General features: G+C 39.8%; 10 protein-coding genes across 16 annotated transcripts in view; 6 read left to right on the top strand and 4 right to left on the bottom strand.

Annotated features, from left to right (window-relative positions):
- Window positions 1–4952, top strand: part of atp1b1b (ATPase Na+/K+ transporting subunit beta 1b) — an 8374-nt gene extending 3422 nt beyond the window's left edge. Inside the window, exons 2-6 of the mRNA XM_073462221.1 lie at window positions 4–132; window positions 1586–1741; window positions 2083–2267; window positions 3033–3116; window positions 3293–4952. Coding sequence (XP_073318322.1) covers window positions 4–132; window positions 1586–1741; window positions 2083–2267; window positions 3033–3116; window positions 3293–3553 — 815 coding nt within the window. The 3' untranslated portion in view covers window positions 3554–4952. The remainder of the gene's footprint in view (window positions 1–3; window positions 133–1585; window positions 1742–2082; window positions 2268–3032; window positions 3117–3292) is intronic.
- Window positions 4953–16530: 11578 nt separating this feature from the next.
- LOC140992427 (cyclic nucleotide-gated channel alpha-3-like) lies at window positions 16531–22619 on the top strand. The gene is made up of 8 exons (XM_073462728.1): window positions 16531–16676; window positions 18286–18333; window positions 18457–18531; window positions 19110–19169; window positions 19942–20088; window positions 20876–20977; window positions 21060–21166; window positions 21262–22619. The coding sequence occupies exons 1-8, from the start codon at window positions 16531–16533 to the stop codon at window positions 22617–22619; spliced, it is 2043 nt and encodes a 680-aa protein (XP_073318829.1).
- A 1629-nt stretch (window positions 22620–24248) lies between these two features.
- LOC141020449 (ubiquitin-protein ligase E3A) lies at window positions 24249–41220 on the bottom strand. Its single transcript, XM_073495525.1, has 11 exons — window positions 40938–41220; window positions 40205–40249; window positions 38151–38455; window positions 36732–37984; window positions 36484–36628; window positions 33118–33323; window positions 32777–32941; window positions 31845–32000; window positions 31674–31747; window positions 31369–31512; window positions 24249–29747 (listed from the first exon to the last, which is right to left on the bottom strand). Exons 1-11 carry the CDS (start codon window positions 41012–41014, stop codon window positions 29627–29629), a joined length of 2691 nt encoding a protein of 896 aa, XP_073351626.1. The 5' UTR covers window positions 41015–41220; the 3' UTR covers window positions 24249–29626.
- Window positions 41221–45943: 4723 nt separating this feature from the next.
- Window positions 45944–55898, top strand: ddx4 (DEAD (Asp-Glu-Ala-Asp) box polypeptide 4). Its single transcript, XM_073462379.1, has 23 exons — window positions 45944–45960; window positions 46157–46187; window positions 46295–46316; window positions 46520–46567; window positions 46653–46703; window positions 47261–47281; window positions 47369–47431; window positions 48238–48270; window positions 48374–48400; window positions 48838–48885; window positions 49527–49562; window positions 49638–49673; window positions 49787–49825; window positions 49929–50071; window positions 50698–50850; window positions 50928–51082; window positions 51234–51363; window positions 51449–51615; window positions 51705–51850; window positions 54452–54551; window positions 54626–54896; window positions 55156–55263; window positions 55383–55898. Exons 2-23 carry the CDS (start codon window positions 46167–46169, stop codon window positions 55458–55460), a joined length of 1896 nt encoding a protein of 631 aa, XP_073318480.1. The 5' UTR covers window positions 45944–45960; window positions 46157–46166; the 3' UTR covers window positions 55461–55898.
- Window positions 55899–57233: 1335 nt separating this feature from the next.
- ccdc14 (coiled-coil domain containing 14) lies at window positions 57234–70243 on the top strand. 2 transcript variants are annotated; one of them, XM_073495430.1, is made up of 11 exons: window positions 57234–57429; window positions 58437–58492; window positions 58629–58704; window positions 59223–59295; window positions 59456–59557; window positions 61536–62141; window positions 67741–67873; window positions 68616–68692; window positions 68784–68936; window positions 69194–69296; window positions 69548–70243. In XM_073495430.1, the coding sequence occupies exons 1-11, from the start codon at window positions 57406–57408 to the stop codon at window positions 70098–70100; spliced, it is 1956 nt and encodes a 651-aa protein (XP_073351531.1). In that variant the 5' UTR covers window positions 57234–57405; the 3' UTR covers window positions 70101–70243. The 2 variants fall into 2 exon arrangements, with proteins under 2 accessions (XP_073351531.1, XP_073351532.1); XM_073495431.1 differs by having other exon boundaries at window positions 68619–68692.
- Window positions 70244–72325: 2082 nt separating this feature from the next.
- ankrd10a (ankyrin repeat domain 10a) lies at window positions 72326–84980 on the bottom strand. Its single transcript, XM_073495441.1, has 6 exons — window positions 84759–84980; window positions 83717–83869; window positions 82045–82136; window positions 76055–76284; window positions 74388–74468; window positions 72326–74264 (listed from the first exon to the last, which is right to left on the bottom strand). Exons 1-6 carry the CDS (start codon window positions 84954–84956, stop codon window positions 73861–73863), a joined length of 1158 nt encoding a protein of 385 aa, XP_073351542.1. The 5' UTR covers window positions 84957–84980; the 3' UTR covers window positions 72326–73860.
- Window positions 84981–85393: 413 nt separating this feature from the next.
- Window positions 85394–101959, top strand: hsf2bp (heat shock transcription factor 2 binding protein). Its single transcript, XM_073462729.1, has 9 exons — window positions 85394–85444; window positions 87495–87630; window positions 91097–91200; window positions 91449–91598; window positions 92299–92443; window positions 93797–93914; window positions 95216–95319; window positions 96690–96889; window positions 101775–101959. Exons 1-9 carry the CDS (start codon window positions 85394–85396, stop codon window positions 101802–101804), a joined length of 1038 nt encoding a protein of 345 aa, XP_073318830.1. The 3' UTR covers window positions 101805–101959.
- Window positions 101960–103875: 1916 nt separating this feature from the next.
- cryaa (crystallin, alpha A) lies at window positions 103876–105716 on the bottom strand. The gene is made up of 3 exons (XM_073462619.1): window positions 105519–105716; window positions 104834–104956; window positions 103876–104085 (listed from the first exon to the last, which is right to left on the bottom strand). The coding sequence occupies exons 1-3, from the start codon at window positions 105714–105716 to the stop codon at window positions 103876–103878; spliced, it is 531 nt and encodes a 176-aa protein (XP_073318720.1).
- An 8406-nt stretch (window positions 105717–114122) lies between these two features.
- Window positions 114123–217905, top strand: LOC140992105 (diacylglycerol kinase zeta-like). 6 transcript variants are annotated; one of them, XM_073462360.1, is made up of 36 exons: window positions 114123–114525; window positions 115593–115705; window positions 150758–150866; window positions 151268–151363; window positions 152722–152799; window positions 153263–153325; window positions 156608–156664; window positions 156858–156926; window positions 157072–157143; window positions 157237–157353; window positions 158295–158366; window positions 158854–158952; window positions 159550–159632; window positions 159731–159791; window positions 160624–160737; window positions 161455–161592; window positions 161717–161795; window positions 161982–162037; window positions 162384–162446; window positions 162536–162609; window positions 164524–164635; window positions 165633–165719; window positions 165945–166057; window positions 166491–166591; window positions 170250–170329; window positions 185428–185494; window positions 188084–188124; window positions 189418–189560; window positions 194269–194358; window positions 197166–197222; window positions 199063–199106; window positions 204841–204881; window positions 205496–205616; window positions 209301–209376; window positions 211598–211697; window positions 216682–217905. In XM_073462360.1, exons 1-36 carry the CDS (start codon window positions 114406–114408, stop codon window positions 216796–216798), a joined length of 3123 nt encoding a protein of 1040 aa, XP_073318461.1. In that variant the 5' UTR covers window positions 114123–114405; the 3' UTR covers window positions 216799–217905. The 6 variants fall into 6 exon arrangements, with proteins under 6 accessions (XP_073318461.1, XP_073318460.1, XP_073318462.1 ...); XM_073462359.1 differs by lacking the exons at window positions 114123–114525; window positions 115593–115705 and adding an exon at window positions 129628–131146; XM_073462356.1 differs by lacking the exons at window positions 114123–114525; window positions 115593–115705 and adding an exon at window positions 146364–147592.
- A 39724-nt stretch (window positions 217906–257629) lies between these two features.
- On the bottom strand, window positions 257630–267239 carry LOC140992200 (muscarinic acetylcholine receptor M4-like). Its single transcript, XM_073462486.1, has 6 exons — window positions 266754–267239; window positions 264813–264967; window positions 263748–263949; window positions 263361–263447; window positions 261282–261551; window positions 257630–257875 (listed from the first exon to the last, which is right to left on the bottom strand). Exons 1-6 carry the CDS (start codon window positions 267222–267224, stop codon window positions 257630–257632), a joined length of 1431 nt encoding a protein of 476 aa, XP_073318587.1. The 5' UTR covers window positions 267225–267239.
- Window positions 267240–288358: the final 21119 nt, after the last annotated feature.

A 288358-nucleotide genomic window follows, 5' to 3' on the forward strand; every position in this document is an offset into this window, starting at 1 on the left:
CAGTCAAAATTATTTTGTTCTACATCATCTTCTACGGATGCCTGGCGGGGATCTTCATCGGAACCATCCAAGCCCTGCTGCTAACCCTGAGCACCTACAAGCCCACCTGGCAGGACAGAGTTGCACCCCCTGGTAAGAGGTGACACACACTGCCTGTCTGTCAGGATGCTAGCATGCCTCTGAGTCTAAATGTCGTCTCTAGACACTCTTCTCAGGGTCTTCTTAAATAAAAATGGCCGCTAACCCTTCCTGGATAGATCTGTGGGATGAGTGTTTGTTGATTTAGATGAGCTATGACCTCTTGATGGTTACTCAGTGACCTTGTTGACACGACAGGATTGTTTTTCACGACAGTCACCGGGGGAAAACATGTGTGAGACATTCTGGTCAAGACACCAAGTGAAGAGAGTATTATTATGTATGACATGGAGTTCCAAACAAGGTCATATGTGTGATGTCATATTTGTCTTTGAAGACAAATATAAAAGTATACAAGATGCGGTTTGTTTTTGCCTCCCACCTTAATAGATTTGACCCCGTCCCAAAAATAATTATACACATTTATTTTCATTTTATTACAAAGTCTTCAAGAATTATGCATTCATTAATAATTACATTGATACTAGATTTATTGATGCTATACCTGATGATGGAATATAATACAAATACATGTTTACACATTGTTTACCATACTTTTTAATGACAAACTACACACTGAAACCACACAAACATAAACAGGGTTCTCCAAATCTGATTATGACTGCAGTAGTATAAGTGTGCTGCTGACCCAGGCCACAGGCAACGTGGCTGCATATTGTTTTGGAAATGAACTCTTCCTACATGATCATATCATAGTCCCAGTCCAGTGTCTACGCTGACAGCAGTGTACACACGGCAGCCTGGTTTCCATGGAGGAGAAGGCCAGCTGGGGTTTACCAGGCATGAAGACAGAATACCAAGAATACAGTTAACTGAACAACTGTTGAGTGGACAGAATGAGGGCTGGTGCCAGCCAGCTACTGTCCGACTGCTGTTTGAGTTCCACAGTAAACCCGTAGATGTTAAACAGGAGGTGTACTAAGTTCATTTGAGGTCATCCAAACACAGTTGTGTCACGGGGAAATCTACTGTCAATGACCGGATCTGTGGTCAGCTGGCTAGAGTTGACACAGTGTTCTATACATGCAGCTAATAGATAAAGTTAAAACAACACACAGCAGCAGTTGAAATGAGCTATTTAATGTGTGGTGTTAGTTACTGAGCTAAAGGACCAGTCTGACATTTAAAGAGCCACTTATTTGAGTCACATGAGATCTATCAGTTTCAGCACAGAGACACTGCAGCTCCGGACCATATTCAGTCTATTCAGCTAATCTTAGCCCAAAGACTGAAAGCGGGAGGAAACAGTATCTGTACCCAGGATGCACAGGCATGACATTGATATTGATCATCTCATCTAATCTGCAGATGTTGGCAAAAAGTTATCACAGTACCTCTGAGACATCTCAGCTCAAATGACTTTTTTTTTTGCTCATATTCAAGATGAACTGTTGATAATGAGCTGATGGTCTGTTGTCCCCTTCAGGCCTTTCACACACCCCACGATCAGACAAATCTGAAGTGTCCTTCAACCTCAACGATGTGGAGACCTACATGCCTTACACCAAGGCCTTGAAGGAGTTCCTGGCCAAGTACGACGATGAACTCCAGAGGGACCAGATGAAGTTTGAGGACTGTGGAGGTAGGTTTTACTCTAATGACACTGAACTCTTCACTGAAACTTTATGATGTGAAACATAAAATCCAAGAGGCCATGTTTTTATGGCAGCATAATAAACGTCTTGTGCATCATTATATACCCCCTCCCTAAAACACCCAACAATGCATTGTCCTTGGCAACTTTAATCTTGATAGTGGACAGAATGTAATATTGTCGCACTGTAAGGACAGGAAGGTACGTGGACACAAGAATACTGACAGCTCCCTGCATTTTAACACAACTGTTAAGAGAAGTGTTATGGCTTAACAGGTCAGACCTTCAGACACAGTTCATGAGTTCTAACCCCTTCCCTCCCCCTGCAGAAGACCCTGCGGAGTACAAGAACCGCGGTGACTTGGAGAGCGATGTGGGCGTCAGGAAGGCCTGTCGTTTCCCCAGGTCCGTGCTGGGACCCTGCTCCGGCATCGAGGACCGCGAGTTTGGTTTCAAGGAAGGCAAGCCCTGCCTGATCGTAAAGCTCAACAGGATTGTCAACTTCCGTCCAAGGGTAAATTTTAAATGAATAAGTTTTTCTAACTGTCATCTGAGGACAGCTACTCATTCTTTCAGTGCCCTTTTCCACCTGGTATTTACCTGCCATCTCTGGTTACATAATCTGGATCATGATATCTCCTCACGGACGTCTGCCCGCATTGTGATCAGATCTCAATCTGCAAGTTAGGTAGGCAGCGCTGGCAGACCTGTAAGCTGACAAGGTGTGTCTGTCTGTTCTTTGAGAAGGTCATTGCAGATGGCACTACTGCTAGCTTATATACCCCAATCAGTCATGGGACCCTCCTCCTGCACATTATAGCAATGCTGCTGAATGTATTAAAGAGCTGATGACAGCTCGAGAAATGGTACAAAAAAGTACTGTGCATATTCAGTGGGCTGCATAACCAGGCACCGTCTTTGCATTCGTTCTTACAAATCTATGATTTTTTCCTCTGCATCTTCCAAGAATGGTAAGAGGAGGGGTCAGGTGATCTTTTCAGTTTTTGGTTGGAATGTTTGTAATTTACAGCTGCTGAGATCTGATCACAATGAGAGCCAGGCCTTCGGCTGTAGTCCAGGCAATCCAATCAAAATAGGTTCCAAGTGCCTCTACCCCTGTATTAACATGGGCTGTGTACGGAGCCAGACACAGATGGCACGTTAGGACCAGGTAGCAATGGGATCCCTGTATGAAACACTAGTCTGTAGGGAAAAGTAATCTCTGGATCTACTGAAGCATTTGGTTCCCATCCACCTCCTAACTTGTCTTCTTGTTTAGCCTCCTACCACTAACGAAAGTATCCCTGAAGAGGCTCAACCCAAGGTGCAACCCAACATCATCCCTATCTACTGCACCAACAAGGTACACACCTTTTCTTTTCTTTTGTTTGTTGGTTGTTTTTTTCAGGATAAATGTGTGTTCTCAAAATGAGTTCTGCATACAATAAACCTGTCCTAGTTCTTTGAAACACGTGTGCTTACTCTGTAGTTTTGTCTTTTCATACATTTTCATTCATTACCTTCTCTTGCTCCTTCTAGAAAGAGGAGGATGCTGGTAAAATCGGGGAGATTAAGTACTACGGTATCGGCGGCGGCTTCCCCCTGCAGTATTACCCCTACTATGGCAAGCTGCTGCACCCTCAGTACTTGCAGCCACTGGTGGCGCTACAGTTCACCAACCTGACCCTGAACACTGAATTGCGCATCGAGTGCAAAGTGTACGGTGAGAACATCGACTACAGCGAGAAGGACCGCTACCAGGGACGCTTTGACGTCAAGTTCCAGGTTAGCAGTTTATGACCGATATCAGGACCATAGCACTTTCCCTGACCGCCCCTCCCCTCTATGCCCCCTCTGTCCTTAACTAAGTACCAATCTAATGTAGGAGATGATAAGTGAGGGGGTTAGGCTGTAGCGGTTAAGTCAATCACAACTAGTCTTGAATGAATAAATGAGAGAAAAAAACCTGCTAGGGGACCGATGTGTAATCTGTCTGCTTTCATCACTAGCTTCTACACTTCTGTCTAGCATTAGAACGTAATTTAGAGGAAAAGTAGCAATAGGCCTAATAAAATATTTATTCCGCTGTAAATGAGACTTTTCCACAAGCCATGGGACATTGTTCATTGATGACTGTAAAGTTAAATTCCATCTCTGACGTGTAGCGAGCTGTGTTTGTCCCCTCTGCATATCGCTGCCTTGTGTGGTTTCAGTAGATATTTTTGGAGTGTGCAGTAGTCGCAAAATCTGGTCCTTCCAAACCTCGCTGTTCCTTATTTTCTTCTGCGGGCAAGCTTTAGCAGTTCTAGGCATGTGTGTGTCAGACATGAACACACACTCCTACTTACTTAATGATTGAAATCATTTGACATGGTACACTCTTCTGATCTGTGTAAGGAAAAGGCTGCACTCCAGGGAACTTCTTTCCTCTTTTTATTTGTCTTTTTTCATCTGATCATGGGAGACTCTTTTTACTTTGCCTTTTTTCTTTATGTGCTTTGTTAATCACTTAAACGTGTGAAGGGGTTTTATTACTTGGTTTCATGCCTTTTACTTTTGATTTTGCCTTGAATGTAGTAGAGTTGTGTGTCCAGCCTGTTAGACACTGGCCTGCTGTAAGTGCATCGGTGCTAACTGGAGTTTTGAAGAAGGAACATTTTTTGTTTTTTTGCTGGATTCATCACAGCATTATGGTGTAACTCTCTGAATGTTTTAGCCATTGAACATGGTGGAAGAATTTTATATTTATGCAGTTGTACATTTTGTTTCTTTGCAGAATATTGTAATGTATAAATGCAATACCAAAGTGACGAGTTGAAGAGAGTCTATCAGAAGCAATGCAGTACTCGTTTTTAGGATCTCATCATGTTAAGTGCTAAAGTCAATGTCTCGCCTTGCAACCTCCTAATAGTTGACTCTTGATTTGGGTTTTAGCCATGACTGTAGTTAGGTATACAATGAACAAATACCAGGCAGTTTAATTCCACAATGACCTGATGTTCATGCATTTCAAAAAAAGATACGAGTTCGAATAGAGCTCAGTGGCTTTAGATGACACATGATGTTGGCTTTAATATTAGGATCTCGTGTTGATGTGCAACACTCAACTCGATCTTAAACGTTGTTCAACTTTCCATCAGTTCCTCCAACTTTGTCATTTAATCAAAGATGGAAGCAAATAAAATCATAATGGACCTTTTCTCTTGTGTTTTTCTTTATTATGACATTCTAACAAATCTACATCCTGAACCACGACATTCCATCATAGTGTATTTATCCAGGGCCTTCTCCAAGCATACACTGGATGGAGGGCAAGGAGCAGATTTCTTGGGCTCTGTTACAAAGTTGAAATTTCCAACTTTTTCCGTTGTACTTTTTTTGAAGGGGGTTGGACATTTTCTAGTTCAGAGTTGTCTGGAACGCAGCAAGAATTCCCCCATATTTACTGTGTTGTACTCCACATTTACTTCTCAGTGTGTACACAAAAATGCTCCTATGACATATGGGCTGATACTACTTTGTGCAAACAATCCCAGAGTGCAGTACTCCACATTTTACAAACCGATACAATCATGCAAGTCTACAGCTATAATTCACTGTGCCTGACTTACTGGCACTATTCTTAAACACATTTCTAATGCTGATGAGTAGTGTTTTGATTAATTGACTAAACATGCAATAGTGATGATCACAAGTCTAGTATTGGGTCTTGTATCACACACATCCGTAGTATTTTTAGTCATATCCAAGTTTGACCAGAAATTATAGACTGAGACCCAGATGACTACCACAAAATATCACAGAAGTAGAAACATTGTTAAAAAAAAAGGGAATTTATTGTAAACCTGCATTGTATAGTTATTGAAAAGCACCAGATACTATATGTAACCCATTTGAAAAGTTACTCAGCTGAATGCACTTGTTGAACATAAAACTCAGAGTAGTGCGGTAATTGAAAAGTGCTGTGAACATCACAAAAAACAGCACAGATTTTTTTAAATGTCAGCAATTATATTATTTGTGTACCAGAAATCTATATGTTTCTCTTTTCCTTATCTTGTTAACTATCTTGTGGCCCCTGAGATTTATCCTGCGGCACTATGTCCTGTATCCTAATACCACTGTACAGCAAGAGGTGAGTCTGATAGCCCCTGTAGTTTCAGCAAAGCAGTGAGTTTGCTCCCTAGTCTGACAAAATCAACTCAAAATGTCAAGAAAGGAAATACTTCACAACCCTACAACCCTTCACCATCTGTATTAAACTGTCTGTCTGTTACACAACTAAGACAAATTAAATTGTCCTTGTTAACTCATCGCTTTCTTTGGAATTCTGTCCATTTCTTACAAATTACATAAATGAGGTGATACAGCTTAGTGAAACTCCACAGTTGAGTTTCTAATCCTTTGCAGTGAGCTGTGAAAAAACCCAGAGTGAAACTAGTCAACATGGCGCTGTGTCAAACTTAGTGTTTTCTCTAAACAGCTATATATGACCCCATGTCAAGTAGAGACTCGCATATAGCAACAGAAATCGAAATAAATACACTTGAATGTACTATAAATACTCTGTACATCTTTTTAACTCCTAGCTGACCCCCGTGTTTGACCTTGGAGATGAATGAATGAATGAACTGTTGTTGGCTCAGGAGCAGGAGCGGAGTGACTGGACGATTTCTGTTACCATTCAGTCATTCAGCTCTCAGTGTGCAGGCAGGAGGAGGCTGCTGGATCAGTTGCAGACACATGGCTCTGTAATTACAGGAGGTAGCCACCGTGTAGTAGCTAACACAGGGATGTTGTTTCAGGCACCACCAGAGAGCAGGTATTAAGTCACCAGGAGCCACAGGGGCCAACAGAGGCACCCGAGCAGGCCAACAGCAGACCAATCAGCAGTAAAGTTAGTACACCAGGTTCTTTCTGTTACCTCCACTGAAGAACGCGTGTGCTCAGTCTCTTTTTTGTTGGATTGTTAGCAGGATATCTCAAAACATAATTTTAACAAAATGTCCACTTAGTGATTATTATTTTTTTTCTAAAGCCTTCATTCAAATATTTTGGTCTTCATCAGCAGACAGTTTAAATGAATGAAAATGACCTTCCATGCTCAAGTAAAGCCATGCCGCAAGAGACAAGAGATTAGATTAGATGAGTTTTAGGACTTCTTTAGACAAAATCGATAAATAATGTAAGAAAGAAAAAAACTAAAGTTCCGCCCTTTTCTAGTAAGTTTGACAAATAGAGAAATCAAGTACGACTGTCACACATGCTCTCAAACTGAGGTCAAATGTATTTTCGTGAATTGTTTATCTTTTCAAATATTGGATGAAATATGAATGTAGTAATTCATATATGGTACAAAACTTGCTACACACTGTACACCTTTTGCTCTCTGAGACCAATACAGTGTCCAGTGCTGTGGGAGCTGCTTGTAGAGCCTGACTGATATACTGGTTGGTATTGGCGTTTAGGTTGTCCGATATGAAAACTTTCTTTTTAGAGATGTTTTGCTTCCCAATATACATATATATATATATGTATATATATATATATATATATATATATATATATATATATATATATATATATATATATATATATATATATATATATATATATATATATATATATATATACATATATATATATATATGACGTCTATATTCCATATTCAAGCATTACAATTATTCTGGACTTGACAAATGCTGTTTGAGTAAGGACTATTTATGAAATATGCCTTTTGATTGTCATTTAGTCTGCAGTCTTAATGTTAAATAATGATGGCCACAGTGTTCTGTGAAGCTTCATATTGTATGTAATAAGGTTGAAATCAGACCTAAATATATACCTGTGCTTGGTTGCTGTACCTAGAACCAGGGGATGAGAAAGGTGATTGGTTCCTAAATAACTGGGTCCAATTCCCAGCTGTATTTTTATTTTGCCTTTGAATATATTACACAATTGAACCTTTATATTTTAAACAATCTGAAGAATGCTCTGTGCCAAAGCACTTTAGTGTTTATCTATTGTAATGTGAGTCAAATAAATGAGAGAAAACCCTGGTAGCAGGCGGAAAAAATGGAAGAAACCTGAGGAAGAGCAGGGATCCCTCTATTAGGACGGACAGACATGCAGTAGATGTCGTGTGTGTCGGAAGAATATTTGGACGACTGCAGTGAAGACGAAGAAGGTTTGGAAAGAGAAGAAGAGAGACGGAGAGACAGGAAGATAGTCTGTTCACAGGGTTCCAGATAACAGTAAGTAGAGAGGTGAGATAACATCATACTGTCAAGACACAGTGTCTCCACTGCACACTGAGGAACCAACTTCATCCCACCACAACCACCTCTGACCCCCTGGGAACCTGCTGGCTCAGTCTGCCGTTATGGATAATTCATCCTCTGTGACTGATTGATTTCAGAGTTGTTTAGGTCAATAGCAACAACTCATGACACATATGGTGTAAAATCATGACTTGTCACAAGGCACACTGAAAAATGTATGTTAAACACACTTTGTTACACACATTTCAACTATTCTTAAGTTGACTGGATATGTATATGTGTTGTTTAATGAGATATAACTTAAGGTGGCGAGTTCCCTCAGTGATACTGTGCTCACGTCAGCAGTGGTAGAGAGTAACAAATAACACTGCCCAACATGGACCAGACACAAGCTAGAATATTTCTGGCAGCTTAAACAGTCAAATGTAAGGGTTAGGGTCAAATGTCATATTTACATTTTTACATAAATAAGATCAAACATATTTTAATTGCCTTACAACTTCAGTGCTGGGCCCCTGGACGCTCATCCAGTGTACCCTGCTGTTAGATATGCCCAGTGCTCCAGCTCATTCACCAGCACATATCAGATCACACCTGCAGAGCAAACACAAGCAAACCAGCCCCTTGGCAACAAGCCAGGCCCATCATAGATGTCACAGGAGCACGTTGAGCAGGAGTCACCCACACTGTTGGGTGGCTCCACCTTGCTGAAGACATCACAGCCCCCGTGCTGGAGGTTGAAGGTGATTGGAGCATAGCTAAGAATACACTACTACACTACACTGAAGAAACACAAGTCACACACTTCAGACTATGAAAATAAACACTTTCATGATTTTAATTTTCACCATGTGTTGTACTGCGAGCATGTGTCTAATGTGAGCAGGGTCACGGTCACGCTCCATAATCAGATGATATGGAGGCAGGAAGTAGTCTGACCCCTATCTCATTCACACACTGTCAACCATCACAAGGTCATCTTTACTGATTACACTTTATCATGTGACATACACACACACTGCTGTCAGGTGGAGGGGCGGGGCTTTTCCGTCTGCAGACAGAGCGGGGATGTCTGTCATGTCATCTCAACTCCGATAGCTCTGTCCCTGTCACACTCTGATATCATGCAGCTTGTTGGAACACACACAGACATGACATGATACATCAGAACGACTGAAAACAATCCTTGGGCATATCCATCAGACCTCTCTGTGTGGAGTTTGCATGCGTTCTCGGGTTCCTCCACAGCTCAGCAACATGCAGCTTAGGTTAACTGGAGACTCTAGATTACCTAAAGGCGTAAGTGTGAATGGTTGTCTCTATAAATATACTATATATGTGATATATATGTTCATGTACCCTGCTGCTATCTGACAAAAGATACAGAAGTATCACCAGACTACAGAGCAGCGTCTTACCTCAGACTGTGAGACTCCTGAACTCATCCTCAACACTCCACCATGAATAATTTTATTCTATTTTGTTTTTGACCTGGTTATCATTTATAAATTAGTCTGTATGTTTTTTTCATTTGATGTAGGTCAAGGAATTACAACAGAAATCTTGTATTTAATTAACCTTGAATCTTGAATATATACAGTGTATATTGTATATCTGCCACGGACCAACCCCTTCACCAGGATTCTTTTTTTTCTACCAATAAAACCATGATTTACATAATCCCAGTATAGCATTTATATAATTTTCCTTAACCTTTACAGGTCATATACTTATTCTTAACACATTTATAACTCTGAGATCCGGCTCAGTTCAATTTATGTAAAGCTTTCTCTTCCGTGATGAAATTAAATGTGGCTTCAAATTTGAATAATAATCTTTATCCCATCTGCTAAATATATGCTGTCCGTCTCTTCCCTGAGACGTAGAGGTAAGTTTATACCTATAACCTCTGAACATACCCAAACACAAGAGGGCAGCATTGTGATTGTGTGAAAAGGAGAAAGGCTCTACCTCTTCAGCTGGGAAGGATTTTCAAAAAACTCTGCAGTAATTCTTGTACAGTGCCACATCATGTGTGGCATGTCACTGCAAAATGCAGTACTTAAAGGGGCACTATGATGTTTTGGAGAAGAAATTCAAGCTGAGAATTTTAATATTTACGGTATTAATGAGCTAATAATACAAACTTTGAAACATTTATTTTCCATAAGTGAATAAACAAGCTGTTCTCAGAGGAAAATAAGGTCCCAGAACACTGTCTGAAGCTTGAAAGATGGCAGGGTCCGCCACATATAAACAAAGTAAAACAGTATGAAATTGTGTTTGTGTGTCCTCTAAGGTCAGTTTGTTTCTTCAGTCATGAAAACAAAGACAGTTTGTTTATTTTTTGTTTTGTTTTGGCAGAAAAAAATCAGCCAATGAAGATCTTTTTCTTCTGGTTTAAAATCCTTCCACAAAACCACATAGTGTCCCTTTAATTGACATTTTAATAAGGTTACAAGGAACTTGCTTTGGTGAGTTCACATGAAACAAAACAAAAACCTCAACACATCAAATGACCAGTCAAGCAGTACTAAATGTTAAACTACAATCAACATGCAACCCTTCCCATAGGGATGCTATCAGTACCATGAGGTCAAAGCAGAGAAGTTCCCCCTCTGTTGAACATGTTGATCATCACAACTTGTCCCTGTTCAGCTCCGGTGTTTCCACCCTGTCAGCCGTTTGAGGGCATTGCCCTGGTGATAACTTTTTCAATTTACACACCGATGATGAGCCCCCGAATGCATGCACCATTAGTTTCATCTCTGTGACGCTGCACTGTCTCATTTGTAGAGGTGAACTGACCTGACCTGGGGTGCAGCAGGTGTCTGACGCAGTGAAGGATTGAGAGGTGGGTGCTGCAGGAGCAATCATGATACACTGGCCCTGTGGGGACACAGACGGAGCTGCCACTGAGGCTGTAATGAATTTAATTGGTGTGTTGGACCGTTGCTAGCTGTCAGCAGCTTGTTATACATCTGCAGCGCCGGGAATTGATAACAAATTGTTGTCACAGTTTGATCTACTGATATGAACCAACAGCATTCAGTCCTGATCCTGGTTTTACACGACAGCCGACTGTTGACTCATTCATAAATAACTAACAGTTTTATTTTTTACAGTGTTATTGTTAACTGTTGGAGATATCACACATTCATAGATTTACTGGACTATTGAGCAGCTCCTTTCCTCAGGTTGTGAGACTCCTCCATTCATTGTCCACACTCGGCTGTATAAAATAGTTTGTTTTGTTTTTATTTCTCTTATTTAGCTTAAAGGGACTTGATCTCTAACAGTAGTGAGTCATTCTGTGTTCACTCAATGAGCAATGCAACCTGGGACACGCTGGAGATGACATGCTGAATCCAGAGCAGCTTAGCAATTATAAATGCACATGGGGACAGTGATTATCTGCGGAACACCTTCAGTATTATGAAATGAGTGTTGCAGCCTGGAGACCTGCTCCAACAGATCTGATCCCTGCAGGAGAGACTCATCGAGGCTGCAGACGGTGCAGCTCACCAAAATTCATCACGTGACTAAACGAATGTCAGAGTTGCCCTGTACTTTTCGTTGTAGAGATTAAAAGATTAAAAAAGTTTGTTGTATTACAATTACTTTGGGCATACTCACTTAGATTAAGATTAAGATTAAGATTAAAGATTAAGATTGTCTTTATTTATCCCACAAGGGGGAAATTCACATGTTACAACAGCTCGAGATGCAACAGTACAAGTAAGAATCAGAAAAATATGCATAGAAATATTTAATAGAAAATAAAGAGAAAAACACAAGATATTTACAAAAAACAATAAGATATTTACAAAAGCAAACACTTACAAAATATTATGTCATGACAGACATGAAACTTGGCTGAAACAAGAAATGGTAGTATTCAATACTGTAGATACACAGTGCAACAACAATCAATTTTATAAAATACCTTGAAACCTGTATACCACTGCAACCTTAGTTGTTACTTGAAAGTTTTGTAGGCAACTGGACATGTTTCAGTTCCTTGAAGACGTTTCACCTCTCATCCAAGAGGCTTCTTCAGTTCTAACTAACTGGAGGGGAGTTGCAGGCTTTTAAACTCTGTGTGGGAGTGTCCTTACAGAGTCGTCAAGGACACGTGAGCTCTGAGTTTCAGAGTCTTTAGGGCCACTTGTGGGTCGTTGACCCAACCAGCCTTCATGTGTTGTTGCAAGTATTGATCTGTGTAGGTTTTCTGTACACCTCAATGTTGAGGCTTCTGTCTTCTTCAATGTGTACTTCACAGTCCAAGAAGGGCAGACTGTCTCCTCTGACATCTTCCTGTGTGAACTTGATGTTCTTGTCCACAGCATTTATATGTTCTGTGAAGGCTTCCACTTCCCTTGCTCTGATTTTGACCAAGGTGTTGTCAACATACCTGAACCAGTGGCTAGGAGCAGTTCCTGTGAAGGTAATCAAGGCTCTGCTCTCAACTTCTTCCATGTAGAGGTTGGTCACTATTGGAGACACTGTGAGCCCATGGCACAGCCGTGCTTCTGTCTGTAAAAGCCTTCACTGTACTGGAAGTAGGTGGTTGTCAGACAGAGGTCCAGTAAGGCACAAATGTGGTCTGCAGAAATTGGTTCTGTTGAACAGAGTGCTGTCCTGTAGCAGGTGTTTCTTCACTGTTTTAAACTGAAACACATCCAGTTGCCTACGATACAGCACTCACAATTAACATGACCTGGATGACTGAGAACTTTCATCAATATGTCAGACAAAGCTTCTCTCTGTCTTTAGGCTTCAGAGTTTGTGATTCACTCTAAACTTCATTAAAAGTATGTATGCTGACTGGGCGGTAACAGATTTCCCTCACATCAGCCACATTACCAGGTGTTCATCAGTGTGAATTGTGATCCATCACTTCTCCTCCTGTCTGCTCACCAAGAAGCATCAACAGATTAACTCTAATCTCATTTACAGCAGCTAATCTGACTCTGCTGTGTGGCTGCAGTGCAATCTCACCAGCATCAGCTCTAGCAGTCCGCACCGGGAGCTCGGAGCACCAGGGTAGTGTTGTTGTTTATATCGCTAGCACAAGAGCTTCAGTCCAGGACAGGCCTGGGCTAGGTGGTTAGCATGTTAACTTCAGTCAATATCTATGCAACACAATACATAGATGTCATAATGTCAAATCTGTGTGTAGTGCAGCAGGTCAGCTAAGCATGCAATAATGTCAAATTTGTTTGAGTTGAATGAGTTTGAATTTGTTTGACTTTTCCAATATTAACTGTGTAAATCAGGACATCTACAACATTTATTTTTGATGGAATGTTTTATAAAGCCCCAGAAATGTATGGAGAAAGATTACACGTAGGATATCTTACAAGACATCTCTAATAATTATTAGAATTAGAAATAACTTGTATCTTATACATTTTTAAGTACGTTTTAAGATTGATTTTTAAGATTTATTCTGTTTAAAATCTTCCAAACATGTTTTCTGAACTAAGCTGAACAATCAGAATTACCAGAATTAATAGTAAAAAGACAGTGTGTGCATGGGTATAGCAGGTACATTTGGTCAGAACAGGGTCTGTCTCTCCCTCACTGATTTCACAGACATCTCAGTGAAACCGTAATACCTGCCCTGCCGCCTCTCATAAAAGCGCTTGCATTTAACACGTGGGCAGCTTCACTTTACATGTGTTCACTTTGCCATTGTCTTTTAGCAAGATACCCATAAAACCAAACAAAAAAAAATCAACAGAACTGAGGAAGAAGATCATAGGAGCAGCTGATGAACCATGTTTGTACCTTTAAGGAACAGCTGCTCTCACTTTCACAGTAGTGAGGATTCTCTGAGCTCCCAGCTGTCACACAGCGAGCTCAGAGTCCAGGTGGCTGATGGGAGCAGGGGAAGCAGCGCTGAGATTAGCTAAGGCTGCCGGGGGATTGTCCTGCTCCTCTCTTAGGTGGAGGTGGAGTCTGATGTCTCACTTTAGCTGTCCACACACTAAGAGGATTTGCTCAGACTGGAAGGGAAATAAATGTAGAGGTGGCTCAGGCCCAGTTATAAATAAACAGTCAGTTCAACCAGAAATGAAAACTCTGTCACTATCTACTCAAGTTGGGTGAAGTTTCATAGTCCACAAAACATTTCTTAAGCTTCACAGCAAAACTGCTCTGCAACATTCTCCCAAATGACTGAAGTAGCTGGAGACTTGTTATATAGCAACTGATGGGCTAAAATGGGCGTACTCCAAGTCTCCAGAAGCCCCAAAGTCCCAAATTGATTTGGAAAGACAATAGATTCCACTGAATCCTACACACTTCATGTTTACATCCCTTTACTACAAAAAACAAAACAAAATCGACTTCATATTCCTGTAAAAACTTCTCAATGTGTCTGACCAGCCATTGGATTCCATTCATTTTACTACTTTGAGGAAAATCCACTTGCAGACAATAGAAACTTGTTCATCATTTTGTGGTAAAAATTACATAAAAATGAGTGGTATGTTTAAAATATCACAGATAAGATTTTGCATAAATTAGTTTTTATATATATATATAAAAAAAAACCAACTACTATTATTATTTTGATACTGAGCCATTTTCCTGGTAGATAGACACTTAAGTTTGGTCTCACTCCAAAACCAGGATATAGCTTGTTTCGTGTCATGACATTGATATACTGTGTCCTAAGATCTAGTGTGCCCACTCACGCTGGCTGATTTTCAGGCACTTAAGTTCAAAGACATAGACAATGATTATTTCCTCCCTCCTCTCCTCCCTCCTCCTCCACCTCCACCTCCTCCCCTCCCCTATCCTCTGTTGGGAGGTGGTGCAGAGTGGGTGAACAGAAAGAAGATCTCATCCACAGAGATCCACTCTTGTTTGCTCCTGTGACTTGTGTTAGAGGGCAGAATTGAAATCTTTCACAGCAGGATCTATATATCTGGACATGTGTCTTCAGCTCTACTGCCCATCTCATGTTTGATGTGAAGGAGGAAGAACAAACGAGGCAAAGGATGGGATTCATTCAGAGCTCACCCTGACTTCTCGTCACTAAACTGCATATCATCATCACTAACATCCAGGTAAACTAAGTTCCCACTGTAGATAGTGATAGTCACAGATTGTATGAAAAAAATACTCTGAAGTCCTGAGCTTAACAAGTCACACTGGGTTGAAAATCTAATTTTAGCCGATGTAATCTGGGAGAGGATTTGAGTTAACAGTGCTAAAGAAGAAACGTGCTGAGCTCAGGGGACTAAACACTGCTGTTTTACTGTCTGTATACAAAGCCAATGTTGAATCTTACTTTTGGCTGGTATGAATATAAGCCTACCTATACAAACATACAACATACATACAAATCTAAAATGATATAAGAAAATCAAAACCAGTATGTTCAGTCCAATGGAAAAGTTACTAGTTTAGTGCTCTGCCAACCCAACTGCCAGAATAAATGTTGGTGATGTACAGTTCTGGAAACAAGAAACTGAAACAAGTCCAGTTGCCTAAAGCACCTAGATTTACCATGACCTGGATGACTGAGAACCTTCATCAATAATGGATATGTGAAACTTTACATTTCTTTATGTTGCATTTTTTATGTTTCTTTGGGTTCATTTTTTTAATTGATGTTGTGATAAAGCTGTGCTTATGGTCTGGTCAGGTTTCAACTAAAAACTACTAAAAACTTAAAAAAACTACTAAAGTTTTGGCTTCCCAGCCTTGTTGCCTGTTACTCCACCAAAGGAACCCTGCCACCTCATGATTTGAAAGTCATGACGACACGTATTGCTGAAATGTCACAATGGTATGGATGGGATTTTTAAATGTCAGCGTATCTGTGGTTTGCAGAAACGGTAACTTCCAATATTATGCTGGCAACTGCAGGGCTCTGCTCTGGGGAATGGAACCTCTGAAACTCATGTTTGACACAATATCCAGCCTATATATATTTGAATCGCAAGCAAGCTCCTCTTATCTTTACTGCCTCTGTATGTACAGAAGTGTCTACTTCTTGTGTCTTTTAGCTTATGTATCGGCGTATACTCTTTCTCCTTTGTATGAATGTATGGCCACCAGGTTATGGCTAAAGACACTGATGTTAAGATAATGACCAAGATGCTTTTTAGTGTATTTTACCAATTGAGTGGGTGGTTGGTTATGGCAACCACATTCAATACTGCACACTAAGGTTACATTCTGCAATGAAAAGTTGACCGACAATGATCCAGTTTTGTAACTCGCATTAAATGTGACTTCTTTTCAGCAAAATTAAGTAAATAATTAACACCTTGAAAATGTTCCTTTGACTTGGACTGCAGCTATGCTTATTACCATCCAAACAGCTGACTAACACTTAAAAGTAGTAGGCCCTGTCTGGGGAATTGACATGCTTTTGGAGTTAGCCCTAATAAACACATTTCCAGCTGGACTGAGGCCCAGGTATGATTATTAGAAGTCCTAATTGATTCAAACACATTGGAGTAGCTTGTCTTGGCCATGGTTGTCATGGCTGTGATGGCAGCAGACCTCACAAAGCAGCTCAGAAGGGATCCTTCTCCCAGCTCAGCTGGGAGCTGTTGTCCCCAGAGTGAATCCAGTGAATCTCTGTCAGTTAACACAGGACACCCAAAGGGACACTGTCCGTAGGTATCCTTACCACAGTAAATCCTCTAAACTAAGTTGTCTCAGGTGTAAGGAGTAGTGGCTCAACAATAAGGTGCTTCTTCTGCTGACCTCCTCTCTCTGTCACTCAGAACGCTAGCTTCCAGACTAGAGGACAAATCCTGTTGAGTCAAGTAGAGCCACTGCAGGGGTAAAAAAACCCAAAACAAAAGCAGACATTTTGATTTGTCAAACACAGGTGTCATTAAACATTATTACTTATCGCACTGCATTTGAATAATTGCTGGTTTGGAGCGTCATAAATGTTAAAAGTTCGAGTCAATATTTGTTAACTATAACACACTCGGTTGCACAATACTCATTTCATAGCTAAAGTACACAGACAAAATTGTTTGCAAATAGCAGATTCAGTATGCACATATTATCTGAGCATGTGAAAAATAAAGCCCATAAATGCAAAATCTTGACATGTCATCCTGATGGTCTCACAGCTGCACTATAGTCAGACTAACCGGATGTAGACTGTAGACGGTATAAAGCCTGTCATTGTGCGCCTATTTTCCCCCTTCTGTCCACTGTCTGCAGTCATTGCTACATGAAACAACAAAAACCCCCAAGCGAGCAACCTACATGCCGAAATTGGCGAGACACTCCAAGGCTCACGACAGGAACGTAAAAAAGCTAGCAGCTGTTACTTTTTCTTTTGCTAGGATTTAGCCATTTTAATGCCAGGGCTCACCTCCCCACGCGCAACCACGTTTCACAAGACGCTATTTTGCAGGGGCATGGATTAAACACAATCCTCAAGGCTTTGAAGCCAGTTTTCGTGGTTATTACATCTTCACATGATGCACTGGGGCCCAAAAAGACTTTTTACCGTAAGCTCACCTTGTGAAGAAGCGTCTGTACATCAGTGGATACTTTTTTAGAGCATCACAGCCCCTGCAAAATGAATCATGTCACAGTCATAATTTGAGCCACACGATAAAATAGTATTATCCCCCATTCAAGTTCATGCCAGGCGCTAAACCAAAAGTTAGCTGGCTCGGTGGGCAGAAGTTTCTAGTGCGCATGCTCTATGGGCCACACAACACGGAAGACCCTGGTATTTTCTTACTCAGGAAGTCAAGCTTTTTTGGCTTCAAAGCACCACTGAGCAGCTTTCATAGGAATGAATGGGGCTCTGCCTCCAACTCTCTGTCAAGATTTAATGTAATGTTCTTGGTTAAACGCTGCCATAGACAATTGTGACTGGTTTGAAGACATGCAGACAAGCTGAATTGGTGCTCTAAGGTTCAAGGTTAGTTTATTTATTTATTACAACTCCCCCTGTTAGCATGGGCACTAAAGGGGAGGTTATGAAACACCAAATGATACAAGCAGTTTCTCAACAGCCAACATGTTCTCTTTAGAAATCTATCATTTTCAAAATGCTTGTACCACGAAGGAAAAGAGAAAATCACTACAAACAAATGAAAAAATGAACCAGGTAAAACCTGTTGAAAAATGTTGACATCAACCACAGACCAAAGCCTTCTCATTTGCACTAGTCAAGGGACATGGACTCATGCTTAACACCCATATTTTTTTGTGACTGTGTGCTCATTCTGTTCTACTCCATATCTCCAGGATGATGGAGAGCGAGACATCTATAGGTGGGACAGGACTGCTGTCCAGGTGAGTCTCACTAATGACTCTGTGCCTGCACTTCAATTTAGAGCCAAAAGGACGTACATTGGATAAAGTCTGTACTTTGATTATCTGATAAACGAATAAGGTCATTTTGATCTCTGTTCCAAGGTTGTCGCACAGGATGCGCTTTGGAAAGAGCAGTGTTGGCCCTTCAGAGTCCAGCCCCAGCAGCCAGAACACAGAGGAGAACATGAGGAGCAGGAGCAGGTGAGCTGTACACCCATCAACCACATCTCACACCCTGGAGGACCACACTGCTGGCAGACAATGGGTGTCAGAAGAAAACCTGAGCAGGCAACAGACAGGGATATTAAAATCTCCCAGAAATCTATTTACTGAGTTGTTAGACATGTGCGCTAGTACTGTGGAGGCCCAGTCCAGTGTCTTCTTTGAGTCTGTACTCACACAAAACTGTGTCAGTGTTTAGAAGATCTGAAAGAGCATTACACTGCTGGAAAGTTGCTCTTGCATAAAACTGGGCTGTCTCTGCAGTAGACCCAGACGAGTAGACACCTTCAGATAGTCTCTCCTGGAAGACATTCATAGTGTTTCACACAGCTGTTCGCATAAAAATTGGCAGACGTAGTTGAAACCATGGCTCATCTCCCAGCTTTCACAGTTGAACGTTCACTGTTTGCAGTGGGTGTAAATGTCTGATCGTCAGTATCAGAAAGTAACAGAAGTTGTCTGACTCATATTCTGCTATTGAGTTCATATATGTCTTGGTCACAAATACATTTTTTTATTTATTTGTTCCTTTCCAGTGATGGTCGGGGGGCACTGGCTGCACAGAACATGAACAACTCTAACAACAATGATGGGTAAGATGATGTATGGATGTTCTCACAAGCCCTTAAACACACTACAGAAACAATATACGCTGCTTTTAGGTAGACACATCAGCAAAAGTGAATGCACAGATGTAAATGTATGACAGATCTTGACCTCATAGTGGTGTCAGAGTGAAGGTCACAGGGTCACAAGTACTGTTATGCAACATACAGTATATCAGCAGCATTTTTTCAGGTATTCTGTTGATTGCATTGTGATAATATCTCGTAACAGCAAACCTGTGTTACAAACTTTGGAGTTTGAGAGATGTTTTACCAAGCAGAGTGATTCGAATAGTCCAATAGGTTGCTCAGCCTGGCTGCTTTGATTGGGACAGTTCCTGGAGTAGTACAGTAAACACAACACCTGGTGCCTCATTTATAAATCTAAGAAGATTTTTATACATGAGGCCCCTCGGCCCAGTCCCAGTGTCTAACCTCACTGAGTCACCCATCAGTGAGGACGTCGTCCCCTGATGAGAGTCGGTCCCACAGTGAAACCACCAAGAAGAGGGAAGTCCACATGATTCATAGTGTTCATGTTAAAAACAAGGATGACATGAAAAAGCTTGTGAGTCAGTGATGATGCAGTGCTCAGAGCTCTTTGGCTGCTCCTTATTTTAACACCTGCAATGTACATGTAGTACTGCAGTAACCTGACTTTACTGTCTCACAGCGCCCCCCTCAGGCTCTCTGATACCACTGCATGACAACAAGTTGAAAAATATTTACCTCAACTGCCTCTGTTTCTGGATATTTACAGCAAAAAAGATGACAAGAAGGATGATAAGAAAGATGAGAAAAAGGACGAGAAAAAGGATGACAAGAAAGACGACAAGAAAGATGCCAAAAAGGACGAGAAGAAGGATGACAAGAAAGATGACAAAAAAGATGCTAAAAAAGAAGAACCGTAAGTACCACTGTATTCTCAAATGGAAATGTTCTAGATGTCCTGTTCATAATTTCATATGGATTTGGTATCCTTTGTAACTTTAAAAGTTTCACTCAATTTAAAAAAGTCTTCTGATGATTTGAGCAGTTTGTCCACGAGTTTTGCAGGTTTTAATCTATATATTCGCATGAATATTGATACCTAGTTCATTGGTCAATAATGACTCCACACACCAGAGATATTCAGGAATAAAATTCTGAAGTTGAGTCACAACTCCAACAGTAACATTTAGGTGTCATAGATTTGGAAACAGCTGTAACTTCTCAATCTTTTAAAAGGGTTTTTTTAATGTATTATCATTTTCAAACAGAGAGCAGCGGCCCTAGCTGTAGTATCATAAAAAGTCATTGTAGAGAAAGTTTTCTTACTTCTAAGGCTTGTTGAAGTACCTGCAGTGTACTTGAATTATCATTTTTAAATATATTTAAAATCTATGTACCTAGTGTGATAACGTTAATACATTATGACCCAGATCTGTTCAATTATGCAAAAATCACATTTTCATTTGGAAAGACAAATGACTCTAACCTTTGCCCAAAGTTAATCTTTTCTAAACTGGATCATATTAGACAGAAGTGTCCAGAACAAATAGCACAGGACATACTGTAGGTTGACATTCTTTAATACTAATACCAATGTAATACCTGAATCTCAGAACTGATACCAACAACCTTTGAAAGTGCCGTGTTTTTCTGGGTATGAACATGCTTGTTAACCCAAAAAAACCCTTCCTTTTCTCATTCAGAAAAGAGGTGTGGATCATGGACCCCAACACAGACACATACTATTACTGGCTGTGCACAATATCCATCCCAGTATTCTACAACCTGATGTTGCTGCCGGCCAGGTCTGACTTCATGGTATTTTGTATTTCCCTCTTTACATTACTGTTGTTTCGGTGTCATTATCATGGTTTTGCTTCCCTCTAGGGCTTGTTTTAATGAACTGCAGTCTACAAATACAACACTGTGGTTGGTTTTGGACTACCTTTCAGATTTCCTCTACTGTCTTGACACGTTTGTGAGAGCCAGGACAGGTCAGTGACACGAAATTTGCTTAATGTGTGCAGTTTGTGATTACAGGTAACTGTGAGTATATGATAATGCTAATCATATTCTAATGTGTCAACAGGTTTTCTGGAGCAAGGACTGCTTGTAAAGGATGAAAAGGTGTTGAAAGAAAAATACATGAAGACACGCCAGTTTAGATTGGATGTCCTGTCGATAGTTCCAACTGATATTATATTCTTGTACATTGGAATCAACAACCCAGAGTGGAGGTTCAACCGTCTCTTTAGGTTAGGCCGACTCTTTGAGTTCTTTGACAGGACTGAAACGCGAACCAATTTCCCCAACATCTTCCGAATTGGTAATCTTGTACTTTACATCATTATCATTATCCACTGGAATGCTTGCCTCTACTTTGCCATCTCCAAAGTGCTTGGCTTTGGCTCAGACACCTGGGTTTATCCAGGCACGAAGAATCCTGAATATGCTCGCCTGGCCAGGCAGTACATCTACTGCTTTTACTGGTCCACTCTTACCCTGACCACTATTGGTGAGACACCACCCCCAGTCCGAGATATTGAATACTTTTTTGTGGTGGCCGACTTTCTCACTGGAGTTCTAATCTTTGCTACAATTGTAGGCAATGTCGGTGCCATGATTTCCAACATGAATGCTGCACGTGTAGAGTTCCAGGCTAAGATTGACTCTATCAAGCAGTACATGCAATTTCGTAAGGTCACTAAAGACCTGGAGGTAAGGGTAGTGAAGTGGTTCGACTACCTGTGGACAGAGGAGAAGACCTGTGATGAGAAGATGGTGCTGAAGAACCTGCCAGACAAACTAAAGGCTGAGATCGCCATCAACGTACATTTAGAGACCCTAAGAAAAGTCCGCATCTTTCAAGACTGTGAAGCAGGTTTGCTTATTGAGTTGGTCCTTAAGCTTCAGCCTCAAGTTTTCAGTCCTGGCGACTACATCTGTAAGAAGGGAGACATTGGCAGGGAAATGTATATCATTAAAGAAGGAAAGCTGGCTGTTGTGGCAGATGATGGAGTTACCCAGTTTGTGGTCCTCAGTGATGGGGCATACTTCGGAGAAATCAGCATCCTCGGTATCAAGGGCAGTAAGGCAGGAAACCGACGAACAGCCAACATCCGAAGTGTGGGCTACTCTGATCTTTTTGCCCTGTCCAAAGACGATCTGATGGAGGCACTCTTTGAGTACCCTGATGCTAAAGTTGCATTGGAGGAGAAGGGAAGGGCCATCCTGATGAAAGATAATCTCATAGATGAGTCGCTGATGGCTGCAACTGACGCCAAAGACTTGGAGGATAAGGTCAACAAGGTTGAAGCCAGTTTGGATATCATGGCAGCCAAATTTCGAAAGCTGGCAGCCCAGTATGAATCATCTCAGCGTAAACTCAAGCAACGGCTTAGTAATATGTCAAATGAGGTCCAGACCCTCAATTTCGACAATGAGTAGAGCCTAGCTTGGCACTACTACTGCCAGGCTTAGGGACTTCTCCACTTCAGGACATTTGTTCTGAGGTCATCACACGATACTGTAGGACTTTGTACACAAAAAAATGGCTTATGACTAACAGATGGACAGTGGCTGTCTCCATTTACCATTCCCATATACTTATATATGATAAAATAGTAACCTTGTCTTGAAAGTTGACTATTCTCATAAACACAGATATGCATAGGGCTGGGTACCTCAGTAATTTATAAGCACCTACTGAACACTGAAAATCTCTGATAGCTTTTACAATTCACCTTGTAATGATACAACAGCTGTTTTTTGTGTGATGCAAATTGAGAAATGTATCCTCACTCTTTATATTTCCAAAAGAATCAGCAAAATGACCTTTAATATAACTACCACTTTCCCTAGATCTTCTAAAAATGTAAAATAGTCTTCCCCACACACTAGCCCAAATTTAACATGTACATGTACGTGATAAAATGTATTATACTTTTTCATTTTAATTTCTGATATTTGTAGCATGATTTTTCAAGCAACACTATTAACAGAAGCTGTTTCCTAGGTTTGTTTTTCAAAGACCTGTTTGAAATAAACAGTTTTGAAGGGACTGTAATCACAAAATAAGCTTTTTGCAGTTCTGAAATGCTTCTGCTGATGATAGAAAATGTTCTGTTGTATTTTCTTTTTCAAATGTTCATAATAAAAGTTGCATGAGTTTCATTTAACCATCTATTCAAGGCACATTTGTCTGTTTCTATCTATGAAGCAGAAACAGATTAACAGTGAGTCAGTTTAGGAAGTAAACTAATGTAGTGGAAGGTAGTCAAATGTTTCATTTTGTAATGTGTATAGCAGCTGGGTTTGTTAATTTGTTTGAAGAACTTGCAGAATTAAGTATGTGGACTACCTTCCACTTCCTTTGTATGCTGCTGTAGTCCTGAACATATGCACAAGACGCAACTTCTTTGGGTGTCGGTATACTATAGCCACTGTGGTTAGTGACCTGGATCCACAATCAGGGTATATTCCAGTGTATTTCCATTTAGTAGTATCAAAGTACTTTGGAGCAATGCCTGTGTGGGTACAAATATTAGAGATCCCTCAAAGATTAATCCTAATGACTAGTAGGTGCCTAACTTTTCATCTAGTCCCACCAGAAGTCAGTTTTCACTTAACCGGAGTTAATATTGTAACATCTGTTCAACACTTTGGTTTCAGCCTGAAATGTCTCTACAGCTACTGGATGAGCTGCTATGAAATTTGGTACATATGTCCTCCCTCAGGACGAACTGTCATTATTCAGATGGAATAATTCGAGTGACTTTTCATTTAGTTACAAAATATTAGCATGCTAACATTCTAAGTAGGTGACCCCTGTAAACATTAGACGTCTTGGAAGCCATTAACCACTAAAAGTAGTCCAAAAGAGGTTAGCTTCTTAGCGTGACATACATATAATGTTCCTGACATTCATATTTGAGTGTATTGAGCAGAGAGACAGAAGTAATGTCAGAGGGTATTCTGTATAGACAATTGCTCTATATAAAACAGCAACATGGTGTGAACATGGGTGCGATTCAAAGGGACCTGTGGACCCAAATCAGGATTGATTATAAGGCAATACGAGTTGGAAAAAAGCAGTCATCTTTATTGAGCATGTTTTCACAACACTGGATACTTTTAGCCTTTCATCAGTTTGTATCTAGAATGTAACTGTGGAGTCAAACCAATTGATGAAAACCGTTTCCCTTTCCCAGATCAGGTGGACCTCTCACCTTTTACCTTCACTAGGCTCTAGAGCCCTTTCACATGTCCAGGTGAGCAGCATCTTCAGCATTACAAAACAGAGGTACAGAGTAATGTTAAACAGCTGAAACCAGACCTAGGCTCAATAACAGTTGTAATTAATCCTTTGTTTTAACCTGCACAGTTTCATGTGATTTAGGTGTACTGCAGTATAACAATGCCAGCTAAGTCATTAATTGCACAAACATACTGTATGCTGTAGTGACTCTCAAACACTGACCAGTTAGTCCACATTTTCAGGCACTCTTAGTACTGTCTATAAAGTGTCTCCAATTAAGGCTAAAACAAGCAATGAATGGTGTTCTGCAACATCATTTTGCCCAGGTCTGGCTGAAACCATGAAGATGAGAAAGCAGGAGCAATGGAACAGAAAGAATGGCTCAGGGTTGTTGTGTACTGCTGTGGTCTGAGCACTGTGGTTTAGTGGCATTTTGTGGGTACCATCATGCTCACAGGCTGAGCAGTGTTTCAAAAAGTCAGATAGTCCTGTTGCAGACACATCACTAGGACAGCAGGAACCTCACGGTTAGACACACCAGTGTGAGCAAGAAGTCACACATTCCACCTTGAACAAAAACCACCACTGACGTGCCCATGATAACACACACACACACACACACACACACACACACACACACACACACACACACACACACACACACACACACACACACACACACACACACACACACACACACACACACACACACACACACACACACACACACACACACACACACACACACACACACCTCAGAACAACTTGTCAGGAACAGTCACCAGACTGTTGTTGTCCGTGACACCTTAAAGCTTTGAATGCATCAATGCAGTTAACCTTTTTTACTGTCTCATTTTGCCAACTCTGTTACTTTCAAAAAGGATATATTCGGACGGTAATAGGAAAACCTTTTTTGTTTTTTAAAATAATCCAGGTCTTTTCAGGAGATGTCATAATGCTGGCTTAGGTGTAAGAGAATAAAAGATTACATGACAACAGATGGTTGTATATGGGGAAACGATCTGATTATAGGCATTGGTGTTGTTCCTGGAACATTAAAATTCATGTCGCTCCAGGACCATCATTGCAACTGATCTATCACATTTTTAGGATGTCATAGCTTTGCAACCTGGCGAAAGACCAGAAAAATACACACATGGGAGAGCTTATCCTTTGTAACACGTGTTTTTTTTTTCAACCCAAACCATGTTTGCATAAACCTAACCAAGTATTTTTGCCTAAACCTAATCAAACTAAATAAATGAATAAAACTTGCCATGCCAACAATTTAATGATGTGTTGCAGTGAACAGGACAGGAACTTTCTTTGGTGAGTCAGAAAAACAACCATACTATACTATAGTTGACCATCAACTTTAAAAGCAGCTTATCACAGCCCATATTTATGTTTCTTGTTTGGCAGAGACCTCTAGCAGCTGTTGTATTTAGTACAGATGCAAAGGTGGAATTGAAGAGAAGTAGTATAAAGAGCAAAAAGTCTGTACAGCCAGGAGGTTGGGGATGGGTGGTCAGATCAAAAAAGCACAGGGCTTTCATTAAGGAGATTGCTGTCCATGTCCATTGTGAACAGTCAATGGTGTTTTAACTTACTAACGTTATGTAGATAATGTAACACAAGTTACTTATGTAACACAGGTACGTTTGTAACTGAAGTTAGAGAAGTAACAATATTTTTTTTACCCAAACCACAATGGTTTTCTAAACCTGACCAAATAGTTTGGTTGCCTAAACCTAACCAAACTGTGAAGGTACGACAAGGATCCGGTACGCCTGTCACTGGTACACTGCAAAGGTCATATTGTTTTGGGAACGGTGATATATGTTGTTTTGGGACTTGGTGGCAATCCAGGAACAACAACAACAAAGCTATGACATCACAATAGTGTGTTTGGTCAGTTGCAATGATGGTCTTGGAACAACATTATGTATGATGTTCTGGGAACAACACCAACACTGCAATATCAGACAAACTGTACATGAGCATCTGTGAACAGAGAGTTATCTCCCCCCCATGTATGACCAGTTGTAGGTCACACAGTAACACCTAAGCTAGCTCTATTTACCAATTACTACTGTGAGACTTGGTTGAAAGTTCCAAAAAGCAAGTTATCAGACCTTGACATAATTTCTGTATCATTTAATACCAAATTTGAAGATGAGACGAAACTGTTAATACAGCCTAACAACATTGTGTACGGTTAACCATGAGCGGTAAAACAAGCTTGTCTTCAGTTATCGCAACCACTTATCTGGAGGCAAAACAAAAAGGTACATGTTAAAGGATCAATGTGTTGGCAACTTAAAGTGTATATGCATTTATAAAGCCATTGGCTTCTACTCATTTCTGTCTGGTATGAAAATCTATAAGCAGACTCTTGAAAAGTGCTGTATAATCCTTCACAATGAACATTCGGTCTGCGTTAATTTATGTCAGCGCTAAAATTTCAGGTTAGGTTGAGGTTATGATAATCTCACTTGGACAAAATGAAACCAAACAAAAAGTACAATGTGATGGTTTATAAAACTCTAATTAATTTTTTAAAGAGTCTGCCAAATAATTTTCATTTTGTACTGAAATGACTGGAACCCAACGGATGCATGGAATGGTAAAAGAATTCAATTTCTTAAACACAGCATATGGTTGGTTGTAATGTATATATATGATAAGGTATATACATGATTTTAAGAAAATGGCCAAAAAACACTTTAAGGACATTACACACACTGTGCATGGTAAACATTGGCTTTTGCAGACCTCCTTATTGGATTCACCTATCTGTAAAAGTGTACAATGCAATGAACTGTTAAAAGTAACATTCATGTGGCCATTTTGTTTACACTTCAAATAAGTGGTCTAAATAATCTGGTTAAACTTCAGATGCGTTCAAAGCCTGTCAGGTAGTCTGATGACTTGTGCTGCTTGCCCTAATGCAGGATGAGTTTTAAAATTAAAAAGGCTCATGTCCAAAACACCTAAACAAGACCCAGGTTGTTTAAAACAACTGTACCAGTGAACTGAGTCTGTGTGCAAGAACATCATGCTTTACAAATACAGCCTATTCAACTGAACAATAACTCTCAAAAAAAAAACAAAAAAAAACAAAAGATTTGCCTGTTCTGTGGGGGGATTATTTTACAGTCAATTATCCAATTAATGCTGTTGAACAAAAAGTGGTTACACCTGTTTCTATTCTCAATGAATGTGACAGATCCAAATATAAATCTGATCACAGTGGTGTGTCCTCACAGTACTGTCTCCCCCAGAGTCAGAGAAGACGATAAATATCAATGTTAGGGGTACATAGGTTCAAGACATGATGAGCTTTTCTTGGAACAAAAGACTGGAAACAGTGGGACGGGGTCAGCCTCACCTTTCAAAATACTTTAAACTATAAGATATAATATGACAGCTATGGAGTTTTTGAAAGGTGTACTATTTGTTGTACAGAGCTAGGTTGATTGTTTCTGCCTGCTTCCAGTCTTTGGGAGACACTCTGGATGCAGTTGAGATGAAATTTAAGTTCATCCTCTCATTTGATGGAAGATATGATAGATAACACGCGTTTCTCAAAATGTCATTGTTCTTTTAAATGTTTAACAAATATCAGTGAGAGATCAGATGAACTAACAGCCTTACACTGATATTGTTTTCCACTGTGGGTCTAACGTCATAAGAAGGGACTGTTAGGGACATATCAGGGGTTTTTAAAAGGCTCTGAGGCTTCAGGACTGACTGACTGACTGACTCTGGGTTGCAGTTTTGACAAAACAATCAGCTTGTTCAGATTGTGCTAAGACTTTTGTCCTTACTTGCCCAGTGTCCGATTACAGTTCCAGGCACGGCACTGTTTATTCAAACACTTAGACATGTCAGGTCATTTGTCATGGGGTCAGAGGATACATGTTGTATTAAAATGACAGGCGTAACCACAGCCAGAGACTTCGGTCCAATGGACTAAAGATTTACAGTGACAATGAAAAGATCTCTTTCGTAAGTACACACTGCCTTCTTGACTACATGTGGAGGTTCCATATAAACTTGGGTTATATTGAACAGAGAATCTGCAGTGTGAGCTGTCTATTGATACAAGACTAAGCCAGAAATAGACAACACAAAGTGCTTACTGGGGTTTCACCTATCACCTGCCTATAGGTTGGCACAAGAAGAGCTCTATGTCCGCATTGGAGAACATCACCAGTGACTGGTCTACAAGCGTACATCCTCCAAAACGTGCACAACACGGTATTGTAGTTCCAACCGCACTGATATATAAATACTGTTTTTATTTTAGATTTGTTAACACAGGAAGACATGGAAATAAAATGCTTCAAACAATCATGGCGACCTGTGGCCAAAAAACAAACATTCTGAGAATGTCTAAGTGCACTTACACAGCTCTGACAAGATTTAATCTAACCTGCGGTGTCACCCCCACCCCCCCAAAAGGAAAAAAGGCCCAAAAAAAAGAAGAAAAACAGCTACTTCATAACGTGCCATTTTGGACCAAATGACAGTAACTTTCCAGATGCTTACCTTGATCAAAAATGGACTTGGTAGAAACAATAGCCGCTGACTGTGAGTGGAATGGTCAGTGAGAGCTCTTTATGGGAAACTTAATATTTTGGAGTTAAGACTACTCTAAGACTAGATTTCCTCTGTCAATGGTCTGTGAACAAAAGTTCAGGGCTGCTCTAACACATTTTTGTTCAATAAATGGGGTTTATGCTGACATGTTTATGCGTCTTCCCAAATTTACATAGTTTCATATTTACCCTCCCATTTCCCCAAGTAGGGAAGTTATCACAACAGGCAGGCATGAAAAATAACCCATTTTAACCTTAAAATAAATAATAAGGAAAATGATCCTCTCTGTACATAGAAAAAAAGATGGGGAGGCTGCAGCACATTCACATCATGTGGATGTGGGGGTGGGTACTTTGATCAGGAGGTCTCTGTGCTTACACTGACTGATGTGGGATGATGCAGGCACAGTAAAAGAACTACTACAATGCTCTATTGGAACCATTTCTCTTCTTTCATTATTGACTTGCATTTCCTCCAAACATACTCTGGTCTGTCTTTTGTCACCTTTTAGATTGTGTCTGATAAAGGGCGGGGCAGGGTTTGATGGGCTTTCTGAGAAGGAGTCCGTTTGCTGTGTGTTTGTAGCAGGGGCTCAGAGCATGCCAAACCCTTTGGCATAGGTAATGGCTTTCAGCAGTCTCTCCCTCAGCTTCTCCTTGCTGCTGTATTCAGGCAGCAGCAGCACATTAAAGCAAGTGTGAGACGTCGGTAACCTGCCAAGACAAAACAACGCACAGCTAGTCAGTTTTCCTCTTTCCAACTGTCACACACAAATCAGCATCAAACAGAAAACATTAAAGAGACAGTTCACCCAAAAATGAAGATGGGCCGAGCAAGCCCCTTGTCAACATTTGTTTTGATGCACTCATGAAATTTTACAGTTGTGCAGTTGGGATGAAAATAAAGGCTGGATTCAAAGAGATCTGACCTATAAGCACTGAGAACTAGCTAGTGACTAGATGTTGCCTAGTCTTGCAATGACAAGATGCTCTCTAGTCAAATCAATGAAGCTGATGAGGTTAAACATTAAATATATTGTCTTTGTACTAGAGGTCGACCGATAGTGGATTTTAAAAAGCCGATTAATGACGATAGTTTGGAGAAGAAAAAGCTGATAGCAGATTAAAAGGTTGATATTAAAAATATATAATTAAAATGGTCATTATTTTTTGTTGGTGAAAGCTGGACAGGTACAACATAGTCATCTATATTCATATTTTAAATGTTTTGATTTCTTTTTTAAAAGTAACACTGTCTTTGGTATTAACTTTATTAGAACTGTTGAACATTAGTGCCCTCTCTCTCACCCTTCCAAAAAAGTTACAGTGAAACTCAGGCTTTGTAACGTTAGTAAAATAGAGCAACTTTAGAGATGTGCAGGACACAGTCTTTAATTTGAGTTGAAAAGCTAGCAGTAGCTGTCTGTTTGATATCAAGACAGAAGACCTGGAAACATGTGATTTAGTGGATTACATGGTTGAATCTGTTCTGTTTACAATGGACGATGAGCTGTTCTGTGGCTGAACTGGCCAGGATTACTTCTTGGATTGCTTGTTAAATGCCACTCTTACAAAACATTACTGTTCGTGCATGTTCCCGGGGTAAGGAGGATCCTAAAGTGCGCAATTTCATTTCGTGAATGGATAGGTAGTTACGTGGCTGGATTATTTGGAAGAGAGAGCTACACATTAGTAAGTACAGTATTAAGTAACGTAGCGTTAACAGAATGGTTTCTGTTCCTGCCTGCCTGGCTGCCTTCAGTGTCCTGTCCCCATCGTGGACAAGGTGATGGTGTGGCGTTATATATTCGAGACTAGATAAACTAAAAACTGATCAGATGAGAGAGGTCTGGCTATGCAAGACTAAATATGACTTGAATGCCACACTTGTCAGCCTCTGGTAAAATTAGCTGTTCCAACGTTTAACGTTACCCCGGGACCGCAAAGATTTAACGGTAGCCCGTATTTTCTATCCCCATCACCAGAGTAATGCGTGGAAGGTATTTCATGGAGTGGAGAATTACTTTATGAAAAAAATATCTCTGTTTAAACGTTAGTCTTAGTCTACATTGAAAAACGTTACATTAATTAAAGTCTGTCACACATGTATGGCTGCTGCATATCTAACGTTAATATACAGCAGTTACCTGTCTGTGTCAATTTGTTTGCACATTATCACATAATGTTTTACCAATGTTTTACACAGTGTCACAACATTTTTGGAATCAGTGTTGTAGAATTAAAATGGTGAAATAAGAAATAATCTACTAGAAATAACTTAACTATTTACAATAGACAGAGCTGGGGAGCAGCATTATGAATAGAGGTGACTCACCTGTCTGTGTCAGGGCCATTCTTGGCAATAATCATCTTCAGCTTGCCCAGCCCACCCACAGGTGCTCTGTCAGTGCCAGTGGTGAACTGCAGAAAGAGACGCTTCTGCTCCTCACCAAACGAGTGCAACGTCTCCCAAAACTCCCTTCAATGCAAATAAACAACCCGGACAGTTAGAGTGTGCAGAGTTAGCATTTCAAAATACATACTGACATTTACTTAACTGAGTACTTAACGCTGGTCAGTCAACATGCACATACAAACACACACACATATACACACAGACACACACACACACTCTCTTACTTGATGATTCGAGAATCTCTGTTGTAACCTCCATCATACTCTGTCGTCTCTTCAAGTGCTAGGAAGTCCAGGTTCTGCAGTATGTGACAAAGACAAAACGAGGATGGAAATTAAATAAATGAATTATTTAAATGGCAAAAATGTTAAATGTGTGGTGGAAACAAATCTCACTCTGCTTCCACAGATCAGGAGCTCAATTTCTTCTGGTCTGAAGAGATATTTGAGCGGTGACTCGTTGGTGACCATGTGGAAGCCTCTCCTGAACGCTTTGAACTGCTTCTCCACACTTTTGTTCAGCATGTACTCTGCATACTGTGCCACAAACTCCTGCTCAAACACACATCAACAGGGACTGTTACTATTAAATGTCTAAATCATAATTGGCACTTATTATCCCCACTTCTCCTATTGGTCAATTAACCCAAATCCCATCCAAATGACATAATTACATCTTACTGACAACAGTAATAAAACACTGATAAAGACTCCTTCATGTTCATGACATGAATCATGGTGGTGTCATGCCTGCCTTACGAATACCCCTTCATATAAAGTGATACCAGTCAGAAAAGGGCTGGTATCTTGTATGCATACTAAAGAGGAAAGTTACTGTGTAGCAACTTTTTAGTGAGAACTTGCTTAAATACACAGCTCACCTCTTATTTTACTTCCCCTTGTATTGGGGTAAATATCCACACTGACATGCTGACTAACCTATGTGTGGCCAAAGGATATTGAAAATATAGTTTATTTGACAGTTCACTTAGAGAATTGCTTTCTTAACAGTTCATGATGAGAAGATGGATTTAGTAGTTAAGCTTTTGAATTCTTGTTAAGCTCATAATTCTGCTATCACACAATAGTTCTATAGGAACAGAAGTGAATGGCCAAACACTAGTTCACTATGTGCTGTGTGAAATTGGCCATTTTCTACTTTTTCAGATGTTTTGTTGACCAAACAATAACTGTAAGCTTCGCCACAGTCGCAGCCCTATCGCCATGACAAAAATAATAATATCTCTATGACCTACAGTCTTAGGGAAAGACCTCAAGAAAAAGATTTAATACAGTTTAAAAATGGCTTGAATTTTCTGTTGGCTCACCTTTCTGTTTTCATTTGTGACTGGAATCTTGTCCCCATTTTCCCTTAAATCGTACATGAGTGGGTTCCCAAACAGGTCTGTCTGGGAAATCTGGAAAGTGATCATCATGTCCTCTTCAACGCTGCCCTCGTATTCTAGCAGCTCCGTCAGGCTCTGGTACAGAACCTTTTCAACATAGTCAGATCATATCATCATATCATCATCAAGTGACAAAAATGGCTGTTAAGGTAAGTAAACTTCCAAAACCACAATCAAATGAGGTACTTTATTGGCATCTCATCACTTTAAGGTTACTGGCTATCCAACTAAAGAATCAGAACATTTAGTGAGGCAGCTCTTACCGGGTTGGCATCAGCCAAGTCCCTGAAAGTTCCTTTCTTGCCCATCAGCTTCCTGTACACCACCATAGGAAAGTGGACATCCAGGATACAGTTGTTATAGATGGCCAGACCAAGAACAATGCCAATCAGAGTGTACTGTCCCTCATTTTCAAATGATGATGGGTTGAACCAAAACAGTTTGGTGCGCTCGTCATATGTGAACATGCCTACAGGTGGAATAGATAACATAGGAAAAGTGTTAATACACACACACACACACACACACACACACAAACACACAAACACACAAACACTTACAGCCAATGGTTACAAAAACATTTCCAAGAAACTTCAAGTTCCAAGAGACGAAGATAAACAATTCAGATACAAGTTTACAACTTTTGGTAAAGCAACAAACCTTCCTGAGCGAGTAACAAAGAGCTGGGTCTCCAGAATTAGACATTAATAATCAACAGCTGAGAAGAACCCCTGTATTACTACCAAGTGCTTGCAGGAGGACCTGACAAAGCCAAGATAAAATACAGCACTGACTATATGAAAAACACTAATGAATCCTGAAGCCTTTTCAGGAGCGATGCTGTGATGTGTGTTGAAGTTAAGGCCATTGGCTTGTTAATATCTTTCCACCTGTGTCTGTCAAGCAGTGCTTGACCATCATTCGGCTGGTGCAGAGTTTGAAAGAAAGACTGAAGTTAAAGATATTAAAAGTATCCGTTGTCAGTGGCATCCATGTTGTCTGTACTGCACATGTGCAACTCTCAACAGAGGTGTCTCACTCCTTAGCAACTTCTGTTATTAGCTCTGGAAAAAAAAAGATGTATCCAATTCAGAATATTATTTATTAAGACATATTAAAACAAGTTTAACGTCTTCTGGATGAAGTCTGATGAGGTATATGATCTGCTACTTTCTGCTTTTACCTGTTTTCCAGCGCATATGTGATGACAAACAAAGGCAAACACGGATCCTGGCAATGTGAAAAGAGTCAAATGCCTATTTTTAGCGGGTTGACCCATACTTAAAAAATCTGCATGTATGTGTTAGTTTTGGTGTAGAAGTGTGATGACAGCACAGTGTATCAAACCAATAGGGAGACATTAGGGCTGGGCGATCTCGAACCGGGCTCGCGATCAAATTTATGTTGATTTCGATGATAAGCCTCGTACATTTTTACTCGATATTGACAGATCTAACAGCCTATCACTTGGCAAAAATAAACACTACCGCATCCAGAGTCCAAGCCAGCTAACGTCCGGTTTAGCGCATGACTAACTTGAATGGGGATTGAAACAAAATCTGACCGCGGACCGCCCCAAATAAATCAATGTGTGGGAAACACTACATGAACAATATTACTTTATTTTATTTTACAGTTGTACTTAAATATGTCAGGACTGTCGTGATCCACTTTTTTGTCTAGGTTGTAGTGCTGCACGATTAATTGAATCGCAATCGCAATCGCAATCGCAATCGCAATCGCAATCGCAATCGCGATGTCATGCTGTGCAATTATGTAATCGCATAAAAGACTGCGATTTGCGATTTAATGTAAACAAATGTGCATGCGTGTGCCTGTGAACAGGACTCTCTCTCTCTCTTTTTTAATGAAAATCTTTATCTAACATTTTGAAAAATACAGACATTCAACATGTAGCCTACATGAAAATAGAGTCATATCAGTACAAATATACAATGAACGGGACTATCCCCCGTGCGGTGTGGAGCACGGTGACGCCACATCCACACTGTGTGCAGCTGCAGCTGTAGGTATAGTCACGTGACTACCCGGCTTTCAGCAGAGCAGAGCAGCCGACATGGACGCGAGGGGGGGACGAGCTCAGTTGGTGGCGAAAAAAAATGCAACTTCTATTATATGGCGATACTTTGGATTCAGGTACGACGACACTGAACAGCAAGATGTGCTGTGTAAAACATGCAAAGCTAAAGTCACTACTTCCCGTGGCAATACGACCAATCTATATCAACACTTGAAACACCACAAAGAAAAATACGAAGAATGCATTCAAACGAAAGCCCAACAAAGTAACGTGAAAGATACAACTGAAAAACGCCTGAAACGACCACAACAACGCACAATTACAGATACATTTGCAAGTGTCACACCATACGAAAATACCTCGAAAAGACACAAGGAAATTACTGACTCCATAAGTTATTTGGGGAAAAAATACAGTACTGTAAACTTAAGGTTTTGTATTTTTTGTGTCATATTTGTATGTTTTGAGTTGAGAAATATAAAAACTATTGTAATTCTCTGTGTTGTCCTTGATATTCAAGCAAGTAGACTCATGACACCATTCATTTATAATATCGTAATCGCAATCGCAATATAGTCCATAATAATCACAATCGCGTATTTTCATCAAATCGTGCAGCACTACTAGGTTGTATAAATAATTGAGATGTTTTCTGCCCTGCCAAAAGGTACTTGTGCCAGATAAATATTTTTTGCACAGTTAAATGTTAACATTACACTTTTTTTGTCAATAAACTAAAAAAGTTAAAATAATAAACCCTCTGGTTTCTTCATACTTGAGTCATTATAGTCTTCAAACTGGCAGCATGATCAAATTATATATCGTGATAAATATCAATCAATATAGGGGGAAAAATAATGATTATATTTTTTGCCATATTGCCCAGCCCTAGGAAACATGGTGAATATTCAAATCTGGGGCTGTTTGGTCTCCTCTGAAGTTGCACAGAAATGACTCCAACCCGGCCAAGGAGAAGTACCACTACATTCTTCAGAGACATGCTACACCCTCTGGTTTGCATCTTTGTGGAGATGGATAGATAGACTCCAGCAAAACACACATCAAAGCTTTGCAAGAACTAATTGAAGACCAAAGAAGGCAAAGAAGTCCTGACTGCAATGGATTTCCACATTCAACAGTCACCTGACCTCAATCCTGCTGCAAAATGTATGTGAAAACAACGCTCACTCAGCCACCACACCACTGTAGCACGCAAACTGAAAATGAAAGTATGTACAAGGTGAATTTTATTACCCTAACTGTCAATTGTAAATTTCCATTACATTTTGAAAGAGTTACTCCCTGTTCAACCTTGACACGATAATGCTCACACAGTTTTACAGAGCAATGGAATAGTTGTACAAGACTTTTCAGGTGTATTCAGATTCAGATTTTATCAAACTAGTCCTGCAATGCTACATAGAATCTATTGAAAAGCCATGTCCTTGCTGAACCATATCGCAATCAATATGGTTAATACAACCGACTTAGTTGCTGAGATATGGCTAATCAAGTGTGTTTCCTACTCGTACAATAAGCTTTGCAAAATAAATGCTAGTTGTTGTGCGTTTGTCTGCTTTTTATTTACCAATATCTGGGTTGAAGATCTCCTCCACCACCAGCTGAAAGAACTCTTTGGAAACACCTCCTTCATCAACACCTTGCTCTCCTTCAAACTCCACATACAGCTGCTTCTTCAAGTCTGCAGGATTCTCCATTGCTATCATTTCCAGCTACAGAAACACAAGCAAAATTAATCAGTGCAATGTGTCAGACTAAACCAAATGTATTGAAAAGGAGCATTAAATGTTATGTATTGAACTAGCACACACATACCCTGACCAGAGCATCATCGATGATGTGGTCTCGGCGCACTTTGAGTCTCAGGTAGGGGTTGAGCTGCTGACCCTGCACCAAGCTGTAGAGCACAGTAATACGCCTCTCACTGTACATGCGGATGCGGTTGTCATAGTAAAGACCCAGGTTCTTGGTGACAGCGTTCAGGATGAAGGGGCAGGTCATAAAGGAGAACTTGTTTTCAGTTTCAACCTTAAAGAATGTGTAGTCCTTGTCCATTTCCAGCACCTCATTCAGAGGCTCATTGACAAACTCCTCAAAGGGAATGAGTGGCCGTCTACAATCGTTAGTTCGGATCCCCAACTCTGTCTCCAAAGGGTCCACCCGAGGGCCCTTCTTGTTCCGCCGTTCCTCACCCAGAAGCTCCTGCAGGGTGAGCTCGCTGGACTCTGGGATGGGCTCATCATCCTCTTCCTCGTTGTGCTCGACATCGAGGTCGCCACCCAGCACATTTGCATAGTAGACGATCTTCAAGCACTTGGTGGCCGCCACCACAGCATCATCATCGTTGACCAGGTTGCGGCTGTTGAACTCGTTACTGATCACCTTGTAGGTAATGAGCTGCTGGAAGGTCTCCACCATGCGCCGGATCTGCTCGGCACTGTAATGCGACCACAAGCGTGCAAGCTTGGCCTGAGCTGCCAGTGGGAGTTTGCTCATGGCCTTGCAGAACTGTGGGAGGGCTATCTCCAGGTACTCTGGGCTGTGGAGGTTGCTGTTTTCCATCACTATTACAAACAGGTTCAGGTAGTTCTGGTCTCGTGAATACACATTGTGGTACGTTAGGTCACACTCTACGTTGGGCGAGAGGTAGACCAGTGCATTCAGGAAGGCGGCTTCTATCTTTTCATTGGACAGCAGGCGCTCATAGACCCGCCGCACTGCTTCTATGTCCACCGACACCTCATCAGGGGCCAGCTTTTGGACATCATTTTCACCTGAGGAGCCCTCTCCGAGCCTTGATGATGAAGAGGAGGCGGGGGAGTCCTCCTCCATAGCTGTGGCAGAGCAGGCAGCTGCCTCCTTCTCATCCTCATCTTTGTCCTCATCCTTACCTTGAAGGGACTTGAGTTCCTCCTTGGTGTGAGGTTTGGACCTCCGGAAACTCTGCACCAGGCCCTCAGCACTGGAGAACACCCGACCTATTACCCTGATCAGAGGTGAGTAATCTTCTTTCTCTCCACAGATGTCCAAGATCTCATAGACTTTTTCCTCCGTCAGGTAGTTTACATCTACATACAGAATCAACAAGGTTAAAAATAAAAGGGAAAAAAATGATTAAACTAACTGATTATATTCTCCACAGTCATAAACTGTATGAGTGTAACAGTGTATTCTGCTCTATGTCTCTCATCAGCACAGCAGTGTGTAAATTCTGAATGTCTGGCATCAACTCACCTTTGAAATTGTCCCGTACAGAGTGGACATCTTTATGGTTCATCTTCCTGTTGCTGCAGGCTGAGTTGCTGTGAGCACTGCTCTCCAGGTAGGCTGAGGCAGTGCCTTTCTTTGAGGGGTGGGGGTCACATAGCTTCGCATTAACCTTGTAGAGCTCCAAGGCTTTGACCGCTGCCGCGTTGTTATCCATGCGGTTGAAGCCAACTGATGAGGCACACCATGAGTTGGAGCACGACTCATTCCCACAGCCCTCCGTTAACTGGTGGTAATAGCGCTCTATTAGATGTTTGGCAGCTGCTCGCTTCCTACATTCAGAGGTTAGAAACAACAGGTTATGAGTATTTCATGAATCCAATTTATTCTTCATTAACAGCAGTTAGTACAATATGGGATGAATGGTAGAGATTAGAATGACTCCCATGATTACAACGTAGGTAAGTGCTCATTTTATTGGACAACTCAAGAGAGTTGTATCACTGTAGTGGTGGTCATTAAAGTGTTAAAATGAGAGAACAATGGCAATATATCGCCATTAAATGAAAATCCATTAAATTTGGGTTTAATTGGTTTAAGTTAGGGAGGCAAAATATGTATCGGGCCGAGATATTTATATATATTTTCTGCACGATATTGGGAAATGTATATTATCAGCTTTTTATTGATATTGGTGAAACTCTATCCAATAAATAGAACCATTAATATTAAGCCAAATGGCTTTCATAGGCCTAACAAGCGCAACATGTACAAAGTCTGATATAGTATGTGGCTGCTTGCACCTTTAAAGTCTGCAATCCAACAATAAACACAAGAAGAAGAAGAAGAAGAAGAAGAAGAAGAAGAAGAAGAAGAAGAAGACACTTAACAGGTTAGAAACTGCTATTTAAAATATTAAAACGTGAAATTGTCTGTGGTCTGATCTGCAGTTAATTATCAGTTATCAGCGGAAAAAAATCCATATCGTGCAGCCCTAGTTTGAGTGGCATGACATGAAGCATCTATACTTTGCCCTTTCAAGCACTTTAATATTAACAAGTGCCAAGACAGATATAATGGAGCTCAAGGAAAAATATGAGTTTTTAGGCTGTGTCGATGTTGCCGACAGGAACAGTTACTCCCACATGAGATAACTGCTGGAAGAAAGCAGCACCAATACTGGATTTATAAGGCAGATACCAGTCGCAATATTTGAGTGTTAAATAAATCTCATATTAATATTTCAGATTTACTAACATAAACTGAAATAACAGCATAAAAATATTGCTGATGCTTTCTTGGGCATGAAAGTTCATTTTTGAGCTTTTGAATAGAAATTTCACATTAACAAAATTTAATTCAAGGTCTAACCAAAGAATGCCATTGGTTTCAGAGCTTCAACCATGTCTATCACGCTGATGAAGACCATTTGTTTTTAGAGATCGAGTTGTGCTCCTAAAACGAGAACTATGTAGTTTTGGAGAAGAAATTCTATAACACAAACTCAGAAATATTTATTTTTCCCATAACTGAATAAACAAGCTGAGGAAAATAAGGTCCCCCAGAACACTGTTTGAAGCTAGAAAGGTGGCAGGGTCCGCCACATATAAATATAATAATATATAAATGTATGCAACAGTATGCAAACAGTATGCAATTGTGTTGTCCTTTAAGGCCAGTTAGTTTACTCAGTCATTAAATCAAAAGGGTTTATTTAGTTTGTTTAGGCAATAAAACAATCAATTAAGATCTTTCCATTCTGATTAAAATTTCTTCTCTAAAGCTACATAGTGCACCTTTGAATTAATCATGTTATCATTAAACTCTTTAAAATGAAGTCAAGTACCACTTAGTGCACAGTACTGAGTGACACTTGGAAGAACATGTCATGCTACTATGGTTTCCCATTTACTTGTCATAACATTGTTATATCAACCACAATCAGGGCTTTGACAGGAAGAAATGAAAACAGAAGTGAACATAGACAAGCAAGAGTGGGCTGAGGTAACGTTGTAGAAGGGCAGATTTCAATGCATGGTCAGAGACACACGTGCAAAACTGTAAAATGCTTTTTGACTTACATTCGGCTTGCTTCTGGGTTTTCTATTTCAGGCTCCTCGTAATCTCTAATTGAACAAACAAACAATAACGATAAGAACTTCATCAAAGGTCACGATGTGCTGCACTGACATGATAATTACAAGCAATATTCTTGTCTCTCTGATGGTTGCATTGGGGACTCTGGAACAAGACTTGAACTTTGATTCAGAAATTGCGTATGCCTTGAGGACAACATAAAACGACACGCTTGTTAAATAGCAACATTGGAGTCGGTGTCTTGCAGCTAGAAGCAACCAGGTTAGCCTTACAGTGATTAGGGTCACAGTCAGTGTATTCTGTTAAATGAGTAGCGTTAGCTATAGTTAATAAACGCCGTTACTGCATGTCAAAATAGCATTTAACAAAACCCTTGACTCAGTCTTAGAGGTGCACTTGATCTAATCAAGCAAAAGACATGTCAGAGACCTGGGCATCCTGACGCTGACTTAGCAAGCTAATATAGCATAAACTAGCTAGTCCGCTGGCCTAAGTTCAACTACCGTTATTATTCATGCAGATTCACGTTTCCAAAGTACTAAAAAAAACATTTTTTTAATCAACCAATGCTTGCAATGCAATTTGCCTAAATATACCGATAAAAACAACAGAACAATAGCATCCACACAGCTACCAGCAACAGCTAGCTGGCTATCACTTTCAGTGTTTCTCCTAGCATCCCCGGCAACCCCGACTCTTTCCTCTACGCGTCCCCACCTATATGGTCCTCCTGCGGGGCTAGTCTCGGCCTGTGGTGGCGCACACTCACAGTCCTCCTTCTCGTCGGAATTCATACGAGACTTTATCCTCAGTTGTTTGTTATTCTGTTGCTGTTTGTGAATGTATCAAGTCCTCCACAGACGAGTTCAACAGCACGATGGTTTAGGCGTAAACGAGCAGCGACGAAGGATTTTCTATTCAAAACTTCATTCACGGCCTTCCTACTGCAGGCTCTTTCCTCTGCCTGACGTTCACAGCCATCTTGACTTCAACATCAACCCACGTCCCACAATGCACTGCGTTGTAGCTGCAAGACCTGCTGGAATGGATCATAATGTTAGAAGGAACTGGACTCATCATATTCATCATTTAAAAAAGAAAACATCTATAATGTCGTATTGGGGTGAGCAGAGGGTCGGTTAAATTCGGAACAGTCCCGAATTACGACCAGTTTTTCTGGTCCTCCTGTTTTTCCCAAAAATGACACTAAACTTTTGATTTGCCTAGTTAATTATAGCCTAGTTAACACAACGTTGTGAAACTAAGTGTTTACAATACATGTTTTTACAATCATCATCAACATTGGGCGCCACATATTGATTTCTTTTCTTTCTTTTTTTTAAATGGGTAAAATCTAATTGTACACTCACATTGATTCTCTCAGACCCTCATTACCTCTCTCTCTCTCTCTCTCTCTCTCTCTCTCACACACACACACACACACACACACACACACACACCGACAACAGACCTGTCCATGAGCTCTTCTTCTATGAGCACACTCTGGATCTCTCTAATAACTAACTAGGCAGAAATGTATCTTCCAAAGCCTACTGCAGCCTTCCTAAGTGGTGTTGGACTGAAGGTTAAAATTAGGTTTAGGCTATTTTATAATGATAGAGATTAGTGAAAGTGATCTGAAGAACAAAATAAACATCCAATAGCATATTTGTTACTCAACATGACACTGGAAACACAGGGCAAACTGTCGCCGCTGTTCAGCCCCCAGAACACTGTTTGAAGCTAGAAAGGTGGCAGGGTCCGCCACATATAAACAAAGTAAAACAGTATAAATTGTGTTGTCTTTGAGGTCAGTTTGTTTATTCAGTCATGAAAACAAAGAGAGTTTGTTTAGGCAGAAAAAAATCAGTCAAAGATCTTTCTCGTCTGATTACAATTTCTTTCCAAAAACTACATAGTGCACCTTTAATTAAAAAAAAGGAACTGTTGGTTTTTTTAAAAAAAAAAAAAAAAAAACCACTAAACAATTGTTTGGATCAATCTGACATCATCAGAATGGTCCTGGTCTGTTTTTACAGGAAGTCTGTACAATGAAAAAACATGTTATGTTCAGTGGCATATAACATTCCATTTCTCAAGTATAAGGCTGTCAATGGAATTGAAATTAGGTTACAGCATTTACTACTGGATCATAATGAAGCCATTTAACCACTGGGTGAAAGACAAAAAATGTGTCAAATAATCTTTGTTTTTATGAAATAAAAAGACATTTTATGTCACTGTTCCAAATGACATGCCATGTAATGTGTCACAGCACTGTTCAGGTAAAGTGTGACACCATTTTATTCTTCATTCATGCTCTAAGATAATCAGCTTGCACCCAACACTGTAGTCTAAAGCTCAAAGTCTTGGGGTTATAGACTCTAAGAGACCCACAGGATCACTCGCAATTTTAGCCGACAGTACTGTCTTGAAGAAGCTGATGTCCACTCATTTTTTAAGCTAAGCTGAAGGTAGTGGTATAATGTGAAACCACAAAACCTCAGGCATCTATATCATGCTAGTCTGTCGGGAAGAGGGATAAATAATGCTCCAGAGTGAAGCAAAATTATGGTGAGGGAAAACTGGCATGCCCATTTTCAAGGCGTTCCCTTGACCTCTCACCTCTAGAAATCACAACTCTCCCCTTTATTGGTACACCAACTTTATGATAATAATCCCATGCAGTTTTTTTTGGCAAAAACCATGCAATTTCTTCCATGCAGTGTAAATGTATTATTTCCACCCAATTCTATATGGTGTATTTTAGTAATTCTGCATACTGAGTCATTAAAATGTCCTGGAATTGCATAAATTCAGTATAACTGGGAAACTCGGACGCTTGTGTATTCAATGCTATGTTTGAAGGCGTGCAGCCTTTTAAAAAGATGAATATTCCCATTTAATTCTAACTTTAAAAATGTAAATAAGGTCTAAAATGGTTTATAGAAACAGTTTTCTGTAAGTCTACTAGAGCATCTACCAAAAAAGTGGCACATTACCTGAATTCCCCCTTTATTTTATTTATATAGTGCTTTTCATGACACTCAAAGATACTTTACATAGTTTCATTAAAAACATGTGAAAAACAACATCATCAGAGATCAAAATCAGTACTGAAAAGGTGAGTTTAGAGGGGGTAGCTATGGAAGGGCTGCTGCCTCAGGTCTGGTGCTTATTCCTGAGTGGTGGTGACAGCAGATTGGCATCAGAGGAGCAGAGGCTGCCAGAAGGAGTGTTGTGGAGGAGCAGTTTCATGAGTTAGGAAGGAGTCTAGTTATGGAGGGCTTTGTGAGGTAGGAGAGGGACTGACTTGGATCTGTTGTGGAGCAGGGAGCCCGTGGAAGTTCTGGTTATGGGAGTGAGAGTGGGTCAGCACTCAAGCAGCAGAGTTCTCGATCGTGATTTAAGACGATGATGTACCATCAATAATGCAGTTGCAGTAGTCAGGTCTGGATGTGATGAATTAATGGATCACAGTTTCAGCAGCAGTGTATCTTTTAGCTTCACTGATCTCAAGTTCTTGTGTAGTCTCCTGCACAATCCAGTGCACTCCCAGCCCATGAGAGATCTACATCCTACCTACACCTACCTACAGTTGAAGTGAAGACTCACTTCAACTAAATTGAAACAAAAGCTAAATCAGTCACAAAAACACATGTACCAAACATACATGTTACCAATGTGGTTGAACAGGTTGGTTTTGGTTTGTTAAGAAAACGAAGAAAAAAGAAGCCACACACAAGTGAAGTGTTTGGGTGTAGAGATGCAGAGACAGGCAAAAAAGCAGAGTGGAGTGGACCTGCTCACTGTCAGGTCTTTAGCTATACACAACAACAAGTCATCGTGCACTAGTGATTGTGTGTTTTACATGTATTAGACAAGCTTAACATGATGGTCTGGATGGTGAAAACAAAAAATGTAACCTTCAGACAACATTCAGAGAACGTGATCTGAGGGTCTTTAGAAACCTTGAAAGAACCTCTAACGAACATTTCCTAAAGGTTCTCTAAAGGGTTTATATAACCGTTAGACAGCCTTCAGGGAACATTTTTCAGTTCGAAGCTGTCCATAGTCTGCACTTTAGTAAAAGTAGGTTAGCTACAATATCCTCTTGACTCAAGATGCAAATGTTATGGTTATCCACAAGTAGCATAGACTTATTACACATGTTCTGGTCTTTTTTTCTGGTGGTTCTGGTGTAATGTTTTTAATATTCTCACTTAAGTTGTAGAAAGGTCATGGAACAACTATGTTGATGAAGGTTCTCAGTCATCCAGGCCATGGTACTTGTAAGTGCTGTATCACAGAATGGAACAGCTATGCACTCCTTTGGTGATTTTTGGATTTCCAGTCAAATCCATCTTAAATGGCACAAAAGAAAAGGACATTATTGCCTTTAACACTTTTTGGGACGTTGTAGAGTGCTTCTTGCTTTGGAAATCTTCCCATCTCAATGTGCAAGGCTTAAGGATGTGATGTTTTACTTAAGCCTTGAAACAACTAAATATGCACTTAAAGGATGTAATGATAATGTCAGCAGCTTGTCTGTGTTGCTGAATAAACATTTGACCTGTCTGGTCAAATGTGTTAATTTGGCCTACCTGGCCCTCTGTTCTTCACTTGTCCTTCTAATTGATACACTTGAGTTTTACAGTTAAATTACTGTGGTAAAGAATCTGAATTAACTGAACATTAAGGCTGCCTATAAGTTGAAGGGTGAGTGGTTGGTTGAGTTTGCTTGAAATTTGAATCTTGGGGTTGGTATATCATGTTGTTTGGTACTGTTGCTGTTTTTCTGTCATTTTTCCAAGGTAGTTCTTTAAATTGAAATACTGGACCTTGAAATCTTTGAGCCAGACAAGGCAATAGGAAAAAGCGAGCGCCCTTCCTCCATCATCTGAATTTAAATTTATCTCAATTCACCTTTAGTTGTATTTTCAAAAGAAGTCCAGCTGGCGGGAAATCAGCGGAACTGGCAACCCTAGCGAGCTGCTCCGTGTGCAGAGTGCAGAGTGCACACGGCTCTTGAGTGACTTGACAAGGCATAGCTGAACGACGACGGAGTTAACCGCTGAATTCTACCAGCGAAGTAAGTTAATAGTCCACAGTATCATTATGCTAGTCATGTTATCAATGCCACCAACAAAAATCATTTTGATAGAGCAGACGTTTTTATCTGTTGCGCCTTATATTCAACTGTTACGAAAAGTTAATTTTGGCTAGCATGAAAGCGTGCTTATGCAACACGGGTCAGTTTTCGCCGGTGGCCGTCACCTTCTTAAGCTAGGTTATGTTGTCTTTCCGAGCACTATGCTCGAACTTAATAACGTTAAATATCGAGTTTTATTTGAGTTGCTAGTGAAATAATGTGGCCATACCGAAGCAACTGTGAGCAATCAAGTTCATTCCCTATGTGGAGTCTGCCTGGCTGAACATTAGCTAAACGTAGCATAAAGTAATTTGACTCACTTGGATAGCAAAGGAATGCTTTGTACTTGATAAAGTTTGTTGTAAGGGTCGAATACCTTTCATTGGTAATTTAAGCACTGACTAACAACCGGGCGCCTATATTAATTACAGATTTGACGGTGTCCGACTTACTTCGCCCCTTCTTAAATTTGACCTTGTAGCTACCATTAGCTTACTTAACTAGCTAAGCAGCCATACGCACGTGGACGGTGGTTCACGTGTCATAATTAACGCAGGTGTTAAAGGCTGGTCAAAAGTCCCTTGAAAGGTTCAATTTATTATTTGTGAACAAAAACAAAAAGTGTGCCTTGTACAATTTTTCAAATAAGTGTACATTATTTAATTACTTGAGCAACTTCTGCAGTAAGGTTCATGTAACCAACGGTCCCATCATACAGTATGAGGTAGCAAGCAATTGTTCACATTAGAATGTTGACTATCGGTTTTTCTTTTTTTTCCCCCAGGTGGAACAAAATGGACGAGTGGGAAGAAGAGGTAAGCTAGTGTCGTCAAAGCCCAACAAAGCCGAGTCATTTGCTAATTTCTCGTTCCTGTCATGGAGCCACACAGTCACACCTGTTTTCAATTTATCGTCTTTACAGGGAACTGCTAGCTCAAGTAATGGTATGTATAATGCTGTGCATGTACATTATGCACCTACATTTTAAAGCTTTTCTGTCCATGTTTAATGTGTGAAATTGATTATCGTGCCCTTTAGCATGTCCTGTTGAAACCACCTGTTTCAGAGTGGGTATAAGGCAATTAGAATGATTGGGTAACTCTGTGTTAAGATGAAGCACTGTTGGAAATGAACACCTTGTTTTCAGGTGCACAAGGGCACTCCTGGAATACTGACGGTGGTGAATTCGGACGTGGTAAGTGTGGAAAGAATGACGAATGACTAATGACTATCTGTAGCTAGAGGACATTGATTTAGAATGTTTTTCTGTTTCTCTCCAGGTCGTGGTGGAAGAGGCAGAGGACGAGGATTTAAAGGCTCATTTTCCTCAGGTTCTCATTGATCTCATATTATACAAGTAATGAAGTGATTCATAGTTGAGTGACTCAACATTTATCAATGACTGAATGTTGTTTGAAAAAATAGCTTTCAGTTGGATGATGTCACTTTTTCCACCTTGTGATAACTTGTGATATGACAGTTTACTGTCTAAAGAGCACTTGAATAACTGCTGATTCCAGCCAGTGTTTGAGTGAGTTGACACACACACCACAGCATTGCCCACATATCCCCGCTCCTCCCAAAATGTCTTGGATGCTGTTGTTCTTAACACACAGTACTAAAGCCTTGTTATAATTATCTTTTAAAGTATGTCAAAAGTTTTATGCCCTCAATGTTGTGTCAAATTTGTATCGAATATCGATATTTCTCAAGGTATAGTATGGCAGTTATAAATTCTAGTATCGTGGCAACACTCACCTGATGTAGTTTGGAGTTGAAATGAGACCCCTAAGTAGGAGTTTAAACTAATGCATAGTTAGGAAGAAGTTGATCTTCATGGGCATTGTGGAGGGAATCTAACATGATTCCTCTGCTGTTTGTTTTGTAGATGCTGACGAGAAAGGAAATGGTAAGAACTTGCAGTATTTCCTTAAATGGTGTCATTTAGCAGTGTCTCTGTCCTGGTGCCACTGACCCTCCATTTTTTGTTTTATAGATGCAGATAACTGGAGCAATACAGGTGGAGAACGAGGAGGTTTCAGAGGTAGAGGAGGCAGAGGTGAGACATGGACTGAATTACTCACCCATCCACATGCATAGAAAACATATTGTTTCACGTCTGATTTCACTGTCAGTGTATGAGGTGTGATGGTACACAGTGTAGGCTATCTGACCAATATTTTATTTAAAGTGAAACAAAAGCTTGTCGGTAGTAAATTTTACAGACAAATACAGATTTGTATCAAATGTCTTAACCACAGTCCTGTCTATTAACTTTTATTTGTTCACTTTGTTGTCATTGTTCTTAGATGTCATCTTTATTTATGCGTAAATGCTGAATGCAATGAAAAAATTCCAATCAAATTCCCTCAGATTGATTCAGACAGATTCTGATGTCTAACTGTAAACAAAGGATGAACAAATTATTAGTTGCTAAAAGGTAAGAAAAGTAGGTTGTCATTCTAATATTGGTATTTAAGCCAATAACTAGGTTGACAGTACGACCAATTCGTCAAACACCTGTTGAATAAGCATAAAACTTAAAATAATGAACTTGTGGTCTCTCTACTTAAAAGGTTTCAGACATGAAGGAATACTCCCCATAAAACCTATTTTGAATATCAAACTCTAGTCCCTTGTAGGTCAGAAGGTTGACTTGTGAAACTTTTCAAACCAAAAGCCTCCTGGATGAGACGGGTGGGCTGAATACATGAGTAGTTATCATTATGCAGTTACCTATTAAACACTTTGAACAATCTAAAGAGAATAAAATATATTTGCATTTAAATTGGGATCAGGAGGTAGATTTGTAATAAATTGAATGCTCACAACTGATGGGATGAAATCTCGTGTGTGTGTTACCAGGTCGTGGCAGAGGATTTCGCAGTGAATTCACTGGTAAGATTTTAACATGTTAGGTTTTGAGAGCTGGAATCAGGACTATTCTGAGTGTATCTGACCTACACACATTGACTTTACGTGAACTACCTTGAACCTACAGGAGATGGCGATGAAGCACGTGAAAATGGTAGGTGTTTATTTTTTTACTCTTGCACACTCCTTAATAGAAAAGCACATTTTGGATCTAGTTTGACTGTAATTCACCTGAAGTTGTAATTTTCCACAAGGAAATGCTTTTTCTACTTTATATGAATCTTTGTATTCCAAAACGGTATTTTCTAAATGGAGCCAAATTAGTAAAGCTCATCTTTTTTCATGTAGAGTGGTGCAGGTCAGAACCATTTTGAGACTACTAAATGGCTAAAGCATATCAATTTGTATGCAATTCACTTTGAAATTACTTTTATTTTAATGAAATACATTTTCTCACACCAGAATGCTATATTTTATTTTGATACGTTTGAGGAGCTTGTTGGAGAGCCATGGGCCAAAAGCAAATTATTACAAGTTTGTTTGTTGTAACAAGACACTACTTGATGTATTTGTGCCCATCTCTGTGAACAGGGTCAAGGGGAGGAAGTCGAGGAGGCAGAGGAGGAGGTTTCAGATCCGGTATTTCTTGAATTAATCCTATTGCAGTGAAGCAGAACAGCTTTTTGCTCGATGTGTACAAAATGCAAATAAATGTATTGCTGTTTAAGAAGTCCAGTCTTAAAGGAATAGTTCACTCTAGAACGAAATTCAGTCATTATCCACTCACCCTCTTGCGGATGAGAAGTCCGGTGTAGTTTCTTATTCCTCAAAGTGCAGCTGGAGACCCGCAGGGGTACCCTCCTGCAGCAAAAATCCATATAACGGCCGTAAATGGTGTCCGAGACGAAAAGGTCCATAAAGCTACACAAAAACTTTGTAATAGTGGCGACATCCAGCGTTTACTCGAAACGATGTCATTTAGTACATTTTTCTAGCCTAAACAGTCACTATACTATAGTCACTATACTATAGTGTCAACAGTCACTATACTATAGTGACTGTTTAGGCTAGAAAAATGTACTAAATGACGTTTTGAGTAAACTCTGGATGTCGCCACTTCAGGACACTTGGATTGCAGCGGACGGCAGTATGGAGGGAATATTACAAAGTTTTTGTGGGGTGAGGGTGAGTCGATAATGACTAAATTTCAATCTAGTGTGAACTATTCCTTTTAATTTGGAATGTGAAGAGCAAATCATTAATGTTTGATCATGTTTTAGGTGGTAGCGAGGGTGGTAGAGGAGGCTTTGGTGGAGGTAAAGTAGCATTCATTTAACATTTTCGCAAGACTCATTATTTCATGTGTGTTAATGTGGAGTGTGTCATTGCAGGCTATCGTGGAAAAGATGAGGAGGTCTTTACTCAACGTTAGTGTATATAGCTCCTGTTTTTTGTTTCTTTTTCTTAATTAATGATTTTAGTCATTCAGTTGGGATTTGAAACATTTCACAAATGTGTTTGACATTTGTGTCTGATACAGGGGAAGATAAAGAAAATAAGGATGCAGGCGAGAATGAAAGTAAGTTACTGAACTGTTGAATGTAAATAAAATTAGCAGTACTGCAATGTAATGAAACTGCTTTCATTCTTGCAACACAAACAATTTCTGTTCCTTCCTGCAGGACCAGTGGTCACGTATGTTCCCCCAACCCTCCCTGAAGATGAAGACTCCATTTTTGCCCACTATGAGACAGGAATCAACTTTGACAAGTATGATGACATCCTCGTGGATGTCAGTGGAACCAATCCACCGCAGGCCATCATGGTAAGAAGTCATGAATTAAGTGAATAAATAAATTAGATGAAAAAACTGTTTCTGGTCACTTTGTTTGTAGCAGGTGGTTCATGTGACAAAGCAAGCAATTAGAGGCTTGGGTAAGCGGTGATGGATGGGCCTTTTACATACACACTTGATAATCAATTGAGTAATGATACAAACGTAGATAAAAATGCCTCCAAGTTCTAGTTCTCGCATTACAGCAGACTACTGTGGCTTGTGTGGACAGTGAAATGTCAATTGAAAGAAATGTAATGGCAGCAGATTTAAAGAAGCATAAAGTCACAAAACTCAACACACTGTCACCATCCTCAGCAGAATACGACTGAACTCTAATTGATTGAATAAACTTATTATTTTCAAAATTATTGGGGATGGATGGTGGATTGTCAAACTTTTAAGTGTTGCCTGACAAGCTCACCTCACTGGGATGTTTCCAACAATAAGATCTGTAGACTGAGTTAATGCCCTCATGTAAATAACATGGCTAGGGTGCAACTCAAACCATTTTATGGCAACAAATGTTAATGGTCCTTTGAAGTTGGTGTATATTTTAGCTGATTTATAAGTGATGGATGGCCTGCTGAGTCTGCAGTTCAACTCTTTTCCTTTAGACTTTTGATGAGGCAGGATTGTGCGAGTCCCTGAGAAAAACTGTCAGCAAGTCTGGATATGTGAAGCCAACCCCTGTGCAGAAGCATGGCATCCCAATCATCTCAGCTGGCAGAGATCTCATGGCCTGTGCCCAGACTGGATCTGGTAAAACGGTGAGATGAGAGAGAATCAACAAGTGACCTGTAAGTTTGCTTGTGGACAGAGATTAACTGTACCTTCCTCCCTCCAGGCTGCATTCCTGCTCCCTATTCTGCAGCAGCTGATGGCAGACGGTGTGGCAGCCAGTTCCTTCAGTGAGCTGCAGGAGCCTGAAGCCATCATTGTTGCCCCTACCAGAGAGCTCATCAACCAGATTTACCTGGAGGCCAGGAAGTTCGCCTATGGGTATGTTTAAACTGAGACATTGACAAAGAGTCATTTAACCCATTAACTACCCTGCAAGAAGTTAAATACACAATACATAGTACAGATGCCATGTATGAAATTACACAGATTTCTCCTGGCCTCTCATTTTTTATTCCTCTAACTGTTGTAGGACATGTGTGCGTCCAGTAGTAGTGTATGGTGGAGTCAGCACTGGATATCAAATCAGAGAACTCTGTAGGGGATGCAATGTGCTTTGTGGAACTCCAGGGAGACTGATGGATGTGATTGGAAGAGGAAAGGTACGTCTTATTATCAGTCACTTGATTTTTACATCAAAGTTAAACAGTTAAAGGCTTAAATATGTGACTATATGGTGTGCTCTAGGTTGGGCTGAGTAAGCTGCGGTACTTGGTGCTGGATGAGGCTGACCGGATGTTGGATATGGGTTTTGAGCCTGCCATGCGCCGCTTGGTGGGTTCCCCGGGAATGCCATCCAAAGAGAACCGTCAGACTCTGATGTTCAGCGCTACTTACCCTGATGACATCCAAAGGTCTGCTGCTTAATCTACCTAATGTTGATGAGCACAACTGTGCCACAGGGGAGCTTGGCATGTATAAATATGGAAGCATCTTTTTACAGGATGGGGGCTGACTTTCTCAAGACCGACTATTTGTTCCTGGCTGTGGGTGTGGTGGGCGCAGCCTGCAATGATGTGGAGCAGACATTTGTCCAAGTCACCAAGTTCTCCAAGAGGGAGCAGCTCCTTGACCTCCTCAAAACTACAGGTACCTCTCTATCCCTCACTCACACTCTAGCCCTTTTCACATAGAGACGCCGCATTATCTCCACAGCAAAGGCTCCCCTTTTCTCCGGCTTTTGTTTTGTTTTGTTTACATTGAACCAAGCAGCACCGGGTGTCAATTCATACAGCTCGCCGGCACTGGAACGTGATTAGGCATGACAGTACACATCATGACGTTGGCATCTGTATTTTTCTTCAACGTGTTTCCTCCTGTAAATCTAAACATGTATCCGCTGACTGTTTATAATCCATACCCGCAAACAAGTCACCTTTCTGCTACAATCGCTGTTTTTTTGGTCAGTTGGGTCATTTACGTGAATCGTGCAGAACCGGGGAGTTTTTCAAAAAGGGGGGGGGACAATACGTATTTTGTACTTTTTTGGAATTCTCTCTGGGCCAATCGGAATCTTGATTTCAGCTCTGACGACTTCAACCTTCAACCATGAAAAGTTTGGAAACCCGCCAACTGACATAATGCCCATAACTCAACGGCGACAGCCCGACACCTACAGGAAAAAAAACAACACAGAAGCACCCGTCTCAGTGTTTCCCATTAATTACCGAGACAATGGCGGCCCGCCATAGTCTCATAACGAACCGAAAATATTTTTATGCTGCTCACAATAACATAACGTATTTTGCGACGTTGATTCAGCAAAGTATCACTAGCAAGCGTGATGCTGCGGATTTGTTGGGTTCGTCTGCAGGTGAGTTAGTGTATAATGATTCAGGCGTGTTTTCACTCTGTCAACACCGGAACCGCTGCAGCTGCATGCTCATTAAACACGGTTAGCGTTAGCTTAGCTTTAGCTACTAGCCGCTAACGTTACTCCCTATAGGCGTCCACGTTAACCGGAGCTGCGACTTCAGTTTGTCATATTTCACCGATAAGGAGAGAAATCACTGAAAGATAGAGCAACAAGTCCTGAGCGCTGCTGTATTTCATTCAATCTGTAGGAAACTACAACACCGTTCAATATTGTCTGTTTTCAAGCATCGGTTTGCAACGAAGGACAACAGCAGGACTTTAAAAATGAAAGTCTTAATGTCTGAGAGCAAAACCAGCGGAAACAAACGACTCATTTCTGTTCAGGAAATGTAAAATTAAATGAAACGGTCCTTTTTTAAATCTTAGCTCAGCTGATATCTCTGAACACAGTGGCACAAAACATTAAACCTGATGTGAAACAAGCAGAAACAAGTAATAAACACAACACAATGTCAGAAAATAGTTATAATAGTTGGTTATAATTTCTTAGAGCACATGGTGATGTCTTCAAATATCATATTTTGTCTGATCAACAGTCCAAAATCCAAATATATTCAGTTTACTATCACGTATGACACAAAAAAGCTTAAAATCATCCGATTTGAGAAGCTACAACAAATACATTTTGGCATTTTTCCTTATTTGGTTCTCAAAATAGTTGCTGATTGATTTTCTGTCAGTTGACTAATCGATTAATCATTTCAGCTCGTCCTGTTTTCAGCAGAAGTAGTGAACACAAAACAATGTCAGAAAATAGTTGTTTACAAGAGCCAAAAGTTATTCATAGATCTAGCCTCTTAATTTTGCTCTCAAAGTGCACCAGACTGATGCAATTAACTTTAAATATAGGAACGTTTTATTCCGGGAGAGCATGCACCCGGACCCCCCTAGAGGGTCCGAGGTCCCACCATGGTCTCACAAAATCCTGTGGGAAACACTGTGATGTTATGCAAGTAATTTAATAATAACTAATAATAATAATAATAATATATCTTGTTTATAATGCACTTATTGCATTATTTCCTGACACTGTAAAAAATGAATGAAATAACCGAAACCGAAAACCGTGATTATTTTCAAAAACCGAATCAAAACCAAACCGAACTCAAAAAACCCTAATCGCTCAGCACTACCGGTTGGACTGAGCTGCCTTAACAAGACAGAGGAGATGGGCTAATTTATCCTGTGATTTTTTTATTTTATTTTTTATTTTTTTGCTCTCTCTTAAACTGGGAATCTGGGATATGTCTGGGATTGTAATTGGGATGGATGGATATACTATGTGCCTAGCAAGAGCCATGTATCTACTTGCACACAGAAATTCTAGTGTCAAAACGCTCCAAAAAGCGTAATTTACATATTAAAATCACAAAAATGTTCTCCCGGGGGGGTGCCCCCGGACCCCTCGGACCCCCCTACCTTTGTTTGGTTTCGGACCTTGTCACCTTTTTCACTCTCAGGACTTTGCAGGTCTGATAATCATATGGATACAATTATGTGTTGTGATTGAGATCTAGTCTAAAGTCTATGTCTTTATGATGCCTGCGGAGACGTCCTGCCATATTTGTCATGTTGCCTGTGGATGTGTATGCTAAATGCGCAAAGCATAGCTTACAAACTGTGGTTTTCTTGTCGACATCGCGAACGTTGTTGACATAACTCACAGGGAACGCAAAATATTTCCACACAGGTGATTTCAGATAAATCCTCGATTCCACCTTTGATTTCAAAGGTCGGGTCCGTCATTTAGATCGATTTCCGACTTACAATCGAGATCCTTACACCCCTAATTTTGATGACTGGTGCTTGTTGCAGGAACGGAGCGTACCATGGTGTTTGTTGAGACCAAGAGGCAAGCTGATTTTATTGCTACATACTTGTGCCAAGAGAAGGTCCCAACTACCAGCATTCATGGGTAAGTGATGTGTCCAGAACTCTATAGTTTAATTAATTTCAATGCAGATAGTGACGTGTTGTTTTGTCTGACAGTGACCGTGAGCAGCGGGAGCGAGAGCTGGCTCTGGCAGACTTTCGCTCTGGGAAATGTCCAGTCATGGTGGCAACCTCTGTAGCTGCCCGTGGACTGGATATTCCTGATGTACAGCATGTGGTGAACTTTGACCTCCCCAAAGACATTGACGAATATGTTCACCGTATTGGGAGAACCGGCCGTTGTGGTAACACTGGAAGGGCGGTGTCTTTCTATGACCCAGAAGCTGATGGCCAGTTGGCTCGCCCCCTGGTAACAATCTTGTCAAAGGTAAGATAGCCTTCTGCTCGAGAAAGACATCTGATATCACAACTTTATAATCATGATTCACTCTGAATTTTTTTTACCAATAAATACATTATTAAAGCTCAGTATGCACACAGTCGGCTGCATGAGGTATTTCCCCTGAGAAAACATTCTTTGGTTTGGTCATTTAAAGTGTAGGCATTGTCTGTCACAAGAAGGACTGAATTGAATGCACAGTCAGTATTGGCCTTCATTGTTTGCCTATGTTGACTGGGATTGGCAGGCCCAGCAGGAAGTGCCCTCATGGTTGGAGGAGTCTGCATTAAGCGGCCCGGGTAGCTCAGGCTTCAACCCCTCCAGGAAGACCTTTGCCTCTACAGACACCAGGAAGGTAACTGGCTTGACTTTTCTGACTTTTATAGTGGCTTGTGCCCCCCCTCGCTGGAAACTGTGATTTGAGTCTAGCTACCTGTCTTCACTGTGTCCCCATTGTGTCCTCATGGTCCACAGGGAGGATCTTTCCAAGAAAACGGTGCGCAGAGCCAGCCGGCTGCTCAGGCTGCAGCTGATGATGACGACTGGGATTAAGGAGAATATTTGAGCCGCGCAGCCGCACAGAATTAACCTGAGTTATTTTCTTTTCATATGTTCAGCTTGTTGTAGTTTATCACAATGTTTTTGTTTGAAGGAAAAATAGTTTGTCTAAGGCCTGACAACGTTAAAAATGTCAATTGAGAAGTTACATGGAGAAACCAGGTTTTGTGGGATGTGATCTTCACATAGGTCTTCACAGAGCAGCATATTGTGGATAATTTGTTTTATGTTTTTTTAATCATCACTTTTATTTAAAGTTTATAAAGAAAACAATTCTGACCCTGAACAAAAGTCAAAACTTGAGAATGTCATTCCAATTCTAGATCACCAATAAATAAATATTTGTTCAAAAAAACCTACATTTATTGTCAATGTGTTAAATGTAATGTTTAGTACTTGGTAATAAAAATGAATCTTATTTGCATTATTGAAGTCCATCAGACAAATTCAGTTTGTGCAAAGTGCAGTTGTAGCTATTCCACAGACATGGACATGGTGCAAGCAGGGACGTGTCGCTGACTAAATGCACTTACCGAAATCCTTGTATTTATGTTGAGGTGCCTTGTACATTGTAAAGCAACAGAACACATAACGCTCATCTCCATTTATTTTTTTTATTGAATGCATTCAGTCACTACTGTACAGACTCAGATAATAGACATACAGATAAAGCTACACAGCAGCATATAGTGAAATTGACCCCACTTTAACCAGCTGAAACAAAGTGATACATTGTGTACCAATGATTATAATCCAGTGTACATTATTCTGAAATTGGACTTTCTGCATAATGAATTTTTTTTTTTTTTTAAATTTCATGTATATTTTGATGCTAATATTAGAACTGTATTTCAGTTTATAATTTCCAATGCAGGACTTTACCTTGCAACAGCATTTCTGTGCTGCTGAACTGCTGTTTGAACATAAATGATCAGGGTATAATCAAATAAAAAGCAATGATGTATCCCAAGGGACACAGTTCAAGTAGGGTATAGAGCAGGGCTGTCCAAAGGTGGTCAGCCATAAGGTCCAATTTGGCACACCAGATGTTTCTAGGGAAGATTAAGTTATTATTTTGTGGAAGGTAAATTATCTTTAAATATGTTGGACCACTACTTGATTGTCTGTCTGTATAATCTGAACATGGTAAGTAGTTACTTGACTTCTTTGTGTCATTTTGCATCATAACAATACAATACGTGTTTGCTTTTGGCCCATGGCCCCCCCAATAAATGTGATTGTTGGCCCTTCATGGTAAAGAGTTTTGGTACAGGCCCCATGACTGTTTAAATACTTTTTATTTTTAGATTTTACATTATTTTTTAAACATCGTTTCAGGTCTCCCGGACATTGAATTTTAGTTGAAACCAATGAGAACTAAACTAGACGAAACAAAACACTTCGTTCCTCTGAGATGGCTTGGCGTCGTCTCCATAGCAACCATGATGAATGAGGCACATGGGTATTGTAGTTTTAACGTTGGATAAATGAAACTGACGGAGAAAACGGAGTCTATCAAATTGAATTATTTCTAATAAGCATAGGATGACTTCCGGATTGTACCTTTCACCAAGCAGACCGTTCTGTTTCTGTGGTTAATGTTTTCACAATCATACATTTGTGACCTGTGCACTATGCAGAGTGAAGAACTACTTCCTGGTCCTGCAGCTCCGCCCACTGTGGGCGTGGCGCTCTGTGTATCATTTTTTATTGGCCAGCTCCATATTTCCCGTTTCAAACTTGTGTTACGACCGGAAACTGCAGAAACTGAAGAAATGCGAGCATGAAGAAAACACCTCAAACTAAACAACTAAAGTCCAAGGAGACAAAAAGATCCCACTGTGTGTCATAGCACAGAGAATCAGATCTGGGACAGTAAGCCGAACATTTCAGCCTGAGGGTGCGGTTACTTTTACGTGACTGCAAGCTGTCTGTAACCATGAGAGGAGCAGCTAAAAGCAAGGTAAGACCGATCAATAACAATATCAGCAATCATGACCTCAAGTCATATTTGACAGAACACGTAACTAAGACACCAAACATGCTGCTTGTCACTGTCATTTGATCTGCTGGAGTGACTTCACAAAGACATCCGGGGAGATCTCATCCGTTCAAATCTTGATTTATAGACAAGAAAACCTATAATGTCACGCAGTACATTGCAGGGCTGTAACGTTATGACGAGTTTCCTATTTCAAATCCATCAAAAAATGTTTTTTTTTGAATGTCTTAACAGTCGTCACACTCCTTAAAAAAATATTTGAGCTCTGTGCTGCAGTAGCCTGTACCTGACAGACTGACATTACAGATTTAAAGGAGCACTATGCAGTTTAGAAGAAGAAATCTAAACTCAGAATTTTTAATGTTTACAGTGTGAGTAAGGTAATAACACACTCTTTTTCATAAGTGAATAAACAAGCTGTTAAACAATAAGGTCCCCAGGACACTGTTTGTAGAAAGGTGGCAGGGTCTGCCACATATAAACAAAGTAAAACGGGTATATTAGTTCATTTGGGTTCTTTAGGCATAAAAAAAAGTCAATGAAGATTGTTCTCTCTTGATTATAATTTCTTTCCCAAACTATGCAGTGCAACTGTAACATGACAAAATGAAAGTTCTTTATTTAACCTCCTTCATGTTATGTCAGTATCTAAATATTTGGTCCAATTGCAGTTTACTACAATAAAATGTGTCCATCGAGCATTTTTAGAAAAAGGATCATATAGCCTATCCTTACCAGCGGTATAATATGCAGTAGTAGTTTCTGAGGTCCTTACAGAAGCGAAAACAAAATGTAAATTTACTATGAAAAAACAAATGCAAAACAAATGCAAAATAGAAGGATTTTGACGAGTGGTAACAGACTTTTTCACCCTGCTGTACGCCGATACTGCTGTATCTGTGATAGGCCAATATCAGCCAGGCGATATATTGGTCAGCGTTTACTTGTGACTTTTGGTTGGGTCGCAGGTGGTGACATCAGGGAGGCTGACAGGAAGAGTCAAAGTGCAGCCTGCTAGAAGACAGTGAGTACACCAACCATCATTCATCTTTTTTCTTTCTTTTTTTAAAAAAAACCCTTTACTGTACACTTTTTACACTTTATTTCTATAAGCACTCTGTTGGCTCTTATGCCGTGCTGTGTTCCTCTTGTATCATTAGAGTGACTCTGAATCCAGGACCAGCAGCCTGCCTTGAGCCAGCCTACTCTCTGTACTCCACAGACTCTGAGGACCAGGTAAGGAAGAGAGCTATATGTAATCAGTAGGAATTAGAGGACACTTTGAGCAGCATAATGATGCAGCACAGCAGCAGTACTCAGTTCAGAAGAAATCAACATGTGAAACAAAGGTGCATTCAGTGCAGGAATCACTGATTTGTCATGTGTCACGGCATCACAACAGAGATTATACAGTTTGTATGATGTTGTTTGAAGAGGTCAGCTCCAATATAACAGGTTTCCATGACAGTGTGATAGCTTGCATACTTGCATATATTTTTATCATTCACTCACTATCCAAAATGAGTGGAGCCTTGAAAATCTTGCTGACAAAGGTTCAACATCACCAGCTTGTATAGCAGGGTTCCAGACTAACTTCTACACTGGTTACACCAGCAGGTGGCCCAGTGGTGGATGTTTAAAATGAACAGTGTCATATCAGTTTACTAATAAAAGCAATGTTGAATACATGTGGATTTTAGTCAAGTGGAAGTGAATGTGTCGGTGATTCTCATGGCTGTGTTCTGTCCTCTCAGGTCACTTCTCTCCATAACCGTCTGGACCGGTGTTCTGCCTTGCTCAGTGGCATCCTTCAGGCTGAGAAACCAGGTGAGATTATTTTTCCTCACATAATGGCCTTGCTGAAACAAAGTAATGGATAACAAATTTCACAATCCTTTAATCAAGCAAAGACACCAGCCATCATCTGGTTCCAGCTTCTCCACTCTTTTTCATTTTATATTCATCTATATCATTTTGTGTGTGGAAGCCTTGCCAAGCCTTCCCAGAGTGGTGAAGGCTAAAGCAGCCAAAGCAAGACCGTCTACCTCACTGGGGAAAAAGACCATCAAGAAACAACATACACAGACAGGTAGGTGTGTGGTTATGAGTGTGTACGTGTGAGGTCACAACTTCAAAATATCAAAGGATGACGCCTCAAAGCCTAACACTTATTTCCATGTTTGCCCCTGATGTACAGTGATTAACTTGTCCAGAGGCATCATGTTATCAACTAGTTAACAAACCTTATGAAACCCTTTTTCGTGTCAAAACACATTTGAAGCTTCAGGGCTTTCAACTCAGCAGCAGAGTGATGCCTGCAGTTTTGCAAAACACATGGCAGCCTTCAAGACTGATGTTAAAGCACGACAACACCTCACTGATTAGTTCTAGATGTGAGCAATACAAGTCTGGATGTTATTTATTAAATCTGTAATATTCAGATCACATCGCTGCAGTAAATGTAGTAGTTATGATGCCATATTTTACAGTAAATAACCAAGAAATTCAAAAGAAACTGTCAAATTCAATGGAACTTTTTCTTAAACAGCAGCAGTGATGTTTGCAACTGCAAACACTATCAGCCAATTTCATTCTTCATTTGACACAAGCTTCAACAAAACGTTTGGAAACAAACAAGCTATGATACACGCATTTCTACTAACAATACAACAAATATCTGAGTTCAATGAAACCAATCAAAATGAATTAAAGTCTAACAGTGATACTGTATCTGGAAGTGTGTTCCCAGGTGCTGCTAATGCTGCAGGCTGGATAGATTCTGTTTGTGCAATACTGTCCCACAAACTACAATTTGAAATTTACACTCAACTGACAGAGAAATCAACTATGATTGATCAATGCTGCAAAACAGTTGACCGTTTACGGTGTCATTTCAGTACAATTGAAATATATGAGTCTGACTATTTGTGTATTTTTTTTCACTTCATTCAATAAAACAATCAGATAGCTGCTGACTTAAAGATATAATTCCATTAAGATGTCTAAAAAACACTAGATCTTTGTTGCAAACATTTTGGATAATGTAAGTGTACAACTAAACAAAATATATAACAGTGTTCAAACCAAGATAAATTCTCAAGTTCACTCAGTGTAATGGTGTGTTTTATTCAGTCCTGTCACTATAACTTCCAGGTGAAGAGAGTGGGAAAGTTGAGACTTTAAGTAAATGTGAATAAAACTGTAAAACATGACCTCCTGCTGAACATTTGTGCCTGAGTCACATCAGATAGATTTTCATCAGCAGTGTTGGTTGTTTAGTGGTGTGTTCACCACCAGTAAAGCCAGTTTGACTGCAGGATCATTTGTGTTAATTCACCTTACCCGCAGGAGTTTTTATTTCCCTGCTACGATCAGGTTGATACAAAGGAGGGAGGATAAATCCACCCACATCAATTGCAAAAGTTAAAAAGTAATCCCTGAGTTCTCTTCCCATTGGTGAAATGCTCCAGATCGGAGCAGAACATGATATAACTTGGGATGTTTATTCCTCCAGAAGGTCTGGCTCTGCACCCAGCTCTCTCTTCCAGAGCTGGTTGGCTCGGGGCAGCTCTGTCAATTTCAATCTCAGATTTGCCAAACTAAGAGTTGTACTTTAAGTTCCAGTACTATTGCTTTATCAGCATATGTTAAACGTTATAGGTAACAGGGCCATTTCACCTTTTGGTGCCAGGCTCATTTTCACTTTGTGCTTCGTGTCAAACCATTAACATGATTTGTCAGTTAGAACCTTTTCATGAACGCCAGTCTCTGTTTGATCCCTGTTTGACACATAAGAAACCTAGTTATTAATATCTACTAGTATCACCCTTTCAATTGATGGCATGGGATAAGTGACATAAAAAAAATGTTTTGGTACATGTACTAAAGCGTAGCCTATGTTTATGTGAGAATTTACAGAGATTCAGTGAAGAATAAGAACATGCAGGATGACAGTGGTTGTGGGACGAGATGGGTGCCAGAAAAAATCTTACAGGTCAAGTGCATGTGTCCATTTAGATTACACCCTTCTAATGCTGCTACATTTTCCCTTCCATCTCCACCTCCAGGTCAGAAGAGTTGTCCGTCAGTCCAGCATGGACCAGGCAGCACAACTCCAAGAACAACATATCAGTCTCCTGTTCCAGCTGCACATGCAGGAGTGAAGCTCCATCCGCCTCAGAAGCAACCTCCGACCCCGCTGTACTCTCACTTACCTCCTTCAAACTCCCAAGCACTGCAGCATCTCTCTCCCACCCAACCCCCACCTCAGACCTCCCTCCCTCCATCCCAGCCCCAGACCTCCATCCCTCCATCCCACTCTGCTGCTAACCCAGGCCGGATGCCTGTCGCTAAGACTGACTGCCAGTCAACTTCTCAAAGTCCACAAACACACTATAAGGCAGAGTGTGATAGAGAAGAGGAGGACTTTGTTCCTGTGAGAGACACCAATACCCAAAGCACTGCCACAGACGCACACACAGCTGTGGGTAGCACACACTCACACATACACACCTGTGCCTTGAAGATGTTAGATATGCAGCTGGAACATGGACAGGCTGATGAAGTCCCTCAGGACAAACACAGCAGGGAGGACAGCAGTGCTGAGACAGAAGTGAAAGTGAAGACAGCTCAGTATCTGCTGGGAGAACTCAGAGCTCTGATCGTTGGACAAGGTAAGCTCAATGTGTCTCAGATATCTGTCATACAAACGTGATGGTTTGAGTTTTTCTTTTTCTGAATGTGTGGTAGGGTGAGCAAAGGTATTGGGTCTTACAGATAAAACATAAGACCCCTTAAGGCTGGTAGAGGAATTTAGTGTATACATAGGGAAAATGCAACTGATTATATTGTCGTGTGTTACTGTAGTGAAGTTTGCATCCAGGGAGGAAGTTTGCAGACAAAGTACTTGATAGATAGATAGATAGATAGATAGATAGATAGATAGATAGATAGATAGATAGATAGATAGATAGATAGATAGATAGAAAGATGAGATAGATAGATAAGATAGATGAGATAGATTAGATAGATGGATAGATGAGATAGATGAGATAGATAGATAGAATAGATTAGATAGATAGAATAGATGAGATAGATAGAATAGATGAGATAGATAGATAGATAGATAGATGAGGTAGATAGATAGATAGAATAGATGAGATAGATAGACAGATAGAATAGATGAGATAGATAGATAGATGAGATAGATGAGGTAGATAGATAGATAGAATAGATGAGATAGATAGACAGATAGAATAGATGAGATAGATAGATAGATGAGATAGATAGATGAGATAGATGAGATAGATAGACAGATAGATAGATGAGATAGATGAGATAGATAGATAGACAGATAGATAGATAAGATAGATTAGATAGATAGATGAGATAGATAGACAGATAGATAGATGAGATAGATAAGATATATGAGATAGATAGAATAGATGAGATAGATAGATAGACAGATAGATAGAATAGATGAGATAGATGAGATAGATAGATAGAATAGATTAGATAGATAGAATAGATTAGATAGATAGAATAGATTAGATAGATAGATAGATGAGATAGATGAGATAGACAGATAGATAGAATAGATGAGATAGATAGATAGATAGATAGATAGATAGATAGATAGATAGATAGATAGATAGATAGATTATGCCATTACTGACATTGAACCACAATATATAAATGCATTCACTGTATCACCACTACAGCCCTTTTCAGACCATAGCCAGATAACCTTATTTCTGAAAAAGTCTTTGTCAACCACCATAAATCCAAATCCTGAGCCAAGGATGTTTCCTCTACCGAGGAGATACAAGTGGACAGAGGAGAGCACTGCTACCTATACCGCTGCACTAGACTCTGCTCAAATTCACAACATGCTGGATATTTTTCTCAACACCCAATATCAGCCTGAAAGAGAAAACGTAAATCTGGCCACACATCACTTAAATACAATATTTATTCATTTGGCAAAAGAATCTAAATTAAAAATCTCACAAACTAAAAAATCCAACATGAAACAAAAAGAGCGTTGGTTTGATAAAGAATGTGCTGTATCCAGACAAAACCTGAGAAAACTGTCAAACAGAAAACACAGGAACCCAAATGACCTATTAGGACGGCTTGAATATGTCCAAGCCCTGAAAGAATACAAAAAACTCCTTCGTGTGAAAAAAATGCATTATATGGACTCAACAAAATTGAAAAAGCCATAAATGAAAACACCTTTTGGAAATTATGGAAAAACATCAACAGAAACCCACGTACAGAGACCAACCCAATTCAAAATGGCAAAATCTGGAAAGATTACTTTGAAGACCTCTATAAAAATCCAGAGTGTCACGGTCTGAATCATAACCAAATTTTAACAATAGACAAACTGAAAGAACTAGAAAGGACAGTGAAGGACAACCAATGTGCCCTTGACTACCCCATCACCATTAAAGAAATACAGCACAAAATCAAAACCCTTAAAAATGGAAAAGCTTGCGGTATAGACAGCATTAACTCAGAGATGCTGAAACACAGTAACTTAAAACTCCAACTTGCCGTGCAAAAACACTTCAACCTGGTGTTGGTCACTGGATATTACCCCAGTGTTTGGAATAAAGGTCTCATTTCTCCTGTATTTAAAAATGGAGACAGGTATAACCCCAGCAATTACAGGGGCATCTGTGTTAACAGCAACCTGAGTAAACTCTTCTGTAGCATCCTTAACTCTAGATTAATCACTTATCTCACTGAACATAATATTCTGTCTAGAAGCCAAATTGGTTTTTTACCCAAACATCAAACATCTGACCACATATACACTCTCCACACACTCATCCAACAGCATGTTCACAGAAAACACAAAGGAAAGATATTTGCATGTTTTGTAGATCTAAAAAAGGCTTTTGACACAATTTGGCACAACGGGTTATTTTTACAACTTCTCCAATATGGAATTGGGGGTAAAATTTATGATCTAATCAAATCCAAATATTCTGACAATCAGTGTGGTGTTAAAATTGGAAACAAAAGAACAGAGTTCTTCAAACAAGGAAAAGGAGTGCATCAGGGCTGCAACCTGTCTCCCACTCTGTTCAACATCTATATCAATAAATTGGCCACCCTTCTTGAACAGTCCTCAAGCCCAGGATTAGATCTACAAGGCAAAGAAATCAAATTCCTCATGTATGCAGATGACCTGGTTCTACTGTCCCCAACAGAACAGGGCCTACAGCAGAACCTCTCTCTGCTGGAGACGTTCTGTCAAAACTGGGCGGTAGATATCAACCTTGACAAAACCAAAGTCATGGTATTCCAAAAAAAGGCCAGGTTACAGGAGTCCAAACATGTTTTCAGGGTAGGAGGGACCACACTTCAGCATACAATGGAATATAATTATCTGGGCATCATCATCAGTTCATCAGGCAGCCTGGACAAGGCAATACATTCCCTCACAGAAAAGGCACGCAGGGCCTACTATAGCATCAAAAGCTCACTATATAAATTCAATCCTCCAGTTACAATTTGGCTAAAACTATTTAACAGTGTAATAAAACCCATCCTCATGTATGGTAGTGAAGTGTGGGGCCCTCTAATGACCCAGAGGCACACCTCATGGGACACAACACCCACAGAGAAACTCAACCTTCAGTTCTGCAAGGAAATCCTCAAGGTCCACAGAAACTGTCCAAACAATGCATGTAGAGCAGAGCTGGGACACTTCCCTCTCTCTCTACACATGATCAAAAGGTCAATTAAGTTCCAGGTTCACTTAGCACAAGCTGATCCTGCTTCCTATCACCACAGAGCCTTTCTCAGTAACAGCCTCTGTCCAGAGACAGACCCCCTGAGAAACACCAGAGAAACCTGCCACCTCAACATCCAAGACCTCCAAACTCTCTCCAAAACTCACCTGCTGTCTATAGACAAAGAGAATAAAAAGACTTACATTGACATTTGGAAGAATGAGATCAAATCCATCAATAAATTGGAATGCTATCGCTCACTGGATAGAGAGTATTCTCCAGCACAATATCTGATCAGCATACATAACCCCAAACAAAGACGAACACTAACAATGTACAGACTCACCGACCATCAGCTACAGATTGAAACAGGTCGGCATAAGAAAGAGTGGAAGCCCAGAGAATTAAGAGTCTGTAAACACTGCTCTTCAGGAGAGGTGGAAACTGAGGCCCATTTTCTCCTCTCCTGCCCCCTGTACCAAACTGAGAGAGAGGTTTTCTTACAGCAGATCACTGCAGCAGATCCATCATATCAGGGAAAAACATGTGATGAACTGTTAAAAGTCTGTCTGGGAGAAGATCCACAATTTATCAAGTTAGCTGCACAATATGTAACACTCTGCCATGAAACTAGAGACACACACAAACACACACACACAGGGTATACTATATAAATGTATATATACTTTTTCTTTTCTTTCTTTTCTTTCTTTTAATTGTATATATTTGATTCTATGAGTTGTATTTGTTTTGTTCTGTTCATTGATTGATGCTTTGGCAACATTGTTGTTAAAACTTTCATGCCAATAAAGCGAATTTGAATTGAATTGAATTGAAAAATAGATAGATGAAATAGATAGATAGAATAGATGAGATAGATTAGATAGATAGATGAGATAGATAGATAGAATAGATGAGATAGAATAGATGAGATAGATAGACGAGATAGATGAGATAGATAGATAGATAGATAGATAGATAGATAGATAGATAGATGAGATAAATAGATAGATAACTTTATTAATCCCGAGGGGAAATTAGGTTATCATAGCAGCTGGTACATTCACGTACAAATACAATCAAAATCAAGGGCAAATATAGAAACACTAAAGTATTATATACAATAAAATGCTTAAGTAGTTGTAAAATAAAATGCTGAGGTAAATAAAATAGAATGCTGAGGTATCGAGGAGTAAAGGTAAGTGGAACATAAGGTGCAAGAGCATTAGGTGCAGTTTATTGACAGTAATAATAATTTAAAGCGCAAAAATTATTTGTGTGTTTTGAAGTGAGCGTTATAAAGTCTGCTGGCACCAGGTGGGATGATTCCCTGTGCTGTTCCTTTAGGCAGCGGGGTTGAGTGAGTCTGTAGCTGAAGCTGCTCTTAAGCTTGTCCAGAGTGTTGTGGAGGGGGTGAGAGACATTGTCCATGATAGCCAGCAGTTTTGCCAGCATCCTGTCCTCCGCCTCCTCCTCCAGGGTGACAATCTTAGAGCCAACAACAGACCCTGCCTTCTTTATGAGTTTGTTCAGTTGGTGTCCTTCGCTTTGATGCCCGCACCCCAGGACACCACAGCGAAGAAGATGGTGCTCGCAACAACAGACTTGTTGTTCCTCCTGAAGTCCACCACCATCTCTTTCGTCTTCGCCACGTTCAGCTGCAGGTGGTTCTCCTCACACCACTAAACAAAATTGTTGACCAGGTCCCTGTACTCATCCTCCCTCCCGCCCTCTACACCCCCCACAATGGCCGTGTCATCAGAGAACTTCTGCAGATGACACGACTCAGTGCGGTACTTAAAGTCTGCAGTGTAGTTGGTGAAGAGGAAGGGATGTTTCCGATTAGATGTCAGACATGCAGTTCTGTAATCGCACAAACTGCAGTCTGCCCGTCAGATAGTTATCGACCCATGTGACGAGGGGACAATCCACCTGCATGTTCTCCAGTTTGGCCTTCAGCTGCCTGGGCTGGATGGTGTAGAAGGCGCTGGAGAAGTCGGAGAACATGACGCGGACAGTGGTGTTGGGTCTATCCAGGGAGGAGTAGGCTTCCTGCAGCAGTTAGATGATTTCATCATCGACGCCAACATGGGGCTGATATGCAAACTGTAGGGGGTCCTGTGATGGGCACACTAGGGGTCTGAGGTGTGCTAGAACCAGCCTCTCCATGACCTTCATGATGTGAGAGGTCAGTGCAATCGGCCTGTAGTCATCCAGGAACTTGGGACTTCATGGTTACAGGGTTCGGTGTTGTCCACACATCTCTCTCCTGTGTAAAATGTTCATTAATGCAGCAGGTGATTATTTTTATGCCCACACCAATGACAACTAATGATTTTTTTTTTTTTTTGCAGTTCTCAGCTTCTTTCTTGCCCTGTTTGATACATTGATTACAGTGCTGAATTCCCCCTGTGCTGTGGCATGGAGACAATATTAACTCTGGTGTGTGTGTGTGTGTGTGTGTGTGTGTGTGTGTGTGTGTGTGTGTGTGTGTGTGTGTGTGTGTGTGTGTGTGTGTGTGTAGGCAGCGTAGCAGAGAGGCTGCTCTGTCATCTGGAGCAGACCATTACCTCACCACTGATCAACGTCGGAAGTCCAAACATTCAGACTGAACCAGACCTATCATCACTGCACAGCCAGAACAATCAGCTCCACAGGTATTCAGTTATATGTAATTTTTAGTTTTGGCAGCAATGTCACTAAACCATTCATGCCAATAAAGATTATTTGAATTAGAATTGTATCCTCACTAATGGATGTCTGTAGTTACTCTATGTGTGTGTATTGGGGGTGTAATGGTTCACAGAAGTCACAGTTTGATACGTATCTCAGTTTTTGTATCATGGCTCAATATGAGTTGGGTAAAACGGGTAAAAAAGCAACAGAAAATCCCAAATGCATAAGGCTAGGTATCTTTTTAGTAAATGGTGAACATGTCATATGTTTATGCAGGGCTGGTTAGAAAACAAATGTAAATGTGATATTAACTGCCAATTTAACTTTATGTTTGATTGTTGTTTGGTTGTTTAGTGGCCATTGGAAAAGAGCTTTTACTGTAGGTGCATTACTGCCACCTTGTGTGTTGGAGTGTGGATCAGAGTGGTTATACTGTCACCCATTGGCATATACTCTCGTATATATACTCTTGTATATATACTCTCGTATATATAGTCTTGTGTATATAGTCTTGTGTATATAGTCTTGTGTATATAGTGTGACAGTATGTATGTATGTATTCTTTGGTATGACTGCATGCCAGAAACCGTGACATCTGTACAGCGATAGTTTGGGATGAATACATGCACCGTTAGTGTGTACCAACATTAGTGGGATGCAATTAGTAAATAAAATAAACAAATAAATAAATAAAATGTGTTTAGTAATTACATTGTGTCCCAGCAGTGGGAGGATTCTGTCGGAGGAGAGGGAGAAAGCAGAGAGACAGACGGACATGGAGACACTCTGTAACTCAGAAGGTAAAGTGTGTGTGTGTGTGTGTGTGTGTGTGTGTGTGTGTGTGTGTGTGTTTGTGTGTGTGTACTGTCTGAACCCTGTTTCTCTCCACAGTGTTGGCTCTGCAGGAGGAGCTCACTACAGCTCAGACCCGGCTGCAGGAACTTCAGGATGACCTCACCAGTGCAAAAGAACTACATAAAGCCCTTCAGGACACACAGAGCCAGCTGAGAGACAGGGAGACAGAGATTGCACTTATCAAGACAGGTTCAGATTTTTTTGTCTCAAACTTCTCTTCTTCTTCACCAGTATGCTGGAATATTTGACTGAGGCTCTGTGGACTAAAGCACAAGTTATACTGGACCAATTCTGATAATAGTTAGAGCGTTAAAAAAAACTGTCCAACTCTGCTGCCTGTCTCTTGTTAAAGTTTCCAAGTGAAAAAATCAAACTTGTGATTCAATCTGTGTGTCTGTCTATCTGTGTCTGTCTATCTGTCTGTCCGTGTGTGTGTGTGTGTCCAGACTTGGAAGCCACTAGAAGAAAGTTGCTGGACAGTGAACGGGAGAAGAGTGAGTTGGCCTTACTTGCCCAGCAAAGACTTGAAGAGATAGGACACCTTAACAGGTAGGCCTGTGTGTGTTTATTTGTGAATATGTGTGTGTGTGTGTGTGTGTGTGCATGTGGGGTTGTTCTGTCTGGATCTTTTTCAGAATAAGAATGCTAAAGCTTTGCCTAGAGAAGTACAAAATATTCGTGCTGAGAGTGCTGAAAGCTCTTGGGCCACAGAATGCTCTAAAGGAATTGTGAATGTAGAACATCCTGAGAAGTTCACCATTACGCTCACTCCCATTTCTCTTCTTCTCTGTACATTTCAGGACTCTTCAGAGTCAGAATACCTCAGATTTTCCTACAGTTGGTGACAGCTCGGTGTCTCGGTTAACAAAAAAACATTTCAACCAACACCAGGACCGACAGGATCCAGCAGAGCGCCCCACTGACTGCATCACCCAGTACCTGATGTCTCTGGGTCAGCTGGAGCCCACTCACATGGAGCATGTGTCTGTGACTGCAGAGAGAGAAGGAAGTGCACAGGAGCAGAAGAAGCTGGCCTCAGTCCAGCTTAAAGACACACCATTACATCCTGATGTCAGATCTCAGCGAGGTGACAAACCTGCAGAGAGATCAGCCCATCATCAGAACACTCATGTCGTCCAATCACGTTGTTTAGATAAAGTCCAGTCGTGTGAGCGAGTGCTGAACTCAACACTGTCCCAGTGTGATGTGGAGTCTGTATTGTCTGATATGAGCACAAGGTCAGGGTCGACCTTTGACACCAGAGATGAGGTAGCGTTCAGAGATGGCCTGTCAGCTCTGGATGCTAGCATAGCCAGTTTGCAGAGGACAATTCAACTGGATCTAAGAAGGTGATATGCACTGATCTTCACTTTGTGACTTTTATATGAGCTACTCTATGCATTGTTTGCATGTCGTAATGCATAGTCTCAATTGTATGCTGCATTTTACCCTTTTAATATTATACTTAAGATTTGAAATAAAGAGTTTTAAGATTTCTTGTTGTTGTGGGGACAGAGGACAGGCTGTCATTTGCTTCATTATGATGTAACTTTGAAATCAAACATCTGGTTACGCACTGTAACAGTCCTGTGTAGAACAGAGAAAACAGCTCTCCATGCACTGAGAGGCATGCGGGAGAGAACGCCCCAAATAACAGTGACAAAGCACCATATACCGAACCGACCACAGATAGAAACAGTTTATAGAGCAGGGGGTTAACAGATAATTAAAATAGTTGTATTCCTTTTCAGTTAAAATTCCAATTTAAAATATGTTCTCTTTCAAATCAAACACGCCAGGACCATGCAGCACTGTCTACACAATAGAAATGCCAAGTTGTGGTGGAAATCATCCTTGATTCTGTCGATGAAATGAAGTGTATATGAACAAGAATTAACAAAAAAAAAACTGATACAAAGGATATTTTTAACCTCAAAATCCCATTTGTAAATGCACACCTGTGATCTATAAATCTCAAATCAACTTAAATTGACGGCACCTGACTTGTTTTTTCTTATATAATGCAGCACAAATCGGGTTAGTCAGGAGTAACTATGAAACAACAGAAAATCAAACTTTCAGGAAGACTAAATCACAGTGATGGTAGAGGATATTGAAGCCAGACAACATGTATTATTCAGTGGACCAAACAGTGGGTTGACAAACAGCTAAACACACAGTGTTTGGCTGATGCACATTGTTTCAAAAAGCTGATGCAAAGTTCACAACAGGTATTGCAGTTTGGGATAAACATAACGAGCAGGAAGATTATTTATGTCAAGTCTAGACTTTGCCTAGCGATAAGATCATTTCCATGACAGAAAGATCATAGAAATAACTACTTATACATGTTTTTCTGGTTAAGTCATACTTAGGATCAAAACTGATCTTCAGTCTGATTTATAAATGAGGCCCTGTTGTATTAGACAACATTATTTTTAGCTAGGTGTAGCTAATTAATAACCAACAATAATGAATGAGCTGTGTATAATTTAAATTCTATTCTTGACCTGTTCTGTCAACAAAAACAAAACAAATCGAAGTGCAAGGTGGATCAGAACAGCTACTAACGGACCTGCAGTGAGAAGCTGTCCATCACATTTATGACCTGTGCTTGTGTTTGTTGGAACACTTAATTGAAGCAATATGATGTTTACCCTGAAACATTCTAACCAAAGACTCCTTGTTCCTCTCGGCTGTGTCCTTCACTTAATTGGAAATATTCTAACAAAGCATCTTACCCTACTAACTTACTTTCTGGTTTGATGTTTGTGGAGATGGATTCATACTGCAGCAGGACAATGAGCCTGACACACCTCAAAGCATTGACAGGACTACTTGAAGATCAAAGAAGACCAGCAAGCCCTGACTGTCACCTGACTCCAACCATCTCCAACATTTATGCGGGCACTAAGAAGTCCAAGCATTCTGAGACATTACAAGAAGCTTTGAGAAAAAACGTCAAATCATGCTGGGATAAAATGAGTCATCAGGTTTTGCACAAACTTGTGAAATCCATGCCAGCTCAAGTGCATGATGTCAGTAAAACAAAGGGACAAACCAAATATATTTAGATATTCTGAAATTCATGGACAGTTTGGACAAAAGAGTCAACCTTTCACACAAATTGTTCATAATAATTTGCACTGAAAATAAAAATAGCACTACATTCTAAATAAATGCAAAACATTAATATCTTGAGTGGTCTCAGACTTTTGGAAGCCATTGTATTTTTAAAGGTGCACTATGTAGTTTAGGGGAAAAAAGTAATCAGAAGAAAAAACATTGACTCATGTCTAAACAATATAAAATATATATAATAAACAAACTCGCTTTGTTTTCATGACTGAATGAACAAACTGACCTGGAAGGACAACAAAATTTCATACTGTTTTATTTTATATTTGGCGGACCCTGCCACCTTTCTAGTTTCAAACAATGCTCTGGGGAGTTTGTATTGGTACCTCATTAATATTGTAAATATTAAAATCACGAGTTTAAATTTCTCCAAAAAGTACATATTGCCCCTGTAAAGGTTTGATTTAAAAGAAGAAGAAGAAAAGACTCATCATTTTTACAAAACTGCAAAACGTGTTTTAATTGGAAAAGAGGCAAAAACCAGAACAAGTATAAAAACAGTTGTCAGCTTTTGGCACACAGTGCACATTCCACACAGCTGACAAAGTGTTTACAAAAAGAGGCAGCATGTGTTCAGCACACTCATTAATGTTACAATACTGTGAAAAGATTCCCAAAAAGCCTACAGTATGCTTTAAAATTACAGTACAGCTCTGAATAAGGACACTCGTCTGCTCTAAAATATAAATAACAAAGGATTTCAATTATAAGCATCACAAACCCACGACATATTCCCTTTGGTAGATCAGGGTTAACAAGGCGTATTCAGTGTCAGTGCAGTTGCGCTTTCCTGCTAAAGGACGGCAAATCAGGCCAAGACAGCGCCCACAAACACACACCTGTACTACTGTCCACACAAACACAAAAACATCATAAAATGCAACCTGACAGCCCTTAGAAAGTGCAAACCAGCCGGCAGTAGACCAACAGAAAGGTCGTTGTTGTAAATACAGAACAAAAAAAAAAAGATTTCTTTATGTTTCTCTACATTTCACCTTGGTGAGGATGAATGGACATTCGAAGGTGATCAAGGAAGTTTAGGAAAGTAACGGAACACTGGCCGTAAAAAAAACTGTCACACTTACAGGTCCTCGACAAGCCACACCTCCAGCCAATCATTTTGGAGAAATGGAAATTATGTTTGTTATTATGATAGCAAAACGCTCTTTACAATGCAATATGAGCAGCCGGGATGTTTCTGAGCCAATGAGTCATAAATCTGACCTCAATTTAACATAAATCCAAAATACTGCAGCATGAAAGGAGCATTCTGGCATTTTGAGAAAAGTTTGCTGCGTTACTCAGAGTCAGATTTTCATATTGACAGTAGCCATTTCCATGACAACCTAGCACATCCATCCGCCACTATCAATGTTATTGTTTTTTTGTCTATACACATCAGTGTTTAATTTCTGCTCTTCCAGTACAGAGATACTGTAGTTCTTGATTAGGTTCTTGATCTGTTGCTAAGTTTGCCTGCTGTTTATGGATACTGGCTACTTGTACATTAAATAACTGTTAGGTTGCATACAGGCATATGGGATGCTGCTGGCCAGTAGCAGGTTCCTTGTTCATGGCTATTATGTGGTATTGGATCAGCCCATAGACTCGAGTACTCCCCGATAACTGATCCAGCATTTAATAAGTGGGTTTCAGGATGCATGGCAATGTGATGAAACAAAGGAAACCTTAGTGCTGTACTGTACCACCAGACTACAAAGCAGCTTCTTTGCTTATTTAGGTCATATAGAGGCATCAGTATTACAGTCACACTGTTTCATAACCGTTACAAACTGATTGTAGTAGGTTTAATCAAACTGCATTATATGTGTCCTGGCTGGCTGTCGTAGTGACTCTGGATTCTGCAGCAAATTATTATTTCCCAAAATGTCAGATTGTTCTTTAAAGCGAGTTAAGAGAAAGCATATGAGAGAGTAATCCTCCCCTGTCTCCAGGAGGCTGGTTGTGCAGGTCTTTACGAGCCGTGGTAGTGGTGGATGGTGCTGGCCACAGCCTGCTTGTATCTGTGCTCAGCCTGGTTACTGCTGCTGTAGTCGAGGCAGCTGCTATCGCTCAGCTCCTCCGCTGTGTCTCCAAAGCCATGGTAGTGTCCGTAATGCAGGAAGTCCCTGCAGTCTGCTCCCATCAGCCCCCACCAGGCCGGACGGTGGGACACACAGCTGCTGGGACTGCCGGTCAGATGCAGTGAGCCACACATGTCAGCAAAGGAGTGCCGAGCAGGCGCTGCTGCCTGCTGATTGGCAGGAGGGGAGGACGGTGAGGAGAGGCTTTTGGCTTTAGGGCCATCTTGGTCAGCATAAGGCAGTATGTGATGATGGCCGTTGGTGGTGGCTTTGGTGTCATCTGCTTTAAAACATTCTGCTTAAAAGAAAAGTTTGAAAGTTAATTTCTTAGTAAGCAGATCATGCAACATTGTGCTTAATAATTATTTTCTATTATTTTCCACATAACATGCTTTATTTTATCAGCACAAAAGCTCACCTGAGTTGAGGTCCTGCGTGGCCTCCATGTTCATATTCTCCAAATCATCACCTCCACAGCTCTGCATCTGCACCAACACATCTGCAGCAGGAGACAGTGAGAATGATACAGACATCTGAATATAAATCACATCATACATCTGACAGATTACATTTCGATTACATAAATACTAAGTAGGTTGTATTTGAATATTATTTAAAAACTGACAAATTAAACACTGGCTTTAAGGAGGGCCTTTAGTGATTTTAGTGGTCACTGTAGGGGAGGGTGAGACGAAGGGTATTTAGTTGGTTGGAATTTGCCACCTCACTGCAGGATGCCACTGAACCTTTTAATGGGCCAACTGAGAGTATGATGAATAGCTGATAAGGTGTTAAAGGAGTGAAGGATCTAAAATATGATTTAAGCTAGGAGCTGAACTGCATTGCTTTGAGTGTGCATGTTTATGTGCCTGCTGGGACACTCAGTATCCATACTATGAATGATGAACTTGAAAAACAACCCTGACTTAAAGAAAAGCTGAGATGCTGTGAACTGTTAATAAAAACAGCAATGATTTGAAAATCCTTTTTAACCTATATTCAACTTAATGCATTAGAAAGTCAACATATGTTATGTTAAAACTCAGTTTTGGGTTTTGCAAATACACTCATTCTGAATTTGATGCCTGCTTCATGTTGGGACAGGGGCATGTTTACAATCCGCTGTCATTGTTTGCTGCTGAAGCTGGTCCTGCACTCCAGCCTCTGGCCTCTGGTCCTATACTCCAGACACCAGGTGCCTGTGCAGTGACCTGCCCTGACCTGCAGCCAAATATTCTGGCGGCAGTTGCTGTTCCTGACCCCCTGCCTCGTCGCTGGCTCCCGGAGCGGTGTCCAGGTCCAGAGCTGCTCTGCTAATCTAGTCATCCTCCTGCCCCAGCTCCAAGGCAGTCCAGTTTCGTTGCCAGCTTCTAGAGCTGCTTTGCAAGCATCCAGGCCTTAATCCAGAGTTGCTCCACCCTTTGGCCCTGCCTCCTGGTCTCCCTTCAGATCTGCTCAGAACATCTGGCTTGCCAGGACGTCCACCTGAGTGGACCCGGCCCCCATCCACCCTCCTGGCTAATTTGTTATATGAGATATTTATTTACTATGATGGAAGGTTCATTCAAGGAACAATGAGTTATTCATTTTAAGAGACCTGTCTTTTTTTCTCTTCTATATATTTACTATTGCTCTTTAACAAAGCAAGAGTAATTCATATTCATATTCTTATTGTAGTGCACTGTTTCACTGAAGGTATAATCAAAGGCACATTTCAACTAAAGACCATGATGCGATGGTACCGCACCAGCCATTGCACCCCATGACTACTCAGTAGTCATTACTACATTATTACATGAGACTACATCTCGAACTTGAACTACACACCTGTAAAGTTTGTACTGCATCTTGCATGGCTGGGATGCTATCGCATTGACAAAATTGGTCTTAAGACAGACAGACATATAAATGCCCCTGCAACAAGAGGTGTCTTTAGGGCCACATTTTGCCATGATCACACACACACACACACACACACACACACACACACACACACACACTGGTAATAAGTGTAAAATGCAGTATTGGGAGCCTTTATCATCATTATCACATAAAAATGCTTAGAAAAAAAACTGCATGTCTTACTGTCAGCTCTCCTGGCTTTCTTCATGTGCCCAGTGTCCATGGCGGTCAGCAGCCTCTTTCTGCTGAGCAGGTCCTGACCACACGGGACACCATTTCCATTCTGTACTCCATTCACATGTCCACTGAGCTGTGGCGGGTGCTTCTGGGTTTTGGAGATGAAGCGGAAACAGTCGTGGAAGCCGTGAGCGTGGGCCAGGTCTGCTGCTGTCTGTCCATTGGCATTCCTTAAACTGAACAAGAAGATAGCAGGGTGAGACAAACTGCTTCCAGTTAGACAGAATAACAGTCTGACTGCATCCTGCTCTAATCACTCACTGACTTAAGGCTGAACTAAATAAAAGACTGAAAGTAAGAGGGCTTCAAGATTGCAGGGAGAGCTCATCATGACTCATCAATAAGGTTGGGTTGTGTTCACAACTGAACTCTTATCGGTGCCGACCAATACCTAAGTCACCAAATATCGTGGACACCAACATTGCTTCAAAAGAGGAAGCTGTTCAAAGACCTGGGAGCAGCTGGAGAAACTGCTTTTACTCTGTGCACTTTACTCAACCTGGACAACTGGACTAAAATATAAAAACTGATGGTATATCAGCACAATATTGGACTTCATAAAAATAACAAATAACTGTCATGAGGACAATTAACAAGCAGTAGAGGGCAGCAATATGCCACTGCAGTGTCTAGTCTGCCTAATTCAAAAGAGAAGATGTGTCTTGTATGTTGTAGGGTAATGTAGTGGTGCTCTTTCTCTCTATATCGTGACTTTAAAGATGTGCTCTCAGGTACCAAAATTTAGCGCTGACTGATTTAATGTGAATCTGTACTTGGTTGTAGCAATGTAATTTGGTCGGTACTAGGGGTAGACCGATTATCAGCCCTGGCCGATTATCGGGGCCCATATTCAGCCCCTGTCATCAATATCAGTGATTTTTCTGTCAGATTGGCGATAACATAAACTAATTCAAAAATGTGCTCTGATACAATATCTTGTCACACAATGTCCCGCGCACAACAGTATCTGATTGGTAACACGTCACAGTTGATAGCCTATAAACACTGAATAATCTGAATCTGCAAAGTAACTAGTAACTAAATGTATATATAAATAAATGTAGTGGAGAGGAAGTATAAAGTAGCAGAAAAAGAAAATACTTAAGTATAGTACCTGAGAATTGTACTTAAGAACAGTACTTGAGTAAATTGTACTTAGGTTCACTCCATCACTGGTTGTTTGAAATTTTGACACAAAGATTTTAATTTTTACTGCAAATGAATATCGGTCCCAAATATGGGTTTTCAGTGTCCTTGATTTCTAATAATCGCTATCAGCCTTCAAAAAGCCATATTGGTCGACCCCTAGTCAGTACCCAACCCCACTCATCTACAGGGATCAGAAGAGCCAACAAACAATCAAATAAAGCTCTCATTACCAGAGAAACATTTCTTAAATTTGTTTGGGTCTTGACAATCTCCCCCTGCAACACATTCATTCTGCTAAATCAATAAAATCTTACAGGCGGGCTGGTAAAATTCAAAAGATAAAAAAAAAATGATTTAAAGCTAACAACAGAAGACCTATCCTCTGTAGTACAAATCACAAATAAACTGCCTTTTAGATCAATCTACAGCTTTCACAGTCTTAAAGTCACATTTACTGAAATGTTAGTTGGGTCACTGTAGGTCTACCTCAACTTCATAAATAAAATGTGTCCTAACTAGGCTCTGAAATAATCAAATTGACATATTCTTTATCTCCCTCAATACCAGACAAAATTATTGAGTTATATTCGAATCCAGTCCAACAAAGAGTATTCCAGCTTTCAATTTATGGTTGCTCATTAAATGAGCAATCCCAAATGTTGGCATCGGAGATGGACTGCTTGAAAACGATATATGAGGGTTAAGAAAATCTGATATCAATTTATCAGCAAAACTGATTATTTTTATATAATACTTCTGATTACTTATCAGCTAACCTATACACAACATCGATATATTAATGTGATCATATTGGATGTTCTTATTCATCTAGTTCATAACTTTTGAATGCCCACATACATGATGCTTTAGTTCTACGTGACTAATGTTATCTTAATTCTGTTTTTTTAGCTCTTTAGTGGGGTTGAGTTGTTAATGGACATCACTCTGTTAGGTGTGACGTGGTTCTTCCCTGATGAAGCCCTGGGCTAGCAGGAGTTAAGACCAGAGGTAAAGAGAGCCCAACTTGTGACCCATTTTCTTCTGTTCCATTAACCTTCAGTTCTTCTTGTATGTTACCATAGAAGGATTTTTCATCACTCTTTTAAAAATTAAAACATGACTGGTATTTTCTGTCCATACTCGAAGCCTATCAGCTAACATACATGCTGCTATGATATTTTGTGTCTGTAATAAGCTAATATTAGCCAATATATCAATTCAAGCAATTTATTGATAAATGTGTTTTGTCTGGTGTTGAGAGACGCTGCACTTAGTGTTCCTGCACAGTTTCACTTTCAATCTTCCATTTCATATGTTGACCTTGGGTTCAGTATGAGTGACAAAATATAACTTAGCTAGCTTTTTGAGCTTTCAACCACATCTCAGAGCTCAGAGCTTTCAACAGTGGATAAATTCTTCATTTGACACCGCAATGGCTCAGATGTCCTCACGTGATACGTTCCATACAATGTAACCGGCTGTAAGTATACGACCACACTAAGGTCAAGACAAGATAGCACCTGAGCCAGCGATGATGATGAAGGCTGAGATGCAGATGAAAGCTCAACAAAAACTAGTACATGAACTTCTGAGTTGGGATTCTTTTGTCACATTTTCCATACAATGTGTTTGAATACGTGAGTCTGAAGCAGAAACTGTTGAAACAACACTTCCCAGACTGTGCAGGCCTGTGTAGAAACTCTGAGCTAATGACCACAAAGGTTATTCAAATCCTTGAGATGCTTGATTCTTCACAATTGTCTATTCATCGTCTACTCTACTCCTTGCCTTCAACTGCAGCACAACAATCCTTCAGCACAATGTAAAGAATCAGTTAGTTGGAAGCTAAGCATGCAGGTCTAGACATTACTATTATCATCAGTGCTCTCTCAGAAGTGAAACCAATCACTGCAGGAAATACCTCGCCAGTTTGAACAACTGTAAGATGCTCGATGATGCACATGTGGCAGATTCTGCAGTGCCTATTGGACTGCTCCCTCTTTCTGGGATTACTCAAGAAAATCGTGTTCAAACTGAATAGCTGTAAAACATCAGAACGTGCAGGGTGTCTCATGGTTATCGTCTCTTTACATAATATAGCATATGATCCAAAAGCACATCTAAATATTGAGTTCAAAATGAAACATATGTTAGAAACACAAACTTCACTGCCGCTGTGAAACTCCATTAGGCTGAAAAGCTCATGATGCATATTTACTGAAGTTCAAATCAATCGCACTAATTGATTGTTTGATTTTTCTGTTGTAATTGTACTTTTCTTTTTATTTAATTTAAGTACTAGAATTCAGTAATGCTGCATTTTACAGGTCCAGAAATGTCATGACAAGGATGTTGCTAAAATATTAGAAATGTCTTTGAAATTACCCCTCAATTACAATATTATATATATTATTATAATATTGACAATTACCCCAACATTATTTAATGATATTATTCTGCTATTTTCCACCAAGCAGTTATTAATAACTGGTAATTTATTTGATACATATCCAGGAAACTTTTTTCTGATATGAATTTATTTGCTAATGTACTGTTGTCTCAAAATGTAAAGAGTGACATTCAACTTGAGTGGTGTGAAAAAGTTACTATTAGGCCTCGATAGGTAGATAAGATTAAATAAGTCACTTAATTCTTGATTATGAAGTTGTAGTTGTCTGTAATTAGCAATTTGTGTTAGCTCATTATTAAAAAATTTAAATTTAGGAAAAATTGTTCCAAAGTTGGACTGACCTGCTGAAGTGAAAAAAAAAGTACTTCAATCACCTGACCTGCAGAAATTGAGCAGAAACTAGTTGGAAATTAAAATGACATGATCAGCAGAAGTTAGCTGAGACCTGTTGGGAGTTTCCTGGTAATGTATTAAAGAAATTTTCAGACATTTCAGAATATTTTTTACTATCATGCTGGGGAAATTTTCAATATTTTGTAAAGTAGTTAGCAATAGAATTCTTAGATTCATTGGGAATTTAGATAAATACACTCAATTTCCATGAATGCCTCCTATTTGTCACTGTACCACACATAAATAGAAACACATGAGCTTTTCCACTTTTACATAATGTCAACATTCTGTGTGACTATCTCTACCATTTTACATTTGAGAGCATTTTTACCGGTGCAACTGTTAGTGAAAATAAAACACACAAATAAAATTACTTTACATATCCATCAAATCAGCTGGTTTGGAAGAGAACTGCCAATGAAACATCTGGAATATTTTTCCACACCTACTGGGAATCGGGAAGAGATTGCTAAATTTAGGTACGTTTTTGTACGCTACAAAAAGTCATTTACTGTATAATAAAATGAGCTAGTTCCGTGAGGTGAGCTAATTCCACATGCTCTCAGTGCTCTCTCACTTACATAAAACAGAATAAAAGTCTGTTCACACTTACAGGAATGTGTCATGTCACACTGTGTGAGATGGTCTAATAAAATCTTGGTGTCAGTCTGTGTCAGATTATACAATAACTATTTTAAGGGCATGTCATTTTGTGTGCTGAATGTCTGCTGCAGCCCTGTAATGAATAAAATATACAAGAAAAGACATTTTATCAACAGACCCGAATGGAATCTACATTTTTGTTTTGTTGACATGTAAAACTCCCACAACTCCCACAGCTGGCAAGACTTTTGACTTGCAGAGTATAAAATGTAATCCTGATGATTCTCTCATAGAGTGGCTCAGGATACGTTACAGACATTGGAGGAGACATTTTCCATCAAGTATCTTTATATTTAAAGATAGATTCTCCAAAGTTTTCAAGCGTCTGTCCAAATCCTGAAAATCTTCCCCCAGCACGCTATTGACATTTTACCTCAACCCATTTTTTCAGTTTCAAAACATCAACTCAACAGTAAGCTGGTAGGAAATACAGGTTATTATGGATGTGATGGACACAAACTAAATTTGGACGTGAACTTTTAATATTTGCCATGTCTTTTAACGGTTAAAGTGCATTAGTTAAATAACCTAAGTCATTTTGAAACATGCGTACCAAATTGTTGATGACTGTAAGACAGATGTAACATAACCAGTAAGGCCTGTTCCCTCCCAAACAGCTGATGTGAATGTAGCAATACGCTGAGATTTAACGACAACAGAAAATACACCACAGCAGCAGAGCTTCTACAATGTTAGGAAATATTTCAGAATTTTAGGTGTAATTTATAAAATATGGCCAGAATTAGAAGGTAGCGCCAAAGAGATTTTATTTTCTTGTGTGTCATGTTAGTCATCACAAATGCACTGAAAACCAGAGAACAGTGGAAAGTAGCAGATGATATACCTCATCAGACAAAACATCTAGAAGATGTTAAACTCGATTTATTAAGCCTTAATGAATAATATTCTCAGTTGGAAATGTTGTTTTTTCCAGCTGGGGCTCGCTGGTTAGCATGCTAACTTCAATAGACATCTCTGCAACACAGTACATAGATGTCTTATGTAACGTCAACACTGTTGATAGCTCATTTTTTTCGATGTCTTAAGCTAAAAGTCTGGCCATATCTTACAAATTGCTCCTTTAAAGAAAATAATGAAGTGCATATGACCCATGCTGTTGTCACCTTTACATTTCTGATCCCACTATGCACAATATACAGAGTGGGAGGCTGTGATTATTAGTACCAAACCTGGTGAGTAGATTTGGCTTCAGTGACAAAGGAGGACTTGAGCTGGGAGATGTGTAGCTGCTGCTGTGCTTCACACTTGACAGAGCTGTGTGTTGTGGCGAAGCACCAAGGTCAGACAGTAGGATACTTACTGTGGTTTAGCACCTGCTATCAACAGGACCTGGATACACTCCAAGCTACCTGAGCGAGCTGCCTTGTGGATGGGAGCCTCACCTAAAAAATCCTGAAGACACAATACAGGTTATAATGAAGGCTATTACAAAAACTACACTGCAGATCTGAACATGTGTAGCATGCCCCGTCTGGGAGCACTGCATATACATTATAGACTTGATGAAAAGCTAAGGGAAAATCTGAAAACAGAGACAATACTCTCAGGTGTATTCTCTCTCAGTATATTTTTAAAAAAAAACTTTTTGCTTTCACATTTTTGCTTAACAAGTACACACTCAATCAAAACATGACAATGACTGTACAAATAGATTTTGGAGTCCAGGAGTCGGGTCAGTTGGTAGACAGATGAGTATCTGTATTCAGCAGTTATTTATTAGTCTAAAGTAATAAACCTTCTGTTTTGTTTCATGACCATGTCCATAAAGAGCAAAGACAAACTATATTTTAGGTGATATCCAGTGGTATTGATTGTATCTTTATCCACTGCACGTCACTGCATCATTGGTGGAAAGTAACAAAATACATTTACTCTAGAACAGTACTAAAGTACAATTTCAGGTAATCATACTTCAATATTTCTGCCACCTTAAACTTCTATTCAATTACATTTAAGAGAGACAGAGCACTTATTCTATCAGTGTGTTTATTTGACAGCTATAGCTGCAGGCTGCACTGTGTCTTGGCTTTGCCAGAAAGCTGCTTAAGTCCAACCTCAGTTTCTGGCTAACTCTCCTCGGGGAGGAGCTCAGCCTGTCATCTGACCTGAAGCTCAAACAAACAGAGAGAGATATAGGAGATCACTAAATCCCCTATGTGCACACTCCTAAGTAGCAGCGGATTCTAGATTTAACATTTTTGATCTGACATATTACATTTTAGCTTTGATGATTGCTAATGTTTAATTTTTTGTCTATTGTAAATTATATGGTCTATTTATTATTAATGTTTAATTGTAAAAAACAAAATAATCCAGTGCTTTTAAAGACAAAAACAATAATCAACACGTACAACATCATGTAATCAATCCAGAGCATCCCAAACATGCTCAATGGCTGCCATGTGTGGTGAGTACACAGGCCATGCAAGAACTGTGACTTTCAGTTACTGTGAACAGATCTCTGCAACATAACTGTGCATGATCATGCTTCAATATGACTTGATGGTGGTGGATGAATGGCACGACAATGGGCCTCAGAATGTCGTCACGGTATCTATGTATTCACACTGCCATCAATAAAATGCACCTGTGTTTGTTGTCCATAGCTTATACCTGCTCATACCATAACTGAGAACGCCACCACGGGGCACTCATTCACGGTGGAGAACAGAGCTGCTCACTAACATGAATTTTAACCAATTTACTTTGAAATAAAGGGAATTGAATGGGAACATTTCAAGGATTTATTTAGGGTAAAATAATATCAGCGCTGCAAAATCCTGTAGACATTGCCATTTCTGATAAATGACCACGTCAACAAGTCCTATTTTAATATACTAGACTTGAATTGATTCATCCACACTTCTACCCAGTCTCTGGATTCAAATATGACAGATCAGATGTGACACATTTTAAAGATAATTGCTCAATGTTACATCTGGCTACATTGCTGCTGAATGTGGGAGACTGACCTGCCTGTTGATGTCAGCTCCAGCCTGAGTCAGCCACACCAGACACTGAGGATGTCCTCCAAATGCTGCAGTGTGTGTTGGTGTCTGGTTGAAGCGACTAGTCGCAGTGTTCACCTCACAACCCATCTGCACCAAGCGCACCACACACTCCAGCTGTGTGCATGGAATCACAAAACAAACACCAAGAACAAGACAGTTGTAAGAAAAAGCATCGCAAACACAGTGAACTGTTAATGAATTAAGACTGGTGCCTCTGGTGTGCACTTGGAAATAACATTTTTAGCTGATGTTAATGCATAATATGCCCTGTGCCTTCATCATAACTTAACTGCAGAACTTTCAGAATAAACTGGGAAACGTTTTCATACAGAAAGTGTTTGACTTGGCTGTTAGACGATGTGACATATGGTTGTGCTTAAGTTATTTTTAGGTGAAAGCTATGAGGACACTGATGTCATGCTGGCATGAACTGAAAACCTTAATATTTACAGTATCACATCATAAACCAGAGCGTTACTTTTCCCCAATCCAGTTCCGATTAGTCCCGCCCTACTATGCTGTTATTGGCTAGATTGTCATATTTTCTTAGCGCTTGTTTGGCGCCTGAATAGCCATTGGCTCCACTGGAACCAATAGAAGTGCTGTTAGCGTTACTTTATTTATTTATTCATTTTTTCAAACAAGACAACTTTATTGAGCTGTAACAACCATATAACTGTAACGTTATTAACAACACAGGCGGCGGGTGCTTAGACTTCACTAACAACACTTTATTTGAACGAAATATCGACCTTCTGGAACGGTTCATGGTCGTCGCTTCGTTCCACCGACATGTTATGGCTGAAAAGTATCATGACAATATTCAGCGAAGTCGTGACTCAAGTTTACCGCAACTAAATCAAGTTCTCTGTCGTGTACCGGTACTGTATATACTACTGGATTAATATCTTCGCAAAATACAAAACACCATTAGGACTAACGGCGGGTTTGTGCTTGGTGGCTAAATCTCTTAATCTAGCTAGCAACTTAATCCCTAGCGTACCTGTCCGTAGTGAGCAGCCCAGTGTATGGGTGCCCATCCGTAGCAGGAGTCTTCAACAGTCAGCTGAGCCTGGTTCGAGAGCTGCTGTAACAGTGAAACCAGAGCTCCAACATCTCCATCCCGACAGGCGCGGTGTATGGGGAACCGGCTCATGAACTCCTCATCACGGGATAAACCGGGTTCTAGTCGCACAGACATGAGTGAACTGTAAAAGTTGCAGACAGAAACGTTATCTCCAGTTTTCCCGGTCCCACACAGCAGACTTTAAAGGTTCAAACACAAAGGAAGAGGAGATAAGCCTGTATCCCCGGCTGGATAATCACAAAACCCGGTCTGGAGTGTGGCAGTGAGACTGAGAGCGCAGCAGGCACGGTACTCCTCTTTAGTCGGGTTTGACTAACCACCGGTCAAGAAGAGCATCCGCCGTTGCGCCCTCTTGAGGTCGGAGGTATTATAACAATATTTATTGTGTTGGGCAGAACAACTTCTGGCTCGATCAACATGTCGTACTTAATTCTACTATAATGCTAAGGTTGAGGAACACCTATGTAACGTTACCAATGTATTAATGCCGACACTCCTACAGGGAAAGTAGAAACAACAGCAGAAGTTGAAGACTTAACACCGACCACAAGATGTCAGCCTCATTAGGCGGGAAATCGCTGGCTCTGAGTTATGAAGCAAAGGTAAAGGCAAAGAAACCTCCTCACCACAGCTTTACAGACACAAGTTGAAGGTGGACCTTATCATTATTAGACAGCTATTAAGGTTTAATCCAAATTAAGCAGTATTTAATGAGTTAGTTTCCCATTCGTAGCTTCTGCTTTGGCAGTGAGGGGTAGAAATTACAGGTTAAACATTTTAAAGATATCACCAGGAAACTTCTTGACTCGAGAAGTTTCCTGGTGATATCTTTAAAATGTCAAGAATCTTGAGTTGATTACTATCATTTTTGTATTACAAGTTTTATGAAAATGTATTTAACATGCAAATGAGGCATTATCTCATTAATTGCACATAATGTTAGTTTCACAACAGAAATGTTGACATTAGATAAAGCCGTGTTCAAGATGTGTTTTATGTTGTTGATATATTAGAGTCAAAAGGTTTTTACCAAGGGCATTTTGGAGATCTCTTTTCATTAATCCATGAATGAGTTTATTTAATGTTTATAGGAGTATAATGTTATATACAGCAGGCTATGAAGCATATGAACAAACCCCATGGTAAAAAATAAACCCTCAGAATATAGATAGGGATAAACTGGGGACTTTGGTTTTCATTGTAATATGTACTAAAAAAAGAGAAGCCATGAACTTTTAAAACACAGTTTCAGATTTATGAAACCCTAATGCTGATTGTAAAATGCAAAATATCAGATATCCCAGATATCTTTCAAAAACCACTATACTCAGATTTATCAAATCTGGACTAGATTGTACCAAAAAGGCTAAAGATTCTTTGAAATCAAGTTTCAGGTTTGTGAAACCAAGACCACACACACACGGTTCAGATAGAAAATATGGATGAACTATATAGAAAAAATAAATCACAATTTTGACAGATTGTGATCTATTTCAATTTCACTGAGAAATATTAAAACTAGAGACCATACACAACACCAATCAACATGTTGACAATCTGACCCATGAGTACTCAGTATTCATTACTACATTGTTAATGGTATAAAATACCCAGCTGTAGAATCTTGTGACTGCATCTTGCACAGTTTTAATGCTTTTGCTTTGACAAAATCTGTTCACAGACAGACATATAAACACATGGCAAAGTACTCAAAAGTGTTTCTGTGTGTCTACATGACAACATTTTGCCATTATGACACACACAATCACCAACACACGACTGACAGGAGGGTGCAAACAATACAAGCCTCACTCTTGTCACTGCTGGTAATGAAGATGATGTGATTTTTGCTGGGCTCTATACCAGACATGGTTATTCCCTATGAATGGAGAATGTAATTTGTGGCCAAGCATCTCTGTAGTACCACAATGCTTCATTTATAATAGTGACACATTTAAGCTTTATGGAATAATTGCAGTTTCTGTGATTTGGATATTGCTTTTGGCCATATTGCGATTTTGATAATATTCTCTCTTTGAAATACATTTTCTATGTGGAGTTGTTTCTGAGAGACCAGGGGCCATATTCACAAACATTCTGGGAATACTCTCAGAGAGCTCCAAACAGCCTAATGATTCCTAGCAAGGAATAGTTTTAGGAGTGATTTTGGAAACTTCTTAGAACAATTCTGAGCAAGGAAAGGACAAAAACTCTCATCTTAGTGAGAACGTGTGGTTGACCCCATTGCTGAGTATGACATTGTTTTGAGAGCTACGATTGGTTGATCAAAAAAAGAAAAAGTGCACTCTAAGTGATGATGGACATAGAATGAACAGGGAAATCAATAGGCTCAACACTGTAAGCTAAGTTTCCCTTAACATTCCCCTTAACTAGAGCTAACTTCGGCATTATGTTTTGAGTTCTGCCTTGGCCTCAGTCCAGCTTATTAAAGTGAAGTCATAAAAGCCCACACAACATAATTGAATCACATTTTAATGACATTAATTAAAAAACAATTATATGATACGTCACCTTACATTTACCCTGTGTTATGTGACGTATAGTGACTTGGTGATTGCACATAGGTCATACTTTTTAAAAACACTTTTTTCAGGTCCATGTCTGCAATGAGTTGTATCTTTTTTCTTTCAGGAAGGTTTTGTCAGAGTGAGGAAAAGAGATTTGGAGAAGTTAACCACAGAAGTCATGCAGCTGAGGGAGTTTCTGCCCAGAGTCCTAAATGGAGACCTGATTAAAATGCTACACAAAGCTCAAGCAGCTCAGACAAGTATGCTTCCATTAAACTTAGGCTTGTGGCAGAAAATACTTTAAGGTTGATGCCATGTCAGCCAGACAAAAGCAGCTTTTGACCAGTTTGTAGAGGCTGTGAGGTAGAGTCACCCTGATATGAGAGTCAAGATTGGTGCTGCTGTCTACTGAGTTGATTTATTTCATGATCAGCGGAACTGGCTTTTTATTCTTATTTATCTTCTTATCATCAGTTCACCCTTTTCTCACCTGACTCCTGTGTTCAGTGACATGTGGTGAGGTTATCAGCTCCTTAGGCACTACCCAGTAGAAAAGACAGATGTGCTTGTAAAGAACTCATTTTGACCACACCAATGCCTTATACATACATTGTTGCACTGGCAACCTACAATAGTTCCATGACACAGTACCACAATCAGTGGCCATATTCACCAAGAATCTTGTCTCGCCACAGAAGTACTCCTAAATGGCAGTAACATATGCTATAACAATTCTAATTGCTATTGCTTGATAATAACTTAAAGACATGTTGACTAATTTGTGGTCCAACAAATGTCTGAGATTTTCCAAGTTAATTGGCACTGCAAACCACATTTATGCAGTTTTTCCCTTTTTTTGGTCAACGTAGTGGATAGAGTAACAATCCATCCCTCTTCTTCTGCTTATCCGAGGTTGGGTCATGGTGGCAGCAGTCTTGGCAGGGTATTCCAGACATCCTTCTCCCCAGCAACGCTTTTCAGTTCTTCCTTTGGGATCCCGAGCTGTTCCCAGGCCAGATAAGATAAATAATCCCTCCAGCAATTCTAGGTTGCCCGAGGGTCTTCTCCCAGTTGTTCATGCCTGAAACCAGCTCAGCTGGCTCCTTTTAATGCAAAGGAGCAACAATTCTACTCTGAGTTCCCTCTGGATGTCCGACCTCCTCACCCAATTTCTAAGGTTAAGCCCAGCCACCCTACAGAGGACGCTCTTCGTTGTAGCTGCATTCTCAATCTTTTGGTCACTACCCACAGCTCATGACCATAGGTGGGGGTTGGAATGTAGATTGAGTGGTAAATCAAAAGCCTTGCCTTTCAGCTCAGCTACCTCTTCATCATCCGATCCAGCGCAACGCCTGCAGTACTGCTGAGGCTGCACCAAATCATCTGTTCAGCTTACTTTCCATCTCCCGTCACTCGTGAACAAGACCCTGGGATACTTAAACTCCTTCGCTTCGCTCGCTCCATGAAAAGGCGTGTCAACTAAGAGTGCCCAACAATGTCCAGAGTCTTCAGCATCTCAGGATAACTCTCATCCACCCCAGGCATCCTTCTTAACCCTCAGTGCCCTCTGCCAGGGATATGGACGAGTGTTCCCCCCAGTCTTCAGACTCTGCTTCCTCTGCAGAGGATGTGATTTTCAGGTTCAGGAGTTCATTAAAATGTCCTTTCCATTGCCCAACATTATCCAGAGTATGGGTCAGCAGTTCTCCTCCCTGGCTTAACACAGCCTGGCTAAAGCCTCGCTTTTCCTCCTTTAGCTGCCAAATGGTTTTCCAGAACTTCTTTGAGGCGAACCAAAAGTCCGTCTCCACAGCCTCCCCAAACTCTTCCCACACCTGGGTTTTTTGCGTCAGCAACCACAGAGTCTGCAGCCCTTCTGGCCTCCATCTTCAGCTTGATGGCTTCCTGCACCACTGGTGTCCACCAGTGGGTTCTTAGGTTGCCACTACATCAGGCACAGAAGACCCTCTGGCCGCAGCTCCAAGCAGCTGCCTCTATAATAGAGGCTTTGAACATGGCCCACTGGGATTCTACGTCCCCAACCTTCACTGAGATGAGTGAAAAATATTCTGTTGCTGGATGTTGAAGATCCGTTCCCAGTTCACCCTCACTTCTCGTTTGCGTTTGCCATGTCTATCCGGCAGCCTCCCCCGCCATCTGATCCAACTCACCACCAGGTGGTGATCAGTTGACAGCTCTGTTCCTCTCTTTACCTGAGTGTCCAAAACATACGGTCGCAGATCTGATGACAACACCACAAAGTCGATCATCAACCTTTGGCCTAAGGTCGCCTGGTACCAAGTACACTTTATGCTCGAACATGGTGTTTGGCCATCAATGACTAGCACAGAAGTCCAAAAACAAAACACCACTCAGTTTTACATCAGGCAGGCCATTCCTCCCAATCACCCCCTCAGTCAGATAGCAGCCAATTTGAGCCATAGGATGTTTTGTTAACATGGTCCCTGGTCATCAAAGTTGTAAGTAAGTTGAATATATATTTATTTTATATTTATTTCCATTCTACTCAAAGAAAATGTAATGAATCAGTTTGGGAGGTCCCTGCTGATTTCAATCTATCCTGAATGCAAAGTGAACTGGTGACAACTAAAAGTGACAGTTCAGGACTTTTTATGTGGGGTTGTATGAGGCACTTATCCCTAGTCAGTGTATTACCAGCAGTAGATGACCATCAGGTGACCCCGTGTGTGGAGAAACAGCACGTAATGCCGGCAGGAAGCATTGTACTGCTGTAAACCGTACCAGCAGCAAAATGTATTTTAGCCACCTGAAATAAGTCCAACCTAAAAAATATGTATCCGTTTAAGTATATGTTATGTTTTGAACATTTTTGGCGCTTTACATTGCCGTCAAACAGCCTTTTGCTTTGGCACTACATTCCCTCAACTGTACAACATCTGTATTCCTACACACAAGGGGAATGTAGTACGGAGAGGGTGTTTTGATGACATAGCTGTTATGGTTTACAGCAGTAAAATGCCCTACTTCCTGCCAGCGCTATGTGCTGCTTCTCCACACGGGGTTATCTGATGGTCATCTACCGCAGGTAATACACTGACTAGGGATAAGTACCTCATACAACCCCACGTCAAAAGAACGGAAATATCCCTCTAATATGTACATTTGAAAGTGTACTGGTATTTTTGTGACCATAAAACACTACTTTAAAATGCACAAAAGATATGTTATGAAATGAGAACGGTTATCCAGGTGAAATCTGATAAGCGTAAAACTACAGTCTGTTTATGCTTTTCAGCATTGTGGATTCTGTTGATTGAAGTTGCAAATTTATCAAAAAAAGGTTACATTCTCTAATAGAAGAAAAAAAGAAAAGAAAAGAAATTATGTCTCATGAGCTTAGATCATTATCAATCCACAAATTATATTGTATAGGTATTTCCAAATATTGTTGTTGGTTGTCGCTGTTATTTTTATGAAAAGTGCGTTAGCATAAGCGTGTTGGCATATGTGTATGTAAAAATGTAGGAGATAGCCTTGGCAGGTGGCCTGGCTGCTTTTTTGGCTGGAGGACAATCACCAACTTCCAAACTAACCAAATCTGAACCTTAGATTTAACATGTTATAGAATGTATAGCGAGTTAAGTTACTGTAAATTTACAGAATATCGATATCACTTCACCTGGGTAACTATAAACCACACAAATCTACAGACATCTGTGTGTGTTTCTGTCTGTGTATGCGTAGTGAAGGAGCACCTTGTGCAGGAACAGGAGCGGTTGCAACAGCAATGTCTGCATCTTCAGTCCCGACTGGATGCAGTGCAGACTGAATGTCAGAAAGAGAGAGAGGTGAGTGAGGATAGGTAAGATAATGTCTGACTGGCGATACTGTACAAGGTTCTCACTGTATGTGTGACACTTGTAAAATGAATTCATATTCCTTAACTTAACAATGAGATGAATGAGCAAGCTTTAAAGGGATGTTTTGGTAAAAAAAATCAGTCTTCTACCGCCATAGAGCCATGCAGCTAGCTTTTCCTCCTTCAATGAACTCAATAATACCAATAGCATTGAAAGATTACCATTTATGTGTGTAGGAGAAGCTGTTGTTACGTGAGCAGCTATGGCAGAGCGGAGCACAGCTGCAGCAGCAGGCAGACTTCTGCTCTGGTTTGGGATCTTCAACCTGCAGTCTGCTATGGAGTAGCTCTGCCAGGGAGCACACAGTCTCACAGTGGCTGGCTGATGTGAGTCATCTCCACAAGTCTGTCTGTCTGTGTGTTTCTTAAACAATCCAAATGACACTTTATTGACACATGCTTTATTGTAAACCCTCAAAGTTTCATATTAAATATTGAAATAATTTGATATCCGTCACAACTGGTTATGCTGGGCAACAGGTGTTGGACAGAAAATCAGATGACGGGAGGAAGCAGAATATCTTAAGTGATTTAATGCAGAAAAGCTTACATGCAGGACAGTTGGCAGGTACACAGGTAAGTAGACAGGCAGGTGGATAGGTTCATAGAAAAAAGATTCAGATAACAGAAACTCAAATACTAGCAAACACAAAACCCAACAGCATGAATGGAATTGCATAATATGAGTGGGAATAGCCTGGTTAAATACCTGCAGGGCTGATTAGGGAGAGTGGAAACAGTTGAGAGAGTGGGCGGAGTAGTCCAGATAACTGCCATGCTGATGAGGGGAGTAAGTAACTGGGACAGCGAGGCGATCAATTGAGGAGGGTAAGTGTGGGGACATCTGCTGTCTGTAGATAAATGTATGTTTAAGGAGGTGGGAATGTGACTGGATGGAGGAACCAGGAGATGCACACTGACATGATCGTATTCGAGTTGTATTGTCTGATGTGTGCACATTATTAAATGTGTGTGTGTGTGTGTGTGTGTGTGTGTGTGTGTGTGTGTGTGTGTGTGCGTGGTGCAGGGGAAGCTGCAGTCTTTCCTGTCAGTAGCTGCTCAGACCCTGGAGAGCTTTGTCAGGTCTCTGGATGAGGAGGTGAAAACTCAAACTGAGGACCACACCTCCCAGGAGCACCAGTTTGTGCTGGCTTTGGCTGGAACTATCACTAGTGAGTTCACAGCTTCCGTATCGCAACACATTGGTGTATTCACACACACTTGAAGATTTATATTTTACACCACTTTTATGTTATGTTATCTATCAAGAGAGTATTGTGTATGTCAGTAGGTTTTACACAATCAAGCCTGACTTGGATCCACAGAGAGGCTGTTCACATTTGGTTCTACCATCCATCCTGAGTTATTTGATCACAAGTGGACAGCTTCAAGGCCATCAGGTCACACCTGGCATTAAATGCATCTCAAGTGACTTTGAGTGACCTCTTGTGATGGGATCTCACCTCCATGCTCCATATGCAAAAATACACCATCACTGGAAAAAAATGGATACGTTTTCCCACAAGGAAGGAATAACTTAATGTATAATGTTTGCCGAATTAACAAGTATGCTCAAATAGATAAGAATGTGTTGTAGACAGAGTTTCACAAAATGTATACAGTTTCTCCTAACGCAGTCTAAAAATTGAGTGTTTTTTCTTAAGGTAGTCTGGTGACTTTCTCCACAAACAACAAAGAAGCCTAGTAGTTACTAGTAGTTGCCTATGTTAGTTACTGTTTACTGTATTCATAAAATTCTGTATGAATATGTTATGTTTTGTAATAAATTAAGTGTAAATGGTGAAATCAGTTGAAATATTGTGTTCAGACAGCTGCTGGGGGATAAGATGCAGGACAAGACACAGAAGCAGATAGGGTGCACTTTAAACATGAAAAACAGACAGGCTTTTACAGTGATACCACAACAAGCTGCACTTTTAACAATGAAAAACAATTTCATGTGTTGTATTTAATGCTGAATTTACAAGAAGGCACCAATAATTTAGAATGTGTTGTAGCTGTTTCTCCTCACTCAGCAACTCTTAAAATCATGTGGTTTGTTTAGGGAGTCTTGGATATTGCTGTTTCTAGTTCAATGGTTAGATGAAACAGACTTTCACAAGCGTCTGCTGCTAACATTGACAGATTAAGAAAGTCCAAAAGGGTAATATGCATTACAGTGAACTAGCCGGAAATCAGATAGTGTGTAATCTATTCTGTCTGTTGTTTTGGCTTCGTCTTCTTCCTGTTTCTCAGAGGACATCAGTTGAGTCTGAGTGATCGGATCTCAAATGCGTCCTCAGTGCGTCTTGGGGGCATTCCCAACTGTACTTAGAGCTGTCACTCAGGGCAGATGTTGACACCAGCTCTGAACAGTCTCATTGTGACCATTTCAAACATATTAAATGTGTCAACAATTTAAAGTCATTGATGTCAGCTGTATAATTCCTCCTGAATGAACAATGGCTCACAGCGTCTCAGACCATCTGTCATCACCTACTTTGTCTTTATTTTTCATCAATCAGACATAGCAGCAGTAACTTGTGGGCGGGACTTCCTATCCTGCTCGTCTCATGTTCTACTGGACACTCTGATGAAGCTTCTGGAGTTGATGAGGCCTGGTGTCTTTCCCAAACTGAAAGTGTATGTGGAGCTGTGGTAGAATGCATAACACAAACTATTTGTATTTTCATTGTTAGTCTGAACATGTCCTGACATAGAAAACATTTAGATTTAACCAAATATGGAACATCAGGTCGCATCTGATCTTATCATCTGATCCATAAATCATTATAAAATGACAAGACTAGATCCTCTGCACACAACATTTTTTATTTACATTACTAAAATCATATTTTTATGGTATTATTTGACATTGACATTGTTGCTTAGCCAGGGTTTGTTTGTAACCTAGACCTGAAATGTGTTTTCCCCAAGTGAACATATGAATCAAGATTCTGCATTGCCCATTTCTCATTTCTTTTCACTTTCTAATGTAGCCTTAATACGAACGTTTGTGACCAGGCTGACTTTTTTCTGGCTTAAAATCAGACTGCATGCGTCACTCAGACATAATTGCTCTGATTGGATGTAGGTCATGTTTAGAGAGAAAGATAAATAGATATTTTACTGATTGCGAGGCAAATTTAGAATTTAGTTTCGTTGCTCTGGTATGGGAGGCTATGGCTCCGGGGTAGAGCCAGCGTCTTGTTATCGGAAGGTCGCTGATTCGATTCCCCTGGTCTGCATGTCTAAGTGTCCTTGGGCAAGATACTGAACCCCAAGCTTCTGATGTGCTGGTCGGCACCTTGCATGGCAGCCACCACCATCGGTGTATGAATGTATGTATGAATCACTGTAAGTCGTTTTGGATGAAAGCGTCTGCTAAATGTAAATATAAATGGTTGTAGATCCATCTGAATCTGTCTAGAGGCCCTTTTGCAAATCAAAGAGGGACGAGGGACTTTGTCAATTTGCAAAATGCTCTGGCGATTCCAAGCTACATGCAAGTGTCTACAGACATGAAAAGATCTGAACCTATACTTTAAAGCAACATTATGTAGAAATTGGTGGCTTTGACAGAGACACCACCATGTTACAAGACACTGTACCATAAAAATGATTTTAAAGCTGTTATTTTAAGGTGAAAAAAAGTTGCAAAATGCTTTAATGACCTGATGTCTAAAATAAGAACCTCATAACTGTAATTGCAACAGTGTTCGACACAAAAGCTCATTTAACCAGAGTTAAGGAACAGGACCAGCCAACATTTATGTGTACATCTGCTGTTAACTGATTATTCAAATCTCAAAATGAATGAACTTATACAGGTAGATTCAGTCATGCATGCTAGTATTTAGATGTAGGCAGTAGGTGTCAGTGTTGTGCCTCTGTAGGACACGTTAGTGTTTAAGTAAAACTGACTATGCTCATGTTTGCTGCAGGTTGATGCTGATGGCTCTGTATAATGTCAGCATCAATGTTAAAGGGCTGAAGTACATCAGTGAAAATCCAGGACTCGTGCCTCTCATCTGGACTCTGCTGGATGGTAAGGACACCATTAGGAGACAGGAGATGCATTTAGAACAACTCGACTCTGTCACGAATTCAAGACACACACACACACACATACACACACATGAATGTTACATTAGTTATCTATAGTAAAACAGGTCTGTGTAAAACACTGAAAAGTTGTTATATACAGTTGCGGTCAAATGTTTCTGTATAATTTATGTAACATCCAATATGCTTACATTTTATAACTTATTGTGGCCTTACTAATGCTGATACTGATATATGCACGTACCAAGGGTGGGGCTGGAACAGCCACTGGTGGTGGAGCTACTTCCTTCACAGGGACGTGGGTAATGTCAAGCTGCATCAGGCCAAAATCCTCCAGGGAAGGGATCATGCTGCAAACCTGATTCCAAAGCACCTGGGACACTGAGTAAAACACTAATTAAAACAGATTGTAACTAAAGACAATCTTGCAATGGGCTCACACTAGCCGCGGTACCTGTCAACACATTCATGTTCCAACCAATGAGTACTCAGTAGTCATTAGTACATTATGACATATGACATATAACTAGTATCCATGGGTCGGACCATGCCCATCTTCGAATTCAGGTTGTGATGCTGTCGTGCTGACAGAAATCTGTCAAACCTGGCATATTACTCAAAACGTCTCTGTTAGTTCCCACGACAATAGGTGTCTCCAGGACCACACACACACACACACACACACACACACACACACACACACACACACACACACACACACACACACAAGGTAAAAACAATACCAAAACAACAATACCAAGCTTTCCTGGCTGGTAATCAATTTAAAATAATTTGTGTTTACTGACAACTGTTTTACAAAGTGTTCCTGAGCGTATGTAGTCCTTTATACAATCGTGTGCTTCACAAAGTGGTGAACCTCGCCCCATCCTTGCTTGCAAACGACTTTCGAGGATGTCCCTTTCATACCAAATCATGATACTATCACCTGTCACCACAATGAACCTGCTTACCTGTGGAATGTTCCAAACAGTTGTTTTTGAGTTCCAGTCTTTTGTTGCACCTGTCCCAATTTGTTTAATATGTGTTACATGCATCGCATTCAAAATAACAATATATAGAGAAAAATAAATAAAGTGATGTGGTAAAACATTCAATCGAATGTCTTTGCACTGATTTTAATTGAGCATATGTAAAAAGGAATTAGCACATTTTCACATTGTCTTTTCATTATGTTGTACAAAGTGTCTCAACTCCTTTGGACTCGGAGGTGTACATAAAGATTCACTGAATTTAACATAATTCAAATTGTTATTATGGATGGAAACTATACAAACTATGTCCCTGTAGATCAGTGTCTAGGTATCAGCTTCACACTCTCTGTTTGTCTGACAGATGGACACTGGGAGGTGTGTCTTCACTCTTTGCGTCTCCTGCAGTCAGTGTTGTTGGAGGAGGATGCGCTGCTCCTGCTGGGTTCTTCTCTGCTGGATCAAGACCTCCAGGCTCGTGTCAGCCGACTCACCTCAACAGCGCAGCCCAGCTTGAGACTAGCTGCCCAGCAGACCCTGGAGGACCTGCAGGCCTTCAAACAGGTACCACGGTTACAATATACCGATCAGGCATAACATTATGACCACCTGCCTAATATTGTGAACCCCTTGTGCAGCCAAAACAGCTCTGACCTGTCAACACATGGACTTAAGACCTCTGAGGGCGTTTTATAGTGGATCCTCTGGGTCCTGTATGTTGGGGGGTGGGGCCTCCATGGATCAGTAAAACCAATCAGTGGTACTGATGACACACGGCTCTACCTCCAGTGGCTCAGGAGGTAGAGAGGGTTGTCGACTAATCAGAAGGTCGATGCTTCGATCCCCAGCTACTCCAGTCTGGATGTTGAAGTGTCCTTGGTCAAGGAGTGTGTTAGCGTGTGAATGTGCAAGCATAGAAATATTGTGGGGCGCTTTAGACAGAAAGTGTTGTGTTGCTCATGATGACTTGCATGACGACTTGCTTGAAAAGTTTAATTATCCACCTCAATGCACAAACACTGGTTTGCCCAATCTTTCTAGTTCTCTCTCCCTGTGTGTGTCCGCTCTGTTGACTCTTCCTCAGCAGTATGTTTTATGCAGTCACCCAAAAATCAGACCAAGTGTTGTCACAGTGGGTGAGCCGTGTGATGAGGACACCATTAGTTAGAACTGATGCTCTAGGGTGGTGTATAGAAGATTAATCCAGCCTAAAAATGTAGCGCCAAAGCAAAGGACTCCAGGGTGGAGAACAGAAACTGCCACTCCACCCTGTCAAACACTTTCTCAGCATCTAAGGAGAGAGCTGCTGTTGGGGAGTCCCTGCTGCCTGAGGCCCACATTAAATTAATTATTATTAATGACTGCAGGGTTGCAAGGACTTTAGCTAGAATTTTACTCTCTCAACCAATCAGGCTGCTGGGCCTGTAGCTTTTGCAGTCAAGGGGGTCAATGTCCTTTTTTCTATATTAAGGAAATTACAGCATCACACAAAACAGGAGGTAAGTGGCCCCTGTCCATGGCCTCATAATACATATCCAGAAGTTACAGGGAGAGCTCTTCTACATAGGTCTTATAAAACTCGGCTGTAAAGCTGTTGGGGCCAGGAGCCTTACCAGATGGGAGATTTTTGATAGCTCCAGCTATTACTTCTTTAGTGATTGGCTGATCAAGTAGAGCCACCTAGTCCTCCCTCAGGGTGGGAAGACCGCGCTGATCCAGAAACGCCTCAATCTCCCCCTCCTTTACATGGGATTCAGATGAATAGAGGTACATATAAGTCATTGAATTTATCTCATTAGGGTCAGTTAGCATCATGTGTCCTTGTACTCTCAGAGCTGGGATTGAATTTAGACTCCATGCGTCCAGCCATGTCCCCCTCTTCAAATATTTTTTGTTGAGCTTTGAACAGTGCAAATTCAGCTTTGTGGGTTAGAATGATATTTAATTCATATTTGAGGCTGGTTAAGGTGATCAAATTGGTAGATAATGTAACTTTTTTGAAAGCACTCTCTGCTATGAAACTTTTTTTCTCCAGGTCGAGCTGCTTTGTATTGCTAGTCTCTTTTTTTTTTTTTTAAATATAGTGTGTTGTATGATATGTCCTCTGGTGAATGCCTTTAAGGCTTCCCAAATTATGCCAGCAGAGGGGGCAAGTTGGTTTCCTTATACAGGTTAATTTGAGCTCTTTAAGACTCCCTGAAGTCGAAATCCAGTACGAGGCTGGAATTGAGACCACCTGGGGGAGTAAGCTGTTTTTTATAGGGGAGAATGCTGAGAAATACAGGGGCATGGTCAGAAATCAGTATGTTACCAATAGTGGAGGATACTGCAGCGGAAGTGACAGACTTTGAGATAAGAAACAAATCTTGTCTTGACAGTGTACCATAAGGAGATGAGTAAACGGTGTAATCTCTAGTCATTAGACATTGACAAATCCTAAGTCCTTACAAAGGTCCTGTAAGGCCCTGGCTGATCTGTTTGGTATGTTGGAGGGAGGCAGAGATTCTCTGCGAGTGATACAAAAACTCACCTTGTATTTTTTAAAACGGACATTCGGGGCACATGTCGGATTTTAAGAACTCGCTGGGAAGCATGAACTGGACAAGACTCATGCTGAGCGTGACTTCTGCCTCACAGTTACTAATCACATTAGCCATTTTCACCTGAAGCTAACGTCTGCAGCCATAGATAATAACTGTTACAGCAAGCCCAGCTAATCAGCCAAGTTCTGAGGAGGCGCTGTTAACTTTGCCGTCCAGCTCTGAGAGAGGTGTGAGCAGCAGAATCAATAGATGCCTTATCTTAAAGCTTGGAAGGACTTTCTGAACAAAAGGGGAATTTAAATGAGAAAGTAGCCATGTGCAGTAATATAGATCATTGACGATGTCATACATTGAGATGCATCGTGATGCATTGAGAATCGTTTTGAGTTGTTGACAGCTGAATCACAATCGAATCAGTCCAGTGAAGATTCACACCTCTAGTAATTTCCAGTCAGCCATTTTCTCTCTCCTCCTTACTGTACCTGTACTGTAAAATTGTTTATATATATATATATATATATATATATATATATATATATATATATATATATATATATATATATATATATATTCACTTTAGGTGTGTATTTCTATCACAGGTTTGGCCTTAAATTTAATTTAAAGTGATATTAGAAAGGTCTTAAAAAGTCTTAGATTTAACTTGATTATATCTGTAGACACCCTGTGAGAGGCAGGTGGGTTCTGGTCTAAATTATGATCTAAAAGTAGGTGGAAGTCACCCCCCATAATTACCCTATTACCATAAAAGATCCCTAAATCTTTTAGTTTAGACTCAGGTTTCCCAAAGAAGGTGGGTTCTTCAGTATTTGGGGCATATAAATTGGCTGGTATAATAGTTTGACCTTGCATTTTAGCTAGTAAAAGGAGAACACTTCATTAAGGCATTTAAATTGCAATTGTTTATTAATTAAAGTTACAACACACTTGCTTCTATTACTACCACACTAGGCAAACGCTTGTCCCACCTAACCCTGGCACAGCTTTTAGTTTCCTCTGGCATTAGGTGTGTCTCTTGCTTGAACACTACATCACATTTCTGGGATTTAATAAATTACATAACCTTTTTTTTTTTTTATTGGATGATGCCTTATGTTTCTTGTCATAAAATTCAATCCACTTTTATTGTCTGTTTGCATTGTGTGATCTATTGTCAAATATCTCAAACTAACAATACAAATTGAAGTCAAGCAGAAAAAATAGTATGTGTACTAAGTTGCAGATAAACAAAAACATAAATTAAAGCATTAAGAAAATGGTGCATAAAAAAAGCAAAACAAAGTCTGGGTAATCAAAACAGAACTCACCCATAGGCACTTGGAGTGCACCACATCCACAACATAAAAACCACTTGAGTCCATGGTTCCCAACAGTGACAGCCTTCAAAAAGACAGCTGTCTAGCATTAAGCATTATTATCATAATTTGAGTGAAATTAAGATAAATTTAAAAGAGAAGAAGCAAAATGGCCCCTAACCAACCAATTGTGATGTAGGCTATATTATGCACACGCAGCCTAACACCTTCACTGTATAGACTGACCCATAATTGGCTCAGACTCAAGTATATGATAACCAACAGTAACGCTGCACCATCCACATAGAATAATTACTCTTTTGCTGAAGTTAGTGTAAGTGAAAGTTCAGCTTAGTTATGAGTAAGACCTCACTCACTGCCAGCGAGGCATTGTCCATGTCCAGTTAGCTTGACTCGTTAAATGGCTAGCGTTGGTGCGGTGAGCTAGCCCCAACTTTGCTGTGTTCGAGCTGTTTCTCATGGGAATTGCAGGTGTTTTGAGTTGGTGAGGCATCTTTGTCAGTTTACTTAGAAAATTATGATTCGAGAGAGGATGACAGTGCATTGACAGCTGGAGCCCTCTTTCAAGCTGCCATACACACTGCCCGCCTCACATGGAGTCTAATGCTTCAAACATGATTTTATACATCATTTTAAACTTAGTGTGATTCTTGTAAATCCTGTACCTATACACTCAGCTTCTTAATTTGACAGTAGGTGCTTTTTATTTACATTTTAATGTAACACGGTACAAAAAGCAGAGGTGTAAACTAGAATGACATTCAGTAGAGTGTATGCCTTTGCCAAGGCCTGACAGTCCCCTTTAATTCAATCAAGCTTAATTTAATATTAAACTCGATAGCCAGTGTCACTGTAAATATTAAACCACCCATAACTGCCAGCCATTATTTGAGCTCAACAGGTTTAGTACTAAAGTAGGATCAAAATTGTACTCACTCATAGATTCTAGCCACCTAAATACAACAGAGATTTTTCATCACAATCCATCCTGGGAAATTGAATTGAAAACTCGGTAAAAATTAATTTCCAGGTCCTTGAAAGGTCAGGTATCTATGAATATGTAAATATTGTTCATTTCAAGTTTACCTACAAGATGTCTCCCAATTCACTGAAAAGTCCATTCTTAGTGTCTCTGACCTGAAGGCTTCCAGTGTCCACATCACACTTATGTAAGATACTAGTTGTAACATCAGAATTCCTGCTGGTACGTCCAGGTGTTTAACTAAGACTTAATGTGAGCAGAAAGAACCCTCCCTCCCGTAATTATGAACACACACTGGGCACAGACATTATTCTGCACTGTGAGGCTCAAACATTGAAGAGTAAAGAGTGAAAAGCTAATAAGATAAACACATTTTTGAACAGAGGGAAATGAGGCTTTTTAGTCAGGACTGCAACGTGTAATACTTGTGGCCAGTCCTGAGGGCGTATTACTTTTGCTTTTTAATTTGGAAAAAACCGACAACAAATATTCATTTTGAATATTGTAAGCTGGAAATTGTGGTGGTCTAACTAAAAGTAATTTTGGACATTGTGAGTGTGTTTAAATGAACAATGTTTGTGTGTTTGCAGGGTCAGAGATGTAAAATGAGCAGCATCTGATGTGGATACAGGATCTTCAGTCCAGTTCTCCTCCTGTGTTAACTTTCTTCATATCACGCTTGATCTCTCTCTTTTTTGTTATTCGTTAAACCTACATATCATTATTGAGTTACACTGTTCATGTTTGAGCCCTCAGATTTGTTCACATGATTGTGTCTTGGATAGTTTGTTAACTGCTTAATGTTAATATGATTATACGGGTTTGTACAAGACACATTAAAGATGATGTTTGTTAACTTTTTTAGAGCACTGTCTTTCTGTTTGACTTTAGTCAGTATCAGAATTAAATTGCCAAGTAGGTTTTCAACATTGAAGGAATTTGTCAGAGTATCTTGGTGCATACAAACTTCAATTAACTGACATGCAGAAGTTAGACAGAAACTAGTTAGAAATTAAAATGTCATGACCAGCAGAAATTAAGCAGAAACCCATTGGAAGTTTCCTAGAAATATGTTAAAGAAATGAACAACAGTTTATAAGCTGCTTGTTGGAAAAATGCTGAATATTATTATTAAATAATGTTGGGGTAATTTTCAAAAATATTTTGAGGCAGTTATTGTGGTAATTTGAGGGTAATTTCAAAGAAATTTCAAATATGTTACCACCTACTTACCATGAAATTTCCAGACCTATATGATAAAGTTTTACCCCTCAAGGATACACACATTCTGTAACACTGATTGTAAATGCAGCTTTTGATTCTGTACACGGAAACTCCACAAGGCCCTTCTTAACAGATGAGAAGGAACCATGGCTTTCCTGCACCTAAGGGATAAGGCTGTCTGGGGCAGAGAATGAGAATTTTATCAGTACTGAGCTTTAGAAAATGATCAGCCATTTTAATGGCATTTAAGCAGTCATGTAATAGAGATAATTTGGTTGCCTGCAGCTCTTCATCTCATAGCTCACTGTGGCTCCTCTACATGTTCCAATATTACTTTTCATGAATTAAAAATAATTTGCTGACAAACAAAATATGGCAAAAATCACCAAAAGTCACCAAATGACCCAACATCTTGTTTCATGCTAATTGTTGCTGAAGAACGATTGTAATGTCATTAACAAATAAACTGTATTTCTGTGTGTGCTTCACAATAGAAGCCACTGCATGTTGTGTTATTTGAAAACTTCTAACGTGAAGCAGCAGCGATAGAAAATGTTTGGGTTAATCCAGCTCTGATTCTGAGAGTGAACCACTGAGATTGATATCATTAAGACCAAATTATAAACAATAGCATAGTATTACATGCTGCATCATTTTCCTTTAGTCTCTCATACATAGTTATGAATATGAATAAATAATCTGGAAGGATTATAACTTTGGAATTCTTTATGTCTGGCCTAAGTGAAAGCATGTTCACTTACGTAGCTAATAGTACCTGGGACCCAGAAGAAGATTAGTTGTACTAATGTCATTGTTAGCATTTAGCACAACATTGATTGGACAGAAACCTGATGTGAAAAATAAATCCTCACAGGAGTTGCTTTTGGTTAATTGTACAGCTTTATTGGTTGTTTCTCTAGTTATGGACTTCTCATTAATGAGCATTGAACAAGGCCTAGATTACAGAACAGAATATATTTAAGACAAGAGAGGAGAGGGTTCAAAGAGTCAGCACAAGAATGGAAGTAGCCAGGGCCTCAGAGAACTTCACTGATGGGAAATCTGGGACAAGCCATGTGTGACATTTACCACCAAGCTTAACCCCAACAATCTGTACTGTCAGAGGGCTCGCTCTGACACAGATCAACAACAATCAGCAGAATGAAGCATCAGGTCATGTTAATGTCTCGTCCTTAGATGAATTTTCTCCTTAAAAAGTCCAGCCGCCCCTCACTTAACCATCCTCACTGGGAGAGTTTCGGTTAATCTCAAACAATGATACTAATGTGGTAAGAATGTGCTAAGAAGAATCTACAGAGGAGAAAGTGAAGTGAGGAGGACACAGATATCCTCTAAGGGAAAGGGAGAAGAAGAAGCCAAGGGGTGGAGGATAGAGATTCTGTGGTCATCCATCCCAGTCGATGCAGGTTGTAGGAGGGCCAAGCACCTTCCAGCATCGCTCAGCCTCTAAGAGGACGCAGCAGCGTTGGGCTTGTCGTCACGGGTGACAGGGATGTTGCGCTCGCTGCGGCCGGATTCACTCCCCCCCATGATCTTTGGCCCGGTCAGAGTCAGCAGACCATCAGTTGACAGGGTGCAGGTGATTGCTGTTTGGTCAACGCTTGTGGGGAGGCGATAGCGGCGGTGAAACTCACGAGAAATGTATCCGTGGTCATCCTGAAAAGCAACAGGTTTAACAATGGCTAAAGAAAAAGTTCATAAGAATGAAACTGTCTTTATATAAATCACTATAAAATCCTACAGATTTTGTTTTAGTGTGACCAGCAGTGCTCAAAATGTCCTCACAACTCACTGCTGGCGTTTTGAATGTCAAAAAATTGCACAGGTGAACTTCAAAATGAAATAACTATAATGAGCCGGGATAAAAGCTCGGTATTTGTAGGTACTACAAGAAACCATCGCAACAGAACTAAACTATTGAGCAGCTCCCACAGCATAGTTCAAATGTTTTGTAGCTGAACAAAACATGTACGAAACTCATGGAAGTGCTTCATGATGTTGAAGAAACTGGGTAATTTTACAGGAGGTTAAATTCATCCTCAGGCTGACCTGTTAGATGCAGTTCATTGTACTAAGTACAATGGGGGTACAACCATTGGCTTCAAAACTTTGAATTATTCTATACTTTCCACTGGAAATTTACTAACCCCACAGTTTGGTGGAAGGGCAGTAGATGTCATGATGATATGTCAGTATGTCAGACATGTCGGAGTGTAACTGCTTAAAGGTAATGAAGGGGCATGATTTGACGTTCAACAGAATTATTGTAAGTGGGGGCTCTATACTTTTTTGACATTGGTCTTTTGAGGGAAATTCATCCAAAATAATAGATTTCTATCATACATACATTGACTCCATGCCATTTTAAAAGAGATGTGTATAAGAAATATAATAGGATCACTACCTGTCTTTCTCCATGCTTGCCCTGGATCTCCACGTAGTCCTCAGTGATCTTCACACAGAGGTCGTCAGGAGAGAAGTGCTTGACGTCCAGGTAGACTGTGAATTTATCCCTGTCGGACCTCACCTGAAGGACATAGACAAACATAGAGAGGATCGTTTGTACCATAGCCTTTTCAAAAAAATATTAGAGATTCAACCTCATAAAATGTTTATTCTTGAACTTTTGGAAAAGTTATTTCTTAATTTAAAGTTGTGTTTAGCACAGTAGAAGTTATGTTTAGATGTAGAGCCATGAACTCAAAATTCTCTGAAACAAACCCAATTCAAGATATCAAATATAAATACAAAGAGGTGTAATAACTAAGCACAGATCAGGACTGTGGATAACCAAAGTGGGAGAAGAGTATCATAACTATTGATAGTTATGCTGAAATCCTGTTTAAAAAGTTATGATGCAACACAAGTGCAATTTATACATAAAAGTACATTTACTGCTGAATAATATTTTAACTGATGTTGAAATGAGCATTGGAGTTATCCGAACATCACTAAAAACTTAGTTTTGAACACATTTCTTCACTATATCTGTTCTCCTATTTACATATAAGTTAAGCCAATCTACATATTTCTCCAAAGGCTCTTAACGTGCTTTCTGACATGCAGTAGCCCGAGTCTGGTCTTGTTACCTCAGAAATGCCGGAGTTGGAGGAATCCAAAAAGCTGCGGAACAGCGACTGTCTGTAATAAGGGCTGATGGTGGAGGCAGTGTAGGGGAAGAGGTCGTAGTCAAACATGCCCTCTCCAAAAAACTGGTCGAAGAGTCGGGCAGGGTAGGCAGAGCCCATGGCGCGTCTGAACCAGGGGTGCTGGATGGCAATATCCATAGTGACTGAAGACAGTTTGGTCGAGCTCAGCTTGGCTTGGCTTAGGGTGGCAGATGTACCTGCTCAGCTCCAGCAGGTGAAGGAAGCGAAGTGAGGAAAGATGGAGAGAATAGAATGTTGATGAAAAGCAACGAGTGAAGAATGTTTCCAGAGTGCTTTGTCCTCTGCTCTACCGCTGCCTCCTCTTTATATACCTGAGAGCCAGAAAGAGAGGCTTTAGCCACGATCCCTCTGGAATGGCATTATCTCATGGTAGGTTGGGCCCTGTCAGCAGAATCGAGGATGGGGGGGCACTGCTGGGTCCAGACCCTGGTGCGACCCAGTTCCAGCCACACACCAGACACCCAGGGCTGCCAAAACAAACCCTGATGGAGAGTGAGGAGAGGGGAGGAGGGCATGACAGAGACAATGAGGTCAGGAAGCAAACTAAAGACACTGAGGGATTTTACCTGAATGATAATGCATCAAACAGATACACACATATCTATTCTGTCAGTCAGTCAGTGACATAATGCTGCTTTATTGTTCTGCCTGTGTAGTTGACGGAGGGCAGATTTAGCAACAATGCTGCCGAGCGACAATGGAGCAACAGCAACACAGCCAGATCACCAGAAGAGATGGTTTGGGGTGCAAGTGTATACTAGCATATCACTCAAGATGAAGTGATAGCAGCATTAAAAAAAGAGTAAGGAGAAAGAGAAATCATTATTACTATTTGGAAAAGCAAAAGTGGAAATAGTTTACTAACTGGTCCAAATAAAGGGCCAATAGGAGGACATCTTGCTGCTGTTTTTAACAGTTGTACAAGGTGTTGGCCCTTAACAACTGTCATGATGTTTTCCCGTCTGGTTGAAGCTGAGTTGAGAAAAAACCCCACTGAGGGCTGGATTCAAAATCAGACCCAAAATCGAAGTAAAAACTTGAAATCACAGACTGATCCAACTTGCGTGAATTTTATCACGGTGACTTGTGTGCCTGTTTGCACTCCCGACAGCATCTGGGCATTCTCCTGATGCGTCGGTGGAGGGTGTCCTGGGGGATCTCCTCCCAGACCTGGATCAGGGCATCAGTGAGCTCCTGGACAGTCTGTGGCAGTACTTGGCAGTGTCGGATGCACCAATACATAATGTCCCGTAGGTGCTCAATTTGATTTAGGGGAACAAGAGCGGCAGTCAATGGCATCAATGCCTTTGTCATCCAGGAACTACCTACACACTCTGGCCACATGAGGCCGGGCATTGTCCTGCACCAGGAGGAACCCAGGGCCCACTACACCAGTGTAAGGTCTATCAGCAATCAGGGTACTGTTGGCTATGACATGGAGGTCAGTGCCACCCTCCAAGGATATGCCTCCCAAGACCAAAACTGACCCACCAGCAAACCGGCATGCTGGATGATGTTACAAGCAGCAGATTGTTCACCACAGCATCTCCAGACTCTCTCACACCTGTCACATGTGCTCAGTGTGAACCTGCTCTCATCTGTGAAGAGAACGGGACGCCAATGGCGGACCTACCAATATTGGTGTTCTCTTGGGAATGCCAATCGAGCTGCATGGTGCTGGGCTGTGAGCACAGGTCCTACTAGAGGATGTTGGGCCCTGATGGCGCTCTCATGGAGTCTGTTTCTGACAGTTTGGTGAGAAACATGCACACCTGCTGGAGGTCATTTTGTAGGGCTCCGGCAGTGCTCCTCAGGTTCCTCCTCACACAAAGGAGCAGATACCGGTCCTGCTGCTGGGTTGATGACCTTCGACGGCCCTGTCCAGCTCTCCTTGTGTAACAGCCGGTACACTCCTCCATGCTCTCGAGACTATGCTGAGGGAAACAGCAAACTGGAGGAGCTGGACTACCTGTGCAACCTGAGTGGGCTGCAGGTACCGCCTAATGCTACCAGTAGTGACAGGGACACTAGCAGAACACAAAACTAGAGAAGAATCAGCCAGGAAGGATCAGGAGAGAGCAATTGTCTGTGGCCACCACATGCAAAACCATTCCCTTATTGGGGGTTGTCTTGCTGTTGCCTCTCCATTGCACCTGTTCTCACTTCCATTCACACCAAAGCAGGTGAAAATTGATTCACAATCACTTATGCTTCTTCTGTGCTACTTCTGTATCTTTTGCCATTTGGCAGCAGGGTGAAGAGACTTTGGCTGGGGTGGGTGTTATTTTAGTATCCTTTGGGCTCTGTGCAGACAGCTCACCTCAACAATATCACTGATGCTCGGAAAATGGGTACCAAAGATGTTCAGGGTAGCTATAGAGCCTTCCTGTCCTGGGCTGTGCACAAACCATGCTGCTTTGAGATATTTCCAGACAGGATGCTTGTTATTGCTCCACTGTAAAAGTTGATGAGAACTTGGCTCTGGAAGTGATGACCATTTTTGTCCATGCCTTGGTATTTGTAGAACTACAGAGTCCACAGTAAGGTGAAAAAGTTGACCACGTCAGTGAAGATGTCCTTTAAAAAATGTACTTTAAAACTACAGTATTATACTATAACTAGTTTCTAAAGAGCTGGATGGTTTAAAGCTTAGATACATTTCTGCCTTTAGTGTATGTGAATATCAAGTTCAGTGACTAGTTATGTTACAAATTAAGATTTGTGCCTACAAAACTATTACTACAAACACAATTATTTTGTTGACCATTTCTTGTGAGAGCATTTCATGGTTCCAGTTTCTAAAATGTTAGAATTTGCTGCTTTTCCTTTGAATTATTTTCTATGTTTATTTAGAATGTTATACAATTGGTTGGACTAAACAAGCATTATGAAGGTGTCACTATGGGCTCTGGGTCATTGTGACCACATTTCTCACTATTTTTAGAATATTTACAAACCAAATAATCAATCGATCAATGGAGAAATAATCAACAGATTAGTCCATTATGAAAATCATAGTTGCAGTCATTTCAAAATGAGCCCCACCTCAGCCATCTACTATCAGTTTGAATTCTTAAAGTGCATTTTCCTGATTATACTAACATGCTTTCGCTTAAGTAATATTTTCAATGCAGAAATGTCAGTTGTAACACAGTATTTTTACAGTGTGGTATTTATACTGTTACTGAAGTAAAGGATCTGTATGTTTCTTCCAAAGCTGGTGAATCTAGCTCTAGCTATGAAGGAGTTTGGTTCCAGAGCCAGTGCAATGCGTAGAGGTGAGCTCAGCTACATCTACAGTTGTTGGTACAGCTCAACCTCTTACACCAACTACAGCTCCTTCACCACCAGGGAGCTGACTTCCATGTCCCCATGACAGTTTTCTTAGCCTAGGTCAGCACTCCAAGGCCCCTGCCCTCACCTATCAGCCAACTGGCAACACAATGAACCTTATAGATAGCCATGTAAGTGGTGGGCCCCTAAGGTGTCCCCATGTCATTCCTTTGGGTTAATCTTGATGGGGTCCCATGGTGTAAGCCCAGCCATTGGGTGCAAGGTCAGGTTTTAGGGCGAGGCCCAGGTCTCCTAATCCAGACCTGGTAGTTTGCTTTCAAAGTTACCACTCCGCAAGTGCTCACTTTCATCTTGTCTAAATTAGTCATTTCGATACATATAGTTTCTGAATATTTGAAACCGTTTCAATGCTCATTTTTCACAATACAGATACCCAGGTACCAGCTGCTCTTTCTCACTCTCTCTTTTCTCTCATACTGCATACTGCCCACGTAGCACTGCCTCCTCTCACCCACTCACAGTGCTGTCTTCCTATTACTCATCTCGTATGCTACATTTTGTTATGGTGTTGGCAAATTAAAAATGGCAAGTGCAGAGCCTCTATGACTGCTTCATACAGATAGTTTATAAAATGAGCCAAGATTTTGGTTAGTCTGATTCATTTTTAAATAGATTTGGTTGCATAAAGCAGATTCAACATAGTTTAAGCTCATTCACTATGGCAACCTGTGCTTGGAAACTAACTTAGTTTGAGGCAGGCTGACTGTCAGGCTAAGCCTGAGTTGTTGTTTGACTCTCTGGAACTGACCCAACAGAAAACCGATGATTACAGCACTGACTCTCTGCTGTGCTGCCAAAATATTTTGACTTTAAATGAATAAATGTATTTGTTAATGTATTGGTTAATAAATTTAAAATTATGTCAAAAAAGTGAACTTAGATGTGCTTTGTGGGTGTATGTTCTCTAATTGGCCTAAAATAAGTAAAAATCTATAAGGAACTCGACCCATTGTCAGAATTAGGTAGAATTAGTATGGTAAAACAAAATAAGACAGGCTACTAGAAAAAGGGTAATGCATTATTTCAAATACTTTCAATTGTAAAATGGTATAGTTATATACTGTAAGTGCTTTTATAACCCACAAGCATACCTTCCATTCTGAATTTTTATTTGAATTTTTTTTAAATTGAATTTTCACGTGCCACCAGGTTCCTTTTAGACTCTGAAAATAACATGGCCTAATGTTCTAGTAGTAACTAGAGTAACCACTTTAGCCACAACTGATTTTTTAGGTTCATCCAAGTCAGGTGTTGGACTTAAATCCCCATTTTTCTTAGTGAAATACTTTGCATTTAAGGCAGATGATACCATTGTTTATCAAGGTATTGTATCAAAGTTAGAAATTCCATTATCATGACATTAAAATCTAAATGGCTTTTTATGCCTTTTATAGAGCATTATAGAGAGCGATACTGAAGGACCTTGTTGAAAGGTGCTTTACAAAAGTGATTAATTTATTTAACAACATCAACAACATTTTACAATATAATGAAACCAAAGACAAATGTCATAGTTTACAGCTAAGAGTAAATTCTAATGTTAAGATAAGGGTCATTTCCCATGTCTGTTGTTTCAACACCAGTGGCTTCCCGCCACCTGCATTAGTCTAATCCCACAGGGCTTTGGCCAGCCAGCACAGGGGCTTAGCCGCTTCATGCACCCACAGGCCAAGAGCAACTGGGCCAGGCAGCCGGGGTTGGGGCTGTTTCAGGTTCAGTTTGGGGAGGTTGTTGGGGTTTGGGGTTGCTAGCTGCTGCAGACCGGACGTAAATGCCATTAGACTGGCTGCAGTTCAGCAGAGTCAGCATTCTGGGTTTTTATCAATGGGGCAGACAATGCCTGTGTGCTCTGTTTCCACAGCTCTGAAAAGCTGTTTTGGCCGACAATTTGGCAACCTGGTGGGGTGGAGTTGGTCATATTCATTCACTGATTTTTGCTTATCATAAAGAGAAAGAGAAACTTGCATCAGAGTATCTTGCACCAAACCCATCAAAAAGTATGTTTAAAAGGCTGTCATGCCTCTATTTGTTCCAGCTCTAGGAGTTTAAACAATTGAACTTGGTGGAAGCAAGTTAAACCGGAAGGGGGGAGTCCAATAGGATGACTTGGGCTTTCTGTGTAGCTCTGACTTGATACAAGTGGTAAAGATCATTTAAATTTACAAGTGACTTAAAGCCAGTTAAGTTTCCCGGTACAATACATCCAGCTGTGACCTTGCCTTCTGTATGTTCTCAGATCTGTTTCTTACAAAAACCTGTCTGCTTGAAATTACGCTCATATTACCTTGCTCAGAATGAGGAATGTGGTTTTTGTCCCCCTTCATGTGTGATAGAAATCCATTGGTGTGTATGGGCAGAAGACACAATTACGACAACCAAAAACTGTTTCATTGTACATGTGTGTTCCTTTATGACAGACTTCTTATTCAGCTTCTCCAGTGGCACAAGAAAAACATTAAATGTGTTAAGGACAAGACATGATGGAACAACAAACTGAAATCAGCAGTGATGAAGCAGGTTTAGTCATAGTAGAGATGACAAGTATAGCTATAAAAAGACATGTATTTAAAGCAAACTATGTATTTTAGACTTAGATATTCATTCTCCTTGAGGGTTTCTCTCTGCTCTCCGGTCACCTTTCAGAGAGGCTGAGTACTGCTGCCCCCTGCTGGACTGACATCATTATCACCTTCCTCACCTTTTAAACTCTCCCTGACCTAGATGTGGACCCTAAAGGATAAAACTGGAACTACACTACCTGTGCCTATCACCTCTAGTATGCACCAACATTTGAAAGACACAATAGCATTTAAAAAAACCAAAAACGGCCGAGGCGTCAGTATCTGACAACCTAAAACTGAGACTCAAATATCAACTATATTTTCAGGATCGCTTTAAAAGTTTGCCTACATAATGTTGCTTTAATTGTCCACCTTAAGGTGTGCACACACACACAGACACACACTGGCTGCCTTGCCTTTCTGTTTCTGCAGTGAGATGCACTTAAGGCCCCATAAGGATACAAAGAGAAAAAGAAAATAAAGGAAAAAGAAAATAGTACTAACATATAGAGATGAAAAGGGGAATGAAGAATGATTTGATAAGATATTCCATCACCACAGGGCAATATCATCTTCTACATTATGAGTATTTATTATACTTACTCTCATGATACCATCATCTACATAGAGAACAAAATTAGTAATACTTCTGGGTGGTTGCACATAATCATATTCTGTGATCTTTCTAGCATTTGATTCAGGCCCAGTGGTTAGAAGAAGAGCTGTAGGTGGATGTATTCCTGGTGGTATCCTAGATCCTGAGGAAGCTGCTTGTTAGAAGAACTGCGTGGTAGCACACCTGAGACTTTAAGAAAAAATGGAGCTCTGCTGTTTCTTGCATTAATTTTCTGTGAGCTATGTGACTGTGATGCATAAGCTTTGAGAAAAGATGTAGTGTTGGTCCCTCCCTTCGCCTGAGAAATTAGAAATGTCACAAGATTAAAACAAAGGGAACAGCCTGTTGCTACATTCACAAAGTGCTTTACAATATTTTGTTGTGTGACTTATCATTTACTTTATGTGGCGCTAATTGTTTTTCCGGTGTCCCACTGAGACACATTTCTAAAGCAATATGCTGTAGAAAAATTGGTTATTTGTGTGCACATTCTCAAATAAAGAAGCGCTTCACCTATATGGCACAACAGTAACAGTGTTTCAGCCTAAAGAGTCTGAAAAGAACCTTTAGAGGTGGATGCATTGTTCCGCAAAAAGATTTTGGCCCTGCCCTGTTTTTCAGCCAGGAAGACAATCACAATTCTGAATGGTGGGTCATAACAGCTCAGAATATGAGCTGATAAGAGTCCAAAAATAAATTCAGGAAGTGGATGCATTTTTTGGCGAAACACGTTTGGACTTGCTAAGATTGAGTAAGAACAGCAGTAACATATGAGCTGGTAACAGTGTTTCACCCTAAAATATCTGAAAAGAAAACATTTTTATATTATGCATCCACCTGTTTTTTTAGCTAGGAAGACAATCGCATATAAAATTCTGAGTGTTAAGCCAAACAGGTTGGACTATGAGCTGGTAAAAGTGTTTCACCAAAGGCGTGTTAAAAAGTGGTGGGGACATAAGGGCTCAGATGAAAAAGCTTTTTAAAAGTTTTTAAACAGTCTCAACATCTGTGATTTTAGGATATGTAATGGAGGGATCATGCATAATGATGCTTAAAAAGGGCATAGCCTCGGCCGCTGTGGTCCACTATAGTCGACACTACTAATACATTCATTATAAAAAGCACAACAATGTTGATGTCACAGAAACACTCATATGCATCACAGCAAAATCCGGCAGATAAGACAGAATGATCTTAACATGTTTGCTAATCTTAGATAACATCTATTACCTAATAAACAACAACAGTTTTCCTGCCCATTTTGTTGGCTGTTTCTTAGCCTTTGTTTACAGTGTAACTACTGTACAGTATCAGGTGCTCGGTTGAAATATGGTGCAGCCACTTTCACTTGCAGATCCTGATGGAAAGCGAAATCTCTTTTGTTAGTCAATCATTTTTGGTGCAAATTATTTCACAACATTTATGACAAATTATGCTTTTAAAAAGTGATGGGGACAAAATCCGCCATTTCTAAAAATGGTGGGTACATGTAACCAGTGTCCCCAGAGTCATAAGGTGTCCATGCCAAGTTGAGTCCCCTAGTCAAAATGTGTTTATGTTGCATTTGTTTAGAATTTAATACAATTTGAGTGAAAAGTTGAAACTTTCAAAAATGTATATGAATTTCTGAATATGTTTTCAGAATATCTATGGAGTCTTAGTCTTTGGTATGTCCCTGTTTCCTTTAATGAAAGCATGGACTCCACAGGTCTACCAACTAATATTAATTCCATCCATACAGTGTATTTTTATTTATTTTTTTACTTATCTCTATATACTTTTTCAACAGTAAAAGTCTGTTTTGTGTTGTTCTGTTTCTAACTTGCTGTGGCAGTGTTGCAGCCTGTCTGTTGCCCATACAAATAAAGCCCCTCTGAACTGATCTGAATGGGACTGACAGAGACAGACAGACACAGAGAGCTCACAGTTGATTTCCTGCAACAGTCTATCTAGATGGCGGACGGAGCAGAACACTGCACACCTATCGCCGACACAGTAGGCTAACTTTGCCTCCTGCGTTGGGACCTACGGTAGATGTGTCGCGGTGAATTGGTGTCCTGGCTCACCGACACAACTCTGCGGTTTTCGGGTTATTTAACACAGCGCGGTACGCGGAAGATGGGACAGAGCCGAGCTTCGTTTTAAATACGCACCGAATTAGTAACTTCTAAAAATACACAGCAGGGAGCAGTTGAGTCGACAGAGTGCGGAGAATAGAATTACCACATTATAACGTTATTATTCGTTAAACAAAGGGGACAGGGCGACCGCAGGGATGATGAGAGACTCCGCTTCTCCGGTAGTGGAGCGGCCTGGGCTGGAGGACGTGGCCGAGGAGGAGGACGTGTTCGCGGCGGAGGGGAGCAAGAGCACGCCGAAGCTCGGCAGCTGTCAGGTGGGTGTGTAGGTGTTTACTGTTCTGCTAAACTGTGATTCCTTCTGCAAACCTGTAGCCACTACAGTCTAACTGTCCTGACATGTGATGGGATCACACCGCGACACCAAGCTGGTGTGCGGTGTCCATGACGTGAGTGAAGTTAGTTTGGTCAGACAGGTGATGTGAACGGTGTCCGATTTATCCGATTAACCGAAACCTCCTCCATGACCAGCTATGTTAGTATTAAAATATAGTTCACCTATTAACCTACGTTTTGCTGAATATGGAATGTACGACATTAAAGGGGCACTATGTAGTTTTGGAGAAGAAATTCAAACTCAGAATTTTAATATTTACAATATTAATGAGGTAATAGTACGAACTCAGAAATATTTGTTTTCTCCATAACTGAATAAACAAGCTGTTCTCAGTGGAAAATAAGTTCCCAGAACACTGTTTGTAGAAAGGTGGCAGGGTCCGCCAAATATAAACAAAGTAAAACAGTATGAAATGATGTTGTCCTTCAGGGTCAGTTTGTTTATTCAGTTTATTCAGTCATGAAAACAAAGAGTCTGTTAATTTTGTTTGTTTGTTTCTGTTCTGATAAAAATGTATCCTCCAAATCTACATAGTGCACCTTTACACAGATCATCTGTTTTGCCAAACTTCTGCAGGAGTTCACAGTAGTATATGAGTAGGCTGTCATTTAAACCTCCTGTCTCATTGTTTGTGTGTTTGCCCTCTTATCCAAAGTGAAAAGGTGAAGATCAGCTCCATCCCTGTGATCAGGTGTTAAGCCTTTTTTAAGCACTATAACTCTACTGAATAAACAATACCAGCCTTACTGTTGCAGCCGGTAATAATACAATGTTCTTACTGTATCATCTGTTATCCAAGAGTTGTATCCCTTGTCTGTTGTCACAACATACTGCACTGGTAGGCGGTGCAATATGGTGTATTCAAGCACAAGCTATCAGTAAATTATCTGTTAGATCTACACTGACAGCTGGTAGGTTACACTGGGTATAAAATGTGTCCTGCTTCCTTTGGAAAACGGGGCATTGATAAGTTTGTTTTTCTTTTAGGTAACAGGAGAGAAGGACGTGGAGGGGGCAGAGAACGAGGAGGGCCAGCTCTCAGTGTCCCAGATGGAGGCAGAGTTTGTCCAGCTGACCTTCAGGAAGCAGGTGTCTTACAGGTAGGAAACACTTCAGACAAATCTAAACAGAAAACACGGAATGTACCGCTTCCTGCTAACCTGTTTTACCTGAATGTTAAACTGTAGCTTGTTCTGGCCTTCCTGTTTGTGTTACTTTGTGTCACATGACACTGTCCACGTGTGTGTGTGTGTGTGTGTGTGTGTGTGTGTGTTTGTTAAACAAGTAACTTCAAAGGTGCTGTCACATGTTTGTGTATTTGCCCTGTGATCCACAGTGGAAAGATTAAGATCAGTTCCATCACTGAGACCAGGTGTTAAATCTTATTTAAGCACTATAACACTATCGAACTCCAACATCCTAACTCAAGGTTCAAGGTTTTATTTAATTGTCATTCTCAACTCAGGGATGGACAACAAAATGTGAGTTGTAGTACCTTTATGATACACAGCAAAAAAAAAAAAAAAAAAAAAGATGTTGAGGATGAGCTCAGGAGTCTCACAGCCTGAGGAAAGAAACTGCTTCATAGTCCGGTGGCAGCGGATACTACTGTATCTTTTGCCAGATGGCAGCAGGGTGAAGAGACCCTGATGCTCTGTAGATGGGTACCAATGATGTTCTGGATGGTTTTGATCACCTGCTGTAGAGCCTTCCTGTCCTGGGCCATGCACAAACCATGCCAGTATGTGATGTCAGAATGCTGTCTATTGCTCCTCTGTAAAAGTTGATGAGAACTTGGCACCAGAATCTAACCGGTCTGGTTGATCTTTATTCGTCCAGTCATCGACCTGATGGGACCCAAAGTAGAATGGATGCATACGCATATGTCTGTTTTGATATCTTCTAGTAATTTTCTAGTTTTCTGATGTTAAATGAAGATGATTCAGATATCCCTCGAACAGGTTAACGTGAAAACAACCAAAAAACCTAAAAGAAACAAAACAAAAGATTTGCTCTCCGGCTCACTGCACAAAAGAGAGGCACACACCTGCATTTATGGGGCGAACTTACAGCAACCTAACAGCCCCATGAAAGTTGATTTGATAAGAAATAAGACATTTAATATGATTAATAACCTATATAAGTATGTTGGAGAGCTTTGCAAATGCAGTGGTTAAGTTCAAGCTCTGAAACTGTTACTTTAACAGCTGATAGAAATAGCCAAATAGGAGGTCACAGTCTGTATAGGCCCACTATGGTTCATCATTTCTTAGTAAAACAATTCACAAACTTTACACTCAGATTTTTTCACAAATCGCACCCTGTGTATAACTATATATATATTGGCTTTTACTCCAGTTTTGGAAGTTACAATGTTGCCATGGAATATTGTTATGGTATTATTTTTTGTGATGAGTAAAGTTGTACTGTCTTGCAGATTTGAGCATTTTCTCAATGTCTAGTTGACCAATTAGATAGCTTGGTCGGAACTACCTGTTGTATAAATAGTGTTGAGTACGTTCACAAATAGCACAGTCCCCTTTCTAGTGAAACAAACTGCCGTCAGCTTGTTAGCTGGTCTTGTAGTCGGTGATCTAGGTGATGGTGTACCCTCATGGCTTGTATTTTTTTTTGTACAATTTTAAGCGTTTAGAGAATTTTGAGACTGCTGCCTGTGACAGGTGTCTTAACAGAAAACCAGATTTTTGAACAAGCACTGCACTTTGAGGTTTTCTGTTATTTGTAACTGCAATTGTGGCATTATGTTGAAAACTGCCAAGGAGGAAGGAAGAAGCTGCAATTTTCCTGTTGTCTGTTTTTTACCCACAGCAGCAAAGGGTCACGTGACACCCTGATAATATTGTTTAGCTTTCATCCAAGCAAGTCAGATTTCTTTAGAAGGTTTTCCCTAATTTAATGATACTTTAATTATTAAATTAGACATTTAATTACCAAATTCAAACTTAATAATGTTACATCCTATCTGTGTAATGTATTCAGGTTAGCAGATATGGCTCATAGATTGAGCAATTACTTTACATAGCAAGTTCACGAGGAGTAGATTCATGAAGGCAGTTAAGAAGCAATAATTTATGTTGGCGATGATATGTGGTAAACTTATCAGGTCGTTAGGTTTATCAAGTAGTGCACCACAGACAGAGGGCGAAGGTACCCAGTTGCTAAATAGGAGTGTATTAACGCAAAGCTGAAGTTGAAGTTATTTAACTGAGGGCTATGGATTTCTCCTATACTTGGTGAAGGCTTCATTGTCTGATCCAGTACTGTCAACTATTTATTCAGCTCACGTGTCAGCTGCAGCACCCAGTTTTTACCTTTCACAATAAGAGTCCCGGATATACCAGTATACACTGTGTTTATGCTTATCACGGAGAACTTAAATTCACTTTCATTACACCAACAGGCCACCCAGTAAAATAACTCTCATAAATCGTAACAGATTTTCTCATAATACTGTAAATCAAAACAATATCTTTTGTTACAGTGTATTTGATTTGATATGAAACAACATTGCTGTTTAACTGTTAATTAACATGTATGCTTTTTTGTTGTATTGAGTTTAATGTTGAACAAGGTACCTTTATTTTTTCATAAAATATGCTTTAACATGATAATGATTTTCTTCAATAATTATTATTAGCTAACTACTGAAATACATCCCTTGAAAAAAGTATTTGCCTGAGGCAGTTAAAAGCACAGTACACATGCATGTACGTGCACATGATCAACACATGGCAATATGGTTTTTGATTTTGGATATCGTTATATTGTGAGTGTTGTAGGTTGTAAAGGCAGCATCACAGTAAATTTATTTTAAAAACCTTTTCTGAACTTACCTGTTCTACTTGTTCTAATACTTCACTTTACCCACTTAGTCATTATGTCCACATTACTGATGATTATTTATTAAAAATCTCATTGTGTCATTCCTACCATGTCTCTCACTTGTCTTGCGTTGAATCACTAGATCAAGTAAATTAATAAATAAATAAAAATAAATAAATCTCATTGTGTTAATATTTTGTTAAAGTGCAACTCGTCATGCCTTCAGTATTGTCATTTATGAAATACTTTTGTAGAGATTTCAGATAATAGAGATGTTTATCGTGTATTGCAATGAAGCCTATAAATATTGCAACATTATCGCCCAGTCCTATTTTAAATAAAGTGTTTCATGATGAGTTAATAAGGCAATTAAGCTTGTCTAAGTTCAGTAAAAGAGAGAAACATTCATTCAGAAGATTGTGAATAGGTGTGAGAAAATGTCCTTTCTTGACATTTTGTGAGTTTACTTTGCTAAGCTTGTATAACTCACTGCTACATACATCTCCTAGCTGAGACTATGGTTTATTGAGACAAGATGGACAGGGGCTAGGTGGGTAGCATACTATCTTCAGTCAACATCTCTGCAACAAGTTTTCATGTTTTATAACCTAAACAATTCATTTACCAGCAATAGTAGAATATAGTCTAAAAGAGATTTTTTTAAAGCTGTTTCTGCTGTATTTTGATAGGACACTTGCACATTTCAGCCCACTGTATTGTCAATACGAACAGTGTTGCATTTGCTTTCTCCATGAATGAAATATTGGCTTGTCTGTTGCCATAGAAACTGTTGGCGTGTGATCTGATTGTAGTCCCTCCTCCTACGTAAACAGGATGCTCACTTAGCAGCTGCCCTCTCACTGCACCTGGCAAACCTGCTGAACAAAGTTTGACCTGCTGTCTCTATGTGGTTTCTATGTTTCTTGTTGGCATAGACATTCAAACCTACGCGGATGATCTATGTAGCCACTCTGCACATCTTAGCACACACGAAGCCCAAAGAGAAATAAGTTAAGGTAATGTTTTGATGAAATTCATAAGCTATGTTTATATTAACCTGTTACATAATATATGCATCTTACACAAGTGTGATCTGAAACTTGGAGCCCCCAGGTCACGGACACAGAGATGTGGACATCCTGTGCTCAGTAGTTATCTTTTGAAATGAAGCATATTTATATATTTATAATGTATTTTAGATGTCTGGAGAGGATCTTTAGACTTTGGTTTCTCTCTCTCACATCATTTTTAAAGGTTATCTCTTGAGAAGAAAAAGAAAAAAGACCTCTGAAAATCTGTTAATATATGATATAGGTGCTGAAAACTGAAAACAAGAAAAGACCTGCTTTTAACACATGGGAAAAGTATTTGTGAAAAGCCTGTCCTAACCAGATGTCATCATAAATAAAGTGTATGAATTTCCTCCTGCCCTGTTTCAGATGCTTAATTTGTGTTTTCTCTTCAAATGTCACCGGATGTTTTCTGTCACTGACTTGGAGGTCAGAAAGTGAGACACAGTGGAGCTGTTCATCAGCCAGCTTCTTATGTCACTGCCAGCACGACACATAATCTCACCATTATTTAGTATAATCAGTAATCCAGATGGGATTGTGTGCGCGTGTGTTTGTGCGTTAGTGGTGGGGGTGGGGCAGGCTGGCATGGCTGTCAATTCCCCTGACTCACCAGAGGAGTTGTGTAATGATCAGCTGCATCTGTGGCACTGCAACATGATGTGTGTGTGTGTGTGTGCGTGTGTGTGTGTATACTTCATCTTGTGTTACCTGCCTTTTCTCAGACAAGGTGATATATAATCCTCATGAAGTTAGAAAATACTGAAAATTGCTTCTGTGTGAGTTACCGCTAAAAAGTGAAACATAGCTGTTAAAAATCAAGGTTTCATACATCTGGTGGGGCTCGTCCCCACTTTAAATGGGCACGACGCCTCTGGACGACATGACAAGAGTAGGGATGGTGTTTGCACAAAATATAATCAAGGTTACCACAGCATCTTGTATTTGTAATCACACGTTGACATTGGTTATCGCTGACAATAAAGCCTGCTGATGGAACACAGACCTGCTGTCTTCAGACGGCTGTAAAGACCGCTCATTAGCTTAAAAGCAAAGACTTCATACATGTTGTGCTCTTGCAGCTGACAGATGCTGATAATAATCAGACATTAAACACTGCCTTCCTGGCAATAATAATCCTACTTAGACTAATTGTGTTTATTCTGTATAATTAGATATGTATTCTGTTTGAAGGATGTAATGGAAATAAAACAAGACTTTGTGTCAGGATTGTGATGCCAGTATGTTGCTGGACTGTTAGTGATACAGATTGTGTCTTGTGTGCAAATTATTCACTTTTGCACAAGAAATACTGTAAAATCTAATCTTCAGAATTGAATTAGAACATTCATGTTCCCAGAAGATGAACTCGTTTAGTATTGGCCGGCCGCTGTATGAGCTTTTCTCTAACAGCATTATTTGTCTGATGTGTCACCTTGGAACACAAGCTATCATATAACCCGAAGCTGCGCTGCATGAAAACAACATAACCTTCTAATTAATTTCAATAAGACCACTGTGTGAGCTGAGTGTGTGTGGAGGGCTCTGGCAGGAGGACACAGTATGCAGCGTTGGTCAGGAAAGAAGTCTGAAAGCCTGGAAACAGACAGATTGCCAAGAAACTTGTTGAGGACAGTCATGGTCCACAGAGAAGGAACCCTGTTTATTATCCTACCTCATTTTCTTTTCCTCTAGTGTCACCCTCAGAATAAACTTTGTATTTTAGATGCTGATAAGACAAGCGTCTTTGTTCGACTGTGGGTTTTGAATGAACTTTTTAGGCCAGGCCTTTAGTCTGATCTTATTATCGTCTGTATTTTTTTGTTGTTTGTTTGCCAACTGATGCTTTAGTTTCTGTGGTGGTTATACTTCAGCCTCAGGCAAGACTGATAATCATACTGATGATCATGATTGACAAGTGTTGATGCATCCACTTGACCAGCTGAGGGAGTGGGAGGGAAAGAACAATTCACTTCTCGCCTCAAGCCAAAGTTTGCATAATGTAGGACAGTACACCAGATGGAAGCAAATACACAGATGGCAAAGATACAAAGCAAAAAGGCCAGGCAGACACAGTCCCCGAGCTCCTTCTGTGCATAGACCTTTGTGTAGTTTTCGGTTTGCATGCTGTTGGCTGTAACCTGTGATGAAATTGTTGCTGCTCACTGAGGCGGGGCCCACCACTCTGATGAAGAGGGTGACTACTGCCTTTGCAAACCCAAACCTTCCAGTCTTAGTCATTATTATGGTAGAAGACCACAAAATTCCATATACTATCCAGCCTGTAGAACCAGATTTTAGATGCTTAAACATAAATTAAACCAAAAGACATAACATGGCTGTGGCTCAGGAGGTAGAGCAGTCGCCACACCAATTGGAAGGTCGGTGGTTTGATTCCTGGCCCCTGCATGTCGAAGTATCCTTGGGCAAGATACTGAATACCCACATTGCTCCCAGTGGCTCTTCCATTGGTGTACTCATGTGGATGGTGATTGCTCCTGATTAGCAGGTGGAACCTTGCATGGTAGCATCTGTCACCAGTTTATGAATGTGTGTGTGAAAGGGTGAATGCTGACTTGTGTTGTAAAACGCTTTGAGTGGTCGCTAAGACTAGAAAGGCGCTATATAAGTACAGTCCATGTAACACAATATGAGAGTTATCCAGTGGGGTTGATATTGATGGCATAATGTTAATCCTTTAAAGGATCTATATTTGTTCCAACCCTTACACTATGCAGCAATATTGTTAGTTAGGATGCTAGCCAGATGAATGGAAATGCATGGTGCAACACACACCACGTCATAATCCTCATTCCATTACATCCTTTACGTTAATCTGATGGCAATTTAACATCTGGTCTCATGTCTGATTAAGTAGCCTTTATGTCCATTTTATGTAAATTTAATAGAGTCCAGGTTTTGGAAAGTAAGAAAATTGCCTAGATTTTAAGGCAATATCTCTGGTTCTGCTGTATCTATTTAGATCATTTGTTTTTTAACTGTCCTTAATGAGTCTGACAGTGTTATAGGAGTACAATGCTAGACCAGTGGACTGATCATTTTTAGACATGACGTCTACATTACCCACAATGCAACTGAGCTACTGAGTGACATGACTGGGGGCATTTTATCAGATTACATTCATCCGGTGACACCCTCGGGAGTCACAAAGGCTTTCTACTACTTTTTCATCAGCAGTAGTACTCCCCAAGACCTGTAAACACACTTTAATATGTAAAAATGGTAGAGTTGCCCTTTAAAATGTACTGCCAACCACTATTGTATTCTATCTAGGGGGCCAGTGGCTTTCCGTCCATGGTTGTACAGGCTGCAGATTGGTTTGAAAAGCCTGGATTGCTTTATCATGCTGCGATGATATCAGTAAATGCCATTGTAGGTATGCAAATTAGTACTGAAAAAATGGCTGGTGTGACACTTTCATAACCTACAGTGCTATGATATGCTTTGCAAAATGGTTAGAAGTGATGTTATACATGACACACATTCGGATGGCTATCGCATTATCCATCAGCAACTGGACATGTACAGTTAAAGCATTGTTGTTCTCCATCCCTGCCACAGTATGGTTGCTCCAGCTAGCAGTCAACAGAAACAAAACTACCAGATAGTATTAGCTGTCAGTCTGCGGGGTCAGATACAGTAAGTAGGTCAATCAATGACACTGATCACTGCTGTCCTCCCACAGGGGAGGGGAAATGGAGTCACTTACAACTATACCCTGCAGTAATGGTAAATCTGTCCCACACTTCTTTGCTCTTTTTGTAATACTTTCATAAACAAAAGAAATCGGTGATGACACAATTAAGTTTGGAATGATGTTATCAAAGTTTGATCAAATACAATCTCCCAATATAGTCAAGCACTAAATCATTATTTATTTAGAAATATCAAATCTGCTTTGTAACTACAAAGTAAAAATTCCTCCAAAATTCATCTCACAAATGTAGCTGGCACTAACATGGGTACAGGAGGCCTCTACAGATGGCACTGATTCAGTCATCAGACAGATGGTGCAGATTTGTACTGGTGATTCATCAACTTCTCTTTTACAAGCGCATCAGTGTGAATACGACATTAACATGACGTGACACTGCAGTTCTAGGGGTTCAGTGTCGTGTGGATCGGGGATTGAACCACCACCTCGGTGATTAGTGTGGTGAGTGAACAATCCGATTCAGAACACACCCGTTATCTTTAGAAAGATTCTGTGTTTGTGTGTTCTAGGAAACTAAAACTAAAGCTGACAATACTAATAATAGTATAATAATAAGTTTTTACTGCTAAAACCAAGTCATGTTCACAGCATCCATGCTTTGCTGTGGTATGATGAGGTAATTAGTTTGATCAGCCCACAACTTTTCCCTTGTGAATGGAATGACAAACCAGGTCGTACCAACAGTAGATCAATTATTGAGGCAGAGTTACAGAAATTGGCAGGAAAAAAGGTTGAAAACTGGTCAAAACACCAAGGCTCACAAAAACTCACACAAAGGGAATGCTAGGAAGCTATCACACAGGAACAAGACGAACTGGCAAGGAAGAGAGGGGACACTGAGACTACAATATATGCTCTGGGGGATTGGAGACAACAAGACACTGGTGCAACACATTAGGGAAGGGCAGGTAATCACACAGGAGGGAAGGGCAGGACCTGAAACGAGAAGAGAGGTCAGTATCAACATAAAACAGGAAGTATGAGACAAAGCATCATGAGGAGAGCAAAGAAGGGAACGTAACTAGTTGGACGAGACGTGACAGAATTGTGATAAAACAATGAAACTAGATCAAAAGAAATGGAAAATATGTAATTATATAAATAATACATTGGAAAACAATGGGGAAACCAGTCATAGAATGTTTACAGTGTTTACAATGGAACATAACACCCATAAATATGCAAGCATATCTCCTGAAACTGGCAATAGACAATTTTTTCTTCTATTTATCATTCTGAAGTAAATACTGACTGCACAGTGTAATGGCTGTAGAGAAATGACACCATTCGCGTATAGATTGGTTCCCTATAAACCTTGCTTTCACTATGCTATTAAGTCAGGTTACATTTTTCGCAACTTGCAAATGACCCCATTGTTACGTGTGGGCCTGTAGGGATACTGTTGTGCCTGTACTGGTTGTTTCCTCTCCCTTTGTCTGTCTCTCTCCCTTTGTTGCTCTCTGGCGCCCTCTCTTCCTTTATTGTGTTTATCTTTCAGGAAGACACACCTGTTCAGGTGTGTTGCAATTACCTGACAACACTATTTAAGGAGGATTGAGTGGAAGCCTCACTCTCTCTGGAGCCACTGCCCAGCTCACACTGGAAGGAGGAGATAGATTTTTCCCTTTTTGTCTCCTGGTTGCATTTGTTCCCCCCACGTGTTTTTCAGTGCTGGGGTTTTTGTTTTGTTTTGTTAACTTGTTTGCTTGCAGTTTAGTTTGGAGATCACCAGTAATCCAGTTTTTGGTTTTCTGTGGTTCATTTAAGGTTAGATTAATTTCTTTCCTTTTTGATAGGTTAGAGGGGATAGCTGGGTATGACGGCCCACTGCGTGGCTGGCCCAGTGATTTCCCCTTCTTTTGTTTACTTCAGCTGAGATCTCCAACCTTTCTTTTGGTATGTAGTTTTTGCTCTTTTTGATTTCTAAATAAAATTTGGTTTATTCCTTCATTTGATGTCTGAGCGTCCATTTAAATATGTTACATCCTCTCTGCGAGCATTTTTGTTAGAGTCCGTAACACCCATCCACATACAAGTACCCGAATTAACACAACAAAAATCTAGTATCATTTCTAGCTGGTATGAAAAGATGGTGATTCAAATATCTTAAAATGCTGTCTTATTTCTGAGCATATATTCAAGGTGTCGGTAATGATGGGGTAAGTTGTGTATTGTGAAGGAGAGAGGGACAAGTCAGATTACATTTTTTGTTGTTAGGGCCATACAATTTCAATCACCTAACTGATGAATACATAGTGTGATGAGGATGCCCAGATAGTGAAACTCTGATTTGGAGAGCTGGAATGGAACTGTTGACAGGGGTATTTTTCAGGCTGGTTGGTTAAATGTGAAGAAATTGCTTTTGAATAGAACAGTTTTAAATTGAAAGAATGTAAGAGACACTAGATACGTGTTTCCGCACAGCTACAACATTAAAACCCCTGACAGGTGAAGTGAATTACATTGATAGTCTTGTTACACTGTTTTGTTCTGCTGGGAAACGGGTTCCCGGCATTCATGTGGAAACCACTTGACTTGCACCACCCACCTAAACCCCACTGTAGATCATGTACACCCCCTCCCACAGATACTCAATCAGGTTGGGATCTGGTGAATTTGGAGGCAAGATCGACATCTTGAGCTATTTGTCATGAGGCAATGCGCTTGGTCTGCAACAATTTTTTGATTGGCGAATAAAAGTGGGGAAACAGATCACCATCGATGTATTCCATGTTAGAGGGAGAAGGTTTAGAATGGTGTGTTTGTACACAACACCAATTGAGGAGAAGTATAGAGCAATAAAAGGGCTGAATCTGTCCTTGCAATCAAACTGCTGTAGTGGAGAGGACAGTATGATAGATTCCAGTTGACGAACAAAGGCCTTTGAAAATATTTTTATATCAATAGATAAAAGTGATATTGGAGAGAAGAATAGTTATGTTTTTTTCCTTCTTGAGGATCAGAGATAGAGGTCTGTATGAGAGCAGGTTGTAGAGAGCCCTGTTGGTACGACTGCTTAAACATCTCTAACAGTAGTGAAGTCAATTTAATATATTTTTTTAATTTCAGAGGGAATCCATTTGGCCCCAGGTTTTTTAGTGGTTCATTTACATGAAATAATATCCATCATCATCAAAAGAGCCCAGTCCCAATAACTGTAATATGGTTTATTGCCACTAACTACAACTCTGACTTTAACCAAAAAGCAATCGTAAAGTTATATTGCATGTAATATTTTATCTGTAGTTCAAATCACCACAGCTGTAAGTGGACAAAATGGACTGTGAACCCAGCAGTTCTCATGTCCCTACAAGACTAAAAAAGAGAGAGAGGGGCTTACCGCTGTGGACATTTTTCTGCAACTCATTAGGAAAATTGTTTGCTTTGGGGTCAGGTTTGGGATTAATGTTAGAATTTATAATCAGAGTACTTCGTTAGGGAAAAACAGAGAAAATAGGTCAGCAGTGGGTGTTGGGAAGTTAAAAGGATCTCTCTGAATTGTGTGTCATGCTGTTGAGCTGCATTTTATTTGTCATGGAAATACTGAGTGGGCGATGGATAAGAGGGGAAAGCTATAACAGAAAGGAGAGCAGCAGATGTGTGCGTTTGTGTTTCTGTGCATATGCATTTGTTAGAAGGACTGAAATCACAATCTCAACAAGAGCCTTCTTTTCATTCTGTGCTGCTTTTATTCCTCTCCTACACAGTTTATAGATGTTTTGTTATGCATCCATTCAGGCGATAGCCGTGGCTGGAGGCATTACGTTTTTAGCGTGTCCATCCTCCAGTCTGTATACATATGCACATTTGTCTGACCCATTTTTGCCAACGCAATATCCTACAAACGCCTTGAGGGAGCTTCTTCAAATTTGGCACAAACTTCCACTTGGACCCAAAAATGAACTGAGTCGGTATCGGTGGTCAAAGGTCAAAGGTTAAGGTCAGTGTGACCTCACCTAGCCTATTGCTCAAGAATTTGAACCTTAGTTTTGACAAAATTTCATAAATAAATACATTTCTAATAAAAAGATAATAATATAGGTTAAAATAATGAGGGTAAAAGGAGGTCACACTAATCTTGGTTGCCCTACCTATCCAACATATGCCCTCTGCCCTGCAGTCACTTCATTCCACTCAACTGAAGTTCCTGACCTTTTCCCCATCTGCACCTCATTCCCTCCTCAAAGTTGTCATGTGCCTAAAAAAATAATCAATCTAAAAATCAATCAAAAAAATTGTCAGATTCATCTGTAAAAAACAGAAAAAAACAACGTTGTACCCGGTGCTGGTTTCTACGTAACGAGATGTAAGCTGACTTGAGTTTTAATGCTTACATTTATGATAACCTTACACAGTCCGTGTTGATTATGAAACAGCTTGGATGAGCAGGCAGCAATAACAACAAGCAGCAATACTGGATGTCAAGCTATCAGCCTGTTCCTAACAGGCACGTTTTGAACAGGCGCTGCACTAATACAAAATAAAAAGAAAAGTGTGATGTATGTTCTCCCTCTTCTTCCCCTCTCTCTCTTCCTCCCTCTGTCTCTGTTTTTTTCATTTCTCTCACCCCTACCCAATCTCATAATTCTGCCTGTTTTTGGGCCTCTTGTTTGTGTTTGTCTGTGTTTGTCCACCAGAGCTCAGCTTATCCTGTGGTGCACCTTGCATTAGTCATTGTGATTAAAAGAACTGAAGTGCAATAATAAGTTATGTTCCAAAAAGCTCTATTTGTGCATCAAAAATTGCTCCTGGACTGCCCTTCGTGATTTTGCATTTCTTTACTACTACTAATACTACCACTAGAGTTTGCAGGTCTGTCGTTTCCATAACCACGAAGGTCCCCCTAATCTATTATAAAGCTTTAAATAACAAATAAAGCACAATGAAAACAAAACAATAAATCATTCTTTGCAAAGGTCTCTTCCAATATCTATTAGTAATTAGGCTGCAGTGGTGCAGAAAACACTGCAAAGAAATGCAGCCAGCTTTGACGAATAAAAAACAGAGTGTGCTGATTGATCCGGAAATAAAGATCCCAAATGTTTCTGTTGTATGTTTGAGTTTCATATTAAAAGATCGATAATGGCTCATGTGGAGCTTTTTCAGTTCTCAGAACAGCAGAAATGCTGATTGTGATGTGTGTGTGTGTGAGGACTGTGAGATTGGCTGTCTTCGTGTAACGTCATGTTTCACTTGTATTCACTCATTTGGTCTCGTGCACCAATTTAAACCCTACCCTAATGATATGCCTCACATCCTGGTTGTTAACCATTACTTTTTCATCTGTCTGTGGGTTAAAGTTCACAACACTACCTCACACCAACGGGCTACAGGCCACACTCCCTCACTGCGGCACAACCTTGCTGCTGATTGCCGCAGCGCCTTATTTGGCCTGAATGATTGACATTCGCCTTTGTCTATCAGGGCACATAAGAGAGGTCCTACGATACAGTGTCAAGTATTTGTTTGGGGCACAGTAATGCACAGGTACAAGCAGATATCTACCAATCTGTGAACAGATCTTCGTTTTACACTCACCATATTACAGTTATTGCATTCATTTTTACACAGCCACAAATAGATACATTACCTTGTCGCTATGCATCTTGCTTTTGTCAGCAGGGACGGCCAGAATCAGCAAAAATTGGAAGTTCCTTGAAGCTGCTTGAAACAAGACTAGATTGAAACCTAACATATGGCTGAATTCACCATGTGTACTGCTCATAGATTGCCTGGTTGTCTGTCTGTTAGACAGCACCCTCATGTGGGCATTTACAGCAGCATATAAAAAAGAGTGAGTGACTATGATGTACAGTAAGTGTTGAGTGTGCGTGTGAATCTATTTGTGTTTGTGTGAGTATGTTTCAATAAAGCAGTCCGTCACGGAGCTGGAGGAGTAATGTTGTTACTGTTTTCTCCTTTAGATTTATGGAATTTAAGTTATGCCTGTAATTCAGCTGCATTGCACAGTATTCATTCCGATTAGTATTCAATTTTATGATTTATGGCTTAGTTGTGGGCAGTCATACCAGAGAAACTTTGATACTGTACCTGTCCTCAAGGTGATCATCATTTCATTTGTTTCTGTACTGACATGTCATTCTAATTTGTCTTTACACACTCGGGCCAATTCAGGAGTTGGACTGGTTTCATATTGGCCACACTGAGAACATAATGTAAATGGTGAAACAAAACTAGATCACAGTAGGCAGTCAAAAGTGAGCAGCAGTTAGTCAGTGAGAGAATTTCAGTCAGGCATGTGACAGGGCAGCTAACAGTGAGGCCCTGATTGTTGTCATTATCTACTTCCTGGTTTGAGCCGGGCGGGTAGTAGAGGATCAGTGTTTACTGGAGTGTGTGTGTGTGTAGCAGTGTGCGACTCAGTTGTGTGTGCGTGTGGGTCAATGTGCTGCTCGCAGAGAGTGTAATTAAACTCGGCAAGACGCTAAAGAAGAAGAGGGAGGAGGAGGAAGAGGAGGAGGAGGAGGAAACCGTCCAAAGTTAGTGAAGAGGGGACGAGAAGGAGAAGAGAGAGGAGGAAGAACAAACAAGTGAAAAGCTGAAAAACAAACAGAAGAGGAACACTGACTGAGTGTGACAGGAATTGGACTACTACTGCACTGAAACTGATACTACTGCTGCTGACAGCACTACTACAGAGTGAGAGCCGTGGAGGGGAATGCTGTGAAGGATTATCTCTCCCTAAGGACCCAACACTAATCTCTCACTACACACACACACACACACACAGAAACACACATACACACACCCACCCACGCACACACATACACACACCTGTGTGTCTTGTAAAAGACCTTTGGCATGTGGATTATTGACTTTGTAGTGTCTGCAGAGTAGCCATGTTTGAAGTCCCAGTGCAGTTTCTGTGTAGTAATAATTAGTTGTAGTAATATACTGAGCGTAATACTCTTAATACTCAGAATGGCAGTTTGAGTCAAGTACATTCATAAAACTGCTTTGTTTAAACATAATGTCTCAAATAGGCCTATAATTTGATGAACAGTTCATTGCTTTAACCATAATGCTAAAGGCTGTAGTGCTGTTGTTGCTGTACCTGGTGCAGACTGCATTTAATTGAGCAGTTTCATTATAATACTTTAAAAGTAGGCCTTTGAGTACAGTACATTTGGAAGTTTGGGTCCTTGGGGTATAGCTGTTGGACACTTTTTAAGTATATCTTTAAGAGCCTTGTCCAGTATCTGACCAGAGTAGGTAAGATCACATGATCACATCTTTAAGGTAGATACCATTTTAGGCTTGTCAATTTCATAGAAAGCCTTAAGGACCTGCATTTGGGAGGATTTGAACTGCTCCTCTACATGGCATTCCTTTGAACACCAGCGATTCCTTGGAGGATATTTGGAGTACGTGAAGGAACGTTTGAGTCCTCCTCTGGGTACTATTCAGGACTTCGGTCATATAAGGACTTTTCGTTTGGAGATTATTGCAAATTTTGCAATAACGACCCAGAATTCCATGAGTTGCAGCTTATCCTGCCAAAATGTGACAAGACATGACACCACAGGAACTGAAAAAATGTATGTCATGGATCCTGACCAGGGAGCAGATACTGATCTGGGACATGGGGCTGGACTTGAGGCCTGCGGTGGTGTGCCTGAAGAACAAAGGGGAGAAACAGGAAGAGGGGAAGAAGATGAAGAAGAAGAAGAAGAAGAAGAAGGGTTACTGAATGTAAAAGCAGATTATGAAGAATTCAGCTCTGCATCTTCCTCCTCTAATTCCTCTCTGCCATCCTCCTCCACTCTTCCTCCGGTCTTCTCCGCAGCCCCCCCAATCTGTGTGGAGGAAGATAAGGAAATGCTTAGCGGCTGCTCCAAGTCTTTCACTGGACTCAAGCTCTTCAACAGGAGGTAAGACTGAATGAGTGAAAACAAGAACTAGAATATTAAATAGTTTAAAGATTGTGGATAAGTGGTGGCGGTCACCAGCAGGTGGAGCCATTGGCTGAGACTCAGTCTCCTGCCCTAACCAGACAGAAAGTGAACAGATGTGGAGTACTTGGAAGTCATACAAAGGCTTGTCACCAAACCTTATCTATGCACACACACAACACACACACACACACACACACACACACACACACACATCCTCAGACTCACTGCTGTAGGCCCTCTGACACACATAGGGCCTTTAATATTTCAACTAAACATATGCTCATTTATGTAATGTCATACATAGAGACATTAGAAAACATACATTCTTATGGTTGGCTTCTTGTAGTCACATGACCTGTCAGCTTACCCCTCTGTACGGGTATGTGTATGGTGTGTCTCTGCACTTGGTTTATGTGTGAAGAAGGACTTGGGCCCAAACTGTCTCAGATGGAGGTAATAAATGTTCATGGGTGCATTATCTAGAGGGCAGACTCTATCTTTGTATATTTGTGTATTTGTAAATTAGATAACACATTTATGATAATTCACTTGTTTGGAAAAGCGTTCAGGTTTTTCCAGCAGTGCTATTTCCTGCTGTGCCGCTGACTGGACACAGGATCCAGATTATATTTATGTGTGTGTTTGTGTGTGAATATGTGTATGTGTGTATAACCTTGCCTGTGGGTCAATAGTCATCATGTGGATAGGAGACATCATTCCCACGGCAACAGGGTCGCAGTTGTCATGCCAACCGTAACAACAGCAACAGTTGTGCTTCCAGCTTAGATAGACACATTTAACACACAACTGTCAGTGTTGTCACTTGTGGCTAATTCGGCCGGTCTTTTCTCTGCTAGCTAGTGTGAACATAAAGTGAGACAATCAGCTCTCTTAACAACAAAACAACGCTACTTTTAAAAATATTGTGCTGTGGTGTTTCTTTCCATCTTTGAGTGTAAAGAGTACAAAGTCAGAGGAGCCCATTGACTGGGTAGCACAAGACCTAAGATTTTTATTTCGGTATAATTTTAATTTGCTGGCTGCACCTGAAGATGAAGGGTGTTCTCACATTGCTGTACCCCTTCCCTTCTTCCCCGCCAGCCAGTTTTCTCATTAGTAATGTTTTTCTGTATCCAAGTTCACTTGCGTACATACACTAGTTGGTTTGCAAGCCACAAACATGCACAAAGAAAAAGCAAATACTTGTGTCATTAACACATAGCATAGCAATCATAGCAGTCCGCTTCCGTGTTTTGGTACAGTTGTTTTCACACCTGATTCAAACCTTAACTGGGGTCATGTGTACCCAGATCCGTACCCAGGTCCCTGATGGGAAAGCAACCCAAATGTACCGGTGAAAGCTGTCAGTACAGCTGTCAGCTTGCTTTGCTTGTTCAAACATAGCTAACAGTGAGAGTTATAAAACTGCAGCTCTCTCACTCTTGCAAATTGTGATTTCAGTTTGAAGACAATAAATCATTGCACCCTATGTTGCCTATGTTGTTGGTGTTTTACTCACTCCTGAATCCCAATATAAACCCAGTGACCCATGAAAAACATGCACATTTGTGTAGAAGTTCATTATTCATTAAAGTGTGTGGAAATAAAAATGACTTATTTGTATTTTTAGTCATTATTTGAAGATTAACAACATAGAAAAAAGATTAAAAAAACAAACAAAACACAAATATAAAGCAATACCAAATTGGTTGGTATATTGGAAATATGAATTTGAAAAATGATCGGTTTCCATATATTAAATCCTGAATTCACACATCTAGTTTATGTAATGTATCATTGAAATATTCATACAGCGTAGAAAGGGGATGTACCGCACATTTTAGTGACAGTCACCCGAGCTTTCCTAGGCCTTTTCTGTTTCCTCTTTCTTTTCTCTCAGTGTGTGTGTGTGAGTGTGTGTGTGTCTGTAGGTGTGTGTGCGCGCGCGTGTGTGAATATTATTCCGACAGTTGTGCGTTCAGCTTGTCAGGAAGTACACTAAGATATTTTAGTCCTTTCTCAGGCTCTCGCTCTCTCTCTGAGCCACACCCTCTCTGTCTCTCTCTCTTTCTCTCTCTTCCTCTGCTCCCCATTAGCGGTCACTGTACACAGGGGTTTAGTGTGAGCTTGGCAGTTACATATATGAGAAAGAAGCATGGATGGATAGTTTTCTCCTCGTTTTTCAGGTTGGCTCCTAATTTATTCGTTGTTTTTTGTATATTTAATTATAAAGTATGCTGCATGAGCTTTTTTAACATTCTAAAAATGTTTAATTTAGCAAGAATTCATTTCACACAGTGGTAGAAATCATTTGTCTTTCGGGTTGTTGTAATGGATTATGAAAAATAAAATAAACAATCCAGTCTACAACTCAACGAAAGTGAACTCAGTAATAGACAGTGCTGTCAGTGGGGTTTGTTGTGGGCTGATGCAGTGCTGTGTTCTTCCTAGTTTTCAGTCAACCAAGGCAAAGGGCAACATAAGCAGCTGATATGTGGCAACTCTCATCACAAATGAGGCAAAATTGTGGATCATAAAGAATCAGCAGGCTCATGGTTGTGTCATGTTTGCTTGTGTTTCCAACAACTGTAGGTTTTGGGTTTTATCCATGGTGACTCCATTGTAGGAGGAGTTTGAGCACTTTTTTTTAGTATTTGATTTGTATTTTGTTTTAAAGTGTGTTAAAATGTTGGCAGGTACAATCCTGTAGTTCAGTAGGAACTTCTAAATATGCAGCAGTTACATAGGCCTCACCTCAAACAGTATTTAAAACTCCAACAAACTATACATTTTTGTCGTACGGTGTCATTATTCTTATTCTTTTTCTTATTTTACTGACAGTGCTTAACACGACAAACCAGCATACAGGCTATAATTACTTTCAAAACCAACTTTACAATGTGCACATATGCAGAGAAACTATCAACAACAAGTAAAATATTTGAAACACAAGCATTTAGTGTCCTTTCACAGTAAGTCAGCTGAGAAGGTAATTGAATCTAAATGCATTTCGTATCTCGGTGTTTGGTACGTTCCCCTTTTGCTTTAATGGCATTATGGACTTGTCAAGTTTTAGCCAAACCTGATGACTCGTGTTATTCCAGCATGAGTTGACAGTGTTCAACAAAACTGGCTCTCTCAGTCTTCAAGTGCCCCAATAAATGTTTGATGGGGTTAAGGTCAGGTGACTGTGGAGGAAAGTCTGTGACAGCCTGGACTCCTTGGTCTTCTTTGCACTTGAAGTAGTTCTTGTAAAGCTTTGAGGTTTATTGTACTGTTTATTTTTTATTAACTTTAAATGAAAAAAGTTTGGTTAAATGTAAAAGGTGTCGCTTGTAGTATTGTACGATTTTTTTGGGGGCAAGTCCCAGGAAAAGCAAATTATAAGGAGCAGCTGTTCACATAGTTTATGAAGCTATATTGGCAAACTGTTTCCATGTCCATCACTCTTAGAGAAGATCTTTTGACAGTTACTAAATGATACCAACAACACTGAGCTAATGTTCAATAAAATTATGCAATTCTTTAAAAGTATACCCTTATGCTGTGCTTTTCAGTGTCTACGTGCCTGTAAAGGTGTGGGGAATTATGCTGAGCAAGATTACTTTGGTGCCTGTATATGTGTGTTTGTGGAAATATGTTTTGTGTGTGTGGGCTGGTATTTAAGCTGCTGTTTAGTGTAAAAACATGTTGTCACCATGTAGACTGACTACAGAGAGAGTGTGTGATAATGAGATGGTTACTGTTTTCTCTGAAAACATATCTCATTGGAGAGGGGGAGAGGGGGGGATAGAGAGAGCGAGAGAGGCTGTGAAAAGTTAAACAAAAGTCTGAGGCAGTCACTGTGAAAGCTGCTAAGGAAAATAGGAAGTGCGTGTTCCCTGTACTGTCTTCTGCCGCATTAAAACATAATAGAAATGAGTTAAAAGTTAAAACCTCACTTCCTTTAGTGCTCCAAATCCCCAAATTTACTCCCAGCTCACTGTCGATGTTTGAATGTCGAACGACTGAGTTTTGCACACTGAGACAGGAGGTGTTTTAGTGGGGTGAAGGTTTTCTGAGGCCTATTTTAACTGAAAGCCACCCTGCTACTCTGTCTTCTACAAGATACTTTTAAACACTTCACTTTGTGCTGCACATGAGTCATAGGGAGGTGGTCGGAATGAATGGTGGGCGTACAAAGAACTGGAGCCAAATGTATAAACAATGTGTATGCATATAAACCGTGAGTAGGCCTTTGCTGACACATACACTGATATTTATGAAGGGAGATAGTGTGGGGAGAATGTGGATGCCTCACACATTCTAGCGATAGCTGCGGGTGAAATGATGAGTTGGACATGAAATACAAGGTGAGAGATGTAACCTGAGAGTAAAACATTGTTGAGGTTGTTTACCTATTTCACTGACTGTGTTATTATTTTGCCGTCTACACAGCTTTCAGTAGAATGTTACTCAGAGGCACATTTATAAACGGAATATTAGATTATTTATGAGTGGTGAATTTATCATTCTTTTTATTACCGCTGCCAAGGAGGTTTTGTTTTCACCCTTGGTTGGTTGTTTAGCAGGATTACAGTAAGTACACTACTGAACAGATTTCAACAAAACTTGGATGGAGGATAGGTCTCGGCCCAGATTAGACCACATTAAGCTTTGGTTTGGATCCGGATAAGGGGACGGATCCAGAAGCTTTTTCTCACTTTCTTTAACATTGCAAGATAAGGCTTTTTTCCACACAATTTGATGCGGATCCAAATAGGAATCTGACTCTAGCAGATGTTTTATTTGATACTGGATTAGGTGTGATTGAATTAAAGGGACTATTGTGCCTTGCCGGAGGCGGTCTACTCAGTGCCATTCTAGTTGACATGGGAGCCAGTACATTCCTGGTAATCCTATTTTTTAATTTGACCCTGTGAATTTTTAAATTAACATTTTATAATGGTCCTCGATGTGGAAAATGCTTTTTCTGCTGCAATATTGCCATGGGTGTGGTGCTATTTGTTTAATTTGTTTGCAAATCTAAGACACATGCTCAAGTGTGTGTTCACATGCACATGCGACCCATGCAACATTAGTTAATTATAATTAACCACATGATTGAATGTTAGAAGGACCTCATCGTGTTGAAGATATAATGTGGCAATCAGCCAAAACAATGGTTTAGAATGATGACATTTACTAGTGCCAAGCAGGAGACATCTCACAGAGGTCACATAGTAGCATAAAATGAAAGTAGCCTACAAGTACTTCAAAATTGTCTTGAGTACAATACTTGAGTCACTTACCGCTCTTAGCCAGCAGGCATGTAAACCACACAAAAAGAATGAACATATGTGTTTCTGCCTCGTGTGAACACACAATTGTAGTCGTGAATCTATACAGACTTTTATGTATCTGGTCCATAGTGTTTCAAAGCAGTGGTGTGACTTTGCATCCAAATTCTGCAAGGTTAGGAAAAGATCATGGTCTTGGTGAAGTATTTTTAAAACAAACACATCCAATCACATGCTTCACCTCACTGTTGACTTTCTCAGTATTTACCCAAGACCACCATCTTTCCTGTACAGACATAATAGAAGTATAAAAATGGTGTTAGTTGTTAGTGCAGAGATGTTTAGTATGAACGTTTTATTTTACAATCATACTAACATAATATGAAATACTTTTCTACAGCAGACAACAAAACTGTAGGCTATGCCACAATGATAACACAGTCAACAACATTGAACTAATGCTTGACAAATGCAATGAGACGAGAAGGGAGAGACAGCATCTGGACGCTATGAGGCTATGGTTTTGACCCACGACCAGTGCTCTCACCACAGCAGTTGTCCTTTACTAAGTCCTTATGAAATCTCCTTCACATTTTTCCATTTTTCATGAAGTTTTCCATCAGGGTTAATAAAAAGTGGTTAGGAAAGGAGGTGGTGAAGTGGTGAATATTTGATTGCATCTAAGACGTCTTGGCTGACTTCATGCAGTGTTGCCAATACTTTATTTTCCTTTCCCTGCCTCTTTTTCCAAACACCAGGACCAGACCCAACATGGTTGGGATGAAAAAGTTTTTTGGGGCACTTTGGATAGAAAGCAGCACCTTGCATTCATCAGTGTATGAATGTGTGTGCGAATGGGTGAAGGTGACAAGTGTTATAAACACTTTGAGTGGTTGGTTGTGCCAAGTTGTGTTTCAAGTCATTTATTTTCTGTCAAGTCATATTATAAGTCATAAAAACGTAGCTTTTGCTTTCGCTTCAGCTTCAGCTTCAGCGACTGGCTGCTTCACCATAAGTGTGTGAAGGAGTGATATCGCAGGTCCTTCCTTCCTGCGGCTGTTAGACTGTACAACCAGCACTGCTCCCAGTAGACCGCATACACACACTAAATCAAATACAAACTGTGCAATCTCATTATACCAATGTGCAATTTCTGCATCTCAGGGTGAAATATTGGAAGTACTCTTGTTAATGTGCAATAGCGTAAATATTTTTGGAGTTTCTTGTTTCTTATTAATATTGATTATATTCTTTCTACTGCTTTTTTTTTACTTATATTTTGTATATTTGTATTACTTATTTATTACTACTGTTATAATTGATGCTCCCTGTTTTTGCTATCCCCTCTGCTGCTGTAATATTGCAAATTTCCCCATTGTAGGACTAATGACAGGATTATCTTATTTCTTATTATCTTAAAACAGTACCTCGAGTTGACTTGAGTCCGATTCACAATGACTCGACTTCACATCACTGAAAGACAGTATGACATATATATCACCCTGTCATATTCACCCTTTGTAGAGCTGTACAGAGATGAGAACTAGCTGTCATTGCATTGCTGCAGTTAGCTGGAAGGCTTGGTCTGACCCTAGTAGAGGAAAATCACATTGCTTTAGAACACTATTTATAGCAGTATTTGCATGGCGCCCAGTTTTTCATGTAAATATTTAACCCAACAGCACAGAGCCCTGGATAGTCTCACACACTTGCACACACACTGACAAAACCTCTTTATTTTCTCCATGAAGTGCACCCAGGCAGTTCACCTGAGGTGGTTACTTATTCAACAAATGCCATGCACTTTTTGTACGTAAGACTACTCACACTCACACTAACCCTAACCCTTGATCTTTCCCAAAACATATCCAAGGAATTTAAGTTTGCTTCCTAAACCTAACCCAACTTTAGCCATGTTGTTGTCACATCATAAAACAGATTATCTTTTCAGCAGATCTGAAAGAGCTTTGGAAGGCACAGACAGATGGTGCTGACCTGCTGATTGGGGCAGTTCAACATAGTTATGAAGTAGCTATAGCTATGAATTGATTATAACATGTGGCACAACTGCATCATCTGTCCATTGTTTTGTTGTAGTCTACTGCTGTATTTTATGATATCAGTGTTCATGACAACTTGTATATTTACTTTTAATTTAATTCACAACATGGTATAATGTGACATAAGTAATATCAAGGTGAAATATTATTAAGGAATGAGATTAGAACAGAGCCGTATGTGGTGCTTCCCAATCAATGATGGACAGAGAGTTTGTTTGCACAATAGATCATCTTAAATAACTAATAGAACCTTTGAATATGAGGCAACAGTCCCGCTCCCACTGTGGTTTGAATGTTCCAGCTGTGTATCATGCCTCATTTATGTCACAGGTGCTGAAAAAAACCTGTGCATCCTTGCAACATGTATATCATGGCAGTCTTGAGTTCCAATGATTTCTACAACTCTTTTGTGATGGAATGAGTGGAACATATACTACTTTTTTCACAAAGATTATTTAAGTTTAGTTCACTAATGAATTTATTATAGGTCTTCTGAAAATGTACAAATGTACAAAAATATACATACAGTAATTCTAATATGTGGTTAAATGTCCCTTGGTCATTTTCAACTCATTTAGGTTCTTTTGATAGCCATCCACAAGCATATGGTAGTCCTCTGGCTGAATTTTTAACACCTACGCTTGACAGAATTGTTGAAGTTCAACTAAATTTGTCTGCTTCGTGGCATGGACTTGTTTATTCAGCATAGTCCACATGTTCACGATGGGGTTCAACTCTGGACTTTGTTTGTTCTTGAGTATTCCTGAAGAGTTTTCCTGTAGATTCTGGAGATAGTCCTCCTTCTTTATTATTCGATTTACTTTCTTTAGAGTACAAGATCCAATGGCAGCAAAACAGCCACACAGCAGTAGTGTTTGTGGCTGAGTCTAGTGGGTGTATCAAACAAGCCCTATTAAAATGGCCCAGAAAAGTCATCACCTGTTACCAATCATAACCACTCAGAAGAAGTTAAGAGGCCATGCTACAAAGCAAATTTGATTGACAGAGCTTTCTATAACCACCAAAATTGATTGTTCAAGTTGCTGTATGTATAATTTTGACCCAGCAGATTTGGTCACATTTTCAGAAGACCTATAATAAATTCATTATTGAACCAAACTTCATGAATGTTTTTTGTGACAAAATAGTATGTGTTCCACTCATTCATCTCAGAAAAATGAAAAAAAAAATCAAGACTGCCATGATTATACATTTTCTTTACAAGTGTATATAAACTGGAGCATCGCAAGTGCTCAGTAGCGAAGGCCAATCAGCTCTGGTTACACAGAGTGAAGTTTTTTCAGTTGTTTTTCTAAATGCAGCTAAAGACAGAACAGAAGAAAATGATGATGATAAGTTTAGAATAATAGTAAAAGTTTTTTTATAATCAATGGAGATCAGGTTTATCTGAGGCTATGGTAGTGAAACAATTTGATACTATTCCATTGTATAATGCCCAGTCTTCCTTTTGCAGTTATTTTGGTGTAATGTAACGCATTACTCTGCATTGAAACGTGTAAAGAAACATAGTACTCTCAGATGATATTAACCAGTAAAATGTAACACATGATATTTTTGAAATCACTTGCCCAAGATTGATAGTGAGTGCCTTTTCTTGTAAAGCGCTGGTGAACCAGGTATTACCAGTATTATCAGCAACTTATTAGTCAGGCCTCAAGGACTGAGGGTCAACAAAATTGGAAAAATAGAACAGAAGAACAAAATTATTATTAATGACTCTCTACTATAACTGTCTGATGTCAGTCTTTCCTCAGCCCTGGCTGTATGACATGTTTTAAGCAGCTACTGCTCCATCTTTAAAAGGAGCCCTGTTCTCTTCAATAGAAACTCTATTTCTGGATCGAGAGACAGAAAGATGTTCTCTTGCCTCTATATGCAGATTAAAATATGTCAGTGTTTTTCAGTCTCAGTTCAGCCAGACAAAGAGCGTTAAGCTGTGTTGACATGCAAATACACACTCAGGTGGGTAATGTTTTATTACTGAGTACTCTCATCTCATCTCATCCCTCCTTTACTCTCCCCTGTTATGGTTAGGGATTATCATTGTAGAAAGCAGCTATTACATAACAGCAACACACACGCACACGCACACACACACACACACACACACACACACACACACACACACACACACACACACACACACACACACACAGTCATGTTGTTTAGAGGCAAAGATGAGATGAAGGATAGAGAGGGAAGGATCAGAGTAAAGCAGTTTTAAATTGTAATAAGAGTAAATCTCTGCTAAGCATGTATTATTTACAGTTTAAAACGGGAAATCGATATTAGAAAGTTCATAAAAATCTAATAATGATACAGTATATCAGCCTGATGGTCACTGTGATACAAAGTACATGTCTTTAGCGGGACATTTTACAGTATAAAAATCAACCTGTCAGTGCTCTCTGCTGGACAAACTGCAATACCTTCACACACACACACAACTTTATGTTTCTGCAATGACACTTGGCCGATATGAGGTAACTGCAAAAAGCCAATATTTGCCATTAACAAATACACCGATCAGCCACAACATTAAAACCACTGACAGGTGATGTGAATAACATTGATCATCTCATCACAATGCGATGTTCTGCTGGGAAACCATCCAACATACAGGACCCAGAGGATCCACTATAAAACGCCCTGGTGCCAGACACCACAGGACAGCCTCAGAGGTCTTAAGTCCATGTCTTGACAGGTCAGAGCTGTTTTGGCTGCACAAGGGGAACCTTCACAGTATTAGGCAGGTGGTCATAATGTTATGCCTGATCGGTGTTTACTTAGTGAGTAGCCTTCAGAATGCATGTTTGGATAGTCTGTATTATCTGATTCAGCCTGCTCTTGCGTATTTGGTGGATTTGGTAACTTATTTTAAAGTCCAGTCATGTCAAGACGAGTAAATGAAACCAAGGGACATTAGTCTTACTACAAGGCAGTCACTCAGAGAGGAATTCCAGCGAGATGTTTGAAAGGTGTAACTGCCAGAGATGTGCAATATACATTAGGAAATTTGTATTATCGGCTATTTATCTGTATCGGTGAAAATTTTGTTGATAAATGATGATAATACAAAACCAAATTGATTTCATGGACTTAACAAGCATGACATCTACACACTTCAATACAGTAGGTGGTGTGCACCTTTTCAGTTAGTTTGCAATCTGCCAATAAACACAAGTACAAGAGCAGCAGGCAATAAATGTTCTACAATCCATGAACCATGAAAATACTACCCACCCCAGGATTAAAGGTTAAATGAGATCTTGATAATGAATACCATTTGCAACTATTTGCTATGTAAAGTTGTAGCTGAGTAATGGCGTCCTGAGGAGAGAATGAAGTCACACTCTCTTTGTGTGTGTTGTCATCTGAGCTTCTCTGTTCTTTGCCAGTCTGGCCGTGCATGCATGTTAGTGTATACAAGGTTCTTGGTACTTGCTCATTACTAAAAACACAAGTCAAACCAGTGTGGGTGAACAGGTGTCAAGTTACTAGAAAATGAGTCATGGAAAGACCTCACTTTAGAATGTGGAACATATTCAGAGTTAAAAAGACTTAATGTAGAGTTATTTGGACACTTGTAAAGATGTGATATGAAGGAATTCTGCGTTAAAATGGCCAAAAAACCACTGCACCTTTGTTATACATGTTTGTTCAATTGTGTACTTACATTATCCCAAAAGTTTCCAACAATGTTAAAACCCAGAGAAATCCACAAGTTTACTCACAGTAACAGTACATTTCACTAGGTCGCTGTGGCTACTTCCGAGATAGGGAAGCCAGCAGCAAGACTAAACTTAAGGTGATGTTGTGGAATAACTGTTAATAATATAAAAAATAAAATAGGAAAGTCTTCTTGTCCTTAATTCTTTTAATTAGCAAAGAATGAGCCCCACAGTCTGCAGAGTATGGTACTAGAGAACATAACAAAATGCAGTTTCATTTATACGTTTTTTTGTCTTGTTTTTCCACAAATGGGGTCTTTTCTCCCGCTTTAGACACCTGTCAATTTACCTTATACGATTCATAACTAACCTATGACATGAGTTTCCCTATCTCTGACGTAGGGTCTAGGACAACAAAGGGGCCTTCACCTTTAACTAACTCCCCATTAGGAGTTCTAGGGGATTTTTGCGTATGATTTATCCTTAATTTGACGTAAACAAGGCGTTTTATCAATACTTTAGGTGTTCAGTGACTCCGTGTATGTGCTTAACTAGTGGACACATGAGTGGACACATGAAATATTAAACTTTGAAACATTACCTTGTTCATGATCATTTGTGCCTTAGACATATCAGATAGATTGTAATCAGCAAAAGTGGTTGTTTAATGGTGTGTTCAAGACTAGCAAAGCAGGGGTCATCATTTGTGTTTATTTTCATTCACAGTGTTTATTTGCCCGAAACAGCCAGATTACTTTACTGTACATTAGCCATAAGCTAATGTTAGCAAGTAACGGCACACCTAGGATGTGTGTGACTATGTGTTTGAATTCAGGTCAACTCTCTCTAATCTCAGCATTCACCAGACTCACTGGTTCTCTCTCTTAGCAAAGTACGTCTCCCCTCCAGCTTAACTTTGGAGGTTACCTCTGTGGATTGCTAATGCAGTAAGGTTCATAAACGGGAGTGAGGACAAATCCAGTTATTGATGACAAAAGTTAAAATGTAATCTCTGAGCTCTCCTCCTGTCTGTAAATGGCTCCGGGTTTTATTCCAGAAGCTCTCGCTCTACACCTCACTCTGACTCTCAATGGCTATGTGCCAACTTTGCCCAACCCTCCACACACAACACTCTGCAAATATCTTTCATTTTGTTTTCCTTGAAAGACCCCTGGAGGCAGAAGTTACATATTGTGCATTTAGCACTTGTATTTGTGTGTTTTGTTACATAAAAAAATAGGCCATAGTTATTAAGTGAGAATGACTATTCTTATGGAACTTCCACTTTATAACTAAACATAGCATATTAAGATTGTAATTCTTGTGCAACAACCATTACTTACTATCAATAAACATTAGGACGTTATTAAGTAAAAGCTCTGTTTGGCCAAGTAATTATAGAATATGATCATGCAGAATAATTCATAAAAAGTGCTTTGTAATGTTTAATAAAGAGCCGATTTGCTACTTATATACTTTTTTTTCAGTGGTAAACTAGCCTGAATGTAATTGACGACGCTTTAATGTATGTAAATACATTAATGTATGTAAATACATTAAAGCCAGTCATCACGGTGATGACTCCTGACCTTTGAGCATTAGGACATAGAGTACTTATCAGTTTAATGTTGGTGGTGGGATTATGTGAACAGCAGAGGTTCGAGTGTGCTGATGGTTCTCTGTGATGGGACTTCCTGTTAGACTTTATGGTGGTTTCAGTTCTCAGCTGCTTTTTTATCTGCACATCAAATGTCTTGTGCACATCTGATCAGCTCTAAAACACTCTAAATGTCAGAACAGCACTGATCACACCACATGTCATGTTTCCTGTCCCATTCTCTTAGCTATAGTCATATCTGTTGTACTGACTTAGGTTAGTTTGCGGTGGTGTGGTCTGCAACAGTGCGTTGTGCCCCTGTCCTCGTCATTCTGTTTCTTATTCACTGGTAAAACTAGATACAGTTAAGGAACTGATCTTCTGTTCATTTCCTCTTCATTATAACCACAGAGCTCTTTTTTGTTTATAGCTTTCCAGTAAATGGCAAGTTATTTATGCTTCACATTAAAACAACCAAATATTGGTTGAAATATGAATGATGCAAATATCCTTTTGAAAACTGGAGTATAAAAATAAACATTTGAATGTCACACATTCTGTGACTTCGTTGCTTTTAAAGTCTGGTTGATCAGTACCATAATCAGCAGCCGTTTGGGGCCTATTCCTGTCATTTTTCTCACAAGCATTTTCTTAGAGTCATGTTTGCTGTGGACTGCGCTAAACTGTCTCTGCAGCTGAAAGCACAACAGCTATTTAATGTCATGCTGAAAGTTAGTGGACAGAGCGATTATGATAAAAGGAGTGAATCATTTCACAGTTAGTTCAGTCAAGGTTCTAATGTTTAGTTTAGTTTAGTTTAGTTTGCGATTATAGTCTAATGAGGTACATTTTTTCACAGTATCCATTCAACAGGATTAATCTGCCCATTTTGGCCAGAAAGAGGCACAGTGAATTTAATTCTCGGAGGATGTGCAACTGTTCTAATATGGTAGCTTCCTTTCTTTAGAGTGTCTGTGTCCGTTCCCTCAAACAAACCCTCAAGGTCAGCACTGTCAATGTGGTTCGCAGGCCAAAGGCACAAATGTATCTGCCATCATTCTCAGAAGTTTTAGTCGATACGATGGCATTGCACAAATTTACTCCATTTCCATGCTAGAAAAATATAGTTACATCTGTGGCTTTGCTCTACGATGAAGCTATTGAGTTCAGATTAGTTTGCACGTGGACGGAAAGAGTCCTCTCTCAATTTACCTTAAGCTCACGCTTCTGCTAATCACAGCAAAAATTGATACTGTGAGACTCAGCAAAATTTGGTTCACCAAATACCCCAGTGCTCGAAGCGACACATGATACTTCTCTGCAGTGCACTATAGGAAAAATAATCCCATAAAGCCCTGGGGAAATGAAGAGAAATCAGAGCTCGACTCTGGCTGAACTCAGTACACTTATGGGCCTTTTTGCCCTTTAGTCACAGAATCTAAGAGGCCAAAGAGCTAAATCAAGAACTAAAAATGTGTTGAGTGCATTGTCCCAACTTGTTTGAATCATGTTGCTTGTATCAAATTCAGAAGCATACATTTTGTATTTTGTATTTTGCCAGTTGTTTCTATGTCTGTGGGCAGATTTTGTCATTGTGATAGCATCACTAGATGTTGTCATGAAACTACAGGTGTCTAGTTAAAATCAAAATGAAAGCTGATTTCAAACATAGGTGTGGTCTTATGTAATAATGAAGTAGTGGCTACTTGGTAGTCATGGGTTGTGGCTGGTGTGATCCCAACACAAGACAGTCTCTAGTTACTGTTGTCTGATAAGTATCGGAAAAGAGAGATGAAAAGCAAGATTAAAAATACCAGAAGAGAAATATGTCTAAAGTAGTGATGATCTGTTGAGTGTTATACTCTATAGTTTTAGTGTGTAAACACATTAAAATAAGATTTATTTTTCTTGCCCCCTTAATTCACCCTAATTTCAGCATGTTGGGAGGCCAACTCATGTCTGGAAATGCATTGATGAAATTGATGAAACTGGAAATCACATCCCTAGCTGCACATGTGTGGGGCAGGGCTGCATTCTGAATGCTGGTCATATTGTGCCATAGGAATGGAGACCAACAGCACCCTGTCATCTCCAATGGTGGGATGACAGGATGCTGTAAACATGGGTTTTACTTTTAAGATTGTGCTCAAATTTCTGTTCATATTACAATGCAGCACTCATGCCGTCAAAACACTACATCAGTTGTCCTTAATACTATTTAAAAAGAATGAGTTAATGAATCAACCATACAGTGAACGTTGAGAGAACCAGTGAAGGGGCTACTGGTTGATACCAGTTTTGATGACTTAAAGAACAAAGCAGCACTGCATCAGGGATCCATGGAAAGTATTTAACAGATGGTCAAACATGGGAACAACTGAACCTTTGAATTTGTTTGAATTACATTTTTTACTTTGTCTTGAGGACTTTTTGGAGTTAGTTATTATTTATTGTTTGGAAGCAACTACTTATTCTATCAGTAAGGCTTGTGGAAACAACTGTTGATGTCATCATCTAGCAAACAACATAGATTTAATTAACAAAAAAGCCTGTTTGCCCTTTCAGCATTTCTAAAGGAAGACTGGAGAGAAGGCGACCAGCAGAAGCTAGACTTTCATCTTCTACTAACTTTGGTGGAGGCAACCCAATTATCATGGATCCATCTGACCTTTGACCTTTAGCTTGGTGTCAAAGAAGACAGAAAAAAGGCACTACTGTGTTCTTTTCCCAAGCATCTCTTATCAGATGCCACATATAATTTTTGATACCTTCCATATTGCACTGCACTTCAAGCAAGACGTGATGGATCTTTTCTTCCAACGCCATTTCCTCCGTCGTCAAAAACGGCAGAAGCATCCTGTTGCAGTGCGTCAGCCTGGTCCTTCTGTTCAGACCAGTAAAGCAAGAAGGCGCTCGAGTGTTGGTCTGCCCTCTGTAGCATTAGTACAGTCCAGACGCTCCTCCATTGGCTTACCTCCAGTTTGTACTGATACGCGCAGGCGCCCCAGTGTTGGCTTACTGGTGGCCAGTGGACAGAAGCGACAGTCCATTATAGAGCTAGGATTAACAAACACAAGTGAAACAATTGGAGAATTTGGAAGAGGAGTTGAGAGACTAAATGTAGCCACCAAGAGAGGAAGAAGGGGATTTCAGTATAAACCTCAGCATGCTCGTGGTGCCTCTGGCACTGTCCCCTTTGTTCATCGTGGACTGGCTGTGCGATATCGACATTCTCCTAAATTAAAATCCATTGAACCTCATTTACTTGGATCATCCATGTTACTTGCCAGTGTAGTCCAGATGGGCAGAGGAGTGAAAGAGGAGGAACTAGATGTGTCCCTGTGTTCCTGTTCTGAGTCAGATGGCGAGGAAGAGAGTGATGAAGAAGTAGAGAACAGATCTGGAGGACTAAAAGATTGGAGTCACTTTACACAGACATTCATTACGGAAAACATGACATCCCGCCCCTTGGTGCGCCCTCCTCGCTGTCTGAGGCGAAACTCCTCCCACCTCCTGGGATCTGACTCTGTGTTTTTGAGCAGTGAAACAGGTTATGGAGCTTATGGTCGATATAATCGACAAGAGTCAAGTGAAGTTCACTCAACTTTAAAAAAACCAATCCAGACTTCCACAACCAGCCCCAGTCTGGGTCAGGGGGCTGAGCCAGGGGATGCTGAAACAGATGTGGGCTACTCTGGGTCTGCACTCCATAAAAGCTGTTCTTCACCACTGGGGCAACCAGAGGGAACCATGTACTATGATCCTTATCTGGATACATGGGAGGACTTCCTATCGTATGTAATAAACACACACGGGCACACACACACACACACGCGCAGGATAACATAGTGTGCTTGTACTTGTACTGGTTTGGTCGAGAGCTGTCCTGAAAACCATTTTTTGAGCTTCAAACCTTCAGTTAGAATTACCCAGGCCTATCTCTAACATGCTTTCCTCAAACCTTGTGTCATCATTTACTTATAGACTTTGCTATTATTATAATTATGAGTGTAATGAGAGACGAGTATGAAATGGGACTTCATGAATTCCCAGTTTTTTTAAACAAACACTGCTACAAATTGTGCAAAAAAAATAAAAAAAATAAAAACATAAAATAAATTACAGCCATAACACATAGAAAAATGATTTTGCTAATATGTCGGCCTATAAACAAATGAATTAATAAATAGACTGTAGCCTATGCAAACATATCAAATAATAAAAAAAAAAAACTGGCCTTGTTGAGAGCAGTAACTCATGAAATAAACTAGCTTCAGTTTCCAAAGTTTAATTGTTGAAACATGAAAAAAAGAATGGCACTCAGTAGAGCGCACACCTCAGCCAAGGCCCAACAGTTCCTTTTATTCACCTCAAATTGTACTCACTCATGGAAACCAGCCTGCAAACACACCTCTCCTTTTATGCGAACACGCTCATCGATAGATAACCACCTTCGTATGACTGCTTTACATGATTGCAATTGACAGGCTTAGTGAGGCCAGATATTGAAAACATATCCTGTTGAACTTGCTCCGTAGTACAGGGCTCTGGGGTGCTGCAAGACTTGTTCTTTTCCATTCCTCATTGTGCCTTTTTGATAATAAACCAACATGTTGAAATAAAGGACACGAGTGTAAAACGTAGAAATACATATTTACAGAGATACGTATACAACCCAGGTTCCAAAAAAGTTGAGACACAGTGTAAAACTTAAATTAAACAGAATGTGATAACTTGATAACCCTTGTTGACCATTTTCTTCCGCAGTTATTTTTTACACAGTGCAAAGCCTTTTGAACTCATATTACATGCTACAATTACCTTTCCACTTCCTTATAGGCCCTTTGCTGCTGTACATAGATTGTTTAGATTTTTTACACTTAGTGCAAAAGCTTTTGTCAAAGCGTGCGATTTTTGTTGAATCATTTGAAAAATGTATCCAGTGCACATTTTACTTTTGATTAAGATGTGTAAAACTGTAACAAGGGCAGCAAAACAAAGAAAGAAAAATGCTTTACTTCCTATATGACAGCTCTAGTTTGAACAGACTGTGCATTTTGTGGGTGCAAAGCAATACACCTAACAAAAGTAGCACATAGCTGATGGTAAATATGCCAGTCTCAGTGTTTAACTGCACCATACACATTGTATGCATTGTAGTCTCTTTACTAATAGAAGTTATGGATCCGAGGCTTATAAAAAGTATTTCTGTATGACCGTCTGCATGTTTTCCTTATGTCTGTGTGGGCTTCCACGGTCAGAAGACATGCTGCTTTGGTCATTGAATTGCTCATATGTGTGAATGTGAATGAATGTGTATAGTATAGTATGTACAGTATAGTATACACTAGTTACCTGTCCAGTTGTACCTCAGTGTGAGCTGGGATGGTCTCCAGCTCCGAACATAATAAGTGGTTCTGGAATCGATGGATAAAAACTGTCACTGTAATGCATGTTTTATAACTGTCCAGGTCTATTTAGACATGTCTTGCACTGAGCCTGACCGATATATTGGTTGATATTTCTCAGAGATATCTGTATCGGTGTAAATCTTGCCTGATGTGTACAGATATGAAACGTTTTTCTCAATTCAATAAATTTGCAATGATGTTTACTGTTTCAGTGCAGTGGTGTCATTTTAGGCAACAAAGTTGTAACACAAGTGTTTGATAACAACATTTGATGGATCGTTGCAACAAAGTGTGTGTATATCAGCTGATATATTTACTATTGACTATATTGGACTAGGATCGGTATCAGCATGTATGATCGGTATTAGTCATGGCTCTAGTCTCGTTGATGATGATGGAAAAGTGACCCTTGTGGGTCCAGTTGAGGCTCTTTGGTGTGTGTCTGCACAGTGTTATATGCACAGCTGGTCTAAGATTCTTTTGTTTGGCACTAAAGTTCAGACACAGCACACAGATTTAAATTTATATTTTTGTTTCATTTTTCATACTTTTATTTTGAAGGCCCACACTGGAAGATAGTAGTAGTAGTTCTCTGTTTGTTTGTTTTTTTATTACTCATCCCTGAACAGCAGGAAAAGTGAGACATTTCTTCATTTGCAGCCATGGTCAAAAGTTTGCATCCAGCTGTAAAGACAGTGTACATCATGGCAGTCTTCAATTCCAATGATTTCTACAGCTCTCATTTTTCTGTGATGCAATGAGTCTAGAATTGAGGTTTTGGAATGGCCTGAATTGAACCCTATTGAAAACATTCGGACTGTGCTTAAGAATCAAGTCTGTGCCAGGAAGCCAACAAATTTAATTGAACTTCACCGATTCTGTCGAGAGGGGTGGTTAAAAATTCAGCCAGAGGCCTGGCAGAAGCTTGTGGATGGCTATCAAAAGGGTCTATTTGAGGTGAAAATGACCAAGGGACATTTAACTAAATATTAGAATTACTATATGTATATTTTTTGACCCAGCAGATTGGGTCACATTTTCAGAAGACTGATAACAAATTCATTATTGAACCAAACTTCATGAATGTTTTTGTGACAAAGTAGTATGTGTTCACTCATTCCATCACAGAAAAATGAGAGCTGTAGAAATCGTTGGATCTCAAGACTGCCATGATATACATGTTCTCTACAAGTGTATGTAAACTTTTTCACCATGACTGTAAGTGCGACACCCCAAATTATGAATTTGTTTCTTTTGAATTTGAATCCATTGACATTAGAGAACATCCTTTAAAAGACATGAATCAGCTTCACAAAAGGGACCACAGTTCATTTGGAGTTAGACTTTTGTGTTATGTTAGTGAAAGTTACGTTTGATCAGGTACAGTTAACACTGTAAGGAGCGTTTCTGAATATTAGATTTCAAACTGTTTAGTTTAATGTCGGTCAGAAAAAGATTCAAGTTTAAGATTTACAAGAAATAATCTCTTACCTCTATAAATGTTATTAGGAGGAACATTTTCAAGTCTCTGTCTCTTTGTGTTTCCAGGAAAGCGATAGCTAAGTCCGGCCTACACCATTTGCCCTGTCAGCCCAGTACATCATCTCTGAACAGGACCGACCCAGAAGCAAATATCCGCAGTACTGTGGACTGGACGGTGAGTGGTGGTATCACAGTGACACAACAGGGATCTAAAAAAACAAACACAAATGTTATTTATTATTTCAAATGTTTATCTCTACCTTTGTGCAGCTCAGCAGCTCTGACATCACACAACATAACACTCCTTGTTTTTTTTGCTATCATGCTATAAGTTCCTTACATTTCTGTTTAATTGTTGTTTGTGAGATAGTTGGTTTAAAATCTAAGACAAAAATGTTGTACAGAATCCTTAGATATAAGCACACGTTTTGACTCTGACTGACAAGACCATGTATAAATTATTTTACAGTGATTTGACATGTCTTTCATCAAACCACATTATGGAAAACAATGTGATTTTTTTAGTTAAGCCCTTCTCTGTGCCTTCTCTATGTCACTGTTTGTTTGTCTCTATAGGATTCAGCTCTGTATGGAGATCATATCTGGTTTGAGACGAATGTATCTGGAGACTACTGTTATGTTGGGGAGCAACACTGTATTGCCAGAGCGCTGGTTAGTACCTGACTCTGATCTTTCCCCCTGTTCCTCTCCTCACTCTTCTCTCACCCTTGCCGTGTTCTGAAACTATTTTCTCCAAGTTAAATTTATAGTGTGTTAGGGTAAGGCATGCATTTTCCATTGATTATTAGATCTAATGTTCTTATGTCTGTTAACATGTTTGCACAGTCAGTCACATATTCCTTCAGTATCTGCACCAACTAAACACTTGAAGTACTTGTAAAGATGTCTAAGCAGAATCCATATCCCTCATACTCTGCTACAAACACTGTCAGCTGTCATAGGAAAAGCTTGAAAAAAATGAATAGCCCTCTTCAATCGAAGAAGCAGAAGTGGTTTAGATTGGCAAACACTATCAGTCTCTGGAGAAAACTGCACTCTTACACTGACCAGAGCGGCATGAGAGTAGGCCCCAGTCATCAAGTCAATAACAGCTGGGGTCTGCTACTTCATACTGTATCCAAGGTTCATGACTTTGCACCAGTTATTAATATATTAGGATGTAAAATCAGGAAGAAACTGTGGCAGTAACTAGTTGTACAGATCATGTGTCTGAGTCTGGGTTACACCATCCAGGTCCAAATGGGAAACGCTGCAAAGGATTTGAGCATGGTTGTGTATTCTTGACTTTGAAACAAAGTAATCCAAGTTCCTTACTAAAACGTCCTCTAATTAGGGTTTTGGAGGTTTCATCCACATCTCACAGGCAACATTTTGCCTGTGGAACAGGCTCAGCTGACATCACAGGAATACTGTGATATATTTGAGGAAGCAGATGGTAACCTTTGTCTCTGTTGATCTCTGGCGTCTGATGTGAATGTCCTCCTCGATCTTTCTCAGGTTGTCCACTGACTCCTGCTCCATAACTTTTGACCTCTTCCCAGTGGAGGCCTTGAGTGGTTTTGGTCTGGTGTTCACAGACAGATTGTTCACTCCCAACAACAATTTACTAGTTTTTAATTAGAGTAGACCATGCAAGGTAACCACTTCATTATCATCCTGTTTCATCTGTGTAAGGTTACATTAGTGTGAGACAAATACCCAAGTGCTCTGAGATGTCTTTGATAGTGACTCCTATGTGACACTGACACAAAGCAGTCATATGACATACCATATTTATGTATTTTGAAGTTCAGGACTGACCCTCAGTGGTCAGAGACGGCATTACTGCCTCATATTTTGTTTATTCCAAAATCAGTCCTAAGTACTGAGGATGATAAAACAAATTACTGAATTATTGTTCGTCAAAACACACATTTCACTCTTGTTCCTTGTTCTTGTCATTTAAGTCTGTGGTTGTCTTTCCATCACTCCAAACTGATCATGTTCTCCCTCTTTCTTTCTCTTTCTAGCAAAAGTCTGTCAGTCGGAAGAAGTGTGCTGCCTGTAAGATAGTCGCCCACACCCTCTGTATAGAACAGCTGGAGAAGGTAATTTATATGTATATGTGTATTCATAATTATTTTACCAAGTGGACTAATTTTAAATGTACTTTCTGGAGACAAGAAACATGAAGACGCTGGTGTGAAACTTCCGTCATCACAGGCAGATAAAGCTGGAGAGGATAAGATTAAAGAAGGATTTTTAAACCATCTTTCATGAGCGACAAAAGGTGATGGAGGCAAGAATAAAGAAGGATTAAACTCTGAGTCCTAATGGATAAGTTTCAGATCTGAGAGGAGTGAAAAGGAGGATAACTTTAAACCCTCAATCATGACTGAAATTTAAAAATGTATCCAAGGATGGTTGCTTTTCAGCTGGCATCTTTATTCATGTCACCTAACTGTTAAGTATTGATTTTTATTTAATTCGTCTTCATTTGTGAAACAGAGGACAGCACATTTGAAAGAATGGACAGGTTGTCTTTAACTGTCCCTCCTGTCTAACCTGCAGTTTCCCAGCTCTAGAGCCATTCTTCTGGATGCCATCCTGCCCCTCAATGACCCCAACTTTAGAGTGAGACACATAAAGCTTCTTCTTTCTCTCCTCTCTCCTGATCTGTGACCCTCAGTCTCACAGAAACACACAGACCAGAGGTGGTGTCTGGACCTCACTTCAATCACTTAATAAAACACCAGTGCACAACATGATATTAGTGTTCCCCTCAGGTTGAGAGTTTATGTGGAACAAAAATACAACAAAGAATCTTTGTAGGTGGGGGCAAGTGTATGGGGTGCTGCCGCCGTAGTAAACCACTTCAGTATTATGGAAACAAATGAATCAAATAATCCTGTAAAGGCAAACAAGCTTGTGGACAATCCACTTCTAAAGTGAGTGAATCAAAATGGAATCCAATCCTGGTCAGACACACACCCTCTGAAAACTTGCACTTTTGTTCTTGCATCATTATAAATGCATCATTTTTGTTTTCTTAAATCATGTAGAACCTCCTGTTTCTTTATTTAATTTTCTTGTGGATCAAAGTGGTATGATACATCTGACTGGTTTAAAGGGCTGGCTTTAAAGAGATTTCAGGGAGGAAGGGCGCTCTCTCAAACAATGGAGGTAGAGGCAACAGCAAAGGAAATGAAAATGTGTATATGGCTAAAAATGTCCTAACACAAGGTCCACTTACTATCCACTTCCAACCACATCCCACTCTCTCTATCAGCAGATAGAATTTACTGTTGACATGGAGACAGCTCAGTGGCCTGAGCTAAGTATGGAACATCAGTTACACGAAAACAGGTGGTCTTAAATCGGGGGAGATTGTAACTCCTTTCTGTGTCAGAAATCTCTCCTTATTCATTCACTGCTCCAATCTTGAGCCTTTTGTGTCATCACTGACAGCTGAAGTGTCACATGACTGATCCAGTCCATTGAATGTGATACATTGTATTGTGGGATTATTATAAAAATGTAGTGTCCAGCTATGCAGCGACCTAAACATACTTCTCATAAAAGTTGAGCTTCGAAAACAAACGGAAATAACCATTAAGAACCATTATCACTCAGACAACTTGTCGAGGTGGTCTTTGACACATGTGATTACATTTCTTTTGTAATGTAAATGCTTAAGCATTGTTTATGGTCACATGAGACACAAGTTGCGGGCCTCTGTAGATGGGGCACATGAAGGAGTAACACTCCTTCCAGGGTGTCACACGCAATGGTCGTCTGTCGTTCAAATACATAGTGGTGAAGCCTGTTCCGGATGGTCTGATCAGACACACTGGTTCCTCTGACAGCCCTCTGACGTATCTGGAGTTGTGTCATTGTGGCATCCCAGTGGCATAAGGTGTAAGTCCTCAGATACTGGTCATCTGCCCTGTCTGTGACTCATGGGGTACCACTACGAGACCTTTATGTGCCGGTGTTCTGATGTCGAAAGACCAGTCTGCTAAAGACACTCAGAGACACTTGGAGTTCATTAGCAACATCAATTGGCCAACTCCTTGTCTGGATACAGGCCGAAGCCAGGTGGTGCTCCTGCTCAGTTAGCTTACGTCGGTGGACCATGACTATTTCAAACACCCCCAAAACAATAACAGCTTCCACTATATTTGTGTGAGTTTTGAGTTTGACCCCTCATTCCAGTTATAGCCCCTCAACTGAGCTGAACAAACAAAAGCATTTTTCATAGCTCAGATCCACATAACTCTTCATGAGTAAAGCAACTAAAGCAACAAATATGCTGTTAGGCATTATATATGCACCCATATCCCAATATCCCTAACTGATACCGAGTAGTGTAAATAAGAGTGATTTCGGACACAGATCCTGTCTCTTTTTAGAGATGTGGTGTGAATTTTCTCATTGATCTTTCCCGGGTTATCCACTGACTTCTGTTTTATGACCTTTGACCTTTACCTGCTTGATGCTGTGAAGTTTTTTGTCCAGTTCTCACATAAATAATTCCCCATACTTAATTCACACGATGACAGCTGAACCATCTGTGTGACAACATAGCAAACTCTGTCTGCTGATGAGAACTATAAGATTCAGTTTGGAAAAAGCTACTAAGTGGACCTCTGATTAAGATGTTGTCTTTTAGGAAAGTCAAGAATAAGAACATTCATGCTCAGTGTTTGTATAACTAAAGATGTTCTTTCTGATTTACCCTTACTAGTCAATGCTACTGTTAACCCCTTCATATAACATGTATTCTGTATCAGTTTGTTCCAGCACTTCATTGAAGTAATATGATGTTTATACTGAATGAAAGGTTCAAAGCTAAGACTCTTTCATGGCTGCAACATTTCTGTTTCATGCATAATGTTCAACCAAATTTCCCTAAAATTCCACCTGACACATTTGGTATCTTTAAAACCTTTGTTATGTTCACTAGAATTTAAAACAAAGGTCTGTGGGTTTAAACAAAGTTTGTACTAGCTGACCCACATCCAAGACAGCAGGATCAGGAGGAACACTGTTAACCAAAAGCAAGCATATAGTGGATACTATAATGAAGTTAAGACTGAGTGGGGTCATTAATCCAATATAATTTGTTCATGACCTGTCCTATTCTTCAACTAACATTTGATTTGCTGTTTCTCTAATATTTGCATATAGTTTCATATACGTAGGAATAAAAACTTCCCCTACATGATGACAATATACACTGTCAAATACACTGTACAGTCTTGATCTTATTTTCCAACATGCCATTGAAACACTGTACACTGTTCACCACTGTAGTAAGTGAGATATTCAATCCTGCATGTTTTTAATTTCTATGTGGAAAAATTTCACAATTCCTGTATATCATTTTATGCACATTTCCTTAAGATAAAGTCTGTTGTCTCCTGCTAAATTGTTCTGTTCGCCATGTTCAATGGTTGGTTTTTGATAGCCAAGTCCAATAATTTCCCAAAACAGCTTGGCTGGTCTAACTGTATTCAACCTGGCAACCACTGTGACTGGTGTTGTCTCTGCTCTGCTAAGGGTTTGGTTTTTCTTTTCTGTGCTCACTTCAACATGGGGAATCATGGTGCCTCCCCTGGAGGCTGAGTCTTCTTTCACTCCTACAAAGTAACTCATATTTGAACCTCTTTCGCCGTACTGCTTCTTCCTCCTAAATTACGTTCTAACTGTCAACCTGGTCATTGAAAATGATTCTGATCATGGCTCTACAGGTATGTCCATGCTGTAACAGCTGTCCATTCTGAAATTCCCTGCCTTTTCCTTCACATAACCTCTCACAGTACTCAGTTTGGTTTGCGGAGCAAGTTAGAAGTTAGAAGCCCAGTTTTCATCTACGTATTTACAGCTCTCTTCTCTTCCTCTGCTCTCCTCCAGATTAATTTTAGGTGTAAACCGTCTTTCAGAGAATCGAGCTCTAGGAACATTCGAGAGGTGAGTTCTGGAAATGGTCTTTCTCTAATCGTTGTTGGGGCTCCAGCAGAGAAAAGTAAAAAAAATCCTCACATTGTTTTCACTCTGACTAATTTTTACTAAGTTGTTCATTTTGTGTTATGTTAATAAAAAGAGTAAGCTATATCATTTTTGGTTTGGAAAATGACGATTTATGTGATTTGTGTGCGTGTAGCCCATTGTGGTGCGTCATCACTGGGTGCATCGGAGACGGCAAGAAGGGAAATGCAAACAATGTGGGAAGGTGGGTGGTAATTCTGGTAGTATTTTGACCAACAATATAATAAGAATCACTTTTTTCCCCAATTTTTTGAGGGATTTTTTAAATTTTATCTTCAGTAGCAGTCAAACACAAAATAACTTCTGTTATCTGTCCTGTTTTTCTGTAGGGCTTCCAGCAGAAGTTTGCATTCCACAGTAAAGAGATTGTGGCCATCAGCTGCTCCTGGTGCAAACAGGCTGTGAGTATGTTTGGAGAAGGAACTCGGTTAAACATTCATTTTATATCTACATCTATATCTACCGATATTATAATGATGTATTTCCCTTTTTAGTACCACAACAAAGTGTCCTGCTTCATGCTGCAGCAAATTGAGGAGGCTTGCCCAATCGGAGCTCACGCTGCCCTTATAGTTCCACCCACATGGATCATTCGGGTCCGGCGGCATCAGGTAACACTGCTGGTTAATCTCTGGGCATCAGAGACAGTACTTAAATCCAACAGACTCAGTGCCTCATCAGTGTATGTTGTTACATACATGCATTACTGTATATACATGCATGTGCCTGTATGATCCCTTAAAGCATAAAACATCTGTAAATGACTGTTCTTCAGACCTGCATTTATACAACTTAAATCCACCCACTGTCAGCAATGAGAAGCGCCCACTGTAAACAACAAAGAGCTAGGGAAGGTCCAAATGATAAAGTCCCAAGTTAATTTAGTAGATCAGCAAACAATGCAAGAAGCTGAACAAACAATGTCACTGAGAAATATTAACGGTAAGTCAATCATAGTATAGACAAACGAGTCATGCCCGGTCATGGGTCAAGCATATTATTTCACTATTTTCCCGTGATAACGAGTAAAATTTTAGCATTTTATTGAGATCACAAATTATTTATATTATGAAATAACAAATGTTGTTTTTCCAAGATAACGGAATAACTTTCTCGCAATCTCGAGCAAACTAACTTCGTTTATTTCATTATAGCAAATGTTATTGTGTTATTATTGTGGTAATTGCCGGGAATTTTAAAGAAGTTTCAAAAATGTTGCTCGGTAATTACCGCCCACTTACAATGAAATTTCCAGACCTGTAAAATGAAATGTTACCCCATATGTTTGTATAATGTAACACAGAATATGAATATCTCCAAATTGAAGATGCATTTTGTCAATAATATGTGTTGATGCATTTTCTGAGTTTGTATTATCACCTCATTAATATTATTAATGTTAAAATTCTGTCTTTGAATTTCTTCTCCATAACTACATAATGTCCCTTTAATGAAAGGAAACACTTTTCCTGCATGACATTTTCCTCTCTGCTCCTCATCAAATCATTCTGCAGTGATCTGCAGCTGCTGTCTCTGTTTTGTGTTTCAACAGTCGTCTATGAAGTCGAGTAAGAAAAAGAAGAGAACGTCCTTCAAGAGGAAAAGCAGCAAGAAAGGAGCGGAGGTCAGTCCTGTGCTACAGTGCGATTCTCTCAAATCACATGGTTTAGGTGCATATATGAGAGAAATAGCACATTTTTGAAATTCTCCTCTAGTCTTAAAGGATAACTTCGCAAATTTTCAAGCTTAATCTCTATCTATTTGAATTTGGAGCATGCTGAGAGATGCACCAATAAGCCCCCCCAATGTTCTCTGTATCTTCGGGGCTGCGCCTTAAAATCTGGCATCCTTCCAAGAACCAGTGACGTCATTTGTACTTGGAAGAACTATGGGCCATTTCATTTACCATCTACAATAGGGTGAAATTGCAACATACACATGAGCACTAGATGGGGTTTGATTGCAGAATAAAAAACATGACATTGTGTTTTGTTAAGATACAACAGACCAGGAGAACAAGGACATTTTGTGCCTCTTACTACAAAAGCATGATTGTATCACAACAATGAATGCTACAGAAGATCTGAGCAGATCATCTTCTTCTTTGACAGGAAGGACGACAGTGGAAGCCGTTTATAATCCGACCAATCCCTTCACCGCTGATGAAACCACTGCTGGTGTTTGTCAATCCCAAGAGCGGAGGAAACCAGGTATTCATGAATAAAGTGGTCATCCTGGTCACAGACCAGTTCATCATTCAGTCTGTGTGTTAACTACTGTAAGGATTCAGCAATTGGATGAACTAGTCAATGAACCAATCAACGTCATCTGGATGTTCAGTCAGGAAACCTGTTAGCAAGTTAATCTATCTATTGCCTACAGCCAGCCAACAGTGACAGCCAAGCAGTCATGGTGTCAGAAATCCAGCCCACAAGTCTGGAATCCAGTTAGAGAGTGATTCTCTCTGTCCCTTAGTCAGTTATCCTGAAAGATTTGGACTTGAGATTTGGACTTCAGGCAGACCCAAATAAAAAGCAGATGAATTCCAGCTTAGCATGACAAATCAAAAAGTAGTTGTAACAGGAAGTATACACTTCATTTTGATGTGGACCTTAGGTTTTGAAAGACATGAAAAATGACACCACTTTTACTATAGAACTCATAATAACTTGGTCAGGACTTCAAAACCCAACATGTAGTGTGTGGGTCTTGACCCACCTCGCTCAATTTGAGACTTGACTGACGTGATTCTGGGTGGATTCTAGGTTAGATTAGTTACTAACTAGTCATGTCCTAATGTCTCACAGGGCACTAAGATCCTGCAGTCCTTCATGTGGTATCTGAACCCTAGACAGGTGTTTGACCTGAGCCAAGGAGGACCAAAGGAGGGGTAGGTCTCTCATACGTGTGAGCGTCGTCGCATATCTACTGGTGATGTTAGGTTTGTTTGGCTGAATTGACCATTAACTATTTTTTTCAATTTTGTAGCCTGGAGCTGTATCGTAAAGTCCACAACCTGAGGATCCTGACCTGTGGAGGAGACGGCACTGTGAGTAGTAACACACACACACACACACACACATATACATCATTAGTATACATGCATAGATGTATAAAAAGACCTGTATTTGTAGTAAGTACTATCTCACTCTTCTCTACGTCAGAGAGTTGACACTTCTGCCACTGCAGTGCCCACATAGCTCCTTAGCGTAAGCCTCATTTCCACCAAACTACTTCTGGTATAGTAACCTTTGAACCCCAACGTAACCTGTGGTAACTGCTAAAAGTTAACTAAGGCAACAGAAAAGGACCAATAAACTGATCTGTGAGCAGGACATATAGAAACCATGTGCCAGATGAAGGTTGAAAGCATCCAAGAAGAGGCTTCGAGTGTTGTTGAGCCAGAGAGGAGGGGGCCAACTTTCAATGTTGTGTTAATAAAAATAGCAACTGACAATTCTGATTAATTCTACCTTCAAAAAGATGAAACCAGTCAATGTCTCATTATGCTGGATAGACAAAATGGGCTTCATCCCAGATTTTTTAAAATCAAAGGAGCATGACTTAACCAGGTTGGTGATATGCTGATTGTAATGTGAACAAAAATCTAAATAAATTCCTAGTTTATAAAGTAGGCCATTATATTGCAGCACTGATAAACAGTGAGCTGGTAAAATTTGGTACGATGCTTACAATGTAGAAAGATTGATGATATGAGCCAGTGGTAACATATAATGGGGCACGTTGTGGGTATGAAGGGATTTATTAATGGTTGTTTCTGATGGATGCTGAAAACCTCTTCTTAAAGTGGTTAGATGTTGGGACACAGCTCTTTGTTTCTATAACTGCATGTCTCTGTGTCTGTGTATGTGTTGAACCAGGTGGGTTGGATCCTGTCTTGTCTTGATGAACTGGTATTAAATCCTCAACCTCCTGTCGCTGTGTTACCACTTGGGACAGGAAATGACCTCGCCAGGACCCTCAACTGGGGAGGGGTGGGTCCAAACAGTGACAAACACATCCACATGCAACTAATCTGTATGAGTAAAGAAAGACTGTACAGTTATCTGCTGCTGGAAATCGAAGCTACTGACTACTTATCTCCAGTGTTGGGTCGCAGTACTTTTGAAAGAAAGATGTTACATTACAAGATTACTACCATTAAAAAGTATGTTACAGCATGACCTACTGAGAAAAGTAACTTGTCAGAGTCTCTCCCTCTGCACAACCGTGCTGACAGATCCGCAGGTGGCTGTGTACTGCCTGACAGGAAATAGGAGAGAACCAGAAACAATGCAAATGCATTGGGTACCAGGAAATATGGTGGAATTCTTAAAGTAAAAGATACAATTTTTTAAAACTAACTTAATATCAGATTACTTGAAATAATGCGTGATGTTACTTGTTACATCAAAAGGTAATTGAGTAATCTAGTGTTACCCAAACAGTGCTTATTTCTAGTTTTCAGTAAGCCCTCATATTCAAGCTCCTGCATTTGCTTTTTTTCTTTAAATCTGTACATACCTTTAGATGAAATCCAAAGGAACACACAGATGGTTCACACACAGCTATTAGTTCTTGGCAGAGTCTTCTCAAATCACACTTGTCTGCAGCTACTGTTATTCAGACTTAAGTAGTATGTTGTTTTATATTCATATACATATATTTTTTACATATGTATCTATATATTTTGCACTTTTCATGCATTCCAGGGCTATACAGATGAACCTCTGTCAAAGATCCTCTCTCATGTTGAGGATGGAACTGTTGTCCAGCTAGACAGATGGAATCTACAGGTTGAACCAAACCTTGGTGCAGGGGCTGAACCGGATGAACAACAAACTGATAAGGTCAGTGCACATACAAACAATTGCAAACGAAGGCCTCATATCAATAGCAAAAGCAAGTAACTCTTCCTCAGGTGGCTGCGAAGTATCTGATGTTTACGTGTGTTTTGTGTGGATGCTCCCTCAGCTTCCTCTAGATGTTTTCAACAATTACTTCAGTCTTGGATTCGATGCCCATGTGACTCTGGAGTTCCACGAGTCAAGAGGTACATTCATATAAATGATTTGAAAAATGAAAAACAAATGTCATTGGTACTGATCACACAATACTATGTGAGAAGCTCCTTAAATTGTTTTTTTTACATTAATTTTGAAAACCTTGCTTTTCGATTTTAATTTTCTGTGTATATATGAACTGTTTTGTTGATTTAATGTCTCTGTCATTGTTTTAGAGGCCAACCCAGAGAAGTTTAACAGTCGTTTTAGGAATAAGATGTTCTATGCTGGGGTGAGTTAACTTCTATGTTAAAGATCAGTGTGTGAATGTTTTCATTTGAAGGACACATATTATGCTCATTCTTATGTTTTTTTTGGGGGGGTGTCTGCTAAAAAAGGTTTACATGCTTTACACCAGGTGACTTAGGTCAGGCTGCTGTATAGACACTTAAAAACATTGACAGTAAAAGTAACACAACTATCAGTACTGTGAAGATTGGTGTTTGGGAACACAGTGTCTGACTACAAGAGGCAGTGGAAAATGGTTCCATCCTTCTGTGGTTTAGTGATGCACTCCTCTGAGAGAATCCTGCTGTCTGTCTGTCTGTCTGATGTCTGTCTGTCTGTCTCTCATACAGACAGCTTTCTCAGATTTCCTGATGGGAAGCTCCAAAGACCTGTCTAAGCACATCAAAGTAGTGGTGAGTAGCTGTCAATCAAGCAGTAGTCATTTGGGTGAAAACACTGAGTCACTCCATCACACTGTGTCTTTCTGCCTCTCCGTCTCCAGTGTGACGGGACAGATTTAACATCAAAGGTTCAGGACTTGAAGCTGCAGTGTCTGGTCTTCCTCAACATTCCCAGGTGATACTACTACTACTGCTAATGATACTAATGCAATAATTTGTACTCGTACTTCAATATGGTGTGGTGTTTTGTGTTTGCTTGTTGAGTTTGGCCTACCTTGACATTTTTCAGTTAAGAATTATTATTATTAAGAATAATTATTTCTAAAAAGACGTTAACCATACTTTGGCCCCGAGAAGAAAACACATTCAAACAGACAAAACACAAGAAGATAAAAAAATAATAAACATCATCATTTTGACAATTAGTCAAACTAAGAAATGTAGTGTTAATCAGAATGATATAATTTCAGCATAATAAAACTGTTTCTCTTGGTGATGTTACGGTTTGAACCGGATAATTTTATCTGACCCAAAAGTGGGCACCAAGACAGAGAGATAGTTAAAGGAATTCATTGTCAAAGCTGAGTAGGCAGGTAGTGGAAGATGCTCTGGCTTGGGCTCAGGTAGGTGGCACAGCAGGTGGCTTGGCTGCCGTGGTGAGACTCAGGCTCTGATAGGTGGAAACGCTGGTTGCTCGAGCTCTGGTAGGTGGAGACTCACAGTGGTGTGGGCTGAGGTGGAAGTGGAGGTTTAAGAGGATATAACACAGAGGAACCACAGTAGAGTGCAGGCAGGTTGCAGAGGTGCTGGAGGCTGAAGGGTAGGGCGGCAAGGAAGCTGGAAACTCGTACTTAGTCGATCACTGGAGAGGTCGAGGAGAGACAAAGTTAACAAGGTAATAAACAAAGTAACACAAGAGACAAGTTTCACTGAGGTAAGCACAAATGAGGAGGCTGTGTACCACATCTGAGAGACAAAATAATCTCACACCTTCTGTCCAGGCTGGTACCGAGGAGCAAGGGAGTGATTAAGGTCCACCAGGCAGAGCAATTGAGGGTGAGAGGAGATGAGAGAGGGCATCCGGTTTCACGTTGCGGGAGCCAGGGCGATAGGAAAGGGTGTAGTTGAAGCGACTCAGAAAAAGGGACCAGCAGGCTTGCCGGGAGTTCAATGTAGCTCATTTTCTCTGTTGTCGACATCGTGGACACGTTAACTGCCGGAGAGGGTGTTGTGTGTTATTGCTGCTGAGCGCTTGCATTAATATTTCACCAGAGAATGTGCTGTCAGCTCCTAAATCACAGATACACAATGTGTCTCGTTTTCTCTACCACACAGTTTCTCCAACGAGTGTTAATGTAGTTGTAAGAATATGCCTGAGTCAGAAGTCCAGCAAGCTCCAAATGTGGACATATTTTTCACTTGGCAAGTAAATCGTGTTAGGCTCTCCGCCACACTTGGCAGGTAATTTTTTTGTACAGAAATAGTCATGATTTGGTGTCATTTTTACATTTGTCAATGCTTCTCTCCTTTACTGTCCCTGTTGAAGTTTCACACTCATGCTGCTTTCTCCTCGAGCCTTCTCAGGCGTGCTTGCTCCCACGCAGCAGCCTGGCTGGAGTCGTTCTGTCTCTCTGTCCCTCTCTCTTTGTACTGCAGCAAGCAGATAACATCTTTCAGTTTTTCAGTTATAACTGTGGTTAGGTTTGAATGTAGATGTTAAGCAGGCGTCTTTAAATAAGTTCTGGCTTTCAAAGTTTGTTTGCTCGATCTCGGATGCAGCTGAGGTCAACATGGCCCCACCTGCCCAGTGGTCACAACGAAGGGTAAGGCACAAGAGAGTTAGGCTGTATTTAGAAGTGGTGGTTTCATGCAGGGCATTACATTGAAACATTACATGAAAGTTTACAATAAGAAGGCATTTATAAGATTTTAAATTGTACCACTGAAGTTGCTTGCTGGGATCCTGAGGAAGGGAGACAAAAAACAAGTGGCCCTTATGCAAAAGCCCTGTCACCTTTGTGACGAGAGAAGACACAGCTGAAGATAACTAATGCTTATAATGATGTGGTGTGTGTGTTGTATCCTTTAGGTACTGTGCAGGCACTACACCTTGGGGAAACCCTAGTGAGCATCATGACTTTGAACCACAACGCCATGATGATGGATACATCGAGGTCATTGGATTCACTATGACTTCACTGGTAAGGGGCTCACTGTGTCCTGGTAGTCATGGTTACTGGCGAAAGACATCCAGCAGCCAGCTGAGAGTCTGTCTTACTTAATATAAATGTAAATGTTGGAGAAGAACTGCACAGCAAAACAGCAGTAGATAAAAGTTCAGTGTTGGGGAAGCTACTTTGAAATCATAGCTTTGCAAAGCAACCCTATGGAGAAATGTAATTTGGTTAACTAAAGCTACCTAGTAGCTTTAAAAAAGTAGTAGTGGTAGAAAAGTTAGTAGTTATAAATACATGTGTAACTTAATTACAGTAAAATATGATTTAAAAAATGCCTTTCAAATAAGTCTCTTGCAAAAAAGTGCCCACTTGTTCCTTTGTATGTGTTCTAGATTTGTGTTTGGCATCTTTGCAGTAGAGATTGTATTACTCTCAGCTTGCTTGTAGGTTTTGTCAGTGGAGCTTTGGGAGGTTCACAGGTCATACATAAAAAATACCCCAATATTCTTGAGAAAATGCAAGTAATGTCAACTTTGACTTGTATACAATGTCCTTCAGTCAAGGTGGGGTAATGCAGCAACAGGTAGCTTCACAGGTAACTTCTAAAACAGCAAAAACATACTTGAATCACTATACAAATGTGAATGTAACTGAACTACCAGCAAGCTGCTGACAAATGTAGCGACTAAACTACTGGTCGAATTACACATAGTGCACTAATCCCCAACACTGGTGTTGTTAACTGACCTTTCATGCTTTCTAAAGATCCCAAAGGATTTATTTTTCAGAACACAGACGCGGCATATGTCATAATGATACACACAGACGGTGCTGCTTTAATTGGACCCAGGAGTGTAAAACTATCATCATGAGTTAAAAGGCACAGGTTATTAAAAAGAATCATCCATCGGTTTGTGATTCTGATGCTACAAGAGAAATGGTAGAAAAGCAGAGTATTTCATAAAAACATGGCTAGAATAATGAGTAATTGCCAAGTAAAATGTTGTGTGTCTGTATGTAGGCTACTCTCCAGGTTGGAGGTCATGGCGAGAGGTTGAACCAATGCAGAGAAGTCACCCTCACCACGACAAAACCTCTCCCAGTACAGGTACAAATTATTGCTACAGTATTTTTGCAGCACTCCAGTTTTCACACTGTTCCAGCTGCATCATATTTATATAATTACACTAATTATTCACACTAAGCAGCTGCCAAGTGGCAATCACATTCTGTTACTGATAATGACTAAATGCAGCTACTGCAGCAGGGTATTAATTTGTTAAGCGGGGTATTAAATTATTGTGACTGATTGGTTGATTTGTATTATTGCTAGGTGGATGGTGAACCATGCAGACTTGCCCCCTCTGTCATCCACATCAGCTTAAGAAACCAGGCAAACATGGTTCAGAAAACCAAACGACGGACCTCGCTACCGCACCTTAATGAGTAAGATTCATGCACACACGCTCACTCAAACACAGTCTTGACGCTCATTTATGCCCTCGTTTTCAGTACTTTGGATGTCACCCATTGTCTAAACTTCTTTGTTGTGTCCTGTGGTAGTCTTGCTTGAACTATAGGCTATCCTGCCCCCCAAGATTACCGATGATATTGTTCCATTTTGTCTGCATCTGTAAGCTTTTCAGAGACAAGGACAAATACGGATGAAATAAACGCAGAGTACAGAGAGACGGCTCCATTGGTATCCTTATCTAATACTCTGCATACAATAGCCTTTACACAACCTTAGCCAAATCAGTAGCTGATATGTAACCTGACTTTCCAATAGGTGAGCGTCTAACAGGACATGATAATGTACAACTTATTAGTTGCCTATTACAAACTGTTTGAAGTGGTCTGGTCCTGTTTTCTGTTTCAGTCAGCAACCAGTCCCAGACAGACTGAGGATCAGGGTGAGCAGGATCAGTATGAGTGACTATGAGGCTCTGCACTATGACAAGGACAAGCTACGACAAGCATGTAAGCATGTTCATCGATCAATGCAGTGGTGTGAACAATGTTTGCTTTATTGCATTTTCAAATGAAAACTCATAACAAATACCTGATATAGAATCTGAATCACAGTAGGAAACAGAATTCTGTCATGTTCACGGAAAGCAGTCATACACTTTATTTAATTATGATGGAAGCTGTTAACCAGTGTATCTCAAAAGCCAAGTACTGCTTTCCATACTGTCAATAACCAAAAATCCCAAAATGTTAATATGTTTGCCAGTTTTTGCCTTAAAACAAAGTGTGCAGCAGTTATACTGTATAATTCATAAAACAAAAACTAGGAAATGTACAGAGTGTGAAGGAAACCCAAAAAGCAATAGGCTTAAATACTTTATAGTGTTTGTTGAAAAAATATGTTTATTAACAATGTACATTTTTAATATTATTATACTTCAACCATATTATCCAGCTCTAATAGTACCTCTTGTGATCTGGAGATCTAACAATCCAATAGTCTTTCTACAAGATTTTATATAAATGTATTGTGAAGGTCTACAGCAGAATGGTGTTTGTGCAGTGAGGTTATCAGTGGATGTAGACTTGACTCTCAGCCTTAATTACCAAACAACAAGAAACTGATTATGATTTGGTCACAGCAGATCACTTTTTCAACCAGCTGTCTATCAAGAAGCTGCAGGTCGATCTACCTGAATGACAGCAGCAATTTTATGATGAAGTGGGAATAAAACTGCCGCATGATTAGAAGGTGAAGCGGTGATGTGAAGGTCAGCAGGATCAGCTGTCTCGCTATCATGCGTCACAGCTTTTCAGTCTTACTGCTGTGGTGAAGCTTTGTGTTTGTGATTTACATACTGCGCAACACACACACACACACACTCAGAAAGAGAGGGAGAAAACCCAGTGAGCAGTGCTTGCATCTCTGATGTTTTAGGAATATAAAGAGGTAAAGCTCCTCCTCTGTGTGTCTCACTCTCATCAGGAACTCAGCTGGCTTTGCAGTGCGCGCACACAGACACACACCGGCACACACGCAGTCAGTTCAGAGTTTTGACACAGGGAGGCGCTGTAACCTTTTATAACAAACAACTTATATTGGTGTAAACGTAGACATGGTTCTTCTTTGTTTCTGTGTAATGCACATCATTTGTACATACTGTGCAGAGAGCTAAATCCAAGGGGGAAATCTGTATATGTGTGCATAATCCATACTAACTCATATTAATAGTTCATAATCACTTTTTTTTTCTACCAAAGGACCATGATGTAGTTCAATGCTCATGACTGACAAGTGTGTTGTTTAGTCAGAATAACAAGAAAGAAGAGAGCTTTAAGTAATTGTTGCCCCAGTTGTGCAAGCAGGCTAATAGCAAACATTAGGGATTAGACCCAATTGCAGACACACGAAGCAGAGCTGAGGGAATTCATTGGTTAAATGACCAAAATCCAAAAGTACAAAAGACAGGCAGGTAGGAGAGGCAGGGAAGGGATACAATCAGATACAGGCAGTTTAATGAAGCAAATAAATCTGTAAAGGATTTCTTTGCCTCAAGAAAGTCCACAAAAAACGGGTAAGGCTTAGGTAAACAAAGCAAAAATTCGAAGTCACTGAGAATGAACGCTAGGAAGGGGCTACAACGCTGAGAGCTGGCAGCGAGTAAATAAAATGGGAACCAAACAACAAGCAAGTCCTAGGATCATAACAAAATAAATCTCTGCTTAACATGCCAAGTCATTCAGAGATGTTGAATTTACAATGGCAAAGCCATTGAAATACCATTAGTTGTACTGTAAATGCTGTATTAGGTTATATAGTGCAATGTACAGTAAAAGTTATATAACGAGATAGACAGTAGATGTGGAAGTGCGGGATAATGTAAGCTTATTACACAGTCACCCTCTCAGGAATGTTTTGAGAGAAGTATATTTTTATAGATATATTTTTTACTACTGCTCGCTCCCAGTGTAGTCTTTGTCATTCAGATATTTACTGTCAGTGTGTGTGTGTGTGTGTGTGTGTGTTCAGGAGCTTCTCGCTTGGTTTGACGGCTCTTTCAGCACATTGAGCTGTGTGATGTTCAGCCAGCAGTGTTGTGTTGGTGCAGCGGATGGCAGCCCTGCACTGCCTCCGGGAGCAGTCTTTATTGTTGCAAAGATGTATGTCGGCTTACTGATGATGAGCCAGCTTGGTCAGGCTCATTTAATAAAATAAAAGACACCGCTGGCACTGACTCTTGGCACTGGATGTAACTTGTCAGATGTGGAGGTGCCACATATACATGCAATTCTTGAATACTGGGCTGCACCACATCAATACTAGACAAATGTCTCCCTCATGATCAGGTTGTGTTATGCTGTAATCATATTCTGTACAGAAATTGTGTTAAGACTCATTTATTATCTATGTGATATTGAGCAACGGTGGGCTATACACACACTTCTTCAGCAGATTACTGTGTTACTTCAACCTGCTTCTTGTTCATTATTAGCAGTACACTGGTATCAAGAACACAAGACCCATGCCGAGATGTAGTAAAGTAAGCTAGCCCCTTGATGAACAACTTTAAATCCCCTTGACTAAACTGACCTTTTCTATCAGCTGTTTCTTTTTGTCATAAAGAGGATGATCTCAACTAATATTCCAGTATAATAGATATGCGAAGCCCTGCCCCTTCCAGTATGGGACCATTAGTCAATGGTTTTGATTTTTTGCAGGTCAAGAAAGTCAGTTTTTCGATAGTAAAATACCATTTAGTTTTGTGTCTGTTCAGTGAACTACATCTTCTCATTCAATATACCTCACCAACACCAACGTGGCTGTCACCTTGGTACAAAATCAAAACAAGTCTGGCCATATTGACAGCTGCAGTTATGCGAACGGACCGTTAGTCAGTGAGCTAATATACGGGACAGTCGCTAGGAGGATTGGGTTAAGGGTTTTGGTTAGCTTTATATGAGATGATGTCACTTGCGGGATGGTTGGGCGTGTAGTCTTTACAATTAGACACTATTGCATACTTGATTAGCTGATGACAAACTACGACTTTTAAATTGACAAACATCATGTGTGATTCAAGGCACATTTCAAATGGGATCAAAAAATTATTTGTGTCTCGACATTCACAGCCATGCATATTAACAGCATATATTGTCTGGTTTTAAAAGGGTACACCATGTAGTTTTGGGGAGGAAATTTTAATCAGAAGAGAAAGGTCTTCATTGACTGATTTTTCTTTTATTCCTAAACAAACTCTCTGCATTTTAAATGACTGAATAGACTGAGTAACCAAACTGACCTTAAAGGACAACAAAATTTCATATCGTTTTACTTTGTTTTTCTAGCTCTAGCTTCAAACCGTGTTCAAGGGACCTTATTTTCCTGAGTTTGAATTTCTTCTTCAAAACTACATAGTGCCCCTTTAAAACTAATGCAGGTTTTTATATTACTGTTGGTGGTACCCACCCACAGTGCTGCTGGTTGTCCACACTTCCATATATTTTACTACATTCACAGTCGAGTCCGAGGTATACGTCAGTCCCTACTAGATGACCAGAATAAAAACTAGCAGTTCTCGCAGGATCCTGATGGTTGAAATAGAGCACCACACTGTATGTAGATATCAAAGTGCTCTTGGATAATTGTGCTGTTCCTCTGTATCTCCAGCCATTCCTCTGGGTCTGATTGTGGTTCCTGGTGACAGTGACTTAGAAACCTGCAGAGAACACATCCAGCGTTTGCAGGAGGTAAGAAGGGTTGGGGGGGGGAGGTAGAGATGAAAAGGGATTGTTATGCTTCACTGACTGTAAAAACGACAAAGTGAGATGATGAACAATTTCTAACAATACTAATTAAAAAGTTAATTGACTGAATAAAGACTGAGGAATTTTGTCTCAACTGCTCAGAAGCTAGTCTAAATGACACAAAAAACACCAGAGATGCAGAACCAGAGCATTCAGAAAGCAGTTTTGTGATGAGTTTCAGGCCAGACAGTGGATGACCAGTTGCGTTATGACTATGGCTGGTACAGTGGGATGGGCTTGTCTCACTGATTGGTTAAGCAAGAACATGCAAATTTCGGTGTGCTGCTCCAAAGTTTGAGTTATCAAGCCTGTAGACCACTCTCCTGCCATCTTCCTCTCTAGGACTTTTGCTCTGTCCATCCCTCCTTCAGATGCTTGGGACTGCAGGTTGGTAGTTGGATGCTTGAGTTTGTAGTGTGGTTTTTGTTTGGCTCAGAGGCACACGGGAAAAGTGCATCTACAAGCAGCACTTCAACATTCAATATTTTATTGGAAAATGTAGCAGGTATGAACAGTCAATCAATTTCTATGTAACACTGAATTACAATCATTACAAACGCTCGAGCAAGACTTACTTAAAAAGATATGATCACACACAGGAAATACAGTATTTCGACTGTCACCAGTATTCAACGTAAATATGATGTCAATGGAAAAAGACGAATGAAGTGAGATGGAAGCTACGGAACTCTGGGATAATATTTTAAAGAGGTGTAATGTTTCAAATCACATGTAATTCACATTATAGTTGTAGATGTACACCTGTGTCACCATTCACACTTCAGCTACCAAACCCTGTGGCCATTATGGCTATATGATTTTACCTGTGTCAGCGAAATTGGAAAATCACACCTCAACCCCGGCCCCCACCACAGACACAGACATTTATATAGGCATAATAATATCTCCAAGACTGTCTTCACTTCACTACATTAATAAAAAACAATAGAAGACTGCTCAAAAAAGCTTGATGACATTACCATCAGCAATGATGGGCTGAATTTCCACTGTAAAGATGACATTATTACCAAAAATCAGTTGCCTATTCACAATGATCCCAGTCCAACCCATGGTCAAATGGTTCAACACAGTAGACTCCCTCATAATAAAAATCTGTTGGGGGAAAAAAAAAAAACCCAGGATAAAACTGACTACGTTACACAAATCAAAAACTCAAGGGAGACTAGAAGCACCTAACTCCCAGAACAACTACCTTGCGAACCAACTACAGTCCATCACCAAATAGGTTCACAATACCCACCTTGATCACTCATGACTGGACATAGAAGAAACCGAATGCAAAGAATTAGCTATCATGGACCTAAACCCGACCTTAGCAACACTGTTAAAAACACTACTGCTTTAAAAACACAGTAATTGCCACAACCCTGTCAGCATTGTGGAAGGTCAATAGAATTACAAATTTCACAATTTAATTTAGCTTACATACAGCCATTTGGCACAACCCAGGTTTTTCTTGTCACCAAATCACCCATGATAGGCCTCAAATGGAATGTCTTTGAAAATAATACTTTACTCACCTTCCAACAGTTAATGTGAAAATAATTCCAATAAATAAATAGGGAAAAAGATCTTAACATCAAATATGCCAACATATCTTCAACATCTCCATGGACACTAACAAGACTAATTCAATACAAAGTCATCCGCAGAATACAGAAAACCAAACAAACAAACACAAAAAAAATCTTTGTTTATCCCTGTTACTTTCTACCGACTGTCTTTGGCTTGTATCTGTTATTCCCACCACCACAAACATCATATTCAGTGCGTTTGCATATGCTCTCGTGTCCTGGTTAAGATTGGTTCCTTGGAGTATGACTCAAATACTTTTAAGCACAAATTAATTCCAAACAGCCTCTGTACAACCACCATTCACCACATATTTTCTCCATGCACATTCACAGTTTATCTCTATATTTCATAATCCCATATATTGTTAACCTGTACCCTCCATTATCTTCCCAACTGTATTCAATTTATGTATTTTTGTTGTGCAATAAATAAAAGAAAAGTTTCAGTTCCTATCGCTGTAGTAATTTTTAGTGCAATGTCTTGTGTTGTTTTGACACCGTTGCAGATGGAACTCAAAATGTAGCAAAGTACAGTTCTTGTTTTGAGAAGTGCTGAAGTAAAAGTAAAATGACTGATTTAAAAAACTACTCGAATAATACAGGTACACATATAATGTCTTTGTTATAGTACTGAGAGTGAATGTAATCAGTTACTTTCACCCCTGGATGTAGTACTGTACATCCAGGAGTGTCAGGCTTGTTTAATGTCAGGCTTGTTTAATGCATTGATTATTAATAATCAAACCATCAGTGATGCTTCCTGTCTGAGTTCAGAGATTAATTTTGGTTGAAAGTTTACATCTGACAAAGTTGCTGATAGCCAGTATGAGTGACTGACAGCTGAAGTCTAGTTAAAGAGGGCTATAAATGTTCCACCAATACACAATCCTTAAGCACACACACACACACACACACACACACACACACACACACACACACACACACACACACACACACACACACACACACACACACACACACACAAACATGCACCATTCTAAACACACCCACACAAATAAACAGAACAGTTTTTTTACTCTAGGGGTTACAAAGTACAGAACATGACGAGGAATTTATTACACAACACAGTACACACGCACAGATACACAAATAAAACCAGGGTTTAAACAGGATCAGAAAAAAACATCCTCTCAATCATTCCAAATTCCACTTAGAATAGAAATATCCTTACTTTTGGTAATCATTAAACAGCTGCAGAGTTAGATGGATACGTAAAGAGTAAACGGAAAATAACTGATTTATTGGTAGATTTGTCCAAATATTTTCTTTAACCTCATGTTATTACTAATTTACGCCTGTACTCTTACTAATGCTCGGCCTTTTCTTGGAAATAGTCTAGCCTAAAACAGAAAGAGTCCCTAAACTCATGGCTGTGTCCAAAAAAGCCAAATTATATTGACCATGATTCCATTTATAAAAACACTAAAGGGGAAAACATCCTAAGGGGTGAATACTTTTTATAGGCACTGTATACTCAGTAATACATGCGAGAAATTACAAGCATTCATTGTGTTCAACTTCATTCTCATTGTGCCGCTACAATTTCTTTAGAGGCTATTTTGAATGTAGGGGTCTATGCCGTCCTATTGTAGGAAATGCAGTTATGTAATTGTTAAATTCTTACTCTAACATAAGATTTTTTCCTAAACGTCGTTGGGAAACTACCTTACCTGTGCAATCCAGTGTCTGTCTCTTCATTATCATATGATGCAGAGAAGCTATAAAGCTGTGCAGACAGATTGGGCAGGAAAGCCTCTGCAATGCACTTCAATAGGTGCACATCGTGTCTGCCATTGTGTGCTCAGATGCCTCCTCCATCCACCAAAAGTAAATCCTAGTGGGACTCATGAATCTGACAATTCATGTGTAGATCGTATATGTTACTGCAGTTGAAAAGAGGGTAACGCCTGTACTCTTACTCCAATCTAAAGAACGTTTCAATCCCACCTGGATCTTCATCAGGTCAGACTGCAGTACAGTAATGATAAAACTGATGAACTGTAATAAAGACAGGTTACGGACAGGTACCATGTTACCATGGCTACAGCGGCACATACAGATGTAGCCCCCTAAAGCTTAGCTGCAGTTTTTTTTGTTTTCATTTGCTTGTTTTCACCTTTATTTAAAGGTTTTAGGTTTGTTTATATGCACTTATTGCTTATGACCCAAATAAACTCTTCAATATCAGAAAAGGAAGGGCAGGGAGTGGAACCAGACCAGCTGCACCAAACCTCACGCAAAGCAATGCGATCTCCCTTGGAAGAGAGGGAAGAGAGCTTGGATTAGAGTTCAGCTAACTCGGCTTGGACCTAAGGCTACTCCTATACCCAGACTACTTCTGGCTAAGATTGCAAATTCCCAAAGGGAAATCAGAATGTTGTGCCCACATCTTCATAGAGACCTGGCTATGTTCCAACATTCCTGATCAAGCTTTTGCATTGGACAAGCAGACTGTGTTTAGAGCAGGCAAAACAAAAGACTCCGGTAAAAGAAGAAGAAAAATTACTCTATTCTCATGAAGTGCTCATGTTTATATGAATATCCCTGGCAACTGTAAATCCTTCCCTATCCTAATATTGGTGTATCACACCACATTTCCCTGCTTCTTCTGCCAACTTAATCCCAGATTATAAAAAGAGTCAAACCATCAGTAAAAACTGTTAAAGTGAGAACAGACGAAGCTATAGCAGCTGTGCAGGAGGGCAGAGATTGACAAATGCTCAGAGTAAGGGTGTTGCTGATAACCAGTATTGACAATAACAGTGATATTCAAAAAATGAAATAGTGATATTGTGTAGATAATATTGTGTAAATAATCCAGCACTTCTTAAATCATTTGTTCCTTTCAGTTTTCGCTTTTTTAAAGTAGGTGGTGGTAATGCACCTTAACACTGGTTGCCAACTGCCATACAACGGAAAAGAAAAAGCAGCAGTTAACTGTTAGCTATCTAGCCTGTGGCTGGTACTTGATTTACTACTGCTGTGCAAAATCATGTCGAATTGACAGGACAGACATTTATGGTTACATTTACATAGACTCTCTGTCCATCTACATACACTTGTATAAGTTTGTTATTCATTTGACAAAATACTGGTAAAGCTGGTATAAAAGAGGCAAAGCAGAGACATCAGCACAGACTGGAGAGAGAACTCAACTCCACCAGTAATAAAGATATGAGGCAGGCGATCCAAAATATGATGGGGTTACAAAAGCAGGAGCGCCCCCATCATGTGGGAGGCCATGTTGCCAGACTTGCTAATCACATTTTATGCCCACTTTGATCTCCTCAACAAAAGAGTCAGCAGTAAATACTACTCTGCCTCTAGAGGACCTGCCACCATCTCAGTTTCACAGCGGATGTGAGAAAATCCTGCTTCGAGAGAATATAATAAAAACTGCTGGGCCTGACACATCCCAGGTCTTTATTAAAACAAACATGTTCCAATCAGCTAGTCAGTGTTATTACTGACATTTGTAACATGTCACTCTGGCAGAAGACTACCCCTACCTGTTTCAAGACAACCACCATCATCTCTGTACCTAAAAAGTCTGCAGTGTCTAGTCTAAATGACAACCGCCCTATGGCATTCACACCCATTCTCATGAAGTTCCTTTAGAAACTGGTTCTCCAGCACATCAAATAGTGGGGCAGTCAGACATTGAGGACATTTGGGCGGGTCACCCAGGTATATTAAGAGCTGCTAAATTATCTGAGAGAACGATGCCATCCATGATGGATTGACAAGTGGAAAATCTCCCCTCACTGTACACATCTCGTACCTGTAGACTCTCACACAAACTGAGACCTTTGCAGTTTAATGTAGGCCTACTTATGTCATTGTTTTGTAAAAGCTTGTAACCATACCTGGTTCGGTACTGCGTTGGTTTGCATCGTTTAGGTCATTAACAACAAGCCGCCTCCACATGTGGCTCACCTGCTGTTGTGAAAACTGAATCGTGGGCGAAAAATCCAAAAAGCAACTGGGCAACTTTGTAAAATTGTATAACACTGCTGACAAATGAAGTCCACAGAGCAGAGAGAGACAGAAAGATGCAGGCCGGTGTGTAAGCAAAGGAAAAAAAAGACCAGAGGTGGAAGGAGAATTGAAGCGAAAAGCAAGGTGAGCAGATTAAAGTAGATTGTGACTAAGCATTTAATAAAGTGGAGGATTAAGTAGAATTAAAATGCTGACATGAGAAATAACCAAAATGTCTGGCCTTCACAAGGTGTGGTCAGGCGCACTGATCAACAAATAGCTGGTCTAAAGTCAAAGTTGCAGGAGGATCTGTAGGTAATGTCATTAATATTTTCCTCATTAAGGACGCATTTCTCCCCTCTCATCCCACCTGTTATTGATCAGGATGATACTTTTTATGACCCGTCCTGCCTGATCCACGGACTGAGATCCACGCTCACACAGAGGGACATGCAGTGCTCCTCCTCCTCAGTTAGATATCAGTGTATTTTTTCATATGCAGTCAAACAGAGTTGTTGATGGGGAAGATGATTGTGAAATGGCCGGGCAGAGGGTCCAGCAGCCGAGGATCACATCCCAGTCCCTCAGTGAAGATGAGTGCCACTTAATATGTGCCAGGCCCTGGTGCACCTGGCTATTAAAGGGAATGGGAGCTTACACTCCGATTGGTTTAATTTATGTTCGGTCCAGAACACACCCGTGACTAATTCAGAGCCTAAGTACAGCCCCTTTGCGCCGTGCACCGCAGTTTGCGCCAAAATGATCTGCTGTTTAACTTGCAAAGTAGACTTGGACACACCCTAAATGCAGCAGTGCCTTGTGCTTTAGACAAAGCACTATAGGACGTCTAAATAGGGCCCATTGACTTAAGTTTTTGTTAGGAGAAAAAAACACACACAGTTTTGTTTCCATAGAGATTAGTTTCCCCCGTGTCTCTCGTTGTTCCAGCATGATGCATGGACTATTGTCTGAGAATATCTGCATGCGTGTATGTGTGTGTTTGAGAGAGAGATACCTTTCCTAAGTGTATTTATTAACTGTTTTTTTCCCACTATGCTTATGGCATCCATATTCTGTTTTGTGCGTGTGCAGTGAAGTGAAGTGGTGAATTTATTGTTTGTGACCTGTTGTAGATGATGTGTTGAGTTTGTTCTATAATGCAGTGATTTACTCTGTTCAGATGCGTTGGGCTCTGAGGAGATAAAATAAGTGCAGCACGACTAAAAGTTAGTCTTTTTACTTTTCATCATTCCTTTATATAATTACAGGGTTAATTAGGTAGTTTCTTTGAGGTTACCATCTCCTCAGGAGGGGCTTGAGAACTAAAACAATCAAAGGAGAAAGACAGATCTTAAGAACTGACAATTCCCTACAGTTATGTTTGAAAAAGTCTCTCTGGTGTTGTGTTCCGAATGACTTTATTGTTCAAAAAACATTTTTTTTCACAGTTTTGTTCTGTGCCACAGTCAGCAGATGACAAGATCAGACAGAAAACCTAATTATAAATGTTATAAATGAAACTCCAAAAGCTTATTATTACTTTGAAATTAAATCGTGACTATAAATGAAGTCACTTTTCTTAGCTGTGGTAAAAAATATACAAAGTATGACCTCCATCATTTTCATATGGTAAACTTTCTCTATTTCCATCATGTTACTCATCAGTCACGTATATGATTGTGCCCATGTATAACTGTGTAATCGGTGAACCCATAATTATGTTACTTCATAATTATCACTATAGGTAATCCTCTTTATCATACTAATAATTACTGCTCTATTCCCTAATAATCCAATTATTATGAGAGAGTGTCTGTTGTATGCTTTTTGTCCCCTATGCCATAATGCAATGGTCTGCCCCAGTTCCAGGTGCCTATTCACTTGGTTGGGTTTGGCTCCCTAGTTCTCCCTAGGCACCGTAGCGCCTATCCTATAGCTAGTCAGGATTAATAGGCTAGGTCCGATGGCACGTTATGACAGAGCGGAAAACCATAATGCTCCCATGTACTTGATCTAAATGTCAAGAAAGGTCCTCAAGCTCTGGTGTCTTATTTGTGTTTGCCATTTAAAGGCAGCAACATTGAGTTTGGCTAGCCTGGCTAACAGGGCTAAACCCACTACAATTCTACAGATTACACACAACTACAGATAAACACATACAGACACCACATTGGCCTCTGCTGTTCATTGGACTGATGCTTCAAAGCTGCTGCAGTATTGGTCCCAAGAAGCCTGTATGCAAGTATGTCTGTCAAGGCAGGAGATGTGGCCACAATTAAAATCATCATAACTTGCTGAAATCTCAGACAGTTTTCAAGCAGATGGGTTTGTTACAAATGCCAGACGTGTATTTATGTGACAGGATACTTGGTTTGGTTTAAAATTGAGAATTTTATACCAAAGTACTTTATTGTAAGTAGAGTGTAACAGTAGTAAATTTCTTCAATAAAATATTGAAGACCATCTTACTCTGCTAAATTAGTTTGTAAGTATATTCTTGAAAATATTCAACTCTTTTTCTTACCCTAACTTGACACAAGCTTGCTTAATTTAGTATCAGGACACCTTTGAAATGTTATTTTCCAGTTGATTGATTTTGACTTTTTCTTTCATTCCAACATCAGGAACGCATCTCACAAGCCTTAAAGCAGCATTTACTATATATATTTATGATGGACAACAACTGGTGCACTGCCAAAACTTTCGGGATAAAACTGGAATTTCTGTTCCATCCGTAGTATACATAAATAAACATGACAGTTGTTTGGGTCACAGGGCATACCCAACTATACGCCCTTTACCAAACCGTTCGAGACAAATACACATACTGTCACACCCCTAATCAAGTGTGTTACGTTTCCCCAGAAAACAAAACCTGAATGACAGGGGTCGCATGTTGGGAAACTAACAAGGCACTACACAAAACACAAAAGGGTCAAAACAAACTGGTCCCTTGGTGTCTAAAAGGTGGTGGTGGGAATAAAACCCACAGCCACCCACTAATTCTATCAAAATGACAGATGAACAAAAAAACATTGGACCCAAAAACCCAAAGGTGAAGTGAGAGTCACTGATCAGCTTAGGGAGAACATCACAGGTGCACCCAATAGCTTCTGATTACCTGTGACCTAGATCTTGAGAAATCCCTGTTAACATCAGGATCTTGGGGAACCTCTGATCTGTCCATAACAAGAGTGTATAATCAGGTAACCATGTGATGATTTGTTACACAAAGTTGTATTGGGTAACATACATTTTGCATTATACTTTGATTTCACACTCACTTCTATATATGTCACTTTGTGTGCAACAACTCTGGTTTGAATTTCATTCGTAGTTAATTGTTATTGTCAATCAGAAAAGTAGTGAGGTGTTACCCAAAGCAATGAGACTGCAGCACATAGAGGATAAATTCAACCATGATAAATGTGTCTTAACATCTAACTAGATTTCAGCTTGTGTGGATAGAGTGTAGGCATACTTGATCAAATTGGTCGTGATGTCAGCAAACCCTTCTCAAGGTCAACCAGTACATTTCCACACCCACACTTCTCTCTCATTGGAGACAGTATAGAAAAAACCCTTTGTTCAAGGATCACTTACACAATAGAAGATAAAAGACAATGTGCGAATGTGAGATTTTATCTGAGTTTCTCATAAGTGTGATCAGATATATGCATGTTAACAACAATGCCTGTCCCTTTTCTTCAAAACATGATTAGCAGTATCTTGCTATAACTGCTCAATATAAATCAAAAATAGCTTATTGGGATGCTTTGAAAAGTTCCAACAACATTTAAGAATTTCTTTAGAAAAGGAGAGGAAAAAAACCTACCTGCTCACCGTTCTCGAGAGTCTCTCTCAAGGACACGTCTGTTTCTTTTCTTTCTTTCCTGTCAGTGGCTGGGGGATTTTGCTGCAGGGGTAGTATGGCCACTTTGTTTCGTCATTGACATATTTCATTTAATCATTTAACATAGCCACAAATAGATACTATAATAGATAGATTACCTGATTGCCATCCACGATGTAAACAGCTCTGATCAATGAAATGAAAAATAGTATGACAGAAATGTTTTTGCTTTTTCTTTTTGCTTGCTTCCAAAACAAATGCATGCACTAGCCAGATAAAGATTTTTAGACACAAGGCAGTGGTGCTGCATACTGCTTTTGTCCAAAGGGGCTGCCAGAATCAACAAAAAAATGACAGTTCATTGTAGCTGCTTTTAAATACTATTCAACTTAATATTGATCTGTGAGAAGTGACATATCCACATGTTTACAACCCTTGTGAAGGGTGTACATGGCCATGTAATCAGGTTAAATTCAGCAGATCTTTGTTGACTGTTTATGTTTTAATTCCTCAAATTGAAACAGGAAACACGTTTCTGGTATAATGCTTCATATATCAGCACACTGCTTAAAACCAATCCCATTAACCTAAGTGCATGAAAATTTAGTGAATGTGAAAGTAGCAACTGGCAACTAGCAAATTAAGCAGACACAGTGAATGAGATAAAACACTGTGTTCTGTTCTCCATACGATGTCATGTGCCCACAACATTCATTTCACAACGAGCTATTAATCTTCTACTTCAGCAGCAAGCAGAGCAACACTATCTCTGCAAACGTTATTTTAAACAGTCCTGTATTTATATAGGTTAGATCACATACTAAGAAGACAGCACATGGGTTGTTGTCTGACTTTGTGTTGCTTAGCAACCCGATGATGTAACACTTGTTTCACCATTTGATCTCCTGCTCTCCAGCGAATGGTGATGCTCTCTGGTACAGTTTGTGATTCAGTGGGAGAAAAAATATCTCATTTCTGATAATGGCCTACGGTAATATACTAAACTTTTGCTGCACTTGCTGCAGTATATTCAGTATTTTCAATTAGATTGTGAACAGAACCATTCTGTATGATTTTTATTTATTAACAAACAGACATTAAGAAAAAAGGCTTAACACTTGAAAAAACGTCCCTCATCTGGATAAGGTGTTCGATGTGGATCTTTTAGTTATGTAACGTAGACCTGTTGGGAAAGACATGTTTTGTCATCTCACCAAACTTTCAGTACACCTTGGTGTCTACATGGTGCTCCAAATTTACAAATAGGTCTCTTAAAGCACAGACCAAATTTATATATATAATAATTTATATGATAATAAATATCAATATTTACATTTCATATTATATTTTATAATAATATAATATATAATAATAAGGCCACAGTTCAGCAAAACATTGTGTTTTAGGTATATAAAGAGCATGTGAAAGGTTTCTGTAGCCCTCTAACATCATAATGGAGGCTGTGACAAACAGACAGCTGTTGCAGTTTGCAGCCATGCAGCCACTTGGGCGACGCGTGCACTTGTACACCTTTGTACAGCTGCACACTTGACATCCATCGGTTTATCCATTATCTGAAACCACTTAACCTCTTCAGGGTCATTGGGGGGGGTGATGCCGGGGTACACCCTGGATAAGTCGCCAGTTCATCACAGGGCTGACATATAGTTGTTGTCCTTCTTGATGTGGGGCAGCAGTGCTAACCACTGCGCTGCCGTGCTGCCCTAACACTGCCTGCAAACTTGACATAATTTTGTCAGTTCTGCTGGCTTGTGGACTTGGCACATGTCTTTCAAAATTTGCAATGTTACTGTCCTTTCTTTGAAGTGATTTTATTTATTCATCACAGACTACCTAGATATTCCTGGGCTGCACTCATTCTTTGGCTGCTTTCTGCAGACAAGGCTATGTGGCCCTTAAAAAGGTCCAACTACAAAAGGAACCAGCTACTTATGTCTTCCATTATAAGTGTAAATTTGAGAAGAGGCAAGAGGCTCCTTTTTGCTGATGACAGGAGCGACAGGTTCCAGGCTGATGCCTCTCTTTGACAAATAACACACATCACTCCAGGTGCAGAATGATTCAGAAACAAGCCTGGAAGGTTTAACCAAGTGTAAGTGAAACAAAGAAGAAACTCAGAAACTTTATGTGTAAGAAGACAAACGAGAGTGAATGGAAAAGAGACATGAGAAGAAAGAAGGTGAAGAGAAGAGTCAGACAAGTTCAGCTTTTGATTCCATGTTTGTAGGTTTGCTGTTAACGCCTGCAGGCATTTTGCTCAGTTTGAGACTGCTGCCGAACTCGACAGCAGGATTAGATTAGAACAAACACCGAGAAGCAGAGTAGGAGAGGTGTTTACTTCAGCCAGCCTTTCTGTCACAGTCTCCGTAAAAAGGTTTGCAGTTTGAAAGGAAAATGACTTCACTTTCTTTGTCTTCTTTTGCCTCCTGTCATATCTATTGGAAGGACACTTTTTACATTCAGTCTCTTCTCTGTAGAAATAGGTTGTTTTGTATTAAATTGAAGCTGCCAAAACGACATTGATTTTCTGTAAATCTGACCAGTTCTACGCTTAATGTCCTCAGTGTGCAGTTTTCAGGCGAGAGTTTATTCCAGACACTGTGGAAAAGCCTCTTGCACAGCACGAGACCAGTGATGCCAACTATTTGACATGAGAGCCCAGAGTGTACAGGTTTGCAGTCAGACCACTGCATCAGGGCACTTAGCACTGTGCTGTGTAGGGATGTCGATGAAGTTACCAGAGTTCAGTCTTCAGGCCTTGAGAGGCTTTCAGACAGGTGATGATTTGGTAGTTGCTTTTGCTTGCTAGTCATTTTGTCAAGATGTATTCAAACCGACCGTGAAATGAATTCTCGTCTTGCGTATGTTTGATAGTAGAATCATTTCTGTTTATACAAATTACTAAACAGCCAGAATACATTACTGTACATAAATCGTAAGCTGGCGAGCAGCCGTTTGAGTTCAGTTGAGCGTCTCAATGAACTCAGCACTCACCAGAGACTCTCTCTCTTCTTTTGCCCCTCTCCTGTGTACACTCACAAACAAAGTACATTTCTCCTCCAGCTCCAGTCAGCAGTCATCACGGTACATAAACACCCGACAGTGGAGGTCACCTCCATGGATCACTGCTGCATGCATCCATGGATGATAAATGGCTGTAAAGATAAATCTACTTTTAATCCCAAAAGTTAAAATATAATCTCTGAGCTCTCCTCCCGTCGATAAACAGCTCTGGATCAGAGCAGTATCCAGTGGTTTTTTTATATACATCCACCTGACTCACCCGACTCCGAGCAGCTGAGCAGTGGCTGCCCCTCCACGCTCCGCTTGGCCCTCCCCTCACAACACTTGACAAAGCCCTACGATGAACACATGATCCACGGGAACACACCATGAGCTAATATAACATTATGAAGTGCTGTGGGAGTACCATTAACATTAAGTTGGCTACCTTTCTGTTGCAGAGTAAGTTTCAGGATTAATGTAACAGTCAACCATGCAAATCTTTCTCTAGCTGTATAATGTAATTATTCAAATTGTCTTTGAGTGTCATGAAAAGCACTATATATATAAAATGTATAACTATTATTATTATTAGATGTTTACTCAAGAAATATCACTGCATTTTGTGACGTTTTAGCTTCTCTTCTTAGATTTAACTAAGATGATGGAGAATATTTTAGTGAACGAGTGAGGGGAAACAGCTTCTGAGTGAGTCACTGCTCTGCAGTGGAGGGAACAGCTGTGCCTTTTCCAGAAGAGCACAACATAACGCGTAACCATGGTAACTGTACACAAACAACATATGCCTAAGCCAAATGCAGGAAAAATGGAAAGTTAGGCACAGTAAAAGTGTTTTTATGTTGAAATCATCAATAGAGTGAGAAGAACAAACTGAAGAGAATTTCACAGTTTTTTTAACAAACCATCTGGAACATCAGGCTAGAGAGAGCTCTATCACCACAACATTTAGTCCTTGATCTCTGGTCAGACAGGAATCTTTGGTCGGAGGATCTGAGGTGTCTAACAGTGCGATATGGGGGCAGGAATTCACTGATAGAGACAGGGCTAAGATCAGTGCTGTGTAAACAAAGAACAAGGTTTTTAACTTCAGTGTACAGCTAACAGGGAGCCAGAGCTTGGAGGCAGGAATCTCGGTAATGTGGTGTCTGTTTTCTGATCTTGTTAAAAGTCTTGCTGTGGTTTTCTGAGCTAATTGGAGGCTGAATGAAAAGAAGTCTGAGTGATACCAAAATAGAAAAAAGTTGCAGTAATGAGGTGGCTGTATATGTAGGTGTGGACAACTTAGGTAGTTTAAAACTTTCCAAAGCTGATTGAAGCTGAATTTGATTTTTGAATCTAGCTGATTTATCACTTTACTTTTCTTTCTTTTTTATTTGTACATCTGCCAAGGAGGTCATGTTTTCACCCTTGTCCGTTTATTTGTTTGTTGGTTTGTCAGCAAGATTACACAAAAATTAGGATTTCCTTGAAACTTGGATGGAGGATGGGTCTCAGCCTAGAGTAGACTAACTTTTGGGGCGGACCTGGATAAAGGGTTGGATAAAGTACATTAATTAACCCTCGCACCCGGGGACCAACTCCAGATCTTAGCCCAGTGTCTACATGGTTACTGTGTTTTTTCATCAAGGAGGTGTAGTCATGGTATTTGAAAGCACATTCAAATAAAAACACAATTTTAAAACAAACCAGGGTTCAGAACCGTCACCAGAAATCATCAAAAAAATCCCAGCGTTGATGAGTGTCTCACAACAAAGCTCAGGGTGAAGTTGGGTTCCATTACAGTAGGAAGATACACTGTTTTCCTTTTGGTGCAAGGAAAAGATTAATTCAAGCGACATTTTTATCAGCCGTTGATCATGCTGATATTTTATATATGCATGCAAATTAATCTTTTTTGAAACTGTTTGATCCAGTGTACCATGCTGCATTGCGATTAGAGTTTTCCCACACATCACTGCAGCTTATATGAGAATGTTTCTTGGTCTTTCTTGTACAACCGTGGATGAAATGAATCATTTTTCTTTATAATGTCGTACTGTACAAACTGCCTCCTTATTTGTCCCCTCTTTTGACTCTTCTAAAAATATCAGCAGAACTAACTTAGATCATGCGAAAAAATGTTGTACATCATTCCTCTAACACGCACTGTCTGTGGTGACAGTGCTTTTAAAGTTTGTGCACCTTCATCTTGGTATGAGCTGCAGAGACACCTTTATTATTTGATACGTATGGAAGATTATACAGTCAGATGAAGGACTTTTTGAACACTGGTAAATTCATTGTCTCGATGGAATTTGCTGCATGTTTTAAGTCTGTTTCTTGTTTCTTTTATGTGAAATTGTATGTTGTTTGTTTGTGGGTTTTTTCTTTTATGTAAAAGTTTTTATGCTGGACTCCCTTGTAAAAGAGATTTTGAATCTTAGTGGGAATATTCCTGGTAAAATAATGGTTTAATGAAAATGAAAATAAAGTCAGCCCATCTCCTGTTCCACTGCCTGCCAGTTATCTCCTGCGCTGTACTGTAACTGTTTTGTCTGTATGTCATTCAGGAAGAAGCTGACAAGCCAAGGATTCTTTCCTCGCAGAGATTATCTCCAAAGTGGTGTTTCCTTGACTGTAAGTACATCAGGTCGTTAATAATTTACTCTTTTCTTGATCAGTTTTACTACCTGGACGCTCTTGTCTCAATAGCTCCTCTCCCCACTTGTACCATGAAAATAAATAAATAAATGAATAAAATTAAAAGTCAAGTTGAAGTAACGTATACATTTAAGCTCAATTTGCCTGCATGTTCACACCAGAAGAGCATTTCTCGTGCCAGTCGATTCTACACCTCTGCTGTTTTCTAATCACACGTAGAACTAATCTTTAAAATCTCCCGATGAATTTATAAATTGATAAGTTTAAATTGGAACAATTCTTCTGCAACGATGATGCCAAAAGGACCAGTTCTTTGTGTGATAACTTGCAGGGAGGGGTTTTTCAGACTCTTCTGTCTGCTACTGAGCAACTAGTGTACCACACTGAGATATAGTACACCAGTATACTGTTGATGTAAGTGTGGTAGAAGGATACCAGCAACAAATAAACACTACTTGATTAAAACTTTAACTTTATTGAAGGAGTGTACAGTGTACATCTTAAGAATACTGTATTCCAGTGTACTATACTTTTATGTTATATTATAAAACTAAAGTAGTAAAAAGTAATCCACTTTTTAAGGAATATATTAAAGTACAACTATAAATGTACTGCAGATTAATGTTCTTATTATGTATTAAAATACCCCCTGAATCTTTATTTAAAGAAGGATATAGAAATGTAGATACGTAAACATGCAAACTCAGAATTCTGCTGGTACTCCCATAAAACAACATAAAGCATCCTTCATCAGATCCTGTTTTGTGGTAAATGTCATGAATATTTATCTCATACAGCAGCAGATTATCAGAAATATCAAAGAGAAAAATCCCACATCTTTACACAATGTTTTGCATACGTTCACAGGCACACAGACCCACACACACATGCACACCTCCACTTGTAAGTCCTGGTGGAATTTAGCAGAGAGCTAGACACAAACAAATATAGCTAGCTGAAAGAGAGAGAGAAGGGAGTAGTGTTTGTTGAGGACAGAGCAAATGTGTATGTGGTTATAAGGTATTCAGTCTTACTGGGATCCTAGTACTTTAAGGACAGTTTACTCAATATTAGCCTGTAATGTGAACCTAAGTAAACCTACAGTGTGGAACTCTATAGCCCGACCCAACACTGAGCGGCAAGATCAAATTTTTAGCATCTGAGCGCTATGACTGCTTTAATACTGATGATCTGATTACACAGGACAGAACTGTATTTTAGCATTTAGTCTTGGCTATGTGGCTCACTAAATGTATGGAAAAAGCAACAAGTATTCAGGTCTTTCTGAAAGGCAGACACCAAAACCAGACAAAATGGAATTTATATTGGTTATGGAGTCACTGTCACCTTCTGTTGTAGCTTCTGATCACCCGTGATAATCCGTGGTATTACCTCTGTAGAGGACAGCCATGCTCAATATCACTTGACGTGATGTTTTGATTATGAAACAACAAATGTTAATCTCACTTATTGTGGAAACTGACGACTGCAGTCTCTGGCAAGGTGATAGCTAATTTCTTCTTTGACAATAGGTGGCAATGTAGTTTCTGTCAGAACCCTTCCTCTCTCTCATACACACCAATCACCCAAAACATTAAAGCAACATTATGTAGAAATTGGCATTTTGTGCTCTGGCATAACCCGAAAAGTGACAAAGAGCTGAAAGTGTCACCCTGCCCTCCAAATTCCCCAGATCTCAATCAGATCAAGCATTCATGGGATATGCAAGAACAAGTCCTATACATGGAGGCCTTACTATGCATCAGACTCGGCTCTAGCCTGGCTTGAACACAGGAGCCTCTCAGGGTGTCCTCTGGCACCATCTGGGAGGGAATCCTTTGAGTTCTGTGGTTTGTGAGGCTGGGCCTCCCTGGATCTGCACGTCCCATAGATGCTTAATTGGATTGGGATCTGGGGATTTTGGAGGCCAGATCAACACCTTTAGTTCTTTGTGTTCCCGAGCAGTTTTTGTAGTGTTGCACAGCGCTTTGTCCCACCATGGCTCCCATCAGGGAGTGCCATTGCCATAGGGGGTGTACTTGATCTGCAATGGTGTTTGGATGGGTGGAGCATGTCAAGTTACATCCATATGAATACCAATACCCAAGGTTTCCCAGAAGAACAGAAAATTGCATTGTAATAAGATGATCAATGTTATTGATTTGACCTGTTATTTCCTTTAGGTAAATCAACATTTAAAATAAGCAGGTACAGTTCCTTAGAAAATGAATTGGAGATATAAAGTTCTCTACTCTATACTGGTGTAAAATCCTATTATTTTACGGTGTAAGAGTTTTAATGTGCTTTTTCCTGCATGATGATACTGCCTCGTCTTGTTCCACTGCAGGGTGTCACAAAACTGTGGTTCTCTGTATAATTGCTGCAGACGTGCGAAGCCACCCCATGTACAATTTAACAATGATAAAAGCGATTTGCTTTTCGGCAAGAACTTTTAGTGACTACGAGAAACATTCTGCTTTAAATAGATGAATCTAAGGACCAGGTTTTCTATCACCACAGATAATATTTCATTGGTTAACAGGGTGATTCTGTTTGTCTTTTCAGCTACAACAGCGGATCGTTTCTACAGGATAGACAGAGCACAGGTAAGTCTATCTCGCCTAACTTGACCTCAAAAAAGTATATGTATATATATATATATATATATATATATATATATATATATATATATATATATATATATACATACGTATAAAATATTTATTCTAGCAATTAACACAATTGTGATTAAATGATTACCATGCATTCCATAACAATAATGATGCACTAACCCTATATTCATCTATAGTTTCCTTCACAGGGACCTTATACTTAATGATAAATCATTTTATTATGTTTTATTACAATGTTATTACAATGTATGGAGTAATTTTCCCCACACTGTCCCCATTGAAAATTATGCCCTTGGACTTACTGTCAGTGTAAGGGAGACCTACTTGTATATGTGGCTGAATCTCTCCCGGTCACTTGGCTTGTCTCAAGGCTCACATTAACGCTGCAGCAGTGGAAGCATATGTCCACTGTTCATGACCATGAACAGAATTTGGTTTCTCGCCAGCAGGTTAATTATTCCCATTGTTGGGGTTTGTGAAGGCTTACTTGGCATATAACTCTGACAAGTGGTTCATACACCATTGGTACAGAGGCTGCATCTGGCTACTGTATCTTGTTATTATTCAGCTCCTTCTTAGTTTAGAGTCAGAGTTTAAAGTTTCATGGTCATAGGAGGGTTCTGGTCTTCCCGAGGTACACTGCTGCTTGTTTTTTTTCCATCCACATCTACAAAGTCTCTCGATTGAATGTGGCTGTGGGAACTTTCTTCAAAAAGCAGGTGCTCCAGCTTGAGTGCTGTGAAAACTCACCTCATAGCACCTCTCTACTCAGTGGATTATATGTATAATATAATCAAAAAATCATGATACAAGCCTTGGTCAATTTGTTTTATTGCAATCACTATAAGTCTGTAACACTGTAAGTTTATTTAATCTCTTTTCTCTTTGGCCATTGTGGGCAATGTTAAAAATCAGTGAGCTGCCTTTTTGATTCTTTTTTGTGTAGTTGTGACAAAATAAAATCGCATATACTGTGATAGATGATATTATTCTAATGACAAATATTACTGGTAAAATAACATCCATAGAATAGTGTGCTGAATGAAAAGGAAAAAAAAGAAAATAAACTGTCCACAGCTAGTTAGTTAAAGGTCAGCAGAGGATTTCAGCTATAGATGCTTCTGTAGTTGATTAATGAAGACTTAAGAAACTTAAAAAATACATTTATGTTTAAGGATTAAACAGGCAATGTGTATATGGCCAGAATTTGTTTGGTCTGGACTTGCTGAATGTTTAAAACTGTCCCATGTTTCATGTTTTTATCAGGAGCATCTCAACTATGTATCAGAAATCTCCCAGGAAGAGATCTTCATTCTGGACCCTGAACTGGTTGTTATGATGACTGTAGGCACCTCCCCGTCAGCCATGCCAGACCTGGTTAACCCTTCCTCCAGCTTGGTAAACAGCAGGTAGGTCAATCACCAGCACTCTCATACTGTTACTACTGGTTGAATCTTAACCTGAACACAAGCAACCAAAGCCATTATTATAAGTGGCAACAAGGACAGCTATGACTTAACTGAGTCTGAATCAACTGCAGCTGTTTTATCGACTTCTTAAAGAGACTTATAAAGACATCTTAAGACAGAGTAAATTAGTCTACCCTACTGAAGATAAAGTGAGAAACATCCTCTCCTCTCTCTCTAATCCTCTCGTGACTGAAGAGAGAGAGCATTTAAAGACAGCTGCTCTAACAGGTTTCTGTAGGTGCGAATTTATTCTGTTTATTTGTGTATAAATATGGTAAAAAAGATTTCATATGGAGGCAGAGTAAGCAGAAAAATAATGTGTTATCCACAGACACACACACACAAAACTTGAGCTAATAATATAGTAACACTTGGCTGTTTCTCAAAAGGAAAAGAAACAGTTGAAAAATGCAGATAGAAAATATTATTCATGTATTTAACTCCCCACACACGCACGTGCGCGCGCACGCACACACACACACACACACACACACACACACACACACACACACACACACACACACACACACTTACACACTTGAGAATTATGCAGTTCTACTTCATGCAGGCTTTGCCCTCTAACAGGCTCAATAGGCTTGACAATTCAAACTGTGAAGCAGCAAACTGAAATTACCATGTGCTTGCTCAACCTACCAACTACACTGAGTTGAGACCTTCCCTCAGAAAAGATATGTATACAAACGAGTGACAAATAGGGAAAACCAATGTAACTTGTCTTCTTGGGTCACCACGTGCACCCAAACAGATTCAATGTACCTTGCCATTGATTCTGCAGGTGTCTGGAACTCTACTGGAGGGAGTCAACACAATTCTTGCAATATAGATATTCCCTTATTTGGTTTCCTCTACCCTCTATTGTGTCATTTTTCCACTAATGTGTTTGGCCGCAATGAGTCTTTTCCATCACCAGTTCTACTGCGCTGAGGTGAACCGAGCCGTGCCAGCAATGGACCTGCTCTGGAGTAGGGCCAAGCCGGGCATGCCCCACCTCCAAGCGGGCGGTGGTGACGTCTCAGGACTGCAGCCAACCCGTAACAAGCATCCGTCTCCCTCTAAAATCGATACTGAACTCATGTCTATGCAGGAAACCTGAGAGAATCGGACCAAACCGAGTAATCACAAGTGAAACATAACGCTGCACAAAGAGATTATTAGCCATGCTAAATAGCGTGCCCTGCTACTGACCTGTTCTACTCTGCCTCCAATCTGCTGTCATGCCTCTGCTAGAGTATGTTAAGCATGCCGTTCCTACAGTGATCGTCGGCATTCACAGATTTGGAAAAAAAAGTGCTTTAAAGTGTGTGAAAACACATGACACTTTATGTTGTGTTGTTACCTAAAGTAACAGCATGATGTTAATGTTGTCTTTGTTATGGCTATGCTGTTAAGTTAATTTGTGTTTGCCTGTATAATTTGTGTTCCTAAAAACATGATGTAATGTGTTCACTCATTAGCATCAGTGCCCTTTTGAATGCTAGTTGTTAGTATAAGTGGACATGCTGTGTTGACAGCATGACTCAAGTTAATTGACCCTTGCTAATAGGAGTGGAGTGTACAAGTCTGGTGTTAAGAACCTGGAACTGTAATTACTTTTCCCGAGTTTAATTATTTGGTGTCTTGGAGCCATGAACACTCTGATTATTAGCTATTGAAAAAAAACACATAGATAATATATCAGTGTGTTAAAATGAATGCTTACGGGATCATAATGGTTCTTCCTGGCATTTGGGCTGCTGTGTGGATGTAAAATACAAAATGTGAACATGCAAAGATTAGCATACAGAATAGAAAGAGGGTATAAATAAAGTAACAGGTACAATGTGAGTATAGGCAGAGCAACGTAACCTGCTGATCCTGACAACACTTCCCTTTGGCTACGTGTGTGTGTTTGCATGCACGTGTGTGTGTGTGTGTGTGTGTGTGTGTGTGTGTGTGTGTGTGTGTGTGTGTGTGTGTGTGTGCGTATGTGTGTGTGTGTGCATTTGTGTTGGCGGGCTGATTTGCAATGCTGAGTGCACTGAGTGGGAGGATGAGGAGGAGAGATGAGACCAAGAGGCAGGGGCAGAGTGAGGGAGAAATGGGCTCAGGAGAAGGATAGAGTCAGAAAAACAGTGGAGAGAGAGAAAAATGGAATGCATGTCAGAGCACTCAAGAGTCACACCAATCTACTGTACTTAGACACGCACACACACACACAAACAGTGTAGCATTTTGCCCACGCAGGGCCAGAGGTGAACGTTATTCCTCCCACTATAATTACCTCTCTCTCTCTCTGCTTCCCTCTATCTCTCTGTCTCTGCCAAACACACTGAAAGACACCTACACACAAAAACATTTTGTTTTTAAAATGATTTTTGAGCTGATAGCTTCAGATACTGTCAGTTTGCACTTCAGGTGAAAATATGTTAACTTAGACACAACGCTCGCAAGACATCAGGCTCTCCAGCAGTCAGGGAATTTCTGAAATATTAGTGAGGTATATTTCAGGAAAGGAAACTTTGTGATTTTCACTGTATAGGAGAAGTCACAGTCACATGAATATAGTGGCTCTGACGGGGCTGGTTTCTTCTGGGTAGTTCTGTTTCCCCCACCATTAAAGCATGTAATGCGATAATTTTTCTGTCGGTGTCCTTGACTGAGGCACTGGCCTAGATGTCTTGGCTGGACGCCATACGATGGCTGCCCACTGCTCTTTAGGGATGAGTTATATGCAGAGAACAAGTTTCACTACATTGTTTAAAGTATGATGGTATGTATTGTGTTTGTACTGTACAACAGGGTAAAGCTAGCATGGACAGGAGAGCTACGTTTATCACAGGGCAAGTGTTTTGTGGTTGAAACCACAGCTGTGGAGCTCTTGCCGAAGTACAAGTCTTTAGACTTTCAAGCAATGTTTTATATCAACATGGATAAGAAATTCTTGGAAGGGCTCAGAATCATTGGAAGTTTCAACATATATATATATATATATATATATATATATATATATATATATATATATATATATATATATATATATATATATATATATATATATATATATATATATATGTTTTTTCCCAGCTGAAAACCCCAGGGGCTGTTTTGAAATGGGTAGGAGCACTTGAGAGCGCTTTGAAGGCACAGCGTTTTTCAGCTGAGATGGTTTTGCAGCCAGTAAAAATGTTGGAGGACATGAGCGTGAAGCAGTCGGATGATGGGAGAGCGGATAGGACAGGGGAGGCAAGGGAGACAAGGAGCGAAGGTCGCAGCAGATAGGGACAGTATGGGTGGATAGGAGAGGTTTGGGAAAGGGGGACCTACCTGCAATATTTGATACTGATGAGCTAAATATGTGTTTTTCTTGTAACAATAGCACCACCGACAAAGCACTGCTAATCTCAGTGACAAACAAAAGGCTCCAAATGGTTTGTTCGAGGGCAGTTTATAATTTGAAGCAGCAACAGCATGAAATGTGTTTGCATCAGCTGTGAGATACAAATACAACATGTAGTCTATACGGCTGGATGAAAGCAAACACTCAGAAACATAGGTGTAAAACTAAACCCCAAACCACAGATTTAATCACAGGAGACCATTAACAATTATACTCTCTCAGCCACTCATGTGTTGAGCCCCAGACACAGTGGTTGTGGCACCATTATGGGTTGGCTCCTGTTGGCCCTGCTAGCACGGGTAATTACAACAGCATCGGTCAGCGTGGGTGTTGCTTGCTGTGAGGCTGCAGTGTAAACACATATAACCGTGGTTTGCGTCTGCATGGTGTAACTGAAGCTACTCGAAAAAACTTTGTACAGGCATGACAACATGACGCTGCTTCTGCCTCTGCTTCTAAGAGAAAATGGCCATTATTCAACTTCCAAAAAGAGGTTGCTTGTCATGTTGTTGGGTGCTGAAAAGACATTCGGGGTGTATTCAGTAAAATCTTTAAAAGTCATCCACTATCATGGCATGCTAGTGGATCAGTCTTAGTAGGTGACATCATGTCAGTGATACTCTGCTCTCCTAAACCAGACTTACTATATATCCTTTGCCCCGATTTTTTTATTTTTGGTGTTGCAGTTATGGACTTCATGTGAGACTCTTATACCCTTTTAGCGATGTCTAGGCTTCTTTAAGTTTCTTCCAATTGAATATTCCTTAGAGAATTTCAGATACATTCTGCTTCGTCTTGTTTTGCCCACAGCTAAACAGCCTTCAGAGTGCTTTGGTGTTCCTTCTCCTTTTTTCTGCCAGTGCCTTTGTCTCATTCATGCTCATTATCTCAGTGTTTAACTATTTAACTCTTAATCTAGGAAGGATCCACACTTACCAGATAAGTGAATGCAAAGAGGTTAAAAAAAAGGCTGTGGCTCATAGTTTTGAAATTTGATTTCAATCATCATCCCATCACTGTATGTTTATTATGTGAAAATCTGTTGCAAAACAACCTCACAGGGATATCAGATATATTTGTTAGGGAAAATTACTTCATTAAGAAAAAATATTGAGGTCTCAGATGAATCAACAGACCACATCCTCTAAATCATCTGAACTCGGTACAGGAAACATCCAGCCCTGGCTGTATCTGTCTCTGACTGAGTTAGAGTTTGTTCATTGACTATGTTTCCTCTGTGTTCTGCTGTAGTTCTTCCCAGAGGCAGCGAGTGAACAGTGACAGCTCTGCAGCTGAAGCTCTGACACACAACTCAACACCTGTGGCCAGCAAACTCAGCAGGTTAGTATACTCTTAGTTGGCTGTATCTTTTTTGTTTTTATCAGAAAAATAAGATGTGACATTAGTACAACAAAGCTTACACAATCGGTGGTTTGACACGTCGAAATGCATTAAACGTATGCATTAATCACATACAAAGGCTTGGAGACTTAAGTGAAACGGATGTGAAAGAGAATTGTTTTGAGGTGGGGCATGAGGAATAGGGCAACATGTGAGTGCTTATGTAAAGGGTACTGCACAATGAGGTGTCCATTACTAGGAATTAAAGGAGGCCAGAACTGTCCAACATGCAGGGTCAATTGCCTCTGAAGAGTCCATTAATTTGTGATTACCAACAACTTGAAGGGCATTATTATTATAACATGATCACCTGCCAAAGAAGTAAAATTAAGAACATTAATTTTTTTACTAACATGTGTTTTGCAAATAAATTTTTTTTGCAAGCAATAACTCAACACAGAGTTTGACCAATAGCTCAAACAAGCAGTATTATTGTAGCTTGTGTGTTACAGGCACCATCCTGAGGTGGTCAGAGAATGCACTGAAGGACTACTCTTAGTGTTGTAAACAAGATATTTGAAAAGATGAATACATTTGTATTTAATTTATTTTTAACGTTGTGCTGTCTGCAGCCAGCTGATGCCAATGCCAGTCATTTTAGATAAAGGCTATAGTGCAATAATTTGGAACGATGAACAGACAGTTTCACTGGAACTACTTCCGATCAGAATCAAGTATTCAACTGGGCCAAATCAACTTTCTTTCTTCAGAATAGCTTTAGAGTTAGCCTGCATTAGTCCTACATAGGGTTGCTTTAATTATCCACCTTAATGCATGTACACCAGTACACTTCGCCTTTCTGTTTCTCTGGCAGCCCGCCCAAGTAAAGTGTATTTGTGGGAAACACTGTTACTACATTAGTAAGACAGGTACTGTTCTCAAACAAAGTACCTGTTGGATAATCCGAGACTTTAAGCATTGCCGACCGTTAAACTTCTCTCTGAGATATTTTACTATGTATATTCCTCATGAAAAAACCTCCAAAACAATGCTGGAGACGTTTTTTTTTTTTTTTCATCTTAGTAGGCTTTATTGTAATGAATTTAACATGTACTGCCAAACCACAATTACAATTATGAAATAATAAAGAAGGGATTTCCCCCAACATTGTGAATATCATTAATTAATTGAATAAAATAGATTTAATGTAGTTCACTCTTGAGAATTGGAAGATCACCTTTTAGAATGGTTAAAACATACAGTTTAGACTGACTGAGAGTTGGAAAACATTTCCCTGTGGTGTTGCTGTTGGCACAGCTGTCACAAAGACAGCGTTAGCAACATGGTTACCGCTAATGACCTGGCTACTGTCCAAAGCAAGAAACAACCACAAGAATCCCAATTTGACCTGTAAACCCCAATCTTTGTACTAGAAAAGGGAAGAGTAAAACACTTGGTTGTAATTAAGAAGTAGCCAGGTTCTGTTACTGATTCTGAAGAAAGAATGCCGGGTATGAACCATCTCAAGTCTAAGTTGTGAGGTGAAACATCGAGTTTGACACAACACTCAAGTGCTCTCCATCGGGTGAATGCCTGTCCGTTGCATTCTGAAACCGCCTCATCCTTCAGCTGCTCTTACATGCTGAAATGCCCACAGGCAGCTTATTTTTCAAGCACATTGTACCACAGCCTCAGCACAGTAGCAGGAAAACGGACAGAGTGAAGGGAGGCGATTGAAAGACGGGTGAACAGATCGGTTTCTATCACTCTGCCTTTTCGCCTTCTTTGCCTCCTGCGTCAGTGGAGTTCTTTTTCTTTTGCAGCATAGAGTTATTCCAGTTGTTCCATCGTTACCTGGGGATACTGACCAGAGAAACAATGCCTCTTCCTGTTTTGGTTGCACAATGGCAGATGCGCTTAAGAAAGACTAGCACAGCGAAAGTGAGGTTTTTAGGGAACTGATCTATATGAGGATGGTGCCATTATTCTACTGCCATTTCACATTGGAATGAGTTCTTTATTCAGAATAAGTTGTCTATTGCCAGTTAGAATATGTCACTCCCCAATTATGTTGTAGTGCCCAAATAATGTCCCCAAATCTCTCAAATTGCCAAGATGTTTACATTATTGTCCTCAAAGAAATAATTTTCCTCCTTCAGATATAAGTGGACAGCTTGGCCAGAGAAGACAGATGGTTTGAAAGAGGAGTAAAAGAATCCATCTATGTCAAACTTGAATGACCATCCTGAACAGAGGAGGTGGCCTACGACATTACTTATCACCCACCTACAATGCAGTACTGAGTTCCCTCCCCAGACAGCTTAACAACCACTCACACCTGGGCTCACCTAGCCCTAGCAACCCACATGAAGGCCGGTTGGGTCAACGACCTACAAGTGGCCCTAACGACTCTGAAACTCAGAGCTCACACGTGTCCTTAACGACTCTGTAAGGACACTCCCACACAGAGTTTAAAAGCCTGCAACTCCCCTCCAGTTAGTCAGAACTGAAGAAGCCTCTTGGATGAGAGGTGAAACGTCTTCAAGAAACTGAAACAAGTCCAGTTGCCTACGATACAGCACTTAGGATCCTACAAAGTTTTCTCAGCGCTACAGTCAAAATTAAGTTTGACTGACTATGCTAGTAAAGCTCTATGAGTGGAGAGCTTTGTCACAATTTTACCACTTCCTGGACATTGATTATTGCACCAATTCATTGCCACAAGTGACATCAGCAGATGCAGCAATCACACGCTTTTTCCTCAGGAAATGCAAATGATCTGGTTTGTCATCACTGTTGTTTTGCAGGGCGGGTTGCATCCATCGTTCCAACACCACTGCAGCTGATTTTAAACCAAGACTAAGGTCAGTAAACTGGCAAACATATATTGTTCTGTTATTTAAATAAAATAAATCAATTATCAACACATCACAGGAGTATAGATGTATCCAACAGACTGTGGAGCTCACTGTAAAACAAAGATGTGGTGCACATTCATTTAATCAATTACACATTCAGTTTCCACTGTATACTGCCAAAAGGGTCACTGAAGATACAAGAAGCAGCTTTCTCAGTATGGATATTATATATTATATTAATATTGGCTGCTTTGTCACTCATGGCTGCTGTCCTCTCATGACTAACCTTTAACATTTCTGAAGCTACCACATACAAAGTCCAACAGTCGATGCCAAAGCCTAAGGTATGAGAAAGCTTTCACAAGAAGTGTGCTGTGGTTTGGCAGGGTTTGTTGCCAGCAGTTTGATGTGGCTGCGTCTTTTTGTGTGGGTGTGTGTTTTAGTTGTATTCTCTAACAACCCCTATGCAAAGCTCTTGTGATATTGTCAGTTTGATTCAAGTCTCTATGTCACATTCCTCTGCTCATTAAAACATCCTGGTACTCATTAGAGCAGAGCAGTGCTCTGTTCATTAAAACACTATTGCAATGACAATGTATGTGTGTGTGTGTGTGTGTGTGTGTGTGTGCGCGTGCGTGCGTTCGTTCGTGCATGCATGTGTGTGTGTGTAAAAGCAAAGTGAGCTCCTCTTCCGCTAAGAGGTATGACAGGTCGTCAGATTTATTCTCCTCAAAGCTTCTCATCAATTGTAATCTCTCATTTATTTATGACCAGTAGTTCTAAACTTCCCATTTTACAGCCTGCATGTTCAAAATACAACACATATGATAACATGTATACTTGCTATATAGTAGTTGATTTACATACTTTACAAGCCTCCACACCAGTATCAGCCATGACCAGAGGCAATTATGTTTCTGGGTTGTCTATCACAAAAGTCAAAGGTCACTGTGATTTCATAAAACACATTTCTGGCCATAAGAAACAAGTCATACACTAGTTGTAAAAAAAAAAAAAAATATGATGATATTTTATATCCAATAGTTCAAAGGTCAACTTCACCGTGACATCATAATGTTCTGCTAGTTCATTTCATTTACATTTAGTATTAAATATACATTATAAAATATATTTCCATTCAGAAGTTACATTTTGCTCCAAAAATAATTGCTGACCTAAGATGCGATAGACATATTTGCCACCCCCATTTCAAAAAACTATTTGGATCTGCAAGATTCACATGGTATACCTGGCTGATGGTAAAAATGGCGATTGTTTGTAGGAAAGGTATTAGAATTTGCACAAATATACTCAAACAAAGGGAATTAGGAGTTAAGTTCTGTCTCTCGCATAAACCTGTTTCAAATTAAGAACTTGTCCCTCACTACAGTCTAATCGATTTGAGGAAATATAGTATTTGGGCAGCAGGACTTTGCATGTGGGACTGAGTCAAAATGAACTACACTGTGTGTGCTCATGGTAATAAAGAAACATGTCACCCAGTGTAACTCATTCATGAGTTATTAATAGTTTTTAGAGAACAACGGAGCTCTATGGCACACGGGAATAAGATATATCAAATTTATATAGAGATATATTTATGTTGGTTTGGGTCTGCACATGGGATCTGATGAGTGTATGAAACATTCACCTGCCGTACCGACTTACTGCTGATGTGTGCATGCAATGACCCATTTCCATATTATGTTTTGTTTTGCTCAAAGCAAAGACAAACATGTGTACAGGAGTGTGCATAATCATGTGTGCACTGCAAATGGCAGTAAACGCGACTGAACTTAAACAGTAAGTGGTTGAGCAGCTCCTCTGTCTCTGTCTCTCTCCCCAGACAGGAAAAGAGCCAGAAGACAAGTGAAACAGAGAGAGAAAAGGGTAACACACACACACACACACACACACACACACACACAAACACAAACACAAATTTCTGTCTTTCAATGTTTGTGAGGACACCCATTTAATATAATGCATTCACTAGCCCCTAACCCTAAACCTTACTCCAACTACGAAGCATCTCTAACGTCAAATCTTCAAACAGTCCTGAAGTAGTGAGGGTCGGTCAAAATGTCCTCACACACACACACACGCATACACACACACACACGCATACACACACACACACACACGTGCACATGCACATTTGTTTGTCATATAGGTAGTTTGTCGGACCTGGCTGTTGACGTCTGATTTAAGGATTCATTTAAACTTCACGTTACACACAGAACTGAACCTTGCAGCTGACAGGTGTACCTGTGGGTAAGAAGGGAGACAGCCTTTGTCTCCAGACAGACTGTTTTCTTCTCTGACACATATTTTGTCAACCTCTGTCTCCTTGCACTCACTTTGCATTCTCGGAGATGGGTGTGTGGGAGTCTGAGCTTTCTTTTCTCTCAGCTTCACTGTGAAATTATTCTCTTTGGGAACGTGCAGTTTTTCCCTGCATGATCTGGTTCAGTTGTGTTTATTTCTTGGGCGGTGAGTTTGCCAGCAGGTTTGCGTTTGATTTCAGTTTTAGCGTTCTGCATTTTGAGTTGAACACTACCCGGTTCTTGCTGTCAATGATTAAAGTCACTATGGAAATCAGTCCCATTCTGCAACAACAGCAGCTAATACAGTCATGCTGTTATTTCTGAAAGTGACATTGAATGCCAGCTGTTTCAGAGGAAAACTGTCTTAACAACTTCCCACTGCTTAGTACACACATAAGTTGACATCATTATGATTTACTTATTTTTTTAAGTTTCTTCAATAATTCCTGTCAGTTACCAAATCAACCAAATTACTCACCAAATTAGTGGTGGAGCTCATGACAAGTTATTTTTACTGGGGAGGAAACACTAGCAGTCAGACCTGAGCTGGATTAACCCTCTCAGGGGCCTGAGGCCTCTGGGACATTATTGATGCCCCATTTACATGTTCCTTGTATTAGTCAGTAAATTGTGTGTATGACAACTTGTTGAGTAAAAATCTATTTGAATGTGCACCATGTAAGCACAATATAAACTTGAATAATAATGGCCTTAAAACATTTTTTTAACTGAGCCCCCCATCTTAGGGGGATTCAATTGTAGCTAATAAAACAAGTGTCACATAAAGGCTCATTATATTTCAGTATATATTGTCGTTGAGCAGTACAGTACATACAATATTACCAAACAAACTTGCAGGCATTCAAAATACCATAAAATAGTTGCAATATGGAATCCGGAGCCTTTGTGAAGATCTGGTGTCCAAAGGCAATTGCCTGCTTTGGCCGGTTTGTAATGTTGCCTTGTATGTAGTTCAGTTCAACCTGTAAGTGGGGATGTAATAACCAGTTAAATGGATGCACCAACCTTCATAATGTCTACATCAAATAAAGACTGAGGTCTGTATTTAAGATGCAAAGAATAAACTTGTTGAGTCTTTTATCTTTGAGTAATTACATTTTTGTCTTGGAATACCAAGTTTAAGCAAATCACTGAAGTTAGGTTCAGACCAGAGATTGGCGAGAAGACAACATTTTATATCAGACAATGTGCCTGGTAATGAAAACAGCTGGTTAAGTCCGTAATAAGCTGGTAGCTGGTGAAGATGAAAGAGAAAATCACCTCATCAATTTACTTAAGTAACAGCCATGTCTGTATGACAAAAGCCCTAAAATGTACTGCTACACTAACAACTTAAGTGCTTGTCCTCTGCTCTGCCATGATGAAGTTGTATTAGAACGTTGCAACGTTGGGGATGATGCAGCAGTGTGAACTGATCTGGTGCATCTCGACCCAGGCCGGCTGATGGTGTTGCCTGTGCCTCAGCTTGTCAAGTCGCTGGTAGTTTTGTTTTAGAATGTAATGCATATAATCGATGTAATCAGTGCCTACTGCTAAAGTGACAACACTGCTTGTCCTCTGCTCCCTTACTCTCACTCGCTCAACCACACACTCACTTGGTGAAGCACACCTTTTTGTTTTCACTATTTCATCATTACTAGAAATGCAACTGTAGCAGGTAACTCACTCCCGCTGTGCTCATTCATATTTTAAGATGCTAAAAATGATATCCCACTATAAAAAAGAGCCAGCAGTTTGAACAGAAGTACAGAGAGTTTTGCTGGGGACTGGGATGATGTGCCATCTCATTTGGTAGCATTGTTGTGAAGTGGAAGGTTTTCAAAATGTTTTTCAGATGAGCACATTGTAAATAACTGCAAGTTTCCACTCATCCCGAATCTCTGGTCTGCACAGGCCATACATGCATTAAAAGAAATCTAATTTCCTCTATGCTGGCTGTGAAGAGAGCCCTTCTCAGTGATTGCACTTCAAAAAATGGAGAAAATAAACACACTTCTTGTTTTGTGTAAAAATGACTTCTAAAGTTTAGTTAAAGTTATTATGATAGTTCAGGAGTCTGAGTAGCCGATGGAGTGGGGATTGCCTGTCTGTTGAGTGTAGGGTTATTGCTGTTGTTTTGTCATGGCAAAAATAATACACAATCACCAGGACAAATACTGTACCTCCACCACACTAGGAAGCGAGGAAATGTGTGTTAAAGATAAGAGAAACTGACTTTATATACTAGGATATGGGCGGATAGGGTAATGTTCTCCTTAATTTGCATAATTTGGTTTATGTCGTGGAAACATTTAAATTCAATTTCTCGTTGTGTATAACATACATGAATCTCCTACTTCTAACGCAGACACTCATCCTTTTCTCTTTCATCCCGACGTACAGACAGCTCCCGTAAGGGTTGGACAGGTTGACTGCATCAAACTGAGGAGTTCAATGGAGCAAGTGACGTGTGTGTGTGTGTGTGTGTGTGTGTGTGTGTGTGTGTGTGTGTGAGAGAGAGGGCGAGGGTGTGTGTGCCAATTTATGAGTCTGTGCGAGATCGAAAGAGGGTGACGGGTCTTTGCATATTCCCTATGGTTTCATAAATCTCTCCTCTCCTCTCCTCTCCTCTCCTCTCTTCTCCTCTCTTCTCCTCTCCTCTCCTTTCCTTTCCTTTCCTTTCCTCTCCTCTCCTCTCCTCTCCTCTCCTCTCCTCTCCTCTCCTCTCCTCTCCTCTCCTCTCCTCTCCTCTCCTCTCCTCTCCTCTCCTCTCATGCTTAAGAATGACTCTCATTTTCTCTGGTTTACTTAATTCCTTCTCTGGGCTAAATTCATTTAATTCTTACATTCAAAGTGTGTGTTGGGTTTTGTGGTTTGTGTGTTGTTTTTGATTTGTCTTGCGGCCACAAAAGCTCTTAGAGGTTTTTGAAGTCTTCTCTCTCTCTCTCTGTCTCTGTCTCTTGCTCTGTCTCTTGCTCTCTCTCACACTCACACACACACACACACACACACACACACACACACAAACACACGCACTAAGCTTAACATAACTGGATTTGGACTCAGCTATTTAGAGAAAGAGAGAGAGAGAGGGAGTGAGAGCCCGAATTGAGGTCAACCTAATAAACATTCATCTCATATGTCAGCCTGGCTTCAGCCATACACACAGAATATGTTTCATCCAATAAGCTATGACACAAACATGCTGTGTGTCTGTGTTTTAAAAGGTTTTGATGAGGAGTGTACATTATAATTATGATGATGTTATTGGCTTCATCTGTACTCTTTTAATTCCATAATGAATGCCCCCTATTTGTGTGATAGGGTAGGATATATCATTATATGCACTTCTGGTGAGGTCCAACAGGCACAAATTACTGCACAAATTACTGCACAACTTACTGTACAAATTTTAGGTTTAATGCATCAAAGCATTAAACCTAAAGACTTGTGGTAGGTTCTGTGTAATAACCATGATTGAAGGCTGCAAAATGCTAAACTACCTGTCTCTATTTCATTTAACATCACAAATCATATTTGCCAGACACAAGGTAGCATGTTTATCCTTTACACACCCCAGTAAAAATCATTTACATTTTTTTAAGTGAAAATTAGATGCAAAAGATACCATTCCAACTAAAATCATGACCCATATCTCAGTCACAATGTGACGTTTTTCATCCAGCCCTACTTTTTACATAATTTACATTTCAAACTCCAAAGGATTTTCTTTTGTGAACATGCATTTTTATTGGTCATTCACCATTTTTTGCCTTACATAATATGAATGTATTACAAGAAATATTGTAGGTAATCATTTGGGGGGAGCTGGATAGTGATATTTATTTATCAGTGAAATTTTTACCCTATTCACATGTAGTGTCTACCCAAACAAACAAAAAAAGAAAACAATAGTACAACAACTGAGTTTGCTTTGACTGAGAATGACACTCATTAGAGCGCATACCTCCACCAACAGCCAGCAGTCCATGGGGATGGGGATGGGGATGGGGATCAGCAACATGACAGATAAGCAGGTACATCAGGCTGTCGTCAGCAGGTGAACTCATGTGATCTCTAGCAATGGCAACATAACAAAGAGGGAAGAGAAGAAAGAGCGTTAGAAGCATCATGCCAAGTTATACTTTTTTTTTTGTTTTACCTTTATTTATTCAGGGGTGTTTGGTGATGAGAGAGTGATGCTCTCTTTTTCAGGGACACCCTGATCACATTCACACACAGTTACTCATTTACCCCTGGAAACTCCACCGCACAGGCTATACCTTCTCTAACCTTCTGGCCACCACTGACCCACTTACTTACTATTATAGTTTATCTGCTGATTACCTCTTAATGGATTAGTCATCTTGTCTATAAAATGTCAGAAAACTGTTCAAAAGAATAGACAATATCCCGAACCCCGTGGTGATGTCTTGTTTCATTCAAACAATAGCTGAAATCCCACAGATTTACTGTGTTGCTCACAGCTGCTTTATACTGAATGAAAAGCTTCTCCTTTAGTTTCTTTAAATCCCTGCAGCCATCTGACGGCAGCAGGACACATTCAGTATGTTGATATATCTGCAGCTTCTCATTTGAGTGCAGTGCTATTCCACACAGACGATGACAGTGTTAACCTTGATTGAATGGCATACAAACAACATCACCCTACTACAGAGTAAGCGCACACTATGCTCACTTCATACTGGCCGGTTATAGCAGAGCATTCTGCCTGTTATGTGAGAGATGTCGGATTACCAGAGTTTATTAATCCTTTGCGTCACAGCCTTCTTTCCAACGTTTCTTTTAAAGTTATGTTTCATATTTTATTCCAAGATGCACTGCAGTGCAGATACTTCAAGTTAACATGAGTTGCAATAATATGTGACCATATACAACAAATTAAAACTGAAATGGCAATCATTAAACTGACTTCAATGGACATTAATTATAATATTAGTGTGTTGTCATTGTACTAATTCACTTTTAGAGAAGCCCACACCACACGAACCAAAATGGTAGCCCTACCACCATGTGCTTTCTTTGCATTGTGATTCTTTTGTGTATTTTGCGACTTGTAATTTATGATGCTCTGACTCTTTTATCTGCACACTAATGTTATCCTGTGATTGCTTGTTATCTTAAAGCACCATTACGCAACTTTTTAAAAACCTTTTTGATGGTACAGTGTCTTGTAATAGGGTGAACTGTATCTGTCACAGCCACTCTGCCCCCTATCATTTGTTGCAGCTGCTACTCTTCTAAAAAAAACCCCTCTCTCTCTGTCTTCATGCTAGAGATGCTGATCGAATGTGTAAAGAACAAGGATATGAAGAAGGTGAGTTTCATTTCAATCTGTCATGAATGTTTCAATACTCATCCATCTTAGATATGGATTTGTCTTAAAGCTTTAGGCTACTTTTGAAAATTAAAGTCAGCTGCACACCTGTTATATCTCTACATTGTAACAACTTTCTCACAATACTTGGAGATGTAATGTCAGTTTTAAGCTGTTCTCATTTTAATTTTGACAACTTAGAATGGGGGTTAGATACTGTATGACATCATGGGTTGGCTTGGCACAGCACGGCTGAAACAGACCAACCCTGGCCCATGGTACAACCCTGTAATGTTTTCTCTGTGATTAGAGAAGTTATTGGTATTAATTAAAATGGATATAATTTAAGGATGGAAAGAGCGGTCACTCACCCATAGTGTAATGAAAGCATAGAGTACCTTTGGGTAAGTTAGTATGAATATCATTTTTTTGCTCTGGACATTTTCTTTTCTCAAATCAAGGAGCTTGTTCTGATATCCGTAAGTGGTAAAAAAAAATCAATTGATGCAGTTTGTAGTGAGATTTTTTCTGTTACTATTTGTTGTATTCAATAAAAATGTTGCCACGAATTGCATTTTGTTTTACATCTCATTTAACCACCATTTCACCAAAAGCTGCAGGAGCTGCACCTGAAGGGAGCAGACCTCACAACACTGGACTTGTCAGGCTGCACTTTACTGCACCATGCTGTCAGCACAGGAAGCAAAGAGATGGTCCGTTACATCCTTGACAATGGTAACTGCAGCAATCCTTCATCCATTATGAATTCGAATTTATCATATAACCAAACAGTAGGATATAGATTCAATGAAATTTTAGTGGATGAGATGGCTAACACCTTAGCAAGTGGGGCCAATTCCGTACAGGGGACCATGCATCCTAATAGTATGCACATCAAAACTAGAGACCTTCTTCTTGCCACGACGCTGCTCAACATGTTCATGTTCCAACCAATGACTTTTCAGTAGTCATTACTACATTATAATGTGAGTACTCAATACTCAAAGGTCGGACCAAACTTCAAACTTATCGTGCTTGTAGGAGAAAAATATGATTCTCCCAGGTCATTCTGTCCTCACACGATAGGAGGTCATACATATCCTGTTCGTGACGCCAATTTGTTGTGGAATTTCGGCTCGCTTGACCATTCAGGAGAGATGAAGAATACTGAGAGACACCGATGACTTAAGTTAAAGTAGTTTATACAAACTTGATCAAGAAGGAACAACATAACAGTACATCTGTCTGTACAGAGCAATATCATGTTAATTCTAACAAGTCTTCCCAAATGCTCAAATTATATCTCCAGCTCAGGAAGCATCCCTCCTATACATGGTAATCTGTTTAACAACATAGCAAGGGAGGTGAATGCAGAGTTCCTCATCTCTAGCCAGAGGAATAGGAGGTAAATAGGTCACAGACACTAAGTCTGCTAACATAGATAGATCGAAGGCCTCCTTGCGAGTTTTACACAGTCAGCTTTGCTTTGGCTTGGTTCATCAGACATCTGTTCTGTAGACATATCTACAGTAGCTTTGAATAACTAGGTTGCAGAGACCATGAGATATAAATTCATAGAGCAGTCTTCACTATCCTTATCCAGACGTTAACGTCTGTACAGGATACGTATGACCTCCTATTATATGAGGACAGAATGACCTGGGAGAATCATATTTTTCTCCCACAGTGACAAATCTGTCCATAGATATACATATCAACACCTAGCACAAACAAGGGTTTCCTTCTCAATGTATTTGTATTTGACTTGTTAAAAGTTGAACTTACGTGAAGAGTAACAAACAGGGTGGTCAACCCAATCAGCATCCTCTTGCAAAAGTACCCCACCAGTACCCCGCAGTGGCATCAACCTCCAGTTCAAAGGGTTTGGAGAGGTTGGGACTGGCAAGCAAAGGGGTGTGGTTTAGGACAGACATCACACTTAGATTGGTCAAAGGATGTCCACAGTGCAGAAGTTATTGCAAAGGGCTCTCTTTACAGAAGGAATGGGACACTTTGTTATGGCACAAACCTTTGCCTGTACAGGGCTCTCACGCCTCCTGGAGCTGACGGTGGCTTTTCCAAATTCACATTTTGAGATGTTTGGGGCAAGCAAGTGAACAGCTGTTCAAAGATCTGCATGTGTTCCTCCCTAACTGTGGTGAACACAGTCAGATCATCCAGTGACTCATTACAGTTAGTCAAACCAATCAAAACTCTGTTCATCAATCTTAGAAAGGTGGCCATGGCAATGCATATGCCAAAAGCCATGACGGTGTGTATCATGATCTGTTGTTATGAACGCAGACATTTCTGATGCACATTTCTGTTAATGGTACTTCTCAATAGCCTTTGAGCAAGTCTATCTTGCTTATATATTTCCTTAACAGAAATCAGTTATACACTGAGGGTAACTATCAGATTCAGCCTCCAGAAGGCACATAGCTGAATTATAAATAAAGTGCATCCATAGATCTATCCTCTTTACCAACCCAACCCTTTTTGCATTTCATGATGTCATTAACTTGCTGTCAGTTTGAGACAGAATCGCCTGGGTTTCTGAAAATTTGCACTGGCATGAATTGTTTATATTTTGACAAGACAGACTAGACGTAGGAAAATTTGCTATAAATATTTTTTGAATGTCCAGAAGCCCACCACTAATATTTTATTCCCGCCTTGTCTTGTCAACGAAAACAAAACATTCTATTCGTCATAGTTTTTAGTATCAAAGATGTATTTTTAGCTCCTTGATGTCTCGTCTGAGTCATGGGCAAAAGGCCATTGATGAAAAACTTTTCATCTTTTTTTGTTAACAAAATAACACTGCTCAGCCAAAACCAAACGAAACAGTCAAAACAGCATCCCTGCTGCTGGTGGCTCCAAACAGAGAAATTCCTGTATGTGTACGTGAGCCTGGCACAGTCCTCATTTAGTTCAGCGTGTGCCTCAATGCTAGTTCACAGTGACTAAACAATAATATAAATAACAGTCTGTTATAACAATGAGAGGCACGGCGGCAAGCTGCAAAACTCAGCCGCCCTGACTGTCAAACTGGCAAGGCATTTTTAAGTTCTCATTCTCCAAGTTGCTTCTTCTGGATCAGAAGGCCGGACTTGGTGCTGCTCCAATCAGGATCCTCTGATTGTCAGACAGGAAGCAGGACATGAGATGGGCACTGTCCCAGCAGGTGGAATTAATCCACAGGGGACCACACACCCTTATTAATATACACATCAAAAACACTATGAAGAGGGCTACACAAATGATGAGGGCCTGTGGTTTTAAGTCATGGTTAAATCATAAAGAAAACAGTACTTACTGTATATAACAGAACAAGACCTCCACAGTCTTGCTCTCTACTAAACTATAAAATATCACACTGCTTAGGTGCTATGGTACTGCTTGTACTGACTTCAGTAGATGGCTATTTGCATATGAAATTAATTTTTTGGACACATGGTTGACATGTCACAGTTTGTTAATGTTAATAAAAGTGGGAGATTACAACATCCAAATGTAATAATGCATTGTTCCAGATGTAATATTTATGTACAGCTGGTCCACATATCCTGCATGAGCAGCATGTGTTGTGGTAGAAGATCTTGATTTTCATTTTCACCCATGTAAACAGGTTAAAGCAGCCACAATGCCTCGCATGAGCAGCACAGCTCATGCGAGGCTGCAGTGGAGCATCATCTAGAGATTTGGAGACTTGTCTATTTTTTCTGCATCACGCGTGTGGTTCTCAGGCAATATATACCTGAAAATTACCTGTGGACAGTCATATTGACTTCAAACCAGTTTCAATGTCTATATCTGTGGAATATGTCACAGACAAAAAGAAAGAATTGACACAAGTGAAGGGCAGTATTTTTCTTGTGTGCTCTTTTTTTCTTTCATTCTCACACTCTCTCTGAATCATCTTTATTGATCATTATCAAAGGCGAGCTCCATGTTGAAAGATAGGGCATGCAGTAGAAGTGTTGCAGCAGCTACACTGTCTGTGTGAACAAACACGTGTGAGCTGAAGCAGTTCAGCAACGCTGCTGTCACATACTGCTCATGTGGGTAATGTTGTCCGGTTGTTAGACGTACTCCTTATTTTGATTATGATGTTCAGAAAATATGATTGTGAAGTTCAATTATGTAACAACAACGTGCAATATGTTGTTATACAGTAGGTAGAAAAGAAACAGTTCAACATGTATCAGGTATATAGAGCATATTCTGTTTAAATTATTTACATAACATTATTTGTCACCATCTCACTGATTATCGATTGATACTGTGATAAGGAAGATTAATACGTACAATTCATAAAAAAAAAAAAAAAAGTTAAATTGTGTTCACAGAAAACCAGTGAACACAGACAAATGTAGTTTACCACTTATACTCAACAACTTTGCTCTGGTTTGACAGTTCTCTCCAGTCATTTTCTCTCATCGGTCTGTTTTCCAGCTCCAAGTGACCTGCTTGATGTCACAGAAAAACTACAGTAAGTACTTTCATGTTTATCTTTATCGTCTAAACCACTCAACAATTCAAATATTAAAGTTGAAGTAGAATATTTGCATTTCCTGTAGAAAATGGGTATAATTGCTGTATCTGCTGCTGCTTCTGGACGTACATAAAAATCAAACTTCTACAGTCCAAATTTCAAAAACGTTGAGACACTGTGTAAAATGTAAATAAAACAAACATCAAATTAAGTTTACTGATAATGATTTTAATGAAGTGTTCTTGAGCCCAAGTGGTAAACCTTCATACCCATTCATGATACTGTCACCTGTTACCTGTGGAACGTTCCAGTCAGGTGTTTATTGTAACCTGACCAGCAAGATGGTTTGTCACACAGGACCATCTGGAAAGGGTCTGCTAGAAACTGTTTGGAAAAGAACAGGCCGTTTCAAAATCAACTTGACAGGTGATTGGACGGACAATCTGTCTATTACCATCTATCATGGGCCCACTTCAACTAATTAGATTAACAGTCGGAAGTGCTACTGGTTTAATATACACTGATTTAAACTCAATTACGTACAAATACAGTAGATGACAATAAAGGGACATAGATTACAAACAGTCCTTGCTTAAAAAGCATTTTAAGTTGTGATCATCATTATTTACATTTGGTGTCATAGTAAGCATGGATTGTCTGTAAAACCTTGAAGTTAAAATGCTTTCCACTGCACTGCTGGAAAAACCTGGAAGCCTAAATGTAAAACTGGTTCAATTGGAAGCTGAACTGCATAACCCAAAGTAGCTAAGTGTTGAAATACATTGCTTGAAAAGCTGTAGACTGAACTTTGATACTGTGGAAATTGTGATAAATTGCCTGAAGAAGAAATGCTTTGTATTAATGTCACACAGATGAGTTGAATTGTTAAACACCCAACTGAAAAGCCATTGGCCTAAAGAGCTGAGAGTTACAAACCTTTGCTAATCAAAGCAATGCAGAAATGTGAGTTAATGTTAATAATGAGTTACTAGATTTGAAAGTTGAACTGCATCATCTAATAAAGCTAAGAGCTGAATTGCAAGGCTATACAAGCTAGAAGCTAGACTATAATACTGTCAAAGGTATTCACTTCTATTGTAGAATATTTGTTGAAATTGCAGTATAGAAAAAACTTGAACAGAGTATACATTTTCTCAAAGCTATTACAGGAAGCTTCCATATGTTGTCAATTCCGGTGGCCCCTGTGGACCAAAGATAACGATGATGAACTTTAAGTGCCATACCCTACCACCAAACGACAGAGCAGCTTTCTTCCTCAGGCTGCGAGACTGTAGAAGTAGTAGCTGACCAACTGGGACTGCTGCATCTGCTGCCGTCGCTTGCAGTGAGCAATGCGTATGATAATCAATGTCTGTAGATGGTTAATTTGTCACAAAAATCTGCGCTCATACAGCTATGCTATCATTCAAATTAGATTTTTACTCTAGTGTTACCTACAGGTGAAAGATATCACATTTGACAGCAGTGTTGGCAACTGTTGTCTGATGGTACAACCCAAAATTGGTGCCGATTGAATCATGCTTTAAAGAGATGTTTCTGCATTTTTAAATGGCCACTAGGTGGCGCCGTTGGTACCATGCTGTAATATGTCGTGCACATGCTCATAGAGAAGTTGTGTGTCAAGTTTCATCTTCTTAAAGGCCACAGAATTGCAGAAATATCATGTTTTGTTGTTACTGTTCTTCTGCGCCCCCTAGGGGTAGATTTGTTCAATATTTTACACACTCTCGGCCGCAAACTCAAAAGTCTGATAACCAATTACAGATAAACCTTAAATGATATCAAAAAAGAATACACAAGTTTTGTTCACGCTCATCTAAATATGGTACGTACCTATAATGGTGAAAATTGGAAGTTTTTTATTTTTTACTTTTTCTATTCTTTGATCATCCTGTGACCTCAATTAAACTTTTAAGGACATAGAGGTGACAGTGTAGCTGAGAAACTGTTCTGGAACTCTAAAACTTTGTCCTGTGACTACAGCTCAGATTTTGTTCCACTGGGCCCTGGTCTGTCTATATGTGCTGGGCATCTGAACAAGTGGACCAAATTTTAAAGAGAATATACATAAGCAACCAAACAAAAGCAGTAGGGTGCCTGATCATCAATGGTGCTCGACTCCCAGTAGATGTCAGATGCTGTGATCTCATGCTTGTTACTCACTCTCTCTCCCTCTCTCTGTACTCTGGACCACCAGTGGGGAGACGGTTCTTCATCGAGCTGCATCTCTGTGTCACAGGACCATCTGCCATTATCTAGTAGAAGCGGGAGCATCACTAATGAAAACAGACCTACAGGTAGGTTCTGTACACACACAGACATGTATGCATGTACAGTCCAAAATTAACAGTATATCATTTTGATTACGTGCCCGAACAGACAGCTATTTCCTGTTTTCCATGTGAAAAGAAAACACACAAAAAAACGACTAAACAACATGATCCTGTTTATCCATACCCAACCATGAAGAATTGATTTTCTTTAACAGATTATAAAGAATGCAATTTTGAATCAAATAAATATCATGTAGACCGCTTTGGTCTCATTATGAGATACCAGATCCATTTCCTGTGCTTTAAAGAACTGTTCTTGTAAGCCTGTACTCACAACATGCCTTATGTTTCACTCTCGTGTGCGTCCTATTTATTAAATAATGTTTGGCTAGTCCATTTATGCCCTTGTCAAGAACATATCTAACATTCTCTACAACTAGCTCAAATGCCATCAATTTACAGGACCCGTTCTTTATATGTCATTAAGGTGTTGTTATGAATAGTTTCATTCCTGGGGTTGCTCTTATGTTTGATAGAGTCCTGAAAAACAGCCTGGAAAGAAAACATGGATGTAGCATATGTAACATTTCCGGAAGGTTTACGATGGTACAATTTGAAGCTTTAAGTCGGGTTTATGGTCCAACTCCAAAGATACTATCTGTGTTAGTTGCTACAGCTACAAAGGAGGAGGAACTAAAGTATGTGGGCGCTACTAGTCACACACACTCTTGTCTTTAGAGATAGGGTTAGGAACCTTGACATCCAGAAAGAACATTGAAAGGTGTCAGGTGAGGTTCTAGCATTTGTTTAGGATGCCTACTAGATGCCTCCTCTGTAGGCTTTTCCAGAACCTCCAACCAGAAGCACACCCAGAACATACTGAAGGTAGTGGAGGAAGTATTTAGGCAGAGGAATGTCTGGGCTTCTTTGGCTTTGCTATCCAAACAAACACAACACTGTGATTAGATTTAAGCATGACCATTCTCGACATGGCTAGTGGCCTCTGAAAGGTCTGCTATATAGACTTTACAACTCCACTGTGATTGCTGCTTGGAAAAAATGGATGGCATAACAACACTGTAGTCCAGTAGACAAGTAAAGGTTGGGTTTAGTTGTTGTAGCAACCATTGTGACTGTATATTGGTGTGTGTGTGTGTGTGTGTGTGTGTAGGGGGTGGGGGGATGGAGGGTTGGTTGGTCGGTCTGTCTCAACTATGCATCTTCTTTCATTTTTTGTTCAGTTTTCCATAGAGGTTTTAACCGTGTAGAAAAAGCTCCCTAACAGGCTGGACTCAGCAGTGACCTAGATACAGAGAGAGGGAGAGAGAGGAGAGACTGGAGAGAGCTTGCGAGAGAGACAGACAGTAAGAGAGTGCAACGAATGGAAAACAAGACGAATGACTTGAGAAGACAAGACTATGATTTTGACATTCGCTATAATGTACTCTGTTTTATATCTGCATCTCTGCACTTACCTCTTAAAGTCTCTCCCTCTCTCTCTCTCTCTCTCTGTCTCTCTCTCATTCAATTCATTCAATATCAATTTCAGTTTTTCAATTTTAATTGGCTTTCTTGACATGACTTTGTGGATCACACATGTTGACATCACACAATAGAATATGAATAGTGTGAATAGCGAATAATAAAATGAAATGAAGGAAAAGAAAGTAACCCACATTGAAATATTGCTTTGTGACATGCAGTAACATATCCTCCTGCCAGTTCTACTATCATGCTGTCATCTCCCCTATGGTTTTCAATTAGTCTGTCTTTTGGAGAGTAAAAGTCTGGGATTCTCTGGTTTAAATCTAAGAATGTTTGTTAGCAGCTCCTCGTGCTTAGCACAGATGCTGCTATATAGCATCAGTTATATCTGAACTAGAGAGTATATTTCTTGAAAGAATAGCAGAAAATGGCACCGAAGCCTTTTCCCCATTGAAAAGATGTGTTCACTCTTCTCTAAACTGGCTTCAGAGTTTGTTTTCAATTGGCCGTGAAAGATGGTGACAGACATACAGTCCCCTCCAAAACTATTGGAACAGCGAGGCCAGTTCTTTTATTTTTGCTGTACACTGAAAACATTTCGTTTTGACATCAAAAGATGAATATGAGTCGAGAAGAAGAAGAACAAGAACAAGAAGAGGCAGCAGCAGCAGTCAAACTGAACTGTGTGTATAAAGTGGATTTAAAGGAGCAGTCCGTGGTTTTGCAGGTCAGGACTGAAGCAGCTCCAGTTTGGTTTTGGTATGTCAGCATCCATTTCCAGGTATTTACATCTAGATCTGTTTCACAACTTAGAAAAATTAGAAGATAGCCCCTTTTGTTTGAACCCACCCATTTTTCAAGTGAGCAAAATTATTGGAACGCGTGACTGACAGGTGTTTTTTGCTGCCCAGGTGTGTCCTATTACATTGATTATTCAAACAATACATGGCGTTGAACGTCTGCTCTCAGTTTCAGCTTTGGGTTTTGCCTTTGCAGACTGCATTTATAGTTAAAAAGGTGTACCCAACATGAAGACCAGAGAGCTGTCTATGGGAGAAAAGCAAGCAATTTTGAAGCTGAGAGAAGATGGAAAATCAATCAGAGCCATTGCACAAACATTGGCCATAGCCAGTACAACCATTTAGAATGTCCTGAAGAGGAAAGAAACCACTGGTGTACTCAGCAACAGACGTTGAACCTGTAGACCAAGGAAAACATCAGCAGATCATGACAGAAACATTGTGAGAACTGTAAAGAAAAACCTTAAAACAACTGTCCGTGACATCATCAACAGCCTCTAGAGGGCAGGAGTGAAGGTATCACAATCCACTGTTCACAGAAGACTTCAGGAACAAAAACACAGAGGCCACACCAGAAGATACAAACCACTCATTAGCAATAAGAATAGTAAGACCAGATTGGAATTTGCCAAGAAGTACAGAGACGAGGCTCAAAAGTTCTGGGACAAAGTTTTATGGACTGATGATGAACCTTGACCAAAGTGATGGAAAGGCTAATCTGTAAAACAAGGTGGAGGTAATGTCATGGCTTGGGCTTGCATGGCTTCTTCTGGGATGGGCTCATTGACCTTCACTGATGATGTAACACATTATGGCAGCAGCAAAATTAACTCAGAAGTCTACAGAAACATTTTGTCTGCCTATTTAAAGAGAGATGGAACCAAACTGATCGGGAGATCATCAACTGAAAGGCTGCGGTGAAAGCCTAGAAAAGCATCACAAAAGAGGAATGCAAAGATTTGGTGATGTCAGTGGTCGCAGGCTTGATGCAGCTATTGCAAGCAAAGAATTTGCAAATAAAAATTAAGTATTATTCCCTCTAATCTTTTTGTAGTCTACCTGTTCCTAAACTTTTGCTCACCTAAAAATGTGGTGTTCCATTACAAATGACGCTCTCTTCTAAGTTGTGAAACAGATCTAGATGTAAATACCTGGAATGAAAAGCTGAAATGCTGATCTCTTATCTCATATTCATCTTTTGATGTCAGACCCAAATGTTTTCAGTGTACAGCCAAAATAAAGGAACTGCCCTGCTGTTCCAATAGTTTTGGAGGAGACTGTATGGTACGTCCAATCACCTGCCAAGTATTTTTTTAAATGATCTGCCATTTTCAAACAGTTTTCTACTTACTCATTTATTGACTCTCTCTCACTCTCTCTCTCTCTCTCTCTCTCTCTCTCTCTCTCTCTCTCTCACTCACTCACTCACTCACTCACTCACACACACACACACACACACACACACACACACACACACACACACACAGTACTCAACTAATTAGAGTCTTTTCAAAACTCTGTAAGTGAACCAGCATGATGGCTCCTCCCCTAAACAGTAGTTTATTTAATTTCAAATTCAGATGTTTCTCATTATCATTTTATCATTTGGAGACTTTATCAACACCACAATTTCTGTTTCCACCAATATGAAACGTAAAACTCCTCAACATGGGCATGAGCTGGCCAGTAAACTCACTTTCATACACATTTTAGACACAGCAACTAGAACCTAAACACCGCAGCCTTGTCAGCAGAGAAGAAAGGCTAGTCATTGTGGCAAGTGGGAAGAACAACAAAAGCCTGTTTTGATGTTAACAAGACTCAAAGTCTAAAAGCCCAGTGTTCTACACAGCTTGCAGTGCAAAAGTGTCAGAAGAAAGACCAACATACTGGTACTGCAAGACTCTTACAATGAAATCATGAAACTGAAAGATCACAGTTTTATTAAAATCCAACTGGCTTATCTGAGGAGCATGAAAGTGGTCATCAAATTGTCAGTCTACCCATCTGATAATGAGATACACTACAGTATCTGGTGTGCATATTTAACTGCCTTGTTTAGTTAGATATGGAATATGGAAAAGCAGTAAAATGAAGAGATGCAGACAGCTGGCTCTTTGTGGTTTGTGCATACGAGCTCACCTTCAAAACAGCATCAAGGTAAACAACTTATTTTGCCTTGTCATGCTGTCCTGCAGATAAACATTGCCACCCTTTCAACATGCCTTGACTGTTCATGTTTTTTCAAACAAATTTAATTTCATCATCAGCTTCATAAAGCTCATTGTGATTATTTCTACCACTATGGAGAAACAGTATAATGTTGCTGGCCTCAGAGGAGTGTCCCTGATTCTTTAGATGTAGGTCCACTGCTGAGTCTTGCCTGAGGTTGGACCTCCGGTGTCGGACCATGCACTTGACTCCCACTTCATTCAGATATGGATAGACAGCAGTGCTAGTCAACCTTGTCTTCTGTCAAAAGTCATCATCCACATCACAACTTATGTCCTCTTTTGCAGTACACCTGGGTAGGCTTTCACCTAAAATGGTATTTGTTCATAAATCATTCTGTTGTCTCATAAGTTGACCTAGTAAAAGCACCATTAAACAAGCCTGTAGCTGTTGAGACAGCATGTGGACTTTAAATGTTGGGTCGCTTGTAAATCAGCATTTAAAATGAGAGAAATTTAATGGTTCTGTAATTCTTTGTGTTTCTTTTTCAGGGTGATACTCCTAAGAACAGAGCTGAGAAGGCTCACGATGCTGAACTGGCAGCCTATCTGGAGAACAGACAGCATTACCAGATGATACAGAGAGAGGACCAAGAAACAGCTGTCTGAAATGGTTGAACTCTTTGTGGCCAGGACATGGATGAAGAAAACCGCTGTCTTCTTCCTCAACTACTTGAGACTGACATCAGCTCATTTAGGCCTGTGTGACGGGGGGACTGGTTCACAGACTCAAGTTTACTACTGACACGTGTCCTTCCTGGAAAGCACAAAACTAAGAATGAAGCTGTGCCAAATCTGATCAACAAACATTTAATACTGATTATGACAGTGATCATGATGAGGGAAATGATGATAGTAATGACAGTTATATTGAGGCCTGAGGTGTATGTTGATGAGGGTGAAGATAGAGATTAAGATTGTGAGATGTTCATTGAGTCATTCCTTTTCATTTTGAGTAGATGTATGTAATAAAAGTGTAGTAAAATCAAGAAAATAGAAACAGCCTCGGGATGATCAGAATCTTGTTTGTGATTTTGAATAGCAATTTTGGGAGTTAACTTGGACAGAGTTTTTCTTCTAAACACTTTCATACCAGAGAAATTGACTCCATTGTCACTAAAAGTGACCATTTACCATAAATTAGTGATATTACGATGGTTTGTGGGGTCAGATTGTCTCAATCAGTATCAGACTTGTGTCATGGTTAAAAAAAAAACTCAGGAAATGTAGTTTATTTCAAACTCCCACAGATTTCAAACTTCAAAAGAGACTAAAACTGTAGCCCGGTTACAGTAGTCACTGTGCATTACACACCTTACTAAAATGTAAGATGTAAAGTTTTTATTTAGGGAGAAACTATAAAATATCTTGCGTGAGCATTGTAGACATTGTGTAGGGCTAGGTGGAATTTCAGTGACTGTCCAACAAGTAAATGTTTTTGGGAGAAAGAAATTAACCATGTGGACCATGACTATTCACAGCTAAGTTGATGGATATCTGAACATATGCTTTTGAAAAATATCTTGTATTGAACCAAACTGTTGAAAAAGGTATTCATGAATATCAGTATCAGGTTTCATGGCTATCTATTAGTTGTCAAAAGATCTTGTTTGGACCAAAGTGTTGGATGGACTGACCAAGCTACTTACTATTCCCCTATTTGCTAGTTGAAATGAAGCTCTGTAAATATTTGACCATAAATGCCATTATCACTCATGTTGTTAGCCTGCTGTACTTATTTAAAAGTTTTGTTTGGTCGACCCTCACCCATAAAACCATATCAATATATTCTCTAACAATATACTATGACAAGGATCCATAATACAGACTGATCATCTGTTTGCTTTTTCTCTCAACTCTACAGTAACGCAACCTACGCCTCCAACCTGAGTGATCGCAGTGAAGTTAGAGTTATTTCAGTGTTCACAGTTAGCTTTGCACATATTGTGAATAGTCATAGCATCCAAAAAATATTGAGGGTGACCACTGCCCAACAATCAACAGAGCCCTTTTGTAGCACTATGAACTGAATGGACATTGTGATCCTTGGTGTAGTGATCTATGCTACATGCAACACATACACAGCAGCAGTGCAGACAAGAAGTTTAAGATAATCCCCACTCTTAAATTGCCTCCTTCTTCTCTCCACATTTCAAGACATTGAAAATGTTCCCACCAGACGAAAGGTTGGTGGCTGATTATTCAGCTCGTAATACTTCAACCTATAATATTTTTAATTCAGCCTTCCGAAGACATTTTACTACAATGCAGTCTCTACAAAACTGGATGTCGCTCTACTTGACATATTAGATCCGATGTTATTTTGAGAGAAAAGAGAAAGAGAGCACTCTGAACCGGACTCTGCACTCTGTTCCTCCCCGCAGCAGAATCAGCACCTTGGACAGCACACAGTTTTGTCCTTTCAGCCCTGACAATAGTGTTCATGCAGTGCATAAAGTTGATTTGTGGGTCGGCTGGGTTTGGGTTGTTGATAAGCGCTGGTTGTTGAGGTGATTATCAAAATGATCAAAAGTGCTAAAAACTTTAGAAACAACAACTGTTAACAATTTATACAAAGCTAACTGTGTTAAGTGAAGTAACTAACTGGTGTAACCCCTTTCGCACTGGCCAAAAAACCCACTGACACCCACTAACATCTGGCTTTTGTGTTCAGTGTGAATGTGTACAATCGGGATTTGCTCCCGGGTCAATTGACCCTGCTTCCTCTTACAAAGCTCAGCTGTGATGTAAATGAGACACTCGCATGGACACGATAATTTACTCTCCTTTGAAGTTAAGGCCATTGGCTTGTTAATATCTTGCCATCCATCTGTCAAGCAGCGCTTGAACATTGTTTAGTTGGTGCTGACTTGAGTTAAGTTTGAAAGAGAGACTGAAGTTAAAGAAAAGTTAAAAAGTAACCAATGTTTGTACCTTCCGTGAGGTCTGAGCCTAGTCAGCTGCCTGATCACTACTGCGCATGAAGATGTCTCACTCCTTAGCAACTTCCATTATTCGCTCGGAAAAGACATTGTGTCCAATTCACAATATTATTGATTAAGACTTATTACACAAGTTTAATGTCTTCTGGATGTAGTCTGATGAGGTGTATACACGCTAATTTTGGTGTAAAAGGGGTATAAGGGATGAAAAAGCACTGTGATCACGAAGATTGGGGGCAAAGGTAACAGTTAGAAGGTCTACAGTTAGAAGGAAGTAAATAGACAAGCAGCCTGTGAAACGGATACACTACATTGTGCAAGGAGAGAATTGCAATTTGTGCTTACATCAACATGTTTTGGAGTAATGATTTTCTGGTGCCTGTACTAAAGAATTGCATGTCTGAGGTGAATTTCTGGGCTGAAATGACTTTACACACCATTTAAGCATCCAAAATGTTTGTATCAAAACAAGAGATCATGAGACAAGCCGTGTTTAAAGCTAAAACTGTGCAGAATTAGTTGGTTGCTGTCTGTAAACACACCATTCAAAGTTGGCCCCTGCTACCTGGCTCAAGGGGTGAGACAGAGAGCAGCAGTGGTTGAGCAAGCTAGAGTCAATGAAGCGAGGGAGTGTTGTTAGGGAGAACAAAGCAGTGAATCAGAGAAATAAAATGTTATTTTCTGATTGTTTCACAATGGGTAGGCTTTAAAGAAAACACCCCGAAACCTCTGCAAACCTTCCAGGTTTTGTTTGAATGCAGTCAACTGTTTGCTTCTCTGCTCTGCTTGTGTGCGTGTGTATAGCCTCAGCCTCAGTCAAACAGACACACAAACCTGTAGCTCTTCATAACAGATGGAGAGCAGGGGAAGAGACAGAGGCAGCGATGTCACTGGATGTCACTGCCTAAAGGTTGCCGCCCAGAAACGTGCTGAACATTGCAAAATAATCAAGTGCAGGCAGAGGGAAATACAGATACTGTCACTCACCTCTAGTGGGTCATCAAGTGATTACGGAGGGTTATTTTTGTATGATTGTTTTTTTGGGGGAAATCCTGCTTCATATACCTTTTAAATCATTTGTCAGCAGGAAGATTTAATTTGAAAGGTCATGTTATCATATTGTGCTCTGGAAGTGCACATTCCGTTTTTTTGTTTTCTATTTTTTTTTTACAGCAACTTTTCTTTTTATTGTGTGTGCATGTGTGTGCTTTAGATAAAAAGAAAATTAAATGTACATATTTTATTAAGATTGTCAAGTTAAATCAAGTCTCAAATAATGTATGGTTAGTATATTTCATCATGTCAAATTTTAAAGCTTATTTACATTTAAAGATATAGTACACAAAATCATGGTCAATATACAAAAGATATACAAAACAAAAAAACTGTGAAACAATACATTAATTTCAAAGTGAAAACAGATTTCTACAAAGTAATGTCAATGAATTAAAAACATATAATGTAAAATAAGAGATTGTGTAAGTATTTACCCCCTTTAACTGACCTAATTCAACAGAGTTCCAGCCAATTGGTGCTAGTAGTCTCACAATTAGTGAAATGGAGATCACCTGAGTGCAGTGAATGTGTCTCAAGTGATTGTAGTATAAAGTCCCCTGTGTCTGAAGGTCCAGTCACTGGTTAATCAGTACTCCTGGCTACAATTACATCATGGAGACAAGAACACTCTGAGCAACTCTATGAAAAGGTTATTGAAACAGGTAAAAGTCAGGGGATGGATACAAAAACATTTCTAAGTCACTGAACATCCCCCGGAGTTCAGTTAAATCCATCATTAAGAAATGGAAGGAATATGGCACATATGTAAATCTGCCTAGAGCAGGCAGTCCTCACAAATTGAGTGACCGTGCAAGAAGGAGACTAGTGAGGGAGGCCACCAACTATTCATGACTATTCTGAAGGAGTTAAAAGCCTCAGCAGCTGAGATAAGGGAGACTCTGCACACAACAACTGTTTCCCGGGTTCTTCACCAGTCAAAGCTTTATGGGAGAGTGGCAAAGAGAAAGCCACTGTTGAAGAAAGCTCATTAAATCTCAAGGAGAGTTCACCCCACAGCATGTGGGGACTCAACTGGAAGAAGGTTCTTTGGTCTGATGACACCAAAAAAGAGCCATTTTGGCCATCAGACTAGACGCTATGTTTGGCGGACACCAACCACTGCACATCACCACAAACACACCATCCTCACCGCGAAGCATGGTGGTGGTAGGATCATGCTGTGGGGATGCTTCTCTGCAGCAGAAGGCTTGTAAAGGTAGAGGGTAAAATGAATGCAGCATAATGTAGGGAAATCCTGGAGGACAACCTGATTCAGTCTTCAAGAGAACTACGACTTGGGAGAAGATTTATTTTCCAGCAAGATGACCCAAAGCATACAGTGAAAGCTACACAGAAATGGTTTAAAGACTACAAGGTGAATGTTCTGGAGTGGCTGAATCAAAGCCCAGACCTCAGTCCAAAAGAGAATTTGTGGCTGGACTTGAAAAGGGCTGTTCATGCCCAATCCCCGTGCAACCTGACAGAGCTTGAGCAGTTTTGCAAAGAAGAATGGAGTAAAATTGCAGTGTCCAGATGTGCAAGCCTGATTGAGACCTATCCACACAGACTCAGTGCTGTGATTGGAGCCAAAGATGCATCTACTACATACTGACTTGAAGGGGGTGAATACTTATGCAATCACATATTGTACATTAAATATTTTTAATTAATTGACATTACTTTGTAGAGATCTGTTTTCACGTTGACATTGAAAAAAAGCCAAATTCTATTGACCATGATTCCATTTCTAAAAGCAACAAAAGGGGAAGCCATCCAAGGGGTGAATACTTTTTTATCTGCACTGTATACCTTCAATCCTAACTTTTCTTAGTGCGCTTTATGGAACAGGCCCCAGCTCAGGTAACTGAGTCTGTATGGAAATGACAGAGGAGCTGAGAACGCACACAGACAATATTGGATCTACACAGTGTGCTGCAAAGTCTGGACACCGACTCAACAGAAACAAGTTCCTTCCCTCATTCAGAAATTACAGCAAGCAGCAAGAAACAATAACAGTGGAAACATGGGCTGCAACTTAATAATAAAAGCGCAAAAACTGATTGGTGCTAACTGTCAAAAACCTGGATCCTGCTAGAATGATATCTCTATCTCTATAAAAACAAAGAGTAAGGTTTCTCAGGTTTCATTTGAACATCATATCCTGAATATGATCAAAACCAAGAAAAGACTCACACTTAACTGAGTTGAAAACCAGTTTCCACCCACTAGAGGACATGAAATATGAACATGGCAGGTCACACATTCTCTGGCACTGATCATAACATTTTCTTTGAGAGATACATTTTTTAGAGATGTCTTTCATTTCCTTTGCCACATGACTGGCAGCCAGTTGTATGATGGCATAACTGATTTACACAGGTCTATAAAAGAGCTTTGAAAATATGTATTGCCTTACTGAACAAAAAAAATCCAGTTTATTTATGGAAATTCAGCAAATTATCCAGTGGGGCACTAGAATACACAAAGATCTTAAGTGAGAGTGACCAGCTGGACCTTTAGACCTCTGTTCTGTGTTTCTGTATATATAGCCAACTCCTAGATTCTGGGATGCAAGAAAAAGATCTGCATACTGCTTTGATGAAAAGCAGAGTTCAGCAAGTGAACTAACCTCCAACCCATTTTCAATCATGATTAAGGAATAAAGTGTGTACTTATTACAGCCATGGGCGTGCCTTCAGTTTTTCCTTTTGCTTCCTGTCATTTTTCCCTGCCCTATGTGTCTCTTGAGCTCCCCTGTCCTTTTATATTTTTGTGTACATCTGTGTCCTCCCAATTCCCCGATAACTTATCAGCTGACACACCTGTTCCACGACGCTGACCTGCCATCCATCAACTCTTCAAACCCTGCAGTATATCAACCCAGGTTCTTCAGCTACTTATCTTCAGTTTGTTCAGTTCACCAACATGGTCCATGCAAGAACGTGAGCGCAAAAGTACATGGGATTGATGTTTTGCGTTAGAATGTGTCACCTGAAAATCGTCCGACAGGCTGCAGTCTGAGTGTTGCAGGCTGCTGGGGCTAAAGCATGAACCAAGAGAAAGCTGACCCCTTCTGCTTGGGTTCGCTTCCACTCAAAACAACCATGACTTACCAGTTTGATGAAGCTCTAACTGAACATGTCTTTATGCATCAGCATATTTATGACACAGGTACAGCAGTACACAATCCTCCAAACACACAAGTTTGTTTACTACTGCGGTCATGGAAACTATATATCTCTATATTTGTTACCTCCACCTGTGTGTAACATTTTGATTATGTTCACTGGGCACTCGTGTTTGTGCCAGCTGGGCCAGGCATCGTCATTTGCAATTGCGTGCCTGCCTGGACCAGGCCTTATTCCTCTCAATATTTGACTTGTGTTACCTGAACTCTGTAATCATGTGTTTGTCTATACTTCAGGTTCACATCCTCCTGTGATCTCTGCCTTCCTTGCTTAGTATCTCACCATTCTGTGCTCCAGCTGACAGCCGAGCTCTTGCTGCCTGCGTAGGTCAACTCTCTAAATCATAATCTCACCTTCTTTCCAATAAGGATATATTATACTTTTACATGCCTGTTTATTTCCCTTTTAAATGGTGCCACATTTGTAAGGAACATGCATTTGTGGGATGAGCAGCAGAGCTGAATATGTGGGTTGCGCCCATGAAAAATTTGCCAAATCCTCTCTGCCAAACAGCTTATTGTGCTATTGGCTCTTGTCTAATTTATTAATTTAACAAACAGGAGCCTCAGTAGCATGTGGAAGAACCATACACAGCCACAACAGCCTGGCACCTCCTCCTCATGCTGGTCACCAGACTGGTCACACACAGATCGGGGTTTCTCAGAGACTACCTCCAGAATGTGGGAGTGAAGAGGATGGGATGGCCTGCCAGCAGTCCTGACCTCAACCCCATTGAACACTTGTGGGATCAGCTTGGGCGTGCTGTTTGTGCCGGAGTGACCAACACAACCACGTTGGCTGACTTGCGACAAATGCAGGCTGAGGAATGGGATGCCATCCTACATCAGAGTTGGACCAGTTTATGGGCAGCCAGCTGTGAATCCTTGTTACACTGTCACACTGGAATCTGTGGTGTCTTCAGATTAGCTTTGCATTGACAGTAACTGTGTCTGTTTTCAACATGGCAGCCTGGTAAGAAACTGAGTCATATTACAACTTAACACTTACTTACATTTGCATTTCACCAAACACACTTTAAATACCCAGTCAGGTGTCCTTTACATTTACTAAGGATACATCGGCTGGTAACTTGTTTGAACTTGACAGCACAAATATCCCAGGATTCAGTTTGGCAATCAAACAAGAGCTGGAAAGTAGCAGAGAAAGAGCTGTTAATGGCATTGAGTGGATACCCAGGGACAGTTTTCACATGGAAAAATCAACAGGTTTGCAGGTAAAAATGAATCAAGGTGCAGCTCTCTGATGAAACGTTTCCGCCCACAGTAACACACATCACCATGCAACAGAAGACTTTAGCAAAAATGGCAGAGGAAAGCCAGTCCCACATCGTACTGCTGCTGTTCTCCGCATTACATTTATTCAATATACACACAGAATTTTGAAATGCGCAGAATCAGAATCTCTTCATTTGTCTTCGTTTCAATTTTTTTTTTTTTTAAACCAAACACATTGTGAGAAGAAACACAGAAAAAGACACAGAGACACAGAGTTTTGAATGCAGATTTGATACATTATGATGTTATGAACTGCACACATGCCTTGGTTTAAGATTCTGGTTCAGTGGGAGAAGTGAAGGAAGAAGCAGTATAACATATGCTGTTGCATTCATTCCTGTGAAATCGCTATTCATTATCCCGTTGACAAGTACAAGCTAATTTCCCATGAATAATAAAAGCTTGAGTTCTGAGGTTATTTTGGTGTCTTTGATCAGGAGTATGACACAATGCCAACTCCTCTTAGGCTCATTTACAAAGCTTAATCAAACCATATTATCTCCTTTGCAGCATGGACTATCTACAGGAAGAACAACAACTGGTCGTGGACCTGCATTTCCACATATTCTGTAACACTCTAAATTGGTGATTCAAGGGTTACCAGGGGTATTAACAGCTCATGAAAAACATTGTGAGTCATGTCATGTCTTTTGCTTTTAGTTGGCTTTGCCTCTCGGCCTTTTTTAAATACCATCAAAGCTTATCTGGTTCATAATAGCTTCAAAATTGTTGTTTTCTCAGCTGTTATTGATGCCTTTTTATGTCTTTCGTCTCCCGTGATGTAGACCAACTCCAAATTACTGCTATAAGATGAAAGCAAAGACATGAATTGATTCAGTCTTGTCTGATAAGACAAGATACACAATGATCAAAGAAACAACAAAAGCTGAAAAGGAATTCTCCTCGCTACAACTGTGGCACAAGTGGTGGTTTAGAACTTGCTGATGTGGATCTGTACAATCAACAAAAATACCCACTGAAAAGAAAGTTGGTTGACTGCTACTGTGACAGGAATGAATCGGCTTGGGAGACGAGGAAAGGGGGCTAGGGGAGGTGCAAAAGTGAGAGACATAGGAAACAAGAGAGAGATAGAGCTTTTCACCTGAGTATTTCTACAACTGCCTGGTAAGCAAGTGCTCTCTATCTTTCAGCTCACCATTTACTTCACATTTTCTGTCCCGTAATTACTTTAAATTGACTGAGAACCTCCATCAATAAGCAATTTCTTTTATTTTGTTTGCTCAACTTCACTGTGATGTTACAGAGCTCACCCTTCAAAAACCATTATATTAAAAAAAACAAGTTTATTAATAGGTTTTGCTTGTGTTTTCTGTGTCTGTGTATTTCGAATTTGGGGTTAAAAATTAGCATACATTTAACAAAACACACATTTCACATTCAAATCAAACCCTGTAGTGTACATTATTCCTTGGCTGCTTCTCTAACTATTTTGTTTGGTGCTTATCATCTGCCCGCTGGGTTTTATTAGTCTTTATGTAACTGTCCTATTTCCTGCGCCAGAGCCCCGCACTTTCCCCACAACTCAATTTTAACATACTGCAAGTAAAGCTTTTTATGCATGCACTTCTGGTGTGTGCGCGCGTGTCTGTGCCTGCGTGTGTGTAATGCGGTCATACTGTAGGACAGAGGCAGGGAAATTTGGAGAAATGTGTGTAGGTGCAGCAGTTAAGCTACTGTAGCATATTTTTAGGGTTTGATTAAGAATGTTAGAAATGCATGTTTTGCCTTTCTGCTGATACAAGTAGCTTTGTTGAGTTGTGCTGTTACTATTTGGCACAGGAGAGAATGAGAGAGAAATGGCAGGCAGATGTGAGCAGGGTTGAGAGAATAACATATCAACTTGGCCTTTTTTACTGACAAACGGCCACAGATCAGATTGGTGAGTGGCTACTAAAATAAAAAGTAGAGAGGAAGACTGATGCAGCACAATAGAACTCAATTTTACAAATTATTATTGCTCTCACAGTGAACATTGTACATTTATGTACATCTGAGAGAAGTCACTCCATTAGTAACCTCACAGCTCATTGAGAATTATCTCTTACACCTTTCTCTGTGCAGGCAGCAGTGGTTGTAGTGAGTGTTTACACTTTACAGTTTATGACGCATAAACCATAAGATGCCTCAGGTTGCAGTTACACAAACTGTGAGTGAAGCAGCCATTGAATACAGCTGTACTGGTTGAAACTGAAGCATGTTTGTTCCATCAAATGGACATGAGACTGACAACTGAAAAACACACAAAAAATATTTTGTGTGGACAAGCTGTTACTTATAGCACTTAGTTGTGTGTGCATACACTCGCTCTGTCTCTGCTCCGTCCTCTGTCTTTCTGGTCTGTCTGGCTCTCTGGTAGAGTTAGTCGGTCTTACAGAGACTGATAAAAAGTCATTTCTGCTCCGCCGCTTTTCAAAATCCCTAATTACAGTCAACAGCAAGACGTCACACAAGCACACTCACTAGCTCTGAAGCCCTCATCCACAACCTCCCTCACTTGTAATAATTCAGTCAGAATCCAACTCACAGTACACTCGGCTTTTCAGATTTTAGCCTAGGACTAAAAGCATTTTTAGAATCGTACAGTGTGTGTGTGAAAAAGAGCTAAATTATCCTGGGGTCAACTTAAAAAAAAAGCAGTATTAAAGGGGACATATTATGCAAAACTCACTTTTTCCTTGCTTTAGTATGTATATTTGCGTATCCGGAGTGCCTCCCCACCCCTTAAGCATGATTTTTCGACAACTAAGTCAATGTTTCGTAAACTACCGGAGTCAGGGATTGGGTCTCTAAACGAGCCGTTTGGATTTCGACCTGATTGTGACGTCACAATCCGGTCTTTTGCATACTCCAGCCCTGGCACTGGCTATCTCCTCCCACACTTCGCCAGCTACCTGAACGAGGATCCGCCATTTTCTCGTTCTTGCTTAACTTGTACGCGACAGCCTGACTGCTACCATGTCCAACCCGAAAGCCGAGCACTGCTGCTCTGTCGTCGGATGCATGGATCCTCCTGTTTCGCTACATCGCCTCCCTACCAAAGAGGATATCAGAGCGAAGCTGCTACATTTTATTTATCAGGGAAACGTCCCAGCTTCAGTGAGCAAAAGCGTTATGGTCTGTGCCAGTCACTTCACGCCAGACTGCTTCAGCAACCACGGTCAGGACTGGACGCTGGACTGGCAACAAGATTGTCCCTTAAAAGATGGATCCATACCCACTGTCAATGATGGAACTGTAAGTATTTAAAAAACAGTGTAGTTTGTGTTAGCACATGAGCTAACGCTAACGCTAACCTTCGATGTAAATATGAGGCTGAACTAACGTGAAGTTATCAACGTTGGGCTTACTGGCCGTAGTATTCACGATAATGTTAATGTTACCAAACGTTAATTTGTCATATCAACACTCTTTAAAAACATGACAGTGAATTGAGAAAATGAATTAGGATGTTGAGATTTTATCGCTTCTAACCGGCCGGTGAATCACTGCTCGGCCGTGAACAAGCAGTGGAGAGGGGTGAAATGTCTCGGTTGTTAGTGGACGGTGAGCTACTGTTCCGCCGTGAACACGCAGAGGAGACGGGGTGAAATGTCTCGGTTGTTAGCGGACGGTGAGCTACTGTTCCGCCGTGAACACGCAGAGGAGATTGTATGAAATCGTCTCAGTTGTTCGCGGACAGTGAGCTGCTGTTCCGCCGTGAACACGCAGAGGAGACGGGTGAAATGTCTCGGTTGTTCGCGGATGGTGAGCTACGTTAATTCATTAGCATGTTGTGCTAAAGGACAGTGACCTGCACGTTACCTGCAGTAAAGCAATCACTACTTTGTTTTGGAGCCGGAGACAGGGGTTAGCTGCTACATGTCTGCTGTGCTACTATCAGTTATATGCAGGCATGGACACAGAAAAGTTGCTTCGCAAATGTGTATAGCTCGTTGCCATGGTCACGCGATGCCGTCCTCACGTCTTCCGCACGGCAGGAAGAGGTGGGCGGCGCACACAGTAGCTCATTAGCATTAAAGGGAAAGGCACTCAAACCGGCCGCTTAGAGCAGGGCTGTGAAACTGGCGTGTAAACACCCCTGCTGTGCTCAATCCTTCGTTTTTTTCGACCAAAGCATGTTACTATCATTCCATTTAGACATCAAGGAACCATGTCAACAAGCAGAAATGAGCATAATATGTCACCTTTAAAAGATCTTTCTGCTCAATACCAGCTCTGCAGACATTTAAATGTAGTTGTTTTAATCCTAGTTCTACACAATTAAAGCCAATTAAAGCAAGACGATGCCAGAATAAAGCAGGACCTTTCTGAAAATTGACATCGCATTAACAACAACAGTCACTTCTGGGGAGACAATTGGTGGTTGTTTTGCATTGTGGAGATACGTGTTCATTTCTGTAATTATTTTCAGCTGAAAAAATTTATAGTTAACAGTTAAGTTCTGCTGTCTTATTTTTTATAATGTGTTGCTTTGCTAGTGTCGCACCCTGGACATTTTATTAGCTTAGATTATGTCCAGAATTAGTAATTTGGTAGTTCTTGTAATTAACTTGGTCCCCCCACCATTATTTTTCTGATTAATGTAATTTAAAAGGCCTTGTGTCAATACTTAAAACAGGGGAAACTCACCTGGGTCACCTTAATTACCTGTAGGACAATACCCGTTTTCGCCAGTAGGTGTCAGTATAGGCTTTGCAGTGTGAGTGACTGGCGCTGTAATCCTTGCAAACAAGGAAGTAAGCCCAGTTGAAAGCGTAGGACAGTCAAGATAGCAGCACGGAGAGCGTATACTCATTCAAGACTGTCTTTATTTTTGTATTTGCAGGTGAGAAAAGTGCACAAGCGCCCTGTACACTTATGTTAAGTTTGTCCAACAGTAGTGGTGCCATGTTCATATGTTTACAACGTTATTAATGTCAGAAAATAAGGCAGCAAGCTAACCACTGCTAACCTCAGCTGCTAACATCGGCATGTCGAGAACGCTAGCTGTAGACCGAGAGCCTAAACTGTGCTGAATGGCATCGCGCCATAATGTTAGTAACCTTACCATACCGTTTGATTGTTTCCATGCATATAAATGTTGCATTCAGGGACGTGTAAATATGAAACAGCAGATATAAACACCCACTTGAAGCAGCTGTAAGAGGTGTTGCATATACGATAATGTGTTCAGTGTATGATATAATGTTGTGTATCAAGTATTCATTTAATTTGAGGACAGGAATAGTTGCATTATTTCTTACTATATTATTTTTGGTTGTAATTCTGGCAAACTAGGAAGTACGCCCAGTTGTAACACGTAGGACAGTCAAGATAGCAGCACGGAAAACCTATACTCATTCAAGACTGTCTTCTTTTTGTATTTTCAGTATTGTTCTGTGCAATAAAGCCACTGCCACCTGGATGGACTCTCATCACTGTGAGAGTGTAACACTAGCGTCTTTGATATCTACCCAACAGCATCGTCTTAAGCGGGGATTATGCTTGCGCGGCGATTGTGCGCCTAGGCGTCGGCGAACATGATCGCCGTGATTTTTCATTTATAGTAGTGCGGCGGTGTCTATGCATCGCGTGGTAATTCACCGCCACAACTCTAGGGGGCGCTGAGTAACGAAACCGCATGAATTCGTACCTGGAGTGTTTACTTTCCGGTTACGCCAGAGAGTGAACACGCCTGGTCTCTGGTAAACAGTACATTGAACAATGGCGACTGAGCGAGAGAGGATACTTTTGGAGCTGGAGCTGATCGATATTGAAGAACAAATGCTTCTAGTGCAAATGTTAAATACCAAACAAAGGAGAAGACGTGTGAGGACGAACCGGAAAAGCTGCGACCCGGAAATGATGTAACGCGGACCAATCACAGCCCTCGAGGTCCGCGTCGCATGTCCCTGCTGTCTGCGCCGTTTCGACGCGTAGTTAGGATTTTTGGGAGGTGCGCGTCAAATGACGCAGATGTTCGGCGTAGGGGTCTGCGTTGACGGCGTAGCTACGGCGTAGGTACGCCGTCGACCTGACGCAGAAGCATAAACTAAGCTTTAGACTAACTACTACTTTTGGGTAAAGTCAAGCTGCTATTTTCTCTAGGCTGTGGCCAACTGGGAAGTTAGGTCTCCAACCTAATGTTAGTGCAAGTGTTGTTATCAATGACATATGAAAGCATCAAACATGCATTTTGGATGAATATGCCGCAAATTTTTACAGAACATTTTACTACAAAAATACTGCAAATAGTGCCAAAAATGCCCCCTAACTCACTGTCAATATTTCAAAATTAGACACTGTGTTACAATTTGTAGATTGGTATTTTGGACACAGAATCGGACACCAAAACGGGAAAGGTTTAAAGGAATTTATTGGTTTGCTCAGGAGATCGGGTTGTAGATGATGGCTCAGGCTCGGGCTCAGACGAGTGGCAAAGTAGGTGGTGTAGTTGGTGCTCAAGGTAGAAGCTGAGGTGGAGGCACAGGTGTGTGAGATGCAGGTGGATCCAGAGAGTAGCTGGAGCTCGGAGGTTACACAGGCTCTGGGGAATGATGAGGAGATTTAAAAAATTAGTCACGAGCTTCAACAAAATGTCACAAGAGCAAACAGTCTCTAGTAATAGCATGAGTTGTGAAGCCATAAATACCACAGCAACAAGCGGAAACAATCTGGCAGCGAGTGGAGAGAAGACCAGAGAATTTAAGCTGCCACTGATGATTAGATGGGCTGCAGGTGTGTGAGAAGCAGGAGCTACAGCCATCTAAGGAAGCCCCGCCCAGCCTCTGCAAGACAGCTTAGAGCACACAGAAACAAAACAAAAGCACAAAGTACAGAAAAAACACCACCACAATCACGACACACTGTTCACAACTAATGAAAGCCTAATGAAAGACATGTCTAATAATTTGTCCACCTCCATTAATATAAATGATCATTAAGCTGAATCAGTGCCTCTCAGAAACTAAACTGAATATGATACGCTTCTTAATGGTTGGGTTGATCTTAGAGCAGTTGCATTGGATTGAATTGGATATACATACAGTAGATGTAGCTACTCTACAGGCCAGTCTGCACCTTAATCTAAACCCTTTGTTTAACATTTACTCTAAATAGAACAATCCTTGTAACACCTGGTACAAATCTAAATGGCAGAAGTGATGGTACTTGCTTATAACCTAAACCATGGGATTTTCCTAAAACTCACCAAGTAGTTTTGGTGCCTAAGCCCAACTAAGCTGCAACCATTTCACCATGTTAACAGTCCAAAAGTCATAATATGTTAAATGTTTGTCAGCGAGCTTGAAGTCTAACTGTTGCATATTAACCATTGCTGACTTAACAGTACGTACAAAACTGATGCTAGAGGGGAAGTACAGTGTCATAGTTTGAAGCTTAGAGCCCTTGACCAAAGCTGCCATATTTGACGAGTTGGGTGTGAGAACATGTTGTGTTTACATTACAATACAGTTAATACAACAATTAATACTAAACTGTTGTAATAACTATTAACAATGGGGGCTTTTAACAACAAATGCCAGAGTGTGACTATAAAGCTTTATAAATCTTACTTGACAACCTCACAATTTACAGTAGGCCCACTATGTCCTAGCTCATTTTCAGTACCTATTACTCTTGACCCAAAATGTTCAGAGTTCCCATAAATCTGAGGGGTGTAATTTAACTGACATAATGACATAACGAAAGAATACAAAATGACCACTGGCTATATCCTAATTTAACCACAGTCATGGGGGAGGACTCCATGTCCATCACAATAAACACTACAGTGACTAAAGACAAGATGGAAAGCTTTTGTTCCTTTGCTTTCTCTGACACACGCATTCCACTGGAAATAACTTCTCATACCATCATGACCCTGAAGAAATGTTTTCTTTGTCTCCTTTCATGTTCATAGGAAAGTCAGAATGTGGTTTCAGGACTGATTTTACTATGTTTTTTTTCTGTTGTGTCTTATGGCAGATGGACCTCCAGGCACTGACAGAGATAATCAGAGCAGAGAGAAGAAAGTCACTCGGGGGAGTTTAGAGTTTTTCTGTCTGTTGACCAGGGTTTTTCTTTCTGGTAGTTCCAGTATTTCACATTCTCACAGTGACTACAGTAGCTTTTACATGAACAAAATGTCATATAATTAAAAAAAAAAATGTTTTCTTTACCTGTCAACTATATTCAAAACAACGGATATCATTTTTTTCTCTTCTTTTTATTAAGATTGTATCCCAATCCTTGAAAATCACTTATAATCAATACTCAGTTTATCTTAACCATTCATCACCTTTTTTCCTGAAGCATGAACTTATGACATCTGTCCTAGGACAACTTATGTCATCAACAGTGGGAATAGGAAGTGTGGGGTTTGGATTAAATGCAGCAGACTGTGAGATGATTGCAACAGCATCTTCCAACCAGCCAGCCAGAAATGTCATTGCAAGTGATGCAACACCCCAGGAAGACAGGAAAGAGAGCCGGAATCGGAGCTAAGCTAACCCAGCTTTGACCTAAGGCTATTCCTCGATCCAGCCTTCTCCTGACTAATGACCAGTTGCAGGAAAATAAAGGACAACACCCACCCCAGCCACAGTCTGTTCACCCAGATGCTGTATGGCTAGGATACAGCAGTATCCACTGGTGTACCACCAGTGCTACTCATGCAGTGTTTCTCTACCTCAGAGAGCCAGAAGAAGGGCAGAAGTTACATGTTGTACATTCAATATCTGGTATGGTTGTTAATTACAGTGTTTAAGTATGGTAAATGGCCTGCATTTATATAGCACTTTCCTAGTCTTACCAACCACTCAAAGCACTTTACACCACCAGTCAGCATTCACCCATTGGTGGAAGAGGCTACCATGGGAGGCAGGGCCGGGGTCCAACCACCAACCTTCAGATTAGTGGATGACCGCTCTACCTCCTGAGCCATAGCAACCAAATATTAACTGCAGGATCCAAATGACAAATTAGCATCAGCTAACACATAAAATCTTCTTTCAAAAGGACATATAAGTTACCTTCGAATTGGTCACTACACGTTTGGCATTTGCTATGATACACTTACATACAAACAGACATGCCCTGAAGCGTGGTCACAGTATGTTCTTTCGGTCACTGGCTTCACTAGGAATGAAATAGTGTATTATGGATAATGGACTTGTGATAGACTGGCCTCTCTCTCGTTCTATTTTCTACTATGTTTCTGTTCGTCCTTCTCTTTTTCACTCTATCCTTTTTGCACATGTGGGCACCATCTCTAACAGAGATGGGTATTAATGAGGTACATTTATTCTGTTAGATGTATTTGAGAGAAAAAAATCAGTACTTTTCCTCCGTTACAGGTCTGCTGGCTCACTGTTATCCTAACATAGCCACACCTCTTTATGACTCTATTCAAAGCAGAATAGTGGCTGAGACTACAGCAGGTTGTCCGCTAATATTTACAGCTGAAGCAACAGTGCAGTGGCCTGTGGCTGTATGAAGTCAGTACGACATCAATGAACTGTGGTAACACTGAGTTGACAGAGAGCAGCAAGTGTGTCTGTATGCAAACAATGCACGCTCATCAGCATAGCGTGATAAAGAGAGACAAAGAAGCAGAGACCACAGACAAATGACTTCCCTTTCATGTGGACATAGACCGATATGTTTTCACTCTTCTTTGGGTCAAAGTGAAATAAAGAACACACCTGCATTTAACAGGCAATTAGTAATGAAACATCACAGCATTATCTTCTTCTTGATGATGATTCGTAATTTCATCATGAATGAACACAGGTGTATGTTCACTTCCTTACCTTTACCTGAGGAAGAACATCCACACATGAAATAGTTCCAGTCATATCCACATCAAATAAAGACAGTAGTGTGCTGGTGTTTTTTTCCTCTTCTTATTTCTCAAGTTACACACTACACTACTACTACTTTTCAACTCTAATTCAAGCAGTTATTTTACTTAGGCGAATACTTCTGCTTCAACTTGAGCATTTGTTTCTGAAAAGAAACAGTAGTGTTACTTGAGTACAGTTTTTGACTTTACCCACCTCTGATCCCTATCGTTAGATTCACCTTAGTGTTGTTAGTAGTTATCTAGTTTTTATCAAGGTGGGGGCTTCTGAGCCAGCATCTGCCAAATCTCATGCTTTTGCTCTGAGACACTCGCAATCCGGCGGTCTCACGCTCTACAATCAAATCTCACAGGTAATGAATAATACATAACTACACCATGATGTATGTGTACAAACATACAGTATAACTTGCTGTCAAGCAGTCATCCTAGACAGAACTGTAGTACTTGAGTCTGCTGTCATTTCCTTTTTTCAATTTGGTAGCTTCTCTCAGTGTGATGGGTGTTTTGATGTCTTATCATGGCAGTCTTGAGTTTCAATGATTTCTACAGCTGTCATTTTTCTGTGATGGAATGATTGGAACACAAACTACTTTTTGTCACAAAAAACATTCATGAAGTTTGCTTCAAATCTGAATTCATTATGGGTCTTCTGAAAATGTGACCAAATCTGCTGGGTCAAAAATATACAAACAGTAATTATTATACTTGATTGAATGTTCCTTGGCCATTTTAACCTCAATTAGATGCTTTTGATAGCCATCCACAAGTTTCTGGCAGACCTTTGGCTGAATTTTTAACTTGACTTGACAGAATTGGTGAGGTTCAACTAAATGTATTCACTTTCTGACATGGACTTGTTTCTTCAGCACAGTCCACATGTTCTTGATGGGGTTCAAGTCAGGACTTTGGGAAGGCCATTCCAAAACCTTAAATCTAGCCCGACTAAGCCATTCCACTTTTGGTGTGTGTTTGGGATCATTTACTGGTTGAAAAGAATCATGATGCACTAAACTGGGTGTGTGCCATCGTTTTTTACGTGGAATGTATTTCTGTGGCATGTTTCCTCAGCAAACACTGCAGCAAACCAGCTTACTATGAATCCAGAGGCATGCTGTTATAAAGGATCCACCAAGAAAAAGATATTCATGTATCATTGCATAGATGAGGACTTTGGGCTTAAAAAGCATACAATTTCACAGCTGAATGAACCCTTTTTTGGTCTTCTTTTCCATATAAATTTGAAGGAAAGCTCAAACTTGTCAAACTGCCAGCCAGAAACACAATTAGCGTGAGTACAGAAAAGTTGTATAAAACAACCAAGGTCAGCTTATTTTATACCAACACTCCCAATTGAGCTTTAAACGATTGAAAATGCCACTGTACCACTCAGTCCATCATCCCTACACACAAATCACACAGAAGGCAACTGTGGTCAGAAAAGGTCTGAAAAATAAATTGATAGTCTTTGTGTACATGTTTGAAATATGCTGTTAGTGAATTACTTGTCTTCTGGCTTGGGCATTGGCCGGGATCGATGGTATTGAACAAATGTTCTCTAAAATGCACTTGAGATAAAGGACAAAACAAGAAATTTGGGGGACATCAGCTGGGAATGGAACCACGAATACTGCAGTTACAACACATCCTCATCAGAAAAATGTATCACTGAAGTGAAAGAACACTAAAAACAACAGTAATTTTTAGATTTAGTTTTTCTTTAGTGGAAACATACACAAAAGCATGAGACCAGATAATAAAAATAAAACAGATGCGGCAGGAAAGGTCAAGTCATAGTCCAAAAAAGGAAAGGAAAACATACTAAACAAAAAAAAAATACTGCATGGTTTTGCAAAATCCTACACCTTTCTTGTTTTTACTCGTTTAAGGGTATGTTGTAGCCTATCACCAAGCACTAGCACTGTAATCTAAAAATGTATCTCACAACACACAAGTTGATGTGTTGATTAAGAGGACATGGTTCAGCTGGTCTTTAATGTTTTCATCATGGGAGGCACCCTGAGCAGACTGTTAACCTCCAACCTGAAAAAGCCTCATTGTTGATCATTCCTTTAACACTCAGTGGACACAATGATGATGACCTCTAACCTTCACTCTGAGTCTCAACAGAAATCTGTTGTTTCAGTTTAATCTCATCATATCAGTGCTGTGTCAGGGTATTTTAATTAGCAACAGCATTTTTATATCCCTTCTTCTCAGCATCTGCATATGAGCCAAGGTCTTGACGATGATTTAAAATTTATTGCCGAAGATCATTTTTTTTATCCCCCTTGCTGCTACTTTAGTTGATCTTGGGAAAGCTCGGAGAGGTTTCCTCATGGGATACTGCTATGGTGCTTTTTCAACTCCAGTCCCTGGACAGGTTATTAAAGCTGCAGTGCATAATTGCAGCCTGGCTGGTGTGTAAAACATCCACTCCACCATGCTCCACCAGCTATGCCAGCACTAGTACTGATGATTGAAGAGAGAAAGTGGAAAAAACCTGCAAAATGTTTTGTTTTGCTTTTCATAAGGACACTGATAAAGTACAACATATTATTATTATTATTATATGTTTATTATATTTTTATATGTCTAAATTTGGAAGCTATTGAGCAAGTATATCAATCTTATTCCTACCCCCCCCATGATACCAAATTATGGGGGCGACTTCCAGCATGTCCTGTGACTGAACTGTAACCGGCTTTTTCATAATAACAGCATAATTCATGAGGATCTAGCTAGTTAAATTGATCTAGCTAGCTAAATTACCTCACAGAGCTCAAAAAGGGTGAATTACCTTTAACTAACCTGTAATAGATGGTTGAAAACACAGTATGGTTGTGTTTTGAGATATTTTGTTGATTCCTCAGTCTATGATGGTAAGACTGTGAGCAATTTGAAAAGCTTGGAGATGTTCTAATAAATACACAGTAATACAGTCAGTCTGGTGTTATTAAAGGATGTTTCAAACAACTCTTTGTACCTTAAAGCAGACATAGAGCGGAGTCAGGGCCTGCACATATCTCATTATAAGGCTTGGGTACTAACATCAATGACAGGTGACAGATACAATTCTGTGGAAGGTCAGTAAAGAGTGATTTTATTGTAATATTATTACTAGTAAATGTACTGAACCAAAACATTTTATTTACTTATTCATTCACTGCCTAGTTTGTTGTTGCACCCAACCTCAAATCTTGGTATTGGTCTGGTAAAATCCAGCTAAAAATGTGATACATGATGGTTGTCTAATAAACTATGTTGTTTTGTTCAATTTAGATTGACAATGCGGTCAGGCAAGGCAAAAAAGAGATGTCATGAATTGTGCGCAAAAGTGCAATTCTGGCATGAGAAAGGGGAAACACATGAACTTTAAAACACCACAGACTACAACATGCATATCCAGGCCACCAAGAAGCACAGTGGAATGTTCCATTACCTCCCATTAACTGTTAGGAACCATGCAGAGTTCACATGCCTCAGCAATTCCCAGGTAATGGCCTCACTTTTTCAGCTCCAGGCAAATGGTCTCCTCTAGCTAAGATCTAGATAGCAACAAGGCACTGAGTTGGGCCAAAAAGGCTTCCTCCCTTCGGTGCTGTCTCACGACAGCAGCCACCAGGGGGTGACCCCACTCTTCCCCTCAAACAAGACTCAAGTCTGTGCAGGAAACTAGAGAGAGAGACGTTTTTAGGTCTTAGTACTTTAGTAGCTTCTGATCATATCTCTTTTGTTTTCCTCTGCATCCCTGTTTGTCCTTTGCGGTATTTTATTGTTTCATCGCGTTTGCTATCAGCTGTACAGGAGTCTGTTAAGTTACTGATGGTGAAAATCAAACATTTCCTGATCTTGGTGCTTCATAGTAAAAGCTTTTAAATAACTAACAGGGCCCTATTATTGTGAAGAATTTATAAGAAATGCAATGAGTTTAACACCAAATTAGCAGAGCTTTGTTAATGGCTGTGCTTCAAAAATACTGAAGGGAGGAAGAGTACTTACAGCCACTCCTTTTACCACTACACAAGACAAGCACATTATTAGTTAAAGAGAAACCTTCAAGCAGGTAGCCCTGTTGTAGTGGAAACGCAAGTCCCTGCTGTGCTGGGCTGGCATGCTTAGTCAAACTAAGTCAAGCCTGGCCAGCATGTGCAAGGAAAAGCCCCTATTGTGTCAGACTGAACACAACACAACACTTACCTGTATAAATGCACATGCTACATCAAATGATCCCCTGTATAACCAGCTATATTGATGGAAGAAACCAGGACCCAAAGTGCTTCATAGTTAAGGAAGGATACTAACAACCCACACAGCAAAAAACAAAATACATTTCTAAACGACATTCACTGGCAATACAGCAACAGATGGGATCCTTGATTGAACTCAACTCCAGATATAAAGCCCCTTCAAGAGTTCCATGTCTCTGCCAGAATTTCAGAGTTGGCCAAATCGTGACAGCAAAAGCTCTGAGGATGGACTGGGCCTACAGAGTTGCATGATGGTCATCAGGACATCTAGCAAGGACACAGAGGTGGACATTCTATTTGCTAAAAACTATTTAGATGCACACATGCAACAGCTGCAGAAATTCTACTTTTTAATCATGTTACCCAAGGCTGGCTGATGATTTTGCTGACAAGAAGATAAATCTCAGCCCAAAGTACATAGAGCTCTTTGAAATGTAAATTGGGGGTGAGCAGAAGAAGATTAATATTGCCTACTGGACATACACAATACAATCAGTTTGAACATGCACTTATTTTATCAAGTAATGTTTTATTAAACAGACATAGATAATACATTTATAAGAAATAGACCTCTTAAACATAATGTAATGATGTTTGAGGTTGACAGAAAGTTGGAAGTTAGGAATAAATACTGTTAAACCAGATCATCACATTTCACAGTGTATTGAGCTTATATGTTCATGCTTGACCTTGGAAATAGCAATTTGATGCAATATTTTTTATCAGGTCCAATTTTTTTGTTTTTCTAGAGCTTTCAGCCACCTCACATTGACTTCATTAGTGAATGGAGTTAGGTCAGTTATCATGGAGTTTTCTATAATGAAAGCCACAAGATGTGGCTAAAAGCTCCTCAAAACACAAGTAAGTTGACCTTGTGCCAAAATGTCATCCATTTTTTCAATTTCAGTCAATTTTATATCGTCATTAAAATGTATGAGTGAATAAAATTCAGGCCTTGGGGGGTGATTCAGTAGATCTCTGATCCTGCTGGCAAGTGAGGCAAAGCAAATGATTAATGATGTCTGTTGGAAAGCTTGAAGTCCTGTTGAAGATAAAAGAAAAAACTTGGACTCCACCTTCTGCTTGTCTTTTTTTCGTTTCATGTCTAAGAAATATATCTTGAAATATTGTAGACAGCCAGACTTACAATAATGAATCTAGAAATATACAGGAGTGAACTACATTTATATGGTGTTGGAGGCACAATTCTAGTGGCTGTACCTGAGGCTGCTAAATCTGACATATCTTACAGTAAAACTAGGAAAGACTACTTTGTAGATAGATGTGACAATGCTGCAGCTTTATTTCAAATGTATTTGAATTGAATCTTTGATTTGCTTTCCTGACCAGTGTTTATGCTGTGCTTACTGTGTGGCTGATGTCTTGTGTGTGAGCGAGTGTGTGTGTGTTCAGTAAGATGGACCCGTTCCGAGGCCATTTCCCACAGAGCCCTGACCCACCAGGCTGATTCCAGAGAACTGGCACTGCCAAAGATTGACACCTGCCAATCAAGTTGTTAGAAGTTGCATTTCAATCATTTTAATACATTGTTGGAGATGCACTGTAAGCCTGACAATTTCACTTCAGATTTAGGATTTCTAAAAGCTGGATTTGTAAAGCAATCTATTTGCTTGTTTTCTTGTTTGAAGACGGCCAGCGCATCAGAAATCCCCTGATGGGTTATTAAAAGCTGTGATGGTGGTGGTGAACAGATAATGATTTCACATGAAATAACCCTGGGGTGAGGGTCAGTGCTTAATGGTTTGGTCGTTGTGATGAGTATGAACCTTTTTAATGCCGACTTTTCCACTGCTATGAGTCTGAAGGATGAGGGCTCCACTGCTGCTGTAAGTCACTCTCATCATCATTGAAACTATCGCTGGAGGGAAACGTTTGTCATGATTGTGGACTTTGTGGGTGTTTTTCTGTACTTTGTGCTTTTGTTTTATTTCTGTGTGCTCTAAGCTGTCTTGCAGAGGCTGGGCGTGGCTTCCTTGGATGGCTGTAGCTCCTGCTTCTCACACACCTGCAGCCCATCTAATCATCAGCGGCAGCTTAAATACTCTGGTCTTCTCTCGCTGCCAGATTGTTTACACTCGTTGCTGTGGTATTTATGGCTACACAACTCATGCTACTACTAGTGACTTTTCCTCTTGTGACTCCTTGTTGAATCTTATGACTTATGGTTGAAATCTCATCATTCCCAGAGCCTGTGCAACCTCCGAGCACAGCCACTCTGCCGCCCAGCCTCCTGCAAGTCTGCCACAAGACAAAGTCCTCTGTGGATCCACCTGCGTCTCACTCACCTGTGCCTCCACCTCAGCCTCTACCGTGAGCACCAACTACACCTTCAGCTGAGCCTGAGCCATCATCTACAACCCGATCTCCTGAGCAAACCAATTCCTTTAAACCTTTCCCCTGTCTTGGTGTCTGCTTTTGGGTTCAAAATACCAATCTATAAATTGTAGCAAGTTAAGAATTTCTCCCCCTGTCATATTTTTCTAGTGAATGTTTTTCAACACCGTTTGACATCCAATTTAGCTTCTTTCAACAGATGTTGAAACTCCTGCTTCTTATTTTATTTAATTTTCAGAAAATGTGATTAACACCAGTCCAGAAATGTCATGGCAAGTAGATGGTAATTACCAAGTGACATTTGTTTGAAATTACCACAATAATAACCTCATAATTAAAAATCACCCCAATATTATTTATTAATAATAATAATAATAATAATAATAATAATAATAATAATAAAAGTTATTTTCCATCAAGCACACGTAAATAGTTGGTAAGTTCCTCAATACATTTCCTGGAAACTTCCAACTAGTTTCTGTCTAACTTCCTCTCAGCAGGTCACTAAATTGAAGTGAGTCGTTTAAGCTTAACTTCCATAGTTTCTGCCCAACTTCTGCAGATCAGTTGAACTGCTGAGGGGGAAAGAAAGAGTTAATGAGCAAATGCAAAATTCCTAAAATCAGTAAGGTGAATTACTTCATTACAATTCTCTTTTTAAAAAGGCCTCAATATGAAATATTAAAAATGAATCAATGTACTTAAAATTCAGTCCAACCACAACTATAAAAAAAAAAAAAAGGAAAACTAAGCTGAGGCCATATCTGGAGCGGCAGACTACACAGAGGCAGTGTCCAGGGGTGCTACCACTACTCACCTTCAGTGCAGCACAGCAAACCTCACAGCAAAATGGTGCAGTCAATAGTATATATACCTATGCATTTATTTACTCATAGAAAAAGTGAAGGGACCTCACCATGGGTTCCTAGCCTCCCAACAATATGGCACTCTGCTGAGGAAAATAACTAAACAAATGGTCAGAACACAACAAGTAATCAAATAAACAAGGTAACAAAATAACAAAGTAGAGTAAGGTAACCCAGTTGGTTTAAAACACAAAACTAAACTAAAAGGCAAAACTGAGCCTACTCACCACTCATGCACCAGACATAAACACAGAAAGCACTCTGGTAAGGGGCAAACAGGGATTCCTCACATGGACAGCTGCTGGGACACCAGACACTGCCAGCCACAGCAGAGACAGAGCAGGAAGCAGAGGCAGAACAATGGCACACAGGTGCCTTGTAGCTTGGCCCTGATTAGGGAATTTGTTGGGGGAGGAGTTGATTCAAGGCTGCATTCACCAGCACTAAATCTTGCTCTGTACTAGGGGAGTATACTCCACCACACTACCATTTACATTTTGACCAATTTACCAATCAACACTGAGGATCTGTCTCTCTGTCACACACACACACATAGTTACAACACCCAGGTATTTAAATGATTGTAGATATTGACTATTTTTCCTGTTCTAAACTTATTTTTTAACATATAGAATGAAACTTGGGGACGATAGGAAATCAGTCATTGATTCTTGACTATGAAGTTGTATTTGTCAGGAATTAGACAGCTAACCATAAAAAAATAGAAAAAAGTTGTTCCAAAGTTGGAGTGATCTGCTGAATTGGTAGAAATTGGTTTAAAAAACATAAATAGTTAAAAAAAAGAAAAAAGGAAAGAAACTAGCTGGAAATGGCATGATCAGCAGAAGTTAAGCAGAAACCAGTTGGAAGTTTCCTGGAAATGTATTAAAGTCATCACCTGCTATTTATTAACGACTTTTTTGGGAGAGAAATAACAGAATATCATTATTAAACCATGTTGGGGTAATTGTAGTAATTGGGGGGTAATTTAAAAGAAATTTCAAGTGTGTTACTTGGTCATTTTTACTTTCCATGATATTTGCAGACCTGTGAAATGAAAGTGTTACTGTTGAGGGCATTTATTCATTATTGTTTTATATACCCCCACTTTTAGGTCCATTGTTAGAACATTTGATGGTTCATTTTTTTCAAGATTTATGAATAAAGTTTTTGGTCTTATGCAATTGTTACAAAAAACACGTGTCATGGGCAAAGTGAAGGCTGTCACTGCTTGAAAGTGCACAATATGAGTAACTAATAATTAAGTAATTAGTCATTAAGGAGTCATCTTCAACCAGGCAGCCAATAACAACGAGATGTGTCACCAGCAAAACTGTTACAATATATAAATGCAGACTATGTCAGCTTCATTGCAACTCTTTGTTTTTATTCAAAGCTGACAAATTCCTGTCCAGCTCTATTATAATTGTTGTGAGAGATAACGTTGTACTGGTTGTGATCTTGATGATATGGTGTCCTGTCACTTTGATCCCACTTTAATGAGCTGATTTTGCTGTCACTGTAAAACATATATATCAGGATCACCATCATACACAGTCATTCTCTGTGTCTGTCTCTCTCACACACACACCTAACATGTCCCTCTGCCTTTGATGTAGGTTAGAGAAGAAAGCCTTCATCAATAAATAAACAGCTCCCTGCAGCAATGATGTATTTCTGTTGTCTTTATTTCATCCTGCCATTCACATTGAGGTTGTGCACATGCAGTTTATCCTGGTGTTTGTGAAGTCTGCTTAGCTTAATATTGTTATTTTGGTAATCTTCATTTAGTTATTTATTTGTTTGTTTCCAGAGTTGTATGAGGAACCATCCAACTCAATAACTGAAGATATTTCAACGTCACTGTACACTATCCTTTCTCTCTGCATGTTTTGTTTTCTCACAATATTCAAGTTGATATTCTTTTTCTTGGTTCCACTATTGATTTTTTTTTTTTTATCATCAATCGATCTTAAATTTCCAATTTTTGCGTGAAACCTATGGGAACTGTTTGGTGACAACAAGGAACTTTCACACAATTACCCAAGCTCCCAAACACCCACAAGATTGTCCTTTTTTGGTAACAAAATGATGTTAAATGTAAGTATTCAAGATAATTTCATAATTTTATTCAAAAATGTTTTTTAGGGGAAAATAGAGGAGTAGGTTATAGCAATAAATAGGTACTCACTTTTGTGACCTGAGGTAAATTCTTGAAAAAAAAAACAGTGTTTAAGGCCATAGGAAGTAAAGAGGATATTAAAGAACACAAAAGAAGATCAGAACCAAAAAACTGGGAGGGCTATTACAGGAGAGGAACCCAAACGACAATTTACTAATGACATTTACTAATGAGCAGAGCCATGTCAATGATTTGAAAAGCTTTTTATGTAGATGCATTTGCCTTTACATTTTCCCATTTATGTACTTCAACCCTTCAACTCTCATTTTTCTGTGACTGTGAAAATATACATACAGTAATTCTGATATTTGGTTAAATGTCCCTTTGCCATGTTCACCTCAATTAGGCACTTTTGATAGCCATCCACTAGCTTCTGGTAGTCCTGTGGCTGAATTTTTAACCACTCCTCTTGACAGAATCGGCGAAGTTCAACTAAATTTGTTGGCTTCCTGGCACGGACTTCTTTCTTCAGCACAATCCACGTGTTCAAGATGGAGTTAGGACTTGGGAAGGCTATTCCAAAATTAGCCATTAGCCATTCCTTTCCCACTTTTGATGTGTGTTTGGATCATTGTCCTGTTGGATCACCCAACTCCACCCAAGAGCCAATCTTCTGCTGCTGATTTTAGGTTTCCCTGAAGAATTTGGAGATAATCCTCCTTCTTCATTATTCCATTTACTTTCTTTAGAGCAGCAGATCCAAAGGCAGCAAAACAGCCCCACAGCATAATACTACCACCACGATGCTTGACAGTCGGTATGGTGTTCTTAGGGGTGAAAGGCCTCACCTTCTCTCCTCCAAACATATTTCTGCTCATTGTGGCCTAAAAACCTCAGTCACACTTTAAGGTACCGTGTCTGGAGCAAGGGTTTCTTTCTTGCACAGCAGCATCTCAGCCCATGGCAATGTAAACACACTTGACTGTGGACACCTGTCTTCCAGCAGCTTCTAATTCATTGCAGACTTGCTTTTTGGTGGTTTTTGGTGGACTCTTGACCATCCTGACCAGTTTTCTCTCAGCAACAGGTGATTATTTGAGTTTTCTTACTGTTCATGACAGTGACAAAATTGTGCCATGCATTTTATACCTACAAACAGCTGATGTTGGTCTTTGGAACTGTAACTGCTTTGAAATGTCTCCAAGTGACTTTCTAGACTTGTTCAAATCAATAATGTGCTCTCTCAGATCAATGCTGAGCTCTTTAGACTTTCCCATTGTAGTGTTTGTGGCTGAGTCTAGTGGCTGTATCAAACAAGCCCTATTAAAATGGCCCAGAAAAGTCACCAGCTGTTATCAGAATCACTCAGAAGAAGTTAAGAGGCCATGCTACAAAGAACATTTGATCGACACAACTTTCTATAATCACCAAAATTGATCGTTTTTGACCCAGCAGATTTGGTCACATTTTCAGAAGACCTATAATAAATTCATTATTGAACCAAACTTCATGAATGGTTTTTGTGACAAAGTAGTTTGTGTTCCTCTCATTCCATGACAGAAAAATGAGATGTAGAAATCATCAAGTGAAGACTGCCATGATATACATTTTCAAGTGTATGTTAACGTTTGACCACGACTGTAGGAATGTAAAATCAATTGCATGCTCCCTTTATTAGTATATGATTGATGATTCTAAAAGCTTGACAAAAGCTACACACACACACACACACACACACACACACACACACACACACACACACACACACACACACATATTTACACACTCACCTATGGTAAGATATCTATTTTCAATCAATCAATCTTTATTTGTATATTATGGTTTAGCACACCTAGATTTTTAATTAATTAATTCAATAATTAAATACTCTTTAATTTGTGTGTGTGTGTGTGTGAGAGAGAGAGACACACACGCACAGATACACACACAAAGAAAGATAGATGCCTGATGTGTGTGAGAGAGAGACACCGCATGCTTACAACCTCAGAGTAACCATTTCATGTTCCTGGTGATAATTATTCATCTTCATAATGATACAGAGTTGTTCAGCTGACTATGATGATGATCATCACACCTTCACCATGGCAACACAGTCCCTCGCCACTTCTCTGTGTGAGTTGTAATGCAATGCAATGAAGAAGTGGTGAAACTGCTGAAATCTGCGTTAAAGACGACATCAAATTTTGTCCAGTACAAGATTACACTGGAATTCTGCTTGAATTCCTTCTAAAATAATGTTTTTTTCATATTTGACTGCATCAATTTGTGTAATTAACTATGAGCTTTCTTCCATTTGATTCATTTTTCTGATTCTGACTCTTAATAACCTGCTCCTCCCAATCTAGGTCAGCTCTGATGTTCTGATCTCTGTGTTCCATTTCATCAACGCTGTCGGAATCGACACTGGAATAAATAATGTGTGTAGTTTCTATCTATGTAGCCATGGTTACAGTGTGACATTGACATTACAGCGCCAGTAGGAGGGGCTATCTCTGGTTTCCAACAAAGATGCTTAAATAGACAAAAAGCAGTTACTACAGTAAAAACATTACACACATGTAGAAACAGATGCAACTTATTGATCTTAATTTTGTTTGACTTCATTCAGGAACAACTGGTTCTAGATTTTTCAATGAGGGAGAAGGAGTAGATGTGCTTTCAAGAATTGTATCATAATGAGGTACATTTTTGTATGCCTGAAAATGTGCCTGGAAGTTTGACATTTTCCCCTGAATGAATAATGATATTTATATCCGGTGTAAAGGCTGGGTCATTGTACAGTGTAGTTTGAGACAACACACGTTGTAAACTTTGAACAGCAGATTTTTATTAGCATTACAGTTTTGTATCAACACAAGTTTATTCTGATATATCTTTAATACATTTCATTTAAAAAGTAATACTGGATATATTGTGCCAGGCGATGCTCTATGTTGCTCTGAAAATTATGCGCTTATTTAAATTGTGTTTTACATGAAAAAGTATAGGAGAAAGTACAAACAGCCATAAAGCATTATAAAGACAAAACAATCACCAGTGTGATGGCTCTCGGGTTTTTGGCTTTTCCTGAAAGCCACCACTGGAACCCAAAGTAAAGTGAAGATCTGACAATAATGGCACTCAGTGTTTTAAAGAGTAAATCAACCGTGATTCATTAAAGGCAACAAACTGTTGTTTCACTGCTATATGGCCCATTTGGCATATAACTCAATACATAACTGAAGTATTGTACTCATGTGAGGTACTATTACATCACTGGTGTACTTTACTAATTTTGAATACTTTACCTTACTTTTTCGATTAAGAGCATCAAAGTTTTGTTTCTGCTGATCACCAGTGGTTTAACTTCTTACCTTGCTACAGTGATGTAAAAGGGTTCTGCAGGGTATGTGGGTGTTTGATTGGTTAACAGCACACTTCAGACCTGATTGTCATTAAGTGACATACACAGATTGCCGCATTTGTGCAATACCTCTATTTTTTTCTCAGATTTTAAGTTTGAAGTGTCATTGGTGAGGGGCGCTATAGCAGGCAACAACAGGAAGCTGTGTTCTTTGATCTGTGCTTTTGTTCAGTTGACTGCAAGAGACTTGTCACACAGGCCAGTCTGAAACATTCAGTATCAGTAATATCAGTAACTGTGTTGTGAAAATGTTTTGAAATGCATATCTCGCTGAAAAGACAACACCATATGGCGACAACGCTGTTCGGTAGGTGAGTGTGGCGAAGACAACAACGGAAATAGACTAATTTAGATTTTCTTTTACATTTACATGTGATGACTTTAAATATCAGTATTATTAAAGTGGCAACAGACAATATTTTTTTGTATTATTGTTGGCGCCGCATTTGCAAAGACAACTGGATCGTTTCCATTTTCCTCAGACTCACAAATAACAACACAATAAAAAAGGATTGTCAACCTTCCATTTCTGCGTGACCGCATGCCTGGTGACAAAACTGTATGGTGATAGCCAGGTTTACAGGGAACCGATGTAAACGACAGTGGTTTCATAATTCTATATCCATTACATTGTGCAATCAACATTTACTTCATAATGATATGTTGAAACAGGAAACTTGTCTAATACCAATGTAAATTATTAGAAGAGCCCTACCCACACAAGGAAGAACAGAATGAAAGGAGAGGACACGAGACTGGCACCGGGTCAGCTCCCACCCTGCTGATAAGCACTCCAGTGGTGGGTGTGTACCTCAAACAGGTTTTAACCCTGTTTTTGTGTTTTGTTTTTTCATTTTGTTTTCTTCTTTTTGCTTTGAGAGAAAATGAAATATAGCTACGGGGCATATGGTCGCACTGCCCTGCTACTTAGCAGAAAAATTAGCTCACTACTGGAAATGTTAGATTATTCTGAATGTACTAACACTAGCCAAACATTGGTAAATGTACTGAAAGCAGTAACATACTCCAACACTGTGCACAAAATCTGCAGTTTGCACTGGAAATGCATTACAAGGCAGGAAAACCTCCTTGGAGTTTTTGTCTTAATGCATGCTGCATTATTAATTGCCATGTTTGCCATGTTACAAACCAGCTGTTGCATTTCATTCCCCCGAGAGCACCTGGAACTTGAATTCAGTACCACATCTGCAGTACCCAAATGTATGTTCAGGAACTCTTCCCCAGAGTAGAGGGTGGTCAGTGGAAACAAAAGAAGAACCCGTGACAATAGCTACACCTTAAGTTCCTGGAGCAGAAGAGGCCTGCTTGTGTGCTTACAAAGAATCCTTAGAAGAATCCTGAGCTTAAGGATGGAAATGTTCAGTCTTGAACTTTTTTATGCACCACAATTCCCGAATCCAATTCCAAAGCCAAGACACCTGCTACATTTAGTGTTGATTTACCCTTTAAATATTCATATTGTAAACATACACAGCACATATACAAATGGTTACCAACAAAAGGAAACATTACTAAGACATTATAAGTGGGTGTTTCCTTTAGTTTGGCATATATATTACAGATTTACAGACCACAGTATAAAATATATGTCATCTTAATGTAGGGATGTACTCTTGACATAAAAAAATAATGAATCATTTGTGCCTCAATATGATGAAATTGTTTTGTTGTCACTCGACTGATGCCATTGAGCTGCATTTTCAATAGCAATACTCTGACAAATAATAAGACTACAACCCACAATGTCTTTAGATCACTACAAAGTACATGCTCTGTACATTAGGAGGTAAATATATTTCATATACTTTGAAAGAACACAAGGACAATGTATCTTCTCTTTGGAATGATTCAGAATATGATATATTAGAATTTCAGTGTTGTGTATTTACAGCAATGTGCTTCAAATCGACATTTAAACATATGGTGGACTTGTTTAAACTAGTGACTAGTTACTACCTTTGTATCATACATTACATTGACTTTTACATCTAGATCATTTAAAAATAATGTTTGGACAGAGTTTCACAGTAAACTAACAAATTAAACCAAACATCAAGTTGCTTAGCCAAACCAAAGTTTCTCTAGGCGATGGCTTCAGTCTGTTAGTTGTAGGGTTCATTCCAAAATTATAAAACAGAAAATGTGATGAACTTGAACTATCATGGCACAACATTTGCTTGTCATATTCTGTTTTGTAAGAGAAAATACATTCCATCTGAAATCTTCTGATTCAAAGATAAAATCTGTCATTAGCATTTATCAGGTAAAACTTGTCAGTCTAGTATGACAATCTGCTTAATCAGAGCACTAATCGAGTGTGAGTGGCTCCTTAACCCCATCTGATCATCAAAGACAGCGAATATTGGGGAACTACACTGTGCCAGGCATTGGCAATTTGGCTACTGCACCTAAGTGAAAATCTTATTTAACCTTTGGTCAAAGTATTCATGATTCTTCATCGGCTCACTATGACTTTAAATCATTCAGAAAATTGCCTCAGGTTCAACAGAACCTTTTCTTCAAAAAGGCTGACGTAGTGTTGGAGAGCACATTTCTTAAGTCACTGCCAATCCACTACCGTGGAGCTAAGGCATCTTTAGGACCAAGGACAGTGACCCTGTGGGCTTCTCTTGGGCACAATAATTGTATTTTCAAAACCATCTGTGATGAATATAAACTCATCTCTGACATCTCAGCATTAACCTACAAAGATTAACAAATGCTCTAGAGTTCTGTGTTTGTCTTTATACAAACATAAAATGCAATACAAAAGTAAGTAAGTATTTGGTGCAGTAGAAGCTATTCAGTTGATGTGTACTCAAAAACATCTGAGCCACCATACCTAGCCATAACCATAAGCTAGGAAAACCAATATATGAGGAGTTGGAGAGTGCTCTTTGGGAGTTGGAGGCAATTTGTTCCATTGTAATAGAATGTGAGGAAACCTCAATCACACTTGTTAGACCTACTATATGCCCAAAGTCTCAAAGCACTTCCTTTCTTTGGGTCAGTGTCTGCCCTGATCTGTCTTCAGGACTCCAGCACACGCCTCAGCTCTCTTTCCCAGGGCTCAGAGGGATAATTGTTGACAGAAAACTAACAACACCTCAGCTGAGTAGAATCTAAATTACTACAGCATACCAGAAATAATCTCATGAGAAAAAGTGAATATTTATAATGAGAAATAAAAGTTGAAGAGTTCAACTTTCTCTGTATGGCAGACCTCACAGAGGTATTGTTCAAGGCTGACAGGTAATGAAGACAGAGAGAAGAGAGGATGACATGTAACAAACCAAAAATGGCTTCTTTTAACTCTAATGATGACGATTCCCATGATCATCCTCTAACCCTAACAACTAGATTCATGGCAAATTTAAAAACACGTTAATCGTTGTTATGATAGGTAACATTCGCCTGCAACAGCACACAAGGATCTTTTGTGTCAACATTACAGCAATGTTTATAAGGTCTCTTCAGCAGATCGCTGCTGCAGTCTGGCTGATAAACAGGAGTGAAGATAAATACACTTTTTGATCCTAAAAGTCGAAAAGTAATCTCTGAGCTCTCCTCCTGTTAGTTAAACGGCTCCATAGCTCTTCAGAGCAGAATGTGAGAATGTGAGAATGTTCGTCAGGTCTGGCTTTACCCATGGCACTCTAGCCAGGTATGACCGGTTGAGCAGCAGCTTCTCCTTTTCAGTATGTAAAGCAGTCAGGTCGTCAGTCCAATTTCCTTAAACTCTGTTTTCATCTATTTATTCTGCACATCTTGTCAATTAGTCATGTCAGCTAACCAACCAACGATTCTTTCTGCCAATCACTTCCTGCAGTCTGTTAAGTAATGTGTATTTGTTTTAGTCATCTTGACACACTCTATTTTCTCTCCGCTCACTCACTTTCTGTTAAATCTGTTAAAATTTTCATATTACACTCAGCAGCCATTTGCTCTCACTGTGACAACACAAACAAAGAGGTTTTTTTAAAACTACTTTCAGAATGTCTGTCTTTTATGATTAAATCTGAAGTCTAAATTGGGAGTAGAATTTAAAGAATACATTTAAAAAGTGCTGATAAAAAATAAACCAAGGTCATAAAGAAAAGCAAAACATGAGCCAACATTTATGGAAACTAGAAAACACAAAAAGATCTCTCTATTCAGCTATAAACTGGCTGAACGAATACATGAAAATCTCTAATACCCACAGTAGAGAGTGGCCACTAAAGGGATGTGTTAAACTGTGTAGATACCATCATCATGATTAAATGTATTACAACTTATTACTTGACTTTAGGCAGCATTAAACCAATATCTATCTATCTATCTATCTATCTATCTATCTATCTATCTATCTATCTATCTATCTATCTATCTATCTATCTATCTATCTATCCATCCATCCATCCATCCATCCATCCATCCATCCATCCATCCATCCATCCATCCATGTATATGTACTCTCCAAAGGAAACGAGTCAGGAGTTTTAAATAATCAATGAAGTTTATCAGCTGTTCCTCCTGCGCAAATGTGCATTTTCCTCATTTTCCTGATTAATGTACACACCCGTGACCAAATCGGAGTCTAAATACAACCTCTTTGCGCCGTGCGCCGCACTTTTGGTCCAGATTATCCGCCGTTTTACTTGCAAAATGGACTTGGACACGCCCTAAATGCACTAGCGCACTGCGTTGATCATGCGCTATAGACCATCTAAACAGGGCCCTGGGTGTTTCTGGTCAAAATGCACTTTTGAAGTGGTAATTAACTTCTAAGACTTAGTTTTAAGTTGGCCTACACACCTTCAACCTTATATATTTGTCCTTAACTAGGAGAAGTGCCTCACTAGGACTGAAAATCTTGGGAGGATTTGTTGCAGAAAAACCTCTTAACATTACTTTCAGTTTCTGAACTGGTAGTGTGACATTTTGGCGAGCAATACCCCCATCCTCTTTTTTGACCTTGTTATGAAAGAAGATATCAAAGAAGTCATATCTACCAGAAGAATCAGTGAGGATGACAGGTTCCAAGAGAGAACTGTTACTAAAAGAGCCTTTAATAACAGGTCACCAACCTCACTTTGAACACAAATTTGACTCGACATAGTGTCCACAAGATTCACCTCAACCCTTTAGGAAGCATTCACATTGTGACGTTTTTTTTAGTTCAGTTCAACCTAGTTCAGTTCGACATTTTATCACACAAATGGGTTGGGATGAGGTGGAAGTGTATTTGTATGTCATTAATTCATTCATTGTTGTTGTGGACTTTTCCATTTTGATGTTTTGCTATTTATCCATCTAGATCATTTTCATGTGAGATGCTGAGTTTTGGAGATATCATCTGTGGAGATGTCTGCCTTCTCTCAGATATAATGGAACTAGATGACACTTGGCTTGTCGTGCTCAAAGATCCAAAAACATACATTTGAAAAACTCAACAGCAATGTCTCTTTCCAGACATAATGAAGCGGTTACTTGAGAATAGACATTCCACTGCAGGCCAACGTGCAGAACACACAGTACATGCTTGCCTACCATTTACTGTATGTGGGATGGACAAACCCAGAAATCTGCGACTCTGACAAAAGTTACCTCTGTGGAGGACTGAAACTGCCAAAGTCAAAAACAAAAATAATTAAATGGCTCAATTAATAAATAAATATGGCATTAAATGCACCAAAAATTAAATTTAAAAAAATGTAGGCATTAATTAATGAATTAATCAAATGTCACATACTTTTATATTTCTGCATGTTTTGTTTACCTTTTTATTAATTCAACTATTTATTTATTTTCCCATTTAATTTTCTATTTCAGTTATTCATTTATTCATTTTGAATATATGTATTCATTTATTTACTTTTTTATTTCTGTATTATTTTCCTTTTGCATTTCCACAAAGTTATTTATTCCTGTATTCATTTTTACATTATTTTATGCATTTCTGCTTCATTATGCAAATAAAAAGGGCTGTCACTCAAAGCCAATCACAGCACAGTAGGGAGATTTCAGCAGCTACAACCAGGATTCTGATTCAGATCATGTTTTATGTCATAAATATTTTCTGGTTTTCCCTCTGATGTCCTCCCTGCTCTGCCTGAACTCTGAGTGATTTATAGAGTTTCCCTGATAGACATATGGCTTTACTTTACTTTAGCTGCTATTAGTTAGTTGCAGTCTTATTAGCTATATTAGCAATATGGCCAGAAGCTGTACGGCTAACTAGCTAAGCAACGAGTAACACTAAAGCTGTCTGTCCACCAGGAAACTCTGTAGCTAAAAATTCAGTGCCCCAATATCACTATTATCCAAGCTACTAAGGGCAGATTAGGTCAGAAAATCCCGTACTGTACTGAGACTACCTAGCTAGCTTCTTCTGAAGACCCACGTTAGTGACATGCCCCTTATTTGCATAGTAAAGCAGAAATGAATAAAGAAATGTTAAAGAAAAATATAGATATAAATAAGTTTGTAGAAATAAATAGGCAGAAAAAAAGGCTACAGAAATCAATCCAGAAACAAATAAATACATAAATAAATACATTTAAAAATGGATACACTAATAGACAAACTGGAAAAATAAATTGATACAAAAGTGAATAAACACAAAGGCAAATTAAAGCAGAAATATCAATTTATGTCACATTTTATAAGTTAATTAATGCCTACATCAATTTTAAAATGTATATTTGGTGTTCAGTATCTTGCCCAGGGACACTTAAAAATGTAGACTGTAGAGGCCATGGCTCAAACACGACCCTCTGATTAGGGTGGGCTGTGGCTCATCTCCTGAGCGTAAAGCTACTGTATCTGTCTCTGTGAATCACCAACACTTTAGGCAAAGCAGCTGGAGGACATGAGAGGCCAAACCAGAAAACATTTTCTTCCATAAATGATCCAGTTTCACCAAACCAGTGATAGTGGTTTATGTCATGTAGTGCCGTTAAGTTTCGCCCACTGACGTCCTACCCGCTCACCAAAGTTAAAGTGCAGAAACAGTCATTCAGGACACAGAGTGACAGGGAGAGAGACATCTTTCTGGTCTGCTACAAGAGCAACAAGCCACACTGGTTAGTAAATCACATTATTATTATTATGATTATTATGATTATTATTATTATTATCATTAATTATTCATGCTAATAAGATGGTTCTGAGGGAACAGATTTTATCTTGATTTTAGGTGAATGGTTGTGTTTTTAGCCTGTCTGACTAAATCTCCAGCCTGAGCATTAGGGATGGGAGAACAGAACTAAATGAGGAATTCCTGTACTTCCTCTGTTCTCCTCCCATCATGGCCTACTTTTCTTCCACCAGCTCATCATTCCTTTTTCCCTAATTCCCTCTTCTCTATTCCATCTGCGCTCTCCCTCTACTTCATTCCCATCCAGATCTCTTCTCTCGTGTGGGCCTTTTTCACTCTTTTTCTCACACTCACTGGCCTCATCAAAAAGGCAAAAGACCCCAACTGACACGGACATCCACCCCCACCCACCCCCATACACTAAGTATTACATTAATGTTAGGTCAATGCAATGTCACTCAATGTGTTGCATTTATGCAAATGTTTTTTTGGATGACAACCCAATCGCCATGATAAATGATGGCAAAGTATGTTTCTGTAAAACCACTGTTTGTTTTGTCACCACAAACAAAGCTGGCAATTGTCCTGAGATCTTTTTGAAAATATCCAATGGTTTCACCCTTACAAATGCCAAAATGCAGACTCAAACTACAGTCACCAGCTTGGCAGCCTTGTCGCCTGCAACTCCAAAACTATCGCCTCCACATATGAAAGTCAGGTAATAAACATGTAATGTGACTGTGATATAACACATTTTGTACAAATGTTAATATGGTACATGTCTGTATGGACGTATTTATCAATGGTTTGCAGAAACATTAACTGCTAACATTTTAACCTGGTGACTGGGCTGCTTTTACAAGCACCCTATTGTGACTCTACCCCACCAACTGGCATCTAGGGACTCCTGGAACAGTGTGGAGAATCTCAAAATACCATAATTTGGTCACAAGATGACAATTTTTATTAGTAAGTTCCATTCACTGATCTTCATCAACCTCATAATGTCACTGAAAGTTTATATGATATTCTAAAACTTTTAAGTCATGCATTTTTCTGATCACTGTCACGAAACCAACAGAATTAATATTTTTTTGCTTGTTGTTGTTGCTTACAAACTGCATGCCACAGATGTAAAGCAGCCTATTAGAAAACATGGAGCATTGCAACTACTGTCTCTCTGATTTCTATGACATGCAAGTAGTATACAAATCAAACAATATGTAACATATCTCTATACGGTTACTGAGGTGGTCATGTTATATGAAAGGTTTATGTCTAGAAGCACAATTTATTTATGGTTTGCTGCTCTTATTTCTCATTGACCTTAAGACTTCCAACATTGCTGCCACAGTGTGTTATATACCACCTACCCCAAATCTTTAATTTCCCTCATTGTACTGCTGCCCACTTTTTCTGTCCTACTATCCTGCTCCACCTTTCCCTTGTCTCCAGTCATAGTCAAAGTCTCCCAGTCATACCTGCTCTCCTTTAAATGTAGATCTAATTTCTTGATCAATATGTCCTTATATTTTAGCCGTCAATTTTATGGTGTCTAGGGTCTATGCTAAAAAAAAAATCATTGTTTATAAAAAATGACATTAAATTGAAATGAAATACACTTAAATGACAATGAACAAGCTGTAGTTATGTATGTAGATTATTTCAACGGAGCCCCAGGGATTTTCCTGAACTTCTTCTGTGTTCCTTTGCAATACTTTGTTTTCCATTGAGGGAGGCTGGACTATAACAGTACATGCAAACAGCATGTATTATGTATCATTATCATACTTTGTATAATTATTATTTTTTCAATCATTTTTACCTTGCTCAGTCGCAAGTCTAGTGAAGTTTAGATACCTAGTGGAGTCTTATTAACACTACACTACACTACACTATCTACACTATCCTCTGACTGACTGCTGCCATTGCTGTGACTGGAACAGACTGTTGTGATTATGGCTGTAGTGATTATGGCTGTAGCCATGGCTGTGGCATCGTGACACAGTTTTTAATGGATGGTGAAGTTCCTCTGAACTCCTGAAGTGTAATTCTGTCATATCCGACAAAAGCACAGTGATTCGTTCCATCTTAGGGGAAGCTGGCAGGTTAAGGAATCACTATTTACAATCACATTTTGTCTATTTGCACCATTAGGGATGGCAAAAATAGATCTCAGATGCAGTCTCTTCTCTTTAGAAGATACCCTTCTACTAGATTATGTCATTCATTTCTCTTCTCCAGCTCCTTAAGCCCTCTGTCACTCACCTCTCAATGATGTTTCCTTCCTCCTTACCTCTGTCCCCCAATTTTGTAGTAGTTTACCCCTCACCTTTCCATCCCACTCTCAGTCCTCTCCTACCATCTCACCTTTATCTATATTCTTATACTGGCCCCAGAGTAAATTCTTGAATTTCTCTTGAATGTGACCAGGTTGATAATCGAGTTGACTTAACACAGCCAGTAGCCAATAGCCCACAAAGTGTCAGGGACATGGGACTAGCAGAAGGCTTAGATCAACACCATTGCATACTGCCATGTGATGATAAAAACCAGAGGGATGACAAAGAACTCAACTTGTCTGGCTCGCTCTCTTGGCTAAGTTTAATAAATGGATAGTTTTTTTTACTTTTCTGCTCACATCAGTCCCTGTTCTATGATTGCAGTTATTTTCCCTACTTTTTGAAACCATGCTTCCATGTGGTTTACACTCAGATTTTGATCTGGGTCAATAGATACGGGGATGATCATAATTATTATTCATTATAAACCGTAGTTGCTCATCTCCTGCAGATGTCTCTTCTCTTTAGAAGAACCCTTCTAATACAATCTGTCATCCATTTCTCCTCTCCAGCTCCTTCAGCCCTCTGTCACTCACCTTTTAACAATATTTCCTCTCTTCCTTCCATTGTTTCCGGTTCTTGCAGTGTGGTTCACCCCTTCCCCACCCATCCCACCCTCAGTCTTCTCCTTCCACCTCATCTTGTACCTATATTTTTATACTGGCACAGAAGCAGGTTCTTAAATGTCTTTTTGAATGTAGCGTTGCACAGTGCGTAACAAGCTGGGTTGATAGTAGAGTTGACATAACACAGCCAGTAGCCGATAGCCCATACAGTGTCAGGGACGCAGGACTGGCAGAAGGTCGAGATCAACACCATGACATTATAAGGTGTCCATGTGATGATGAAAGCCAGCAGGATGGCAAAGATAGTCTTGGTCACCTGTGGAGAACGGGAACAAAAGAGGGAGGAGGTTTGAACTAACCAAGAGAGAACAGGACAAAGACAATTCAAAATACCAATAATCTTTTCTACTCTCGAGGCAGCTATTGGTTTTTAATTTCACTGTGGTATGGAAATCAATTGGCTGCAAGCTAAAACTTTTTTGAAGATAGTTAATCCAAGAGAGTGAGAATGAGTCTGCTGTTTTGCTATCAAAATATGTTATTGTAGCATACTATACAACTGCAGACTAATTTGAAAAGTAAGCAAAGGTGATGTAACTGACAAAGTAAATGTCACTCTGAACAACTGATTACCTCAAGTTCTTTCCCAGACTTCAGACCTCTGCAGTTTGATTATTATGTTGATCTAAAATAAACTGAAACACTAATAATAACTAATAAAACTAATATTGAAATACAAATTTCACTCTTACACTGACATAGAAGCCTAGAAGAAGCCTACCTGCCCTATTTCCCAAAAGCATCTCAAGGCTAAGATGATGGTATGATACATTTAACAATTCTGCTTAAACTTAAAGGTGCTTTCAGTTAGTGGTTGCTGCCAGGGATGCCATCTGAGAAACACCCCCCAGTAGCCTGTGCATCACAGGCTGCTGCTATCCACCATATAATATATTTCCGTCAAGCAGCTACAGAGAGCAGGTTGTAGCTTAAAAAGAGGAAATGGTTTGCCAGAATTTATGATTAATATAGCAAGCTTTGCTAACTAATATTTTTTTTCCAAAACCAGAAAATAAGACATTGAAGCTGGACATTGAAGCTGATGGATCAGCTCCTATATCTTTTCCCACTCTGGTTTCTGTGGTTGCCATGCTCACACGTCGAGCAGCAATGGCACATTAAAAAAGTTGAACAATCAAAAAGTCAGAATGAAGTGGCTAAGAGCTGTGTGTGCTCTTGAGAAGCGCTTTTTCTGCTATATTGGTGGCAGTGATGTCCAAAGTTGTAATATTGAGCTAGGTTAAACTATTTTGATGGACAACACTGCAGTTTTGTTGTCGTTGTTTTTGTATTGTCATAACCACTAGTCTGATTCAAATGGATGTGGGGGATGGATTTTATCCTATAGTGTTGTTGTTGGTCTAAATACAGCCTTAATGGTGTGTTCAGACAAAAAGGTGAAGGTAAAGTTGATAATTGAGGCAGAATGATTGTATATGAAGTCAAAGGAGAGATGCAAGAGGGTACAAATTTGTCTGGCAAGGCATCTCCTGAGGTGATGACACCACTGCAAAAATACTTTTTCAGTTTCCTGGGGTTCTGTAAACCAGCTTTATAAATGATCTGAGACAAGAGGAAAAGAAAAGAGACATCTGACAATGTCTTTCACCATTGTCCTCATATGTCTGTACCAGCAGTTATATTGGACTGGACTTCCAGTAACAGGTGTCCTAAGGCAGAAATCAGAAAGCTATGACTGATGACTGAACATTAAGTGACATTATCAAACATTTTTATTCTGTCATTTATGACATTTGTTTAATGATTTGCATAATTGTGGCTGGGTTTATAGACAGTTAAATGTGCCAAGTTAATCTTCAGTGCCACAAACAGCTTGTGTTTGTTCGGCACTTGATCTTAATTGCTGCTTTGGGAAACCCTCTTACAGTCTATCGTTATTTGGAAACAGGGCTCTGGGCAGTCAGTATATTGAAAACTGAATTATGTAACGTAATAATTTCCACTAAACGTAGCTGTCTCAGTGAACTGGAAATTTGTTGTATTTATAGCTGATTTCCAATTTATGATTAATTCATGAAGCTTAAAATTAGTGCTGGATGCTCCTTTCCTGCCATCAGAAATACTAATCTGGGATTTGTTAAGGATACATTTCTCATTTTTGACATTGTATACAATAACCCCCCCAAGCTCCAAACTCCACCTTACTGCTGATAATTTGAATTTCAGGTGTGACCTGTGGTGAGTGCTCGACCAAAAATACATACAATATGGTTAAAGATACAGGCTATGTCCTTTTCAAAACTAAGAAGAACATTTCCAAACACCATCTGTCATTCTGAACAATACTGTAATTAAGTGAAATGACTGCAGCACAAAAGCAAATCATCTTTGAAAACAGCTGCTCCATACCATTCACACGCTGGTGGACATGGTAGTCCCACCTGTACTCCAGCAACATATGCTGCCATGCAAAAACAACAATGTTAGCTTTGTTTGTTGTCATGATATTTATGTTGCTCTGTTTTGTGTCTTGATGATCAGTGAAGATGTGCTTTTGACGCCTGCTCTTTAGACTGTGCTTTTTCCAATAGATTCTCACTCCCAACTCATCAATTACAGCAGCCTGTTCAATGGCCTTGAGCTTCAGGCTATGATGCTCTACCTACCCCTCTAGAACCAGTGGTTGAAATCCCCCCTATGAATTGTGATAACCCTTCAAAACCATCAAATGTCATCATTTGACGTAGATGATGGTCGTGGCATTAGGACCCGAGATTTCCAACATGGCATATTCTGCTGTGGTGATTTGTTTGTATTACTGTGGCAATCCTGGTATTATCACAGTGCAATTTGCAGTTTATCTGATGCAGACATAAAAGCATGGACGCTCACAATTCATTCACAGGTTCTAAGAAGTCATCAAATTAAAAAGACCATTGCTTTGTTACCGGTCGCTAATGTAAGCAGTCAGCAACCTGTGCCCCTACTCTGCGAGTCTGCACTGATGTCATAGGAGCGGTACTCACTGCCGCAATGTCACTACTGGTCCTCGGTTAAATTTCAGGCATCATATGCTATCAAAGGGGAGGATGCAACATTGAAATACATCAAAATGTGTAATTGTCATCAATGTAACATTAGTACCAAGACATCAGCAAACTGGTTGTGATTGTTTTATGCTTGTTATAAAGAAAGGACCATGATTTATTGAAACGGCAGAGAGTTCTTATAACCCATGGTTCATGGGTGTGCATCTGAAAAATCTCCATTTGGAGGGCCATGTAGCCCAAACACTTTGCCCTAGCCCTCTTTCCTAACAAGAATCAGGACACCCTACCCCTAAAAATGATGGTGGATGACAAGCTTATGTTAGCCTCAACGTCAATTATCACACACACACACACACACGCACACACACACACACACACACACACACACACACACACACACACACACACACACACACAAAGTAATGTCAATCTAACTTTCACCAATGGTTAAAATACACACCAAAAAAGGATAAGGATAAAAACATAATTGTGCTGTCATAATAAGCAATCATTCTTCTACTACCTGATACTACTATATATATACAACTACAAAAAATAGCTGTTTCATGTAATGTACAACCATTTATAAGCATACGGTGTATTGTTTATCCAATTGTTGCCTCATGTCTGTGTAGTGTTATATTAACATACTTTCTTTTCTCTGGCAGCCATCTGTCTTTTCCTCTTCACTTGGCTTCTAGCAATGCTTGCAAACTTTCGTGCCACAGTCCTAGGACGGCTGATCGGGATTGAATGTCTCTCAGCTCCCTCTACAGGAGGGACAATCTCTATAGCTGTAATGCATTCATCTCCTGTCTGCTTTGTTACAATCTTTATCTTGGACCATTTCGAACTGGCGGTGATCTTGGGCTCAGCAGGATCGGCGGTTGCTGTGTCAACTGGGTTGGGATTTGTTGCAGCCTGTAACAAACCAAAGAGAGTTTTTGAGGAACTTTTAAGGCCACTGCGACCTGTTGTAGGGTGCATGAAGCTCACAAGGTCAGAAAGGGCAGGAATTCAGTGAAAACAGTCATGCTTACCACATCAAAAGTGCAAGAATGCTCCTCCAGAAGGAGTACTAAATCATCCAGTATTACAGTTTTTACTCAATTACTTAGATACGTTTTCTGAAAGTGGTATGTTCCCTATTCACAGAGTACCTTGTGTGTGAAAGTAATGTGAAACAGAACATAGAAAATTGAAGAACAGATGAAAATGGCTCGATACAACAAATCCATATACATAAGGAAGTATCTATCTTTTTGGGAACGTGCACATATATTCCTTTCATCAAATATTTGGTTCATATTGCCTACTTTTACATCTTGTGAGAGGTTTATCAATGTAAACTCAGAGTTGCACTTGTAAATTAAATTAAACAACATGTAATATGTTGCATGGACATTTCAGAATTATTATATATTATTTTATACTAATAGAATTTAAAGATTCATCTGTAATGAATGACACTTCCAGATTAAGTAAATCTAAAATCACTTTTCCTTCCAGCTTTAACAGAACTGTTGTCATGAAGAGAACTGTCTGAACAGTTTTGACCTCAGTATAGAGACGTGTTTTACCAATCGGAAAAAACTTTAAAACACATCCAGAGTGATGTCCTTGAAAATTGACTGGACCTATATCTTCTAACTGAGGGCAAGAGGGGAAAAAAGGTTGGCGTAGGCAGCGAGAGGTGTAGATGGTGGTGATGTTTGGTAGCTGGGTCCCAACGATTTTCCCAGCACTTGTGTTTTTATAACTCTCTAGAGAGCCCTCTGGTTTGCCTTTGTGCAGCTCCAGAACCACACTGCCAAGCAGTATGTCATTACACTTTCAATGGCGCAGTAATGGAAAAGGACCAGAAGCCTCTGCAGCAGGGTTTCTCACTTCAGTTTCCTCAGATAAAACAGGCGTTGTTGAGATTTCCAATCACCAAGTTGCTGTTAGTGCTCCAGGACAGCTCCTCGGTCACCGTCAGTTCCAAGAACATGAAGCTGGTTACTTTCTCGACCGCCTCGCCATTTATATTGAGTGGGGTGTGTTGTCCTGACACGCGAAAGGCCACTATCACTTCCTTGGTCTTGATGTTCACAGTTACTTTGTGACTGTGACATCATACTGCCAGTTCTTGTACTGTCTCCTATATGCAGACTCATCGATGAGGCCAAGCACAGTCATTTCATTCACAAATTTAACGATTTGAGTTAGACGGATAGGAGGGATGTGTGTGTGTATGTGTGAAAAGGGTGTGAAGAAGTAGACTTAATACACATTCCTTTGGAGCACCGGTGTTCAGGGATAGAGTGGGTGATATTTGCTTCCCAAGTCTGAACATGTTCGTACATGAACATGAAAATGTTCGTACATGAACATGAAAATGTTCATGTACGAACATTTTCATGTTCATGTTCGTACATGAATGTACGAACATGATATTTATCTTGAAAAGACATAGTTAACCCATAGATAGAGCTAGTTAAGACTAATCCACCATAGAAGAAAATGACTTGGTTATCACAAGAAAACGAGATAAATTACTGACAAAAAAATTTAATAATTGAAACCTTTGCAGCTCTAAGCTTTCATGCATATGTAGTGTGCATATGTTGTCCAAAGAGGGTTGTGAAATGTCTGTTTTATTTCTGATGAAACTATGATAAGACAAAGAATGTGTTGGAAATAAAGCATGGAATGACAGCAAAGAAAGTTGACCAACTTTTGAACACCAACCTCAGATATCACCTCATTCTTGGTGTTGTTCTGTGGTTCTGTGGGGGGAATAAAAGCTGTGGACGAATCGTTGGAACTCTCCTTTTCCTTAATAGATAGATAGATAGATAGATAGATAGATAGATAGATAGATAGGTAGATAGATAGATAGATAGATAGATAGATAGATAGATAGATAGATAGATAGATAGATAGATAGATAGATAGATAGATAGATAGATAGATAGATTTACACAATGGAAGCATAATACATAGCAAACTGAACATAACAAGTTTCTAGATCAACTACAGTAAACAGTAAAGTAATGAAACTGCCGCACAAGTGAACAAAGTCTGGTTGGAATACATACGCTGTGATATTATTAGATTAACTGTGCGAATCAATACCTGTGTGACTCCTGGACTGGGCTGTGCTAGAGGCTTTGGCTTAATTGGTTTTGATTCCTCCACTCTGCCATTCTTCACAGCCTCCAACGCAGTTGTAGTTGAGTCCAGACTAAGTTTGGGAGTAGAGCGGGGACTGGCCTGAGGACTGGTCTCATTGTTATTGTTCTGCTTTAACAAGTGACTCTTTATCAAGCTGGGAGTTCTGGAAGAAAAACATTAGAATGCCAATTGTTTGCACACAATTTTAAAAAAAATCTGTGCCTCAAATGTGTACTTTATACAATCCACACATGGACATCAATCATTGTGCAGCAATTTGGGTATTTGATTTATTAATGTTAAAAGCCTTGGTGGCCATCTGGTGGTACTTTGCAATTTATTAAACCACTTTTTTCCAATTTGCAAACCACCAATGATTTCCAAAACAGGAAAATATTTAGGTGAAACACACTGTATACCAATAAATATTTTTCTTTAAAATATCTGAATATTTTTATTATACTGTATATTATACTGCACACGTATATGTAGTTCATCATCATCACTACCTTAGGCTACGCTTTGAGTTTCGGGGAGGGTGATAGCGTGATACTGATATTGTGTATATAGCCATATTTGAGGGACTATGTTTGGAACATGCAAGGCATTTGGATAATTAACAAAGAAGCATAATATGCAGTAGGGGTGCTTGAGGAAATTCTCCAGACATTTTGACACTTTCTTCTGCAGCGAAATTGGGTCATCATTGGAATCCCTAGTAACTAACCAAATTCAGCATAGTTGATGTTCTCTGTCTGAGAAAATAAACATTTTACAACCATCTTTAGGTAGACAGATTTTTTGATGGAATATTTTTTAAAAGTAGTATAAAAGAGGCTTTTGATTAAGAGAAACCAACCAAGGGAAACTGTTATATCAAGCAGAGATTATAACACACATAGAAGGATAAAGAATTTCCCTTTTTTATTTGGCTGCAGCTATTTATTTAATGAAGTAAGAGTTTGCATTCCAAAAGCAAGTGCCTGAATTAAGAAAAGGTAAGTTTGATTCTATTGAGGCTCTTACTTTATTCCCTTCTTCTCTTTCTTCTCTGGTTTGTGTTTGGAAACCCTGCTCCTGGAGGCCAGGGAGATGTGGATGTACAGGACGGTCATAATAATGACAGGAAGATAGAATGCTGCTATAGCCGTCCCAAACGTCACTGCAGGGTTAGAAAGGAACTGAAACAAGAAAAGGAAAAGGAAGAAAGAAAGTAGGAAAGAAAGAAATAAATAAAAGAAAGAAAGAAAGAAAGCCTTCCATTGCCTTCAGTGATTGTTTACACATATGCAGTTTACAGTAAATAGTTACCAGTTGATTAGGTATTAGGTTACAGTCTAATCCAAACCAATCCAAACCTGAAATCAATCCTGACTTTATAAAGTTCGGAATGTTTACACTTTGTTGACACTGTGTTGTTAAACTTGCAATCTCCTATAGAATTTATTTTAGACATTGTCTGTAATTAATACAGAATTGCAACTTCAGTGTGACATCTTACTGAAAAAACTGCCAGGAGACTCTTGTGACTCATCACAAATGAATAAAGATGAATTTAGCCTTGCAGCACCCCTCCTGTTATAACTCCGGGCTCCCACTAGGGGAACTACTGTATTAGGGTACTATATATAGGTGAGTATAGCCCAGTCGCAAGGATAAAATGTTAGCAGTTAACGTTTCTGCAAACCACAGATATGATTACATTTTTGCATGTCACAGACGAAGTACCATAGTGACATTTCCAGAAAAATGTATCATAACATACACTACATGTTTATTACATGACTTTCATGGTGGGAGGTGTGATGGGGCAATGCTGGAATTGTAGGTGAAAACACTGCCAAGCCATTGAAAAGGCTGCCAAGATGTTAGTAAGTGAAACCACTGGACATTTTTAGTGTGACCTCGCAACAATTTTCAGGTGATATTTATTTTAGGCACTTGGGCCCTGTTTGTGGCCATAAAACCAGATGTTTGTGGTTTTGCAGAAACATATTTTGCCAACATTTATTCTAGTGATTGGGTTGCAGAGTATGAGATATGACTAGCAAAGAGCAGCAAAAATTTTAAGAGTCAAAATATAAATACCTAAACAACAAAATTTGTAATTTGTCATAGCCTCTATATAAGTTAATTCTTGAAATTAGGATCAGTATCTATGGCAAATTAATTGTGGTATATGGAGTGATGACAATAAATGTGTCAACCATTGGAAACACTTGGAAACACTTGTGAAGTGAAACAGCAAGGATCCTGGACAGAAACAACATCAGCTGTCTATCAATCCCGGACCAAAACCACTCACAGCCTTCAACAGACCGCTACAAACTGCAAAGGGAGAGCCACATGACCAACGGATGGCCACTAGCAAACTAATCTGCTGGCATTTTAACTCTTCTAACTATGTTTGGCAGTGCATGCTATTATCACAATGATCTAGCATTACTCATTTTCTATTTTGCTTCCTCATTTTTTCTATACTTTTATGGTAGAAGTACACAACCTAGCAAGGCTAGGAAAAATATAGCTCCCTGAAACCTTCTGCTGACTATATCAGTCCAGTGATTAGTCACAAGAGTCTTCCAGCAGCATGCACGGAGAAAAGGTCAAACATCATGGACCAGGAGTCAGAGAAGGATTGGAGAAATATTTTTAAAAAATAAGGCATTCAACAGACTTTGGATGAAGACAGGGGTCATTTGCGGTTCAAAGCTACAGAAAAACTAGTAAGGTGACCTTGAGTCAGGATTATTTCATCACCGTTTATCACACATCAAAAGGCCATTTAAAAGGCTACCATTTTGCAAACAACTCTCTTACTGAATGCACTTCCAAATTTTATTAAAGGGGAAGTAATAATATGTAATATGAATAACCAAGTATATAGGTTCTTAACAGCTTGGCTGACAGTGAATGTGCTTTGTGCTATATCTGCATAAACAATCATCAAAGTTTTATGCACTCTACCTGAATATAACACTCTCCAGGTGGTACTGTTCGCTGTCCAACGATGAACTGCCAGAACAAGATTGCAGGAGCCCACAAGATGAATGACAGGATCCATGCTGCTGCAATCATTAACCCTGCCATCTTTGTTGTCCTTCTTGCTGGATACGTTAGGGGTTTAGTTACGCAGAAATAGCGATCAAAGCTAATGATCAGTAAATTCATCACCGAGGCATTTGAGACAACATAATCTAAAGCTAGCCACAAGTCACAGACCACCGGCCCAAGTGGCCAATAGCCAACAATGATGTAGACTGTGTACAAATTCATGCTGAAAACACCGATAATCAAGTCAGCGCATGCTAATGAAAATAAGAAATAGTTATTAACAGTTTGTAAGTGGCGATTTACTTTGATGGACAGCATGACTAAAATATTTCCAGTGACAGTCACAAAGCTTAGAGATCCTGTAACCAAGGCAATAAAAAACATCTCCAAAGCTTTATATGGACTTGCTGTCCCCACTCCATCGTCTACAGGAGAGCAGGATGTTGAGTCATTGGTGGAAATGTTGCATGAGATGTTGGAGAACAGGTCAGCTGATTGGTTGACCGAGGACCCTGATGGAAAAAGGGGAAAGATAGGAAGATAATGAAAAAATATTATTTCAATAAAGACAAATATAGTAATGCCATTAATGTAATAATGGCAGTGATCATCAGCATCACAGTGTCTGTTGTCCCGAAATAATTCTTGACTCCTTCTACAGTAGTAACCCTAGGGTTAAAATGAATGACAGAAATTTGTGGACAGTACTTCAGTAGTTGGGTTAGTAACAAATCAAACTACAGGACAAAGGTGTCTAATCTTTTGAATTTAACGTTTTTTATGCTGCTTTATGTGCAGCAGCTGAATAGCTTGTTAGCTATCTAGCCTACAAGCCGGCATTTGTAGGTGACTTTGTATGAATGTCCCTCTGCACTCAACTCACTCCCTGCAGGGGGAGATCAACTCATGTTGATGCTGAGATTTGAAGATGAGGTGTAAAATAAAATGCATTTATGGCATGGATTATGGATTATAATCCGTGTATCATTCATTCTTTTATATTCAATTGTGAAACCAAAATTGGAAAATGAAAAAAAACATTTGTTATTGGTTAATGAAACTGATACCAAAAAACAAAACAAGTTTGTTTTTTCAAACTTTATGCTCAGATAAAAAAAAAGCTAAATGAAAAAACTTGATTTTGATATTTAATTTGTCCGATTTGTGTGACCCAGAAGTTATTGACTTTGTCGTGTGTTGCACTTGATAAGCATGTGATAAATCCACCCACCAACAGTTCAGTGTGAAAGAAAGCCTGAATAATCAGAATCACGCAGTGATGGTAAGTCAATGAATGGACACCATGGTGGCACTGGAACCATACAGTAATGTAATAAAGACTTATTTGAAACTGGCAAGACACATGTAGAGATTTCCACCACACTGCACAGACAACACTAAAGTAAGTATCCGATTCACAGCTTCTTATTGGAATTTTCTAATCCACCTTAAAAGTGGCATACTGCCTATAGATGGCATTGTTCAGTCATTTTCAAGCCAGTTCATGGACTGAAAAACGTTAATAATATAGGGGAAGATGAAATGACAATGAATTATACAATGACATGGTCTGCAATTGGTTTACAACCCTATGTTTTGTTGATTTTAACGCTAACATTTTTTTCTTATTGTCCTTGCTCATGGTAAACTGATTTTCAGTCTTATTTCTATTCCTACCTATTTGCTGTGGTTCTACCTGCTCAGTATTCAAAAAGTCTTCATAGCCAAATACTCCAAAATGACAGGGGACATCATAGGGTTTGATAATCCTGACTTTTATTTATTTTTATCGTCCATTTCACTGCTGTTTTCATGTGTAGACCACATGAGACCAGGTCCAGTTCAAAAACCACTATACTTAGACCCATTAATTCTGGACTGCATTGTCTCAGAGGGGCTAATGACTCAGTTTCAGATTTTTGAAACCTTTATTCTATTTATGAAAATACAAAAAAAGGGCCATTTCACAGCTTTTTCAGAATCGCTTTAAAAGTTTGCCTACAGAGTGTAGCTTTAATCGTCCACTTTAATGCACACACACTGGCTTGCCTCCCCTTTCTGTTTCCTCTCTCCCTGTATGTGTCTGCTCTACTGACTGTCTTCATCAGCAGTATGTTTTAAGTCACCCCCCGAAAAAACACTGCACATTTTTGATTTTTTTCTACCATTGCTTCCGATTCCACAGCAGGTGAGCTGCATGTGGAGGTAGCTTGTCATTAACTCTGTAGCCTATTGAAACCAATGTGGTAGCACATGACAATGTAACAACAAGGTGCACTTACAAGCAATGGCATGGTGATGACGTCATTCTCTTGCATGGATTAAAAAAAAGGGGTTGCCAAATATGATCAATATAATTATTATTATTATTATTAATAATAATAATAATAATAATAATAATAATAATAATAATAATAATAATAATAATAAAAATAGTAATAACAAACATGACATTGCACTGTGTCTCTCTCAATGCCAATAGTAATGTATTTTGGTCATAAGAAAACAAAACTATCTAATTTCTGTACAGTGCAGTGCCATACAGAAATAAAGTGAACAAGGTACCAACTGGTTGTAACTGCCAAAAAAAACACTCAAGGTAAATGAACAATCATCGACATTCTTTTATAACCATTGTTAAAACAACACCGCAAAATTCTGAACAGTGGAATGCACAAGGTTTTCTTTTGATTTGGTGTGTGTTGTGTGTTCACTGATCATGACCAGAGTTTATACCACTGAATAAGCCTGACTGAAGTTCATGAGTCATATATTTGTGCTGATGATTTCAGCATAGCTAATTTGGTATAATGTGAGCTTCAGCTCAGCACTCTCACTAAGCAGAGAAGCTGTTCCTTAGAGATAGTGAAAAAGAACACCTGTCTGACATCACAGTCACAGTCTGACATCTTCATTGTTAAAATTATTTTGTGTATTATTAGCATTGACCTGGGGTAACTAGTAGAATAATTTTATTATTATCTTATCTTTATATATCCTGGTGGAAAATATGGACTATGGGATAGAACAGCTTACCATTGAATTGTAATGTCCAAACAAGTTTATTAGTCCTTTATTTTCTTCCTTCCCCCTTTTTGTCCCTTCTGTCATTGTAGACTTTGGTAATGTTACTTGAAAAAGTGCATACTATGTAACACAGTTAAGCCAAGTTGACATTTAAGGATTTTAGGCCTGATCTTGCCACTGCAGCCGGTTTTTAGAGCTCGTTGACAAAAAATCCCCAGATCAGAGGCAGATCAGCTTGCGCTCCCATGAATGATTTTCGAAAACCTGATCCAGGAGATCAGAGACAGCTTGCCTGCGTGTGTCCGACATCTGCAGGATATCTAGCAGGCTAAAAATCTGGATGAGAGCAGGTTCTCCTCTTCTTTCTCCCTCTCTCCTCTACTGTAATCCACAGTAATTCTCTGAACCCAGTCTGTGTATGGAGCAGGTGCAATAACAGCCTATAGTTTCATTAGTTTCTGATTAGTATCAGAACACACAAGCTTTTTAGTATATGTAACCACAATAGGAGCAGGCTATAATATGATTTCAGTGCAAAAATAATCCTTGCTGTTCACACATCCGGATCTGCTCTCTTACCCGTATTATTTTCTTTTTCCCCCTTTTTTGTCACTGCAAATCAGTGCATAAAAAACTTGGGCTGTTTGGACCACATCAATCCTGAGTCACGTCGCATGTGTGATCTTGTAGTTTGTGCCACCCTGTCGCTGACCAGTCATGAAGTGTGGAAACCACAATGGTTATAAGTCTCCCGACTACAAAGCAGGAGTGTGTAGTGTGAACAGGACAGCGATCGGATGGCTTTGAAAGTCGCGTTGTGTGTTCAAGCCATTACATGATGGTTGTTTGTCTGTCTCACTCCTACTGATAACAGTTGGATGCAGATAAGACTGGCTGTTGGTTGTTCTACTGCTGGTCTATCTTAAGTATCTCTGTACAGTCTGCGGAGCTATCTGACTTGATACATGCCATGGGGAACTTGCTAATCTTATCTGCATACTGATGAGGATCTTGCAGAAAACACACCGAAAACTAATTGATTGAAGATAAGCAGTCACATCAGAGTGGAACTGCATTCAGTATACACAGCCAAGCATCATTATTCAAAGGCCCTTTAGCAGTATTGAAATGTAACTAAATACATTTACTCAAGTAATGAACTGTACTTAAGTACTTAATTGAACTTTTTAGTGCTACTCTGAACTTCTACTCCACTACATTTATCTGACAGCTTTAGTTGCTTTGCAAATTAAGATTTTTACAAGCAAAGTGTTCAATACAGAGTACTGAGTTTTGATAATTGAGTCTACGTTTACTATAGTAGGTATCATTGCTGCTACTAGTATTATTAGTCGTATTTTACCATTATAGCTGTTATTGTTGTTGTTGCTGTGTCTTCCCCTAACCCAACTGGTCAAGGTAGATGGCTGCCTACTTAGAGCCTGGGTCTGTTCAGAGGTTTGTGTCATGAGATAACATTTGGCGATATATGAATGAAAATTAACTGAAATAAACAGTACATGCTGTCTAGTTGCATGTCTAAACGTGTATGTTCAGTATAAAACTAGCCTACAAGCACTGTACACAAAGTTAATAACTCAGTTTCCATCACTTCTGTCACTTTCATCGTGTTTGATGAGGAAGTAACATCACAGCGCTCAGCGCACAGAGAAAAAGGCAGATAACAATATTATAAAGCAGTCTATGGCTGACATTGAATGGTCAAACCTTTGTAAATGTAATAATACAGAATGGTTATCAAACATATCATGTGTGTATTTATTGCTGCGCTACTTTAAAGCTTCATGCATATTGAAAATGTATGCCCTCTAACCGATCTGTGCTACAAATTCAATTTAGGTTGTGGTTTATACAATATACATTCTATTGTTCCTTTGACAAAATGCTGAGTCAACACGGTTATTCCATTGATGTTCAAACCCATTTAATAGAGAGACTGGCCAGCTCTGATAACATTAAGTGGATATATTAAATGCAGGAAGAAAAAAACACAGCAGAACCAAGAACCTGGGAGATGTAGTGCAGGGGGAATAGGTGGGGATTCATTTCAAAGCAGAACTCTGATTATATTCAGCCTTTTCACATTATTCATTTATACTCTTCTCAGTATACTGACAAGCATTCTGGGGAATTCCTTAGCATTCAAGCTGGACATAAAGGCCTTATTTTTAGACTTACAGACTTACTTTAGAATTACAGTCCTACTACATTTACAATAAAGAGCAGTGTTAAGGTTGCCATTCCGACTGTATGTACATATGTACTAATATGTCGATATTCGAAAAAAGGAAAATCAATACAAACTATTGTGAAATATGATGGACCACAGCTCAATCATATTGGAATTTGAATCTAAAGAACGGAGAAAAGGCAAGAGTGAGTAGAAATAACAAAGAGTAAGGGTGTGAGGAAAATCAGTTGGGAACTGGGCACTGCTCTGTGACCAGTGTTATCTAGTAAGTGTTTTTTCACTTTATCATGCTGTAATGTTTGCCATCAAATATCGAACAAGACTAAAATTAGTACTGTACATCTAACAGGCTGGCCACACTGGCTGCGTGAGCAGTGTGGTTGTGTGGCGTAATGTCCTACTTTTCATTTTGGCGTCCATGTTAACAGGTTAGAGAAGCCACGCAGCTCTTCTCACACAAGAAGACAAGGCTGCAGCGATGTTTCATCTACAGATTTGGAGTCTTGCCTATTTTTTACCGGCTCTCAGCCAAAAAAGACTTGAAAACGACCTGTAGACAGTCATATCGACATCATACCAGCGTTTCACTACAGTTTTAATGTCTGTTTCTGTAGAATATGTCACAGACAGGACAGGAGGAAGACAGCCTGTTGTTTCTTCCTGTGATTACTCATTCTAAATATCAATAAAGCCAATTAAACAGTATAGCTGCTGTCATTAACAAATGCTTATGTTAGTCAGTTGATGCTGTGATCATAAAATAATTACTTTTTTTAATTACTAATTACAAAATTACATAATTACAAAAACAATATGTGAATAAGAGTTACTAAGTTGTGAGTTTATCCATATTAAAAAGGTGTATAGGTCATTAAGTCCTACTCCTTAGTAGATGTTGGCTGTGATGTGTAGTGGTGTTTTGCCGCCTCTCTATAACCACCTGTTTTCACAACTCCAAAACAACTGTGCCATGAGAGTGAAATGCAATACAAAGACCAAATAAAGATAGTGAGTGGACTTACAGTTAAAATATGTTGCTGCTGTTGGTCAGAAATTAACTTTTAGTTAAAATTGACATCGAATTGACATTGATCTTTATAAACACAAAATATTTTCTCTGACTACACGAAGGTTTTAAAGCTATTCACAAGAGACATATGGGCAGGGCGGCAGTAGCTCAGTCATTAGAGACCTAGCTTGGGGTGGCCGGTTCAAGTCCAGCTACAGTCCACAATATGGAAGTGGACTGGTAGCTGAAGAGGTGCCAGTTCACACGTGCTCCCGGGCGCCTGACATGGCAGCCCACTGCTGCTTTCAGGTGTGTTTGCATGTAAAAATAAAGATTTGATTCTATTCTATATCTTCTCTCAAAGACAGCAGCCAAATCAGGAAGCAGCTTTGATTTCCGTTGGCCAGGGCATATCTGTTTCATTTCCAAAGACCAAGCCTATTAACTTACTCACCACCAAAGTAGTTCATTGTCAACAATGCAAGTAAATTAGCACATAATTAAGAGTTTTTTCCTTTTCTAAGAATGACTGATTATTAGCTATATTTTCATGTGATATACAAGTGTTTCTCTGCAGTTTTCCAAAAACTGTAAGTGCTTTATTCTGTGCAAAATAATAATAATAAAAATACATTTTAATTCAAATTCAAGCATGCACGCATGCACACAGTAGAATTGGCTTAGATCTTCTATTAAATATACAACACAGGGCAGATGAGAGGCACATTACCACAGATTTCATCACCATCATCTCACACACTCATATATACATGAACAGCATTCCAGCAACAAGACTCTAGCCAGCACGCTGTTGCAACATTTATACCTCTCTAGCATGGGCATATACTCGCACAGTCAACAGACAACTAGCAGCCAGCATTGAAATATTCATCTAAAATTTACATTATATTAAATTATACAACTGTGGATGTTTCCGCCTGTTTCATTCCTCATTTACCCACTGCAGCTTTAGATCTGAAAGAATATAAATTTATTCTGAATAACATAGTATGACCTGCTCTCAAACTGAATGAAAAAATAGAGACCTGTGACACACTGCAAGAATAAAAGCAATGTTGGCTGTTGACTGGCTAACTGTATGTTAATGTTTGAGTTTTTCTTGGTGTGTCTTGAATTGGATATGTTTTGAGGTGTAGAAAGGTGTTGCTTTATGCTCTATGATTCCTCCCTGTCTCTTTTTTTTTGCATTTTTCCTTGTCTTCTCTCCTGGATCTCCCCAGAGAAGCAAGAGGTGAGCCTTCCTCTTATACCTCAATGCTGGGAGCGCAATATACATGTTACATTTAAAGAAGAAGGCGTAAAAAAAATCAAAAATGGCCCTCAGGGTAGAAAACTGGTCAAGCAGTTTTCCAGCTAACAAACCCTGTGGGGCCCCTGCTTTTTTTTTCTTGTTTTTTTCTTTTTTCTTTTTTTGTTTTTGTTTTTTGGAAGTGCAGACTTAACAAAAAATAAACATACACTAAACCCACAGGTCCCATTGCAGAAACCCACAACATCATCCTAATTATTGCTCCATTGTGGACAGCCACATTGCTTGCATTTGTGTGCAAGCCTCCGGCACACAAAAAATAACACAACATCCCTGGAAACATTAAAAACATGTGCCTATCAGGTACTATGCATCTTGGTATCCTGGCATCCTCTGCAAATACATTTGCAGAGGATGCCATCTCCACTGCCCTGCACTCACTCTTCACACACCACAAAAAGAACCACACTACTGTACATCACAAAGCTGTTTGTTGATTTCAACACATTTTCCCCTATAAAACTGGCAAACTCAGCACTGGATATTGGACTTCCTGACAAACAGAGCACAAATAGTTTGAATTGGCTGTCACACATCCCCCGGAGCTGTGTGCTTAGACCCCTCCACTTCAACCTGTACACACGTAACTGTACTCCATAAAAAGGAGAGAAGGCTTGTGACGTTTCATATCAGGAAGAAACTGACAATCTTGCAGAGTAGTGCAGATTGGGATGGCCGCTGCATCACAATCTGCACTAGTAGTTATTAACACCAATCTGCATTAGTAGTTCTTACCACACTTGTGATACTTGTGGGTGTTCTGGACAAGTGACTGTGTGGTACTGTTTCACTTTAATGGTGCTTGAGGAGGAGGTAGCAGTACCCAACCAGATTTGGAGCACCTGAGCTAAGTGCTACAACATGATAAAAGCCCAGCCCTGCTCTGCGTGCGCTGGTCTGGACCCAGCTGGGATAATGTGGGGAGGGACAAGTATGGGTGTGGCCACGGATTTTGGTACGCAATGTGTGATGAGGTTTTGTTTTCGCACTACAACAACGCACGTCTCATGATGCTCACACATTCACATTTACACTACTGATGATAATACTGACTAACACACTCCACATTTGTTGTGATTCATTCTCTGTTATTTGCTTTATTATAACAACTACTTTAATGCTCAATCATCTATTGTGCCAATTCTGTATTTGTCACAGCCTAACAGCCGGGTTATGGTGTCCAGTCATTTTTCCCAGTTGTGCCACGATTTCTACGTAACATATGTGGATGTGTGTATTTTTGTACCTAGTCCCAGTAGAACAGCCTTACGCTCAGTGTAATGAAAACCAAGGAGCTGAAATTCACAGACCTCGAATTTCCATTGGGCTAAATTTAACTCCTTAGCTCCAGAATCTTGCCCAATATTTGGAAACAAGGACTGATAACACCACTCCACAAAATGGAAAGTTCTAACAACCAAATAGACAAAAGCAAAAGCAAATTATTCTCTTGTTTTGTTGACTGATCTGGTGCTCATGTCTCCAACAATAGCAGCAAGATTGAGACTGAGTTTGTTTTGCCCAGTTCCATACAGGAATAAGAGAAAAATCTAATCTTTCTCATTGCTCTGGTCTCTTCCCCTTGCTGGGTTCTGTTGGAAAACAACAGGATCTAATGACATATGTATAGTTGGAAAATACATCTCCACATCCTTCTACTGTACAAAAATGAAGACAAAATATCCAGAATATGAGCTCTGCCGTTTTTCGGCTGGTGATGTAATTTGAATCCAAAGTCTGCGGATTACTAAACCGCGAAGTGAGTGAAGTCGCAGTACTGAGTTCCTGCATAGCTCAGCAGTCAATCATGTTGTGTCAACCCCCTTTTTTAAAGCAATAATTAACTAATTAAACCAAACTTATGTGAAAAATCAACATTTGAACATACCTCAGCGTGGTAAGAACTACTTTGAGTTTGGCCCATGGCCCATATGCTAACATGGACGAGGTGAGATTTTTGACCAAGGTATAGTGCAGCCAGCCACCAGGGGATGATGGAGAAGTTTCTTTTGCACTTTTGGGGAGCTGTCATGTCATCTGTCTTTACACAGTCAATGGTATACAGCCACTGCATCCATCCAATAGTTGTTGGGATATTGAAGTCTTTAACAACCAACTGACCAACTAACCAATGCAAGTATGGCTAAAAACATTTGTTTAATTCTAAATTCTAAAGGGGAATCCACATGACCAAGTCTTTTTGGTCCAATGGCAACTTCAAGTACATTAGTAACACCTACTGACCATCTGAAAGAGTCAGCACATGGTTGTCATCAGGCTTTTATCACAGAATGGAAAGAGCACACCCTATTCCACCAAACGGCTGAGACAACTTTTACAATTGTTATTATCACCAGTGTTAAGAATAATAAAACTGACATTGGTGATCTTGTCATTATTGCTGTTATTATCACACTGGTTTTATTGGTGTTAAACATTTCAACATATGTTCTTCTACCTACCGAATTCTTGACTTGAACGCAAGACGCATTACATTACAATACTTTTTTTTTTAACTTGAGGCCTTTAGGATGCTCAGAAACTCACAAAGCCTTGAAACCATGGTTGAACTGTTAAAATGTTTATTTTTTTAAATCTTAATTGGGCTTGGGTGTGGCATGTCAGCCCTACTGCACCACCCAACAACTCTTAGTGTTTTTGACACCCTTGGTATACTTGAAAGCTCAAAAAAACTGGCACAAGCATGATACCTGGCAAAGATGTTGAATTTTAAAGTTTTTGTCATAAAGTGTGTCAACTGTGTGGCGTCAAATTTCCATGTTTCTCCATAAACCAGAAATCTGTTGAGTATACATGGTCAGATCTGCACCAAACTTCACATGGTTGATTAGAGCCCTGGCATGAAGATGTCTTAATATGATTCAGAATTAGGTGTGGCAAAATGACTCAAGTGTACGAACACTGGTAGGCATGGATAAGTATGTGTATCATTATCCAGGTCTACAAAAAGCCTTAGTGCCATAACCTTATCCCAACAGGAAGCCATTTTGAAATTTCCCCCTTTTTTTTAAATGTACAGGATGTACTTTGAAGACCTCCTTTTAGACAATTAACCAGATTGATGTCAAATTGGATCAGTGCAAACTACAGACATTTGCAATGTTATATTGGAAAGCTTTGAATTTTTATTGATTGTAGTGTGGCATCAAATTTTGATATTTTGCCATGATAAAGGGAGCCGTTATTGATACTTGTTTGGTTTTTTATCGGTATTCTTATCGGTTCTTTTTCATTGCAGAATTTCTTTTTGAAAAATGCATTGTTGTAAGAAAAAGAATAAACTCAGAACAGTAATAAAACTAAATGTTTTTAAGTATAACTATATTGTTTCTAGAGCAGCAATATTTACAACAGCCAAATGCCATAAACCCAATAATATCTCAGTGGAAACAAACCTAAACTGTCATCGAAATAATATTCCTGACATCAAAATACTGAGTGAAGATTAAAATATTACTTTCTACATGTCTAGTTGTTTATGCTCGTTGTACTGGTGCTCGGTACCGGTGTATTGATGTAGTCCTGGCAATTTACCCAGGAAAGTTTTATTGCACTTAGTAATGAGCGTTGTTGCTGTCAACTTCAGTATCTTCACCTGGTTCACTTCACTGTCTCCACTGCAGCCTCTCTGCTCTGCTGACTTCACTCAATTGTCTGTATGTGAAGGAGCTCAGCAGAAGACAGGCCAAAGCAACATGATAATTAATTACACCAAAACCTTAAAAAGTACAGATAAGAGAACTGTTAATGTCAGAGTTTATCAGTACTACTGTATTCTCATTTAATACCAAGTTTTGGTACCAATCCCTTGTTGTAATTTGAGTTTACATGGTCAAATCTGCCCCAAACTTCACACCTTTAATTAGAGTCTCTTCTTGAGGACATCTACATGCCAATTAGGAATCATACTCATTGCACCACCAACTGGCACAATGAACAGCGCCTTTTCATCAGGTGGTCCACCCTTCATATACTGAAACATAACATATAATTGAAACTGCAAGCAGTGTCGAATGGCCCCTCACACCCATGCTGCAGACGTGGACCTGTGGCCGAACACGGACAGTTCTGAATTGTCATGTGTTTTCTAATGAGTTCAAGGTGACTTCCTGTATCCACTATGTAGCGCTAGAGGACACTCACTAATTGCATGTTAGGTCAAGTATATGAAGGGTAGATCACACTGTGTAATTTTCATGTTAATCAAAAGATGATAGAAAATGGCTTACTTCTAGTTTTACCAGTAGGTGGTGCAATGAGTTTGCTGGGACAATGTACAGTCAAGTCAGAACAACTTCCTTCCTTATTCCTCCAGAAGATCTGAAGGTCCCACTCTCTTCTCCAGAGCTCTGAGCAGCGCAGCGGTCCTGCCTCCTGCTATAGCCAGCCCTGTTCATACAACATCCAGCAAACTTCTATTGTTCTGTTTTGATTGAGATGCCCCTAGAGGCAGAAATTACATATTGTGTGTTTAACAAACTCCTCCTTGGGAATAAATCAGGTCAATTTTACATTTGGTCAATAAAATAGAAAAAAAACTTTGCAATGCTAATTGTTGGGTTTTCATTGAACGTGTCCATGGCAGTGCTGCAAATTTCTTTGTTTCGCCATGTAACAGGAAATTGTAACTTGAGTGTTCATCATCCAATCTACCTCAGGCTCCTGATCTGTCATGACCCTTTATCATTTGAGTTACATCAAATTTTCATGCTATGGTCAACACTTGATATACTGGAACATAACTCATAATTAGTGGATGTTCTCTGGGGTTTTAGTGTTTGCCAAGTCAGAAGAGGGTGAAAATGAAGACAGCTGTTTTTGTGTTGTTCAGGTGTTTCATTGTGGACAGAGGTCTCTACAAAAACGACATGGAAAAGCAAATTTATACGCAAGTCATTTGAAAGTTTAGGCAGCTTAATGCAAATTCCAGGCTCAACACCCAGTGCTTTTTCACAGGCTTCTTCTCCACCTTGCTCAGCCACTCCTAATTCAACTGCTGCCTGTACTAAAGCAGATGTGCCTTGCATTTTTTAATTTACTTTTGGATTTACGCTGTTTTCATCAATAATGTCACGTTAGGTTAGGGGAATTAATCACAGTAATATTCAAAAAGCCACTTTAAAACAATGTACTTTTCAATCCCCACATCTTCTAAAACCATTGCAACAGGATGCTATTTAAGTATTGCTTCGTGATAAAAATCATTACTAACAATTTCAGCAACACAAGTTCTAATCAGACAGAATGAGATGGCTTTTACTGTTATTATTTCCTCCCATGAATTTCCCCAGTGTCTCATCACAGATTATGCTGCTGAGACACAGTTCTGCTGGAGCTGGCCTTGCCTACATTTCATTGTCACAATGCTGGGTATTACATGTTTGTGTCTCAAAAAAAACCCTCAGTTTTCTGTCTCCATTAGTTGATATTTCTGTTGGTGCATTATACAGTGGAAGTTATTAGGCCCCATCAAATGTCTATATATCTAGACATTTTTATTTTGTAGCAGCTCAATAATATCCAGTGTATAGGTCAGGTTTCAGACATCAAAGTACCTAAACTATCTAAACAATATAGGAGTGTGGTGCAATGTATATTGGTTATCATAAACTCTCATTTCATTCAATTAAGATGGTATTCAAATACTGACTGAGCCTCCAACCAACAGCTTGCATGAAAAATGTCACTAATTCTATCTATACAATATCAGAATTATGGCATACTAACCAATCTTTTGCCTAAAACATTTCAATTGCAATTTCAACGAACCACAAGAAGATGACCATCAATGTAACTTAATGCTTCTGCTCTACTGATGGACAGTTGGATATATATATTATTATGAATTTTTTAAGCCAAGAGGTAGACATGAAGTGTTGGGGGTTGCATCAACAAATTAAAACAGGGTCAGTTAAGAAAATAAGATTCTTGATGAAATTGTGTAAACACATATAAAAGAAGAAATAACGCCTGAGTGGACTATGCTCAAGTCCAAATAGTGTGCTGGTGAGGAAACAGTATCTGAGAATTTACGTTAGCTATAGTCACGTTTTTAAAAGATCATTGTGATAGTTTTAATTAGATCTCGTTATAAGCACAGTCTTTTTTAAATTAATGAAGGAATTAATAAAATTTGAGGCAATGTTACCACAATCAGCTCTAATTCTATCAGACTAGTTGTCCTCTCTAGCTTTAAACAGTTGGCATAAATCCCTTTCTGCCTCTTCTCAAACCCCTTTCCTATAATTCCTCTATCACTCCTCTGCATCGTACCCTCTCTCCAGCTTTACATCCCTCTGTGCCGATTTTGATGCCACCTCACAGGGAATGTGAACATCTGGGTCTGAAACATTAAAAAAGTTCACATTCAGACACACATGCACAGCCACACAGTAAATGCAACATAACAACTGCAGTATCCTCAAAACTAGGCCATGTAAAAGATGATGGCACAAGTGCAGGTTGTTAAAGATGTAACTGGCACTCCATCAGGATTTTCTGATGTTTCTATACAAATAAAAAAGAGTGGGTAAAAATGAATCTGGTTGATCAACAGCCTAGTCCTGACCTCTCTTCTCTCCACTACTATATGTCCTCACTACCAGAGGACTGTGTTTACTACTGCTCATTCAAACTTGGGCTGCAACTAACACTTAGGCTCAATCCCAATACACCCCTTGCCCGTACAACTTAGCACTCTTGTTTGGAATAGAGGGGTCGGGCAAAGTGTTAGGGCTACATGGCCCTCAAAACAGAGGTTTTTCAGGCAGAGGGTTATGAGAAGTCAACCATCACAATCAAATTACAAATTGGCAATGAATCAAAGAAAAGATTCAACCAATTTTCTGTTCTTGTGTAATCTAACCAACTTCTGACCATCAAAATGGATAAAACACACTGAATGTTGGGCAAGTTACTAAAAAATAAATGACAACCTTGCACAGTCATAGAAACTGAGAAATAATTATTGGGTTCGTCTCTTTATGCTGATCTGCACCAAAAGCTAATGGGATCTTTTATGGGCAGAGACCGATCCTCCATCCAAGTTTCATGAGAATCTGTTCAGTAGTTTTTGTGTAAGTCCTGACAAACCAGACAACCAACAAACAAACAGACACAGATGAAAACATAACCTCTTTGGCGGAACTTATTAGTCAACATCAGAAGGAAATAGTGAGAAATGAGTCTTTGGAGATTAGGTCCCATTGTGACAACCATTATATTTTAAGAGGGGAGGTGAAGCCCTGAGTAGTATAGGAACCCCCCTGAACTAACTAAAAGTGTTAACATCCATATAATGTCCTGAAGTGTGGAGAGGAAGAGGGACTTACAGCTGGAGGTTAGCTACAGTTATTATAGTACACAAATGCATTGATTGGCAGTACTTCTGTGTTAACTACTGCTGGCAGGGAGCCTGCTTTTATTTACTTCTGCTCTGTCTCTAAAAGTTCATTTCATGTGTCTTTTATAGCAAATGTTCTTGTCTACTGTCAGAAAGTGACCGCACAATGAAACAGGAACATAACAACAATAAATAACAACTCTTTCCATGTTGTGATATGTAGAGCAAAGTAAATAACAATAACTGGAAATTGTAACAAAGAAGACGGCATGTGTGAAGCTGTATGCGACTTCATCCAATATCATATCTACTGCTTAGAAATAGCAGAAAGACTAATGTTAGTGCTCAGTTCATAAACATGGCATAGTTTTATATCTGTTATAATTTCTGCTTGTTTCGTTTTGTCTTTGTTCAACAGGAGTTCATTAGTTACATTCAAGTGTACTGGCAGTATGCTTTGTCTGCCTAATATAATTACAGTTTTCTTTGTTATAGGATGACTGGGCATACTGCACACAAGTCCACAAAGCACCCTGGATGATCTGTATTAGTCTTCAACACTCTCCTCATCACTCTCTGGACCATTGTCCAGAAAAGGCTGCTCTTCAGCCTGTATGATGGACTCACCATGTCCCCTGCCTCTTATCTTGACGTTGGATATGTGTGGCTTATTTCACAAACAAAATATACATCACAGGTCCATTGTATTAAGTATCTGTCTATAAATATATCTATCTATCTGTCTGTCTGTCTGTCTGTCTATATACAGTATGTGGTGATTGGACACTATGTCAAAGCTTAAGAAATATTTGTAAATGTAAATGTAAAACTGCTAGAAGCAAAGTTAATCACAAAACCTCACTTATTGTCCTCTTGGGCTCAGTGTCACTGCATTTAACAAATGTCACCATAAAATTTCGTAAACGGAAATATGTGACACAGTCAACGACATAATGTACAAGTATTTATATGTACTGAAGAAGCAAGCAAGAAGCTGAACCTTTGTGAACTGAAAAAAAAAACTACTGCATGAGGGGGAAGGCAAGTACAGGATGACCAAAAATAAATTCAACTGAGTGCTGACCTCTTGAATGTGACAGCTGTCTGCAGAATCAGACAGCAACACCAAACTCTCAGGGCAGTGACAAAAACAGAGAGGATTTAGGCTGATGAGGAGGGGTTTCTCCTAACCCAACAAGACAAAATTTTGCGTTGACATTGAAACAGACAGATTGTTAGAGCTTAGCTGCAACAAAGAAAAGAAACCTCTTAATGTATTGTATTTAATGCCAAATGATTTAGAAATTACTGTAGCCACTTCACAAAGTTTACATTTCTCCTCCTGCAACAACTCCTAAAAGCACACGATTTGTAAGGGAGTCTGGGGATGTTGCCTTTACTAGTTCAATCTTTAGTTAAAACACTGTACTTTCACAAACAGTTTCACACAAAGACTGAAAAGATCACAATATAACAGGGGTAGGAAGTTAAAATGAAGACCCTGCTTTTGCACCAGACCTGATGGAATTCCATTTATCTTGCTGTCTGGGTGTAATATTTTCACAAACCTTTTCTTCATTTGATTTAATTAATTTACCACTAGACTGAAACAGAGTTATTATATTATTAAATTAGTAATAGGTAAAGCTACAAACAATGAAGCAAAGCATTGTTATTTTCAGTTCATTAGAGCATATATTTAATCATTACAGCAAGCCTGTGGGGTGTTGAGTGGATTTCAGCAGAAATGTCAACAGTTACCTGAAGCCAGCAGCTGGGTGGCTTAGCTTTGCGCTGTGTACATTTCGATTGGACAATAGGCCTCAAGTTGACTGTTGCTCATAGGTACGATAGCGACTACAATTAATGTAACGTCCTTGAGCAGTTGTCAATACGGAGATGTGATTGAACTTTAAGTCATGTACCAGATCACGACTGACTGATCAACACCTGGCCTCTGTGCTGCGCATTTCAACATCAGACATTAACGCTTGAATCTGATGGTTTTGCAAAGAGAGGTAACCATCTCAACTGTTCCCATTAGGCTAAATTACATGGGTAGGCATTGCTCTTCATGTTTCATTAATATCTTATAGATATAATTCATTCTGATAGGTTTGTTACAGTTACATCTGTAACACAGAAAGTAAGTTAATGTGGTCTTATACATGAAGTATAGGACCACATGTTTGTTCATGAACAGTTAATATTAGCATGAAATTTTCTTCATTCATTGCTGCATTTGGTACTGAGAATTAATTTAACATACACATTCTTTGAATTGAGGCAGAGGATGACAGGATTATCAGTCGACAGGTCCCCTTTTCCATTTCTTGGGATTAATAAAGTACTCTATGTATTTATTCTGGTAGGTTATTCACTGCTCTAAGCTTTGCATAATGCTGGTACAGTTTAATGTTATGGGTCTCCCTACACTCTTTCTATTTCTATTGTTTTGCTGTACACAGCATGACATGCACTTACATCTACCCGCTCCAAAACTCCCTTTTCACAGATCTTCGATCTTTTTCTCATCTGTAGCTTAGTTCATTGCGTTTTGGCAATTTCCCGACAATGTATTTAGGAACAATCCTAACAATGCCATTCTGAAATCAGTCACCAAACTAAAATACGAAAACAATGCTGTACCACAATACTTTCACAAAGAGTTGGCTAACTTCTTGCTAAACACAACGAAAATATTTTGAACTGGAGGACTAGCCCAGCAAACTACTTGCAAGGCAGCTACAACATTTACAAGCCACTTGTGCCCTTCGTAAAGTAAGAGACAGGCAAGATAACATCCAACTGCAGTCAATAAATGTTTTGCACAAGTCCATGAATGGTTATACCAGTCCAAGTGTAAAACCATTGATTCTTAGATCATGAACTCATTCTACACAGCAGTCAGATCCCTACTTTAGATGCAGAAGCGGGAGGCAATGGATGCTGATATAACACTAGGTCTGATTAAAATGGCTATATCTCAGTTTCCACATAAGTTTACATGTTTAGCCACTCAATAGAAACATCAGAGCTACCACTCTTGCTTTTTTAAGTCATATTGCTCTGATTTTGAAACATGACAAAGACCCTTTAAAATGTCATCATACTGTCCAATATTGGTTCTCCAAAAGGAAACATTAGGACAAATTCTAATTTTGAGTACCATGTTGGTAAACAGGCGATGCAAATACAAAGCTTATCCCCATCAAATGGTTTTTGTCTGGGCTGCCACATGTACTTCACCTTACACCATCTCCTCAGCATTATGTTTCATAACTATACAGAAGAGTCTGTGGTGACTGCCTTGGACACTGTAGAGGCTTTTGATTACATTGAATGCAATTATATGTTGTCCACTTTAGCTAAAGCACACTTTGGCTTTGGATGAGTGAGTGTCATGAACCCACCTGTGTAGACGCATCTTGCTATCTGAATAATGCACCTTTTAAATAGCAGAAAACAGACTGCGTTGTTGACCTCAGACCGGGTTTTTGTTGGTCTATGGCGCAGTTGCTCAAGATAGCAGTGTTCCATGAATACGGCTAACCACACCTCACTTTCAGACCAACACGCCCACGGGTGCACAGATAGGCGTAGGTATAATTTGCTATTTACACAACATGGGCACTGGGTGTGAAAATGATAACTGCATCAGTCTTATGTAAAACATTATTTGTTATCTATCGTGTCCTTAAGGCTTGAGGGTCAAGGTGGACGGATGAAGCTACAGTAGCTCTATGGGACTGTTTTGAGTGCACAGACTGGTAAATGTTAAGAGATGCTACCAATTAGAACAACATCAATCTTCAGGAATATACATTTTCAATAACAAATATCGCAAAATGTGTTGATGATGTGGTGATCACAAAGACAATAAGATCAATCCCCAACCAGAGGGTATGGATGAATGGACAGGTGAGGGCTTTATCCAGAGCCAAAAAAGCTGCCTTTTGGTCAGATGACAATGAAGCATACAATAGCGCAAGAGCAAGACTGAAAGCTGGCATGAAGATGGCAAAGAGGAGATCTCAACAGAGACGGGAGAGGGACCTCAACACCCACAGCACTAAAGATAAAAAAAATAAATAAATAAACAAACAGAAAAGGCTCTGCTTTCAAAGAAAACTTAAGAAGGCTAAATTTCAGAGCCAAATTCATGTCAGCTTTACAAATGAACAACCAAAAGCATCCTGACTGGAAACATCTCAAACTGGCATGGTTCGTGCACAGCACAGGACTGGAAGGCTCTGCAGCAAGAGATTAACCCATCTACTGAGCGTCAGTGACACTGGTAAAGTTAGATGTCTTCAGGGAGCCCAAAGGATACTAAAAGACAAGACCCACCCCAGCCACATTCTGTTCAACCTGCTGCCATCTGGCATTTTCGCCTATGTAGCCATGTATAGGTGTGTCCTTGTGATCCTGGGAGCTGTGTTGTCAGGGGCAATACCCTCTGATAGGGTCTCCCTAGGCAAATTGGTCAGGTGAAGGGGCCAGACTATGAGCAATTCACAGACCCCAATGCCAGGCCTTTATCCATCGGGCTCGGCCAGTCACAGCATGAAAGAACAACATGAAGCCGTAGAAGCAATATACGTGGACTCACCTCTACGCATGTCACAGGTTCTGGAACCAAACTCCTTCGGAGATGCTGGACTCCAGCTGGTGGACAACAGTGGTGAAGAAAGCTATAAGGCAGAAAGAGCCCCTGTCTTAGGGAAGTCTAGCCAACTGGCTCCCTCAGGAAGAAAAAAACAGAGCATGGCTCAGGATGCGTTCAGTTGGAGTGGAGAACAGTTGACTCAGACTGGCAATAAGGTCAAGCAGTGGAAAGAAAACTTTGAGGAGCTCCTAAACCTGACCAGCACATCCCCTGTGGAGGAGAAAGATTCTGAATATTCAGGGGAAGCCTGACCTAAATCCCTGGCAGTGGTCAACGTGGTCTGATGGCTTCATCAGATGTGACCTTTAGCATGTATTGAGGCAGTGTGCAGTCGTGTGAAGGGGCCAGGATGAGAGTCAGCACCTCCAAGTCTGAGGCCATGGTTTTCTGGATGGGGGGTGAGGTGTTGCCCGAAGCAGAGAAGTCGAAGTATCTTGGGATATTGTTCCAGAGTGACGGTGAAATGGAGTGTGATATGGACAGAAGGTTTGGTGCGAGGTCAGCAGTAATACAAGCATGCTGGACCTTTGTGGTTGAAAAAAGAGCTTAGCTGGAAGGCAAAGCTTTCTATCTCTATCAACCCTCACCTATGGTCAAGAGTGCTGAGGTGGGACCAAAAGAATATTGTGGATACAAGTGGCCAAAATGAACTTTGACTCAGCGTGACTGGGATAGGGTGAGTAGAATGTACTTCTGGAGGAAGCTCTTTGTGTTGAAAACAGCCAGTTGAGGTGGTTCGGGTATGGTTCAGGGATGAATTAGGATGCCTCCTGGGCACCTCTCTTTGGAGGTTTTCTTGTGAATGTGAATACACCCCCTTCCAACCTCACCACTGAGGAAAAGAAGGCCCTGGCATCACTCAAAAGAGAGTGGAACGTAACCATCTTGCCGGCAGATAAAGGGAGATGCACTGTGGTGCTAAACACAGCGGATTACCACAACAAAGTCACTGATCTGCTTAGTGATACTACCATCTACGAGATACTGAGGCGAAATCCTACCAGTTGCTATAAAAATAAGTTTATAGAATATCTGCAAAAACTGGAAAAGGACAGACCACAGCATTATTGACTGTACCCTGGAGAAGCCATCCCATGCATCTATGGACTCCCCAAGATACACAGAAGGAGCACCACTCAGACCCATCAACACCAGCATCAAATCAGTTATCTATAACATATCCAAGCACTTAGCCAGTAGCCTGACTCCTATAGGGAGATAGTCTGCTCTTCTTGGACTGTGCGGTACACATTGAAGACGATAGAAGCCTCAACATCAGCAGCCACTGGAGCACAAGCTGGGCTTATTGGAAACCTAAACCATCGTTACTGTTACTTTTGTTTTGTTTGTTTTTTATTATGTTGTTTTAATTTTTGGTTTGAAAAAAAGTCATTCATTCATTCATTCTTCCACCGTGCCCACAAAGACAGAGGGGAAGGAGAAGAAACAGAAGCACATCAAGGGAGCACTTAAAACCTGTGGCTACCTAAACTGGGCCTTTGTCAAAACATCTAAAAGATCCAGAGCGGACAGAGAGGAAGAGAAAGAAAAACGGAACAACATTGTCATTCCTTGTCCATGTTGCGGGAATATCTGAGAAACTCAGGAGGATCTTCAATAAACTCCACATCCTGGTTCACTTCAAACCCAGCAACATATTGAGTCTGAGACGTGTCCGCCCTAAGGACAAAACACCCAGGCATAAGCAGAGAAATATAGTTTATGCTGTTCAGTGCAGCCAGGATTGCAAGGAGACAAGTCCTTTTGCCTACGATATAGCACTAAGAATTGCCATGACCTGGATGACTTAGAACCTTCATCAACACTCGAACACACAATTTATTCGTACATTTCTCATCATGTTTGCACACCCACATCCGAAATACTTTATCCACACACATAACTATG

The sequence above is a fragment of the Pagrus major genome, chromosome 24 (genome assembly GCF_040436345.1).
Source record: "Pagrus major chromosome 24, Pma_NU_1.0".
Classification (NCBI taxonomy): Eukaryota; Metazoa; Chordata; class Actinopteri; order Spariformes; family Sparidae; genus Pagrus; species Pagrus major.

Coding starts and splice junctions, on each gene's coding strand:
- LOC140992105 (XM_073462356.1), top strand. CDS start 146,544: ATGCCACATATAATTTTTGATACCTTCCATATTGCACTGCACTTCAAG. Junction 151,364..152,721: donor ACTGTATTGCCAGAGCGCTG/GTTAGTACCTGA, acceptor TTCTCTTTCTAG/CAAAAGTCTGTCAGTCGGAA. Junction 152,800..153,262: donor GTATAGAACAGCTGGAGAAG/GTAATTTATATG, acceptor TCTAACCTGCAG/TTTCCCAGCTCTAGAGCCAT.
- hsf2bp (XM_073462729.1), top strand. CDS start 85,394: ATGTCAGCCTCATTAGGCGGGAAATCGCTGGCTCTGAGTTATGAAGCA. Junction 93,915..95,215: donor GTCTTTCCCAAACTGAAAGT/GTATGTGGAGCT, acceptor TGTTTGCTGCAG/GTTGATGCTGATGGCTCTGT. Junction 95,320..96,689: donor CATCTGGACTCTGCTGGATG/GTAAGGACACCA, acceptor TTTGTCTGACAG/ATGGACACTGGGAGGTGTGT.
- LOC140992427 (XM_073462728.1), top strand. CDS start 16,531: ATGGTTGTCATGGCTGTGATGGCAGCAGACCTCACAAAGCAGCTCAGA. Junction 16,677..18,285: donor CACCCAAAGGGACACTGTCC/GTAGGTATCCTT, acceptor CCATATCTCCAG/GATGATGGAGAGCGAGACAT. Junction 18,532..19,109: donor CCCAGCAGCCAGAACACAGA/GGAGAACATGAG, acceptor TTTGTTCCTTTC/CAGTGATGGTCGGGGGGCAC.
- LOC140992200 (XM_073462486.1), bottom strand. CDS start 267,224: ATGTTTTTTATTGCCTTGGTTACAGGATCTCTAAGCTTTGTGACTGTC. Junction 263,950..264,812: donor AAAGAGAAGAAGGGAATAAA/GTAAGAGCCTCA, acceptor TTTTTCTTCCAG/AACTCCCAGCTTGATAAAGA. Junction 263,448..263,747: donor CCAGTCCAGGAGTCACACAG/GTATTGATTCGC, acceptor CTATCTATTAAG/GAAAAGGAGAGTTCCAACGA.
- ankrd10a (XM_073495441.1), bottom strand. CDS start 84,956: ATGTCTGTGCGACTAGAACCCGGTTTATCCCGTGATGAGGAGTTCATG. Junction 76,285..82,044: donor ATAGCAGGTGCTAAACCACA/GTAAGTATCCTA, acceptor CTTCTTGTTCAG/TTTAAGGAATGCCAATGGAC. Junction 74,469..76,054: donor GAAAGCCAGGAGAGCTGACA/GTAAGACATGCA, acceptor CTCCTGCTGCAG/ATGTGTTGGTGCAGATGCAG.
- LOC141020449 (XM_073495525.1), bottom strand. CDS start 41,014: ATGAATTCCGACGAGAAGGAGGACTGTGAGTGTGCGCCACCACAGGCC. Junction 32,942..33,117: donor ACTTGGCTGATGCCAACCCG/GTAAGAGCTGCC, acceptor TATGTTGAAAAG/GTTCTGTACCAGAGCCTGAC. Junction 29,748..31,368: donor AATGGCCCTGACACAGACAG/GTGAGTCACCTC, acceptor TTGTCTTGGCAG/GTTACCGACGTCTCACACTT.
- ddx4 (XM_073462379.1), top strand. CDS start 46,167: ATGGACGAGTGGGAAGAAGAG. Junction 46,704..47,260: donor TAAAGGCTCATTTTCCTCAG/GTTCTCATTGAT, acceptor TTTGTTTTGTAG/ATGCTGACGAGAAAGGAAAT. Junction 48,401..48,837: donor CGATGAAGCACGTGAAAATG/GTAGGTGTTTAT, acceptor CTCTGTGAACAG/GGTCAAGGGGAGGAAGTCGA.
- ccdc14 (XM_073495430.1), top strand. CDS start 57,406: ATGAGAGGAGCAGCTAAAAGCAAG. Junction 68,693..68,783: donor GACACTCTGTAACTCAGAAG/GTAAAGTGTGTG, acceptor TTCTCTCCACAG/TGTTGGCTCTGCAGGAGGAG. Junction 69,297..69,547: donor GAGATAGGACACCTTAACAG/GTAGGCCTGTGT, acceptor TGTACATTTCAG/GACTCTTCAGAGTCAGAATA.
- cryaa (XM_073462619.1), bottom strand. CDS start 105,716: ATGGATATTGCCATCCAGCACCCCTGGTTCAGACGCGCCATGGGCTCT. Junction 104,957..105,518: donor CCAACTCCGGCATTTCTGAG/GTAACAAGACCA, acceptor TATGTCCTTCAG/GTGAGGTCCGACAGGGATAA. Junction 104,086..104,833: donor GCAAGCATGGAGAAAGACAG/GTAGTGATCCTA, acceptor GTTGCTTTTCAG/GATGACCACGGATACATTTC.